This window comes from Salvelinus alpinus, chromosome 10 (genome assembly GCF_045679555.1).
Source record: "Salvelinus alpinus chromosome 10, SLU_Salpinus.1, whole genome shotgun sequence".
NCBI lineage: Eukaryota > Metazoa > Chordata > Actinopteri > Salmoniformes > Salmonidae > Salvelinus > Salvelinus alpinus.
Genome location: NC_092095.1, coordinates 37,467,237 through 37,755,594, shown reverse-complemented (window position 1 = coordinate 37,755,594; position 288,358 = coordinate 37,467,237). Strand labels below are relative to the sequence as shown.

The following is a 288,358-nucleotide window of genomic DNA, read 5'->3' as shown; positions in this document are numbered from 1 at the left end:
CAACACCACCTCAACGGGTTTTGCTGGGCAGCTTCAATGTGGTGCTCTTATTCTTCTCACTTTGCTTGGTGAGGTAGATTGCTGCTATAACTTGATGACCCTTCACATACAGTGGGGAGAACAAGTATTTGATACACTGATGATTTTGCAGGTTTTCCTACTTACAAAGCATGTAGAGGTGTGTAATTTTTATCATAGGTACACTTCAACTGTGAGAGACGGAATCTAAAACAAAAATCCAGAAAATCACATTGTATGATTTTTAAGTAATTAATTTGCATTTTATTGCATGACATAAGTATTTTATCACCTACCAACCAGTAAGAATTCCGGCTCTCACAGACCTGTTCGTTTTTCTTTAAGAAGCCCTCCTGTTCTCCACTCATTACCTGTATTAACTGCACCTGTTTGAACTCGTTACCTGTATAAAAGACACCTGTCCACACACTCAAACAGACTCCAACCTCTCCACAATGGCCAAGACCAGAGAGCTGTGTAAGGACATCAGGGATAAAATTGTAGACCTGCACAAGGCTGGGATGGGCTACAGGACAATAGGCAAGCAGCTTGGTGAGAAGGCAACAACTGTTGGCGCAATTATTAGAAGATGGAAGAAGTTCAAGATGACGGTCAATCACCCTCGGTCTGGGGCTCCACGCAAGATCTCACCTCGTGGGGCATCAATGATCATGAGGAAGGTGAGGGATCAGCCCAGAACTACACGGCAGGACCTGGTCAATGACCTGAAGAGAGCTGGGACCACAGTCTCAAAGAAAACCATTAGTAACACACTACGCCGTCATGGATTAAAATCCTGCAGCGCATGCAAGGTCCCCCTGCTCAAGCCAGCGCATGTCCAGGCCCGTCTGAAGTTTGCCAATGACCATCTGGATGATCCAGAGGAGGAATGGGAGAAGGTCATGTGGTCTGATGAGACAAAAATAGAGCTTTTTGGTCTAAACTCTACTCGCCCTGTTTGGAGGAAGAAGAAGGATGAGTACAACCCCAAGAACACCATCCCAACCGTGAAGCATGGAGGTAGAAACATCATTCTCTGGGGATGCTTTTCTGCAAAGGGGACAGGACGACTGCACCGTATTGAGGGGAGGATGGATGGGGCCATGTATCGCGAGATCTTGGCCAACAACCTCCTTCCCTCAGTAAGAGCATTGAAGATGGGTCGTGACTGGGTCTTCCAGCATGACAACGACCCAAAACATACAGCCAGGGAAACTAAGGAGTGGCTCCGTAAGAAGCATCTCAAGGTCCTGGAGTGGCCTAGCCAGTCTCCAGACCTGAACCCAATAGAAAATCTTTGGAGGGAGCTGAAAGTCCGTATTGCCCAGCGACAGCCCCGAAACCTAAAGGAGCTGGAGAAGGTCTGTATGGAGGAGTGGGCCAAAAAACCCTGCTGCAGTGTGTGCAAACCTGGTCAAGAACTACAGGAAACGTATGATCTCTGTAATTGCAAACAAAGGTTTCTGTACCAAATATGAAGTTCTGCTTTTCTGATGTATCAAATACCTATGTCATGCAATAAAATGCAAATTAATTACTTAAAAATCATACAATGTGATTTTCTGGATTTTTGTTTTAGATTCAGTCTCTCACAGTTGAAGTATACGTATGATAAAAATTACAGACCTCTACATGCTTTGTAAGTAGTAAAACCTGCAAAATCGGCAGTGTATCAAATACTTGTTCTCCCCACTGTACCTAACCATTTCCTTTGCTCTCTTGTAGAATGTATCCATTGTTTTCAGTGCCATGCTGTCCTTGAGGAGCAGATTCAATGCATGGGCAGCACAGCCAATGGGTGTGATGTGAGGGTAGGACTCCTCCACTTTAGACGAAGCAGCCTTCATGTTCACAGCATTGTCTGTCACCAGTGCAAATACCTTCTGTAGTCCAAGGTCATTGATGACTGCCTTCAGCTCATCTGGAATGTAGAGACCAGTTCGTCTGTTGTCACTTGTGTCTGTGCTCTTGTAGAATACTGGTTGAGGGGTGGAGATGATGTAGGTAATTATTCCTTGCCCACGAACATTCGACCACCCATCAGAGATGATTGCAATACAGTCTGCTTTCTCTATAATTTTCACTTTTTCCCCGAGAAGATGGAGATTCTCCGACGAGCCCGCAATACCACTCTGAGCTTTCAAGGACAGAGCTTCTCTATCTACCAGGACTACTCCCCCACTGTTTCCAGGCAGCGCGCAGCATTCGGGCAAGCCAAACGACTACTAAGTACAGACTGTGATTCCCGGCCCGTTTATGGCTTTGTCATGATGGTAAAGACTACACATTTGATTCTCCGGATGAGGCTTTGGCTCACTGTCAACAGTGTGCGCAACTGGTTAACTGAAGTCAGGTGCAGGAGAGCAGAGATGAGTGAACAGGCACACTTTATTTGGCAGAAGGAAAACAGTCAGACGCAACTGCGTAACGACACTCCCGCAAAAGGCAAAAGCCAATAGTGCAGTCGTCACACAAATAATGTACAGCATACAATACCACGGGTTCCAAACAAGACGCGGCGAAAAACCAGCATGAAGTGTCACACATGACACGTAACGAACAATTACACACACAGACATGGGGGGGAACAGAGGATAATATACACGTAGAGTGATGAGGGGATGTAAAAAAGGTGTGGAAAAACAAGACAAAACAAATGGAACATGAAAGGTGGAGCGATGATGGCTAGAAGACCGGTGACGTCGACCGCAGAGCGGCGTCCGAACAAGGAGAGGAGCCGACTTCGGCGGGAGTCGTGACACTCACATTCAATGTCACATCAATAAGTCTTGAACTTGCTCATAGATCGAAATGTGAATAGTAAGTAAATAGCCCACCTGTGGTACAATTATGTTTAGTTATAACATACTATTCTAGTATAGTTGGGGAGTTGGCGAACCCATTCAGGCTTATTTGATGTGATCTAATGTTTTGATCAACTAGTGTGCTGGCCTTACAAGCATTCAGTCATTTTAATTTCATTGTTTTAAGGTTTTACTTAATCCTTTGTTTCCAGGTTGTCTCATTCAGTTTGTTTACATAGTGTCTCAGTGACTCAAAATATCTTTGGTTATTTGTTTACTGCATCCGTTTGTACTGACCCAGTAAACAGTAAATGTTTCCGAGGCTACACGTTTTGGGGTGTCTTCACTTCAATTTTAAAGGTTTTGAACGTCATTTATGCCCAGCAAACTTTCAATGTTGCACACACATAGTTTTCTGGTCTTGGCTGTAAGATGTCTTATCGTCAAACTAGACAATTGTTATTATTATTATTATATATTTTTTTAATCATTTTACTATGATTTGCTTTCTTCAATTTAGGTTTTTGGTTGAGAGCCTTGATACATTTTATTTGTTTTCTCTCTCAATGCCTGTTATAAGACTTGGAAAATAATTATATACATCTACAAGTGGTGCTCTTTTAATTTATATTGCACAAGGGATTCACTTTTATTTATTTTTATTAAATTTTTTCTCTCTTTTTGCTCCTTGAGCCATTAACACAAAACGCGACTTTAAAGAGTGGGACTGTGGGTTTGGGTTTAACACCGCACTCTCAGAAATACTGTGCGAAGAGAACGTGATCTATTTAGGCTTGTACCTCATTTGGGTAGGTACTGTCTGGGGAGGGGGGAGGCTGTTGGGGGGAGGGGGAGGTTGAATTGTTCAGTTCTAATGTTGTCATTGTCTTTTTATGTTTTTTTTCTATACTTTTTCCAAGTATCTTACACCGTACATTATTACTCTGAGACAAGTTATTCTGGGGTTTTTGGGTAATCGTTGCTTTTCCTCTCTATGCTCTAATGACAGGGTTGTATAATGGGAGTGCTCAGGGTGGCCAAAATAATATGATCAAGTACATTTCGTGGAACATAAAGGGGGTTAACAACCCTGTGAAGCATAAGAGGGTGCTGACACACTTAAAGGGTTTGAATGCAAATGTTGCATTACTACAAGAGACTCACTTGAAGACTGGTGAGCATTTTAGGATGCGTAGGGACTGGGTTGGTCAAGTGTTCCACTCTAACTTTCATAGTAAATCAAGAGGTGCTGGCATTTTGGTTGATAATCTACTCCCTTTGTAGCTTCTAAAGTTATTGCTGATCCTAAGGGACAATACGTCATAGTAACCGGTAAACAGTTTTCTACCCCTCTTGTTTTGGCTAGTGTATACGCTCCCAATTGGGATGACACAAGTTTCATTTCTTCCCTTTTGTCTGCTATACCCAATTTAGATTCTCATTTGTTGATTTTAGGGGGGGATTTCAACTGTAAAATGTCCCCAGTTCTTGACAAGTCCTCACGAACAACTACAGCCCATCTAAATGTGCCCTACTTATTCAATCCTTTCTTCAGAAATATGTCATGTTTGAGGCCTGGCGTTTCCTACATCCTACAGATAGACAGTATTCCTTTTATTCTCATGTTCATCAAACATACTCCCGCATTGATTACTTCATTTTGGACAAAAAACTTCTGCCTAGTCTTCGGCGGTGTACTTATGAGAGTATTGTTATTTCTGACCATTCACCATTAGTGCTTGAACTAGAGTTTTGCCAGCAATCTCCTAGGTGTTATGAATGGCGTCTTAACCCCATTTTACTCTCAGATAAGGAGTTTGTCAATTTCATTTCTTCTGAAATCACCTTATTCCTAGAAAGTAATTCAACGCCAGGTATGTCCTGCTCTACCATATGGGAGTCTCTCAAAGCATACTTACGTGGCCAAATTATTTCTTATACAACCAACCAAAACAAAGCTCTCTCCTAGCGACTTCGGGACCTGAGCGAAGCCATAGCCACATTGGATGAGAAGTATGCTACAGATCCTTCCTCTGATCTACATAAAGAGCACCAACTACTCCAATCTAAATTTGATGAGCTTTCTACCAGGCAAGCTGAACAGTTACTCTTGCGAGCTCGATACAGAGTGTATGAACAAGGTGACAAGGCCAGTAAACTCCTTGCACATCAGATCCGTAAATCTGAGGCCTCACGTTTAAACACAAATAAGGACCCTGTCTGGTGCCACCACAGTTATACATAAAGAGATCAATGATCAATTCAAACAATTTTACTCTGCGCTATACACCTCTGAATCTGCTCAAGACCCTTTTCTGATTGAGTCATTCTTTTATGGTTTGAATATGCCTACAATTGAATCAGACTCCCATACACCTGAGGAGATTGCAACAGCAGTGTCCGCAATGAAAAATGGTAAATCACCAGGTCCGGACGGTATTCCAAACGAATTTTACAGGACGTTTTCTGGTCTGCTTTGCCCATTCTTGTCTCGGTTATTTGCAGAGTGCCTTAATACCGCTGTTACGAATCCCTTTGGCCCGACAATCTAGGAGTGATGGTAATGGGACCCGTAACACAACTCATGCAAATTATTATCGTGACAACGTAACAGTGAGAACAAAAATAACCACAGACAACTTAATTACCGTCAAACACTAAATGTTTATTTATAAACACACGGTAAATGGGGGGAGCAGGAAAAGGGGCTGAGCGGGACCCAAGGAATGAAAGAATAATAATTCAAAACACCCCTAAGCTAGACTAGCCTACTTCACAAACAGCTAACTAACTAACCAAAAATACAGGGGGTGGTCCGCCCAGTTCTAACTAGTGTTTTTAACAATGTTTAACTACGGGTAGTGTAGCCCAAGGGCGACTTGTCTGGTTACCCCCTTTTCCCACCATCAAACAAACACTCAAACACCATAACCAAAACAATACTCACAGGTGGGGACAACGTGACGTGTAGATGCAAAACACACAAGCCATCTACAGACAGAAGGCATTTACAAAAGAGATTGAGCTGGGGAGAAAACAACTGACAGGGGTTTTAAACCAAGGGAAAGGGACTGTGATTGGGTAAGGGAAAAGGAGCAGGTGTCTTCTGATTAGCGACTGATTGTTGACTGATTGGGGAATGATGATGGTCACCTGTGAGTAGGGGAGAAGGAGAGAAAAGAAATACACACAGGATACACACAGAACACTTGTATCCGTAACAACCGCAAAGCTACCGCCTAGTCTTTATCAGGCTTCAACTTCATTACTATTAAAGAAAAACAAAGACCCCCTGGAATGTGGATCCTATAGCCCAATCTTGCTTTTAAACTGTGATTACAAAATCCTAGCCAAGCTCTTCGCCATCCGTATGGAAGGCTCGCTGCACCAAGTAATACACTCTGACCAGACTGGCTTTGTGAGAAATAGGAATTTGTTTTTCAATATTAAACGCCTTATGAATATACTGTACTCCCCAGCGTCGGGGGACCCGGAGGTGGTGGTCTCACTTGTTGCGGATAAAAGCTTTTTACCTCGTTGAGTGGGACTACCTTAACAGCTGCCCTTAATAGATTTGGCCTCAAATTCATTGCGTGGATAAAGATTCTTTATTTTTCTCCCATGGCTTCGGTACAGACTAATAACTTGTCCTCTGACTATTTTCCCTTGCACCGCGGATCCAGACAGGGTTGTCCACTCTCCCCCTTGTTGTTTGCTTTAGCAATCGAGCCCCTTGCCGTCGCACTACGCTCTAATGATGCCATTCAAGGTATAATCAGGACGGGCTTTGAGCAGAAAGTCTCGCTATATGCTGACGACCTGCTTTTGTTTATCTCCAACCCTGATACCTCATTGCCACGTGCCTTATCTGTTCATAAAAGGTTTGGATCAATCTCAGGGTACAAGCTGAATCTAGGAAAGAGTGAGCTTTTTCCTGTAAATAAGGCTAGCTTTAAAGTGCTCTTTTACAAGTTTTCAGTTTAGGATTGTCCGGGATCAACTCACCTACTTGGGAGTTAAAGTGACAAGGAAATATTCCAATTTGTTTCAGGAAAACATTGTTGCTCTAGCAGACAGTTTGAAACAATCTTTTACTTTTTGGAATTCCCTTCCTCTTTCTCTTATTGGAAGGATTCATGTCATTAAAATGAATGTGTTGCCCAAATTTTTATATTTATTTGAATGTTTACCCATTTTTATTCCAAAGTCTTTTTTTAATTCACTGGATCAAACATTCATGTATTTTATTTGGGATGACAAGGTACCATGGATTGGTAGAAAACATTTACAGAAGCCTAAGGCATTGGGTGGTTTAGCTCTACCAAATTTTCAGACATATTATTGGGCTCCAAATTTCAGAGCCATTTTGTACTGGCTGCAGACTGATCCTACTGGCCCTAGACCACTCTGGGTCCAGATGGAGTCTGAATCGTGTAAACCTGCTGCACTTTCTTCTGTGTTGTGCTCGTCTCTCCCAGTGTCCCTAGGCAAAAGGTGTGTCAACCCAATTGTAAAGCAGTCTCTTAAAATGTGGAATCAGTTCTGTTTAGCCTTTAGCCTCCGAGGCTTTTCTCTATCAGGCCCAATCAATCAGAACATTTTATTTCCTCCATCTTTAAATGATGAGGCTTTGCATCTGGCACTCACTAGGCCTCTCCTCACTAGCCCAATTATTTTTTGATGAGACATTTGCCTCTTTTGCTCAGCTACAGGAAAAGTTCAACCTCCCTCAATCGCACTTTTTCCGCTATCTCCAGACTAGGAACTTTGTCAGAGCTAACACACCTGAATTTCCCCGTAGGCCTGCAAATACAGCTATAGAGAGCATCTTTGAGCTGAACAAGCTACCTACAGGTGCAATTTCAGATGTATATGCAATTTCAGATGTATATGCAATCATTAATGACTTACAGAACCCTTCTTTGGTGCCTTTAAAGACTCGATGGGGAAAGGATTTAGGGGAGGAACTTGGGGAAGACACCTGGGAATCTGTGCTGCACAGGGCGCATTCATCCTCTTTTAGCACTAGACACAGCCTCATTCAATTCAAGGTGGTTCACCGTATCCTTTGGTCCGGGGCCAAACTAGGAAGAATATTCTCTGATTTTGATCCTACCTGTGTCCGATGTAAAACGGAACCAGCCACACTGTATCATATGTTTTGGGGCTGTCACAAACTGTCAGGTTTCTGGGAATTAATATTTAAATGTTTCTCTGATGTTCCGGCGCCGAAAAGAGATGGCCGCCTCGCTTCGCGTTCCTTGGAAAATATGCAGTATTTTGTTTTTTTATGTGTTATTTCTTACATCGGTACCCCAGGTAATCTTAGGTTTCATTACATACAGTCGGGAGGAACTACTGAATATACGATTAACGTCAACTCATCATCGTTCCTACCAGGAATATGACTTTCCCGAAACGGATCCAGTGTTTTGCCTTCCACCCAATACAATGGATCTGATCCCAGCCGGCGACCCTGTGCGACGCCGTAAAAGGGGCAAACGAGGCGGTCTCGTGGTCAGGCTTCGGAGACGGGCACATCGCGCTCCACTCCCTAGCATACTACTCGCCAATGTCCAGTCTCTTGACAATAAGGTTGATGAAATCCGAGCACGGGTAGCATTCCAGAGAGACATCAGGGATTGCAACGTGCTCTGCTTCACGGAAACATGGCTAACTCAAGAGACGCTAACGGAGTCGGTGCAGCCAGCTGGTTTCTTCATGCATCGCGCCGACAGAAACAAACATCTTTCTGGTAAGAAGAGGGGCGGGGGGGTATGCCTTATGATTAACGAGACGTGGTGTGATCATCATAACAACACACAGGAACTCAAGTCATTCTGTTCACCTGATCTAGAACTCCTCACAATCAAATGTCGACCGCATTATCTACCAAGGGAATTCTCTTCAATCATAATCACAGCCGTATATATTCCCCCCCAAGCAGACACATCGATGGCCCTGAACGAACTTTATCTGACTCTTTGTAAACTGGAAACCACACACCCTGAGGCTGCATTCATCGTAGCTGGGGATTTTAACAAGGCTAATCTAAAAACAAAACTCCCTAAATTCTATCAGCATATCGATTGTGCTACCAGGGCTGGAAAAACCCTAGATCATTGTTATACTAATTTCCGCGACGCATATAAGGCCCTCCCCCGCCCCCCTTTCGGAAAAGCTGACCACGACTCCATTTTGTTGATTCCAGCCTACAAACAGAAACTAAAACAACAAGCTCCCGCGCTCAGGTCTGTTCAACGCTGGTCCGACCAATCTGAATCCACGCTTCAAGACTGCTTCGATCACGCGGATTGGAATATGTTCCGCATTGCGTCCAACAACAATATTGACGAATATGCTGATTCGGTGAGCGAGTTCATTAGGAAGTGCATTGACGATGTCGTACCCACAGCAACGATTAAAACATTCCCAAACCAGAAACCGTGGATTGACGGCAGCATTCGCGTGAAACTGAAAGCGCGAACCACTGCTTTTAACCAGCGCAAGGTGACCGGAAGCATGACCGAATACAAACAGTGTAGCTATTCTCTCCGCAAGGCAATCAAACAGGCTAAGTCCCAGTACAGAGACAAAATCGAGTCGCAATTCAACAGCTCAGACACAAGAGGTATGTGGCAGGGTCTACAGTCAATCACGGATTACAAAAAGAAAACCAGCCCCGTCGCGGACCAGGATGTCTTGCTCCCAGACAGGCTAAACAACTTTTTTGCCCGCTTTGAGGACAATACAGTGCCACTGACACGGCCCCCTACCAAAACCTGCGGGCTCTCCTTCACTGCAGCCGAGGTGAGTAAAACATTTAAACGTGTTAACCCCCGCAAGGCTGCAGGCCCAGACGGCATTCCCAGCCGCGTCCTCAGAGCATGCGCAGACCAGCTGGCTGGTGTGTTTACGGACATATTCAATCAATCCTTATCCCAGTCTGCTGTTCCCACATGCTTCAAGAGGGCCACCATTGTTCCTGTTCCCAAGAAAGCTAAGGTAACTGAGCTAAACGACTACCGCCCCGTAGCACTCACTTCCGTCATCATGAAGTGCTTTGAGAGACTAGTCAAGGACCATATCACCTCCACCCTACCGGACACCCTAGACCCACTCCAATTTGCTTACCGACCCAATAGGTCCACAGACGACGCAATCGCAACCACACTGCACACTGCCCTAACCCATCTGGACAAGAGGAATACCCATGTGAGAATGCTGTTCATCGATTACAGCTCAGCATTTAACACCATAGTACCCTCCAAACTCGTCATCAAGCTCGAGACCCTGGGTCTCGACCCCGCCCTGTGCAACTGGGTCCTGGACTTCCTGACGGGCCGCCCCCAGGTGGTGAGGGTAGGTAACAACATCTCCACCCCGCTGATCCTCAACACTGGGGCCCCACAAGGGTGCGTTCTGAGCCCTCTCCTGTACTCCCTGTTCACCCACGACTGCGTGGCCATGCACGCCTCCAACTCAATCATCAAGTTTGCGGATGACACTACAGTGGTAGGCTTGATTACCAACAACGACGAGACGGCCTACAGGGAGGAGGTGAGGGCCCTCGGAGTGTGGTGTCAGGAAAATAACCTCACACTCAACGTCAACAAAACAAAGGAGATGATTGTGGACTTCAGGAAACAGCAGAGGGAGCACCCCCCTATCCACATCGACGGGTCAGTAGTGGAGAAGGTGGAAAGTTTTAAGTTCCTCGGTGTACACATCACGGACAAACTGAATTGGTCCACCCACACAGACAGCGTTGTGAAGAAGGCGCAGCAGCGCCTCTTCAACCTCAGGAGGCTGAAGAAATTCGGCTTGTCACCAAAAGCACTCACAAACTTCTACAGATGCACAATCGAGAGCATCCTGTCGGGCTGTATCACCGCCTGGTACGGCAACTGCTCCGCCACAACCGTAAGGCTCTCCAGAGGGTAGTGAGGTCTGCAGAACGCACCACCGGGGGCAAACTACCTGCCCTCCAGGACACCTACACCACCCGATGTCACAGGAAGGCCATAAAGATCATCAAGGACAACAACCACCCAAGCCACTGCCTGTTCACCCCGCTATCATCCAGAAGGCGAGGTCAGTACAGGTGCATCAAAGCAGGGACCGAGAGACTGAAAAACAGCTTCTATCTCAAGGCCATCAGACTGTTAAACAGCCACCACTAACATTTAGCGGCCGCTGCCAACATACTGACTCAACTCCAGCCACTTTAAAAATGGGAATTGATGGAAATTATGTAAAAATGTACCACTAGCCACTTTAAACAATGCCACTTAATATAATGTTTACATACCCTACATTACCCATCTCATATGTATATACTGTACTCTATATCATCTACTGCATCTTGCCATCTTTATGTAATACATGTACCACTAGCCACTTTAAACTATGCCACTTTATGTTTACATACCCTACAGTACTCATCTCATATGTATATACCGTACTCTATACCATCTACTGCATCTTGCCATGCCGTTCTGTACCACCACTCATTCATATATCTTTATGTACATATTCTTTATCCCTTTACACTTGTGTGTGTGTATAAGGTAGTAGTTGTGGAATTGTTAGGTTAGATTACTTGTTGGTTATTACTGCATTGTCGGAACTAGAAGCACAAGCATTTCGCTACACTCGCATTAACATCTGCTAACCATGTGTATGTGACTAATAAAATTTGATTTGATTTGATTTGATATATATGACACTGTTATAGATCCATCTCCCCTTACAGCCCTTTTTGGAGTACTGCCCATAAGTACCCCCCTGTCAAGAATTCAGTTGGACACTGTTGCTAATACAACTCTTTTAGCTAGACGGCTAATACTACAGAACTGGAAGATGGCAGTTCCCCCATAGAATTTTTTTTATTCAATACGCGTGGGAACCCTAAACTGTTTTATGAGGCTTGGGCTCCATTCCGGTCTTACTTTAAACAGTCCATCCTCTGATGTCATTCATATTAAAACAAAATAAGTCTGTATTTGACTCCCCTGGGACTTAAGGGCTGAATGAGCATTTCTTTGTGGTTTTTTTGGGGGGGGGGACATTAAGGTTGATGAAGTGCTTATTGATTGTGACCTGCGGATGCCTTGTTCATCTTGCCCGGTCAGAGACTAAAATGTGAGCCTGTTATGCCCTGTTTTTAAAAAAAATTGTTCACGCTTACATAAAATTATTATTATATATTTTTTTAAAGCATTGGAAACTTTGTATTTGGTCCAGTGGATGGTCGGTCTGTGGCCATGACTGTCTGTGAGTGGCTGCATTTCTTCACCCCTATCCCTTGTCTGTTTACAGGAACAATGGTGAGGTGTCTGCTGTACTACAGATTGCCCTTTAACCTTTGTAGCCTTCTGCCCGATGTGTTTAACTTGTCTAAAGTACGGTATCTTCAAAGCTATTCTTTTTTATTTGTATTTTTTCTAGTTGAGTATATTATTTATATTGTTTTGTGTTGTCTTGTGTGTAAAACTGAATAAACAGAGTTAAAAAATTTAAATAAAAAATAAAAAGTTGTACAGCTGCACCATCGCGAGCATCCTGACCAGTTGCATCCCCACCTGGTATGGCAACTGCTCGGCATCTGACCATAAGTCATAGACTGTTCTCTCTGCTACCGTATGGCAAGCGGTACCGGATCGCAAAGTCTAGGACCAAAAGGCTCCTTAACAGCTTCTACCCCCAGTCATAAGACTGCTGAACAATTAATCAAATGGCCACCCAGACTATTTACATTGACCCCCCCCATTTGTTTTTACACTGCTGCTACTCGCTGTTTATTATCTATGCATAGTCACTTTAAAAAATGTGCTTGACTAACCCGTATCCCCACACATTGACTTGGTACCCCCTGTATATAGCCTTTTTATTGTTTATTGTTACTTTTAGATGATTTTTTCTTTCACTTTAGTTTATTCAATAAATATTTTCTTAACTCTATTTCTTGAACTGCATTGTCGGTTAAGGGCTTGTAAGTAAGCATTCCATGGTAAGGTTGTTAGCACATGTGACAAATACAATTTGATTTGATTTGATTCAGAGTTTGAAAAAAAACGGTCTGCCCTGGTTTTTGGACAGTCAGGCTGACTGTGCTATGATGAGGGCTGTGTTGTGAGAGTGGCATGGAGCAGATGGGGATATGACAGATATTTTAGAAGTGGCACTGAGAGGTTCACTGATTAGTCTAATTTAATGGATGAACTTCACGTCACTCTGTTCTGTTACTCTTCATTCTCAGAACCAGGGGAATTGAATGGGGGTTGTATTACTACTCCTCTCTCTCTGGGACTTAGTACAAAATGGCCATTGGGCTCTAGTCAAGAACTAGTGCACTATACACTGAGTATACAAAACATGCTCTTTCCATGACCTAGACTAAACAGGTGAATCCACTTCAAGTGTAGATGAAGGGGAGGAGACAGGTGAAAGAATGATTTTTAAGCCTTGAGACAATTTAGACATGGATTGTGCATGTGTGCCATTCAGAGGGTGAATGGGCATGACAAAATATAACTGGCTTTGAACGGGGTATGGTAGTAGGTGCCAGGCGCAGCGGTGTGTCAAAAACAGCAATGCACCTAGGTTTTTCACGCTCAACAGTTTCCCATGTGTATCAATAATAGTTCTCCACCCAAAGGACATCCAGCCAACTTGACAACTGTGGGAAGCAGTGGAGTCAACATTGGCCAGCATCCCTGTGGAACGTTTTCGATACCTTGTAGAGTCCATGCCCCGAAGAATTGAGGTTGTTCTGGAGGTAAAATGGGGGGGGGGGGGGGGGGTGTTCCTAATGTTTGGTATAATCAGTGTATAGCAATATATATGGGGAATTGTGTGCCGTTTGGGATGCATCCTCGGTAGATTGTTTCTGGAAACTTACCGGTAAACTACTAGAACTTTAGTAATCTAGTGGCCTTTTAGGGTACCTCAGATTTTCACAGGTGTCTAGTTAGATTACCTTGCAAAAGTATTCAGACCCCTTGGATTGCTTCACATTTTATTGTGTTACAAAGTGGGATTCAAATGTATTTACTTGTATTTGTTTTGTCAACAATCTATACAAAACACATGTTAAAGTGGAAGAATACTTTTTAAAGATGAATACAAAAAAATTCACTGAGCTCTTCAGTAAGGCCATTCTACTGCCAATGTTTTCCTACGGATATTGCATGGCTGTGTGATCGATTTTATATACCTTTCAGCATCGGGTGTGGCTGAAATAGCCCGAATCCATTCATTTGAAGGGGTGTCCACATACAATATATATACAAAAGTAAGTTCAGGAGTAAAAAATTTAAAAAGTCACATAACACGTTGTATGGACTAATACGTTGCAATAGTGTTTAACATGATTTTTGAATGACTACCTCATCTCTGTACCCCACACATACAATTAACTGTAAGGTTCCTCAGTCGAGCAGTGAATGTCAAATACAGATTCAACCACAAAGACCACAGAGGCTTTCCATGGACCTCGCAAAGATGGGTACCTATTGGTAGATGCTTAAAAAAATTTAAGCAGATGTTTAACATCCCTTTGAGCATGGTGAAGTTATTAATTACACTTTGGATGGCGTATGAATAGCACCCAGTCAATACAAAGATACAGGCGTCCTTCCTAATTCCCAGAGGAAGGAAACCACTCAGGGATTTCACTGTGAGGCCAATGGTGACTTTAAAACAGTTAGAGACTTAATGGCTGTGATAGGAGAAAACTGAGGCTGGATCAACAACATTTTAGTTAGTCCACAATACTAACACAAATTGACAGAGTGTCACGCCCTGACCTTAGAGATCCTTTTTATGTCTCTATTTTGGGCATGAGTTGGGGTGGGCATTCTATGTTTTGTGTTCTATGTTTTCTATTTCTGTGTGTTTGGCCGGGTGTGGTTCTCAATCAGAGGCAGCTGTCTATCGTTGTCTCTGATTGAGAACCATACTTAGGTAGCCTTTTCCCACCTGTGTTTTGTGGGTAGTTGTTTTCTGTTTTGTGTCTGCACCAGACAGAACTGTTTCGGTTTCGTTCGTTCTCTTTGTTGTTTGTGTTATTCAGTGTTCAGTTTTATGAATAAATCATGAACACTTACCACGCTGCGCTTTGGTCCACTTCTTCATGCAACGATGGCCGTTACACAGAGTGAAAAGAAGGAGGCTTGTATAGATTAAAAATATTCCAAAACATGCATCCTGTTTGCAACAAGGCACTAAAGTAATATTGCAAAAAATGTGGCAAGGCAATAAGCTTTTTGTCCTGAATACAAAGTGTTAAGTTTGGGGCAAATCCAATACAACACATTACTGAGTACAACAGTGGTGGCTGCATTATGTTATTGGTATGCTTCTAAATCGTTAAGGACTAGGCAGTTTTTCAGGATAAAAAAAAACGGAATGGAGCTAAGCACAGGCAAACTCCTAAAGGAAAACCTGGTTCAGTGTGCTTGCCACCAGACACTGAATTCCCCTTTCAGCAGGACAATAACCTAAAACACAAGGCCAAATCTACCAAGAAGGCAGTGAATGCTCCAATTTGTCAAAGCTTGAACAATTTAGAAAATAATAAATGGCCTAATATCGTACAATCCAGGTGTGCAAAGCTCTTAGAGACTTACCCAGAAAGACTCGCAGCTGTAATCGCTGCCAAATGTGATTAGAACACGTATTAACTCGGGTTGTGAATACTTATATAAATGAGATATTTCAGTATTTTATTTTCAATACATTTGCAAAAATGTCTAAATACAGGTTCACTTTGTCATTATGGGGTATTGTGTGTAGATAGGTGAGAAAAAAAATCGATTTAATCCATTTTGAATTCAGGCTGTAACAACAAAATGTGGAATAGGTCAAGGGGTATGAATACTTTCAGAAGGCAGTTCAAGTATTCAGCTCCATAAGTCCACCTCTACGGGATCGGTGTCCCCCCCGTGGGACGGTTGAGCTAATGTAGGCTAATGATGATTAGCATAAGGTTGTAAGTCACAACAACAACAAAAATCCCAGGACATAAACATATCTGATATGGGCAGAAACCTTAAATTCGTGTTAATCTCACTGCACTGTCCAATTTACAGTAGCTATTACAGTGAAATAATACCATGCTATTGTTTGACAAGGGTGCACTATTATGAACTTGAAAATGTATTATTAAACCAATTAGGCACATTTGGGCACTCTTGAAACAACATTTTCAGTCTAAAACTTTGCACATACACTGCTTTGCACAAAATCTAAATTGCGCCTAGGCTGGAATAATACATTATGGCCTTTCTCTTGCATTTCAAAGATGGTACAAAAATAAAATAAAGAAACACATGTTTTTTTCTTTGTATTATCTTTTACCAGATCTAATGTGTTATATTCTCCTACATTCATTTCACATTTCCACAAACTTCAAAGTGTTTCCTTTCAAATGGTAATAAAAATATGCATATCCTTGCTTCAAGTCCTGAGCTACAGGCAGTTCGATTTGGGTATGTTATTTTAGACGGAAGCTGGTTTTGCTCTAGGATTTTGCCTGTGCTTAGCCCTATCCAGTTTCTTTTATCCTGAAAATCTCCCTATTATTTGCTGATACCCATACTATGATGCAGCCACCACCATGCTTGAAAATAAGGAGGCAGTTACCTGCATTTAGGCCAAAAGGTGTATTCCTTTGCCATGTTTCGTTTTTTGTACTACTTTATTACTTTAGTGCCTTGTTGCATACAAGTTGCATGTTTTTGGAATATTTTGTATATGTGTTCTTTTCACTCTGTCATTTAGGTCATTATTATGGAGTCACTACAATGTTGATCCATCCTCAGTTTTCTCCCACACCACAGCCATTGAACTCTGTAGCAGTTTTAAAATCACCAATGGCCTCATGTTAACATTCCTGAGCAGTTTCATTCCTTCCCTGCAACTCAGTTCAGAAGGATGACTTTATCTTTGTGGTGTCTGGTGGTTTAATTTATCATGCACAGTATAATTTTAATTAGACCATGCTTAAAGAGATATTCAGTGTCTGATTTGTTATTGTTACCCATCTACCAATCCCTGCCCTTTTTTTATGAGACTTTCGAAAAGCCTCCCTGGTCTTTGTAGTTGAATCTGTGCTTGAAATGCAATGCTAAAATCAGGGACCTTGCAGACGTTGTATGCATGGGGGCCAGAGGAAGGTTAAGTAGTAACAATATAAAAATATTAATGTCAACCTCACACAGTCCACGTAACTTTTTAAGTGATTTGTTAAGCAAAATTTAACTCCTGAGCTAATTTAGGCTTGCCTAAACAAAGGGGTTGAATACTTATGCAATGACTGTATTTTAGTTATTGCATTTATCAATCCCAAAAAATAAATACAAAATATTCCACTTTGACAGTAAACTATTTTGTGTATATTGTTGAAGAAAAATTACAATTAAAAACATTTGAATCCCACTTTGTAACACAATAAAATATCTTCACCCCTATCCCTTGTCTGTTTACAGGAACAATGGTGAGGTGTCTGCTCTGTCCCTGTACTACAGATTGCAGCCTGCAACCTTTGTAGCCTTCTGCCCGATGTGTTTAACTTGTCTAAAGTACGGTATCTTCAAAGCTATTCTTTTTTATTTGTATTTTTTCTAGTTGAGTATATTATTTATATTGTTTTGTGTTGTCTTGTGTGTAAAACTGAATAAACAGAGTTAAAAAATTTAAATAAAAAGTTGTACAGCTGCACCATCGAGAGCATCCTGACCCGTTGCATCACCACCTGGTATGGCAACTGCTCGGCATCTGACCATAAGTCATAGACTGTTCTCTCTGCTACCGCATGGCAAGCGGTACCGGATCGCCAAGTTTAGGACCAAAAGGCTCCTTAACAGCTTCTACCCCCAGTCATAGGACTGCTGAACAATTAATCACATGGCCACCCGGACTATTTACATTGACCCTCCCCCCCCATTTGTTTTTACGCTGCTGCTACTCGCTGTTTATTATCTATGCATAGTCACTTTAAAAAATGTGCTTGACTAACCCGTATCCCCACACATTGACTTGGTACGCCCTGTATATAGCCTTTTTATTGTTATTTTCTTGTGTTACTTTTAGATAATTTTTTCTTTCACTTTAGTTAATTCAATAAATATTTTCTTAACTCTATTTCTTGAACTGCATTGTCGGTTAAGGGCTTGTAAGTAAGCATTCCATGGTAAGGTTGTTAGCACATGTGACAAATACAATTTCATTTGATTTGTTTCAGAGTTTAAAAAACGGTATGCCCTTGTTTTTGGAGAGTCAGGCTGACTGAGCTATGATGAGGGCTGTGTTGTGAGAGTGGCATGGAGCATATGGGCATATGACAGATATTTTAGAAGTAGCACTGAGAGGTTCACTGATTAGTCTAATTTAATGGATGAGCTTCACTTCACTCTGTTCTGTTACTCTTCATTCTCAGAACCAGGGGAATTGAATGGGGGTTGTATTACTACTCCTCTCTCTCTGGGACTTAGTCCGAAATGGCCATTGGTCTCTAGTCAAGAACTAGTGCACTATACACTGAGTATACAAAACATGCTCTTTCCATGACCTAGACTAAACAGGTGAATCCACTTCAAGTGTAGATGAAGGGGAGGAGACAGGTGAAAGAATGATTTTTAAGCCTTGAGACAATTTAGACATGGATTGTGCATGTGTGCCATTCAGAGGGTGAATGGGCATGACAAAATATAACTGGCTTTGAACGGGGTATGGTAGTAGGTGCCAGGCGCAGCGGTGTGTCAAAAACAGCAATGCACCTAGGTTTTTCACGCTCAACAGTTTCCCATGTGTATCAATAATAGTTCTCCACCCAAAGGACATCCAGCCAACTTGACAACTGTGGGAAGCAGTGGAGTCAACATTGGCCAGCATCCCTGTGGAACGTTTTCGATACTTTGTAGAATTGAGGTTGTTCTGGAGGTAAAATGGGGGGGGGGGGGGGGGGTGTTCCTAATGTTTGGTATAATCAGTGTATAGCAATATATATGGGGAATTGTGTGCCGTTTGGGATGCATCCTCGGTAGATTGTTTCTGGAAACTTACCAGTAAACTACTAGAACTTTAGTAATCTAGTGGCCTTTTAGGGTACCTCAGATTTTCACAGGTGTCTAGTTAGATTACCTTGCAAAAGTATTCAGACCCCTTGGATTGCTTCACATTTTATTGTGTTACAAAGTGGGATTAAAATGTATTTACTTGTATTTTTTTGGTCAACAATCTATACAAAACACATGTCAAAGTGGAAGAATACTTTTCTAAGATGAATACAAAAAAAGTCACTGAGAGTGAAAAGAAGGAGGCTTGTATAGAATAAAAATATTCCAAAACATGCATCCTGTTTGCAACAAGACACTAAAGTAATATTGCAAAAAATGTGGCAAAGCAATAAGCTTTTTGTCCTGAATACAAAGTGTTAAGTTTGGGGCAAATCCAATACAACACATTACTGAGTACAACAGCGGTGGCTGCATTATGTTATAGGTATGCTTCTAAATCGTATCCAGTCCGGGGCCCGCAACGAGGGTGCCCAGTCCGGGGCCCGCAACGAGTGTGCCCAGTCCGGGGCCCGCAACGAGGGTGCCCAGTCCGGGGCCCGCAGCGAGGGTGCCCAGTCCGGGGCCCGCAGCGAGGGTGCCCAGTCCGGGGCCCGCAGCGAGGGTGCCCAGTCCGGGGCCCGCAACGAGGGTCCCCAGTCCGGGGTCGGCGACGAGGGTCCCCGCACCAGAGGTGCCACCAAAGTGGGGTGAGCCAGTGGTGGAGCGGGGTCTGCGTCCAGAACCTGAGCCGCCACCGAGAGTAGATGCCCACCCGGACATGCCCATTGAGTAGATGCCCACTCCGCACCTTTGGGGGGGGGGGTACTGTCACGCCCTGACCTTAGTTATCTATGTTTTCTTTATTATTTTGGTTAGGTCAGGGTGTGACCAGGGTGGGTATGCTTGTTTTGTCTTGTCTAGGGTTTTGTATATCTAGGGGTTTTGTAGGTCTAGGTTTATGTAAGTCTATGGTGGCCTGAATTGGTTCCCAATTAGAGGCAGCTGTTTATCGTTGTCTCTGATTATGGATCATATTTAGGTTGCCATTTTCACTTTTGGTTTTGTGGGTTCTTGTCTATGTGTAGTTGCCTGTCAGCACTCATTTGTATAGCTTCACGGTTCGTTTTGTTATTTTGTTAGTTTTGTTCAGTGTTCATTCGGTTAAATAAATAGAATGTACGCATACCACGCTGCGCCTTGGTCTCCTCCCTACGACGGCCGTGACATTGTCTTTATGTTGGTCATTGTTCGTGATGACTTTGAACCTATCTGAACATAATATCTGGACATTCAGTCAAGCTTATGATTTTATGTAAGCAACTCATGTGGATGAGAGATGAGGACATCTGATTGACAAATGCATGAGGACGTTACATCTTGACATATACTCTTACCAGACAGAAAGATGATATGGAGAGAGCGAGAGAGATGGAGAGAGGGAGAGGAAAACAACTGTAGACTTGCTGAGTTCCCTGTGAAACCTCTGAAGTAGGCTACACATGAATTTATGAGGATGCGGGTTGGTTGGTTGTCAGTGCATGATCCAGACTGTACAATAGAACAATAGAACAAATAGAACAGAACAATAGGCAATTAGAAAGCAGTGGAACCAGAAAGAGAGAGAGATGAGACAGAAGCTGGTGGATTAACGTCTTTTTGATAGACTCAGAGGTCTGGCTGACTATTTCTAGGGTGGAGAGTTTTAAGATTCAAACGGTATCTGATTCAGTTAAAAAATAACACTGTTTCAATCATTGGAACAGTGTTGTTGTGATGGTGGCTGCTATTGTACATTATGCGATTTAAAAAAAAGAAAAACAATTAAACAAAGAAAAAGAGATCTACTCCTCCAGTATCGCTACTAGTTTCCAGAAAATTAAATGTTAATCTTTTAGTCGCATTTCCTCCAATTACGTCTTAGGGTTTGTCCCACTGGCAGCCTAAGGGTCTGAGTCTGTGGTCTTCATTCATCCATGCCTAGATGATGAGAAGAAGAGTCCCTTGTAACTCAGTTGGTAGAGCATGGGGAACACCCATATATAAAATGTATGCAGGCAAGACTGTAAGTCGCTTAGGATAAAAGCGTCTGCTAAATGGCATATATTATAAAAGGGAAAAAGCCATCGGCTATCTGTCACTTCCTAGTATCCCCTAGGAAGTGACAGATATGGACTGTAGACGACCTTGGCCCTGGCCTGAGTGACAATGCACACTGACAGACGTCAGCTCCGTGTGGAGACGCAAGCTGCCGCTCACTGATCTTTGTCAGTTCACAGAGAAAATGTACAACACATCAACTGACTTATCACCGTCATCACCCCAACTGACCAGCCTTTTCACCTGCGTCCCAAATGGCACCATCTTCCCTATACTGCGCTTCTTTTGGCCAGGGCCAACAGGGCTCTTTTCAAAAGCAGTGCACTGTAGGAGTAGGGAGCCATTTGGGACACATGTTTCTTCTCACCTGAATCAACCCTCCCCTCTTTCCCCAGTTTGTCCCTTCCAGCATTCCTTTAATAAAAGAGAGTTAATGAAAAGAAAAAGTCTACCCTCCACTCCTTTCCCGCCCCACCCAAACTCCCAATTGAACAAGTCCAATCTCCCCTAGATGAGGCCGAGATAAGATCCAAGGTGACCCTGTTCTGAATCATCCTGCTGGCACAGCTGTATAATTGGTGACGCATTGTGACATGGGCCGCATCCAAAATGGCACATATTCCCTAGATAGGGTATTACTTTTGACCAAAGTCCTCTGGGCCCTGGTCAAAGGTAGTGAACTATGTAGGGAATAGGGTTGGGACTGAACCATGAAGATTGGGTTTATTCCAGGTGACAATCCCCAGCTCACCTCTGAGTGGTGGTCCGGCAGAGCTCTGCTCTCAAATGGATGTTTGTGAATGAGAGGTAATTGGGTTAAGGAGGGAGCCTTCCCTCAGTTACAGAGCTGAACGGAGAGCCTCAAATCAGGTTACAGGCTATACTAGCCTCTGTGGATGGAAGTTGATGTACTTATCTAGCTATATGGAGGTGCTTCCCAAATGACACCACATCCCCTATATACACTGGGGGGGAAAAGTTTCTTAAATGATTCTTCCTCAGCTCTTGCAGGTTGATTTTTTATGTTTGTTTCAATATCTATGTTTTTGCATGTAAATTGATTGATTGATTAATTCATTCATCTTATGCTACTCAGGCCACTGTATTATAATAAAACTAGGCCCTTAATAAAAATAAGCCCTTATGGAAATTCTATTGTATTGAAAAATTACTTTTGATTGACAACATATTCCCTTAGGATCTCACATGGTGAAGGCCACAGGACTGCAAAGGAATTTATGCAACAACCCTGTCTCTGTCACTAGCAAACACGGTCATGGGTGGTACTGGTAACTGTGCGGCAGGTAGCCTAGCGGTTAAGAGCGTTGGGCCAGTAAACACAAGGTTGCTGGTTTGAATCCTATAGCTGGCAAGGTGGAAAAATGTTCCTTTCTGTCCCTGAGCAAGGCAGTTAACCCCCAACAACAACTGCTCTGTGGATATTTCACTTCAAAGGCAGCCTGGGAAATGTGCAAATACAACTTTAAACCCTACAGCAAGGCCACAATTCTGGTCCTATAGGGCCAAAACATTTCTGGTTTTGGAAAAAAAACATCCCATTTATAAACATCAGAGACCCTAAAATGGTTCCCCTATGGCATCGCTCTCAAGAACCTTACAGTATTTGGTTCCAACGTGCACCTTTATTTTTAAGAGTGTATGGAATAGATTGACCAAGTGAATCCAGGTAAAAGCTATGATCCCTTATTGATGTTGCTTACTAAATCTGCTTCAATCAGTGTAGGTGAAGGGGAGGAGACAGGTTAAATAAGGATTTTTAAGCCTTGAGACAATTGAGACATGGATTGTGTGTGTGTGCCATTTAAAAAAATATTTAAGTGCCTTTGAACAGGGTATGGTGGTAGCTGCCAGCTCAGCACTTTGTGTCAAGAACTACAATGCTGCTGGGTTTTTCGCACTGAACAGTTTCCCATGTGTATCAAGAATGGTCCACCACCCTAAGGACATCCAGCCAACTTGACACAACTGTGGGAAGCAGTGGAGCATCTCTGTGGAACACTTGACACCCTGTAGAGTCCATGACCTGATGAATTGAGGCTGTTCTGAGAGCAAAAAGGGGGGGGTGCAACTCAATATTAGGAAGGTTTGTTTTAATGTTTTGTACAATCAGTGTAGATATACTGTATTTACAGAAGTAACTTGTACTCACAGGTCCTTTGTTTTCCTCTAGCTACCCCATCCATTGGTCTTTCAATGTTATATAACTGTGATTACATCATTACTCCAGCAGCATAACACACACACACCACCAGCTCCCTACATTAGCCTATCTCATAACATTTTAGGCAATCCACAACAACGATGTTATGTTTCTGCACAAATCGCACTCTGGTACAATACATCTGGTTCAAGTTTCTAGCAATTTACAGGGGAAAAAGGCAGTTTTTATACCTTTTGAAGCCCCTCCATTACATGGGAGTTTGTAATCTCTCCCTTCCTGAATTTGGTAATAATTGACATTCCTCCCTGCTGTGTTTGTTTGGGTACAAAGCCCTGTGCGCTGCATCCCAAATGACACCCTACGTAGCAGAGCCCTATGGGCCCTGCTACCTATGGGTATAAGGTGCCATTTGGGACAAACAACTAACCATCGGCTTAGCTCAAGCTGGAAAACCTCAGCTAGGCTGATTACCTCTGGGTGGTTTGTGTGTGTGTGTGTGTGTGGTCTCAGGTTTAGACGTAACTTAGTAAACTAAAATCCGGGACACTCAAATTAGTATGGTATTTTACGTATGGTATGTATTATTTTGTGGATATCCATGATATGTTATGAAGTACAAATGTCATGAAGTACAATTCTTATGATATGTTACGAATTGCAATTCGTACAATATGTTACAAATTGCAATTCGTATTATATGTTACAGAGGGGTTAAGGCTCAGGTTTATGTTAGGAGTCAGGGGAAGGGTTAGCTAACATGCTAAGTTGTTTCAAAGTAGCTAAAAGTAGGCCTACCCATGTGTCTCCGCTCACTAGGGAAAACATGCTCACTGATGTCAATACCAAAGCTGAAATTGTGACTTGATTGAATTGTAATGATGTAAATAATGATGGTGAGATCCCAGTATAGCCTAACCTTATGGTTACTTTGCGTCTCTAAAATCACAATGTTTCCATTTCTGTAGTCATGTGACCAATAATGTTTTAATTGAAATGTCGGCTTTTTACTAGATTCATTTCCCCCCACATGAAATGTTCTATTTTCATAAACAGATAAAAATCCGGTATGCTATAGCCTATAGCTAATATTCTGCCCATATTAACACATTTATTTTAGGCCAAATAAAGAACAGTTATGCATTAATTAATTAAAAGCAGCATACAGACATTGAGCCTTTTATTAAAGAAATGTGAAACAGAAACCGGCAATAGGCTATAGAGCTGGCTTCACAGTTTCCCCGCCAAATAGGCCTACAAGGAAACTCAACATATCTCGACGAATGCTGACTTAGAATTCCTCACAATCAAATGTCGACCGTATTATCTACCAAGAGAATTATCTTTGATTATAATCACAGCCGCATATATTCCCCCCCAAGCAGACACATCGATGGCCCAGAACTAACTTTATTTGACTCTATGTAAACTGGAAACCACATATCCTGAGGCTGCATTCATTGTAGCTGGGGATTTTAACAAGGCCAATCTGAAAACAAGACTCCCTAAATTCTATCAGCATATCGATTGTATTATATCCTCCTGATTCCTGCTTACAAGCAAAAACTAAAACAGGAAGTACCAGTGACTCGCTCAATACGGAAGTGGTCAGATGACATGGATGCTACACTACAGGACTGTTTTGCTAGCACGGATTGGAATATGTTACAGGATTCATCCAATGGCATTGAGGAATACACCACCTCAGTCATCGGCTTCATATATAAGTGCATCGATGACGTCATCCCCACTGTGACTGTACATACCTATTCCAATCAGATGGCATGGATGACAGGCAACATCCGCATCGAGCTAAAGGCTAGAGCTGCCGCTTTTAAGGAGCGGGAGACTAATCCGGACACTTATCAGAAATCCCGCTATGCCCTCAGACGAACCATGAAACAAGCAAAGTGTCAATACAGGATTAAGATTGAATCCTACTACACCAGGCTCTGACGCTCGTCGGATGTGGCAGGGCTTGAAAACTATTACGGACTACAAAGGGAAACCCAGACGCGAGCTGCCCAGTGACGCGAGCCTACCAGACAAGCTAATTGCCATTTATGCTTGCTTCGAGGCAAGCAACACTGAAGCATGCACGAGAGCACCAGCTGTTCTGGATGACTGTTTGATAACACTCTCGGTAGCCAATGTGAACAAATCCTTTTAACAGGTCAACATTCACAAAGCTGCTTGGTCAGACGGATTACCAGTACATGCACTCAAAGCATGCGTGGACCAACTGTCAAGTGTCTTCACTGACATGTTCAACCACTCCCTGACCGAGTCTATAATACCTACACGTTTCAAGCAGACCACCATAGTCCATGTGCCCAAGAAAGTGAAGGTAACCTGCCTAAATGATTACTGCCCCGTGGCATTCACGTCAGTTAGCCATTAACTTCTCTAGGATAGGGGGCAGCATTTTCACGTTTGGATGAAAAGCATACCCAAATTCAACTGCCAGCTACTCATCCCCAGAAGATAAGATATGCATATTGTTAGTAGATTTGGATAGAAAACACTCAGAAGTTTCTAAAACTGTTTGAATCATGTCTGTGAATATAACAGAACTTATTTAGCAGGCAAAACCCTGAGGACAAACCATTCAGATTTTTGGTTTTGAGGTCACTCTCTTTTCAATGAAATTTCATTGGGAAACCAGATTTCTAATTGACTTGCTTGCAGTTCCTACCGCTTCCACTGGATGTCAACAGTCTAGAGAAATTGGTTGAGGTTATTCCTTTGTGTAATGAATAAGTACGGCCATCTTGAACGAAAGTCACATTAAGTGTCCTTTTAGATAGAAGCACGTAACCTTTTAGATAGAAGCACGTAGAAGCACGTAACCAGAAAGCTGTCTATAGTTGGTTTTAATCCTGTATTGAACACAGATCATCCCGTCTTCAATTTTATCGATTATTAACGTAAAAAAATACCTAAAGTTGTATTACAAAAGTAGTTTGAATTTTTTGGCAAAGTTTAACCTTTGAGATAGTTTGTAGTCACGTTTGAGCAATTTGGAAGCGGTGTTTTTCTGAATCAAACGCGCCAAATAAATGGACATTTTGGATATATATATCGACGAAATTAATCGAACAAAAGGACCATTTGTGATGTTTATGGGACATATTGGAGTGCCAACAACAGAAGCTCGTCAAAGGTAAGGCATGAATTATATTTTTATTTCTGCGTTTTGTGTAGCGCCTGCAGGGTTGAAATATGCTTATCTCTCTTTGTTTACAATGGTGCTAACTCAGATAATAGCATTGTATGCTTTCGCCGAAAAGCCTATTTGAATTCTGACATGTTCACAACCAGTGTAGCTTTAATTTGGTAACTTTCATGTGTGATTTAATGAAAGTAAGATTTTTACAGTAATTTTCAAAGTAATTAACTTGAATTTGGCGCTCTGCATTTTCTCTGGCTTTTTGCCAAGTGAGACAGTAGCGTCCCGCCTAAACTCAGATTTTTGGATATAAATATGAACTTTACCGAACAAAACATACATGTATTGTGTAACATGAAGTCCTATGAGTGTCATCTGATGAAGATCATCAAAGGTTAGTGATGAATTTTATCTCTATTTCTGCTTTTTGTTACTCCTCTCTTTGGCTGGAAAAATGGCTGTTTTTCTGTGGATATGTACTGACCTAACATAATCGTTTGGTGTGCTTTCGCCGTAAATCCTTTTTGAAATCAGACATGTTGGCTGGATTCACAACATGTGTAGCTTTAATTTGGTGTCTTTCATGTGTGATTTCATGAAAGTTAGATTTTTATAGTAATATATTTGAATTTGGCGCTCTGCATTTTTACTGGCTTTTGGCCAATCCTAGAGAAGTTAAGTGCTTTGAAAGGCTGGTCATGGCTCACATCAACACATCCTCCTGGACACCCTAGACACACTCCAATTCGCATACCGCCCCAACAGATCCACAGATGAGGCAATCTCAATTGCACTCCGCACAGCCCTTTCTCACCTGGACAAAAGGAACACCTATGTGAGAATGCTGTTCATTGACTACAGCTCAGCGTTCAACATCATAGTGCCCACGAAGCTCATCACTAAGCTAAGGACTCTGGGACTAACCACCGCCCTCTGCAACTGGATCCTGGACTTCCTGACGGGCCGCCCCAGGTGGTAAGAGTAGGCAACAACACGTCTGCCACGCTGATCCTTAACACTGAAGCCCCTCAGGGGTGTGTACTTAGTCCCGTCCTGTATTCCCTGTTCACCCACGACTGCGTGACCAAACACGACTCCAACACCATTATTAAGTTTGCCAATGACAACAGTGGTAAGCCTGATCACCGACAACGATGAGACGGCCTATAGGAAGGTCAGAGAACTGGCAGTGTGATGCCAGGACAACAACCTCTCCCTCAACGTGATCAAGACAAATGAGCTGATTGTGTACTACAGGAAAAGGCAGGCCGAACAGGGCCCCGTTACCATCGACAGGGCTGTAGTGGAGCGGTTCGAGATTTTCAAGTTCCTTGGTGTCCACATCACCAACAAACTATCATGGTCCAAACATACCAAGACAGTCGTGAAGAGGGCATGACAAAACATTTTCCCCCTCAGGAGACTGAAAATGGGTCTCCAGATCCTCAAAAGGTTCTACAACTGCACCATCGAGAGCATCCTGACCATTTGTATCACCGCCTGGTATGGCAAATGCTCGGCATCTGACCGTAAGGTGCTACAGAGGGTAGTGTGAATGGCCCAATACGTCACCGGGGCCAAGCTTCCTGCCATCCAGGACCTATATAATAGGCGGTGTCAGAGGAAAGCCCACAGAGGAAAGCCCATAAGATTGTCAAAGACTCCAGTCATAGACTGTTCTCTCTGCTACCGCACGGCAAGCGGTACCGGAGCGCCAAGTCTAGGACTAAAAGGCTCCTCAACAGCTTCTACCCCCAAGCCACAAGATTGCTGAACAATTCATAAAATTGTTACCGGACAATTTCCAATCTCCTTTTGTACATTTGCTGTTTTTTTTGTAGTTTTTTATTTATTTATTGAATATTCGAAACATACAATATACTTGCAGTGAAGCCGCTCAACAACTACATCATACCAGTCATCCGACAGATTCCCAATCAGAGCGAAAAAGAAAATATATATATATATTTTTTTTTATTCCATTCCCCAAGAACCTCCCCAATGCACCAACAACCAAGAGAATGAACTAAAGAGAAAAAAGGAAAAGACAGAAGAAAACAGCAAACAACAATGCAAAAAAAGAAAAAAGAAATGAAAATAATAATTTGAAAACAAACAACATCAAGGACAACTAAAATAATAACAGCAATGCCAACTCTATATGTTTGTGTGCATGTCTGGCAGTATTACATGTATATGTATGTTCTTGTATGTGTTTATTTGAATGAGAGTGCGTGTATATGCATGTGTACAAACACCTGCATGGCATCAACCTCAGGCAAACCGGCATTAGTTGTAAAAACACTGCCACTTAGTGTCATTCATATTATGTTTATTTTGACTTTAAAAAATAAAGTTTTACTTTTATCTTTGACCATCATTGTATCTCCCACACAGCAACTCCACTCCCACTTGTCTCCAATTCCACATACCAACCCTCAGCTTCACTCGCTGTTTGTTTTACCTATGCATAGTCATATGTCACATAACAACAATAACAACCTATCCCTCAACGTAACCAAGACTAAAGAGATCATTGTGGACTACAGGAAAAGGAGGACCGAGCACGCCCCCATTCTCATCGACGGGGCTGTAGTTGAGCAGGTTGAGAGCTTCAAGTTCCTTGGTGTCCACATCAACAACAAACTAGAATGGTCCAAACACACCAAGACAGTCGTGAAGAGGGCACGACAAAGCCTAATTTCCAAAGACCCCAGCCACCTCAGTCATAGACTGTTCTCTCTACTGCCGCATGGCAAGCAGTACCGGAGTGCCAAGTCTAGGACAAAAAGGCTTCTCAACAGTTTTTACCCCCAGGCCATAAGACTCCTGAACAGGTAATCAAATGGCTACCCGGACTATTTGCATTGTGTGCCCTCCCCCAACCCCTCTTTTTACGCTGCTGCTACTCTCTGTTTATCATATATGTATAGTCACTTTAACTATACATTCATGTACATACTACCTCAATTGGGCCGACCAACCAGTGCTCCCGCACAGTGGCTAACCGGGCTATCTGCATTGTGTCCCACCCACCACCCGCCAACCCCTCTTTTACGCTACTGCTACTCTCTGTTCATCATATATGCATAGTCACTTTAACCATATCTACATATACATACTACCTCAATCAGCCTGATTAACCTGTGTCTGTATGTAGCCTCGCTACTTTTATAGCCTCGCTACTGTACATAGCCTGTCTTTTTACTGTTGTTTTATTTCTTTACCTATCTATTGTTCACCTAATACCTTTTTTGCACTATTGGTTAGAGCCTTTAAGTAAGGTCTACACCTGTTGTATTCAGCGCACGTGACATAAACTTTGATTTGATTTGCCCCCACCTACATGTACAGATTACCTCAACTAGCCTGTACCCCCGCACACTGACTCGGTACCAGTGCCCCTTGTATATAGCCTCGTTATTCTTATTGTGTTACTTTTATTATTACTTTTTATTTTAGTCTACTTGGTAAATATTTTCTTCTTCTTGAACTGCACTGTTGGTTAAGGGCTTGTAAGTAAGCATTTCACGGTAAAGTCTACACTTGTTGTATTCGGTGCATGTGACAAATACAATTTAATTTGATTTTGATTTGAATTAAGCATCCGAGCACATCTCCACACTTTAGCATGATATTGCCCGAACAAAAGGGGTCTAACTGCACAATGTTGCCCTGAGGCAACGAACCAAAAAACACAGGTTTAGTATATAAATGAAACCAAAATAAGTATTTAAACAATCAAACATACTTCTTTGCATACTCATGCATATATTTTCTTATATAAAGTGATTTCAATTTAAACATGTTAAAAAGTGATTTTATCTTACCAATTGGTGGCACTGTGACCCATGCGGCTTTGCTTCCTGAAAGGACTGCTCCACCACCAGACAAAAAGCCACACTCACTTCAGCCCCTCATTTCATTGGACACAGACATGTCAGGGGATATTATATATATATATATATATATATATTTTTTTAAATTAAAGAGGCGGTGTGAGGTCCAAAAAGGTAGTTTTGGATTAAGCTAAAGTGTACTGTTAGCTAGCTAGCTAGCTAGTTAGCTGGCTGGCTCCCTAGCTGACGTTATTATTCGTATCCCAGAGCCATTTGCTTTTCTAGTTAGAGCCTAATGTTAGCTAGGTAACATTGAACATGGTTGGTTAACTCCCAGCACTGTGACATTGTTGGCACTGTGTTCATTGTTGTTTAACTAGCTAACGTTAGCTGGCTGACTCGTTAGCTAACGTTACGTGATGTGTGTACAACACCCGTTGAATATGGCGTGTCAGTAAACGTCTGCAAAAAAGCGTAATGAAGTTGTTGCCAGCAGAGCTGGTTAGGCTGTTTTCATGTTATCCAGAGGTAAACAAATCATCGGCCAGAGTGTCAAGTGTGCGCTCCGAGAGCAAAACGAGATGGGTGGGGCTAAAGCTTAAGAGAGTGTGAACGATGGTGAATGGGTGTAGGCCAAGAAGAGCTCTTCACTTGATACCAAAACATTCAAAGGTCATTTTCTCAAAAGTGAGTTTACAAATTGATCAACTTTCAAAGCAGAATTACTTTTCCATTGTTCCTCAAATGCAGTGTGTGATATACCATTTTGTAGCTCTGAGTCTCTACTTTTATCCAATGTAAAAAACACAATTTCAAATTTTGCTACAGAAGACCGAATCCAGGTGGTACAGTATATGTACGTACTGATACATGAATCTCTGTATCCTGTACTGAAAGCAGGTTATACAGTATAACATGATCGGTAGGTCCTCCATACTAAATACTGTGCAGTTCTCAAAATGGATTATTTTAAATCCCTCTAAAAACCCAGCAGTCTCTCTCGATCCCCCCCTCTATTTCTTTCTCTTTGTCTGTCTGTCTCTCCCGCTTCTCTCCATTACTAACCAATCCTGACTGCCCTATACGTTATATGTCTACAGGTCTGAGAGGAACAGAGGGACACTTCAGACAAACAAGGGTCATTTGTCAAACGAAAGACCGTAAAGTCTAAAAGCCCCAGGTATTAAAGACAGAACAACCGCCAAGCGAGGGAAGGAAGGAAGGACTGAATTATCTGCTATGCGATCACCACAGCACTAGAGAAATGCTCAGCCTGCAGCTATACAGATAGTGCGTCCAAAATGGCACCCTATTCCCTATATTGTGCACTACTTTGGACAGGGCTCTGGTCAAAAGTAGTACACTATGTAGGGAATAGGGTGCTATTTGGGACGCATGCTCTGTATAGCTGCAGGCTGAGCATTTCTCGAGTGCTTTCTCCACCCCCATTGAGGATTGTACAGCCCTGGCCTGGCTACCCTGTGGGATCGTCTGAGACCAGCCACCAGGACAGCTGATGAAACTGTGGGTTTGCACAACCAAAGAATTTCTGCACAAACTGTCAGAAACCATGTCAGGGAAGCTCATCTGCTTGGCCGAAAAATTACTGAGGATAAAATCGAACGATATTGCCACTCCTATTTGCTATAACTTCAATTTAAGCCTACTAGAAAGTGTGTGCCGTCAGGCCTGGAGGGTAGCAAAAGTCATTCCGCTACCTAAGAATAGTAAAGCCCCCTTTATTGGCTCAAATAGCCGACCAATCAGCCTGTTACCAACCCTTAGGAAAGTTTTGGGAAAAATTGTGTTTGACCAGGTAATGCTGTTTTACAGTAAACAACTTGATCACAGACTTTCAGCACGCTTATAGGGAAGGACCTTAAACAAGCACGTCACTTACACAAATGACGGATGATTGGCTGAGTGAAATTTGTGAGGAAAAGATTGTGGGGGCTGTTTTGTTAGACTTCAGTGCGGCTTTTGACATTATTGATCATAGTCTGCTGATAGGTGTTAAAACTTAGGTGTTATGGCTTTACACCCCCTGCTATATTGTGGATAAAGAGTTACCTGTCTAACAGAACAGAGGGTGTTCTTTAATGGAAGCCTCTCCAACATAATCCAGGTAGAATTAGGAATTCCTTAGGGCAGCTGCCAAGGCCCCTTACTTTTCTAATCTTTACTAATGAAATGCCACTGGCCTTGAGTAAAGCCAGTTTGTCTATGTATGCAGATGACTCAACACTATACACGTCAGCTACTACAGCCAGTGAAATCACTGCAACACCTAAAAGAGATGCAGTTAGTTTCAGAATGGGTGGCAAGGAATAAGTTAGTCCTAAATATTTCAAAATCTAAAAGCATTGTATTTGGAATAAATCATTCACTAAACCCTAAACCTCAACTAAATCTTGTAATGAATAATGTGGAAATTGAACAGGTTGAGGTGACTAAACTGCTTGGAGTAACCCTGGACTGTAAACTGTCATGGTCAAAACATATTGATACAACAGTAGCTCAGATGGGGAGAGGACTGTCCATAATAAAGCGCTGCTCTGCCTTCTTGACAGCACTATCAACAACGTAGGTCCTACAGGCTCTAGTTTTGTCGCACCTGGACTACTGTTCAGCCATGTGGTCAGGTGCCACAAAGGACTTAGGAAAATTGCAATTGGCTCAGAACAGGGCAGCACGGCTGGCCCTTGGATATACACAGAGAGCTGACAATAATATGCATGCCAATCTCTCTTGGCTCAAAGTGGAGGAGAGATTGTCTCAATCACAACTTGTATTTGAAAGGTATTGACATGGTGAATGCACCGAGCTGTCTGTTTGAACTACTGGCACACAGCTCGGACACCCATGCATACCCCACAAGACATGCCACCAGACGTTTCCTCACAGTCCCCAAGTCGAGAACAGACTATGGGAGGCGTGCAGTACTACATAGACCCATGACTACACGGAACTCTATTCCACATCAAGTAACTCATGCAAGCAGTAAAATTAGATGTAAAAAACAGATAAAAATACACTTTATGGAACAGCGGGGACTGTGAAGAGACACACACATGCACGTGCATACACACACACACACGATAACATATGCACTATACACACACACACACATACATACACATTGATTTTGTGTTGTAGATATGTGGTAGTAGACTAGTGGCCTGAGGGCACACACTTAATATTTTAATGTTAAAAAACATTTATAACTGTGTTAATTTTGCTGGACCCCAGGAAGTGTAGCTGCTGTCTTGGCAATACAAATATAAATCTGTGTGCTCGTCGTCCTCACCCGGGTCTTGACCTGACTGCGGTTCGGCGTCGTTCCAATTTTTGACAATTGCTTACACATGATTTCTGAAACTATGTCTTTTTCTCTAGACTCTACACACAAAACCCCAAAACATCACACATCTCTTGCAAAACCAAACACTTCATTCAAAACTATTTTAACTCTTGTCAAAATGGTGTTTTTGCATCAAAATTCTACACACAAACCATCAAATGATTAGCTCTTATACACGCCAACTACACACGGATGTGACAAATGTAAAACACTACTATCTTGTGTCTTTTGCATGTTCAGTGTGCAGTGGAGTCCACGGCAGTTTGTCATAGCACTCACACGTGCACAAATATATACAGTATGTATGCATATTCAGTATATATTTACACTATAAACAGAAATGTAAGGGTGGAAAAATCAAATGTATTTCTTTCTCAAAACGTATTTTCATCCAGTTTTCAGGATGAACAGTAACAGACGAAACAAATACAGTAGAAGATAAAAAAATAGGCTTGTCCTTGTCCTCCTCCTTGTCCTCGTCCCCCTCTAACTCTCACTGCTCTTCCTCTAACTCTCTCTCTTCAAAATTGGCCTCCATTGTTGTCCAAACCAAGAAAGCCAACCTGAAGCCTATTTATAGTGCTCAAGCTCTGATATATAAGTGAAGAAATTAGCTATATGTGTTTTCACACGTCAGCACTGGGTGTAGGTAATCAGTAAATGAGTGAGGCATTTGGAATGGCAGTGTTTTCCAAACGAAACACAAGACCTGTTCGTTTTGAATGATGTGTCTAAAGTAGAGAACTGTGTTTAGTGTTTTGCAAAAAGTGTGTTTTACAATTACAAACTGAGTGTAAAGCAGATAATATGCTTGCTGTTTTGCAGACCTGGTCTGAAAATGAGGTACATGAGTTAATGGTTTCACTGAGTGTGCCTCAAGTACCACTTTTAGTGTGTAAGCGATTGTAAAAAAACTGTAAATGATTTCAGTTGGCAAATGCTCATCTTCGATGGCCACTGGCACGCTGGCGAAGTGTGCTCTTCATGGATGAATCTCGCTTCCAACTGTACCAGCTAGATGGCATTGTGTGGGCGAGTGGTTTGCCGATGTAAACGTTGGGGCCGTGCATTATCATGCTGAAACACGAAGATGATAAAATGCAATTGTGTTCATTGTCCATAGTTTATGCCTGCCCATACCATAACCCCGCCTCCACCATGGGGCACTCTGACGAGATCCTGAGGCCCGTTGTCGTGCCATTCATCTGCCGCCATCCCTTCACATTTCAGCATGATAATGCACAGCCCCATGTCGCAAGGATCTGTACAAAATTCCTGGAAGCTGAAAATGTTCCAGTTCTTCCATGGCCTGCACACCTCACCAGACATGTCACTCATTGAGCATGTTAGGGACAACAACCCTACCTTTTTTTAAAAAGGTATCTGTGACCAACAGATGCATATCTGTAATACCTGTCATGTGAAATTCATAGATTAGAGCCTGATTTCCTGGTGTGAATGTTTTAAAAATAAAAACCTGTTGAAAATTGGGATGATTGTCTCTTTTTCCGTCTTTCTATCTGTTAAACGTGTGAAGACCTTGAGGTTTTCCTGAGGGTGGTAAATCATTGAACGTTTACAGCCTGAAGCTACAGAATAAGTAATTTTTGAATATAAAGCCAAAGTAAGATTCATGTCCTACTGGCTGAGTTACAACCTTAGCATTTCCTGAAGCCTTTCTGGCAGAGGAAGGCCCTTTTGAGTGACTTAATACATGTAGTCATTTATCGCATGGAATGTATGGCTCAAGTTGTCACGCAGACACTCACATGCATGTGCGCACACACCTAGTAATTTATCAACATCATACACGAAGTTGTCACATTGCATGTAGTACAAACTGGGTTTCTGAAAGTCACCCTGACCCATCAACCAAGTCCTAACTTGTCAACACACACACAGACACACACAGTCTTGTACAGCTAACCTTGTGGGGACATACAATTCAGTCCCATTCAAAATCCTATTTTCCCTAACCCCTAACCCTAAACCTAACCCTAATCCTAACCCGTACTCTTACCCTAACCCTAACCCTAACCCTAACCCTAACCCAAAAACCTAAACTTTATCCTAACCCTAGCTCCTAACCCTAACCCTACAACTAACCCTAGCTCCTAACCTTAATATTTAACTTAATTCTAACCTTAACCCTAAACCCCCTAGAAATAGCATTTGACCTTGTGGGGACTAACAAAATGTCCCCAGCTGGTCAACTTTTTGTTCGTTTACTATTCTTGTAGGGACTTCTGGTCCCCACAAGAATAGTTAAACACGTCCACACACACACACACACACACTTGCCGTTTTTAGCTTTCTAGTGACGTTCGGTACATCCACTCTAAAAAATGCTGGGTTGTTTGGATGACCCAATTCCTGGATTGCAGGCATTGGGTCACTTAGTTGGTTTGTTTTCTTTAAAAAAGCAAGGTTGGGTTGTTGAGGCTGGGTTATGGATGCTGGGTTACTGAGATATGACCCAGCAGGTCAGATCAGAAGATTGGAGGTGTGGCTTAGTAGGGGCGTGTTTTTCTGATAATTCTTATTGGCTCCCCTTGAGAGTAAATGTCATTCCAGTTAACTTGTTAAGGTTGAACACTGACATATGTAGCTTTCCTGAGGCTTACACAAGTGTATGAGTTTAAGATCCAATGCAAATACAAATGTTGGGCTAGTTATCGCTGATACAATATGCAAATAATATTTTTAATATTATATTAAAATTTTGTAATGTTATAAAATATTCAAGGAAAATGTCCATTTGCGGTGTACAAAGTTAAAGGTCCTGAACAGTCAATCTGAAAAGGAGTTTTTCTCGTGGCTAACTACCAGGAAGTTTGAAAAGACAGACTGAGTGGGCGGGGAGCTTTTATTCATGAGCTCACATTGACTGACAGCCCTTTGAAATATGCCAATTAATGTGGATGCAGTGTTGCAGTAACAAAGCAACTCAAACATTGAAATTGCATCAGTTATATCTTTTTTTATATCTCCCATTTGGATTGTGGTTCACAGCAGCACTGAAGAATGTGTTGACTTAACAACTGCGTCGGAGTTTCTGTTCTATGTTGGCTGAAGACCTAGCTAGCCAGTAACCAGCTAACAGACACAGATGAAAGGGGAAACGTTATTATATTTGCTGACATGAGTAGAGGAGCTATGTATCGAGCTACATAAACCATGCCCCTCTGCAAACATGCCTTTTCCGATGTTAGTTACAAGGTGGTACTTATTGACATTAGGTAAGAGAATATCATGTTACCATGGGGTGTATTAAAATTAAGGTTAAGGTGATGTCACCTTGTCCCATTATCAATGAATCTAATTGTTTGACCAGGGGGAGGGGAACAGTAACTTTATGATCAAACTTTACCAGCGTAAAAGCAACAGTCATTTTTCATACTTTGATAGATCATCTAATTTCATGAAAAACATGATTGACTGAACAGGAATGACATTTACTCTCACGGGTAGCCAAAAATAACTAGCCCATAATAAGCCAAGCCTCCTGAAAATAACCGAAGGATTCCATAAAAAAAAAAAACCAGCTGCTGGGTCAACTCGGCATGAAATCCAACTAATGGTTAAATTAACCCACGTTGGGTTATTCAAGCAACCCAACTGCCTGGGTCAAAATAACCCAGTGTGTGTTCTGTCCAATATTTACCCAGCACTGGGCTACTAAAAAACACTAATTATTTTGTTTTAGTGTGGTACCATAACCAGTGTAACATAGCCAGAGCACTTGCAATTCTTAAAACCCTTTCCTGCAGTCAAATGACCCAGTGGCCTATTGGGTGAAATGTTAATATTTTTCATAATGAATAAAAACACAGAAAATGTGGTGTTTCTATGTCAAACAGTTTTGATTTATTTCAGTCTTCTGTGATTTTTATCAAGTGTAATATCGCAACGCAAACTCAAAATTGAATACATTTCAACTATATCTGACATGGTACAGGTGTCCTTTTTTTTCAGCCCATAACCATGTGTGTGAGATATATATTATTTTGTTTCAAAGTAGATTTAAGACTACCAAGAAACACTGTGACCCTGATTTAGCCCACTACAGTAGAAGGTTAAAGAGAGAGTTCACTCAAATTACAAAATTATATTGTTTCCTTAACCTGTAACCAGTCTATGGACAAGGTGTGACTGCAATCCACTAATGTGTTATTGTGTAATTTTGGTGAACTATCCCTTTAACACAAGCAATCTTCTATTCAGATCCCACTTCGTCATCTCTGAGTGAGGGAGCACACACGCACACTCAAACTCACACTCACCACTTTCGTCATCTCCGAACAGCAGGAGTTGATGAGCGTCTAGAAACACTTGAACCGTGTGACACTCCACTCTGCCACTCTTGTGAGAAACGTCCCGACCGACAGCTTGACAGAATCACTCTAAAAATGTATGGATCAAGGATAGCTGTTCTTAAAACTCCTATGGGTTTTACACGCATCACTGCCCACAACACATGCCTGCATAAACATAGAATGGGCCAAATGGCATCCTATTTCCTATTTAGTGCACTAAATTTGACCAGGGTGCATAGGGCTCTATGCTGGGGAATGGGGTGCCATTTTGGATGAAAGCACTGCACACAGTGAAGGGAAATTATTTAAAGCAAGACACTCACCCAAAGGTTCCCAATCAGGGTTGGCACTAGCTGTTTTTTTGGTACCCTGCTATGTGAAATCATGTGTGGCACGCATGCACACATTAGTGTGACCCAAATGGCACCATATTGGCACCATATTCCCCATTTAGTGGACAACTTTTGACCTGAACCCTCCACTATATAGGGGATAGGGAGCCATTTGGGACACAACCAGTACCTCTGTTATACCACCAGGAGCATCAGACAGAAATAGCAATTATTTCTAGCCACCCTTGAGAGCCAAACCCCCTTGAGAGCCAATCATATTCAAATTCACCCATCATGTACACTTCATAAAAATGAGAAAGGTAGCCCGAGTGAGAATGCAGTCCGTCTGTTTGTGAGATATGAGGTTTGAGACCATTGAGGAACTCGATCACTCTCTCCGCCTCTTTTCCCAACATCCCAACTCTGAGGGGAAATCATTCCGTTCCACTGAAGAAGCCCAAACTTCCTCCCTGCCTGCACTGGGTTATGTTGTCAGATTTGTCAAAATAAACTTTCGACTCACCAGTCCCCAGACATAATTTGAAACTTTTTTTAAATATATTTTTTATATAAACGCTTTTTGTCTATGATTCCATTTCAAAGAATGAACACAAGTTGCTCTTTCTTCTGTCTGAAGATGGGACATTGTGTGGCTGTTCTGGGCGGAAGACTCCATAAGGGGGCGATGAAGAGAAAAGAAGAATCTGAGACTTGAGAAAAGAAATGAGAAGTTGGACTTTTGCAAATTTGATTCCCTCATTTTAAGAACAGGTGACTCCAGGTGAAAGCTATAATCCCTTATTGATCTAATTTTTTTCAATCCAATTCAATCAGTGTAGATGAAGGGGAGGAGACAGGTTACAGAAGGATTTTTAAACCTTGAGACAATTGAGACATGGATTGTGTGTGTGTACCATTCAGAGGGTGAATGGACAAGACAAAAGACTGAAGTGCACTCTCGAACCTAAAGTGCTATCTAGAACCTAAAACCGTTAAACATGCACCAACCAATAATTAATTCAATTAACTGCAACTCTTCCAGCTATGGACTTTTTTCACAACTGCCACCAAAACATTCACAACAAAGATGAATAAATAAATGTGTAAAAAAATATAAAGGATATTTAAAGCTGAAATCCTCAACTTCTTTGGGGTAGGGGGCAGTATTTTCACGTCCGGATGAAAAGCATGCCCAGAGTAAACGGCCTGCTACAAAACCATAAAAGCTAGAATATGCATATTATTAGTAGATTTGGATAGAAAACACTCTGAAGTTTCTAAAACTGTTTGAATGATGTCTGTGAGTATAACAGAACTCATATGGCAGGCAAAAACCTGAGAAAAAATCCAACCAGGAAGTGGGAAATCTGAGGTTGGTCGATATTCAACTCAGCTCCTATTGAAGATACAGTGGGATATTGGTAATGTTGCACATCCTAAGGCTTCCACTAGAAGTCAACAGTCTTTAGAACCTTGTCCGATGCTTCTACTGTGAGGTGGGGGCGAATGAGTCAGAGGTCTGCCAGCAGCCACGAGCTGACCATGCGCGTTCACATGAGAGTTAGCTCCCGTTCCATTTGCTTTTCCGAAGACAAAGGAATTCTCCGGTTGGAACATTATTGAAGAATTATGTTAAAAACAACCTAAAGATTGATTCAATACTTCGATTGTCATGTTTTTACGGACTGTAATATAACTTTTTTTACTTTTCGTCCTTACTTTCCGCTGGACTTGCCCGCGCGTCGTGAGTTTGGAAAGTGTACTGAACGCTAGAACAACAAGGAGGAATTTGGACATAAATGATGGACATTATCGAACAAAACAAACATTTATTGTGGAACTGGGATTCCTGGGAGTGCATTCTGATGAAGATCATCAAAGATAAGTGAATGTTTATAATGTTTTTTCTGACTTCTGTTGACTGCACAATATGGCGGATATATTTTTGTCTTGATTGGGCTCTGAGCGCCGACCTCAGATTATTGCATGGTTTGCTTTTTCTGTAAAGCTTTTTTGAAATCTGACACAGCGGTTGCATTAAGGAGAAGTGCAACTAAAATTCCATGCATAACACTTGTATTTTCATCAACATTTATAATGAGTATTTCTGTAAATTGATGTGGCTCTCTGCAAAATCACCAGATGTTTTGGAACTTCTGAATGTAACGCGCCAATGTAAACTCAGATTTCTGGATATAAATATTAACTTTACCGAACAAAACATACATGTATTGTGTAACATGAAGTCCTATGAGTGTCATCTGATGAAGATCATCAAAGGTTAGTGATGAATTTTATCTCTATTTCTGCTTTTTGTGACTCCTCTCTTTGGCTGGAAAAATGGCTGTGTTATTCTATGAATAGGCACTCACCTAACATAATCGTTTGGTTTACTTTCGTTGTAAAGCCTTTTTGAAATCGGACACTGTGGCTGGATTTACAACAAGTGTATCTTTAAAATGGTGTAAAATACATGTATGTTTGAGGAATTCTAATTATGGGATTTCTGTTGTTTTGAATTTGGCGCCCTGCACTTTCACTGGCTGTTGTCATATAATCCCGTTAACGGGATTGCAGCCATAAGAAGTTTAAGTGACTCAGTCTGTATAAGTGACAGCCAATGTTAAAATAATACCTTCAAGTCATATGGCCAAGGTATGTCTCCATGGCTTTGATGCAGAATGAAATATGGTCGTTTACTGACATCTAGTGGTGGTGATACACAACTGCAGGTAATTTGGGTCAATATTCTGCAGGATTCAGTGCTGTTTAATTTTTTCCGTGGTGCATGCAGTTATTTTAAATCAACAAAATGGTAGTAACTTAAATTCTGGTTATTAAATGGTATTATATCATAGGACATATCATATGCGTCATATACACTCCACAGAGCTAGGACCCTCAAGTGATACAGTTTTGTCAGGGAGGAGTGTGGAAGTGGAGGAAGAGGTGAAAGACAGTGTCGGTAGTATCAATGCAGGTGATGAGGATGGAGAAAATGAGAGAAGGTGCACAGAAAGAGACAGACAAAGTGAGTATTTTGAAAAACAAGCTGATCAGTGACTTTGCTAGCAAGAACGCTCGGTGCTGGGCTCTTGGTGAGTAAGGTTGAGCAAGGGCTAGTGATAACTGTTAAATGGCATGGCTATGGATATTGGATCACTGCACACATGATGCCCACAGGCTGAGAACAAGACTGAGAGCAGACTGAGGACAAGATATATCATATTTTTCCGGCATTGTCTTTTGATGAACGAAAACATGTTATATCATAGTAGCTAAAAATTTACCAGAAATTACTACTCTGCTTTGCTCTTTGCAATTTTGTTTTTTGTTCTTCCTCCTCCTTGTACCCCTATTTTTACAGTACTGTACCCTGCATCTCACAAACTTGTCCTTTGTCTCTGTGATACTGTAATTCTTGTTCTTTGTTGATATGAACCTGCAACCAGTCAAAATCTATTGAGCAGTCAGTACTGTTACTAAATGGAAAGCACAATGTCCAGGGCCATACAATTTGTCCATTGTACAGTATACAGCCTACAATGCACTGTACTACAGTATACAATACTAAAAGGGACAAAAATCAAAGGAGTCTTTGGGCTGGGTCAGGCCAGAGCACTTCGTCGACATCACAAGCAATATTGTCCCTCCTGAGGCAACGGGGGAAGAAGCCTCGTGTGCCGTATCCAGCCCTGACATGATTCCTCACCTATATCACCACAGGCTAAATCCATGGCTTGCAGCAGATTTACTCTGGTGTAGGGTTGTCTATCATACACTTTCCATCTCCAAGAGGAGAAAAACTCCTCAATCGGATTCAGGAAAGGCGAGTATGGAGGGAGGTACAAGTTCATAAACTGCCCATTGATGTTAAACCATTCCCTTACCTGAGCAGCTTGGTGGAAACTGACATTGTCCCACACTATCACATAGGTGGGAATGGGATTCTCATTTAGCTCTTGACCCTGCTGCTCTTGAACCTGCTGCTCAAATAAAATATCTCTTAGATTGGCAATAAATCTTAGAAGGTGCTGGGTGTTATATGGCCCGAGTGTAACATGGTGATGTAGAACACCATGGTTGCTGATAGCAGCACAGATTGTGACATTGCCACCTCGTTGACCGGGGACTTCAACAATGGCCCACTGTCCAATCATGTTTCGGCCTCTCCTTCTCCTCTTTGTTAGATTGAAGCCTGCTTCATCGACAAAGATGAACTCATGGGGTCTGTCCAAGGATTCCAAGTCAAATATTGTCTGTGTAGAAATACAATATACTGTATGTAGGATTTTGTAAGTCGTACAGAGACAGTGCTATAGAGTACAATTAGGCTTCTGATTCACATACATTGTATGTACTGAAGAGTAATGTCATTCACATAGTATGTGTTAGTACTGTAGACAATCTGGATTACAGTCAATGTTTCTGAATGTACACTTACTTGCACATACTGAGCTTGCAGTTCTTTCACCCTTGGTGAGTTGCGCTCAAAAGGTACTCTGTATACTTGTTTCATTCGCATCCTGTTACGATGGAGGACACGGTCAATTGTGAAAATGCTCACACTGTCGATTCCCTGGAAGTGTGTGTTGTCTTGTATCACTCGTTCCTGGATTTCTCTGAGTCGTATTGCATTATCTTGAAGGACCATGCTAACTATAACGGCCTCTTGCTCCCGAGTGAATATAGCTCTCCTTCCACCTGCATGTGGCAGCCCTGCAATTCTACAAAAAGTAGTTGTGCAGTTACAAAACATATTCATGCAGTACAATACATACAGTGATTAACTTCACAAATGTCTATTGAAACAGCTGCATATAGTGTAGTACAGTAAATTTGCAATTACAAAAATACAGTAGTATAATGTACCTGTTCTCTTCTCTGAATGTCCTTACTATGGTGGACACAGAAAATCGGCTCAAATTGGGTTGCACTCTAAGTCCTGCTTCCCTCATTGTCAGTCCATGGACAAGAACATGGTCTATAACTGTTGCTCGAATTTCATCAGATATTTCCACTCTTTGTCTACCTCTTCCTCTTTCTTGCCCTCCTCCTCCTCGTCGCCAACGTCGCATACGCACTCGTCCTCGTCCTCTCACATTGTTTCTTCTATCCATTCTCAGACTTTTTCCTTCCCACCTTCAACAACCTGTTTGCTCTCTGAACTGGCTTATATTGGTTGTGTCGCATCATTTGAAACAGGTTAAATCAGTTTTGAGTGGTTGTGTTCTATCAATGACATGTGTTCTCTATTTGTATTTGATTGTTGCCACTTGTGTTTACCAGTATGGATTACATGTGCATTAGAGTGCAGAATGTGTTTTGAGAATGAGAATGTGTTTAGAGTTTTGCTAAAACGTCTAAGTGAGATCTGCAAATTGTGTTTTACCATGTGAAATGGTTTAAGGTATTGACAACAGACTACATAATTAGCTAAATGAGTCCAGGCAACTGAGAAATTTGTTCAGCCAATGGGTTTTAGTGTTTTAGCAATTGAGAAAAACTGTAATATTTCAGAGGGAGACACTTTTGTAAAACAAAAATCACTGGGCTAGCCGCAATATCCATCAGAGTACATGCTATTTAAGATATTATTAACATGGACCATCAAGCTATTTGATTATCTGATTCTCTATTTTTGGACACTTGGGGGTATCAGAAACAAACATGTAAAATCATTTGATGAATATTTAGAATCTGACCTTATAAGCATTATCTCAATAAAAGTTATAGCACAAGATATGTGAAATCAGCTAAGAAACAGAACAGAAACAGACATATATACGTGTTCCTGAGAGTCTTTGCTATTACGGATGGGGTAAAGAAGCGTTTTTTCTAAATGCGACAGAAGCACTAGAAATCGTTTGTCCCAGCCACTTAAAAGGTTACTCACATAACCACAGTTCTATGAACTAAGTGGTTATTCAACTGACTGGGAAAAACACATTCTTTCAGATTATTGCTGCGAGCTGCCAATTAAGTCACTGAGATGCATTGATCTCGCGAGCCTGGCCTAGGTGGTAGTTGTGACGGCCCAGGTGCTAGTTGTGAAAGCCCAGGTGGAAGTTGTGACAACCCAGATGGTAGTTGTGACAGCCAAGGTGACGGCCTAGGTGGTAGTTGTGATAGCCCAGGTGGTAGTTGTGACGGCTCAGGCCCAGGAGGAAGTTGTGACAGTCAAGGGGACGGTCTAGGGCAGTGGTCGTCAACCAAGGTATTCCTAGTCGATCACCAAATATCTCTGTAGAAAAGCCAACGAACGATAAAGGCTTGCGCTCATTTTTTAAAATCATGTGGAGCTGTTGCTGTTAGGTGCACTTTATTCAAAAGTCCTGCGCACCGGGTCAGCAAAGTGCTCCCATGAGGCAATCTCCGCCTACCCGGCGGACCAGCAAATCTGTGACTAAATTGAGTGCACCAACTGCGCTGCCCAATCGGATAGCTCAAATCACCGTGGCTACAGAGCTTCCATGACCCTGGCCACAACCAAGTTTAATAAGCTACTAGCCTTCGTAAGATTTAATCACTTTTAAAGCCATGACCACAGAGAGACCGTCAACGAATACACCAAAGAGCTGCTGTTTTTATGAGTGAGATCATGTTTAAGTTTATATTCAGCACTGTCACTGTTTTTATTCAACACTATTACAAAACGCGCTTCTCCATACTTCCGCTCGGGCTGCAGCTGCAATGAATCGTAAAACTGACTATCCTACTGATCCTTGACTTCGGAGATGTCATTTACAAATTAGCCTCCAACACTCTACTCAGCAAATTGGATCTAGTCTATCACCGTGCCATCCATTTTGTCACCAAAGCCCCATATACTACCCACCACTGCAACCTGTATACTCTCGTTGGCTTGTCCTTGCTATATATTTGTTGCCAAACCCACTGGCTCCAGGTCATCTATAAGTCTTTGCTAGGTATAGCTCCGCCTTATCTCAGCTCACTGGTCATCATAGCAACACCCACCCGTAGCACATGCTCCAGCAGGTATATTTCACTGGTCATCCCCAAAAACAACACCTCCGTTGGCCGCCTTTCCTTCCAGTTCTATGCTGCCAATGACTGGAACGAATTGCAAGAATCACTGAAGTTGGTAGACTTATATCCCCCATCTCCCTCCCTCATGACTGGAACGGAGCCAATGGAATGGCATCAAACACATGAAAAACCTGTGTTTGATATATTTTATACCATTCAAACTTTTCCACTCCAGCAATTACCACAAGCCCATTCTCCCCAATTAAGGTGCCACCAACTTCCTGTGACATACAGTATGTTTAGGATCATTGTCCTGCTGAAAAGTGAACCTCTTGCCGACTGAAGCAGGTTTTCCTCTAAGATTTCCCTATAATTGGCTCATCCATCTTGCACTCAATCCTGGCAAGTTTCTCAGTTCCTGCCGATGAAAAGCATCACCATAAGATGATGCTGCCACCACCATGTTTCACCATGATGAGCAGTGTCGGCTTTGCACCACCCCATATTGTTTTGCATTCAGGCCCAAAAATTCTATTTTGGTCTCATCAGACCAGATAACCTTTTGCCACATCTTTGCTGTGTATCCCACATGCCTTTTGGCAAAATCAAAACCGGATTTAATATGTTTTTTCCCCAGCATAGACTTTCTCCTCATCACACTCAAAGCTGGGCTTTATGGAGCTCCTAGGCCCATGGACGGTTTCTCCCATCTAGGCAGTGGAACTCTGTAGCTCCTTCAGAGTTACCATTGGCCTCTTGGTGACTTCTCTGACCAATGCCCTCCTTGCCCGGCCACTTAGTTCCGGTGGTCGGCCTTCTCTAGGCAGAGTCTTCGTGATGTTGTTTGTTTGGATATGCTCTCTAACAAACTCTTGTGCTTTCTTCTTCTTCTTCTTTTGTGGGGTTTTAGGGCCTACAACATCCTGAAAAGTTTAATTGCTGCCCACATTTCCAATAAGGAAATGTGTAAAACTAAAACTAACGCCCGCTAACGTCCGAAAACAACATACAAAACAAAAAAGTATCCTCAATAAATCAACTTTACTCAGAGCCCTACATATATCCGGGGACCTGAGAGGACGCCACTGCTCCCCCCGGTACTTCATGCAGCCCTTATCCCATTATGTTCCTCACTCCCAAGAATCGTTCAACAACAAAGATAGTAATCCTTCCTGAGCTCTGATCCACTCCTGTAGTGCAGTTTATCACTGTAGCAATAAATGCCATAAAAGTCAAATGGCACTCACAGCGCTGGACTGCGATGTTTCCATGGCAGCCGAAACCACTGCTGTTTTCTTTTTTTGCTACTTTAGCATAAGAGACACACTGAACAGCTCTTATCCTAGCAATCACTGCTTTTGTACCCTCCAAAAGTCTTTGAAGTGTCTGTGCTATGTCTAGGAGATACAAGAAAGCTCAGGAAATATAAACGTTTTTTGGACATGTATTTAACTCCTTTTTTTTGTTGGAACAAAACTACCTCCATAATTCAATAAATTTTTTTAACCAGTACCGAGTTACCTACAGATGAGTCCAGTAACTATTGTGCAAAACTGAGAACACCATAGTGTTCGTGAGAGTCTCCTCTTTCCATAGAGTGCTCATATTAGTTAGCAGACAAAACTGTTCAGACGTTTTCGTGAGAAACCGATTTTCGGGATGTCTCCTGATCTAACAAACAGGCTGTAGCTCTGCCACTTTCCACCGCAGATGAAGATACGGAAGGCTGACATACAGTAGGCGGATGTGGTGGATTGAGACGCAGCCCATGCAAAAAAAACTGCAGATATCTCTAGCTTAAACTGACAGATTTTGATGGGGATATTTGTTATTATGTTAATCTTGTGACAGAAAATGCACAAATGGACTCCGTTCAACCAACTATGTGACGTCTGAAGGCAATTGAGCCTTGTTCGCATTGGCAGTTTGAAGTGACTCAAACCTTATTTTTTGGCATATCCAATTCAAATCTGTTCTTTTTCCTGCAGTGTGAACAACCAAAAAGCACATGGAATCTGATATTTCAAGCCACATTTCAAACCACCTTCGTAGGTGAAAGATTTGTCGACATGGAATATTTTGTGTAGATCAGTAACAAAAAAAATATCTAAAATAAGTCAGTTTGTATGTCAAGAAAATGTGGAAAAGTGAATAACATCACCATTTTATACTAAGTGGAGCCATTTCCTTTATGGAAGAATTCAATGCATTAAGTTGTTAAAAATTGTAGCAGTGCAGAGCCTTTAATCTGCAAGTAATCATCACCACATGAACATGCAAATGTATAATTTTTATTTTATTTAATTTTTTTAATTTAAAAAAAAAATTTTTTATCCCATTTTCTCCCCAATTTTCGTGGTATCCAATCGCTAGTAATTACTATCTTGTCTCATCGCTACAACTCCCGTACGGGCTCGGGAGAGACGAAGGTCGAAAGCCATGCGTCCTCCGAAGCACAACCCAACCAAGCCGCACTGCTTCTTAACACAGCGCGCCTCCAACCCGGAAGCCAGCCGCACCAATGTGTCGGAGGAAACACCGTGTACCTGGCCCCCTTGGTTAGCGCGCACTGCGCCCGGCCCGCCACAGGAGTCGCTGGAGCGCGATGAGACAAGGATATCCCTACCGGCCAAACCCTCCCTAACCCGGACGACGCTATGCCAATTGTGCGTCGCCCCACGGACCTCCCGGTCGCGGCCGGCTGCGACAGAGCCTGGGCGCGAACCCAGAGACTCTGGTGGCGCAGCTAGCACTGCGATGCAGTGCCCTAGACCACTGCGCCACCCGGGAGGCCCCCCGCAAATGTATAATTCTTACTTGGAAAAGAAGCCACAGTATTTAGTGACTCAACAGCTGGATCACAGTTAGGGTACTAGGGGGTAACTATCCCCCTGGGGTAGCCCCCATGATGTCACCAAATTATTTTCCCAACACTTTCCCTGCCTGCACAGCTCTTGCTCAACAAAAAATGTCCCGTGTCATACAAACTTTGAGGTATTACAACAAAACGATTTTGTGGTAAGTTGATAAAAAAATGTAAATGATCAACTTAGATATATTCCAATGAAGTTAGATCAATAATAGTTTTTTTAAATACACAAGTAGGAAAGCCTTAAGATAAATAGTCCCCTGTTTAGAGAGAAAAATGTTGATAATTTTTTTGTAAAGTAGTAATACAGTGCCTTGCACAAGTATTTATATCCCCCTTGGCATTTTTCCTATTTTAGTGCATTACAACCTGTAATTTAAATTGATTTTTATTTGGATTTAATGTAATGGACATACACAAAATAGTCCAAATTTGTGAAGTGAAATTAAAAAAATAACATTTCAAAATAAAAAAAAACAGAAAAGTGGTGCATGCATAAGTATTCACCCCCATTGCTATGAAGCCCCAAAATAAGATCTGGTGCAACCAATTACCTTCAGAAGTCACATAATTTGTTAAATAAAGTCCACCTGTGTGCAAAATAAGTGTCACATGATCTCAGTATACATTTGAAGTTGGAAGTTTACATACACCTTAGCCAAATACATTTAAACTCAGTTTCACAATTCCAGACATTTAATCCTAGTAAAAATTCCCTGTCTTAGGTCATTTAGGATCACCACTTTATTTTAAGAATGTGAAATGTTAGAATAATAGAGAGGGATTTATTTCAGCTTTTATTTCTTTCATCACAATCCCAGTGGGTCAGAAATTTACATACACTCAATTAGTATTTGGTAGCAAAAAGAAAGGAGGACCAAGGCACTCTTCATATAATTAATTAAAATGCCTTTATTTGTATGGCATGTTCAATAGAAACAAGGTTTTAAAAATCCGCCGCGTTTCGGCTGCATGGCCTTTGTCAGGGAGTACAAAGAAATAATACAATATCCTCTTTTGAACAGCTTTTCCAATTAGCCCTAATTTGAAGAGGGAGTGGTTACAAAATTGATTGGACACACCTAGTAAGCAATACTATACACATTAAGAAGTGAAATACTGTAGCTATGTTATCATAAAAATACAACTCCAAGTTAGAAGTATCAGAACACTTAGAAAGGTAGTTCTAACCTTAAATATGACTGGGAGAAGTGTCAAGATTAAGAAAGCAATATATTCCATAGTACACTAGAACACAGCAAAACATGAACAACAGTCTAAACATAGCTGAGGGCAATTGAGCAAAATGTCCACTAGATGACAGCAAATGGACCTATCACAACCCTACAGGAAGGGTGAGAAATCCATATCTTCATTTAAACCAGGGTATTTAGTGGCCTGTAGTTTGTAAATCCAAAAACGTTCCCTTTGGTTTAACTGTTTAAGACCCACATCCTTTGACTTGCAATTAACTACTTCACTAGCTAGCACAAAAAAATCCAATGTGGTGCATCATGTGGTGTTTTCAGAATGAGCCAAATCAGCACATCATGATACCACAGGATGTAGTGTCGTCATCACCAGCACGAGGTGTGTTTTGAGTTAGAAAATGACTGTTCTAAGGAAAATCTATTTTTGTAGGCCTAAATATTTTGTGTGATTAACACCATCCACTTGTGTGAGACACCCTTGATAACAGTTGTTTTGAGTTCCTCATAGAGAATGTGGGGAGTTTTAGCTTTAGCTCAAGACAATGTCAGTGAGTGCAAAGATCAACGGAAAGTTAAACTTTTTCGTAACTAGGTATTATGTCTGTCACAAGCCCTGTTAACCTTTGCTCTGATCGAAGTGCAGTGAATGTAAAACAGTCCCAACTGGCTTTTATGAGTGTTTCAACAACGTACATGTGATGACTTGACTTTCTTGGGCTAACATTTATTACCAAACCATCACTTCCGAACATTTTTTTGGACTAAATCTTACAGCAATACAAATACATTGAATATTAGAGGCCTAAATATATTATATAATTGCAAAATTATATCAATCTCTTGCTGCAAAATGACAATAAGTGATTAAAGAAGTGTGGGGCATCAAAGTAATGTAGGCGAGTGTTGTTGCCAAAGCTGCACTGCTGTGGCCCTAGAGGCCACCCGTCACACACCTGTGCCCCTGTCAGAGTGGCCATATCCAGGATGATGTCAGCAGAGGTCCTTGCTGGCATACACCACACCATCAGAGAGCACTAGCCTGCCTTCAGCATCAGTGTTGTTGATCTCCACTGTACTCTGAGAAAGTTAGCAAAACAAGAGAAAAAAACAAATCAGAAAGGCAGCAAAAAGAGAACAAAAGGCAATTGAAACCATAAATTAACCAAACAACAAACTAAATGTAAGCCAATAATGAATCTTTGCTCAAATGCCAGCTAATTGTTTCTTTCCCACACAAAAGCCCATCAGAAGGAAAAACGACTTACCTCCATCAGGTTGCCATCATATTAGCCCAGTTCCCATTACCTTGCCTAACTGGTTTACATGCTCCCCCAACGGCTACTCACTTTCCAGAGTAGAGCTTGTGGATGTCATCTGTCTGTGTGGCAGTGGGTCCAACTGGATTCCCCACCAGGCAGAATATGGCATGGAGATTGTCCTTGAAGCCCTGAAATAAAGACACATTTCAAAAGGTTTGCAGAAAACTTTTCAACAGCTCTAACCAAACTTTCAATACGTGTTCCAATAGGGTGTCTCCTAACAGGACCTTATGTTTCAAATAAGAAGTTGAGTTGAAAGAGTAAGCAGGGCTAGTAGGTACATTAGGCCTCACTGTTAGTATTTGGTAGCATTGCCTTTAAATTGTTTAACTTGGGTCAAACATTTCGGGTAGCCTTTCACAAGCTTCCCACAATAAGTTGGGTGAATATTGGCCCATTTCTCCAGACAGAGCTGGTGTAACTGAGTCAGGTTTGTAGGCCTCCTTTGCTCGCAAACGCTTTTTCAGTTCTGCCCACACATTTTCTATGGGATTGAGGTCAGGGCTTTGTGATGGCCACTCCAATACCTTGACTTTGTTGTCCTTAAGCCATTTTGACACAACTTTGGAAGTATGTTTGGGGTCATTGTCCATGTTACGGATACAAGTATCCTGTGTGTATTTCTTTTCGCTCCTTCTCCCCTACTCACAGGTGACAATAATCATTCCCCAATCAGTCATCAATCAGTCGCTAATCGGAAGACACCTGCTCCTTTTCCCCTACCCAATCACAGTCCCTTTCCCTTGGTTTAAAACCCCTGTCAGTTGTTTTCTCCCCAGCTCAATTTGTAAATGCCTTCTGTCTGTAGATCGCTTGTGTGTTTTGCATCTACACGTCACTTTGTCCCCACCTGTGAGTATTGTTTTGGTTATGGTGTTTGATTGATGGTGGGAAAAGGGGGTAACCAGACAAGTCGCCCTTGGGCATACACTACCCGTAGGTAAACTTTGTTATATAAACACTAGTTAGAACTGGGCGGACCACCCCCTGTATTTTTGGTTAGTTAGTTAGCTGTTTGTGAAGTAGGCTAGTCTAGCTTAGGGGTGTTTTTGGATTATTCTTTCATTCCTTGGGTCCCGCTCAGCCCCTTTTCCTGCTCCCCCCATTACCGTGTGTTTTTAAATAAACCTTGAGTGTTTGACGGTAGTAATTTAGTTGTCTGTGGTTATTTTTGTTCTCACTGTTACGTTGTCACTATAATAATTTGCATGAGTTGTGTTACGGGTCCCATTACCATCCCCCCTAGATTGTCGGGCCAAAGGGATTCGTAACAGTCCATTTGGAAAACCCATTTGCGACCAAGCTTTAACTTCCTGACTGATGTCTTGAGATGTTGCTTCAATATATCCACATAATTTTCCTACCTCATGATGCCATCAATTTTGTGAAGTGCACCAGTCCCTCTTGCAGCAAAGCACCCCCACAACATGATGCTGCCACCCCCATGCTTCGCGGTTGGGATGGTGTTCTTCGGCTTGCAAGCCTGCCAATTTTTCCTCCAAACATAACGATGGTCATTATGGCTAAACAGTTCAATTTTTGTTTCATCAGACCAGAGTACATTTCTCCAAAAAGTACGATCTTTGTCCCCATGTGCAGTTGCAAACCGTAGTCTGGGTTTTTTATGGCGGTTTGGAGCAGTGGTTTCTTCCTTGCTGAGCGGCCTTTCAGGTTATGTCGATATATGACTCGTTTTACCGTGGATATAGATACTTTTGTACCTGTTTCCTCCAGCATCTTCACAAGGTCCTTTGCTGTTGTTCTGGGATTGATTTGCACTTTTTGCACAAAAGTACGTTCATTTCTAGGAGACAGAACGCGTCTCCTTCCTGAACAGAATGATGACTGCGTGGTCCCATGGTGTTTATACTCACGTACTATTGTTTGTACAGATGAAGGTGGAGCAATCAGGCATTTGGAAATTGCTCCCAAGGATGAACCAGAGGTCTACAATTTTTTTCTGAGGTCTTCGTTTCATTTTCCCATGATGTCAAGCAAAGAGGCACTGAGTTTGAAGGTATGCCTCGAAATACATCCATAGGTACACCTCCAATTGAATCAAATGATGTCAATTAGCCTTTCAGAAGCTTCTAAAGCCATGACATAATTTTCTGGAATTTTCCAAGCTGTTTAAAGGCACAGTCAACTTAGTGTATGTAAACTTCTGACCCACAGGAATTGTGATACAGTGAAATAATCTGTCTGTAAACAATTGTTGGAAAAATTACTTGTGTCATGCACAAAGTAGATGTCCTAACCGACTTGCAAAACTATAGTTTGTTAACAAGAAATTTGTGGAGTGGTTGAAAAACGAGTTTTAATGACTCCAACCTAAGTGTATGTAAACTTCAGACTTCAACTGTATATACACCTGTTCTGAAAGGACCCAGAGTCTGCAACACCACTAAGCAAGGGGCACCACCAAGCAAGCGACACCATGAAGACCAAGGAGCTCTCCAAACAGGTCAGGGACAAAGTTGTGGATCAGGGTTGGGTTAAAAAAAAGTATCAGAAATGTTGAACATCCCATGGAGCACCATTAAATCATTATAAAAAAATTGAAAGAATGTGGCACAACAAACCTGCCAAGAGAGGGCCGCTCCCCAAAACAGACCAGGCAAGGAGGGCATTAATCAGAGGCAACAAAGAGACAAAAGATAAACCCGAAGGAGCTGCAAAGCTCCGCAGCGGAGATTGGAGTATCTGTTCATAGGACCACTTTAAGCGGTACACTCCACAGAGCTGGGCTTTACGGAAGAGTGGCCAGAAAAAAACATTGCTTAACGAAAAAAATAAGCACACATATTTGGTCTTCGCCAAAGGCATGTGGGAGACTCCCAAAACATATGGAAAAAGCTACTCTGGTCAGATGAGACTTAAATGTAGCATTTGGCCAACAAGGAAAACGCAAATAAATAAAAAGAATTAAAAAAAAAAGAATTGAAGGAATGATGGATGGCGCTAAATACAGGGACATTCTTGGGGGAAACCTGTTTCAGTCTTCCAGAGATTTGAGACTGGGACGGAGGTTCACCTTCCAGCAGGACAATGACCCTAAGCATACTGATAAAGCAACACTCGAGTGGTTTAAGGGGAAACATTTAAATGTCTTGGAATGGCCTAGTCAAAGCCCAGACCTCAATCTAATTGAGAATCTGTGGTATGACTTAAAGATTGCTGTACACCAGCGGAACCCATCCAACTTGAAGGAGCTGGAGCAGTTTTGCCTTGAAGAATGGGCAAAAATCTCAGTGGTTAGATGTGCCAAGCTTATAGAGACATACCCCAAGAGACTTGCAGCTGTAATTGCTGCAAAAGGTGTCTCTACAAAGTATTGACTTTGGATTGGTGAATAGTTATGCACGCTCAAGTTCTGTTTTTTTTGTCTGATTTCTTGTTTGTTTTACAATTTAAAATATTTTGCATCTTCAAAGTGGTAGGCATGTTGTGTAAATCAAATGATACATACCCCCCCAAAAAATCAATTTTAATTCCAGGTTGTAAGGCAACAACACAGGAAAAATGCAAAGGGGGATGAATACTTTTGCAAGCCACTGTTGGATGAGTGTGTTGGGGGCAACTCGCCCCCGCCCCCCTACTACGGGGGCTAGTTATCCCTTTATGGTTATGAATGTGTTTCTACCTGGCATTTAGACAATTTTAAACCCAGCTAGCGCTAGCTTATGCTAGCAAGTTAGCATAACCCGCTTGGAGTGCTAGCTAGCAACCTTACTGCCAGATCATCTGAGGTAAAATACATAAAAAAGATAATGTAACTCAATTACATTAGTAAATGTTTTCACTAGTGACGGATAGCTTTAATGTTACTTTAAAGCCTTTTAGCTATTTTACACAGCAATTTATGTCATATAGCTAGATAGCTAGCTATGTTTTTAAGAGAGAGCTTTTCAATCGGCATCTCTCCCCCTGTTTTCAGTCACAGGTGGGGACTAGATTAGGTGTGAGCAGTGCAGAAGGTAGGCTCATGAGTTGTGCTCTAATTTTACTGGGGATAGCTTATTGTATTGGTGACCTATGCACAAATTACAATCGTGCAATAGCAGAGCATAAGAGAGTTGCCACATCAATGTTACACTGAATTAATTACTTAAGTTATTGTTATTAAGTGTTATATTCCAATTTTATTTAATGTTATTAGTTATATTCCATCCCAATATTATATTCCAAATCATTTTTTTTTTAATGAATTAAAAACAACTATAGAAAACCTTTTGCTCCTGAATGTAATTTTAAAGACTGCTGGGATTTAAAATCGTGCATTATTGAAATACTATTTAGTGCATTTGTACATAATGGATGGTATGGAAAAGGATCAACAAAGAAAGAACAAAGAGCATGTGAGTTAGAGGGACTTTAACATCATATCTCCTCATAGTGCAGATATTAATGGTGACATGTGCGACACTATTTTATTTAAATAATTAAAATAAGACAACTATACTTAGCTTTTAAGTATTACTTACTAAATCATTTCTTAATAGAACGGATATAATTGATTTTTAACACACCTGTGTGAAACCCTATGCCATAGTCTTCTACCGGATACCTGGCACCTCCGATACTTAAAATAACCTGCCCCTTTTCTAAAAACAACAGTTCATGAAAAAAAAAAAAAAAAAAAAGTGTAAACTGTAGCCATTTATTTCCCTTTATAGTTTATTCGCCTATGCATGACCTTCATCCACCTACCATTTTTTTTCTCCAAACGTTGCTTTTGTGTCAGCAATTAGACATTGTTCTTAGCTGGTTCTGGATACCAGTATTACCCTATCCATGTGGGGGAAGTAGAACCAAGGCGTGGACCCCGACCTTTTCTTGCTGTCTGTGATTGTCTTCTATCTACAGCACTAGACATCACCAAAAATGACTTAATTAAGAAATTAGACAATCATTTTTTAAACTGTCTGTTCACACCACCACTTCAATAATGCAATGGTATTGTGCCGGTAAGAGTAGAATGTGTATAGTGTGTCTTGAACGTACCCAAGAGGAGGCAGGGCTTTTCAATGCCTTCCGATAGGCTAGTGTAGGCCTACCACTCCGACACGGAAATCGCTCTAAATAAAGACTCCAAAAACATGTCGACGATACCAACACGCGTCAAGTGCGGTGCATTTGTTCGACTCTTGGCCAGCGGGATTCAACCCTGTATTTTTCGACAACATCAAAGTATTCGCACTAATCTCAGGCGGCTGCTTTCCAACATACAGCCAGGTATTTGAGCTGAAGTGTCGTTTTCTTGTCCTTTACTTGCCTACAAGTACGATAGCGAATTAATGTATCATTAAACTTCTCGCCGATAGTATGCTGCTATTCAGCAATTATCTAATTGTTGGATATCCTTATCTAAGTAGGGTCTAAACACCATGAACAAATATTTGATATTGTGTAGTGGACAATACTGGTCGACTTTTCACTCATCAACATGTTGATGATCTAGGACTATGCATGGTTTTAATCAACACTACGACGTTTCAACAACCTAGCGTTTCTATTGGACTGGTTTAGTAAATAGGGCGGGATTTACCTGAATCTGTCAAATGGAAAATTGTTTGGAGTAACCATTACACCCCATGCCAAGAAAGTTAGTTACCCACAAAACCGACCATGCTCAACTATGGTTGGATTGCTGATGCTATGTATTGGCCATTGAGAGGCTTTGAAGCCACTGGTCGGACATATTGGCCCACCCTAGTAGGCGCAGTCCTCCGTAAGAATGATTGTAATTCTACAGTATTACTATTACATGTTTTAACGACAAAATGTATTAAAGTATTTTGTAGTATTGGGGACAGTAACATTAGTACTCAAAAAAAAAAAAACTTGAAGGAAAATGTTTTTATATATATTTTTATGTTTAGCTCACATATTATATTTTAGTATACATTAAGATGTCTGTAATATAATACATGTGTCAAATGAATTTAGACATTAATAAATGCATTTCCATAGCTTCCCAAATCTTTTTTACAATTGAGGAGTACCAAGATGGTTGTGTGGTGGCTTCAATACAGAGCTCACTGTCAGTCATTCAGAGTTTATAGACATATGAGTAGGATCTATCTGCAGACCAAGTTTACTACACTACCATTGAGGCTGCTAGCAAGCTACAGTAGGACACAGTGTCCTTCGCCCCAGCCCTCCGAGCACTGCTTTCTCGCAGTTATTTTAATGGTGCTACAGAGGGTTTTTGGTTGTAATTTCAGAAAATGTACCTAAATATATATATGGTGCAAACAGTGGAATGATAGTGTTTCACAGTATTACTTACCCGCCAGTGTTGTGGTTGGCTGTGATATTTGCCTAATGATTTCTCCCGCCGGAGCAGCATCTGTTGTCAAACTGTGAAAGCTGTTCGGACTTTCTCTGTGTTATCTAGTGGCTGGGCTGATGAGACAGTGGATTGCACAGTCAGATGGAACAGAGTAAATATTAATTTTAACGTCATCGATTTAGCCGGTGATAACTTGTGGAATAGACACTGGCTGGAACCACCTGTTGTATAAATTTAAAACAAAAATTGATGCAGTCAGTTTCTCCTTAGCTGTGTTTGAATACTCATACTAACAGTACTATTTGTGATGTAAATTGGGTATTTAGTATGCTTATTGGTCATAGTATGGATCTAGTTAGTATTCCAAAAGTTCACGGATGTTGTACTACATTTGCCAAAATACGAAGTATGCAAGCAGTGGACACTACTTCCGGGCTTTTAGGGCCCATAATGCAATTCTTCATAAAATGGGCGTGGCTTCATATCATTAGAGCAGTATGTACCGGTATGTTAGCTAGCTACCTAATGTTAGTTGGCTACTCTTACATCGAACTTGCCAGTATATTAACTATATGCTATCTAACTACTCAATGTTTATTGACTTGATTATTCACGTCATTCTTAGCTAAGTGGTATAGTTGTTGTGTGTTCTCAATGGACATTGTTCATTCGGGTGCGTTTGTAAAAATTTGCTCTGGCTATCTACTCCGATTTCAGAGCACTCTTGTCTGAGTGTGCCAAAGCGCAGAATAGCTGTTGAATTTACAAACACACGTTAGCAAAAAAGCATAATTAAATTGTTGCCAGCAGCACAGTCACCAACGCTCTCTGCTAGGGCGAGTAAAATGGTCAGAGTGTGGTGTTCTCTTATGTGTCGTGAAGTAGCTAGCCAACTTTAGCCAATTAGCTTGGGTGCTTGACTGCTGTTGTGAGGGAGGTCAGAAGGCTCGGATCAACCCTACTCCTCGGCCAGAGCGGGCAGTGTGCGCTTTGAACGGTCTGAATTTATGAACACCCATGCACACTCTGGCACTCCAGATTGAATTTACGAACACACCTAAAGTCGTAAAATGTCTAGCTAGTAATTTCTTATGCTAACAAGCTAGCAAAAGGTTGCGTAGCAACAGCATCAACTTCTGGTAGACAGGCGAAGCTCTAGTACGCTCAACTGAAGGGACACCATTTGTTTACAGTATACTAAAATGATCTCAGTATTTACTTTTAGCCAAAAGAGAGACTGGCATGCATAGTATTGAATTTGATATTAGCCCTGTGATAGTGAAGAGCAAGACAACTGCTCAAACGTCTTGTTTTGAATGGTTAATGCCGAAATAACTTAATCAAATCAATTTGTATTTGTCACATGCTCCAAATACAACTGGTGTAGACTTTACCGTGAAATGCATGCTTACGAGTCATTTCTAACGATTGTTTAACACGAGGTATAAAATACACAAGAAAGGAGCTATGGACTACCATAGAGCCTAGTCCTGATTATCCAACCATTTGGTTCAGTTATGGGTCTATTCTCGACAGTTTACAAGGTCCAGAAAGGTACATTAGCAGGCTACTCATAGGGTGTATTTTGATCTGTCTCTCTCTCAAAATTCAAGGGCTTTATTGGCATGGGAAACATATGTTAACATTGCCAAAGCAAGTGAAGTAGATAATAAACAAAAGTGAAATAAACATTAACAGTAAACATTACACTCACACAAGTTCCAAAAGAATAAAGACATTTATATAGTCATTCATTTGGCAGGAGGTTGGGAAGTGCAGCTCAGTTTCCACCTCATTTTGTTGGCAGTGTGCATATAGCCTGTCTTCTCTTGAGAGCCAGGTTTGCCTACGGCAGCCTTTCTCAATAGCAAGGCTATGCTCACTGAGTCTGTACGTAGTCAGATCTTTCCTTAAGTTTGGGTCATTCACAGTGGTCAGGTATTCTGCCACTGTGTACTCTCTGTTTAGGGCCAAATAGCATTCTAGTTTGCTCTGTTTTTTTGTTAATTCTTTCCAATGTGTGAAGTAATGATCTTTTTGTTTTGTCATGATTTGGTGGGGACTAATTGTGTTGCTGTCCTGGGGCTCTGTGGGATCTGTTTGTGCTTGTGAACAGCGCCCCAGGACCAGCTTGCTTAGGGGACTCTTCTCCAGGTTCATCTCTCTGTAGGTGATGGCTTTGTTATGGAAGGTTTGGGAATTGATTCCTTTTAGGAGGTTGTAGAACTTAACGGCTCTCACACTCCTCCAACATCCGATTTTTAATCCATCAATTTTTTCCCGCATTGAGGAACGATCTCCTTTCGACTCCAATTCCAGTGAACTTTTTTCTCTTCAGCGGACAGACTGCAAGAAACTCTTAAATTATTGTGAAGATAACTTTTCACGAGCTGTGGTCCTTGTGTAATTGTTCGACGTTATGACTGTTGTGATACATTTTAATTTTTTCTGCTTTCAAGACAACTGAACTCGAGGAAAAAAACAAAACAGGTCTGACAGTTCAAAACAAATAAAAATCTCCAGTCGGAGTTCGTTTGATTTCCGAGTTCTTAGTTGTCTTCAATGCACTGAAGTCTTAAGTCTGACATTTCAGAGTTCCCAGCTGTTTTAAATGGCAGTGTTTCTGTTGTGTGCTAGCTTCCTACGTTGAGCGCAAGCTCTGTCAGCACTACAGCAACTATTTTATTCGACAGATACTCTACATGCCCATGTTCTGGATATGCCAACCGCTAGGCAGGTAGCCTAGTGGTTAAGAGTGTTGGACCAGTAACCGAAAGGTCGCTGGTTCGAATCCCTGAGCCAACTAGGTGAAAAATCTGTTGACGTGCCCTTGAGCAAGGCACTTAACCTTAATTGCTCCTGTAAGTCGCTCTTGATAAGAGCGTCTACTAAAAAGCACAAAGATGGACTGATCGAACTGCCAATGGAAAGGCAAATACGTAAATTCCAAAATGCTGACATTTTGAATCCCGGCATAAGTCTCTGGCCTACTTTGATGTGCTTTATGCTGGTCAAGGCATATAGCCCACCAACAGGCTCTATTGTTGCAAGTTATTATTCACCCGGTGCCGTACTAGTCTAACCATCCTATTTGTCTGACGCAGGAGAGAATGTTCGACCACTGGAGGGTGTTAAAGTCCTAGACCTCACAAGGTATATTCACATAGCCTACTCTTTTTTAAATTCATTTTAATTTTAATTTTCTTCTCATTCAATCATTTTTTTTTTCTTCGCTTGTTATCCGTCAGCCTTGAGGTTAGAGAGGTGGGCCAGAAATTGGTTGTCGTTGTGTGTTTGTGTGTGTGCATGATCTATTAGCTTTTTTTTTCAGGGTCCTGGCTGGCCCATTTGCCACAATGATACTGGGAGACCTGGGTGCTGAGATTATCAAAGTCGAGAGACCAGGCAAGTGATGAGACAAATTCTGTGTTACATTCTGTAAGGTTTTGTAAAAATATTGATTGTTGTCGGTGGAAAATGTAAACGTGCAGTGCTCACTTGCAACTTTGACACTATACTAGACTAGAGTATTTGTTGACGTTCTGTTGTCAGTGGCTCTGACAATCAGCAGCCACATGGTGTCACTGCTGTGTAAGACTAAGGTGAACCTATTTCATGAAGGTTTGTGAATATTTAAGGCTCTGTTGGATTTCATCCTTCCTCGAAGTAATCACTGCTGTAACATAATTTGATAGGCGTAAGCAAGGCTTCCACTGCGTTGTTTTCACCAATCATGAGTAGCCCTTTAAACTAACTCCACGTAATAAAGGATTAGTAAATCGATTATTAAGAATTTCTTAATAATTTCTCCCACATATGTAAATGTTGGTAGCCTAGTTATTCACACATTTATAAACTACTTTTTAAAGTATTTAATAATGATTCATAAGATGTTTAATAACAGTACACAGTTAAAGTCGCTCGCCCATCTAGATAACTTGAAACAGACTAACCAGATCTTGTGTCTTGAAGTCGCCTAGGCTAGCTAGTGCTAGCCAACTTCTTTCACCAACTAGCTTCAACCAGCTGGTGTGGAATCAATGCAAAGTTGGTGTGGCATTAGATAGCCCTTCTCTGGGGCTAGTTGGGGACCGTCAATTAATTGCACTGTAAATGGGACAATATTTCAATATTACATTTTTTTGTGGTCTCATTAAATGCTTTCAATATTTGTATATGCATTTCTACAATTTATAGTCGGTTTGAGGTTTTTAAGGCATTGACATTTGTAACTATTGAATAAAAAAATGTTTTTTTGTCCGATGTACATTGTGTCATTTCCCCCTTAGGGATATCAAATGTCCAACCAAATTGACTGGGCGTTACGATGGTGTCACATGCAGCTGCACTCCGGATTTATGATTACTTGGGTGCTGCCAGATGTGGGAAGGATTAAAATAAACCCAACACAAGGAAAACTGTTACAGTACCCTTCATTCTGTAACATACCATTTTTTTCCCTTTCTCACAAATCTCAGTTTTGGACAAGACTGACTTCTGACTTCTATTTACTCTTTGTAGTACATTTTGACCATAGAATAAATGTTTCTGACTCATATCGATGCCACATACAGCTGGCCATTTTCAAAACGAGAAGTTGCTTTGTATGGGCAGTCGTTCTAACATCCTATGTTGCGTGCCTATTATTTTACCATTGAGGCTATTTTGAGACATTAAAGGGCATCAGCTACTGCTGGAATGTCTATCAATGGCACGTCCATCTTTTTGTGAGAAATTACACTCAAAACATTTATAAAGTATAAATGGCCCACACTTTAGACGAGGCCACTTTAGACGCAGAAAGACTTAACACATGATTAGTAAATTGTTTACAAGGACCTATATTAAACATATTATGAATTCAGTAATGATGAATAAATTATGAATAAACGGTTTACTATTAAATCCATGAAATGCTTTATTACTTGGAGTTATTATAAAGTGCTACCCAATCATGTCAGATCAGCGACAACCTAAAAGAATGGTGGAAGGATGCAATTTAAGTTTTAAGAAGGATTTTGAACTTTCCTCAGCACAGGCAAAGGTGACCATTGGCCAATGTTTCACTTGCATCTTATTAATGTTATGAAATGTAATCATAGTGAAATCCATCAGACCTGGGCTCAATTCAGTTTTGAAGCAATTATTATATTGGTTCCATTGCACCAGGAAACCTCGATCAAGCTGAAGTATTTGAAGTGATTAGAAAAACAATTCTGATTAGTGATAATTTCTGACAGGTGCTGGGGACGACACCAGATCATGGGGACCTCCGTTTGTTGGTGATGAGAGTGCTTATTTTCTCAGTGTCAACAGAAACAAAAAGGTACATACAGTTGGTATCAACCCTTGAATTCGATCACATTTTGTTGTGTGACAAAGTTGCATTTTAATGGATTTAGTTGTCATTTTATGTAATTGATCTACACACAATACTCCATAATGTCATAGTGAAAAGACAATTCTACAAATGTTAATAAATTAAATAACAAATGTTGTTGCAAAAGTATTCACCACTTTTTTCTTTTTGGCAAGCCTAAATCAGTTCAGGAGTGAAATGGAGGTCCCCCATGATTTGGCATAACAAATCATATTTTATTTAACCTTTTATTTGACTAGGCAAGTCAGTTAAGAGCAAATTCGTATTTACAATGACCGCCTACCAAAAGGCCTCCTGCGGGGACGGGATAAAATAAATAAATATATATATAGGACAAAACACACATCAGGACAAGAGAGACAACACTACATAAAGAGAGACCCAAGACGACAAAATAGCAAGGCAGCAACACATGACAACACAACATGGTAGCAGCAAAAAAAATGGTACAAGCATTATTGGGCACAGACAACAGCACAAAGGGCAAGACGGTTGAGACAACAATACATCACGCAAAGCAGACACAACTGTCAGTAAGAGTGTCCATGATTGATCTCTGAATGAAGAGATAAAACTGTCCAGTTTGAGTGTTTGTTACAGCTCGTTCCAGTCGCTAGCTGAAGCGAACTGAAAAGAGGAGTGACCCAGGGATGTGTGTGCTTTGGGGATCTTTAACAGAATGTGTCTGGCAGAACGGGTGTTGTATGTGGAGGATGAGGGCTGCAGTAGATATCTCAGATCAGGGGGAGTGAGGCCTAAGAGGGTTTTATAAATAAGCATCAACCAGTGGGTCTTACGACGGGTATACAGAGGTGACCAGTTTACAGAGTATAGAGTGCAGTGTCCTATAAGGTGCATTGGTGGCAAATCTGATGGCCGAATGGTAAAGAACATCTAGCCGCTCAAGAGCATCCTTACCTGCCGATTATATAAATTACTTCGTAATCTAGCATAGGTAGGATGGTCATCTGAATCAGGGTTAGTTTGGCAGCTGGGGTGAAAGAGGAGCGATTACAATAGAGCAAACCAAGTCTAGATTTAACTTTAGCCTGCATCTTTGATGTGTTGAGAGAAGGACAGTGTACCGTCTAGCCATACTCCCAAGTACTTGTATGAGGTGACTACCTCAAGCTCTAAACCCTCAAAGGTAGTTATCACATCGGTGGGGAGAGGGGCATTCTTCTTACCAAACCACATGACCTTTGTTTTGGAGGTGTTCAGAACAAGGTTAAGGGCAGAGAAAGCTAGTTGGACACTGAGAATGATTTGTTGTAGAGTGTTTAACACAAAATCCAGGGAGGGGCCAGCTGAGTATAAGACTGTATCATCTGCATATAAATGGTTGAGAGAGCTTCCTTCTGCCTGAGCTATGTTGTTGATGTACATTTAGCAGAGCATGGGGCCTAGGACCGAGCCACAATAATGGAATGGTCTACCGTTTTGAAAAGCTTTGGCCAAGTCGATACAAATAGCACCACAACATTGCTTAGAATCAAGGGCAGTGGTGACATCATTTAGGACCTTACATTTAGGACCAGTCACTTTGTAACTGTCTCCTTATTTTCAAGCATGGTGGTGGCTGTATCATGGTATGGGTATGCTTGACATCAGCAAATCCTAGAGGAAAACCTGCTTCAGTCTGCTTTTACACCAGACACTGGTAAAATAATTCACTATTTAGCAGGACAATAACCTATAACACAATGCCAAATCTACACTGGAGTTGCTTACCAAGAAGTGTGAATGTTCCTGAGTGGCCAAGTTACAGTTTTGACTGAAACCTGCTTGAAAATCTATGGCAAGAGTTAAATTGCTGTCTTGTCATGATCCCCAACACCTTGACAGGGCTTGAATACTTTAGAAAAGAATAATGGAAAAATATTGCACAATCCAGGTGTGCAAAGCTCTTACAGACTTATGCAAGAAGACTCACAGCTAATCACTGCCAAAGGTGTTTCTAACATGTACAGTGAGCTCCAAAAGTGTTGGGACAGTTTTGTTGTTTTGGCTCTGTACTCCAGCACTTTGGATTCTAAATTATACAATGACTGTGGTTAAAGTGCAGACTGTCAGCTTTAATTTGAGGGTATTTCCATCCATACTGGGTGAACCGTATAGAAATTTGATCACTTTTTGTACATAGTCAAAGAGTGAAATTAACACTCAGTGGTGTAAATAACCACAGTGTTTGTGTTAATAACCAGAGTTATTGTTTTACTCTGTGGAGAGTAAAACATTCCCATCAAAACCACACCCATCATTATCCTATTTCCCAGCATGCTCTACTACAGGAAGATTTTTTTCCCGGCGGGGATTGTTTTTAATATCTGTTTTTATATCTGCATGTACATTGATTGTTTGGTTAATCTTAAAAGCCCAGTGCACAGGAGTTGTAGTAATACTGTGAACATTATGATAATGCCCTTTTAGTGTAATAGGTGTTTGAAAATACCTGTTTTAGCAAAATTCTTGCCAGTCCTAGCAGAATTCTTGCATGAGAAATGTATCTTTGCTAGGAAGCTATTTTTGTTTCTTTTTGACCATTTGTAATTGCAAATAATCACAGTAAGGTACTTAATTGTTACCCAAAAATGATTTGATATTGAGATAAAAACGGCTGCATTGGACCTTTTCTTAAGCTACACAAAGATCAATAACATAGTTTAGAAAAAGGTAATCCAATCAGTTAGATTTATTGCACCTGTTACTGAAATGGTTGTTCCAGTTTAAATGGTTTATGTAGTCTCCTTTTTCAATTGTCCTAACCTTGACAGTCATTCTGAATGCAAGTTGCAGGTGAATACAATTCCAAATGTTGGATGTCCTAACTCTGAATTCCAATGGAAATCACTTTGCAAGCCAGCTTCATCAAATCAAATCAAGTTTATTTTATATAACCCTTCGTACATCAGCTAATATCTCGAAGTGCTGTACAGAAACCCAGCCTAAAACCCCAAACAGCAAGCAATGCAGGTGTAGAAGCACGGTGGCTAGGAAAAACTCCCTAGAAAGGCCAAAACCTAGGAAGAAACCTAGAGAGGAACCAGGCTATGAGGGGTGGCCAGTCCTCTTCTGGCTGTGCCGGGTGGAGATTATAACAGAACTATGCCAAGATGTTCAAAATATTCATAAGTGACAAGCATGGTCAAATAATAATCATGAATCATTTTCAGTTGGCTTTTCATAGCCGATCATTAAGAGTTGAAAATAGCAGGTCTGGGACAGGTGGCGGTTCCATAACCGCAGGCAGAACAGTTGAAACTGGATTAGCAGCAAGGCCAGGTGGACTGGGGACAGCAAGGAGTCATCATGCCTGGTAGTCCTGACGTATGGTCCTAGGGCTCAGCTTCATGTGACTTGCAGGCCTAATGTAGCCTGTAAACCAGGAAATTCCTAACACCACTGTGTTAGGGTAAAACTAGTAAGGCCTTATGATGTACTGTATTGTCAAAGTTACATTTTAATGATAGCTTTCGCCTAGGAACTCACTCGGTGAAGGCCACAGGACTTAAAATGGATCAAATTCAACAACCATGTCTCTGTCACTAACAAATACAGTCATGGGTGGTAACTCTACTAACTATACTACTACTAGTGTACACAGCTCACTAGATCACATCAGTTACATGTACAAGTAGCAGTGTCTATCCTGTATTATCACATTGAAAGTTGCTATTGTTTGCTTTACTTCACCATTTGCTTTATCTGATGTATTTGAATTTTGCCTGAAAAAATATTTTATGTTTGTTTTAACAATGTATTGATTTTGTTTGTAGAGCGTTGCTGTAAATCTCAAAGACCCAAGAGGAGCCAAGATAATCTTAGAGGTAGGAAGATGATTGGGAATGTGCTATTTCTCAGAATGGTACATTCCATTTTAATTCCACACACATTGAATGGGCCGGAACAGGCTGCTGTTCTAAAGGTCGTTATCGATAACATTTTACTAAGGTGCAGAGCATTCCATTTGCCTCTTGGGGTGCAAGGAGACCCGGGGTAGCTCCACCACTGCGTGCCGTTTTCAAGGGATTGTTGAATAAATGATTGTAACAGTGTTGTGTTCGAGACCACCTAAAGTGAGACCGATTCAAGACCATTATTGCAATTTTGTCAAGTCACCACAATAATAAGAGTTCAAAATGTCCAGTATTTCTGTGTTCATATTTCAAAACAACATATGGATTCTTTAGACATTCAAAATAGTGAAGAAATACATGCAGAGGTAAAATAAAGCCAATCTACAAATATTACTAACCCAAACACAGTGGGGAACAATCGGCCTTCTATGCTTTTTTAAAATAAAATAATGATTATAATGATGATGATAATTATATTATGTTCAATTATGTTCTGATTTAATCTTTCGTTTTTGTTAGAAAGGAAAGGGTTAACACTGAAGAGAAACATTTTCTTCTTTGTTGGTCTCTAGGGAGATAAATCTAGCTAGCTAAGTCAGCTATTGGCTAGGCCATCAGAAGATATATAAAGGCATCTGTCATTTAACTGTATTAGGGTAAAATGTTGGAGTGACAGTGGAATCAACCAATCACATTTTGACCTCATGGGTGGGACCGTTTTTCCTAAATTTATTGAAACGTCTGCCTTCTTGAAGGCCAATATGTCGCTACGCAATAGCGAGCAGTAGTTTTCTCACGGTCTAGCTAGATAGCTTTTGTTGTTGACTAGTTTGCAGGGGCTTTTTCAGCTAGTTGGCCGTCAAAATTGCACTGATAAACAATGGGGAATTGTAGCCTCCTCGTCCTTCTGCAGCTTGCCTGTCAATGCATTCCTCTCCCAACCAAGCACCCAAGCTAACTAGTTAAAGTTGGCTAGCTTGCTAGCAAGCTACTTCCAGACACAAATGAGAGAACACCTCACTCTGACCATTTTACTCACCGTAGCAGAGCTGGTAAGGCTGTTTACATTTTATCTAGAGCGTTCTTGACTAACTTACTTTTTCTGTCTATGTTTACTGACACTTGTCATATTCAGCGGGTGTTACGCGTTCGTAAAATTCACCAGTTGTTCTGCGCCCTGGCATACTCAGACGAGAAGGCTCTGAAATTTGAGTTGATCGCCAGAGTGAATTTGCAAACAAAAGGGATATGCGAACTGGATAAGTCATTCAAGTTCTTGTTAGCTAACCAAATGACACCTGCATCTCTAGTTGTGTATAACCACCGGAAAACGATATGAGGGGAAAAAGGCAGTCACTCACCCACTACTCCAATGGCATGACATCCTCCTAGCAGCTAGCTAGCTAACGTTTTCAGCTTGCTACATTAATAGATACTCCAGCCTATTAGCCACGTTATGACTGACTTTTGATCATTGCCCTTGCTAGTTTGATTGTATTGCCATTCCCAGCCTTAGTTACATTCGTCCGTTTTTTTGTCCAGAATATTGAGTCATTTAAATTGAAACAGTGTATCCCGAATGGAGGCAGCAAACAATGTACCAGGCCAGCTGTGATTTACAACCTGATGGCAATATTTTTTGGGCTACCAAGAAATGTATTGGTGAATTAAATGAATCATGCATTGAAATGCATCTATCTATTCTGCCGAAAATGCCTTAGTGTACGTCACGGAACATTGAGTCAAATACAAACTTATTTTTAAAACCTTGTTTTTGTAGCACAAAGTGGGAATTTGATATTTTTTACTAATATTATGATTGTCTGTTTGTTTCATATCTGCAAATTAGTTCAAACGCAGTCAGTTCCACATTAAACTTTAGGTCACCGGTTACTTTGTGTGCTAATCGTGAAATGTTTTTTGGAATGGGAAGTAATAGTTATATATTTCTATTGGGAAATGCTTAATGGCTGTGTTTTTGTATTCTTATGATTGGGACCTACTGGCGTATTATGTCTGAGTTTATGGACTGCTTATCCTTTAACATCATGCTGTGTGTGACTGCTGTCTTTCCATTGGCCCTATGCAGTAGTGTAGTGGTTCCTGGAGAAGTGCGTGTACAAACATTTTGCCAAAAAGTTCCCAAATGGCACGCCCATCAAAGGAAAGGCACCCTTCGAAGGAAAGGAACCCATACGTTAAAAAAAATATATATATAGTTTTCCTATAGATTTGACAGATTTTCACTCTCAAAATCACACAGTACCTTTTTTTTTTTTTATATAGTATTTTTTTCTAAGATTTGATGGTTTAAGACTTAAACCATCAAATCTTAGAAAAAAATACTATGTAAAAAAAAATGTTGTTAAACATTAAGTCCACAACACTACTTAAACCACACAACTGATTTGATCGACCTCAGGACCTGGCTCCCCAGTGGGTGGTCCTCTGACCACCCTGGCCCATGTCTATCCATGTCTATGCCCCTGATGCGAACAGTGCAAGATGACATTTGCGCATCACAAGTAACCTACGAACCAACACTTCAGACTAAACTTTTTCAATACCTGGTTTGCATACCCTTTGTTGCCTGAGTTAGCATTACCTTTTACTGGTAGACACTGCTTTCCTACCCTACCGGCTACTGATGTCATTCTTCTGTGAGCTACTTCATGCCAAAACCAGTTGAGAGCTGCACACTTTTGCTGCCTGCAGATGATATTCCGATGAAACTAGGCTATGTGTGCTGCACTCATGTGAATATATTTAACGGGCTTTGCGATTGTAAATCAAATCAAATTTTATTGGTCATATACACATGGTTAGAAGATGTTAATGCAAGCGTAGCGAAATGCTTGTGCTTCTAGTTCCGACCATGCAGTGATATCTAACAAGTAATACAACAATTTCACAACAACTACCTCATACTCACAAGTGTAAAGGAATGAATAAGAATATGCACATATAAATATATGGATGAGCGATGACCGTGCGGCATAGGCAAGATGCAGTAGATGGTATAGAGTACAGTATATACATATAAGATGAGTAATATAGGGTATGTAAACATTATATAAAGTGGCATTGTTTAAAGTGGCTGGTGATACATTTTTCCATACATTTTTCCATTGTTAAAGTGGCTGGAGTTGAGTCAGTATGTTGGCAGCAGCCACTCAATGTTAGTGGTGGCTGTTTAACAATCTGACGGCCTTGAGATAGAAGCTGTTTTTCAGTCTCTCGGTCCCAGCTTTGATGAACCGGTCTGACCTGGCCTTCTGGATAGTAGCGGGATGAACAGGCAGTGGCTCAGGTGGTTGTTGTCCTTGATTATCTTTTTGGCCTTCCTGTGATATCGGGTGGTGTAGGTGTCCTGGAGGGCAGGTAGTTTGCCCCCGGTGATTCCGTTGTGCAGACCTCACTACCATCTGGAGAGCCTTACGGTTGTGGGCGGAGCAGTTGCCGTACCAGGCGGTGATACAGCCCGACAGGATGCTCTCGATTGTGCATCTATAAAAGTTTGTGAGTGTTTTTGGTGACGAGCCAATTTTCTTCAGACTCCTGAGGTTGAAGAGGCGCTGTTGCGCCTCCTTCACCATGCTGTCTGTGTGGCTGGACCATTTCAGTTTGTCACTGATGTGTACGCGAGGAACTTAAAACTTTCCACCTTCTCCATTACTGTCCCGTCGATGTGGATAGGGGGGTGCTCCCTCTGCTGTTTCCTGAAGTCCACGATCATCTCCTTTGTTTTGTTGACGTTGAGTGTGAGGTTATTTTCCTGACACCAGGATACTTTGAGCATTATTTCTCTATTGTACTACATAATTAATAAGTCGTATAACTACACTACTTTGATACACATCAGTAGGGATTAAGAAGTGAGTATAGGCAATGCTCACTGAAAAACAAGTGTGTATACGGTTTATACCTCCGCTACACCACTTGCCCTTTGTGTTTTACAATGTTTTACAGTGCGCTAGTATTACGGTTGCTGTTCTTTCATAATAAGGAACCTGTCACACACTGAAGGCCTATAGGTTCACCATTGCGCGAACATGTCTATAATAGATATAAAGGCTGTTATAATGTATTACTGTTTCAAGAAAGGAGTGTTTTGTCCTGGCGAAGCGGTTTTATGCGCTGAGTGAATGGAAGCGGATGATTTCGTTTTTTTTACTCGGCTTGTCTCCAAGAAATAACAAATACTCACTGTCCAAGACCGAGTACAAATGTATCCGACACCGAGACAAGACTGAGACACCTAATGTGGTCTTGAGACCGGACTCCGGTGGTCTCTAGTACTACAACACTGGGTTGTACTATCCTCACCTCCTTGAAGACTATAGTCTGAACAATTGCGCACATTTAGCTCGATCATGAGAGTTACAGTAAGTAACTGCATGCTTTTCAAGACCAGTAAGCATCAATTGTGTCATTTCAGATATGTTGGGGTAGCTACACAATATCTCTCAATATTTGCCACCATTAATTTGATATTTGAGTGATATAAAAGCGAACTATACCTGACAAGTAAGAGTGGTTTAGGTTTGGTTTCCCATCCTTTGTGGGCTCTGCCTGTCGAGCAGAAGGGTGCATTTGCCGATATATTGTTAGCCTATAATGTTTACTTTGTAATCTACCAGTTTAAACTTTGTACAGTTGACTAAACATATAGTGGAAAGTAGACCTAATGTACTTTTTTTCTTCAACCAATGTAGCCCTACCTAGCGAACATCGCCTTTTCAACATGTTTGTTAATGAGTGTTTCACCGTTGCTGCTGACAGACATGATAGGCTACATTGATTGATGGACCATGTCAGTATTGCTAGTTATTAACAAGCTAACAGCCATCTAGTTTATCCCTGAAAATCTAAATATTGTTTGATTTGCTTGCCTATAGTGGTGATGACGGTAGTCCGACTGACTATTTCTACCAGGACGACGTCAAGCTCTTTCGATGCCAATGTAGCTCTTTGAGATACATTGGCATCGAGCATGAATATGTCAATTTGATTTGTCTTGCCTTTCATGGTTACCCACTTGGTCATTTTGTAAATTTATATGTTATTTTCTGGAACTACAACATGTGCCTATCTCATTGTCGTAAAACTATTAGAGATGCACAATTTGTTTTTGCACCTGACCATGCGTCATGTCCGCCGCAATGGTCAGGTGAGATGAAACGTGTATATTTTCCAATGTGCATTGGGAGCCTTAACCATGTGGGGGCATTCTTGTTCTATACCAATACATGTTTATGATCATGAAAATGCAGTTACTTGCTGTATGACTCTTATCTTCTTCAAGAGGTGACTATATTAAAACCAAAGAGTTATAGCTAACGGTCATTTAACAATCCCTTGAAAACGAAACGTAGTTGTCAATGGTTTAGCGCAGCTGGGGGTGTCCTTGCCCCCCAGCAGCCAAATCGAGCGCTCTGCACCTCATTGTGACGTTTTATTGATAACGACCTATTCTCCACATGACGTTCTTATACATGGAATCATAGAATGACCATCGCATTCCATTCCAATCTTTCTCCCGATGATTATATGCGGGTGCGTTGACATTTCGAATGACGGTCTGGGTGACAATATACAGCACAGTAGAAACAGACGTAATGGGCTGCGTTCCTCAGCTTGCAGAGATGTGTGATGTCCTTGTGGAAAACTATCTACCTGGGAAGCTTGATCAGATGGGCCTTGGCTACGACGACGTACACAAAGCAGCCCCAAGACTGGTGTATTGCTCTATTTCAGGTACCTGCCTCTGGCTCTGTGCTTACTTCCTCTACACCCAGCTTTCAAATCATTCCAACATTATATTGTACACAACATACACCTTTCTGTAACTCCATTTCTGTGATCAACATGCATGAAATACTTAGCATCAGGAAACCTAATAAAGTCTCTGAATCGTTTTGATTGGAATTCCATTTCCACACCCTGAATGTAATGTATGGAAAGGGAATTGACCCCAATTCTGGGTTTTAGCTAGTCAAAGTGCATGTGTATGGTGTGGGAGAGCTCTAGTTTATGGCTTGCAGATCCTTAATTAAGGAAATGTAATGACTGGGTGACAATTTCTACTCCGTTATGTTGATGCCTCTAAAGAATGCTCTTTTTTTGTTTTGTATGCTGTCAATCTTCACTATCCATGTTTTCAATTCATTTTGGGACCTTGTGAAAAGGCCCATTTCAGTTTACTGTCTGCATTATCCACTCGTAAAGCAAGTTGAGGCTTTTTGCGAAAATTGCTCTGTTGCCACAGTAATCTGTAACTGATGGCGTAATGTCCCCACGCTAGAGATTGGATTCGCGTGTGGGGAAGCTGTAAATCCTGGAATCTTGTCACACTCTGTTCAAAAGCCCACGTCACCGTCTCCTGTGCAGTGATGCCGTGTCACCTTGGCATACCCTTCTGTGTTGAAGTGGTATTGCTATATGTTATCATGGGCCTTTTGCGTCAAATCAGATCAAAGTAAATCCCTGAAGTTCTCATTAATGGTCACTAGAGGGAGCCTAACACCCTAGTAAACATGTATTCCCCTGGATTTCTAGTTCCTTCAAACACCACAGTGTCAAGATAAAGTGTCGAAATAAAGTGTCAACCATTAGTTCATACCTTCTGTCTTAGTACCCAGATACGTCAGATGTGGCGAGTTGGTTTAAGATTTGCCATTTTATTCCCTGTGGCAAGGAAAGCAATGATTTGCAGATAGTTTTAATTTCCCCAAGTCTTGTTGGAAGATGACTTATGTTGCCAAATTTCCAAGCCCCCTTTCTTGTTAAATGCTGGAGACATTACCCACGAGGCCTTAGTAAATTGTGGATGGTAAACACTACGGTGAAATTGGAAAGATTTACAATGCTCATGTTGAAATGTTTAATTTAGCTGGATTTAGACAAATTCCTTTTGTGAATCTGTAACTAATGTGTTTTGATTAGCTTGATGTGGCCTTTGCCTCATAAACCATTTGAGTTTTTTGATGTCTCCAGATATTTATAGAATAGATTTTTCAAACTTATTTATATCCATACAGTTTTCAATTTCAAAGTTGTTTTAAGTGTTCTGATCTTTAGTTTGAGCAGACCACCTAGCTCTTTTTTCAGTATTAAGCTATTTAAGTTCCAGGATAAGACACACTTTTAGGAAAACATACATTTTATCCACCCCTATTTTTGATTTACCTTAGCTGTATGCTGCGATCAAGTGAAAAGGAAAACATTTATGCCTGTGACAGTTTAAAATAGATTTTAGTTCACTTAATGAGCGTGCTTGCTTTATGTGCAGTGAGCCTCTTGCAATGATGTCATCATTTGATGTATTTTTGCTTATTGGTTGATTGCCTTGGACTTGCGGGCAAATTTTGTGACCTTGTGGCAATTTTGAGTAGCCATATTTTATTAGGATATATTTTTTTAACTAAGCAATAATACATGGAGTATGATTGCTTATGTAATCTTTCAGATCCCAGTGATGGCGCATATCGGCAGTCCCACTCATGGAAACGACTTAAGACAGAGTGCCCACTTTGCAAAAGACTCGGCAGTTTTAGTGTCCGAAGTGGTTGAAATCTTCCAATATATTTTGCCTGCTGTTTCTAAAAACGACAAACTGTAGCCTTGCATGTTATGTCCTTGCCAGTGACTTCAATGGCATTGTCAGCCAAAAATATACACTGCTTAATAGAATATTGTGTATTTCTTTCTCTGTTTCTTAAAAGGGTTATGCAGACACACATAGTCAAGCTATGTTGTGACCTCTGTACAGGATGCTTAGCTCCTTACAAAACATGGCTTAAACACTTTGTGGCCACACGTCTGCCCAGTTTTTTTCCAATAATCTAATTCGAAGACCGTGAAATATGGTTAGATTTTTTTTTTCTCCCCCTGGAGTGCTTATTTTGATTGGGCTGCAGTGGCTATAGCTTAGTACACGTAAACACTCCTGATTTTCTTCTGCAATGTCTGTTTTTTGGGCTCAATCAAACAAGACCAGTATTCCTTTTCCCTGTTTTAGTTAGTTCGTGCTATGCAACATACTGTATGTTTTCAATTTATTCTTTAAAACACATCTATGTCTGCATAAGGTGGGACATTGTAAGCTAAAAGTTACTTGCTATTATTGAATTAATTACGTCTTGAGCTGACACATCTTAGTCCCTGAAATCGGATAGTAGGCTGTTTATAGAACTTGTACTATATAAAACTGTCCGAAATATAAGTATGACATATGGCTGGTTTCAGCGAGCCGCTGTGCTTCAAATTATGTGCATTATACTGCAGTACAGTGGATGTCAGCGATACTACATAACCTAGTTTCATAAGAATCCCTGCTAAATGTCTGAAGCTCATGTGATTTCCACAGTTCTGTGTCAGGTAGAGAGAACTGCAAGATAATGTTCTACTCGTCTGTTCGGGGAGAATACAAAAACATTCATATAGTTTCTGTAGGAATTTATATTTGCCCACCAGACTTCTTGAAGGTAGACTCCACTATATGACGTCTCTACTGTATCCATCTTTTCTTTTTTTCTTACAAGGATTTATAATTTCATAATACATTTTAAAGGTATAAGACAAATAATCCGTCATGTCATGAACCCTCTGTTTGAAACCATATTTGTAAAGGATTCAAAGGGTGAAAATACTTTTTCATTCACATGAATAATTCATATAATTTTTTATTTGATTATCAAGATTTGTATAGAAAAAAAATAAAACATTGTATCATGTATTTTGAGCCTGTGCTGTGCCAATTCAGTAAGTCTTATACAAATATGGACTACAGCTCCCAAGCTTTCTGTGGATATAAGGGTTTACTCGTCTATTCTTTATGGCCCTCTCTATACTTCCTTATATCCCGGAATAGCAAATATTGGTTAAAATCACTCCAAGGCTGTCAGCTCAAGATTACATTTGCCCAGTGTTGACACGGGACAAGAGTTGCAATTGTGTTTACTTTGTGTAAAGGAGTTAATTATTTAGTGTGACTTTTCATAGGGGTTAATACCATGCTGCTGTTGTATAGTACAGAGGGGTTAGATGGTTTGTGTGTGTTTCACATTGGGGTAAAACATTTCTGCCATGGTATAGAGGGGAATAGGTTTCGTGCTGAGGCTACAGAGTTAATGCTATGATGTGACCTTTTTGGGGGCGACCCAACCAAATTCACATAGACATGTGAGTTATAGATCTGTCCTTATCATTGAAAGCAAGTCTAAGAAGCGGTAGATCTGTTCTATGTGTGCTATTTCTATGCGTTTAGGTCTTAGTGGCAATATGTAACTTTTTGGGAGATGCTGACCAAATGCACATAGAAATGTAAGTTATAGATTTACCACTCTACTTGAAACCAAGTCTAAGAAATGGTAGAGCTGTTCTATATGCACTATTTCTATGCTTCCCATTCTTAAGTTTTGTTTTCGCTTCCTTTTATTTTCGGTTTTGTACACCAGCTTCAAACAGCTGAAACAACAATATTTTTGGTTATGGAAAATATATATTTCACAGCGGTTTAGATGGTACAATGATTATCTACACTTTACTTGCTTATTTTGTCACAAACTGAAATTAGGTGAACTATTAAACGTTTTGGCAACCACGAAATGGCAGAGCGATTTCTGCATAGCATACTTTAATAACCCATCACTTGTTAGTGTGGTTCTGGCTTAATCTATGAACATGATCAGTCGGCTCGGGGATTCAAACCAGCGCCCTTTTGGTTACTGGCCCAACGCTCTTAACCGCTAGGCTACCTGCCACCCTAATATTTGTGGAATAAAGCAATAAGGCTTGAGGGGGTATGATTTATTGTAAATATACCATGGCCTAGGGGTGTTCTTAGGCATGAAGCCAAAGTCCTGCTATGGGAAAGTCATAAAGTGTGTGTGTGTGTTGGTTCCAAGGCTATGGACAAACTGGGCCGCTGTCCCAGCGACCAGGGTATGACTCAATCGCCTCTGCTGTCTCTGGCATGATGCACATCACTGGCCCTGAGGTGAGTATGTTTCTCTCCCCAAGATATACACAGTGTACAAAACATTAGGAATACCTTCCTAATATTGAGTTGCTCCCCCTTTTGCCCTTAGAACAGCCTCAATTTGTTGGGGCATGGACTCTACAAGGTGTCAAAAGCGTTCCACAGGGATGCTGGCCCATGTTGACTCCAATGCTTCCCACAGTTGTGTCAAGTTGGCTGGATGTCTTTTGGGTGGTGGACCAATCTTGATACACACGGTAAACTGTTGAGCATCAAAAACACAGTAGCGTTGCCGTTCTTGACACAAACCGGTGCGCCTGGCACCAACTACCATATCCCATTCAAAGGCATATGTGTTGTTTTGCCCGTTCACCATCTGAATGGCACACATACACAATCCATGTATGAATTGTTTCAAGGCTTCAAAATTATTCTTTAACCTGTCTCCTCTTCATCTACACTGATTTAAAGTGGATTTAACAAGTGACATCAGTAATACTGACCTGGTCAGTCTATGTCATGGAAAGAACAGGTGTTCTTTTTTTTTTTAAATTTTTTATTCCCTTTTTCTCACCAATTTCGTGGTATCCAATTGTTAGTAGTTACTATCTTGTCTCATCGCTACAACTCCCATACGGGCTCGGGAGAGACGAAGGTCGAAAGCCATGCGTCCCCCGAAACACAACCCAACCAAGCCGTACTGCTTCTTAACACAGCGCGCATCCAACCCGGAAGCCAGCCGCACCAATGTGTCGGAGGAAACACCGTGCACCTGGCGACCTTGGTTAGCGTGCACTGCGCCCGGCCCGCCACAGGAGTCGCTGGTGCGCGATGAGACAATGATATCCCTACCGGCCAAACCCTCCCTAACCCGGACGACGCTAGGCCAATTGTGCGTTGCCCCACGGTCCTCCCGGTCGCGGCCGGTTGCGACAGAGCCTGGGCGCGAACCAGGCTCTGGTTAGGTGGCACAGCTAGAACAGGTGTTCTTAATGTTTTGTATACTCGCTATACATTGTTTTCAACATACATATTTTACTTTTTACTTTGACATACATGAATACATTGTCTAATTATAACTCAGCGTGTCCTCACCTGGGATTTTAACTCACAACTCATCCATACGAGATTTATACATTCACATAAGTTGCTTTGGAAGGAAGTCGGCTTAATGGTTTCTCAATATATATTTTTTTTACTTGCTCTGTTGCGCAGGATGGGGACCCAGTTAGGCCGGGTGTCGCAATGACTGACCTGGCCACAGGACTCTACGCTCACGGAGCCATCATGGCCGCCCTGCTGCAGTGTCACAGGACAGGAAGGGGTGTTCACATTGACTGCAATCTGCTTTCCACCCAGGTAACTCACGTTTACCACCAGTCTGGTTGAATCCAGTCCCTTAATAATATAATACTCTTGAATGATATGGCAAAATGAAGATTTCTGCCTAAATAGACATACCCAAAAGTAATATCTGGTAATGCTGCATAGTTTTAGAAAGGTCTGGAACTCACCTGTCTGGTAAAAATAGTTATAAATTGCTGAGGTCTACTCACTTTTGAAGATTAGCTCAAGGACATAGTAGAAATATGATAAAAATATGAAAAATCACATGATTTTCCCCCCCCTATTCAGTCAGTTGGGCAATAGAGCTTGAAATGACTGAAATGCTTTCTAAATATAGTAACAATAAAATTATAAATGATTTACTATAATATGTCACCTTTCGTATAACTGTAAAATAAATATGATCATATTTAGTGCCAGTACAATATTGGCACTTTCATTTAACTTGACGACAGAGACTGTAATGCCAAACGTCTCCTGAGCGGCACTGAGACACCATTCAAATGTGTGCAGACTCGTTACAACTTAAGCTTTAAGAACAAAGTGATTTCATCCATCTGTGACCAAGAGACGGATGATGTGCAAGTATCTCTACTTGCACATCACCATCTGCACATCTATCACGCCAGTGTTAATGCTAAATTGTAATTATTTCGCCACTATGGCCTATTTATTGCCTTACCTTCCTAATCTTACTACATTTGCACACACTGTATATATATTTTTCTATTGTGTTATTGACTGTACGATTGTTTATTCTATGTGTAACTCTGTGTTGTTTTTTGTCGCACTGCTTCGCTTTCTTGGCCAGGTCGCAGTTGTAAATGAGAACTTGTTCTCAACTAGCCTACGTGGTTATATAAAGGTGGAATAAAATAACTGAAAGTTAGAGAAGCCCTGAAGCCCAATGCAAAAAAATAAATAAACTTACTCTTGGAATTATCTTTTTTGAACGACTTAGTATCTCGCTTGAACGGCTTACTATCTGGTTCGAATAACTATCTGGTTCTAATGAAATACTAAGTCATTTGAACAACTTAATTGTTCTTTTGTCTAATTAGGTCTAATTTGTTATTCAGGTGATTTTTAATTTATTTTTTAATCTGTTTGAATTATGCTCTGCTCCACTTTCCCACTTACAAACTCTGCCATTCAAAGGAGCCTTGCTTTAGGCTATCAAAGAACTGTCGATGAATAATCATATCAGTGTATGGAATATGTTAATTAATGGCTGCAGCAATCATTACATGGTTTGACAAGCTGCATAACAAAATTATTATTAGACAAAACAACAATTAAGTCGTTCAAACGAGATGACTTAGTATCTTTTATATATTATAATTATATTATATATTCTATTTTTAACTAAGTTGTTCAAACGAGATACTAAGTTATTCAAACGAGATACCAAGTCGTTCAAATGAGAATTCCAAGAGTACATTTGTATTTCCTTTTTGGCTTTTGGTTTCAGGGCTTCTGTGGAAGTGATCTTGTTTCAATTCTACAAAATTATTTTGTGTGTTTTCTCTTTGAGAGCAATAAATCTGCCTGAGAACATTCCAGCAAAATGAAACTACTATTGTTACATCCGCTACACTCTTCCGTTTCATATGCATTATTGCAAGCACAGCTGTGAGTTTCGCAGGCATGATCCCTGAAAATAGCACATTTGAATCGTGACAACCAGCGCTTTTAAGGAAAAACACAACAGTAGAGGTAGTATGCATGGAAATAATCAACTGTATTTACAGTGCCTTCAGAAAATATTCACACCCCTTGACATTTTCCACATTTTGTGTTACAGCCTGAATTTAAAATGGTTTAAATTTAGATTTTTTTTGCATGGACTTACTATGTGTGCAATAGGTGTTTTTAACATGATTTTTGAATGACTACCTCATCTCTGTACCCCACACATATACAATAATCTTTAAGATTCTCAGTCGAGCAGTGAATTTCAAACACAGATTCAACCACAAAGACCAGGGAGGTTTTCCAATTCCTCGCAAATAAGGGCACCTATTGGTACTACAAATATACAGGCGTATTTCCTAACTTAGTTGCCGGAGAGGAAGGAAACCACTCAGGGATTTCACCATGAGGCCAATGGTGACTTTAAAACAGTTGCAGAGTGTAATGGCTGTGATAGGAGAAAACTGAGTATCGATCAACAACACTGTAGTTACTCCACAATACTAACCTGATTGACAGAGAATAAAAACAATTCTAAACATCCAACAAGGCACTAAAGTAATACTGCAAACAATTTGGCAAGGCAATTTAACTTAACTCTGCTTGAAAATCTGTCAAGACCTGAAAAATGGTTGTTTAGCATTTACATTTACATTTAAGTCATTTAGCAGACGCTCTTATCCAGAGCGACTTACAAATTGGTGCATTCACCTTATGATATCCAGTGGAACAACCACTTTACAATAGTGCATCTAACTCTTTTAAGGGGGGGGGTTAGAAGGATTACTTTATCCTATCCTAGGTATTCCTTAAAGAGGTGGGGTTTCAGGTGTCTCCGGAAGGTGGTGATTGACTCCGCTGACCTGGCGTCGTGAGGGAGTTTGTTCCACCATTGGGGTGCCAGAGCAGCGAACAGTTTTGACTGGGCTGAGCGGGAACTGTACTTCCTCAGAGGTAGGGAGGCGAGCAGGCCAGAGGTGGATGAACGCAGTGCCCTTGTTTGGGTGTAGGGCCTGATCAGAGCCTGAAGGTACGGAGGTGCCGTTCCCCTCACAGCTCCTCATTTAGCAATGATCAATAACCAATTGGACGGCGCTTGAAGAATTCTTTAAAGAATAATGGGAAAATGTTGCACAATACAGGTGTGGAAAGCTCTTAGACATACCCAGAAAGACTCAGAGCTGTAATCGCTGCCAAAGGTGATTCTAACATGTATTGACTCGGGGTTGAATACTTATCTAATTATTATTATTTTTTTGACAGATAGTGCAGATAGTCTCTAAGGTGCAGGTCTCTGCAGGGAGACAGCTAGGATTAGCTGTTCAGCAGTCTGATGGCCTGGTGGTAGAAGTTGTCTTGGAGCCTGTTGGTCCGAGACCCAATGCACCGATACAGTCCGTGGCTCGGAAGACTGGAGTCCTTGTCGATCTTTTGGGCCTCCCTCGCCTGGTGTAGATGTCCTGGAAGCCAGACAGCTCACCCTCACTGATGTATTAGGCCGTCCGCACCACCCTCTGTAGAGCCTTCCAGTTGAGGGCGGTGCAGTTGCCGTACCAGGAATTGATGCAGTCGGTCGAGATGATCTCGATTGTGCATCTGTTGAACTTCTTGAGGATCCGAGGGCCCATGCTGAATTTCTTCAGTCTCTGTTGCACCTTCACCACAGAGAAGCATTTATCTTGGCACCACTCTGCCAGGGCTCTAACCTCCTTCGGAGGGCATAGCGGGATGTCTTATAAGCTTCCGGGTTAGAGTCCTGCTCCTTGAAAGCGGCAGCTCTACCCTTTAGCTCAGTGCGGATGTTGCCTGTAATCCATGGCTACTGGTTGAAGTATGTACGTACAGTCACTGTGGGGACGACGTCATCGATGCACTTATTGATGAAGCCAATGACTGATGTGGTGTACTCCTCAATGCCATCGGAAGAATCCCGGAACATTTTCCAGTCTGTGCTAGCAAAATAGTCCTGTAGCTTAGCATCTGCTTCATCTGACCACTTCTTTATTGACCGAGTCACTGGTGCTTCCTGCTTGTAAGCAGGAATCAGGAGGATAGAATTATGGTCAGATTTGCCAAATGGATGGCGAGGGAGAGCTTTGTATGCGTCTCTGTGTGTGGAGTAAAGGTGGTTTAGAATTATTTCCCCTCTGGTTGTACATTTAACATGCTGGTAGAAGGTATGTAAAATTGATTTAATTTTCCCTGCATTCAAGTCCCTGGCCACTAGGAGCGCTGCCTCTGGATGAGCGTTTTCCTGTTTGCTTATGGTCATATACAGCCCCTTGAGTGCGGTCTTAGTGCCAGCATCAGTTTGTGGTGGTAAATAGATCGCTACGAAGAATATAGATGAGAACTCTCTAGGTAGATAGTGTGGTCTACAGCTTATTATTCAGCGATTGTACGTTGGCCAATAGTACTGATGGCAACGGCAGATTAGCTACTCATCGCCAGATCCTCACAAGGCACCCCAATCTCCTTCCGCGATACCTTCATCTCTTTCTCCTGCGAATGACGGGGATGAGGGCCTGTTCGGGTGTCTGTTGTAAATCCCTCTTGTCGACTCATTTAAGAAAAATTATTCATCCAATTCAAGGTGAGTAATTGCTGTTCTGATGTCCAGAAGCTATTTTCGGTCATAAGAGACAGTAGCAGCAACATAATGTACAAAATAAGTTATAAACATTGTGAAAAACCAAACAAAATAGCACGGTTGGTTAAAAGCCCATAAAACGATGCCATCCCCTCCGGCTTCATCTTCAGTCTGACCTAACACTTTCTATTTTCTGAACTGTGTCGGATGTCCTCAAGGTGCTACACATAGCGATTTTGATGGTACCTACACTATTCAGTGCTTGTTTTCTCACAAACTGAAATTGAGCGAACTGTGCAGATTTTTAACAACCAGGAAATGAGCCATTTCCACTAGATAACACAGCCACAAAGTCGGAATGCTTTCTCAGTTTTACAACCAATGCTGCTCCGGCTGGAGAAATTAATAGGCGAATATCACAGCTAACCACAACACTGGCGGATAAGTAACACTGTGAAACACTGTCATTCCACTGTTAGTGAAATAATGTTATGGACATTTTCTGTAATTACAATGCAAAAAAAATAATATGTGTTGGTGCTTTTAACTTTTAGTTTGTTAACTGTTCAGTTAGGAAATGTGCTATGATGTATTTTTTGAAGAAACAAATATTTTGTAGTAAATAAATCCATAATATTTTATGAATATTTTTATACAAAATACATGGTATGTTTCTCCCCACAGCCAGCAGCAACATTAAGCAACATTAAGCTGCTCTTAAGCAGCTACACAATAAGATTTGGCCATGCACAACCTTTGTTCCACCGTATTATTAGTGCCCACAAGCTTTCTGGTCCTATAGTTTCTGAGCAAAACTTTGGTTTTGCTGTTCGGATGACTGTCCATTTGACCCAGTCGCCACAATGCCTGAGATCTGAAAACACTCAGCATACACTAGACCTGATTCAGTGACTATCAATAGAGATTCTGTCTCCTGTTGAGAGCGGAGACCAGACCATTCCGGTGCCAAGAACGTAATTCCATTTAAATCAATGGAGTGTGAAGAACGTCCGCGTTTACATGTCGGGCCAGCGCTTGTGTCTCTCCTGACAGCATGTTGCCGTGTTCTCTCAGACAGGACGAGTTCAAAGCTGGATCATGTTAGGCTCCTTGGCTGCGTATTAATCTGAGGGATGACACTGTTGCTTTAGGAGAATGGTTTATGTCGTGCTCTCGTTTCTCTCACATCGTAACATGGGACCCATGTGACAATTAAGCTCCACTCGGGTACATTGATAAGGCATGCAGAGTAATCGGTCTAAGAAGCAGGCCTTGTTTAAATAGAACTTGGTGCTTTTTAAAATTTCACTAGATGGATCGATTTAATGTAGGCTTAACTGACAGGCAATCCGTGAACTAATTATTCAACTGTCTTGACATTGCTGCAGGGTATCGGTAGATATTCGTTTTGTAGCAGTCTTTACACATGTTGATGGCTATGGTTACTGTACCCTGGAGGCCCCACTGAAGTTAAAGATCCCCATCCTTCGAATGCCAGTGGTGTCACTTGCACTACGAGGCGAAGAGGACATTTGAGATTTACTGAAGCCTTTACAAATATATGTCCTCCTGTAACAGTACGAGAGCACATCGTATCATCTTTGTGAAAAATGTCTATTTTCCTCCCACCAACACCTGAAACATTCCAGTGTAACCTTTTCTATTGTCTTATCGTGGCAGGTCGAGTGAAAAGTAAAGCTCAACAAATATTTGCGAGGCTGTTTTCTGCAGATTGCGGTTGGATTGAACCAAAATACACAAATTTAAGGGGTCCTTAGGGAACTAACCCAAATTCACCCCTTTCTCACAGCAGATCTGATGTCCTTGTTCTGTACCATACATCACTTGGCCAGGGACTGTTAAGTCATACAATGCCTTCAAAGTATTCACACCCCTTTACTTTTTCTATATTTTGTTGTGTTACAGACTGGAATGGATTAAAAACATATTAAATTGATATTTTGTCATTGCCCCACATGCAATACCCCATAATGTCAAAGTGGAATTATGCTTTTAGAAATTATTACATATTAATTACAAATGAAACTCTGAAATGTCTTGAGTCAAGCATTCAACCCCTTTGTTATGGCAAGCATAAATAAGTTCAGCTGTAAACATGTGCTAGTCGCATAATAAGTTGCATGGACTCAATCTCTGTTCAATAATAGTGTTTAACATTATTTTAGAATGACTACTTCATCTCTGTACCGCACACTTACGATTAACCTAAAGGTCCATCAGTCAAGCAGTGAATTTCAAACACAGATTCAACCATAAAGACCAGGGAGGTTTTCCAATGTTCGCCAATGGGTAAAAATAAAAATACTTTAAATATCCCTTTGAGCATGGTGAAGTTATTAATTACACTTTGGATGCTGTATCAATACACCCATTCACTACAGGCCACCTTCCTAACTCAGTTGCCAGAGAGGAAGGAAACAGCTCATGGATTTCGCCATGAGACCAGTTACAGAGTTGAATGGCTGTGATTAAACTGAGGATGGATCAACATTGTAGTTACTCCACAATACTAACCTAAATGACAGAGTGAAAATGAAGCCTGTACATAATACAAATATTCCAAAACATGCATCCTGTTTTGAAACAAGGCACTAAAGTAAAACTGCAAAAAATGTGGCAAAGAAATTGACTTTGAGGCCTGAATACAAAGCATTATGTTTGGGGGAAACACAACACTCTGAGTACCACTCTTAATATTTTCTAGTATGGTGGTGGCTGCATCATGTTATGGGTATGCTTGTCATCAGCAAGCACTAGGGAGTTTTTTTGGTGGGTGAAAAGAAACGGAATAGAGCTAAGCACAGGCAAAATCGTAGAGGATAACCTTGTTGTTTGCGTTCCAATAGACACTGGGAGACATTCACCTTTCAGCAGGACAGTAACCTAAAAAAAATGCCAAATCTAGACTGGATTCGCTTAGCAAGACGAAATTGAATGTTCCTGAGTGGCTTAGTTACAGTTTTGACTTAAATTGGCTTGAAAATCTATGGCAATACTTTAAAATGGCGGTCTACAACAACTTGACAGAGCTTGAAGAAGAATTTAAAATAATAATGTGCAAATATTGTACAATCCAGATGTGTACAGCTCTTAGAGACTTACCCAGAAAGACTCACAGCTCTAATCACTGCCAAATGTGATTCTAACATGTATTGACTCAGGGGTGTGATTTACTTATGTAAATGAGATATTTCTGTATTTCATTTTCAATACATTTGCAAAGAAAATATAAAAACATTCTTTCACTTCGTCATTATGGGGTATTGTGTGTAGATGGGTGAGAAAAAGTATACATTTAATACATTTTGAATTCAGGCTGTAACAACAATGTGGAATAAGTGAAGGGGTGTGAATACTTTCTGAAGGCCCTGTACATCTCTACATCAACGGTAGGTTTTCCACGTAATACAGTTCTGAGGTACAAGATAAAGAGGTACATATACATCAAAGGCAAGTATCAGATTAATGTATGTGCGCTAGAGAGGGCAGCTTTCATGCAATCAGATGTCATAGAATCATAAATTGGCTACCTACCCACAGTATAAAAACTGCAGTATGCCTCATCTGCATAAAAGGTAATAAAAATGGATGGTATTGTTTTATAAACAGCTTTATAAATACATAAAAATGGGCTATTATTTAAAAATATTTAGTTTTGAACTATTAAATTTCAGCAGTGTACATTTCAACTTTCAAAGCTGCATTTAGATTTAAACAATTTCTTCCTGCTGAAGAAAATTTTGATTTTGACTCTGATTGTTGAATCCCGCAATTTGGTTATAGTTCAGTAGGGGCTTTGATTATTTCCAGGAATCTATGTTAGAGAGTTGACTTGTATTGCCAATTCTCACTCGTGAGCCTTTATATTGTATCAGACCATGTTGCAGAAATAACCGATCAGACTCTGTGTCCTTGGATGATACAAATTCACACAAAGGATGTGGTTTTGGGAGGTAGCTCCAATAATACAATTGTTTGTATCCCTATGTTTTGGGTCAGGGAGTTCTTCCTTGGAAGTTTTTTCCCCACCCTTCATACATTTCTAAATGCACCCACTAATCAAACAAGGCAGTCCTCTGATATCTGGAGTGGTGTTGTGTGTATGTGGATTGTGGTCGATGCATAACGTCACATCTGAGGCTTTTAGGTCATGGTTGCTGTGGTCAACCCCTGGGCTGCCAGAGATAGATATATTACCCCTCCCCTCCATGTCCAAGTGTGCATTCCTACTGATGTCTTGTGGCCACAGTAATCTAACCTCTGAGCAATTTGATGTTGGCTGGACACAAACGAGCATAAAGGGATGGCCAATCCAGATGACCTTTTATTCCCAATCCTTTGGCTAAAAGGGTTGCCAGATGCATAATTATCAAACATATTTGTTGTAACTTTTTTTTAATCACATTTGAAGTTTGTCTTTTCTGTGGTGATGGGTTGCCTGATGTAGAACATCCAATATGGTCATTAGCTGACAGTGAGTTAAAGGTTATACATGTAACATTTCCACCTGCATGTAGCGCCAATTGTCAATTACATACCAGTAGTAGCAAAGGAATAGAAATCCATGAGAGAACGTTTTAGAACGCATACTGCAAATTACTTTTTTTTTCCTGTGACTAGTCTTTTTCTGTGACTATGATTGGTTCCCATTCTTGATAGCAAAAATGTTAGCAATACAATTTTGGATCATTATGTGAAGGTAAGAAGCAGTACTAAGACATTTCAGGTTGTTCTAAGCAGTGTCTTAAAATAATTTAAGTTATGGCTAAAATATTACTTAAAGCTCCTTTTAATATATATGCATTATATAACTTTTGCATTTACATATAGTATATTTCCAAATTGAAATGAGAAACTTCTGCAATTGGCTATCAGAGTTTGGTGCATATTAACCAGCGGGTTAAATTTGGCATATAACATCTTTTAATTATGTGATTTTCTGTTTGTTAACTGATTTTGTGGTTGAGAAGAAGACGTTTTCCTAAAAATAAAAAACAAATAATATGCAACCATTGTTCAACCTGAGCATGACGTCATTGCAACCAGTTTACCACTGTTTGTCACAATATCAAGTGGTTCTTTAAACTCAGAAACACATCCTTTTGAAATAACATCTGTTAATACTCTGAGGTTAATGTAAGGATGAGCCTTTTACAATCAGGGTTTGGAATAAAGACACACACATTAAATGTGTAACCATGATTGCAGGATTGGCTTTTGAGTGCAAACAGTTCTCATGATATGGAGATGTCAGTGCCAAGGCAATGCAGCCTACAATCTGTTCACAATATGGATATTTCATTCTAAGAATCATTTGAACACACATCTGAGCATATTCTTAAGGTTATAGAATCGAGACTTATTTGATATTGTTCTCCAACCATGTTTTTTTGATTTCTATAGATGGATGCATCAAATAATCCAACTCCAAGATAAAGTAGGAACATGTCATGCAGGATGCTGAACTATGTGGATGCAATGTGAGCAGAGGGACAGTTGGCTCTGGAAGAGCTTTCGTGCGATCTCCCTGACAGGCCTAAGTGGCGGGAAGAGTGACTGCTGTTCTGGGACCACATTTCTGTTTCACCCAGTGAGGGTGAACTCTTTATGGCTTACACTTTATGGGACAATTACAGGACTCGAACCACACCAGCGGATAGTGGAATCGGCCCAAAATTGGAACCAGTGGAGGACTAAGACTGACCTATCAGAATGGAGCGCAGGCACACAGAGGGACACAAGCTCAGCTTTTTAAAGGCTTGTTTCTGTTGTCCTCATTGCCAGTTTACCTACTTGACTTTAGTAATCCCTTTAGACCATTTTTTAAATTTGGTAACGTCATCATGGCCCGCTTGTGGTTTCTGTCAGGGAAATTCATACCATTCCAATCTAAATTAGGATAGCTCCTGGCAGGCAAGTAGCTCAAATAAATACGAGTTAGAATGAATGGCTTGGAGAAGTAGAAAATTAACCGAGCCGAAGTCATGGATGTCTGAAAAGCATACAGTAATTTATTCTTCTGCCTAAAAGCAACAGTGTGGAGCAAATGATAGGCATTGGAATTGCTACTTGGTTCTTGTCCTGTGGAGTAGTCTTGCGGTACTTGGCATGAATGACCACACCCCTCCATCCGAACGAAGTCCCGACACAAGACACAGTATAAAGAATGACTTGAGACATTCTTAAATAGAAGTTGGGATTGAATTGTCATGCAATGCTATTCATATGGCATCCACTATTGTCATCATCAATCTTGCTATTATTACCAATTTACACAGATGTTTACACACTTTCAGGTGTGATTGTTTGACTTTGTTGAGAGTCCGTTAATAAAGAACAAACTATAGAGGTCAAGAAGTTGACCGGTGTTATTTAAACACGAAGAGAGACAGTATGTTCCAAAATTGTGCAAACAGTGGACAATTACCTGAATGTAGAAGCTGTTGGAGATGGATAGGCCCGACGCATGGCTGTGTGCCAGGCCAGGCTTGCTGTGGAAGTTGGAATGGGGCTTAGAGGAAGAATGCAGATGCTGTGTGGAGACCCTCCATCCCATTTCTGATATTAAATCATCACTACAGGGCTTTGATCTTGGCAAACTCGCTGAATGTTCCTTTAAACATTTGCGTCAACAGCTTCTAAAAGCATCAGTGTTTACATAGCTAAATATTGTCTCAGCTAAAGAGCCGCTCATATGAGGTTTCATCTGGCCATTGTCAACTCACCCCGGGAGTCTGCCATTGACACAACAGGAGATGCTGAAATGCTACTCTTAGTGCTTAAAACCTTCAAAACATCTAATATATATAGGCTGGCAATAGACAGTTGCTATTTAGTGAATGATAAATCGATAAGGAAAAATAGAGGTGAAGCATGTTGCAAGACGTGGTGGAGCTGTTGCTTGTTTTCACAACAAAGTGCTGTGAATGTTTAAAGTTAACTTGACTCACTAAGCAGCGGGGTGTAATGAGCTTGCTGACAGGTCATAGATTTAAAGCTTGGCTCTCACTGTCCCCTTCTCTTGCTCTCTCTCTCTCTCTCTCTCTCTCTCTCTCTCTCTCTCTCTCTCACTCTCTCGCTCTCTCTCTCTCAGGTGGCTTGTCTCACACACATTGCTGCCAATTACCTCAATGCTGGGAAGGAAGCCAGGAGATGGGGAACAGCCCATGAGAGCATCGTTCCATATCAGGTGCAGTGCAACTAGCGTGCTTTCCACTTAACCAGGTTTCCTTCATTTATTCCCTTCAGTCGGATACAGTAGCTTTACCTGTGTCTTGGAGACCGGTGGCTTGATCGGTTGCAACGGTTTCCAATATGCATAGAAAGTGGATATGCATGGCCTCGTGACACAATGGTCACATGTCAACACAACTGGATACACCCGTCATCTTTGACAGGTTCTAATTGATACGGCAGCGCTACAGTACCAAGCAAAAGAGTGTAGAAACGATTGCTAACTAACTGTAAACAATTTTAGCTAGCTAGCTAAGCATAGCTTAGCTAATTGTGAGGCTAAACAATTCACTTATTTAGCATTAATTAGCCACTGCAAATATCAGTGCTAGCTAGCGCGACGGTGTCTCCAAAACGTACTTTTTTTTACGTTCTATGAGGTCTCCACTTTCCATGCGCATTAGATACTGGAGGACCGGTCTTGGTCTCAGACCAAAATGTTAACAATTTGTTTTCAGAGGTAAAATCAGGTGTGCAGAATATTTGTTTTCACATATTTGTTTTCACATATCTGCCGTGGAAGAACGTTTTAATTGCATAATTGTTCAATTTGATAACCGTTCAGTGAAAATTGCTCAGTAGTTCGGCTGGGAGAAAGTGCTTATGAGGAGATTTGAAGAATGAGCTCACCAGCCTTCCAAACAGGACACAACAAAGTATTTAGTGTGATTTACAGTAGATTCTGTTATTGAAGTAGATAATGTGGTTAGGAACCCAACTGAAGTTTATGATGTGTCATGCCACTAAACCAGACTGCCCCCAAGCTGGTTTCAACTGTCACTCCCAGTTGGATTCTAACCACCATTACTTTTCAGTAGAGCAGAGAGCCCTGCTCAACCCACATTTTCGTTACTGTGCACTGCAATAATATCCGTTTTGGATTTGTTTGCCACAGTTAACATTGTTTTCAATGTGGCTCAGGGAGTTCAACAACATCACACTTTGAACATTGTACTAACTTATGTTTCTCCTTTCACTTAAGCCAATTCCTTCTTCACCACTTAGTGCATTCATTAATCTGTTCCTGTTTGGACCCTGTTCATGCGACCATCATTCATACCAAATAAAATGTATTGGTCACATACACGTGTTTAGCAGATGTTATTGCAGGTGTAGCGAAATGCTTGTGTTTCGACCTCCAACAATGCAGTAATATCGAACAATTTCACAACAATACACACACGTCTAAAGTAAAGGAATCGAATTAAGAATATATACAGTTGAAGTTGGAAGTTTACATACACTGAAGTTGGAGTCATTAAAACTAGTTTTTCAACCACTCCACACATTTCTTGTTAACAAACTATAGTTTTGGCAAGTCGGTTAGGACATCTACTTTGTGCATGACACAAGTCATTTCTCCAACAATTGTTTACAGACAGATTATTTCACTTATAATTCACTGTATCACAATTCCAGTGGGCAGAAGTTTACATACACTAAGTTGACTGTGCCTTTTAAACAGCTTGGAAAATTCCAGAAAATTATGTCATGGCTTTAGAAGCTTCTGATGGGTTAATTGACATAATGTAAGTCAATTGGAGGTGTACCTGTGGATGTATTTCAAGGCCTACCTTCAAACTCAGTGCCTCTTTGCTTGACATCATGGGAAAATCAAAATGAAATCAGCCAAGACCTCAGAAAAAAATGGTAGACCTCCACAAGTTTGGTTCATCCTTGGGAGTAATGTCCAAACTCCTGAATGTACCATTTTCATCTGTACAAACAATAGTACGCAAGCATAAACACCATGGGACCAGGAAAGAGACTAGTTCTGTCTCCTAGAGATGAACGTCCTTTGGTGGAAATCAATCCCAGAAAAACAGCAAAGGACCTTGAGAAGATGCTGGGGGAAACAGGTACAAAAGTATCTATATCCACAGTAAAACGAGTACATAACCTGAAAGGCCGCTCAGCAAGGAAGAAGCATCTGCTCCAAAACTGCCATAAAAAAGCCAGACTATGGTTTGCAACTGCACATTGCGACAAAGATCGTACTTTTTGGAGAAATGTCCTCTGGTCTGATTAAACAAAAATAGAACGGTTTGGCCATAATGACCATCGTTATGTTTGGAGGAAAAAGGGGGAGCTTGCAAGCCCGAGGAACACCATCCCAACCGTGAAGCACGGGGGTTGCAGCATCATGTTGTGGTGGTGCTTTGCTGCAAGAGGGACTGGTGCACTTCACAAAATAGATGGCATCATGAGGAAAATTATGTGAAGATATTAAAGCAACATCTCAAGACATCATTCAGGAAGTTAAAGCTTGGTCGCAAATGGTTCTTCCAAATGGACAATGACCCCAAGCATACTTCCAAAGTTGTGGCAAAATAGCTCAAGGACAACAAAGTCAAGGTATTGGAGTTGCCATCTCAAAGCCCTGACCTCAATCCTATAGAAAATTTGTGGGCAGATCTGAAAAGCGTGTGCAAGCAAGGAGGACTACAAACCTGACTCAGTTACACCAGCTCTGTCTGGAGGAATGGGCCAGAATTCACCCAACTTATTGTGGGAAGCTACCCAAAACGTTTGACCCAAGTTAAACAATTTAAAGGCAATGCTACCAAATAATAATTGAAGTATGTAAACTTCTGAACCCCTGGGAATGTGATGAAAGAAATAAAAGCTGAAATAAATAATTCTCTACTATTATTCTGACATTTCACATTCTTAAAATAAAGTGGTGATCCTAACTGACCCAAGACAAGGATTTTTTACTAGGATTAAATGTCAGGAATTGTGAAAAACTGAGTTTAAATGTATTTGGCTAAGGTGTATGTAAACCTCCGACTTCAAATGTAAATATTTGGTTGAGCAATGTCATAGACTAAGATACAGTATATACATATGAGATGGGTAATGCAAAATATGTAAACATTATTAAAGTGACTAGTGTTCCATAGTTAAAGTGGCCAGTGATTTCAAGTCCATGTATATTGGGCAGCAGCCTCGAATGTGCTAGTGATGGCTATTTAACAGTTGGATGGCCTTGAGATAGAAGCTGTTTTTCAGTCTCTCTGTCCCAGCTTTGATGCACCTGTACTGACCTGGCCTTCTGGATGATAGCTGGGTGAACAGGCAGTGGCTCGGGTGGTTGTTGCCCTTGATGATCTTTTTGGCCTTCTTGTGACTTCGGGTGCTGTATATGTCCAGGAGGGCAGGTAGTTTCCCCATGTGATGCGTTGTGCAGACCGCACCACCTTCTGGAGAGCCCTCCAGTTGCGTGCGGTGCAGTTGCCGTACCAGGCGGTGATACAGCCCGACAGGATGCTCTCGATTGTGCATCTGTAGAAGTTTTAGGTGACAAGTCACATTTCTTCAGCCTCCTGAGGTTGAAGAGGCGCTGTTGCACCTTCTTCACCACCCTGTCTGTGTGGGTGGGTGGACCATTTCAGTTTGTCAGTGATGTGTACACCAAGGAACTTTCCACCTTCTCCACTGCGGTACTGTCTATGTAGATAAGGGGGTGCTCCCTCTGCTGTTTCCTGAAGTCCACGATGAGCTCCTTTGTTTTGTTGACGTTGAGTGAGAGGTTATTTTCCTGGCACCACACTCCCTGGGCCCTCACCTCCTCCCTGTAGGCTGTCTCGTCATTTTTGGTAATCAGGCCTACTACTGTTGAGTCTTTCGCAAACTTGATGATTTGAGTTGGAGGCGTGCATGGCCACGCAGTCATGGGTGAACAGGGAGTACAGGAGGGGGCTCAGCACGCACCCTTGTTTGGTCCCAGTGTTGAGGATCAGCGAAGTGGAGGTGTTATTTCTTACCTTCACCACCTAGGGGTGGCCCGTCAGGATGTCCAGGACCCAGTTGCACAGGGCGTGGTTCAGACCCAGAGCCTCAAGCTGATGAGCTTGGAGGTGTTATGGTGTTGAATGCTGAGCTATAGTCAATGAACAGCATTCTTACATAGGTATTCCTCTTGTCCAGATGGGATAGGGCAGTGTGCAGTGCGATGGCAATTGGGTCGTCTGTGGATCTATTGGGGCGGTAAGCAAATTGAAGTGAGTCTAGGGTGGTGGGTAAGGTAGAGATTGTATGATCCTTGACTAGTCTCTCAAAGCACTTCATGATGATAGAAGTAAGTGCTATGTAATTTTGTTCAGTTACCTTAGCTTTCTTGGGTACAGGAACAATGGTGGCCATCTTGAAGCATTTGGGGACAGCAGACTGGGATAGGGTGAGATTGAATATGTCCGTAAACACTCCAGCCAGCTGGTCTGTGCATGCTCAGAGGACACGGCTAGGGATGTCGTATGGGCTGGCAGCCTTACGAGGGTTAACATGCTTAAATTACTTACTCACGTCGGCCACGGAGAAGAAGGCCACGTTGGTGGCAATGTGTGTTAAGCTTGTCCGGAAGCAAGACGTCAGTGTCCACGACGTGGCTGGTTTTCCCTTTATAGTCCGTGATTGACCCTGCCACATACGTCTCGTGTCTGAGCCGTTAAATTGCGACTCCACTTTGTCTCTATACTGTTTTATAGCCTTACGGAGGGAATAACAATTTTTTTGGGATTCTGACATATTCCCAGTCACCTTGCCATGGTTGAATTACATTTACATTACATTTAAGTCATTTAGCAGACGCTCTTATCCAGAGCGACTTACAAATTGGTGCATTCACCTTATGATATCCAGTGGAACAACCACTTTACAATAGTGCATCTAACTCTTTTAAGGGGGGGGGGGGGGGGGTTAGAAGGATTACTTTATCCTATCCTAGGTATTCCTTAAAGAGGTGGGGTTTCAGGTGTCTCCGGAAGGTGGTGATTGACTCCGCTGACCTGGCGTCGTGAGGGAGTTTGTTCCACCATTGGGGTGCCAGAGCAGCGAACAGTTTTGACTGGGCTGAGCGGGAACTGTACTTCCTCAGAGGTAGGGAGGCGAGCAGGCCAGAGGTGGATGAACGCAGTGCCCTTGTTTGGGTGTAGGGCCTGATCAGAGCCTGAAGGTACGGAGGTGCCGTTCCCCTCACAGCTCCGTAGGCAAGCACCATGGTCTTGTAGCGGATGCGAGCTTCAACTGGAAGCCAGTGGAGAGAGCGGAGGAGCGGGGTGACGTGAGAGAACTTGGGAAAGTTGAACACCAGACGGGCTGCGGCGTTCTGGATGAGTTGTAGGGGTTTAATGGCACAGGCAGGGAGCCCAGCCAACAGCGAGTTGCAGTAATCCAGACGGGAGATGACAAGTGCCTGGATTAGGACCTGCGCCGCTTCCTGCGTGAGGCAGGGTCGTACTCTGCGAATGTTGTAGAGCATGAACCTACAGGAACGGGTCACCGCCTTGATGTTAGTTGAGAACGACAGGGTGTTGTCCAGGATCACGCCAAGGTTCTTAGCACTCTGGGAGGAGGACACAATGGAGTTGTCAACCGTGATGGCGAGATCATGGAACGGGCAGTCCTTCCCCGGGAGGAAGAGCAGCTCCGTCTTGCCGAGGTTCAGCTTGAGGTGGTGATCCGTCATCCACACTGATATGTCTGCCAGACATGCAGAGATGCGATTCACCACCTTAATGTCCCCTTTGAATTTGAATGCGGTGGTTCGCGATTTCCGTTTTATTCTAATGCTGCCATCTATCCACGTTTTCTGTTTAGGGTAGGTTTTAATAATCACAGAGGGTACAACATCTCCTATTCACTTCCAGATAAACTCAGTCACCGTATCAGTGTATTCGTCAATGTTATTCTCGTAGGCTACCCGGAACATATCCCAGTCCGTGTGATCAAAACAATCTTGGAAGCGTGGATTCCGATTGGTCAGGTATAATTTATCTACAGTGAGCTCCAAAAGTATTGGGACAGTGACACATTTGTTGTTGTTTTGGCTCTGTACTCCATGAAGTGACGATCCATTCAGACCAGCCTTACTGCTTGAACTTTCATACCTACATTAAATGGAGACATGTATACCTCTAATAATGCCACTTAGTTTTACATTCCATGCACTTACTTAAATGTTAATATGAAGTTGCAAACGCTTGGCCTTGCAGGCTCAGCAGTGGTTTCAAAGTCTGTTGGCAGCATGTGCTGGTTTGCTAACCCACTGAATGCAAAGTTAAGTGCCAAGCAGTGATGCATCGGGTCCCATTTTTACAGTCTTTGGTATGACTTGGCCAGGGATCAAACTCCCAACCTTCTAATCTCATGGCAGACACTAACCACAAGGCCACTGAGTTTGTACTGATAAAGGCCCACTCATTAATTTGAGAACCAACAAAATGGCAGACTCGGCACTTGGTTAGTATTAGTATACTATTAGGCCTACCTCCTACTATCACTTGTTTTGATTCTCATAAAAAAATACACCTGAAAGAAGAAGCTTCACCAACCTATTTTGATATTGGCCTTATTTATTTTCTATTCATATTTCACCTTTATTTTAGCAGGGGAAGGCCCATTGAGACCAAAGTCGCACCTAGTCTTTTTGTCTCACTAAATCAAGATGCATTATTTGTTTTGTTGCACTAGAAAACAGCCCCACCACCTCTTGAACCCATTCGAAAAGCATTTGAATGGGTTCAAGAGGGAGCTTGGCCTTGGTTCAGGTTGCTTGCAGAGGAAGCTTGAGTGAGCACAAGTCTCTCATACTGCTCTTTTTAGTAAGCGAAGACACTGGGAGGAACGGCGCACTCCATTTTGATCTCAATAAAGATTTTTTTACACTGCACCTCATAGAGATTTATGCAATCGGCAAAATCATTTTTTAAAATGTTGTTCCATTTTGATTATGGTGTTTTATGTTAGAGTGCGATTTAGACAATTATCATAAAACCTACGTAATTAGTCAACCAATCAGAGACTACCATTGGATAGATAAATGAGGTAGATGTGTCATGTAAAAAACGGTTGAACATTGAGGATAGATTTCAATCACAAAATATTAGTGTGAATTACTTTTGTCCTTGCATTATTTTTGTGGTAAAAAATGGCTATTTTGCTTGAGGTGTAGTTTTTCCCCTGATTTCCTGTACTTAGCCGTTACTGTACTTACAATTTGGATTACATTTAGAATGGGGGCAATAAATAGGTGTTTTGTTCCTCATCCAAATCAATGTTGTCATTTCTATTATACATTGAGCTGAGCGGCGTATTTATATTATTCTGTCCCATCTGCTTTTTGAGCACTCTGGGTTACACTGTGTGTTGTCACTGTGTGAGTGTCCCTGTCAAAAGTTTGGACACACCTACTCATTCAAGGGTTTTAAATTATTTTTACTATTTTCTACATTGTAGAATAATAGTGAAGACATAAAAAAATATGAAATAACACATTTGGAATCATGTAGTAACCAAAAAAGTATATTTGAGATTTGAGATTCTTCAAAGTAGCCACCCTTTGCCTTGATGACAGCTTTGCACACTCTTAGCATTCTCTCAACCAGCGTCACCTGGAATGCTTTTCCAACAGTCTTGAAGGAGTTCCCACATATGCTGAGCACTTGTTGGCTGTGTGTGTGCAAAAAAAAAAAGAAAGTGTGCAAAACTGTCATCAAGGCAAAGGGTGGCTACTTTGAAGAATCTGAAATATATTTTGATTTGTTTAATACCTTTTTGGTTACTCTATGATTACATATGTGTTATTTCATAGTTTTGATGTCTTCACTATTATTCTACAATGTAGAAAATAGTAAAAATAAAATAAAACCCACACTTTTGACTGGTATTGTATAATGTTCTTATAATGACCGATATGTTGGAGATACATCAATGTATTCATATAAATGCCAGCCAGCCAGGCCAGTTCAGCTTTGATTTCTGTTTCTTTTGGTTTCCTTTTTGCTGTTGTGATTACTCTTGGGGAGATTAACTGCAGATAGATGGGCAGAGAGTTTGTCCAAACATTGCCACTTGTCTGGTACATTTTTCTGGATTTTGAGCCTTTAGTGATAATACATGTATACCGGCACTATAGGTCAGGTCTTGCCCAAACACAGCAAATAATCGATGGCTCTTTTTGAAACATATCTCATGTGTTTGACTGTGAAGGACTGAAGGAATGATATTTTATCGATGTAGAAAAAAAATGTTTATGCATTTTCAGACTAAAATGAAGTTATTCATTTTTGTGGTGTACATAAACCCACATAGGCATGCAAAATGTGCTAAAAATTACACCATTGCGGTGCATTTTATGAAGTTGTGGTCAGGTGCTGTCTTTCCCCTAATGTCTTCATCTTGTCATGAAAAATACATCTTTACCTGCTTGTAACAGACCAGTTGGTTGTAATATGCTTATATGAGGTCTTCTCAACTAGAACACCCATTTACAAACAGAAAAGGACGTTGTGCCAAATTTAGTCAGCCGTATATTTTTATTATGGCACAGGAGGGATCATGCGGTTTGTTTTAATTCTGGTATTGGAGTTAGATTAAGTGCCTGTGCCCACAAAATAATGCATATCTGTGGACAGAAAGATTTTTGGTTTATCAGAAAATTAATCATGTGGGTTTTCCATCTGGCATTTACATGTAATTCGATAGCTGCGTTTTACTCGCCGCAAGTAGGCCTACTGTGGGATTGGCCATGATTTATATTTTTCCTATAACCGTTTGGTCTCCGTATTGGAATAGAATAATAAAAGAAGGAAAATCTATATCAATGTGGTGTGTTAGTGTGTGGGAATATGCATGATTGTTGTGATTCTGTATGTTTAAATAAGTAAATGTTATGGATTTGTTTCAGTGTGCGTCTTTTCAAATGCTTCTGTGCATGTCTTACATGCGTATATTGCCAAGTTTGAGAATTGAATTGAACTATATTTTTTTCTCTGAATGTCAGTGTTGATATACAGTACATGTTTAGTTTATGTCCCCGCACATCTGTTTTTAGTAGGAGGGAGAATGTACATTCATTGGGTTGGGTCTTATTGAGTGAACATGATATTAAGGCCAGTATCTTTGGTCCAATGAGTGGCACTTGTAGCGGCACTCCCTAAGTGTACACTCTACCCACAATGCCATTCTCCCTTGGGCCTGGGATGAAACAGTGGCTTTGGTTTGGGTTATGGTTGGGCTGTGTTATGTGCAGTGCGGCCAGTTCCGGTCCACACATGAGAGGGGATGCGGCCTGCTTAACAGGGTATCCGGTTTTAGGATCAAGGAGACGGGTTCTCCTCTTGTTTTTAACTCTTTGCCCCGTAGCTGTGTGTAGCATTGACTAGTGACTTTTATGGAGGAGGAGGAGAGACATTAAACTCGTTCCACAGAAGTGGGAGACTTCAGAAGGGAACGTCATAGGAAACAGTTTCTGCAGCCTTCTCTTTCATCTGGTGCTCTTTGTCTGCACACAGTTCACAATCTGATGTAAAGTGATGACCTCTTCTGCTTTACGTCCGTTTTCAGTCCCATACTGTTATGAATTGGCTTCAAGATTATATCATTAAGATTATATCATCATTATAGTTTGGATTTGCATCTTAACCCAGATAATTAATGCAGTGGATGATTTGACAGTCCATTGTTGTACTAGTGAAAACAGAATATTGTCAAATTCGATTACATGGTAAGTGGCAGGCTGTGGCACATATTGTCCTGGAAAAACCTTGTATCTAAATTGCAGTTATTTTCAATTCATTACAATAATGTGTCATGACTCTAATGCCAATCAAAGTAATTTAGGTCTTACATAGAGGTTTCACATATCGTCAGCATCCTGGAACAACCTATTTTCCCAAAAATGTTCAGGTGTAAAGAAAACGGAAAAACAAATTTCGCCCCAGCCTTTGCCAGAGACTGAGCTTGCCTCAGACTGCTCATGAGTCATTTGAGAAGACCACCTGGAATCAAAGCAAGCAGGGTGATGTTCCCAAGCCATGTGGCCTTCTCGTCCCAACTCAGCTCCAAACCTTAATGGTTAAGATACTGTTACCTCCATATCTAGTCACAGCTGCAATAGTCTCTCAGTTTCAAATAACCAGACTACTAGACTCACTTAAGCCCTGATGCCCAAGGAATTAAAAAAATTATAAGCATAGACTCTTGAATTACCTAATTTAAAAAAAACGTATCTTGTTGGAACAACTTTGTATCTCAGTCGAACGACTTTGTATCTCAGTCGAACGACTTTGTATCGCAGTCGAACGACTTTGTATCTCGTTTGAATAACTTTTTACTTAGTCCTTCAAAGAAGATACTAAGTTTTTCAAACAAAATACTAAGTTGTTTGAACAACTTATTATCTAATTTGAACGACTTAATTTGTATTTTGTCTAATAGGCCTCATTTGCAGCTTGTCAGACCGTGTAATGGTTGCATCAGCCATTTAATTTTTAGAGCACATTTGGGGGGGGCTTGGGCTTCAGGTTACTTAGCAAAATTGACAACATCAAACACTCTGGTAATTAAATGTTTCACCTATTATATATGATGTAGCATGGGGATTATGGGACTGGAGGATTATTTTGTGTTGTCGCCCATTCAGAGGGATAGTACATTTTGTCAAGGAAACTAGTTGTTGGTATGTGAAAGGTTGTCCAGGTTTGTAATTGAGTTCATATTCCATATTTTCTCAGTTTTTTAAATTAAATATTTCATGCTTGTTTTTTAAAATAAAATATTTCATAATTCATTATTATCATGAAAACCAAACCATTGCGCTGTTCTGTGAGTGAAGTGAGTTTAGCCTATTGTCCAATCAAATCAAATCAAATCAAATTTTATTAGTCACATACACATGGTTAGCAGATGTTAATGCGAGTGTAGCGAAATGCTTGTGCTTCTAGTTCCGACAATGCAGTAATAACCAACAAGTAATCTAACCTAACAATTCCACAACTACTACCTTATACACACAAGTGTAAAGGGATAAAGAATATGTACATAAAGATATATGAATGAGTGGTGGTACAGAACGGCATGGCAAGATGCAGTAGATGGTATAGAGTACGGTATATACATATGAGATGAGTACTGTAGGGTATGTAAACATAAAGTGGCATAGTTTAAAGTGGCTAGTGGTACATGTATTACATAAAGATGGCAAGATGCAGTAGATGATATAGAGTACAGTATATACATATGAGATGGGTAATGTAGGGTATGTAAACATTATATTAAGTGGCATTGTTTAAAGTGGCTAGTGGTACATTTTTACATAATTTCCATCAATTCCCATTTTTAAAGTGGCTGGAGTTGAGTCAGTATGTTGGCAGCGGCCGCTAAATGTTAGTGGTGGCTGTTTAACAGTCTGATGGCCTTGAGATAGAAGCTGTTTGAGCCAACCACGGAAACTGACGACTCCATTTTAACACTGTTGTTCCTCGCTGTCCATTCCCGTTCAGGATTCATGCCAGCATGTGAGGTGCCCTGGTGGGAGGACAATCGAGGGAACTTGCATTAGGTCAGAGAGGCATCAAACTGGGCCTGTCTGTCTACAGAGCTGTCTGAGTCTAAAGTGTTGCAGAGCAGTTTAAAGGGCGATTGTCTGGGCCCAGTGGGAAACTGGTTTTCTCCCCTCTCTTTTCTGCCACAGTCCTCCACCATCGCTCCCCTTCCTTAATTTGAAATAATTTGATCTGATGGCTAAAAGTTTGTCAAAACAAAATCTCATTAACCACTGTCTGTGCACTTTGTTCCCTAGTTCCCTTTGTCCCACTGGCTGGCAAGGAAGATGAGCTGCGAAAATGTGGGGGCTAAAAGGGGATAGCAACATGAATCAAAGCTTTGTTTTAAGGTGTATCACCCCAGACAAACAATGAAGCATGTCTTGATTTACTCCAGAGTGAGGGTGGGTGGAAAAAACTTCAGGGGTAGCCGGGTGGTTGCAAGGTTATGCCTTTTAAATCACTCCCCGTCGAGACAGCACTGTCAACAAATGCAAGCCTGAAAGCGGGAAGTTGATGACTGTTTTGTCTCTTGAAGTAGTGTATGGGAATTGGGAAAGAAACTACTGGATCTCCACCGAACTCTCAAGGAAGTTTCAGTTCAAGGGTCAGAGGTTCCTTGTTGTTTGGTCCTCCATACCTGTTACCATATCATTGAGTGTCTCTGTGATTTAGCAAATCAAGTAATGTCCAGATCAGTAGCCTGATTGGTTCCCCCGAGAACATCTGGATGGTGAACTCATGGTCTCTTGCTCTGGATCTGTATGGAACTTTTAGAGGGGTTACTAAACCTTAAAGGGGTGTTCCACTCAAAATACAACATAACTATATAACTACACGAAACAAAAATATAAATGCAACATGTAAAGTGTTGGCTCCATGTTTCAGTAGTTGAAATTAAAGATACCAGAAATGTTCCATATGCACAAAAGGCATATTTCTCTAAAATGTTGTGCACAAATTTGTTTACAGCTCTGTTAGTGAGCATTTCTTCTTTGCTAAGATAATCCATCCACCTGGCAGGTGTGGCATATCAAGAAGCTGATTTAACAACATGAGCATTACACAGGTGCACCTTGTGCTGGGGACAATAAAATGCTGCTCTAGAATGTGCATTTCTGTCACCCAACACAATGCCACAGATGTCTCAAGTTTTGAGGGAGCCTGCAATTGGCTGCTGACTGCAGGAATGTCCACCAGAGCTGTTGCCAGAGAATTGAATGTTATTTTCTCTGCCATAAGCCGCAACCCAACGTCATTTTAGAGAATTTGTCAGTATATTCCAACCAGCCTCACAACCGCCGACCACGTGTATGGTGTCGTTTGGGCGAGCTGTTTGCTGATTTCAACATTGTGAACAGAGTGCCGCATGGTGGGTTATGGTATGGGCAGGCATGAGCTACGGACAATGAACACAATTGCATTTTATCGCTGGCAATTTAAATGCAAAGAGATACCGTGACGAGATCCTGAGGTCCATTGTTGTGCCATTCATCCGCCGCCATCACCTAATGTTTCAGCATGATAATGCTCTAGTTAAATAATCATCTCCTTACAACCAACATTGTTGCATAAAATAAATGTTGCCCTTAGTCAATGACTGAACAAACCGGGATTTAAACAGAGCAATAATTTTAAAACAAAATAACCACTCTCTCTGCTTCTCTGCCATCATTTATTTGTCTATTACAGATCAGTCTCTCCAAAGTGTTGCTCCTTAAACTACACTACATGACCAAAAGTATGAGGACACCTGCTCGTCGAACATCTTATTCCAAAATCATGGGCATTAATATGGGTTTGGTCCCCCTTTGCTTCTATAACAGCCTCCAATCTTCTGGGAAGGCTTTTCACTAGATGTTGGAACATTGCAGCGGGGACTTGCTTTTATTCAGCCACAAGCATTATTGAGGTCGGGCACTGATGTTGGGCGATTAGGCCTGGCTCGCAGTCGGCGTTCCAATTCATCCCAAGGGTGTTTGATGGGGTTGAGGTCAGTGCTCTGTGCAGGCCAGTCAAGTTCTTGCACACAGATCTCATCAAACCATTTCTATATGGACCTCGCTTTGTGCATGGGGGCATTGTCATGCTGAAACGGGAAAGGGCCTTCCGCAAACTGTTGCTACAAAGTTGGAAGCACAGAATCGTCTAGAACATCATTGTGTTCGGCAGCATTAAAATGTCCCTTTACTGAAACTAAGGGACCTAGCCCGAACCATGAAAAACAGACCCAGACCATTATTTCTCCTCCACCTAACTTTACAGTTGCGCTGTACATAGGGATAGGTAGCGTTCTCTCTGGCACCCGCCAAACCAAGATTTGTCCGTTGGACTGCCAGATGGTGAAGTGTGATTCATCACTCAAGAGAAGGCTTTTCCACTGCTCCTGACGAACAGTTCTTGTGCTGACGTTGCTTCCAGAGGCACTTTGGAACTCAGTGAGTGCTGCAACCGAGGACAGGCAATTTGTACGCACTTTCAGCACTCAACGGTCCCATTCTGTGAGCTTGTGTGGCCTACCACTTTGCTGCTGAGCCGTTGTTGCTCCTAGACGTTTCCACTTCACAATAACTGCACTTTTTAAAAATAATGATATTTTTTTATTTAACCTTTATTTAGCTAGGCAAGTCAGTTAAGAACAAATTCTTATTTACAATGACGGCCTACCGGGGAACAGTGGGTTAATTGCCTTGTTAAGGGGAAGAACGACAGATTTTTACCTTGTCAGCTCAGGGATTCGATCCAGCAACCTTTTGGTTACTGGCCTAACGCTCTAACCACTAGGCTACTTGCCACCCCACTTACAGTTGACTGGGGCAGCTCTAGCAGGGCAGAAATTTGATGAACTGACTTGTTGGAAAGGTGGCATCCAATTAAAATTTTCTGAGCTCTTCATAAGGCCATTCTAATGCCAATGTTTGCATGGCTGTGTGCACGATTTTATATACCTGTCAGCAACAGGTGTGCCGGAAATAGCGAAATCCACTAATTTGAAGGGGTGTCCACATACTTTTGTATATACCGTGATTTCGAAAAGTATTCAGACCCTTGACTTTTTCCACATTTTGTTACGTTACACCCTAATTCTAAAATGGATTAAATAACTAAACATCCTCAGCAATCTACACACAATTCCCCAAAAAGAAAAAGCATCAACAGGGTTTTTAGAATTTTTTGCAAATGTATAAAAATGAAAAACTATGCTATGAGACTTGAAATTGGTGCATCCTGTTTCCATTGATCATCCTTGATGTTTCTACAACTTGGAAGAGTGGCCAGACGGAAGCCACTCCTCAGTAAAAGGCACATGCCAGCCCGCTTGGAGTTTGCCAAAAGGCTCCTTAAACTCTCAGACCATGAGAAACAAGTTTCTCTGGTCGATTGAAACCAAGATTGAACTCTTTGGCCTGAATGCCAAGCGTCACTTCTGGAGGAAACCTGGAACCATCCCTACGGTGAAGCATGGTGGTGGCAGCATCATGCTGTGGGGATGTTTTTCATTGACTGGGACTGAACATCTCTGGAGAGACCTGAAAATAGCAACGCTCCCCGTCCAACCTGACAGAGCTTGAGAGGTTCTGCAGAGAAGAATGGGAGAAACTCCCCATGTACAGCTGTGCCAAGCTTGTAGCATCATACCCAAGAACACTCGATACCAAAGGTGCTTCAACAAAGTACTGAGTAAAGGGTCTGAATACTTATGGAAATTTGATATTTCAGTTTTTATTTATAAATTAGCAAACATGTCAAAAATAGTTTTTTTGCTTTGTCATTATGGGTTATTGTGTGTAGATTGATGAGGGGAAAGAAACAATTTAATATGTTTTAGAATAAGGCTTTAACCTAAGAAAATGTGGGAAAAGTCAAGGGGTCTGAATACTTTCCGAAGGCACTGTGTGTGTGATAGATATATACGCTACCGTTCAAAAGTTGGGGGTCACTTAGAAATGTCCTTGTTTTTGTCCATTAAAATAACATCAAATTGATCAGAAATACAGTGTAGACTTTGTTAATGTTGTAAATGACTATTGCAGTTGGAAACGGCAGATTTTTATTTTTTATGGAATATCAGCATTTGTGGGTTCAATTACAGGCCCAAAATGGCCAGAAACAAAGACCTTTCTTCTGAAACTCGTCAGTCTATTCTTGTTCTGAGAAATGAAGGCTATTCCATGCGAGAAATTGTCAAGAAACTGAAGATCTCCCTTCACAGAACAGTGCAAACTGGCTCTAACCAGAATAGAAAGAGTGTGAGGCCCGGTGCATAACTGAGCAAGAGGACAAGCACATTAGAGTGTGTAGTTTGAGAAACCGACGCCTCACAAGTTCTCAACTGGTAGCTTCATTAAATAGTACCTGCAAAACACCAGTCTCAACGTCAACAGTGAAGAGGCGACTCCGGGATGCTGGCTTTTTAGGCATGATGGTCTGTCGTTTCTCTTTGCTTATTTGAGCTGTTCTTGCCATAATATGGACTTGGTCTTTTACCAAATAGGGCTATCTTCTGTGTACCCACCCTATCTTGTCACAACACAACTGATTGGCTCAAACGTATTAAGAAGTAAAGAGAATTCCACAATTTAACTTTTAATTAGGTACACCTGTTAATTGAAATCATTCCAGGTCACTACCTCATGAAGCTGGTTGAGAGAATGCCAAGAGTGTGCAAAGCTGTCATCAAGGCAAAGGGTGGCCGTTTGAAGAATCTTAAATATAAAATACATTTTGGTTTGTTTAACACTTGATTACACACACATGATTACATATATGTGTTATTTCATAGTTTTGTCTTCACTATTCTACAATGTAAAAATTTTTAAAAATAATGAAAAGCCTTGAATCTTGTTTTCAGGGTTTCAGAACCAAAGATGGATACCTGGTTGTGGCTGCGGGCAACGACAAGCAGTTTGTCAAAGTGTGCAAAGTAAGTAGCATGACCCCTCATGCATTATCAAACAGCATAAAATACATCATCTTGCAATTTCATATTGGGCTTAAATGTTACTTTTAGTTCATCTTTCCTGTCAAAGTTTGCTATTAGGGTTAGTATTTCACAGTGCTACTAGTATCACTGAACTGTCACCCAGAATCCCTCCCAAGTGACTTAGTATTGACTTTGTGTTTCCAGATGCTAGGCCTGAATCATCTGTCTGACGAGCCCAAGTACAAAAGCAACACACTCAGAGTGCAGCATCGCCAAGAGCTGCTTCACATCCTCTCCCAGAGGTAAAGCCTCCTCCTTCACAGTAAACAAAGTTTTTAAAATATCGGACTTATGGCAAACATAAAAAAATAAATAGCTGGAGGCTTACCTCATCTATATTCATGTGTTGTTCGGTAAGTCTGCAAGTTCTCAGTTTGGCCAAAGAGCCTGTAACGGATGTGGCGTAGAGAAAAGGCAATAGGACACGGAGACCACTCACACAGATGTTTTCATCTGCCCTCCCTTCCAGTCGCTTTGTCATGAAAAGCACTCGTTGGGCCCCAGGCCCAGTCGGCTGTTTCCTCTCTAAGGGGTCAAGGGGCGTGATGGGATCGGAGGCATTTAGCAATGAGACGTTATCTAACACCACCGGTGGAGGGTGGCTCGTTACGTGACACTGGCCGTGTCTGAAGTCTGGCTTGTCTACTACTTATTTAAACTGCGTACTGTGTACTCATTATACTGCATAGTATGTAGAATGTACTGTTAAGTAAAAACAAATGACGTAAGCAACAAATAACATTCTAGTCTCATGCTACTTGGAATGTCAGCTGATGCACAATTGTGTTGATTCCCGCCAATCGTTCATTTTGGTAAAGTGCGTCCCCAGAGCTGATTGTCTGCTGTGGTCAGACCCACATGGGTCTCAAAATATGGTTCTCTTCCTCAATATGTCCAGCGAACTGTACTAGATCAAAAGCAGAAATTAGTATGACATCCTGGCATTTAAAGCATACACATTTTTTTCAATTTCACTTACTATAAAAATTTTAAAAAAGGCGAAAATGACTGCTATTTAGAACGCTAGTACGGGTATTCGGACATGGCCTTATCGGACAGCAGTGTATTGTTTTGGGGTGCATATTTTTCTTTCTGGCTGCACAAAAGGCAAATCAGGCAAGTGTTTCTTTATCCCGAAGTCCATGTGTGTAGGCGAGTATGCACGCCTGTGTGTGTGTGGTGAGTGAAAGGCTGCTGGGGATTGTGGATGAAGAGAGAGCGAGTGCGAGAGAGAGTGCCTCACTCTTGCCATCTTAGGATATTCTGCGATCGAGGGCAAGGCAGGAAGCTGAGTGCAGGGTCTACATATGACCACATACACCTGCTGGAGATGTTGTGTCTCTGGAACAGCTCCAGCTGTGGCCTCCTACTCCTCGTCCCCTGCTGTAATTTTGAAAGCTTCACTTTGCGGTCTCTTCAAACTACAACCCCCCTTCTTCCTCCCCGGCTCCCAGGTTCTTGGAAGAGGTGACAGGCGAGTGGCTGAGGAGGTTTGAGGGGACAGGCGTGCCCTGTGGCCCCATCAACAACATCCAGCAGGTTTTCTCCGAGCCACAGGTCAGTCCCCACAGTGCTTTGGCTCACACGGCCTCCGAGTCAGTTTCATCTGAGACTCACCCCCTCCACTTTGTTATTTTTATTAAATAACAATTTTATTAAATGTTAATCAATACAGGTAAGTGAATTAAGAACAGATATATTTTTTTGCAATGATGACCTGTCAGGAGGCGAGCACAGCAAATCAAATCAAAGTTTATTTGTCACGTGTGCCGAATACAACAGGTGTAGTAGACCTTACAGTGAAATGCTTACTTACAGGCTCTAACCAATGGTGCGAGGGGAAAAAAAAGTGTGTGTGTGTGTGTAGGTAAGTAAAGAAATAAAACAACAGTAAAAAGACATTTGAAAAAAGAGTAGCGAGGCTATATACAGACACCTGTTAGTCAGGCTTATTGAGGTAGTATGTACATGTAGATATGGTTAAAGTGACTATGCATATATGATGAACAGAGAGTAGCAGAAGCGTAAAAAGAGGGGTTGGCGGGTGCTGGGACACAATGCAGACAGCCCGGTTAGCCAATGTGCGGGAGCACTGGTTTGTCGGGCCATTTAGGTAGTATGTACATGACTGTATAGTTAAAGTGACTATGCATATAAGAATAACAGAGAGTAGCAGCAGCGTAAAAGAGGGGTTGGGGGGGGGGGCACACAATGCGAATAGTCCGGGTAACCATTTGGTTACCTGTTCAGGAGCAGGTAGGGCAGGGTCTTACAGTTGATCTCTGTAATGACCATGGGTTGTGGGTTCCAAATTCTTTCATTGATATACACAAATAGCTATTGATTGGAAAAGCAAGGACATTATTCTCAGATTTAGATTTGGTAGGTGCCAGAGGGAGTTGTGAAAATGAAAAACCACTAGCTTGCTGCTTGATATCTCGTTATCACCACAGCTCCTCAACCTGGTGTTTGTTATTATGAGAGATCTTCAAAATAGTTACCCCCGACATCTTTAAATGGATCTCTATGCTAAATAAGGGTGGGAAAAAATAAGTGATTGAAAGAGGTTACTACGGACAGTTTTTCTATGATGACAGAAAACATATATTTGATCTGTCACAGACATTAATTAAAAGCTTAAATGCTTAAAAGAGTGTTGAAAACAAATGACAAACAAGGTATTATTGTGGATCTTCTGTCCAGGCTGTCATTGTAAATGTAAAATGTGTTCTTAATTGACTTGCCTGGTTAAATAAAGGTCCCAAAAATATATACACACTCCCGTGTGGGGTCAAAGTTTGGGGTCACTTAGAATTTATTTTTTGTCCATTTTTTAAATAACATCAAATTGATCAGAAATACAGTGTAGACATTGTTAATGTTATAAATGACTATTGTAGCTGGAAACGGCAGATATATTTTTTTATGGAATATCTACGTAGGCGTACCATTATCAGCAACCATCACTCCTGTGTTCCAATGGCACGTTGTGTTGGCTAATCCAAGTTTATCATTTTAAAAGGCTAATTGATCATTTGAAAAACTTTTTGCAATTATGTTAGCACAGCTGAAAACTTGTGCTGATTTTAAATAAGCAATGAAACTGGCCTTCTTTAGACTAGTTGAGTATCTGGAGCATCAGCATTTGTGGGTTCGATTACAGGCTCAAAATAGCCAGAAACAAAGACCTTTCTTCTGAAACTCATCAGTCTATTCTTGTTCTGAGAAATTAATGCTATTCCATGTGAGAAATTGTCATGAACCTGAAGCTCTCGTACAACGCTGTGTACTACACCCTTCACAGAACAGCGCAAACTGACTCTAACCAGAATAGAAAGAGTGGGAGGCCCCGGTGCACAACTGAGGACAAGTACATTAGAGTGTCTATTTTGAGAAAGAAAACGCCTCACAAGTTCTCAACTGGCAGCTTCATTAAATAGTACCTGCAAAACACCAGTCTCAACGTCAACAGTGAAGAGGCGACTCCGGGATGCTGGCCTTCTAGGCAGAGTTGCAAAGAAAAAGCCATCTCAGACTAGCCAATAAAAAGAAAATATAAAGATGGGCAAAAGAACACAGAGATATGGCTTTTTCTTTGCAACAGAAGACTCCGCTGTGCAAGTAATCATTTCGGGTGTGTTCGTAAATTCAGTCTGGCCATCTACTCTGATTTCAGAGCACTCTTGTCTGAGCTTGCCAGAGCTCAGAATAACTGACGAATTTATGAACGCCCAACACCCATTGAATATGGCCGGTGTCAGTAAACGTTGGCAAAAAAGCGTAATTAAATTGTTGCCAGCAGCACAGTTACAGTCACCTACGCTTTGGATAAAATGAGAACAGCCTAACCAGCTCTGCTAGGGCGAACAAAATGGTCAGAGTGGGGTGTTCTCTCATGTGTCTGGAAATAGCTAGCAAGCTAGCCAATGTTAGCCAGTTAGCTTGGATGCTTGACTGCCGCTGTGAGGTCAGAATGTTCGGATCAACCTTACTCATCGGCCAGAGCGTCCAGTGTGCGCTCTGAACGCGAAATTCTATGAATTTACGAACTGACAATCTGACAACACAGTCACAGTCACCATTGCTCTGGATAACATAACAGCCTAACCAGCTCTGCTAGGGCGAGTAATGTTCAGTGAGCTGTTCTCTCATTTGTGTCTGGAAGTAGCGAGCAAGTTAGCTTGGGTGCTTGCCTGTTGTTTGTACAGAACGCTCGGATCAACCCTTAAAGAGATGGGTGGGGCTAAAGCTTAAGAGGGTGTGATTGATGCTGAATGGGTGTAGACAAAGAAGGGCTCTCCAGTAGTAGTACCAAAACTTTCAAATAACATTTTCTCAGTAGTGAGTTTACAACTTTCAAAGCAGTATTACTTTCAAATTGTTACTCAGTTGTAGTGTGTGAAATACCAATTTGTAGTTCTGAGTCTATTTTTATCCAATGTAAAAAAATATATAATTTCTAATTTTGCTAAATAACACCGATTTGAGCAGCTCGGTCACACACAGTACCAGTCAAAAGTTTGGACACACCTAGTCATTCAAGGGTTTTTTATTTTTACTATTTTCTACATTGTAGAATAATAATGAAGACGTCAACTTTGAAATAAGACATGTGGAATCATGTACTAACCAAAAAAGTGTTAAACAAATCAAAATATATTTTAGATTCTTCAAAGTAGCCACCCTTTGTCTTGATGACTGCTTTGCACACTCTTGGCATTCTCTCAACCAGCTTCATGAGGTAGTCACCTGGAATGCATTTCAATTAACAGGAGTGCCTTCTTAAAGTTTAATAGTTGAATTCAAATCTAATTTTTATTGTCACATGCAAAGACCTTATAGTGAAATGCTTACTTACAAGCCCTTAACGAACAATACAGTTTTAAGAACCCCCCCCCAAAAAAAGTAAGAGATAAGAATAACAAATAATTAAAGAGCAGCAGTAAATAACAATAGCGGGGCTATATACAGAGGGTACCGGTACAGACTCAATGTGCGGGGGCACCGGTGTCGATAATATGTACATGTAGGTAGTAGAGGTCGACCGATTATGAGGTTTTATATATACAGTGGGGAGAACAAGTATTTGATACACTGCCGATTTTGCAGGTTTTCCTACTTACAAAGCATGTAGAGGTCTGTAATTTTCATCATAGGTACACTTCAACTGTGAGAGACGGAATCTAAAACAAAAATCCAGAAAATCACATTGTATGATTTTTAAATAATTAATTTGCATTTTATTGCATGACATAAGTATTTGATCACCTACCAACCAGTAAGAATTCCGGCTCTCACAGACCTGTTAGTTTTTCTTTAAGAAGCCCTCCTGTTCTCCACTCATTACCTGTATTAACTGCACCTGTTTGAACTCGTTACCTGTATAAAAGACACCTGTCCACACACAATCAAACAGATTCCAACCTCTCCACAATGGCCAAGACCAGAGAGCTGTGTAAGGACATCAGGGATAAAATTGTAGACCTGCACAAGGCTGGGATGGGCTACAGGACAATAGGCAAGCAGCTTGGTGAGAAGGAAACAACTGTTGGCGCAATTATTAGAAAATGGAAGAAGTTCAAGATGACGGTCAATCACCCTCGGTCTGGGGCTCCATGCAAGATTTCACCTCGTGGGGCATCAATGATCATGAGGAAGGTGAGGGATCAGCCCAGAACTACACGGCAGGACCTGGTCAATGACCTGAAGAGAGCTGGGACCACAGTCTCAAAGAAAACCATTAGTAACACACTACGCCGTCATGGATTAAAATCCTGCAGCGCACGCAAGGTCCCCCTGCTCAAGCCAGCGCATGTCCAGGCCCGTCTGAAGTTTGCCAATGACCATCTGGATGATCCAGAGGAGGAATGGGAGAAGGTCATGTGGTCTGATGAGACAAAAATAGAGCTTTTTGCTCTAAACTCCACTCGCCGTGTTTGGAGGAATAGAAGGATGAGTACAACCCCAAGAACACCATCCCAACCGTGAAGCATGGAGGTGGAAACATCATTCTTTGGGGATGCTTTTCTGCAAAGGGGACAGGACGACTGCACCGTATTGAGGGGAGGATGGATGGGGCCATGTATCGCGAGATCTTGGCCAACAACCTCCTTCCCTCAGTAAGAGCATTGAAGATGGGTCGTGGCTGGGTCTTCCAGCATGACAACGACCCGAAACACACAGCCAGGGCAACTAAGGAGTGGCTCCGTAAGAAGCATCTCAAGGTCCTGGAGTGGCCTAGCCAGTCTCCAGACCTGAACCCAATAGAAATTCATTGGAGGGGGCCGAAAGTCCGTATTGCCCAGCGACAGCCCCGAAACCTGAAGGATCTGGAGAAGATCTGTAGGGAGGAGTGGGCCAAAATCCCTGCTGCAGTGTGTGCAAACCTAGTCAAGAACTACAGGAAACGTATGATCTCTGTAATTGCAAACAAAGGTTTCTGTACCAAATATTAAGTTCTGCTTTTCTGATGTATCAAATACTTATGTCATGCAATAAAATGCAAATTAATTACTTAAAAATCATACAATGTGATTTTCTGGATTTTTGTTTTAGATTCCGTCTCTCATAGTTGAAGTGTACCTATGATAAAAATTACAGACCTCTACATGCTTTGTAAGTAGGAAAACCTGCAAAATCGGCAGTGTATCAAATACTTGTTCTCCCCACTGTATATATATATATATATACACATATATTATACACACACACACATTTTTGTAATAATGACAATTGCAACAATACTGAATGAACAATGAACACTTTTATTTTAACTTAATATAATACATAAATACACACACACAGCTCTGAAGTGACAATGATACTGAAGAGTCTGCTTAGGAGACAAATACTCTCAACGGTTTGAATAAAAATAGAGTTTAAGTTACCTGTGATGAATGTTGAAAACAAAAACTGTCATTTCTATATGCAGGAAATCCTATTTTAATAATGGGCATGGTAAGAATTGAAGACCAAAGTGCGAGTCATAATTCCCATGACACCTTCTAGCAAAATCTGAAAAGCGGTTCCTTCATGTTGACAAATGTTACCTTATCCTAGTGAGATTTACACGGGTATCAAAACGTCGAGGCGGTTTAAGCCTGCACGAAACACAGACCTTATTTTAAGTAGATCAAGACATTCTCTATGGAGGACATGAACGGTAAAATAACGAAGGAACCCCTTTCAAGTTCAGCCGCAAGTTATTACAGGAATTATAACGCATCGACTATTTCTCTCTAAACCATATACCTTTGACTAATCCGGAAACTATCACCTCGAAAACAAAACGTTTATTCCGTTCCGTATTTTATCTAACGGGTGGCATCCATGAGTCTAAATATTCCTGTTACATTGCACAACCTTCAATGTTATGTCATAATTACGTAAAATTCTGGCAAATTAGTTCGCAAAGAGCCAGGTGGCCCAAAATGTTGCTTATACCCTGACTCTGCGTGCAATGAACGCAAGAGAAATGACACAATTTCACCTGGTTAATATTGCCTGCTAACCTGGATTTCTTTTAGCTAAATATGCAGGTTTAAAAATATATACTTGTGTATTGATTTTAAGAAAGGCATTGATGTTTATGGTTAAGTACACATTGGAGCAATGACAGTCATTGATTGATAAGATAAGTTTAATGCTAGCTAGCAATTTACCTTAGCTTACTGCATTCGCGTAACAGGCAGGCTCCTCGTGGAGTGCAATGTAATCAGGTGTTAGAGCATTGGACTAGTTAACTGTAATGTTGCAAGATTGGATCCCCCGAGCTGACAAGGTTAAAAATCTGTTGTTCTGCCCGTGAACGAGGCAGAACGTTCCTAGGTCGTCATTGAAAATAAGAATGTGTTCTTAACTGACTTGCCTAGTTAAATAAAGGTGTAACAAAAAAAACAAAAAAACGGCAAATCGGCGCCCAAAAATACCGATTTCCGATTGTTATGAAAACTTGAAATCGGCCCCGATTTAATCGGTCGACCTCTAGTAGGTAGAGTTATTAAAGTGACTATGCATAGATAATAACAGAGAGTAGCAGCAGTGTAGAGGGGGGGGGGGGGAATTCAAAAGTATTGGTAGCCATTTGATTAACTGTTCAGGAGTCTTATGACTTGGGGGTAGAAGCTGTTTAGAAGCATCTTGGTGTGGTATGCAAATCGTAGTGGGTCTAGGGTTTCTGGGATAATGGTGTTGATGTAGTGGGATTTCTCGTAAGCTTCCGGGTTAGAGTCCTGCTCCTTGGCAGCTCTACATTTTAGCTCAGTGCGAATTGTGCCTGCAATCCATGGCTTCTGGTTGGGGTATGTGTGTACAGTGACTGTGGGGACTACGTCCTCAATGCACTTATTGTTAAAGCCAGTGACTGATGTGGTGTACTCCTCAATGCTATCGGAAGAGTCCCGGAACATATTCCAGTCTGTGCTAGCAATACAGTCCTGTAGTTTTGCATCTGCTTCATCTGACCACTTTTTTATAGACTTAGTCACTTTTGCTTTCTGCTTGAATTTTTGCTTGTGAGCACGAATCAGGAGGATAGATTTTCCAAATGGATGGCGAGGGAGAGCTTTATATGTGTCTCTGTGTGTGGAGTAAAGGTGGTCAAGAATTATTTTCCCTCTGGTTGCACATTTAACATGTTGATAGAAATTTGGTAAAACTGATTTAAGTTTCCCTGCATTCAAGTCCCCGACCACTAGGAGCGCTGCCTCCGGATGAGCGTTTTTCTATTTTCATTTGGCAGTATAATGCTCATTGAGATCGGTTTTAGTGTCAGCATCTGTCTGTGGTGGTATGTGAACAGCTATGTAAAATACAGATGTAAACTTTCTAGGTTGATAGTGTGGTCTACAGCTTATCATGAGATACTCGACCTCAGCCATGCGAAACCTCGGGACTTCCTTAGATATCGTGCACCAGCTGTTGTTTACATATATGCATAGGCCCCCGCCCCGTGTCTTACCTGAGGCTGCTGTTCTATCCTGACGATTTATAGTGTGTAACCCGCAAGCTGTATGTTCATTTTAAAAATAAAAATAAATTATTTCACCACTATTTAACCAGGTAAGCTAGTTGAGAACAAGTTCTCATTTACAACTGTGACCTGGCCAAGATAAAGCAAAGCAGTGCAACAAAAACAACAACACAGAGTTACACATGGAATAAACAAGCGTACATTCAATAACACAATAGAAAAAAAGAAAGTCTATATACATTGTGTGCAAATGGCATGAGGAGGTAGGCAATAAATAGGCCATGGTAGCGAAGTAATTACAATTTAGCAGATTAACACTGGAGTGATAAATGAGCAGATGATGATGTGCAAGTAGAGATACTGGTGAAAACAGTATGGGGATGAGGTGGGTCATTGGGTGGGTTATTTTCAGATGGACTATGTACAGCTGCAGCGATCGGATAGCTGCTCAGCTAGCTGATGTTTAAAGTTAGTGAGGGAAATATAATTCTCCAGCTTCAGTGATTTTTGCAATTCGTTCCAGTCATTGGCAGCAGAGAACTGGAAGGAGAGGCGGCCAAAGGAGGATTTGGCTTTGAGGGTGACCAGAGAGATATACCTGCTGGAGCGCGTGCTACAAGTGGGTGCTGCTATGGTGACTAGCAAGCTGAGAAAAGGGGGGACTTTACCTAGCAGGGTCTTGTAGATGACCTGGAGCCAGTGGGTTTGGCGACGAGTATGAAGCGAGGGCCAGCCAACGAGAGCGTACAGGTCGCAGTGCTGGATAGTATATGGGGCTTTGGTGACAAAACGGATGGCACTGTGATAGACTGCATCAAATTGAGTAGGGTATTGGAAGCTATTTTGTAAATGACATCGCCGAAGTCGAGGATCGGTAGGATGGTTAGTTTTACGAGGGTATGTTTGGCAGCATGAGTGAAGGATGCTTTGTTGCGAAATAGGAAGCCAATTCTAGATTTAACTTTGGATTGGAGATGTTTGATGTGAGTCTGGAAGGAGAGTTTACAGTCTAACCAGACACCTAGGTATTTGTAGTTGTCCACATATTCTAAGTCAGAACCGTCCAGAGTAGTGATGCCGGACGGGCGGGCAGGTGCAGGCAGCAATCGGTTGAAGAGCATGCCTTTAGTTTTACTTGTATTTAAGAGCAGTTGGAGGCCACGGAAGGAGAGTTGTATGGCATTGAAGCTCGTCTGGAGGGTTGTTAACACAGTGTCCAAAGAATGGCCAGAAGTATACAGAATGGTGTCGTCTGCGTAGAGGTGGATCAGAGACTCACCAGCAGCAAGAGCGACATCATTGATGTTTACAGAGAAGAGAGTCGGCCCAAGAATTGAACCCTGTGGCATCCCCATAGAGACTGCCAGAGGCCCGGACAACAGGCCCTCCGATTTGACACACTGAACTCTATCAGAGAAGTAGTTGGTGAACCAGGCGAGGCAATCATTTGGGAAACCAAGGCTATCGAGTCTGCCGATGAGAATGTGGTGATTGACAGAGTCGAAAGCCTTGGCCAGGTCAATGAATACGGCTGCACAGTATTGTTTCTTATTGATGGCGGTTAAGATATCGTTTAGGACCTTGAGCGTGGCTGAGGTGCACCCATGCCCAGCTCTGAAACCAGATTGCATAGCGGAGAAGGTGCGGTGGGATTCGAAATGGTCGGTAATCTGTTTGTTGACCTTAGTAAAGGCACGGTAGGATAGATATAGGTCTGTAGCAGTTTGGGTCAAGAGTGTCCCCTCCTTTGAAGAGGGGGATGACCGCAGCTGCTTTCCAATCTTTGGGAATCTCAGACAACACAAAAGAGAGGTTGAACAGGCTAGTAATAGGGGTTGAAACAATTTCGGCAGATAATTTTAGAAAGAAAGGGTCCAGATTGTCTAGCCCAGCTGATTTGTAGGGGTCCAGATTTTGCAGCTCTTTCAGAACATCAGCTGACTGGATTTGGGAGAAGGAGAAATGGGGAAGGCTTGGGCGAGTTGCTGTGGGGGTGTAGTGCTGTTGACCGGGGTAGGGGTAGCCAGTTGGAAAGCATGGCCAGCCGTAGAAAAATGCTTATTGAAATTCTCAATTATAGTGGATTTATCGGTGGTGACAGAGTTTTGCTATCCTCAGTGCAGTGGGCAGCTGGGAGGAGGTGTTCTTATTCTCCATGGACTTTACAGTGTCCCAGAACTTTTTTGAGTTTGTTGCAGGAAGCAAAGTTCTGCTTGAAAAAGCTAGCCTTGGCTTTTCTAACTGCCTGTGTATATTGGTTTCTAACTTCCCTGAAAAGTTGCATATCACGGGGGCTGTTCGATGCTAATGCAGAACGCCACAGGATGTTTTTGTGTTGGTTCTCTCCAGACCTGACTGCCCTTAACCAAGGGCTATATCTCTTCCTGGTTCTAAATTTCTTGAATGGGGCATGCTTATTTAAGATGGTGAGGAAGGCATTTAAAAAAAAAAAGAGGCATCCTCTACTGACGGGATGAGGTCAATATCCTTCCAGGATACCCGTGCCAGGTCGATTAGAAAGGCCTGCTCGCTGAAGTGTTTCAGGGAGCGTTTGACAGTGATGAGTGGAGGTTGTTTGACCGCTGACCCATTACGGATGCAGGCAATGAGGCAGTGATCGCTGAGATCTTGGTTGAAAACAGCAGAGGTGTATTTAGAGGGCAAGTTGGTTAGGATGATATCTATGAGGGTGCCCGTGTTTACGGCTTTGGGTCGGTACCTGGTAGGTTCATTGATCATTTGTGTCAGATTGAGGGCATCAAGCTTAGATTGTAGGATGGCTGGGGTGTTAAGCATGTTCCAGTTTAGGTCACCTAGCAGCACAAGCTCTGAAGATAGATGGGGGGCAATCAGTTCACATATGGTGTCCAGAGCACAGCTGGGGGCAGAGGGTGGTCTATAGCAGGCGGCAACGGTGAGAGACTTGTTTTTAGAGAGGTGGATTTTTAAAAGTAGAAGTTCAAATTGTTTGGGTACAGACCTGGATAGTACAACAGAACTCTGCAGGCTATCTCTGCAGTAGATTGCAACTACTGGTGAGGACCTGCCTTACAACAGACCTACAAGCCCTCAGTCCAGCCTCTCAGCCTATTGGGGACAGTCTTGAGCACTGATGGAGGGATTGTGTGTTCCTGGTGTAACTCGGGCAGTTGTTGTTGCCAACCTGTACCTGTCTCGCAGGTGTGATGTTCGGATTTACCGATTCTGTGCAGGTGTTGTTACACGTGGTCTGCCACTGTGAGGACGATCAGCTGTCCGTCCTGTCTCCCTGTAGTGCTGTCTTAGACGTCTCACAGTACGGACATTGCAATGTATTGCCCTGGCCACATCTGCAGTCCTCATGCCTCCTTGCAGCATGCCTAAGGCACGTTCAGGCAGATGAGCAGGAACCCTGGGCAACTTTCTTTTGGTGTTTTTCATAGTCAGTAGAAAGGAATCTTTAGTGTCCTAATTCCATAACTGTGACCTTAATTACCTACCGTCTGGAAGCTGTTAGTGTCTTAACTTCCATTCCACAGGTGCATGATCATTAATTGTTTATGGTTCATTGAACAAGCATGGGAAACAGTGTTTAAACCCTTTACAATGAAGATCTGTGAAGTTATTTGGATTTTTACGAATTATCTTTGAAAGACAGGGTCCTGAAAAGGGTACATTTATTTTTTTGCTCTCTGTGTGTGTGTGTGTGTGTGTGTGTGTGTGTGTGTGTGTGTGTGTGTGTGTGTATATATATTTATTTTTTATTTATATATATATATATATATATATATATATATATGTGTATATATATTTTTATATATGTGTATATATATTTTTATATATGTATAGATTTGCAAAAAATATATTGGGGATTGGAATTATATTAATGGAAGCTACAATCTATCTGCAATATTAAGGCTGATCTACCCCCCTACACTTTTTTTTTAATAATAATAAAAAAATCTAAACAGTATTAATCATTTTGTAATGGCATAAGCAAAGCCTGTTCAATAACATTGTCTCTTCTTTCGAGGACTACATTCCCAATTATGACAAAGCACCAAGAACCGGATTGAGCAAAACACACATGAAAACATTCACACTGGAACATTGCAATATATCTCTGTCCTCCTACTTCTTCTTTTTCCCAAACAAAAGCAAACACGCCTGATTAACATGGTAACAAACCAGCCTGGCTGAGATGGCAAACCTGCTCCTCATCCAGTTCAGTCAGCTGACATGATAGATTGATCTCCTCACTTTTCCCAGCCTATAACACTGAAGTGGTATGTTTTTCCCCTGCCCTCCAAGTGTAGCGGTTAAGATGTTCCGCGATTCATCTGTTTTCATTTGCTTTCTGTGCCAACTGTTAGATAGATCCAGTTTGGATTGGATCAAAGAGTGACTTAGGGTTTGGGAGCAACAGCTTTTTCACCACCTGGCCCACAATGAAATGTCATATTCAGAAGACGTCCATTATATGACTCATTGACATGTTTCTCAGAGGGCTGTGCGTGCTGTGAACCATCTGAGCAAGTCATATTGCCTTGTGCTTTGAGTCACAATGTTACCTAAGCTGCTCGTTGACCGGCCTGGGTCTCCATCTAGTTGTTCTTTGAAACGTCCATAGAGAGCAAATCGGCCTGTGGCTTTCCCAGGCTGCCGCAACGCCTCTTTGTCGCGGCGCGGAGACCACATCCCCCAGACAATGCCCCAGAACATTCACCACCACAACAAAGACGACTTTGAAATGCTGCTTCGCCGAATTGTCTCTGGAACCGAGCCTCCGGGGGAAAGGCTGCATCGGTTTCACAGACTGTCGTGTAATACCACGCCTTGCGTGTGCCGGAAACCCAGGCTAGAGGCCAAGAGAGAACAATACAGCGTGTGTCTCTGTGGCTAAATGTATAGACACGGAACCACAGCACCATAACAAAGTGGCACACCGCCGTGCCTACATCTGCTGATTGACCGTTGACACCAAATAGTGCATCTGGACCATATAACTGCCAGAGAGAGGTACAGTGTATCTCTCTATTACTGTCTCCCCCTGCAGAGAAACCTCCAACATCCTAATTCACTTTTGAAATCAGTGGTAGCCGTCTGCTCAGACTAAGAAAAGACCCGGTCAGAGGGCGAAGCGTGAGGAAGAGTGATTAGCTGACAGGAGAGGGGATTGTTTAAGGGAGAGTGCAATTGAATAAAAGAGACTGCAAAAAAATAAGAAAACAGATGGAATGGAAGAGAGGGAATGCAAAGAGAAGACACAGAGAGAGTGGATGGAATGAGTGGGAGGGGTTAGTATGAGGGAAGCAGATTTGGGGCGGGGGCGACCTGATGAAAGTGGTGCGAATCCCTTCAGGTTGATGAATGGACAGACACAAAACAAGTCCTGATCTGTCCACAGAAATGTAGGCCAACATAGTGCCTACATAATCAAACAATCAATCAATCCCTCATGGAAAAACCACATGAATTTCACGTGATAACGTGACAACATATGAAGCAAAATGTGATAGCATGTGAAGCAACATGTGATAACATAAAACTACACACGTGACAACATGTGAGAACATGATCTCATGAAATGAATGTGAAATAAATGTGTAAACTCGGGGATTCAACATTTCAACTTGTGATACCGTGAAATTACACGTGACAACAGTTGAGCACATGTGAACGCCCAGGTGTCAAATGTAATTTCTAATATTTTACTTTAAAAGGCATAATTGACATGAATTCAATTTAAACAGTCATGGTTCCATGCAGGTATTGTCTAGTTCCCTGTTTGTTCCAGGGATGTCCCCAAAGGTGTTTTTAGGATGTTCTCAGAATGTTGTGTCATGGTCCCATGGAGGTTTTTGTCTAGTTGCGTTGAAAATATGGTAAATTTACAACAAGTTACTCTAATTTTACAGCTAAATTAAGGTGTTAATGTGAAAGGACAGTATACTACCATATGCTGATTACCTAGGACTCAACCTCACTTGGAGTTTGAGCTCACAACCTCTGTTGCTAGCTACCTAAAGTTCCTGCAGGACCACCAGGTCTGTGGACATAATGGAGATTGGCTATATATTTATTGACAAAAATACATTTCTGCACTTTGTCTAAAGTTGCAGTAAAAATAAAGTAAACATATACAACTTGGTGTTATTTCTATAAAATGACAGTATGCTGCCTTATTCTGATTTCAATTACTTAAAAATATTGTAGAATTTTGTACTGTGGCCACAATTGGAACTCTGCTTTAAATGGGATTTGAACTCATAACCCCTGGGTTGCTAGCAACCTGAAATGTCCTGCTACAGTGCAGCTACACCACCAGAGTGACAGCATAAATGAGAGATGGCTACAGACTTATTGGCAATAACACATGTCTGCACTTTGCAAAAAAGCAGCCCACAATCGAGTAAATAATTGTCCAATTATCACCACCAACATTACATCAACGTAAAACTAGCAGTGCTCAAGGACACTTGACGTAGAGTATACAATACTGACTCTCTTGCACTGTCTCCATGCACACTCAATATACTCTACCCACACACTCACAGATACTACACTGACTCTACAACGCACGCACTACATATGCTCACACACACATGCGTATTGACGCAACACACACACACACACACACACACACACACACACAGACACAGACACAGACACAGACACAGACACAGACACAGACACAGACACAGACACAGACACAGACACAGACACAGACACAGACACAGACACAGACACAGACACAAAGACATACACATAGACAGACTTTCACACTTCACATATGCTGCTGCTACTCGATTTATTATATATCCTGATTGCCTACTTACTTTTACCCCTTCCTACATGTACAGTGCATTCGGAAACTATTCAGACCCCTTGACTTTTTCCATATTTTGTTACGTTACAGCCTTATTCTAAAATGTATGAGTAAAACAACAATTGAATAAATCTACACACAACACCCATAATGACAAAGCAAAAGCTATTTTAAATGTATAAAAAAAAAACAGATGTGACATTTGCATAAGTATTCAGACCCTTTACTCAGTACTTTGTTTAAGCACCTTAGGCAGCGATTACAGCCTCGAGTCTTCTTGAGTATGACGCTACAAGATTGGCACACCTGTATTTGAGGAGTTTCTCCCATTCTTCTCTGCAGATCCTCTTAAGCTTTGTCACGTTGGATGGGAACAACTATTATCAGTTCTCTCCAGAGATGTTCGGTTGGGTTCAAGTTCAGGATCTGGCTGGGCCACTCAAGGACATTGTCCAATCCTGCGTTGTCTTGGCTGTGTGCTTAGGGTCATTGTCCTGTTGGAAGGTGAACCTTTGCCCCAGCCTGAGGTCCTGAGCACTCTGGAGTAGGTTTTCATCAAGGATCTCTCTGTACTTTGCTCCGTTCATCTTTCCCTTGATCCTGACTAGTCTTCCGGACCCTGCCACTGAAAATGCTGCCACCACCATGCTTCACTGTAGGGATGGAGCTTGGCATTCAGGCCAAAGAGTTCATTTCTCGTTTCATCAGACCAGAGAATCGTGTTTCTCATGGTCTGAGTCATTTAGGTTGCTTTTGGAAAACTCCAAGCGGGCTGTTATGTGCCTTTTACTGAGGAGTGGCATCCGTCTGGCCACTCTTCCGTAAAGGCATGATTTGGTGGAGTGCTGCAGAGATGGTTGTCCTTCTGGAAGGTTCTCTCATCTCCACAGAGGAAGTCTGTAGCACTGTCAGAATGACCATCGGGTGCTTAGTCACCTCCCTGACAAAGACCCTTCGCCCCCAATTGCTTAGTTTGTCCAGGCAGCCAGCTCTCAGAAGAGTCTTGGTGGTTCCAAACTTCTTCCATTTAAAAATGATGTAGGCCACTGTATTCTTGTGGACCTTAAATGCTGCAGAATTTTTTGGTACCCTTCCCCAGATGTGTGCATCGACACGATCCTGTCTCAGAGCTCTACAGACAATTCCTTTTGAACTCATGGCTTTGTTTTTTCTCTGACATGCACTGTCAACGGTGGGACCTTTTATATAGACAGGTGTGTGCCTTTCCAAATCATGTCCAATGAATTAAATTTACCACAGGTGGACTCCAATCAAGTTGTAGAAACATCTCAAGGATGATCAATGGAAACAGGATCCATCTGAGCTCAATTTCGACTCTAATAGCAAAGGTTCTGAATAGTAATGTAAATAAGGTATTTCTGTTTTATATTTTCAATACATTTGAAAAATATTCTAAACTTGTTTTTGCTTTGTCATTATGGGGTATTGTGTGTGGATTGATGAGGAAAAAAACATCTGTCTATCCATTTGAGAAAAAGGCTGTAATATAACAAAATGTGGATAAAGTGAAGGGGTCTGAATGAATACTTTCTGAATGCTCTGTAGTCCCATGATGCTTGTGGGGGTCATCAATCAAAACGGATTACACCATCTTGTTCGTGAGAGTCATCTTTCCATAGTTTGTTTGCAAAACCATTCGGAATCTACAGACGTTTTTGTGAGAAGACCGATTTTCGGGATGTCTCATGGTTTGGCAAACACCGCTCTGCCACCTTTCACCGCAGATGGGGACGGCGACAATGGCGGATGCAGTGGATTGAGACGCAGCCCATGCAAACAATATCTCTAGCTTAAACTTACAGATTTCAATTATTTAAATGATTACGCTAATTAGATTTATAGAGGCTAAGATAAGTACATGTGATACCAGAGCGCCATACAATATTTAATTTATATCTGTCACCATGTTATTGTAGTACAACTTTTCTTCCTAGACCATCAGTTCAGTGAGTATGACGGATTGGCAACAGTAAGTTACTGTGAATTGTACAATAACCCACCTGCAACTACTTCACAGTAAGCTATTGAAAATTAAACATTTTACTTCCTGTGAACCGGCTACCATTATGCTACTGGAAAATGCACAGTAACATCTTAACATTGCAGTTCTTACAAAGCGATTGCAGAGCTGACAGTGTCAAAAGAGGTGCTCAACCTTCATCAACATAATGATAAAACAACTTAAATTGGTACAACATTTCCACTGACGGTTGGCACAAATATAACATATTTTAAACCATACTGCAAATACAACATATTCCAGCACATTGCCCCTGACAGCTGTAGAAATACATTCAAAGTTGTTTCTATTTTCATCACTACTCAGTAGCTTGTAGTTTCCTATAAAATTATATGATCTTTTTTTTTTTATCCTAAGACTTTTTATGCAATATCAAGTGAGGCATGCCAAGCTAATTTGCAGACATTACACATACAGCACCAGTAAAAGGTTTGGACACACCTACTCATTCAAGCGTTTTTCTTTATTTGCACTATTTTCTACATTGTAGAATAATAGTGAAGACATCAAAACTGTGAACACATATGGAATCATGTAGTAACCAAAAAAGTGTTAAAGTAGCCACCCTTGCCTTTGACAGCTTTGCACAGACTTGGCATTCTCTCAACCAGCTTCACCTGGAATGCTTTTCCAACAGTCTTGAAGGAATTCCTACATATGTGACCGACCACCTTGATTTGGTCTTATGTAGCAACATTTTAAATTGTGTTTTTTACAATTGATAAAAGCAAAGATACAGAGCTACAACATGGTATATCATACACTGTATTTGAGGATCAATGGGAAAGTAATTCTGCTTTGAAAGTTGATAAACTTGTAACCTCACTTTTAAGAAAATGGCCTTTGAATGTTTTGGTACCTACTGGAAAGCTATTCTTTGTCTACACCCATTCAGCATTGTTCACACCCTCTTAAGCTTTAGCCCCACCCATCTCTTTAAGGGTTGATCTGCACGTTCTGTCACAACAACAACAGTGAAGCTCCCAAGCTAACGTTGGCTAGCTTGCTAGCTACTTCCAGACACAAATGAGAGAACAGCTAACTGACCATTTTACATTTTACTTGCCTTAACACAACTCTGCGCTCTCGCTCACTCAGACGAGAGTGCTCTGAAATCTGAGTAGATAGAGCAAATTTACCAGCTACGTCTATCAACAGCTGTCGCGGTGACATTCTATTGAAATACTTACTTGCATAGTGGAGTCTTTTGTTAAGACATGTAGCTAGCTAGCTAGGTAAACAATGAACCATAATCCCAGCTCATGACGTTACCTCCCTGCATGAATCTGCAGGTAGCTAACCAACCAGGCTCGATGTTAGCTATCTAACATTAGGCTATAACTGCAAATGACTCTGAGATAAAAAATAACAACATCATACATGTAACGTTAGCTAGCGAGCCAGACAGCTAACGTTAGCTAGCTAACAGTACACTTTAACTTGAAATTAAAATGACTTTCTGTCAAAATTAGAAATGTGTAATATCTGAAAATGTAGCTAGCTAGAATATCTTTCCCGAATATACCATGGATGGAAGCCTTTCCCTGTCATGGATTCCATGGTTGCCCTTAGTTTGAAGATGCAATCTGGAGACCAGTGTTTTCTCCACCTCCTTAGCTGTCATACTCTAATTCCACTGATTTTCAAACCGCGGTTCTCTAGAAAGTGGAGAGGAACACTTATGCAGTTCTACTGCGCTATACATTTTTTTTTAAAGACGCGAGAGACAGGATTACCTACACATACTGGCCAGCTCAAATAGACAGAAGCGTGCTATATGGCAGACCAATCCAAACTCATCTCTCGGCATGTCCAGCCCACTCATTATCTTAGCCAGTCATGGCTAGTGGCAAGGTTGCTTTTTCTGTAGCTAAACCAACTAGGCTCGTAATTAAACAATTGTATTTGTATTTGTGACCGATCACCTTGATTCGGTCTTAATTAGCAAAATTTGAAATTGTGTTTTTTACGTTGGATAAAAGCAGACACACAGAGCTACAAAATGGTATCTCACACATTGCATTTTTGAGGACCAATGGGAGTAATTCTGCTTTGAAAGTTGATAAACTTGTAACCTCAATTTTGATAAAATGGCCTTTGAATGTTTTGGTTCTAGTACTGGAGAGCTTTCCTTTGTCTACATCCATTCAGCAAGGAAGGATTCACATGTGAGGTCATGTGCTAAACAGTGGGTAGTGTAGTAAAGGTTAAGACTAAAAGTGGTAAAAGTAGTAGCCTGCAATAAGGAAAAATTCCAGGTAAACAAAGTGTCCAGATGAAAATGTTAAATATTTGTTGACGCTTACCCAGACACACTTGTCTAAATTGATGGGTCATGTGAAAGAAATACTATAACCCCCAGCCACATCTTGCTAAGTGGATGGGTCTCTACAGAAGGTGTATACAATACAGCCAAATATTTACTTGCATAGTAGCATAATCAGAAATAGATTGTGTCAGTATAAATACAATAATATACAGTATGTACAAGAACAATATCAATAACAATATCAGTAATAGATGAGGTAGTTATATGCATACAATCAGGGGTAAAGTGGCTGAGCATCGGGATAAATAACAAACAATAGTAGCAGCAATGTATGGGGTGTGTGTTACGAGAGAGTCATGTGAATAGAGGCACTGCAGATAGTGCTGATGACTGGTCCGTCCTAACCATGCATGAACAAGGGAATCTATATTTGGAGAGCCTGTTTCTGTCCGGCTCTTGACTTTGGTGCAGGGCATGTGGTGTCCATATCCTCTTCGTTGCAAAACTTCCTGATCTTCTCAAAAATATTAGTTGGTCTGGCTGTGTCCAGTCCAGGTGGTGCTTCCACAGGCAAACCATCTATGGGAGGAAGGATGCCAGCATTGCGTAGCAGATGTAAAAACCTGGTCCCGACTGAGTCCGAATGCTCCTTGGCGACAACAAACACCAGGCTCCAGCGCATCGAAGCTGTAAAATGGGAAATTACCAAATATATTGAGAAGACATTACAACCTTGCACAACATCAATTCACCTCCCAAGTTTAGATAAGAAGAATAACCTCATACAGTGCAATGAAAATTATCTTCACCTGAAGTGTAGGTACTGCTTGATCTGTGGCAGTGGCCTGAAGTACGGAGTCAGGTGTTGTTGCCAGCCATAGCTTTACACCAGCACCGTACCAACCATGTTGACCCCCGTCAGTGCTGTCCTTCACAACACCAGCAATCTCAGACAAAGTGCCAATCATGTTGGAGGTCAATTTAAATAATCAAAACCTGTTGTTTATGCTTTACATACCAAGTGTTGTCATCGATTCCTTGTAGAGATGCCACACTGCTGCTTTTGTCACATGGGATGGCAGCAGCTTTCCACAAAGTGTTTGTGTCCTGGGTGGCATCCTGGTAATACTATTGCATTATCCTCTGCGTCGTTGTTGATGAAGTACACCACTCGCTGCAAGTCCTCACGCTTCAGGTGTAACCTGTGCTGGCTTGGGCCAGCTCTCTTTTTGATGGGAGGCATTAACCATTCTCCTTCTATAACTGGTGGAGGAGAGTTAGGCATGTTCTACTGATGCTGAAAGACAAATTCCAGATACAAATATTTTAGCTTTATTTTTATACAATAGAGATAGCTGTAATCACCGTCAGACACACCTGGCTAACTTGATGGGTCGTCAACTAGCTAGCTAACTGTAAGCTTTACCTTGGTCTTTTGTTTAGACATGCAGCTAGCTAGCTAAACAATAAACCATAATCCCAATCCATATAGTACTAGCAATACAAACCGATTGTCATAGCTAGCTAAAGTTGACCAAATAGGTTAAATGTTAGCTAATTAGCTAGCTAACATTAGTCTATAACTAGCAATTTGAAATGGCATTCTCAGAAAATTACTACACAAAGATCATAAACATAATGTTAGCCAGTGAGCCATCTAACATCAGCTAGCTAGCTCACAGTAAGCTTTAACTTGCAATGAAAACAAATTTCCGACAAATTTAGAAACGTATAATATCTGAAACTGTAGCTAGACTCTTACCCGTATACATGGATGAACGCTTCACGGCAGACTGCAACCCCTTTCATTAAATAAGACGTCCTGTGTAGTTTCCTTTTTGTTTGTACAGCTTTCTTGGCCCGTTGTGTCAAGTCTCTGTGGTTCACACTGACTGTGTACAATGCCATAAGAGTCATCTTAACCTTTAGCCCCCAACCAAACTCTGACAATTGTACTCGCCCTAGCAGAGCTGGTTAGATTGTTTTCATGTTATCCAGAGCGTTGGTGACTGTAACTGTGCACCTGGCAACAATTGAATTGCTCTTTTTTGCCGACGTTTACTGACACCGGCCATATTCAACGGGTGTTGAGCGGTCGTAAATTCATCAGTTATTCTGTGCTCTGGGACACTCAGACGAGAGTGCTCTGAAACAGTTGTTGCAGTGACATTCTATTGAAATGGATACATGCATAGTGGAGTGTTTTAAGTATTACTTTGCGATACATTTAAAAAAAAGCAGCGTTAGACAGGATAACCTACACATACTAACAAGCTAAAACAGACAGAAGCATGCTATATGGCAGACCAATCCAAACTCATTATCTCTGCCAATCATGGCTAGCGGGAAGGTTGCAGACTTTTTCTGTGGCTTAACCAATTAGGCTTGTAATTTAACAATTGTATTAGTATTTACAGATGGCATACAAGTTTGTTATTAAGGAACATGAAAGTTCACATGTTCTAGGAGGCATTTCTGCCCCCAAAAAGTTCACGTTCTAACGGCTTTCCTGTGATGTAGTGACCCTCGACATACGCCTAGTTTCCTGAAACAGGTCACATATGCTGAGCACTTATTGGCTGCTTTTCCTTCACTCTGCGGTCCAACTCATCCCAAACCATCTCATTGGGTTGAGGTCGGGTGACTGTGGAGGCCAGGTCATCTGATGCAGCACTCCATCACTCTCATTCTTGGTCAAATAGCCCTTACACAGCTTGGAGGTGTATTGGGTCATTATCCTGTTGAAAATGGTAGTCCCACTAAGCTCAAACCAGATGGGATGGCATATCACTGCAGAACGCTTTGGTAGCCATGCTGGTTAAGTGTGCCTTGAATCCTAAATAAATCACAGACAGTGTCACCAGAAAAGCACCACCACACCACCTCCTCCATGCTTCATGGTGGGAACCACACATGCGGAGATCATCCATTCAACTACTCTGCGTCTCACAAAGACACAGCGGTTGGAAGCCAAAATAAAACATTTGGACTCATCAGACCAAAGGACAGGTTTCTACCGGTCTAATGTCGATTGCTTGAGTTTTTTGGCCCAAGTCTCTTATTATTATTTGTGTCCTTTAGTAGTGGTTTCTTTGCAGCAATTCGACCATGAAGGTCTGATTCACGCAGTCTCCTCTGAACAGTTGATGTTGAAGATGTCTGTTATTTGAACTCTGTGAAGCATTTATTTGAGATGCCATTTTTGAGGCTGGTAACTCTAATGAACTTATCCTCTGCAGCAGAGGTAACTCTGGGTCTTCCTTTCCTGTGGTGGTCCTCATGAGAGCCAGTTTCATCATAGAGCTTGATGATTTTTGCGACTGCAATGAAGAAACTTTAGAAGTTCTTGGAATTTTCCGGTTCGACTGACCTTCATGTCTTAAAGTAATTATGGACTGTCGTTTCTCTTTGCTTATTTGAGCTGTTCTTGCCATAAGATGGACTTGGTCTTTTACCAAATAGGGCTATCTTCTGTGTGCCACACCAACCTTGTCACAGCACAACTGATTGGCTCAAACACATTAAGGAGGAAAGAAAATTCCACAAATTAACTTTTAACAAGGCACACCTGTTAATTGAAATGCATTCCAGGTGACTAACTTATGAAGCTGGTTGAGAGAATGCCAAGAGTGCAAAGCTGTCATCAAGGCAAATGGTGGCTGCTTTGAAGAATCTGAAATATAAAATATATTTTGATTTGTTGAACACTTTTTTGGTTACTACATGATTCCAATTGTGTTATTTCATAGTTTTGATATCTTCACCATTATTGTACAGTATAGATATTAGTAAAAATACATGTAAAAATAAATAAATGTCAAATGTTTTATTACATGTTGCTTTACATGTCACGTTATCACATTAGCTTTACAAAATCAAACCATTATAATTGAAGTAATAAAATGGTATGGGGATTTTAAATTAAATGGTACACTGTTCAGCTAAAATATGACCCCGTGTGGGATTTGAACGCTCAACCTCTGGATTTGTGGTACATTGCCCTTTTTGCTGTGGTACAAAGTCTGTAACATTTCCCTGCGTATTCATTACTTATACTTTGGCACTCTTTTGCTATGTGCAGGATGTCCTGCACTGCTAATTTAGTTATCAGTTGTTCTGACTATTCTGTCATCATTTAATTAATTTACTTATTTCAGCAAGCTCGATTATGGTGATATATGTAAACTATGAACAAGTATCTTACGTTCTATAAGAACCAAAGCGGTTTTACCATTTACATTTACATTTAAGTCATTTAGCAGACGCTCTTATCCAGAGCGACTTACAAATTGGAAAGTTCATACATATTCATCCTGGTCCCCCCCGTGGGGAATGAACCCACAACCCTGGCGTTGCAAGCGCCATGCTCTACCAACTGAGCCACACGGGACCACATACCAGTTTTCATGTTTGGGCACCTTCGCCTTTTGGACAGAGAATATCATATAGCTACTCAAAAGAACTAGCTGGAGACATACCCAAAGCATAAAATGTGAGTTTGGAGTTCTCAGTTTGCTCGTTCCAACCATAATTTTTTAAATAACAGCCAAGGGTTTCACACTTACTTTTTCCTCCCGATGTAGCATGTGTGCGATATCACATTGCTCATGTTCCTTCTCAATAAGTCATACATATGACACTGTTTAGGTATGTAAAAATGCCTGGCTATTGCGAGCTCAGTGGAACGTGGGCTGCTCTTACCTCTTCCACCAAAGTCAGTGTTTCAAAGTGAAGCTGGTTATCGACCGACTCCCCGCCAGGCCCCACACCAGGTTCCGGTCCTGGAAAATATTCGTATTAATATTTGATATTTCCTATGCACTGGCTCCATCGCATCAGGCTGCAGACCTAGATGTTGGACATTCACAAAATGGCTACCAGATGTGCGAATGGATGGAAAATTGGTTATTCTTATGCACGCAAGCGGACAAAAAGGGAAGGCTGACTTTTTTTTTGTTGCTTTTGTTTCACTATGACTTTTTTTTTATGATGCTCAACTCATTTGGGCTGTAAGCCTTGTCTGATTTATCCTCTCAGCATCTCTGTCTGGACTGTGTTACGAGAAGAACAATCCATCAATGCATATTGACGTGTGTAGGCTCGCAGTAAAGGTCCAGACAACGCTGCATTGTAATGTAGTCATACATGTCTTGTATCCAACTGTCTAGAGAGCGGGTTTTTCATATATTCGATTCTACACACACCAGCCCACTGCTAGTTCCCCCTCGCCCCAAGCCGGAAAACATGTTTTCCACCACTTCCCACTTATCCTGTAAGCCCCACCCTCCCCAAACATTCTAAGTTGCTCCCGCCATCTAAGGGCCAGTCATCTTTTTTTGTGGCCGTGCTGCCTGCCAACAGTAATCGTCTGATCGATTGACAGATTCAAAGAGCTATCATCTTGAAGTAACATAGTAGATTCAACGCAATTAATATTTACAGTGCATTCGGAAAGTATTCAGAACCCTTCATTTTTCCCAAATGTTGGTACATTACAGCCTTATTCTAAAATGTATTAAATACTTTTTTATACTCAACCTACAAATAATACCACCATAATTAAAAAGCTAATTTATTAAAAAATAAAACAAATACCTTATTTACGGAAGTATTCAAACCCTTTGCTATGAGACTCGAAATTGAGCTCAGGTGCATCCTGTTTACATTGATCCTCCTTGGTGTCTCTACAACTTGATACCTATGGTAAATTCAATTGATTGGACATGATTTGGAAAGGCATACACCCGTCTAAATAAGGACCCACAGTTGACAGTGCATGTCAGAGAAAAAAACAAGCCATGAGGTCGAAAGGAATGGTCCGTAGAGCTCTGAGACAGGATTATATCGAGGCACAGATCTGGGGAAGGGTATCAAAGATGTCTGCAGCATTGAAGATCCCCAAGAACACAGTGGCCTCCATCATTCTTAAATGGAAGAAGTTTGGAACCACCAAGACTCTTCCTAGAGCTGGCCGCCCAGCCAAACTGAGCAATCAGGGGAGAAGGGCCTTTGTCAGGGAACCCAATGGTCACTCTGACAGAGCTGCAGAGTTGCTCTGTGGAGATTGGAGAACCTTCCAGGAGGACAACCATCTGAGCAATCCGGCTTTTATGGTAGAGTGGCCAGACAGAAGACACTCCTCAGTAAAAGTCACATGACAGCCCACTTGGAGTTTGCCAAAAAGCACCCAAAAGACTCTCAGACCATGAGGAACAAGATTCTCTGGTCTAATGAAACCAAGTTTGAACTCTTTGGCCTGAATTCCAAGCATCACATCTGGTGGACAACAGGCACTGCTCATCACTTGTCCAATACCATCCCAACGGTGAATGTCCTTGAGTGGCCCAGCCAGAGACCAGACTTGAACCTGATAACTGTGCAGCGACAATCCCCATCCAACCTGACAGATCTTGAGAGGATCTGCAGAGAAGAACGGGAGAAACCTCCCAAATGCTGCTGTGCCAAGCTTGTAGCATCATACTCAAGGCTATAATTGCTGCCAAAGGTGCTTCCACAAAGTACCGAGTAAAGGGTCTGAATTCTTATTCACATAAGGTATTTGATTTTTAATACATTTGCAAAAAAATATGGAAACTTTTTTTCTTTGTCATTATGGGGTATTGTGTGTAGATTTATGAGGAAAAAACGATTTAATCAATTTTTGAATAAGGCTGTAACGTAACAAAATGTGGAAAAAGTGAAAGGGTCTGAATACGTTCTGAATGCACTGTACCTTGAAATCCATTTTGTAACTTTGTCCAAGAAGCATTTAACTGCAGGTCACTCCCACATCATATGAAGGAATGTACCTACCTGATTTAGGGGACACAGTGAACAGTTAGAAGTTGGGGCCAATTTCATCGTTAAAGCTTTTTCGGTAAAGCTTTTTGAAATCTGACACAGCGGTTGCATTAAAGAGAAGTTTATCTAAAGTTCCATGCATAACACATGTATTTTCTTCAACATTTATGATGAGTATTTCTGTAAATTGATGTGGCTCTCTTTAAAATCACCGGATGTTTTGGAAGCAAAACATTACTGAACGTAAAGCGCCAATGTAAACTGAGATTTTTGGATATAAATATGAACTTTATCGAACAAAACATACATGTATTGTGTAACATGAAGTCCTATGAGTGTCATCTGATGAAGATCATCAAAGGTTAGTGATTCATGTTATCTCTATTTCTGCATTTTGTGACTCCTCTCTTTGGCTGGAAAAATGGCTGTGTTTTTCTGTGGCAATGTACTGACCTAACATAATCGTTTGGTGTGCTTTCGTCGTAAAGCCTTTTTGAAATCTGACATGTTGGCCGGATTCACAACAAGTGTAGCTTTAACTTGGTGTATTGCATGTGTGATTTCATGAAAGTTACATTTTTATAGTAATTTATTTGAATTTGGTTAGCGTCCCACATATCCCAGAGAGGTTAAACAGGTCAACATTCACAAGGCCGCAGGGCCAGATGGATTACCAGGATGTGTACTCCGAGCATACGCTGACCAACTGGCAAGTGTCTTCAATTACATTTTCAACCTGTCCCTAACCAAGTCTTTAATAGCAACATGTTTCAAGCACACCAACATAGTCCTTGTGCCCAAGAACATCAAGGTAACCTGCCTAAATGACTACTGACCTGAAGCACTCACGTCTGTAGCCGTGAAGTGCTTTGAAAGACTGGTCATGGCTCACATTAACACCATTAACCCAGAAACCCTAGACCCACTCCAATTTGCATACCGCCCCAACAGATCCATAGATTATTATGCAATCTCTATTGCGCTCCACACTGCCCTTTCACATCTGGACAAAAGGAACACCTACGTGGGAATTCTATTCATTGACTACGGCTCAGCATTTAACACCATAGTGCCCTCAAAGCTCATCACTAAACTAAGGACCCTTAGACTCAACACCTCCCTCTGCAACTGGATCCTGGACTTCCTGATGGGCCGCCCCCAGGTGGTAAGGGTAGGTAACAACACATCTGCAACGCTGATCCTCAACACGGGGACCCCTCAGGGGTGTGTGCTCAGTCCCCCTCCTGTACTCCCTGTTCACCCATGGCTGCATGGCCAAGCACGACTCCAAAACTATTATTTAAGTTTGCCAACGACACAACAGGGGTAGGCCTGATCACAGACAACAATGGGACAGCCTATAGGGAAGAGGTCAGAGACCTGGCCGTGTGGTGCCAGGATAACAAACTCTCCCTCAATGTGATCAAGACAAAATAAATTATTATGGACTAGAGGAAAAGGAGGGTCGAGCACGCCCCCATTCTCATCGATGGGGCTGTAGTGGGGCAGGTTGAGAGCTTCAAGTTCCATGGTGTCCACATCACCACCGAACTATCAGGGTCCAAACACACCAAGACAGTCAAGAAGAGGTCACGAAAAATGCATATTCCCTCTCAGGAGACTGAAAAGATTTGGCATGGGTCCTCAGATCCTCAAAAAGTTCTACAGCTGCACCATCGAGAGCATCTCTGACTGGTTGCATCTCCGCCTGGTATGGCAACTACTCGGCCTCCGACCGCAAGGCACTACAGAGGGTAGTGCGTACGGCCCAGTACATCACTGGGGCCAAGCTTCCTGCCATCCAGGACCTCTATACCAGGTGGTGTCAGAGGAAGGCCCTAAAAATTGCCAAAGACTCCAGTCACCCTAGCCATTGACTGTTCTCTCTTCTACCACACGGCAAGTGGTACCGGAGCGCCAAGTCTAGGTCCAAAAGGCTTCTTAACAGCTTCTACCCCCAAGCCATAAAACTCCTGAAAAGCTAATCAAATGTCTTCCCGGACTATTTGCATTGTCCCCCCCACCCCCATTTTTACGCTGCTGCTACTCTGTTATTATCTATTCATAGTCACTTTACCTACATGTACATATTACCTCAAATAACTCAACTAACTTGTGCCCTTGCACATTGACTCTGTACCGGTTTACATACACCTTAGCCAAAAACATTTAAACTCAGTTTTTCACAATTCCTGACATTTAATCCTAGTAAAAATTCCCTGTCTTAGGTCAGTTAGGATCACCACTTTATTTTAAGAATGTGAAATATTAGAATAATAGTAGTGGGAATGATTTATTTCAGCTTTTATTTCTTTCATCACATGTCCAGTGGGTAAGAAGTTTACATACACTAAATTATTATTTGGTAGCATTGCCTTTACATTTTAACTTTGGTTAAATGTTTCGAGTAGCCTTCCACAAGCTTCCCACAATAATTTGGGTGAACTTTAGCCCATTCCTCTTGACAGAGCCGGTGTAATTGAGTCAGGTTTGTAGACCTTGCTCACACACGCTTTTTCAGTTCTGCCCACAAATTTTCTATAGGATTGAGGTCAGGTCTTTGTGACGGCCTCTCCAATACCTTGACTTTGTTGTCCTTAAGCCATTTTGCCACAACTTTGGAAATATGCTTGGGGACATTGTCCATTTGGAAAACCGGTTTGCGACCTAGCTTTAACTTCCCTACTGATATCTTGAGATGTTGTTTCAATATATCCACATAATTTCCCGACCTCATGATACCATCTATTTTGTGAAGTGCACCAGTCCCTCCTGCAGCAAAGCACCCCCACAACATGATGCTGCCACCCCACCCCTGTGCTTCACGGTTGGGATGGTGTTCTTTGGCTTGCAAGCTTTCCCCTTTTTCCTCCAAACATAATGATGGTCATTATGGCCAAACAGTTCTATTTTTGTTTCATCAGACCAGAGGACATTTCTCCAAAAAGTATGATCTTTGTCCCCATGTGCAGTTCAAACCGTAGTCTGGCCTCTTTATGGCAGTTTTGGAGCAGTGGCTTCTTCCTTGCTGAGTAGCCTTTCAGGTTATGTCGATATAGGACTCATTTTACTTTGGATATCGATACTTTTGTACCTGTTTCCTCCAGCATCTTCACAAGGTCTTTTGCTGTTGTTCTGGGATTGATTTGCACTTTTCGCACCAAAGTACGTTCATCTCTAGGAGACAGAACGCATCTCCTTCCTGAGCGGTATGACGGCTGCGTGGTTCCATGGTGTTTATACTTGTGTACTATTGTTTGTACAGATGAATGTGGTACCTTCAGGCGTTTGGAAATTGCTCCCAAGGATGAACCAGACTTGTGGAGGTCTACCATTTTTTTTCTGAGGTCTTAGCTGATTTATTTTTATTTTCCCATGATGTCAAGCAAAGAGGCACTGAGTTTGAAGGTAGGCCTAGAAATACATCCACAGGTACACCTCAAATTGACTCCAATGATGTCAATTAGCCCATCAGCAGCTTGTAAGCCATGACATCCTTTTCTGGAATTTTCTAGGCTGTTTAAAGGCACAGTCAACTGAGTGAATGTAAACTACTGACCCACTGGAATTGTGATACAGTGAATTATAAGTGAAATAATCTGTCTGTCAACAACTGTTGGAAAAATGACTTGTGTCATGCACAAAGTAGATGTCCTAACCGACTTGCCAAAGCTATAGTTTGTTAACAAGAAATTTGTGGAGTGGTTGAAAAACAAGTTTTAATGATTCCATCCTAAATGCATGTAAACTTCCGACTTCAACTGTATATAGCCTCACTAATGTTATTTTATTGTTGCTCTTTAATTATTTGTTTTTCTATTTTTTATTTATTTTTTACTTTTAGCAAATACTTTCTTAACACTTATTTTTCTAAACTGCATTGTTGGTTAAGGGCTTGTAAGTAAGCATTTCATTGTATGGTCTACTCCGGTTGTATTCGGTGCATGTGACAAATAGAATGTGATTTGATATGATTTGAGATGGCTCAGGTTCAAGCCTTACCATAGAGTAGCATGGCTGTATGTTGCATGTAGGCGACAAGGGTAACGTTAAGAGATACCGTCGTGCTGCTAGGACTCTATTACCGATTTAATGGAGCTTGTGTAGTGCCTACACAATGTCACCATGAACATTATTTCAAAGTCTCTTTCCTCCTACAGAGAAAGTTGTGAGTGAGTGCAAGTGTCCTTGGCAATAGTACCTTTTCGTCCACAATTTATGTTTTTTTATTTCTACAGTTTCAGTATGAGTAGCCATTGGGCTGTGAACTTTTGTGTGACCTTTGAACCCTGGTTAGCTATCTCTGAGAAGCAATTTTACTTTTATGAAAGAGATTTATTTAAGGGACATGGTTTACATTGTTAATCTTTCTGTGATGTTAGAATACAATAATTATATTCCTCCAGTACATCCAAATGTAGGTGGCATCAACTGTATCACTCGTGTATACCATGAGAGTGTCAAGGAATTTACCATCTTAAAGCAGATCTTGGGAAACAGCATTGGTCCTTCATTGAATGGGTTAAAAGCTCCCGTATATCACCTTTCAACTGCAACGTCAGTATTTTCTTGGCATCTGTGGTGCTGTGTTGGCCATAGTTACAGGAGGAAACAAGTACACAGTGATCCGTTTTGAAGAATGTCTAATTTGAGTAGCACACATGAGTAATGACTTCAGAACTTTTGGGCTTCTGTTCGTATTTGTTTTGAAAAGGAGCTGTGAAAATAAAAGTGTAACTTTGACCATGTAAGTCTGTCTTTTAGCTGTATACACAAGGCTTTGTGCCACTGTTATGGTTCTCATTCTCTGCTATGAAAGGATAACCCGTGTGCTTGGTAACGCAATATGACTGCTCGTTCACCATTATGATATAAGCCCTATGGACTGTCTTGACCTCTTGCTCACATTGCATTTTGCGTGACCTCCTAATGATACAGTGCCTTCAGAAAGTATTCATACCCCTTGACTTATTACACTTTTTGTTGTGTTACAGCCTGAATTCAAAATGGATTAAAAAATAATAATTCTAGAAACAATATCCCATATTGACAAAGTGAAAACATTTTTTTTTTAAGTTTTAGGGAATTTATTGAAAATTAAAAACGTATCTAATTTAAATAAGTATTCACAACTTCACCATAGTCAAAACATGTATTTATTTTTTTATTGTATTTTTTTCCCCCCCCATCTACACTAGGTACCCTTCTTTGCGAGACATTGGAAGACCTCCTTGGTCTTTGTGGTTGAATCTGTGTTTGAAATTAACATTTTGACTGAGGGACCTCACTGATAATTGTATGTGTGGGGTACAGAGATGAGGTAGTCTTTCAAAAAAGAATGTTAAACACTATTATTTTACACAGAGTGAGTCCATGGAACTTATGTCAGTTGTTAAGCACATTTTTGCTCCTGAACTTATTTAGACTTGCCATAACAAAGGAGTTGAATACTTATTGACTCAAAACATTTCAGCTTTTCATTTTTAATTAATTATAATAAAAAAAAATTAAACATAATTCCACTTTGCCATTATGGGGTATTGTGTGTAGGCCAGTAATGAAAACAATATCAATTTAATCTATTTTAAATTCAGGCTGTAACAACAAATTGTGGAGAAAGTCAAGGGGTGTGAATACGTTCCGAAGGCACTGTATGTTTCGGTTCACAAGCATAAAGAACAACACAGGGAGTCATTTGTGTATTATCCAAACAGCTGAAACTGACCCGCTTAATGACACTAATGATGGACATCAATGCGTTGAGTAACAAGCCGCAACCAGTCATTCTTGCTGCCAAGATCAGTGTTGGACCTCACAGGAGTTGTCTTCAAGCTTTGAAAATCAGCCATTCTCTGTTTGTACAAACGGATAACTAAGCTTAGTTTTTTCTCCCTAGCCCTGCAGCAAATGAGGCCAAAATAATGAAACCCAAACGCTAATAATAAAAAGAAAAACACTCCAATTACTTTGAACGTGTTACAGTCAATACATCCCAGGCAAATAACCTGAATGGCACGGCTCCCAGGGTGTTAGCTTTCCACATTCTGTGTTGTTTTAGGACATGGCCACTTGAAGGAATGGAGCACAGACAGGGAGTGATGGGAGTTTTTGGGGAAAGCAGCGAAGCGTCAGGGAAGGGTCTGGTGTGAATTAAACAGGAATTCCCAAGAACTGGATTTTCCAAAAACCAAATCCAAAGTCCTGACACTGATATTGTTGTATCGGGTTGCTTTTGATTAACTTAAAAATATAGATAAGGACCACAATCAGTCAGCAAAGGCTTATGGTGATAAGAATAAGGGAATCTGTTGAAGTCATTTGCAATGGAAATGTTATCTCGTCATGTTTTGTTGAACTCTGTAAAAGTAACCCCAGGAACTGACACTATGAATTGGATTTTAAAGGTATAGTTTTTCTTATTGTGTTTGACAAGATGGAGTGCTTGAACTCCTATTTCATTGTTTCACACTCTGTTATTCCTTGAGTCTCTGAGAGTATGTGAATGAGTGCCTCGTCGGTTCCAAATATTTGCTGTGATGGCTTTGAGCTTTAATACCGCTGGCTCCAGTGGCTGAAAGCTGGAGTGAATTAGATTGCAGTCAAGGGACCGTCCACTCGGCCAGCCTTCCATTCTCTTCCTCTCTCTGTGAGTCACCGTGCGGAAGACTCTTACCGGCCCTGAGAAGATAATTTGCCTGACGCCTCGCCGGAATATATATCCTCAGGATTTCCAGGAGAGTAAGAGACGAGCATGAGCAAATGAATGAAAGCATTAGAGAGGGAAAGGGGAAGATTTGACTTGTGTGCAACACAATGGAATCCACCCTGTGGTCATCCTTAATTAGCCCAAGCAGCTGCCTCCAGTAAAAAAGAGTGAAACAGTTGTCTAATGGCGTTGTACTGGATTAAAAAAATGTTCACTGCCGCCTTCTAGTAGTTTACAGGAACTGCAATGCGAAAGACCCTTTGCTTTTCATTCAAAGCACAGAGCAGGCCATTGTTTACAATTTTGGCTGGCCAGACATGGGTGCTTCAAACTCGACCGAGACAGGATTACAAATAAAAAGCATCTGCAAACAATAGAAATGCCATATTAAGGATACTTGGAATTTACACAGTGACCACCTCTCCGATACGGAAATAATTTATAACCACTTTCTTGTGGTGTGACATTTTATATGTCAGAGTAGTCCTGCAACGTCCCAGAATCCCGCTGGGGGAAAGGAGGGAAATGGTAAACTGCGCCCTGGAAGTAGAATTTGTGTGTCTTACCGGTGCTATAATTGTCAAACCTTGGGGTGGAAGTCACACACATGCAAGCCCTATGAGTGCTTTCACGCCTGCATTGAAAGACACAGGGATGCCCCTCTCTAATGGTTTTGCCCGCCCGTGCCTCCCCCCACAAACACACGCTTGTCTTTCCCCTGTAGTGGAGGAAGGCTTTGCTTTAATGATCAAGGGTCGCTGGCTGTGGCAGGGGCTTGTACAGCTGTGTGGGGTGGCCTTGCCGTGAGCTACAGGTGGAGGCCATTCAGCTGGGTTTCTCCCCTATCTTGGCAGCTTCCCTCCCATTCCTTCCTGTTCTCTCCCTACCTAAACATGGGTTCTCCTCCAGGTCAGCCACAGAGACACTTCCTGATCAATGCTCTGTGTGTGTGGGAGGCGTTTTCATGAGAGATTACGACAGGGAGAGGTCCAAAGGAGGGAAGGCTGTTTCCTTTAGGAGGACATGAACAAGATCAATTTATTGTGTGTGTCCCTGTCCCTTCCCTCTCACAGCTGGGTCACAGCACAGGACAGACGGAAGCCGAGAGCCCTAAGGGAAGGGATTGAGATCAAACACTCATACACGCACGCGAGATAGGATGGTCATGGTCACAGTGGCGGGGGCTTAATGATGCCCTGTGTGAATGCTAAGGGTCAGTTGGCTAACCTCTCTGGCATGGTCAGTGGTGGGAGGGAAACCATTGACGAGGTCTTTAAGGTCTCAAGATCATTAGCGTTGTAGTGCTCATCAGAACTGATTTCAGACTGAAAGGCATGATCATGAAGCTGTAGTAATTCCAAAATGGGAAATGGATGGGACGTCTCTCTGTCTGTTGGTCTGTCTGTTTGCCTCACTCACTCACTCACTCACTCACTCACTCACTCACTCACTCACTCAAAAGGTTCTTATGCTGTCCCCATAGGACCCCCTTTTTTTGTTCCAGATAGAGCCCTTTTGGGTCCCATGTAGAACCCTCTGTGGAAAGGGTTCTACACTATATATACAAAGGTTTGTGGATACTCCTTCAAATTTATTGATTTGGCTATTTCAGTCACACCCGTAGCTGACAGGTGTAAAAAAAAATCAAGCACACAGCCATGAAATCTCCATAGACAAACATTGGCAGTAGAATGGCCTTACTGAAGAGCTCAGTGACTTTCAACGTGGCACCGACTTAGGATGCCACCTTTCCAACAAAATCTGGGTTTGGCGGATGCCAGGAGAACGCTACCTGCCCGAATGCATAGTGCCAAATGTAAAGTTTGGTGGAGGAGGAATAATGGTCTGGGGCTGCTTTTCCTGGTTCAGGCTCCTTAGCTTCAGTGAAGGTAAATCTTAATGCTACAGCATACAATGACATTCTAGACGATTCTGTGCTTCCAACTTTGTGGCAACAGTTTGGGGAAAGACCTTTCCTGTTTCAGCATGACAATGCCCCCGTGAACAAAGCGAGAACCATACAGAAATGGTTTGTACAGAGATCGGTGTGGAAGAACTTGACTGGCCTGCACAGACCCCTGACCTCAACTCCTCTTCCCAGAAGAGTGGAGGCTGTTATAGCAGCAAAGGGAGGACCAACTCAATATTTTTACTATAATTTTGGAATTCGATGTTTAACGAGCAGGTGTACACATACTTTTGGTCATCAACTGTACATGGAACCAAAAAGGGTTAATCAAAAGTTTTTTTTTTTCTAGGAGTGCAGGCAAATTCAAATCATATCAAATCAAACTTTATTTATCACATGCGCCCAATACAACAAGTGTAGACCTTACCGTGAAATGCTTATTTACAAGCCCTTTACTGACAGTGCAGTTCAAGAAGAAGTTCAATGTGCAAGTAGTTTTTTATGCACTCAAAGATGTTTAGACCATGCATGTGTAAGCAATGGTGAAGTGCCGGTCTATTCTGGACTGTTGCAGAGGGCATTTGTTTATAAATGGGCTTCTCAGCTCTGGTGTTCATGAGAGCTGTCCTTGAACGACCTTCAGACGGAATTTCCTCGCCATCGCTTGTTATTTTTCATGACTGTTGTTCAGTGCACCTGGGAAACATTTGGCAGCTCCAACAAACATCTGTTTGAATTTTTGGGGGGAAAAAACATCCCTCTTTTGGAAGTACTCCTCGGCTTCAGACATCAAAACAGCTAGGGAGTGACGTGGAATTTTATTGACTCGTATCCGAGTTTTCTCCTTCCACTGTGAGACTCTGATGCTAGGCTGTTTTGTTTTCCCACCTGGCTGGCTTTGATATGGTTTTCAGGAAAGTGTGGTGGCTACATTTTAGGGAGACATTTTTGAGGATTCCGAAAGTGTAGCTCATCAAAATATGCTCAATAGTTCACATGACATTTACTGCATTTTGAGACAAGTTTGGAATGCAACAGTGTAGTGGGTTGCTTCAAGAGCATTACATTTCTACAGTACAGCTGCATTCAGCCCACATGAGTTATTGCTGTCTTTGCATGGACGTTTAAATATACAATGCCTTCAGAAAGTGTTCACACCCAAACTGTGTTACAGTTTGAATTTAAAATGGATTAAATTGAGATTTTGTGTCACTGGCAAAGTGGAATTATTTATATTTATTTATCTTTATTATAAAAAATGTATTGTGTCAATATTAAATATTCAACCCCTTTGTTATGGCAAGCCCAAAAAAGTTGAGAGTAAAAATGTGCTTAACAAGTCACATAATAAGTTGTATTTAATGTGATTTTTGAATGACTAACTTATCTGTAAGTTCTCTGTCGAGCAGTGAATTTCAAACACAGATTCAACCACAAAGACCAGCGAGGTTTTCCAATGCCTCTCAAAGAAGGGCACCTATTGGTAGATGGGTAGACATTTTGAAAGCAGACATTGAATACAATGCTTTCGGAAAGTATTCACACCCCTTCCCTTTTTCCACATTTTGTTACATTACAGCCATATTCTAAAATGGATTAAATAAATTTAAAAAATCCTCATCAATCTACACACAATACCCCATAATGACAAAGCAAAACAGGTTTTTAGACATTTTTGTATTAAAAGTAAAAAACATACCTTATTTGCATAAGTATTCAGACCCTTTGCTTCAAAATTGAGCTCAGGTGCATCGTGTTTGCATTGATCATCCTTGAGATGTATCTACAACTTGATTGGTGTCCACCTGTGGTAAATTCAGTTGATTGGACATGATTTGGAAAGACAAACACCTGTCTATATAAGGTCCCACAGTGGACAGTGCATGTCAGAGCAAAAACCAAGCTTTGAGGTCGAAGGAATTGTCCGTAGATCTCCGAGGCAGGATTGTGTCGAGGAACAGATCTGGGGAAGGGTATCAAAACATTTCTGCAGCATTGAAGATCCACAAGGACACAGTGGCCTCCATCATTCTTAAATGGAAGAAGTTTGGAACCACAAAGACTCTTCCTAACTGGCTTCCCAGCCAAACTGAACAATCTGGGGAGAAGAGCCTTGGTCAGGGAAATGACCAAAAACCCAATGGTCACTCTGACAGAGCTCCAGAGTTCCTCTGGGGAGATAGGAGAACTTTCCATAAGGCCAACCATCTCTGCAGCACTCCAGTAATCAGGCCTTTATGGTAGAGTGGCCAGACAGAAGCCACTCCTCAGTAAAAGGCACATGACAGCCCGCTTGAAGTTTGCCAAAATGCACCTAAAATCTCTGACCATGAGAAAATACATTCTCTGGTCTGATGAAACCAAGATTGAACTTTTTGGCCTGAATGCCAAGCATCACGTCTGGAGGAAACCTGGTACCATCCCTACGGTGAAGCATGGTTTTTCAGCGGCAGAGACTTGGAGACTAGTCGGGATCGTGACAAATATGAACAGAGCAAAGTACAGAGAAATCCTTGATGAAAAACTGCTCCAGAGCACTCAGAACCTCAGACTTGGGCGAAGTTCACCTTCCAGCAGAACAATGACCCTAAGCAGACAGCCAAGACAACGCAGGAGTGGCTTCGGGACAAGTCTCAATGTCCTTAAGTTGCCCAGCCAGAGCCCGGTCTTGAACCCAGTCGTTGTCTTGTTGGAAGGTGAATCCACACACATGACGTCATCTGAGCGTGACGTATGTTGTTGAACGCTGAAAGAGAGACCTCGGTTTATTATTTTTGTGAAGTTGTGACAGTGTTTCCTTTTAAAGTTTTTGATTTTATATACTTTTTGACTTTGGATCCTGCGGCTCAGTTGCTGTGAACGCTACTATCTGTCCCAGGATCCCATGTAAAAAGAGACACACAGAAACCCAGCTAGCCTATCTGGCTCGGCAGTCTCAAATGGAGGTCGTATTTTAATGTTTTCAATGCTGCAGGAGCTGTGTTTATTTGTATTTATTCTGAGACAATGTGAACCGCCCAGACTTTCAAGTGTTTGCTTGCAGAGGACTACAGGGGTGAAGTGGCTACTGGAGTACGGAGCTAGTAAGATGCTCCTGGATGACTTGGGGGATGTTCATGTTCTCGACCCAACCAAACAGCCATGGAGATATGTCACTCACCGGGGATCCAAAGGTTCCTGCGCCTTCTTCCCTTGGGGCTTCGGATTCGAGATTGGATCCAGAGATTCCTGCTCCTTAATCCTCTGTTCTGTCTCCTTCTCCGGTGGCTTCTAACTCGGATTCAGATCCTAATAGTTCCCACCCTCATCAGACCATGAGGCTTTCTGAGAGACCGGCCCATTCATCATCCACAGTGGATACTGCAGCTTGCTTGGGTCCATCGGGCCCCATCGCCCTCCGGTCCTTGAGGGGTTTGCGAAACCACTCGAGGCAAAAGAACTGCCGGTCCTCCTCGGGCATTGCACCAGCTGTCATCACCGGCAGCTCAATTGTAAGAAACAACTTGCTTCCTGGGGCAAAAACCCTGTGCTACCCAGGAGCACGAGTACAGGACATTACAAGGCTGCTTCCGACCGCTCTACAAAAGATAGAGCGACAACAGTCGGGAGCTGATGCTGTCATAGTTCATGTGGGGTCAAACAACATCAGGACTGCTAGCTCATAACTTCTGAAAATTGATTTTAAAGAACTAATTCTAGAACTGAAAGATTCCAAAAAATGGCCAACCATTTCAGGTCTGGTACCATTATTGGGTTTGTGATAATGGAATATTTTGTGTAGATGGTGAAAAAAGTAATATATTTAATCAATTTTTAATTAAAATGTGGAATAATTCAAGGGGTATTAATACTTTCTGAAGGCGCTGCAAATGTCAAGATTAAACAGTTGTGCTCTAGAATGATAGTATTCAATATTTATATACTGTTGAAGTCAGAAGATTACATACACTTAGGTTGGAGTCATTAAAACTCATTTTTCAACCACTCCACAAATTTCTTGTTAACAAACTATAGTTTTGGCAAGTTGGTTAGGACATCTACTTTGTGCATGACACAAGTAATTTTTCCAACAATTGTTGATAGACAGATTCATTCACTGTATCACAATTCCAGTGGGTCAGAAGTCTACATACACTAAGTTGACTGTGCCTTTAAACAGCTTGGACAATTCCAGAAATTAATGTCATGAATTTAGAAGCATCAGCTATGTTAATTGACATCATTTGAGTCAATTGGAGGTGTACCTGTGGATGTATTTCAAGGCCTACCTTCAAACTCAGTGCCTCTTTGCTTGACATTATGGGAAAATCAAAATAAATCAGCTAAGACCTCAGAAAAAAATGGTAGACCTCCACAAGTCTGGTTCATCCTTGGGAGCAATTTCCAAACGCCTGAAGATACCACGTTCATCTGTACAAACAATAGTACACAAGTATAAACACCATGGTACCACTCAGCCGTCATAGCGCTCAGGAAGGAGACACATTCTGTCTCCTAGAGATGAACGTACTTTGGTGCAAAAAGTGCAAATCAATCCCAGAAAAACAGCAAAGGACCTTGTGAAGATGCTGGAGGAAACAGGTACAAAAGTATCTATATCCACAGTAAAACGAGTCCTATATCAACAAAACCTGAAAGGCCGCTCAGCAAGGAAGAAGCCACTGCTCCAAAACCGGCATAAAATAGCCGGACTATGGTTTGCAACTGCACATGGGGACAAAGATTGTACTTTTTGGAGAAATGTCCTCTGGTCTGATGAAACAAAAATAGAACTGTTTGGCCATAATGACCATCGTTATGTTTGGAGGAAAAAGGGGGAGGCTTGCAAGCCGAAGAACACCATCCCAACCGTGAAGCACGGGGGTGGCAACATCATGTTGTGGGGGTGCTTTGCTGCAGGAGGGACTGGTCCACTTCACAAAATAGATGGCATCATGAAGAGGGAAAATTATGTGGAGATATTAAAGCAACATCTCAAGACATCAGTCAGGAAGTCAAAACTTGGTCGCAAATGGGTCTTCCAAATAGACATTGACCCCAAGCATACTTCCAAAGTTGTGGCAAAATGGCTTAAGGACAACAAAGTCAAGGTATTGGAGTTGCCATTTCAAAGCCCTGACCTCAATCCAATAGAAAATTTGTGGGCAGAACCGAAGAAGCGCGTGCGAGCAGGGAGGCCTACATACCTGACTCAGTTACACCAGCTCTGTCAGGAGGAATGGGCCAAACCTCTTGTGGAAGCTTGTGGAAGGCTACCTGAAACGTTTGACCCAAGTTAAACAATGTAAAGGCTATGCTACCAAATACTAATTGAGTGTATGTAAACTTCTGACTCACTGGAAATGTGATGAAAGAAATAAAAGCTGAAATAAATCATTTTCTCTACTATTATTCTGACATTTCACATTCTTAAAATAAAGTGGTGATCCTAACTGACCTAAGACAGGGAATTTTTACTTGGATTAAATGTCAGGAATGGTGAAAAACGGAGTTTAAATGTATTTGACTAAGGTGTATGTAAACTTCCAACTTCAACTGTATACATTTTTTTTAACATTATGTATTTGGTGAATGTAGAATCTCCTCTGGGTCACTTTAAAGCATTATTCATTAACAAGTGATTGTAGTTCAGGGAATTATGCCAAATGTTTTTTTTGCTTTGGATATTCCTCCCAAGAGCAATATCAAACACACACTGATTCAATAGTCCAAGTGTGAGCAAACTCTACACTCTTAGTAAAAAAGGTGCCATCTAGAACCTAAAAGGGTTCTTCGGCTGTCCCCATAGGAGAACCCTTTGAAGAACCCCTTTTGGTTCCAGGTATAACCCTTTCCACAGAGGGTTTTACCTGGAACCCAAAAGGGTTCTACCTGGAACCATGAAGGGTTCTTTTATGGGGACAGCGACAGAACCCTTTTGGAACCCTTTTTCTAAGAGTGTAGGCTACAATATGACTGGATAAATGGCTACTCTTCTTGGTAGTCAATACATTATTCAACTTGTTTATCATCCCTCAGGATCAAATACATTCTAAATCAAAGTATCGCTCTCCCATTGTTTTTCTTAGAAAATGTAATTATGCAATTTTAACCACTGCTGGTCCGTGTCCCATATTCTGATCCACTCTGCTGGTAAATGGGAAGTGACTGAACTGGTTGTTTTCTTTCAAACATAGTCAGTATTTAGATGCAATCTGTCTTTCTGTCCATAGAGGTCCCCTGTGCTTTTGCAATGCAGCTTTTTCTCAATGGAGCTGCAATCAGAATGGGTGCAACTGCTCAGTGACGTGTAAAAGCAAAAGGTTGCAATGCAGAATATTTTTCAGTGGGTCTAGTCATAGAATTACATAGAATCCCAATTAATTTAGAATGATCTCCGTGGGCCTATATGGCCTAGTAAAGATCTGTCATATAACTGTTCTTATGTATTATCTTTTTTTAATGTGACATAAACACAACCAGTCATGATGTTTTCATCTGACTGACAAATAATCACTTCAAAAGGCGCTCCTGTTGGCTAACTGCGCACATTTGGCCACTAACAAAATAATTCCAGCATCCGAAAAAGCACAATTTGATGAATGTGAAAGGACATCTATAAAAGAGTAATGACATTTGGCGATTGTCATTAGGCCCACTACACTTGTAGCCAGAATTGATGCATCCTTCGCACGTCTCCGTCTCGGCCACTTATCGCCGGCTTGGCAAAAGTTCAACGTCTAGTTTTGATTTACGTTTGGTTGAGTTATCAACTAACGTGAAATCAACCAACAATTTCACCCTGTCATTGGATTTAAGTTAGAAAAATGACATTTCCTCACGTTCATGACTTTTTGCTCATCCAATTAGTTTTCCACGTTGATTCAACATGAATCACATTTAATTTTTTGGTTGAAATGACCTCGAAACAATGTGGATTCAACCAGTTTTTACCCAGTGGAATGTTAGGGTTCTCGTTGAACCACAATGCAATTTGGAGGGTAAATGCCACCCATTTTCAAGTCAATTTGCACATTTTCCTGCAGCTGACATATGGCAATTTTAAATAATGGTGTAACTGCCTTTAGTTTTCTGGGCATTTGTTTTAATTACTGTGATAGGCACACATTTTACAAGTACGCCATACCGCCTCTATTTATTTTGCCAGGTGCCGTACCGGACTGTTCCGGTTTACTTTCACCCTTGCACTTACGCAAACTTTCCCAGGGTCATAATTTGGCATGAGCAGCAGGAAAGAATGCAGAGTCCAATTAAGGCTGACACTGGTGGTGGTGCCAGAGACGGTCACAACTTCCAGAGAGCTCTGGACAACATATGTGGCCTGTCTCGGCCCTCTTTGATCGGCCGCCCATCCATGCCCTCGCTTAATCGAATGGTAACCGTAACCTCCGCCAATCACGTTCGGTCCCGATGAACCTCTGAACAGTCCCTAAAAGGGCTGCCTCCCTACTGTGGCTTATGATGACTAGGGACCACCAAGTCCCTTGCTTTAAGACTACTCCTCAATTATGACATTGTTTCTGGACACCAAATCATAAAATTGTTAATGATGAGGATCTCAACAGTCATGCACCGATAAAGGAGTCTGAGGAGAAGGGTTGTCTCTGTTTGTCTCTTTTTGTTATGACTAATAGAACACATCAAACAACACAAGTCTACTCATGACAAAAACAAAGTGTGTAGGAAATGGAACTTCCCAGGAGGTTGGTTGAGGGTTGTCAAAGAATAATGGTGTTTTGTCATGTTGTTTGTGTATAACAATGCACCAGAGAGAAATGAGAGAACACTAACCTCACAACACTAATAGATTCAGCAACAAGTCAAGATTCAGTCAAATGTCAAAAAAGTGACGGACGTATTGTGTTGGTACAAACCTACATTTTAGATTTTTCAAATGTTCCTGTGACCCTCCAAAAGAGGGTTGTTAAAACTAAGAATTGACCCAAGAGGAATTGCAGACACACCAGTGGGTCCAGAGCCACCATTTGGAAAACTGAAACAAAACGACAGGAATGAATATGAGAAATCAGAGCCATAAATTTGTCCTATGAAGTTTGTCCATCCAGTGGCAGTGAGAAGACTGGGAGGTGTGGTGGCACGTTCCCACTACGAATGGCCTGGCTGGCATTCCTCCCTTCATCTGATTGGTTGGTTAATCTGATTGGCTGGAGAAGAGCGGGATGTACGTCTGAGGGAATCCCTCTTCGAGCTGCCTGTGGCACCCTGTGGACCATCCTCAAGACTGGGATAGTTTTTTAAAATCTTTATTTATTAATATAATATCATCCAGACTACAGGAATCACAATACAATAAAATCCCACATTTTAGACAAAATAAAAACGTTTCGGTGGCCACTGGAAATGGTATTGTTTTGTCAAATGATGTTGATCGTGTGCAGTTGTTAGTTTGGTTGTTGCAACATTGCGTTCCGCTTTTTGCAGGGCTGTGTTTTTACAGGTGTAAATCACAAGAGGTATAATCTGAAAAGTTTAAACTTGAAAATTAGGGGGGTTTGACTGAAGGAAAACATCTTGAGATATCATTGAGGCTAGTGTGTTTGTGAAGCTTGGGGGCACTTCAATGCTCTCCTCTAAGTATTGATGTGTAAAGGCGTGGTGTGGCTTCATAGGATTGATGGAAAACTCAAGATCAAACCATGTAGAGAGCGGATTGAAATCTGGCCCCCAGTTATAAATAAATAGACTTGTGAAGTGTTGTTGCATTAGAATAGCAATGTAACTGTATCTGGTATCTGTAAAACAGAAATCGACAATAATGCAGTGTTTATTTTTGCCTCGTGACAGTTTCATAATGATTTTTGATTTATTTTGCCTCCGATCCACTGAGCTATATTTCAACAACAAGAACGATAATGCCACAGTGCACCACAGTACATTGTCTTAATTCAATTTTAACCATGTGTAATGGAAGAAAGAGCACAGTTCTGTTGAGATTAATAAATGATATTCAATCAATTATTGAACGATGACAGTGAAGTATTCATAACTAAGTTACAGATCCTAAAAATGAAGTGTTAAATGTGTATGCGATTCTTGGCACATTCCAAACCTACATACTGCAGTTCCCCATCTGTCCTTGTAGTCATCTTCAGACTAAGCCACACTCTCTCTGTCCTTAATGTTTGCGATCTGGGGGGATGAATCTTACACGAGCCACGAGCACTTAGGAGCCCGTCACGTGTGCCTGCCGCATCCCATGGGACCTGATCAGTCTGCTCTGAGAGACTGAGGCCAACTCGCCTACTCACAGGTCCCGTCAAGTCAATGTCCTTTCACTCAGTGGCACCATATAGACAACGTTCTGTGACCAGACGATGCACCACTTCTCCTCGGGTACCTCTGAGTTCAAGCAGACACACCTGCATATTTTGACTGTACAGATGTAGGATTCATTTTCGCCAGCTTGCTGCAGCAGGAACATAATCATGCAGCAACAGCAAATGTGCATTATTATGTGGATTATAATTAATGGTCATTTTTATAGGGGTAGATTCATTTTTTGTAAGAGGAAATCAAGTCTAAAATTTCAATGTGGTATTACAAACTTCAGAAGCCTTTTTAAACCTCAAATACACCACCCGTTTTAAATGCCCTGCATTGCAGGAAAGTTCTCCTGCCACAGGGTGATCAAATTAAGATCCTACATCTGCACATTATGTTATTGTGGTGGCTGGTGGCATTGGAGGATGCAAATGGAGGGAATGACTTTGAAGAGGTCATTTAAGTATACACTTGATGGCAATGCTTTAGAATAAGTTACTCCATATTGTGTAACTTACTTGGTAGGAGTGGAGTAGCTGGCTAGCTACCTACTACGGAGTCCAGTGGCAACGGAGCTCAAACTTCATCTCTCGAGTCCTACTACAGAGAACCCACAGACGACGGGAACGGTGAATCCACAAGACACTATGCTACCTGCTTGCCCCAAGATTTTATCATAAGCATCTCTCTCTGCGCTGGTTGGTGGAGAGCTTTGCCATGGTGTGGGCACTGAGGCGGACACCCATTGAGAGAGGAACAATCAGAGGCCCCCAGAATGACGGGACAGGACAAGAAAAGAAGTGGAGGGTCTGGATCTATTTTCAGAGCAAGAACAGAGGCTCCCCTGTCACAAGCTCCTCCATGCGGACAGCAACATTGAAACGGGGCCCCGAGCAAACAGTGACAGAAGTGTGGTCAGTCTCCCCGCCAGAGCCATGTATCTCTCTCTCTTGTCAGCCATGGTACTGCTCATAGGACGTAACTTCTGGAAGGCATGAAGAGCTTTTATAAATACCAGAAAGAGAAGTTGGACAAATGAGCCTTGTAACACCAGTTAATGTAATAAATGTAAAATATGAATATGCTATAAATATACAGTACCAGTCAAAAGTTTGGACACACCTACGCATTCATGAGTTGTTCTTTATTTCTACATGGTAGAATACTAGTGAATACATCAAAACTTTGAAATAACACTATTAGAATCATGTAGTAACCAAAAAAAGTGTTAAACAAATCAAAATACATTTTATACTCTTCAAAGTAGCCACCCTTTGCCTTTGCACACTCTTGGAATTCTCTCAACCAGCTTCACCTGGAATGCTTTTCCAACAGTCTTGAAGGAGTTCCCACATATGCTGAGCACTTGTTGGCTGCTTTTCCTTCACTCTGCGGTTCAACTCATCCCAAACAATCTCAATTGGGTTGAAGTTGGGTGATTTGTGGAGGCCAGATCATCTAATGCAGCACTGCATCACTCTCCTTCTTGGTCAATTAGCCCTTACACAGTCTGGAGGTGTTTTTGGTCATTGTCCTGTTGAAAAACAAATGATAGTCCCATGAAGCGCAAACCAGATGGGATGGTGTATCACAGCAGAATGTTGTGGTGACCATGCTGGTTAAGTGTGACTTGAATTCTAAATAAATCACCTACAGTGTCACCAGCAATGCACCCACACACCATCACACCTCCTCCTCCATGCTTCACGGTGGGAACCTCAAATGCGGAGATCATCCATTCACCTACTCTGTGTCTCACAAATACACGCCGGTTGTCAAAGGACAGATTTCCACCGTTCTAATGACCATTGCTCAGGTTTCTTGATCCAAGCAAGTCTCTTCTTCGTATTGGTGTCCTTTAGTAGTGGTTTCTTTTCAGCATTTTGGCCATGAAGGCCTGATTCAAACAGTCTCCTCTGAACATTTGATGTTGAGATGTGTCTGTTACTTGAACTCTGTGGAGCATTTATTTGGGCTGCATTCTGAGGTGCAGATAACTGTAATGAACTTATCCTCTGCAGGAGAGGTAACTCTGGGTCTTCCATTCCTGTGGCCGTCCTCATCAGAGCCAGTTTCATCATAGCGCTTGATGGTTTTTGCGACTGCAGTTGAAGAAACTTTCAAAGTTCTTGATATTTTCCGGATTGACTGACCTTCATGTCTTAAAGTAATGATGGACTGACGTTTCTCTTTGCTTATTTGAGATGTTCTTGCCATAATATGGACTTGGTCTTTCACCAAATAGGGCTATCTTCTGTATACCCCCCTTCCTTGTCACAACACAACTGATTGGCTCAAACGCATTAAGAAGTAAAGAAATTCCACAAATGAACTTTTAACAAGTCACACCTGTTAATTGAAATGCATTCCAGGTGATTACCTCATGAAGCTGGTTGAGATAATGCTAAGAGTGTGCAAAGCTGTCATCAAGGCAAAGTGTGTCTACTTTGAAGAACTGAAATATCAAATATATTTTGTTGAACACTTTTTTGGTTACTACATGATTCCATATGTGTCATTTCATGTCTTCACTATTATTATACAATTTAGAAAATAGTAAAAATAAAGAAAAATCCTTGAATGATTAGGTGTGACCAAACTTTTGACTGGTACTATAATAACATTTAAATGTTTTATGTAATAAAACCTGTTAATGTAATAATTTGCCGGTTAACGTAATAAAATGTTGAACGGTTAATGCAATACTTTATTACAATAAGCACACATGCACATAATATGTTATTACATTAACCGGTGGTTATTACATTAACTGTTGTTACATTCCCCGCCTCCTCCTGAGAGGCCGGCTGTTTACTTCAAATGGAGTCTGAGGACTTGGGCAAGTTCATGCTGTAATTATCAAATTGCGTTATATGGCTTCATGCTTTGCTGGCCACATGACATTTGTTTCCTGGGCCCTAGGTAGCCTGGGTAGCTTGATTGTTCCTCCTTCAGCCATGCCAGCTCTCTTGTTGGTGACCCCTATGGACTCATCAGAATGGCATTGGTGTGGCAGCCCTTTGTTCGATATCGGTCACTCCCAAGAATGTCACCTTCTCCTACTTCTGACCATACCCCCTATTTTCTTTGTTTGGGTAGATAAACACAGAGATTAATAGCCACAATTGCATCGACCAAAAAATGTAAGTCACCAGATATCCTGCGACTGAGGCACGATTTTCACCAGACAACCAGTTTGATATCAGTGGGTGTTCTAGTGTTGCCGTTCTGTTATTCCAAGATATTTCCTCACTCCAAATGGAAGTGGCAGCAGAGCAGTCTTGGCGATATACCAGTAAGCTCGTAAAATTCGAAATGTATTCATGACGTTGAACACTTCTCACATTGTAACTTTTGAGTTCAAGTGAATATGAAACCATAACATAATGCGGTTGGGACAGCCTTTTCCTTTAATCCTTAACCACAAGCACACACTCAATTTCAAAGAGAGAGCCCGGGGAAGCACGTAGCGCAACGCTACAGTTCCCCACACTGGGTTTTCTTGGGGCATTGCCGAAACCGAGGGAGGGCTGTGCGATAAAAGTTTTGGGAGTTGATCCACGGCCTTAAATATTAGGCACTCCTGATATAGCATTTAGCCTTCGCGCTATAGCTGCGGTTCTTTTTCGTCAAACTGTGTGCTGTGCAACAGATGTGGGTCTCGACTCGACTGCCAACATCCGATCTCCCCTCCAGGCCCTCTGGTTGCACTCCTACAGATCCTGGAGATTTCTGAAGTCATTTTTCATTCATCGTTAACGGCACTTCAAAAGATAATAACAGAAATGTATCTCCACTATATCTGAATCAAAATCAGATCTTACATCTGGTACAATATCCAGCAATTAGTGATGTTTGATTGATCTGTGCACCGGACTTGTCGTATTTTGTAACATATTGTGAGGATCAGGAGCAGGATCAGCTGATGCAAATGTGAAACAAAGCGTGAGTGTGTCACCCAGAGCCAACTGAGGAAGCAGGTCTCGACGTGAGGGACATCAAGGGGACAGCTCCTGCCCGAGGGGCCCTTCATTCACAGGGAGTCGGTGACTGACAGTGTGTCCACCTGTGACACAATACTCCCAAAGTCGAGCGTCATACCAGACCCAGGCTTTCCGCAAACGCCCCTTTGTCCAAAAAGGAATGGTTTATATGAGGATAAACATCTCAGCATACATTCATTCAAAAAGGTCATCCATTCATGGTACATCAAAGCTCTCTCCTGGTGATAGACTTTACTTAACTTTCAACTCTGGGAGCCTCTCTATACAGGGAATGGCAGCGGTGTCCACTTTTCTTTTTTTTTTACAGGCATGTGAAATATGAAAGAATTTCAAAACATGGTTATCCTCCGGTGAGGTCAGACAAGGAGGAAGAAACTCCAGGGAGCTACATTGAGCTATAGTTTCAAACAGAGCTCTAAACCGTATCTGGGTCATTTTCATCTCCTGTCCTCACCTCACCTCCACAAACCGCCTCACCATCCCTTGCTCAATCAATCCTTTAAATGGGCTACTGACTTGAGCCAGGATGTGGCAAAAATAATAAGGTCTGTGCGTGTGTTTCTGTGTGTGTTTATGGGGCTGGTCGATACTGGTTGTGTGTGCGTGCGTGCAATTGTGTGAGAGAATGCGTGTGTGAAACCGTTCTCTCTGAAAGATTGATGCTTTGCTGTGAGTTTGCCAGATATGAAGGGCAGGCTTTCAGGAGGCCTTCTATGTTTATGTGCAGAGACAAAAGAAGAAATACCACTTGGACAGCATTCTGTGCTCACTTAGACTTAATCTGAGTTGACCACAGAGTTTTGCTCTGTCCACAGTCAAGCCACAGGAATTTGAGAAATTATTGTGGATTACGAGCATAACATGATCCATGGGAATTATGTTGGTTGCAGAAATCAAAAGGGTTCTCATGGATATACACTCCCCTCCATATGTATATGGACAGTGAAGCTAAAAAAAAAGATATTTGGCTCATATACTTCCAGTGGCGTATTCATGGTTGCCAATGGAAGCCAGGCTTCGCAAAAAGATTGACCCAGAAAAAAAGAAAAAAACATTAAATAATTTATCTTTCGTCTCTCTGTGTTTCATAAATGTCCTTAAATTCGCAAGACGCTAGAATGTATATCAGCGGAGAAAGCATCTGAGCAAACGAAACAGCACCCTTCTGTCTCTGTATGTGTAGTGTATCTATCTGGTGCTGGCTGGTCAGAAAGACTATGAGATTATTGCCGCCCGTAGCATTGAATGCAAGGGAAGCCAGTGAGCATTTGGAATCCTTTGATAAAATGTTTTTTTTTTAAATAGCCAATCAGCATTTAGCTAAACTGAGTGAGGTCAGCTGTGAATGGTCCTGGCACACCAAAAAAATGTGTCAAGGGAAGCCCGTTTGGATTTGGCTTCAGACCAATCACATCATAAGAAAAACATCATTATTGACTGAAAAAAACTTGAATTGTTGCATTGCGTTGTGTTGCTAGCTAAAATTGTCCCTTTGCTAAATTCGCCATGGAAGGAGATAGGGATTTCGACTTGTGGTTTTACTTAATTCTCCTTACTGGCAAATGATTATAATGGTGATTCTGATCCAACCATAAATTCATACACTGTGCCCCTGGTCTGAAAGGATAGAAGTTCAACATGTAGCTAGATGTAGTATGCTTGGCTAGCTGGCCTGGCATATCGTTGCCCATGAAAGGAAGTTAGGCTAGCGAGCAAGTATTTTAGCCAGGTAACCTAGGACAACAAAACTCAAAGTGACAGAGTCATAAACCGTTTAGGCAACATGAAAGAGTGGAGGATGGCATGTTTTTTCTACTTGCAGGCACACACACACACAAACACAGAAATCAGTACAATGGACTGCCACATTATATTTAGTTTACATTGCTGGGACTAAATATATTTCGGGGTATCTTTTAGTTGTCACTGTATTAGATTAAGCATAGCTGATTAGATGATGTTGAAGTTGAAATGGAGCTGGAATATTGGAGGCAGCTCCTGTTGTCTTTGTGACTTGCGGTATCTCTCTGTGCTTCTAAATCAATAGTTGTTTAGTAGTCCAAAAATGTCGGAATCAATACCTTGCTTAACCATGCTGTTGGTTGTGTAGCTGTTTTCGGGTTGACCCCAATTAGTTGACTGGTCGATTGTTTAGTCGTACGGCTGTTGGTCGACCAAGATGGTTTTAGTCAAGCAGTAACAAATATATATATATATATATATATATATATATATATATATATATATATTTATATACAGTACCAGTCAAAAGTTTGGATACATCTACTCATTCAAGGGTTTTTCTTTATTTTTACTATTTTCTATATTGTAGAATAATAGTGAAGACATCAAAACTATGAAATAACATGTAGTAACGAAAAAAGTGTTAAACAAATCCTAATATATTTTGTATTTCAGATTCTTCAAAGTATCCATCCTTTGCATTGATGACAGCTTTGCACACTCTTGGCATTCTATCAACCAGCTTCATGAGGTAGTTCCCTGGAATACATTTCAATTAACAGGTGTGCCTTGTTAAAAGTTCATTTGTGGAATTTTGTTCCTTAATGAGTTTGAGCCAATCAGTTGTGTTGTGACATGGTAGCGGTGGTATACAGAAGAGAGCCCTATTTGGTGAAAGACCCAGTCCATATTATGTCAAGAACTTTGAAAGTTTCTTCAAGTGCAGTCGCAAAAACCATCAAGCGCTATGATGAAACTGGCTCTCATGAGGACCGCCAGAGGAAACGAAGACCAAGAGTTACATCTGCTGCAGAGGATAAGTTCAGTAGAGTTACCAGCCTCAGAAATTGCAGCCCAAATAAATGATTCACAGAGTTCAAGTAACAGACACATCTCAACATCAAGACTGCGTGAATCGGGCCTTCATGGTCGAATTGCTGCAAAGAAACCACAACTAAAGGACACCAATAATAAGAAGAGACTTGCTTGGGCCAAGAAACACAAGCAATGGACATTAGACTGGTGGAAATCTGTCCTTCGGTCTGATGAGTCGACATTTGAGATTTTTTGTTCCAACCGTTGTGTCTTTGTGATACGCAGAGTAGGTGAACGGATGATCTCCACATATGTGGTTCCCAACGTGAAAAATGGAGGAGGAGGTGTGATTGTGTGGGGTGCTTTGCTAGTGACACTGTCAGTGATTTATTTAGAGTTCAAGTCACACTTAACCAGCATGGTCTCCACAGCATTCTGCAGCGATACACCATCCCATCTGGTTTGCCCTTAGTCTTACTATCATTTGTTTTTCAACAGGACAATGACCCAAAACACAACTCCAAGCTGTGTAAGGCTGTCATCAAGGCAAAGCGTGGCTACATTGAAGAATCTCAAATATAAAATATATTGAGATTTGTTTAGCACTTTTTTGGTGACTACATGATTCCATATGTGTTTTTTCATAGTTTTGATGTCTTCATTATTATTCTACAATGTAGAAAATATTAAAAATAGCTATATATTTTTATCAGGATATTTTCTGCCTGCAGGCTACAATGTTTTTATTTGTTGGCTTTATGTAGGCTATTTTTACATCGTTGGCAATGGCAGTAGAAGTTAGTTTTTAGGTTTGTATCATTTTCTTTTAGATTTGGGTAGAATTTTGATTTATCACATGAAAATGATTTTGAGATATGAAGACGTTATTATAAATTAAATGAAACTGTTTCATGTAAATTTGCATATGAAAACCTTAAGTGGTACACAGATCGGTAGAAATTTGAAGATAAATTGGTATTCCGCATGAGAAAGGTTGCAGACTCCTCCTGTAGCCTTTTACCGGCAACTTTAGGAGAGTAATGGCAGAATCTGCGAAAGCAAGCAAGAGCAGGAGGAGAATAGTTGGGTCAGGTTAATGTTTTTTTTCTTCGGCTTATCTCGATCTCTGGCCCCCTCTTGAGGCATTTGTCTTATTTCATCAAACCATAAGAGTAAAGCATCAGACCAGCTCAATGCATGTAGTTGATTTTATTAAAACACATAGGGTGTGTCTATATATGGAAAAATATTTCAGAAAGTGTTCAGACCCTCTTTTCCACATTTTGTGACCTTACAGCCTTAAATTGATTAAATAGTTTCCCCCCTGCATCTATACACACAATACCCAAAAATGACAAAGCAAAAACAGGTTTTTATTAAAAATAAAAACTGAAATGTCACATTTACGTAAGCATTCAGACCCTTTACTAAGTACTTTGTTGAAGCACCTTTGGCAGTGATGATAGCCACGAGTCTTCTTGGGTATGATGCTACAAGCTTGGCACACCTGTATTTGGGGAGTTTCTCCCATTCTTCTCTGCAGATCCTCTCAAGCTCTGCCAGCTTGGATTCGGAGCATCTTTGCACAGGTATTTCCAGGTCTCTCCAGAGATGTTCGATCGAGTTCAAGTCCGGGCTCTGGCTGGGCCACTCAAGGACATTCAGAGACTTGTCCCGAAGCCTGTCCTGCGTTATCTTGGCTATGTGCTTAGGGCCGTTGTCCTATTGGAAGGTGGACCTTCACCCCAGTCTGAGGTCCTGAGTGCTCTGGAGTAGGTTTTCATCAAGGATCTCTCTCTACTTTGCTCCATTCATCTTTCCCTCAATCCTGACTAGTCTCCCAGTCCCTGCCTCTGATAAACATCCCCACAGCATTCATTCTTGGTTTCATCAGACAAGAGAAGCTTGTTTATCATGGTCTGAGAGTCTTTTAGTTACCTTTTGGCAAACTCCAAGCGGACTGTCATGTGCCTTTCACTGAGGAGTGGCGTCCGTCTGGCCACTCGACCATAAAAGCCTGATTGGTGGTGGAGTGCTGCAGAGATGGTTGTCCTTCTGGAAGGTTCTCCCATCTCCACAGAGGAACTCTGTATCTCCGTCAAAGTGAGCATTGGGTTCTTGGTCACCTCCCTGACCAAGGCCCTTCTCTCCCGATTGCTCAGTTTGGCCGAGTGGCCAGCTCTAGGAAGAGACTTGGTGGTTTCAAACTTCTTCCATTTAAGAATGATGAAGGCCATTGTATTCTTGGGGACCTTCAATGCAGCAGAAATGTTTTGGTACCCTTCCCCAGATCTATGCCTCTACTCAATCCTGTCTCTGAGCTCTACGGACAATTATTTCAACCTCATGGCTCGGTTTTTGCTCTGACAATGCCTTTCCAAATCATGTCCAACCAATTGAATGTACCCCAGCTGGGCTCCAATCAAGTTGTAGAAACATATCAAGGATGATCATTGGAAACAGGATGCACCGAAGCTCAATTTCGAGTCTAATAGCAAAGGGTCTGAAAACCTGTTTTCGCTTTTTCATTATGGGGTATTGTGTGTAGATTGCTGTGGATTTATTTATTTTACATCCATTTCAGAATAAGGCTGTAACGTCACAAAATGTGGAAAAAGTGAAGGGTTCTGAATACTTTCCAAAAGGACTGAATATGTATTTTGCCACACTATGTGGTTGGAATAATACTGTGAAAGTATGCACATAATGATAATGCCCTTTTAGTGTATTGGCTGTTTGAAAAGTCCCTGAATTTTCAGCCGGTTTTATTGGATGGAGTTTTTGCCTGCCTGATGACATCACCAGGTGGTAAATTAGTTAATAGACCAATAAGAAAGAGAGTTCCAAACCTCTCTGCCTATAACAGCTTGTTTTCCTTTCCTCACTCAGACTACCCCGAGACAGTCCGAGTAAAATTATTGCATGAGAAATTGCTCTTTGCTTTTACTTGACATTTTGATCCATTTAGTTTCAATTATGGCTATTAGATGACTTTTTAAATGTGATTTTGCTACAGACTTTGCCCCAGAGGATCGTTTAATTGTACTGCCACAAAACCAACACTAAAATCAAAGCACATCAGCCATGTAAGTGTTATGTGCATGTTTCAATGACAAGCTTAGGATCAGACATAAGGATATAAATATTACAGACTCCTCTGAGCAACATGGCTACCCACCTGCTAATCAGAAACAGTGTTAACCCAAACGCCCTCTCTCTTTGGTGTGGATTCATATACCCAGGTATAAGTACTTCCAAATGCAGGAAGACGCTGACATTACAAAATAAAATAAATGGCTTTCATGTGGTGTTTGGAGGTCCGTTAAAAGAGGTTTCTGATTATGAATCCTTAATCTCCAAATTATGTTCATGTGCTCACTTGCATTGAGTGTCTCGGAAAATGTAGTTTGTTTTGACTACAGTAATGACAGATTTTATTGTGCCCTATAAATCTTAATCATTTTGGGTGAACCTTTCCACGCAGTTAACTATACAACAACATGCCTCCTTACATGGTAAAGTACAGTAAATGGGAAAACCCAGGTGGATGGAATATACTGTTCTCGTAATGAATGTGTTCTTATCGTCTTATAGTATGTCAAAGCTCTGTTGAAGGACGACAGTGGAACGTGACCGAGAAGAGAATCTGGTAATTGTTCGTGTGAACGGATCTTTATTTCATATCATTGGAGACCACAATAGCAGCTTGACAGGCTGAATTACAGGCGGGTCCTCTCCTCCGTGGTTCCTTTTCTTGTAGTCTCTCTCTTTCACACACTCCAATACACGCCGGGGTATTAGTGTCACGTGGTCTTTTGCTCTGAGCCAATGCACATACGCTCACACACAACGATGTGACTGAGGTTATGACAACCAAAATAGCCAGTGTGTTTAGCCTGTCAGAATTTGGTCTCCACCACTAATGTAGATTTATGTTGTCACAATTAAAAAAACATGTATTCCACACAAGCTTAGGTTCAGGCAGTCTAAAAAAAAACATGTCTTTCATCAAATCAAATGTTATTTGTCACACGCGCCGAATACAACAGGTGTACAGGTGACCTTACAGTGAAATGCGTACTTACAAGCCCTTAACCAATAATGCAGTTTTAAGAAAAATACCCCCACAAATAAGTTATAAAAGCAACAAATAATTAAAGAGCAGCAGTAAAATATCAATAGCGAGGTTATATACAGGGGGTACCGGTACAGAGTAAAGGTGCGGGGGCACTGGTTGACGAGGTAATTGAGGTAATATGTACATGTCGGTAGAGTTATTAAAGTGACTATGCATAGATAATAATAGAGAGTAGCAGCAGCGTAAAGGGGGGTGCAATGTAAAAAGTCTGGGTAGCCATTTGATTAGATGTTGATTAGATGCCTGTTTGATGGTTCGTCAGAGGGCATAGCGGGATATCTTTTAAGCTTCCGGGTAGAGTCCCGCTCCTTGAAAGCAGCAGCTCTACCCTTTAGCTCAATGTGGATGTTGCCTGTAATTGATGGCTTCTGGTTGGGGTATGTACGTACAGTCACTGTGGGGACGACGACCTCGATGCACTTATTGATAAAGCCAGTGACTCAGTCAATAAAAAAGTGGTCAGATGGTATACAGCTCATTGAATGTTATCTTAGTGCCAGCATCAGTTTGTGGTGGTAAATAGACAGCTACGAAGAATATAGATGAAAACTCTCTCGGTATATAGTGTGGTCCACAGCTTATCATGAGATACTCTACCTCAGGCGAGAAAAACCTTGACACTTCCTTAGATATCATGCACCAGCTGTTGTTTACAAATATACGTAAACTTAGCAAAAAAAGAAACGTCGCTTTTTCAGGACCCTGTCTTTTAAAGACAATTGGAAAAATTCCAAATAACTTGACAGATTGTAAAGGGTTGAAACACTGTTACCCCATGCTTGTTCAATGAACCATAAACAATTAATAAACATGCATCTGTGGAACGGTCGTTAAGACACTAACAGCTTACAGACGGTAGGCAATTAAGGTCACAGTTATGAAAACTGTGGGAAATAATAAATAAATAAATTGCAATGTCCGTACTGTGAGACGTCTAAGACAGCGCTACAGGGAGACAGGACAGACAGCTGATCATCCTCGCAGTTTCAGACCACGTGTAACAACACCTGCACAGGATCGGTACATCCGAACATCACACCTGCGGGACAGGTACAGGATGGCAACAACAACTGCCCAAGTTACATCAGAAACACACAATCCCTCCATCAGTGCTCAGACTGTCATCAATAGGCTGAGAAAGGCTGGACTGAGGGCTTGTAGGCCTGTTGTAAGGCAGGTCCTCACCAGACATCACCGGCAACAACGTCGCCTATGGGCACAAACCCACCGTCACTGGACCAGACAGGACTGGCAAAAAGTGCTCTTCACTGACATGTCTTGGTTTTGTCTCAGCAGGGGTGATGGTCAGATTCGCGTTTATCGTCGAAGGAATGAGCGTTACACCTGTACTCTGGAGCGGGATCGATTTGGAGGTGGAGGATCCGTCATGGTCTGGAGCGGTGTGTAACAGCATCATCGGACTGAGCTTGTTGTCATTGCAGGCAATCTCAACGGTGTGCGTTACAGGGAAGACATCCTCCTCCCTCATGTGGTACCCTTCCTGCAGGCTCATCCTGACATGACCCTCCAGCTAGACAATGCCACCAGCCATACTGCTCGTTCTGTGCATGATTTTCTGCAAGACAGGAATGTCAGTGTTCTGCCATGGCCAGCGAAGAGCCCGGATCTCAATCCCATTGAGCACGTTTGGGACCTGTTGGATCGGAGGGTGAGGGCTAGGGCCATTCCCCCAAAAAATGTCCGGGAACCTGCAGGTGCCTTGATGGAAGAGTGGGGTAACATCTCACAGTAAGAACTGGCAAATCTGGTGCAGTCCATGAGGAGGCGATGCACTGCAGCACTTTATACAGCTGGTGGCCACACCAGATACTAACTGTTACTTTTGATTTTGACCCCCCCCCCCTTTGTTCAGGGACACATTATTCAATTTCTGTTAGTCACATGTCTGTGGAACTTGTTCAGTTTATGTCTCAGTTGTTGAATCTTATTTTGTTCATACAAATATTTCCACATGTTAAGTTGACAGTGAGAGGACATTTATTTTTTTGCTGAGTTTAGATGCCACCTTTTGTCTTACCAGAGGCTGCTGTTCTATCCTGCCGATAGAGTGTGTAACCCGCCAGCTGTATGTTATTCAAGTCGTTGTTCAGCCATGACTCGGTGGAAAATAAGATATTACAGTTTTTAATGTCCCATTGGTTTGATATAAATCAAATCAAATTTTATTGGTCACATACACATGGTTAGCAGATGTTATTGCGAGTGTAGCGTAATGCTTGTGCTTCTAGTTCCAACAGTACAGCAATATCTAACATGTAATCTAACAATTCCACAACAACTACCTTATACATACAAATCTAAGTAAATTAATGGAATATGAATATATGCATATAAATATATGGATGAGCAATGACAGAGCAGCATAGGCAAGATGCAATAGATGGTATAAAATACAGTAAATCCATATGAGATGAGTATTGCAAGATATGTAACCATTATTCAAGTGGCATTATTTAAGTGACTAGTGATCCATTTATTTAAAGGGGCCAATGATTTCAAGTCTGTATGTAGGCAACAGCCTCTTTGTGTTAGTGATGGCTGTTTAACAGTCTGATGTCCTTGAGATAAAAACAGTTTTTCAGTCTCTCGGTCCCAGCTTTGATGCACCTGTACTGACCTCGCCTTCTGGATGGTAGCGGGGTGAACAGGCAGTGGCTCGGGGGGTTGTTGTCCTTGATAATCTTATTGGCCTTCCTGTGACATCGGGTGCAGTAGGTGTCCTGGGGGCTGGTAGTTGGCCCCCGGTGATGCGTTGTACAGACCGCACCACCCTCTGGAGAGCCATGCGGTTGTGGGCAGTGCAGTTGCCATACCAGGCAGTGATGCAGCCCGACAGGATGCTCTCAATTAAGCTTCTGTAAAAGTTTGTGAGGGTTTTAGGTGACACGCCACATTTCTTCAGCCTCCTTAGATTGACGAGGTGTTGTTGCGCCTTCTACACCACACTGTCTGTGTCGGTGGACCACTTCAGTTTGTCCGTGATGTGTACGCAGAGGAACTTAAAACTTTCCACCTTCTCCACTGCTGTCCCGTCGATGTGGATAGGGGGGTACCCCCTCTGCTGTATCTTGAAGTCCACTATCATCTGCTTTGTTTTATTGACGTGTTTTTAGTTCGTCCAATTTATTATCTAGCGTTTGTACGTTGACCGGTAGTACCGATGGCAAAGACAGGTTAGCCATTCGTTGCCGGATCTTCACAAGGCACCCCAATCTCCTTCCGCAAAACCGCCGTCTCTTTCTCCTGCGAATGACAGGGATGAGGGTCTGTTCAGGTTTCTGTAGTAAATCGTCCGACTCATTAAAGAAAAATTCTTTGTCCAATTCAAGGTAAATAATCACTGTTCTGTTGTCCAGAAGCTCTTTTCGGTCATAAGAGACGGTAGCAGCAACATTATGTACAAAATAAGTTACAAACAATGCGAAAAATCTAACAAATAGCACGGTTGGTTAGGAGCCCATAAAACGGCAGCCATCCCCTCCGGCGCCATTATCCTAAAATGAGGACATGTGTTTACTCAGTTGTCAGAAAACTTTTGTTGAGGATAGGGAAGAATTTTAAAAGAACTACCACTAGAGACTGAGGAGGCAGGGCTTTTGTGAATGATAAAAGTGAGGGAAATATCTTGTCTGGCTTGAACAAGTTATGCAATTTCATGCACCTGTTTGCCCTGAGCTCTGCTGTCAAGTGAATCATCTCATGTTGACCAGAGTGCCTTTCCCTCTCGGGGATGGGCAAAAAATATGACCAAATGGTAAAGACATTCTGATTCTATCATAGACAGTTCAGGAAGGAAATTTTAGCTTATCAACCTCAACCCTGATCCATCAGTGTTTTCACAATTTACCCCGAACCTCCGAGAGCCAGCAGCTTCTCCCATTTTAGCCTGTGCTATCCATCCCTTTCTCTCATTCCCTACTCTTTTGACTCTCGTATCATTCTCTTTCCAGACTGAGCTTCCCTCTGCCAGCTGTATGGCTGTATTGTGTACAAGCCCACCTGTATACACAGAAGGTAGACCCTGTCTGTCTGTGCTCGGCGTCTTGGCCATACGGAGCCGTTTTGTTTTCTTGGGCAAGTCGAATCCAGAGGTGCCGCTTGCTGGCTACAGAAAATACAGTAAATTGTTATGTTTGAACCCAAGTGAAACATTGAATGACTCGCTTAACCTCTTTATTTCACAAGCGTTTCTCTGTCTGTGAGAATCTGGGCCGATTTCCTCTTAAATTACTGCCAGATAGACCTAGGCTGATTTTGAGGATGTGGCGCCCTTCTAGAGAACCCTAACAATGAATAATTTGCCCCTGTCAATCGGATGGCAGGCTTTTACACTCTAATCAGTGAAATGTGCTGCTGTGAGTTCAAATATTTACACAAAATACATTCTACATCCACATGGGTTTCTGGGGATAGAGATTGGGATCCACGATTATGGATTTTTATCCCTTTAATATCCTGGTAAAGAGTTTCTGTACGTGTATGGTGTCAAAGCAGTCACTCCCGTTTTAGAATGTTACTCTCACGTTAGATGTCATGTTTTCATCAGCTGTGATCCACATCATAACTTGTTTTATCATCAGGGAGGTAAATGAGTTTGGGTGGTCTTGTAATTTGTTGGGGGTTTTTTGGACTGCGAATGTCACTACTCGGCACACTGTGTGAGGAATCAGGGTTTATCAGAGTTAGATACTGTATTTGTTGTAGTTACACTGAATGCTTCAAGTCTCTTTTCTCCAAATGACTTAGGGGTCCATAATAGGGGAGGGTTGTCTAACTTTGTTTTTGCTTTGGGGAGGGTTGTGTTTTTTTATTTTTTTCGGCACAGGGGAGGGAAGTGTGTGTTTTCCATGGTTTACATTCACCATTTTGTAGGTTTTACTATACATTTTCTTCCATTTTAGACACATTCCCTAATCTGCTATCTTATCAATGTGTTTTGGTACTTCCCTTATGCAATACAATGTTCCCTTCAGTTATTATACCACTGGACAATATAATCTACCTGTCTAACTGTCTATCCTTCCCTCTATCCACCATGCATAGTGACAATAGTAGTAGATGGATTGTTTGTCCAGATCTGCAATCGAATAACTAGCAATCATACCACACATAAAATCATTCAAACTGCACCAATTTTCTATATACAATGCCTTGCAAAAGTATTCACCCCCCTTTGCATTTTTCCTATTTTGTTGCATTACAACCTGTAATTTAAATTTATTTTTATTTGGATTTCATGTAATGGTCATACACAAAATAGTTCAAATTGGTGAAGTGAAATGTAAAAAAAAATAACTTAACCACCCCCTCCCCCCCAAAAAACTACAAAAAAGTGGTGCGTGCATATGTATTTACCCCCTTTGCCATGAAGCCCCTAAATAAGATCACGTGCAACCAATTACCTTCAGAAGTCACATAATTACTTAGATTGCACACAGGTGAACTTTATTTAAGTTTCACATGATCTGTCACATGATCGCAGTATATATACACCTGTTCTGAATGGCCCCAGAGGCTGCAACACCACTAAGCAAGGTGCACCACCAAGCAAGCGGCACCATGAAGACCAAGGAGCTCTCCAAACAGGTCATGGACAAAGTTGTGGAGAAGTACAGATCAGGGTTTGGTTATAAAAAAATATCCGAAACTTTGAACATCCAACGGAGCACCATTAAATTCATTATTAAAAAAATGGAAAGAATATGGCACCACAACAAACCTGCCAAGAGAGTGCCGCCCACTAAAACTCACAGACCAGGCAAGGAGGGCATTAATCAGAGAGGCAACAAAGAGACCATAGATAACCCTGAAGGAGCTACAAAGCTTTGTAGACCACCTTAAGCCGTACACTTTAAGATAGACCACTTTAAGCCGTACCTCCGCAGAGCTGGGCTTTACGGAAGAGTGTCCAGAAAAAACATTGCTTAAAGAAAAAAATAAACAAACACGTTTGGTGTTCGCCAGAAGGCATGTGGGAGACTCACCAAACATGGAAGAAGGTTCTCTGGTCAGGTGAGACTAAAATTGAGCTTTTTGGCCATCAAAGAGAACGCTTTGTCTGGCACAAACCCAACACTTCCCATCACCCCGAGACCCCCATCCCCACAGTGAAGCATGGTGGTGGCAGCATCATGCTGTGGGGATGTTTTTAATCGGCAGGGACTGGGAAACTGGTCAGAGTTGAAGGAATGATGGATGGCACTAAATACAGGGAAATTCCTAAGGGAAACCTTTTTCAGTCTTCTGCTAAAGCAATACTTGAGTGGTTTAAGGGCAAACATTTAAATGTCTTGGAATGGCCTAGTCAAAGCCCAGACCCCAATCGAATTGAGAATCTGTGGTATGACTTAAAGATTGCTGTACAAAGGTGGTGAATACTTTCGCAAGCCACTGTAAATCCACAAGAACATAGAGGAATAGCTGATAGGCAGCGGAGAGGCCAGGTGCGTCATTGCGTGTGAAAGAACAGTAAATACATGAGACATACAGCTCAACAGCTCACCTATTGATCTTGTTTAGGGACAATACAATTATCCGGTAACGATTTACTTTGACTGCATATCCATAGCACATTTATTACACATCTATAAGCAGGTTAATGAATGTGTTATAACAGGTTATAACATAGCACATTCATGTCATGCTCGTATTTAGGAATCTTAATAGATGCATCATTACAATGACAGCGTGGTGTCATTATTATGGCTGTTCTCAAAACTGTGCTTTTGTCATACCAATGTTAGTGAATATGCCAAAAGGCCAAACCATGTTTGGAAAATTATGCTGATATATAGCCTGTACTGGCCCCATGTCCCCTACCGGTCGGTATAGACCTGCGACTTACCTTCTTCTCACTGAGGTCAATCAATGGTGCATGCATATCTCCACAGGATTGAATCCTCAGGGTAAATTTGACATATCAGATCGTCTCATTGAGGGTCATATAACTCTTTCGTAACTCATTAACAGCCCTCCTCCACATCACAATTAGGCCTAAGTTGGTCATACTAGTCTATAACACACACATGAAGAGTCTATGTATGAAAAGTCAAAATCTATTTTCCTATTCATAAAGGATTTATAGCTAAGCCCTTCATGGTAATTAGCTGTGCATGTTGCCATCTGATCTATAACACCAGCATTAAAGGTATATGTATGAATTCTATGCAGTCAATGTGCTGTCATTTCTATTTTGCATTCATAAAGCTTTTACAGTGCATTCGGAAAGTATTCAGACCCCTTCACTTTTTCCACATTTATGTTACGTTACAGCCTTATTCTAAAATTGAATAGAAAAAATAACAATTTAATCTATCTACACACAATACCACATAATGGCAATGCAAAAACAGGTTTAAATATAGCGTCAACATTTTGAAAATCTGATTTCCCCCTAGCTGATCATTGTCTGCAGCCGGCTCTGATCGTGAAGTAATGAGATAAGCAGGTATTCTCCTCCGTGGTAATTAGCGAACCCTTTACTTTCTGGCCAGTAGCACTGCGGGGCATTGACTATGCCACAAAAGTCGATATCCACGTTTATAAAGACAGGGTCGCTACTGTTATTGTTATTTGTGGTCGTAATCATACATTTTCTTGTTAATTCAATGTGGGGGAGCGTAATTTTTATAATTTTTTTTACAGTATAATGGGAGGGTTATGTGAAAATATGTTTAAGGTTGGGGAGGATGTGCATTTCATTTTTTTATTACATTGAGTTGGACCACCCCCCACACCCCCAGTAAATTTCAAACTGTCCCTTAAACCACTTCATCACTGTCCACTCTTTTCCAGCTAAATCCGCAACAGTGGTTAGGCCGTTAACCCACGTTTGTCTCCCAGCTGTCCATATGGTCAGAGTATCGCTACAAAACACACATTCGGTAGCCAGCTCCTGGTGTCAAGGGAGGAAAGCTGTGAGGCACTCGATCCCGTCCTTCGTGGACCGGGAAAGTCGTGAGTCAACAGAAAGGGTCACGACTGAGGTCTCGGAGCAGTTAGCACTGTTGTCATTCTGAAATGAAAAACTCCATAATTTGTCTAGTGTTTAGGATATTGAACCACAGGGGTGAAATTTGAGCGTGGCTTGGGCAGCCCTATTTAGATCTGCACCGTGCAGTACCTGTATCGACTCGCCGCCCAAGACCTAATTGGAGTATTGGTTACGTTGTGAGTGTACTGAAGAAACCAGGCACGACAGTGCATATCCTCTTGCAACGAGGAAACTGGTTTGGCTTCTTTAGCCAGCTCTTATGAAAGAGTAAACCATTTTTCATCATCATTTAGCAAACCATTGAATTTGGCCATCAATACCCAGTTGGCAAAATTTGAAAATACGTCATTCAGACTAACCATGTTGCGGTGAAAAAATGCATTTACATATTTATGAGAACATTGAACAAAACTTTCCCAGCCTCTTTGATGTAGTCATGAAAAGGGCATCTTTACTTGGTTGTAATTTGCTTGTTATATACCAGAGACATCCATACATCAAACAGAGCTGAAGTAAACAATTCTATCAGGCCCCCACACAACCCTGCTTTCCCTAGTGTAGTCATGTACAGGGCCTCTTGATGTGCAGTGATGTTGCGTTATGGGTTGGAAGTGATTGGGCTTGTGCATTGCGCTGCTAGTGGCGGGAAGGGCAGTGCCTCCCCTGTGAGCTGGTTGATAAGGCTAATACCAGTCCTCAGACTTCTTCGCAAAGAGATAGGGAGAGAGACAGGGTAGCAAATGACCACACAGCAGGATGCTGGTGTGACCCCAGCAAATTCTGCGAGGTCGCTGCAAAACTCCCTCCCTCTCATCTCCCTTTCAGTTTTCATCTACGGCACGGAGGACTTTTCTGTGACCCCGGCGTAGCCGCAGGTGTCACCAGCTCCTTCCGGAAAGGCGAGTGCGAGAATGCCTGCAATGGGCATCAAAGCCAACTAGCTGAGAGGTTTAGGAGACTTGCTTAAATTAAAGCACTGAATTTGCGCCTGTCAGATTGAAATAACAAGGGGAGGGAGATTGTTGTGAGCCTTTGTTTCGCTGTTTACGCAGATCAAATCCAAATGTTAGTGCACACTCTCCCTCCCCAACCTGTTTCGGCGGAGTGTTTGATGTTCTCCTACCACTCAGAGTCCATGCTTAATTTGAACATATACAGAATAGGAACCAGCTTTTATGTATTTTGGATTCATCTTAAATGCTCTCAGGACCAAAAATTCATTGTTTTATATAAGCTGACTCAAAATAAAGAAAAATGAATACCATCTTTGCACTTACAGTGCATTCGGAAAGAATTTAGACCTTCACTTTTTCCACATTTTGTTTGACGTCACAGCCTTGTTCTAAAATGGATTGAATCGTTTTTTCCCCTCATCAATCTACACATAATACCCCATAATGACAAAGCAAAAACAGGTTTCTAGAAATATTTGCAAATGAAAAAAAAGATAATAATAATGAAATATCACATTTACGTAAGTATTCAGAGCCTTTACTCAGTACTTCGTGAAGCACCTTTGGCAGCAATTACAGCCTCAAGTCTTCTTGGGTATGATGCTACAAGCTTGGCACACCTGTATTTATGGAGTTTCTCCCATTCTTCTTTGCAGATCCTCTCAAGCTCTGTCAGGTTGGATGGGGAATGTGGCTGCACAGCAATTTTCAGATCTCTCCAGAGATGTTAGATCAGGTTCAAGTCCGGGCTCTGGCTGGACCACTCACGGACATTCAGAGACTTGTCCCGTGCTGTCTTGGCTGTGCGCTTAACTTCTGTTGGATATGTGGGACCGTAGCGTCCCACCTGGCCAACATCCAGTGAAAATGCAGAGCGCCAAATTCAAATAAATTACTATGAAAATTAAACTTTCATGAAATCACACATTCAATACACCAAATTAAAGCTACAATCCAGCCAACGTGTCAGATTTTAAAAATGCTTTACGGCGAAAGCAAATAATGCTATTATCTGAGGATAGCACCTCAGCTATAACAATCACAGACCATCATATTTCAACCCTCCCGGAACGACACAAAACGCAGAAATAAAGATATAATTCATGCCTTACCTTTGACAAGCTTCTTCTGTTGGCACTCCAATATGTCCCATAAACATCACAAATGGTCCTTTTGTTCGATTAATTCCGTCAATATATATCCAAAATGTCCATTTATTTGGCGTGTTTGATCCAGAAAAACACCGGTTCCAACTTGCACAACGTGACTACAAAATATCTCAAAAGTTACCTTTTAAGCTTTGTCCAAACATTTCAAACTACTTTTGTAATACAACTTTAGATATGTTTTAACGTAAATAATCGATAAAATTGAAGACGGGATGATCTGTGTTCAATACCGGAGGAAAACAATGTGTAGCATGCTTTCTGGTCACGCGCCTCTAACAAACAGTACACTTCACTGGAGCCTCATTCTGAACATGGCTACTTCTTCATTTCTCAAAGGAAAAACCTCAACCAATTTCTAAAGACTGTTGACATCCAGTGGAAGCGATAGGAACTGCAGGAAGGTCTCTTAGAAATCTGGATTCCCAATGAAACACCATTGAAAAGAGAGTGACCTCAAAAAAAAAAAAATCTGAATGGTTTGTCCTCTGGGTTTTGCCTGCCAAATAAGTTCTGTTATAGTCACAGACATGATTCAAACAGTTTTAGAAACTTCAGAGTGTTTTCTATCCAATACTACTAATAATATGCATATATTAGCATCTGGGACTGAGTAGGAGGCAGTTTACTCTGGGCAAGCTTTTCATCCAAACGTGAAAATGCTGCCCCCTATCCTAGAGAAGTTAAGTCTTGAGTGCTTTGGTGCAGTTTTTTATCAAGAATCTCTCTGTACTTTGATCCGTTCATCTTTCCCTAGATCCTAACTAGTCTCCCCAGTCCCTGCCGCTGATAAACATCCCCACAGCAAGATACTGCCACCACCATGTTTCACCTTAGGGATGTTGTTAGGGATGTTGCCAGGTTTTCTCCAGATGCGACACTTGGCATTCAGGCCAAAGATTTCAATCTTGGTTTCATCAGACCAGAGATTCTTGTTTCTCATGGTCAGAGAGTCTTTTAGGTGCCTTTTGGCAAACTCCAAGCTGGCTTTCATGAGCCTTTTTACTGAGGAGTGGTTTCCGTATGGCCACTCTACCATAAAGGCCTGATTGGTGAAATGCTGCAGAGATGGTTGTCCTTCTGGAAGGTTCTTCCATCTCCACAGAGGATCTCTGGAGCTTTGTCAGATTGACCATTAGGTTCCTCGTTACCTCCCCGGCCAGCACAAGGAAGAGTTTTGGTGGTTCCAAACTTCTTCCAGTGATGAATGATGGAGGCCACTGTGTTCTTGGGGACCTTCAATGACCTTCACATTCCTTCAACCTCATGGCTTTGGTTTTGCTCTGACATGCACTGTCAGCTGTGGGACCTTATTTACACAGGTGTGTGCCTTTCCAAATCCAATCAATTGAATTTACCACAGGTGGACTCCAATCAAGTTGTAGATAGATCTCAAAGGTGATCAATGGAAACAGGATGCATCTGAGCTCAATTTCGAGTCTCATAGCAAAGGTTCTGAATACTTATGTAAATTAGGTATCTTTTTTTTTTTTATACATTTGCAAACATTTCTTAAAACCTGTCCGTTTAGTCATTATGGGGTATTGTGTGTAGACAGATGAGGATTTTTGAATAAGGCTGTAACGTACCAAAATCTGGAAAAAGTCACGGGGTCTGAACACTTTCCGAATGCACTGTATGTGGAAATGAAAAATGAAAGCAAGGAAGGGGAAAGAGAGATTGGAAACAGTCAAAGAGACTGAGGAGGAGAGGCTCGTGGCAGAGTAGGCTACAGGAACATATTGTTCTCATCAGCGGGTTATCTTTTGATCAAGCCCTGTGTCGGAAAGAATACTGAGGTGGCTAAGTGACTTCAAACATTAAAGCACATGTGATTCAGGGCTGGATTAAAGCAAACTTGTTTTTTTACATATATTTTTTTACTTTCCCCAATGTTCATATGGTAAGTAAGTATTATTCTTTAAGTGTTTCCCCATACACAATACTACGTATGCCAGACAGGTAAGAATCTTGAGTCTTTTTGCCACATATGCCTAACATTTTGATTGGCCAGGATAAGGTGAAATTATATGACCCATATGCAATCAATGTAAAATATTATGACCTAAAGTAATGGCATATGAGGGTGGTTAGAATACATATCAGGAGGCAATCACAATTGCAAACATTACTGCTTATATTCATTAGAGTGATTAACATTTTGAAGATATACAAAAACAAATTACTAATCAAATCCAAGCATCATGGTGAGCATTTCAAGGAAACATTATCCTAGAGGTCGTTTGTACAGTAGGTCTTGTCAATCTTCAGGTGAGGGAGGCTGTTGTAAGGTTAGTTGGTTGTAAGGCAACGGGCTGCCAACTCCTAATCCTGATTTGTAAAGAAAATGATATACAAACACTTTGTTCCATCCCATCCCTCTGTAGTTGTATCGGTTCACTGACAGAGATAATTTGTCGACATTGCCCTCGTTAGCTGGGCATTTACAACTCCTGCTGTTCTGTGATTGCCTTGGGCGAAATGAGAAACCAGCAATGTGGCTGTTTAGGCTAATGCTGACTATGCACTTCCATGTTGGATTTTATTGCATTTCAAGTCTTCCATGTCATCAGTAAAACTGTATACTGGGTATTCAAAACAATGTTTTTGCTAAATTCTGACATTCAGAATGGGGCATAGAAGGATGTTTAGGTGAATCAATTTGATAGGTAAACGAAATGAGGTGCAGTAATGGCAAAGTAGGCTCCCTGAATGCATCGTTGGCACATCTGGGTTATATTAGATTTTAATTTATAAAAAGTATGGTCTAGAAACTGCTGTCAGCTGTTGGAGATGCTCTGTGACATTTTAGATGTAACCTGCTCCTTTGCATTGGCAGTGTCATCTCATTTCACCCTTGTGGTAACAATAAAGTTATACAATGGGTGGTTAAAACCACATTCCAGCCGGTGTCTATTCCACAAGTTACCACCGGCTAAATCTATGACGTTTAAATGTCTATTTACTCTGTTCCATCTGACTGTGCAATCCACGGTCTCATCAGCCCAGCCAGGCAATTTATAAAATTGAACTCCACTATTAAAAGCATCTAGACATTATCTCACATTTCTTTTAGACTAATATTTCCTTTTCAACAGCGGAGATTTGTGTAAACCTTGCTGTCTGTCTCTCCGACATTTGCAACATTGTTTCAATATTCAAATTCGATCTCAAGCTGTCCCATAGTAATGAACATGTCGGGGGTCGGGATGAGACAGACAGGAAAGCAACTTTTCTCATCCAGTTGAAATCATGAATCAGCATAATTTTTATGGATATATACAAAGAACTATCAATAGAAAACAGGTAAAACAAAACAAAGTGCAGCTAGTTTGCTGTCTTTCCAGCTTCAGTTTGAAGTGATTGTGTTAGCTGTGTTGTTGGCTAGCTCCTCTGAACAACAGTGTCCTGACGAGGGAGCACATTTTCTACGGCAGGCGAAATTGTGCATCATTTGCTCATTGTTATGGATTCAAATAAATGTAATTTGAAAATAGCTTAAACAAATGCAAATACAGCTACTTTGCTGTTATTCTGGCTGCAATGTTTGACGTGACTGTAAGTTAGCTGTAGTTGGCTAGCAAGCAAGGGATATGCATGTTGTCAGCCAGTATGGCAATGGAACATTTAGAATGAACGACTGGGTTGCGTCCATAGATACAGAACGAAAAGACTGAACGACTGGGTCATGTCTCTGGCAACCGAACTGATAGAACAAACGACCAGCCGGCTTGGGTAGCAACCCCAGATTTGTGTCGGGACTATATTTTGTGGAAGGATTAATTACTATGAATAATTTTTTTATGGAAATATGTAAATCGTTATTTTAATATGTCTTTAACCCGTTGTAGATCCCAGAAATGTTCCATACGAACAAAAAGCTTATTTCTTTCAAATAATGTGGACAAATTTGTTTAAGTAGATTATGTGTAGATTATGTGTTATTAATTTGTTATGTACTAGTTATGATCCCCTCGAAGCCGGTGTTTGGAGGATATATTGGCACGGTTTGCCGAATAACACCCGACTATATATCCTTCAAACACCAGCTTCTTGGGCATTATCACTTAAGTACATAATGACTTAATAACACACAATCTACGTAATTGCAAACTCCACTTAAAGCATGTTTTGTGAATTTTTTAATTACCACTATAGTATGTAGGAACTTTGTTGTCAATATTTAATAACTCAACAACCATGGTGACACAAATGTCTGACAATTTGTCTGGAAACAATGTCTGGTGGATAATATTACAGTACATGGATTTAATTATTTAAAAATAATAATTAATATACTGAACATAAATTTTACTGCTACATGCAACAATTTCAAATGTTTTACTGAATAACAGGTCATATAAGGAAATCAGTCAATTTAAATAAATTCCTTAGGCTCTAGTCTATGGATTTCACATGACTGAGCAGGGGCTTAGCCATGGGTCGGCCTTGGAGGGCATAGGGCCACCCACTGGGGAGCCAGGCCCAGCCAATCAACATGTATTTTTCCCCACAAAAGGGATTTATTACAGACAGAAATACTCCTCAGTTTCATCAGCTGTCTGGGTGGCTGGTCTCAGATGATGTGGGCTGGCGTGGTTACATGTGGTCGGCGGTTGTTAGGCCGGTTGGACATACTGCCAAATTCTCTAAAATGACGTTGGAGGAGACTTGTGGTAGAGAAATTAACAATCAATTCTCTGGCAACAGCTCTAGATGATATTCCTACATTGAGACATCTGTGACATTGTGTTGTGTGACAAAATTGCACATTTTAGAGTGCCTGTTATTGTCCCCAGCACAAGGTGCACCTGTTTAAGGATCATGCTGTATAATCAGCTTATTGATGTGCCACACCTGTCAGGTTGATGGATTATCTTGGCAATGGAGAAATGCTCACTAACAGGGATTTAAAGAAATTGAGAGAAATAAGCTTTTTGTGCGTATGGAACATTTCTGTGATATTTTATTTCAGCTCATGAAACATGGGACAACTTTATATGTTGTGTTTATATTTTTGTTCAGTATAGGTAAAACTGTATTAACACAAAGCACTACAGAAGAATTTCCCCCCCCCCCAATGACAGGCTTTTACGGGCCTCTAACATTAAGATTACCGAGAGTACTGCTTGCTAGCCTACCAACTGAGGGAAGTGTGCCATTGTAAGTTCATAAATTTGATCTCCCATTGTAAGGCCAATATCATAAGCAGAGGCCTCCATGGTGACTCTTGTTGCAATGTGATAGGAATGTGCTTAGCAGTGTGGTTTTGTGCCACCCCATATTCATTCCCTTCTTTACCTTTGAGCTTTAGAGAGCGGCATGTTTGCTTTGACATAAATCCTCTCTTATTGCACCCAAAAATTCCAGTCCCACTCTGACTTGATACTCCACACATCTCACAAAGGGATGCCCATGCTAGCCAGATTCCAACCTTTTTGCTCATTTAAATTGTTATCAATAGATGGACTCCCTTACGGAAAAAACACATTATTTCATGTGGAAAATCTCATGATTTCAGATGTGAAATTTCACATCTGAAATCATGTGAAAATGTGTTTTTGGATCAGTTCATAAGTGACATTTCCCATGTGAAATCGTGTTTTTTAACACTTTGCATGTGACATTTCAATGTTAAAATGTGTTTTTGGAACACATCACGTGTGACATTTCACATGTGAATTAATGTGCAAGTTAAATTTCACATGTGAAATCATGTGCAAAAACGTGTTTTTGGAACACTTTACATGAGAACTGTTTGCTTACATGTTGTAACATGTGCAGTTTCACCAGTGGAGGCTCCTCAGAGATGGAAGGGGAGGATCATTCTCCTCAGTGAATTTCATAAGAATTCTAATTGTAAAACATTTAAAAGTTTTCCTTTTTAGATAAAACTATACTAAATATAATCACGTCACCAAATAATTGATTAAAACATACTATTTTGCAAAGAAGGTCTATAGTAGCCTCAACAGCACTCTGTTTTCTTTTGAGAAAATGGCCTTTCAATGTTTTGGTACTACTACTGGAGAGCCCTTCTTTGTCTACGCCCATTCAGCATCATTCACACCCTCTTAAGCTTTAGTCCCACCCATCTCTTTAAGGGTTGATCCGAGCGTTCTGAACTAACAACAGCAGTCAAGCACCCAAGCTAACTTGCTAGCCACTTCTCGACACAAATGAGAGAACAGCTCACTGAACATTACTTTCCCTAGCAGAGCTGGTTAGGCTGTTATGCTATCCAGAGTGTTGGTGACTGCAGCTGTGCTGTCAGATTGTCCGTTCGTAAATTCAGAGCGTTTCACTCTCAGAGCGTTCAGAGGGCACACCGGACACTCTGGCCGATGAATAGGGTTGATCTGAACGTTCTGACCTCACAACGGCAGTCAAACACCCAAGCTAACTGGCTAACATTGGCTAGCTTGCAAGCTACTTCCAGGAACAAATGAAAGAACACCCCACTCTGACCATTTTACTTGCCCTAGCAGAGCTGGTTAGGCTGTTTTCATGTTATCCAGAGTGTTGGTGACTGTAACTGTGCTGCTGGCAACAATTTAATTACGCCTTTTTGTCGATGTTTACTGACACTGGCCATATTCAATGAGTGTTGAGCGTTCGTGAATTCATCAGTTATTCTGCGCTCTGGCACACTCAGACAAGAGTATTTTGTTAAGACATGCAGCTAGCTAGCTAAGCTAGCTAGATAAACAATGAACCATAATCCCAACTCATGACATTACTACCCTGCATGAATCTGCTGGTAGCTAACCAACCAGGTTCAATGTCAGTTAGCTAACATTAAGCTATAACTAGTCAAGCAAATGGCTCTGAGATACGAATAATAAGATCGTACACGTGACGTTAGCTAGCGAGCCAGCCAGCTAACTTTAGCTAGCTAACAGTACGCTTCAACCTCACTGGTGTAGGGAGCAGTATTTTCACATCCGGATAAAAAGCGTGCCCAGAGTAAACTCCCTGCTACTCAGGCCCAGAGGCTAGGATATGCATATAATTAGAATTGGATAGAAACACTCTGAAGTTTCTAAAACTGTTTGAATGATGTCTGTGAGTATAACAGAACTCGTATGGCAGGCGAAAACCTGAGAAAAATCCAACCAGGAAGTGGGAAATCTGAGGTTTATAGTTTTTCAAGTGAATGCCTATCCAATATACTGTGTCTATGGTGTCAGACACTTCCTAAGGCTTCCACTAGATGTCAACAGTCTTTAGAACGTTGTTTCAGGCTTCTACTGTGTAGGGGGAGCGAATAAGAATAAGAAGCTTTTTGAATCAGGGGTCTGGCAGAAAGCCTTGAGTTTAGTCACGTGCGCGGCTGTGAGCATGAGCTTGGCCGTGAGCACGAGCTCCGTTCCTTTTAATTTCTAAAGACAAAGGACTTGTCCGGTTGGAATATTATTGATGATTTATGATAAAAACATCCTAAAGATTGATTATATACATCATTTGACATGTTTCTATGAACTGTAATGAAACGTTTTTTGACTTTTCGTCTGGACTTAGTGCCCGCGCCTTGTGCATTTTGGATTACTGGACTAAACGCGTGAACAAATAGGAGGTATTTGGACATAAATAAGAACTTTATCGAACAAAATGAACATTTATTGTCTAACATGGAGACCTGGGAGTGCCATCAGATGAAGATCATCAAAGGTAAGTGATTAATTTTAACGCTATTTCTGTCTTTTGTGACATCTCTCCTTCTTTGGAAAATGGCAGTATGGTTTTCTGTGGCTAGGCGCTGACCTAATATAATCGCAAGGTGTGCTTTCGCCGTAAAGCCTTTTTGAAATCAGACACTGTGGCTGGATTAACAAGAAGTGTATCTTTAAAATGGTGTGTAATACTTGTATGTTTGAGGAATTTTAATTATGAGATTTCTGTTGTTTTGAATTTGGCGCCCTGCAATTTCACTGGCTGTTGGCGAGGTGGAACGCTAGGTGGGATGCTCTCTTGTACCAGAGAGGTTAACTTGAAATGAAACCACTTTCTGTCAAAATTAGAAATGTGTAGTATCTGAAAATGTAGCTAGCTAGACTATCTTACTCATATGCATCATGGATGGATGCATCTCCTGTTGGATGCTATGGTTGCCCTTAGTTTGAAGATGTAATTCATAGACAGGTGTTTTCTCCATCTCCTTATCTATCATACAAAGTGAACTGTGTTTGAGCGTGATCAGGGGTGTATTCATTCCAACGATTCTGTTGAAAAATGTTTCTTTAACGGAAGCAAACAGAACAAAATGGGGATAACATACCTGAATTTGTCCAATTGAAACTTTGCAACTGTTAGACTAATGATTACACCCTATATCAGCTAGATGCAGGCAATTTTTTAATTTCATCTTTATTTAACCAGGTATGCTAGTTGAGAACAAGTTCTCATTTACAACTGTGACCTGGCCAAGATAAAGCAAAGCAGTGCGACACATACAAGAACAACAGAGTTACACATGGAATAAACAAACATACAGTCAATAACACAATAGAAAAAAAAGTATATATACAGTGTGTGCAAATGAGGTAAAATAAGGGAGGTAAGGCAATAAATAGGCCATAGTAGCGAAATAATTACAATATAGCAATTAAATACTGGAGTGATAGATGTGCAGAAGATGAATGTGCAAGTAGAGATACTGGGGTGCAAAGGAGAAGAAAAAAATAACAGAATGGGGATGAAGTAGTTGGATGGACTATATACAGGTGGGCTATGTTCAGGTGCAGTGATCTGTGAGCTGCTCTGACAGCTGGTGCTTAAAGTTAGTGAGGGAGAAATGAGTCTCCAGCTTCAGTGATTTTTGCAATTCGTTCCAGTCATTGGAAGCAGAGAACTGTAAGGAAAGGTGGCCAAAGGAGGAATTTTCTTTGGGGGTGACCAGTGAAATATACCTGCTGGAGCGCGTGCTACAAGTGGTTGCTGCTATGGTGACCAGTGAGCTGAGATAAGGCGGGGCTTTACCTAGCATAGACTTATAGATGACCTGGAGCCAGTGGGTTTGGCGACGAATATGAAGCGAAGGCCTGCCAACGAGAACATACTACCCACCATTGCGACCTGTATATGGATCTTTGGTAACAAAACGGATGGCACTGTGATAAACTGCATCCAATTTGTTGAGTGGAGTGTTGGAGGCTATTTTGTAAATGACATCGCCGAAGTCAAGAATCGGTAGGATAGTCAGTTTTACGAAGGTATGTTTGGCGGCATGAGTGAAGGATGCTTTGTTGCAAAATAGGAAGCTAATTCTAGATTTGATTTTGGATTGGAGATGCTTAATATGAGTCTGGAAGGAGAGTTTACAGTCTAACCAGACATCTAGGTATTTGTAGATGTCCACATATTCTAAGTCAGAACCATCCAGAGTAGTGATGCTGGACGGGCGGGAGGGTGCTGGTAGCGATCAGATGAAGAGCATGCATTTAGTTTTACTTGCATTTAAGAGCAGTTGGAGAGGTTGAACAGACTAGTAATAGGGGTTGCAACAATTTCGGCTGATAATTTTAGAAAGAGAGGGTCCAGATTGTCTAGCCCTGCTGATTTGTAGGGGTCCAGATTTTGCAGCTCTTTTAGAACACCATCTATCTGGATTTGGGTGAAGGAGAAATGGGGAGGCTTGGGCAAGTTGCTGTGGGGGGTGCAAGGCTGTTGACCGGGGTAGGAGTGGCCAGGTGGAAAGCCTGGCCAGGCGTAGAAAAATGCTTATTGAAATTCTCAATTATCGTGGATTTTTCGGTGGTGAAAGTGTTTCCTAGCCTCAGTGCAGTGGGCAGCTGGGAGGAGGTGCTCTTATTCTCTAGTGTCCCAGAACTTTTTGGAGTTTGTGCTGCAGGATGCAAATTTCTGTTTGAAAAAGCTAGCCGTTGCTTTCTTTGCTTTGTCCATGTGTCAATCTTATTTGTCTCTAGACCTGTGTGCACATACCTATGTCGGAAGTTTACATACACTTAGATTGGAGTCATTAATACTCGTTTTTCAACCACCACAAATTTCTTGTTAACAAACTATAGTTTTGTCAAGTCGGTTAGGACATCTACTTTCTGCATGACACAAGTCATTTTTCCAACAATTGTTTACAGACAGATTATTTCACTTATAATTCATTGTACCACCATTCCAGTGGGTCAGAAGTTTACATACACTAAGTTGGCTGTGCCTTTAAACAGCTTGGAAAATTCCAGAAAATGATGTCATGGCTTAGAAGCTTCTGATAGGCTAATTGACATCATTTGAGTCAATTGGAGGTGTACCTGTGGATGTATTTCAAGGCCTACCTTCAAACTCAGTGCCTCTTTGCTTGACATCATGGGGAAATCAAAAGTACTCAGCCAAGACCTCAGAAAAATATTGTAGACCTCCACAAGTCTGGTTCATCCTTGGGAGCAATTTCCAAACGCCTGAAGATGCCACGTTCATCTGTACAAACAATAGTTCACAAGTAAACACCATGGGACCATGCAGCCGTCACACCGCTCAGGAAGGAGACGCGTTCTGTTTCCTAGTGATGAACGTACTTTGGTGCGAAAAGTGCAAATCAATCCCAGAACAACAGCAAAGGACCCTGTGAAGATGCTGGAGGAAACAGGTACAAAAGTATCTATATCCACAGTAAAACGAGTCCTATATCGACATAACCTGAAAGGCTGCTAAGCAAGGAAGAAGCCACTGCTCAAAACCCGCCATAAAAAGCCAGACTATGGTTTGCAACTGCACATGGGGACAGAGATCGTACTTTTTGGAGAAATGTCCTCTGGTCTGATGAAACGAAAATAGAACTGTTTGGCCATAATGACCATCCTTATGTTTTGAGGAAAAAGGGGGAGGCTTGCAAGCAGAAGAACACCCTCCCAACTGTGAAGCATGGGGGTGGCAGCATCATGTTGTGGGGGTGCTTTGCTGCAGGAGGGACTGGTTCACTTCACAAAATAGATGGCATCATGAGGAACGAAAATGATGCCTTGATGACAGCTTTGCACACTCTTGGCATTCTTTCAAACAGCTTCACCTGGAATGCTTTTCCAACAGTCTTGACGGAGTTCCCACATATGCTGTGCACTTGTTGGCTGCTTTTCCTTCACTCTGCAGTCCAGCTCACCCCAAAGCATCTCAATTGGGTTGAGGTTGGGTGATTGTGGAGACCAGGTCATCTGATGCAGCACTCCATTGCGTATCGCTGCAAAATGCTGTGGTAGCCATGCTGGTGAATTGTGCCTTGAATTCTAAATAAATCAGACAGTGCCACCAGCAAAGCACCCCCAAACCATTACACCTCCTCCTCCATGCTTCACGGTGGGAACCACACATGCTGTGATCATCCGTTCACCTACTCTGCGTTTCATAAAGGCACGGCGGTTGGAACAAAAAATCAAAAATTTGGACTCATCAAACCAAAGGACAGATTTCCAACGGTCTAATGTCCATTGCTCTTGTTTCTTAGCCCAAGCAAGTCTCTTCTTATTATTTGTGTCTTATTTGTGTCTTATTTGTATTTAGTGGTGGGTTCTTTACAGCAATTCAACCATGAAGGCCCGATTCACGCAGTCTCCTCTGAACAGTTGATGTTGACATGTGTCTGTTACTTGAACTCTTTGAAGCATTTATTTGGGCTGCAATTTCTGAGGCTGGTACCTCTAATGAACTTATCCTCCGCAGCAGAGGCAATTCTGGCCTGTGGCGGTCCTCATGAGAGCCAGTTTCATCATAGCACTTGATGGTTTTTGGTTCTTGACATTTTCCGAATTGACTGACCTTCGTGTATTAAAGTAATGATGGACCGTCATTTCTCTTTGCTTGTTTGAGTTGTTCTTGCCAGAATTTGGACTTGGTCTTTTAACAAATAGAAGAAGAAGGAAAAAAATTCCACAAATGTACTTTTAACAAGACACACCTGGTAATTGAAATGCCTTCCAGGTGAGTACCTCCTGAAGCTGGTTGAAAGAATGCCAAGAGTGTGCAAAGCTGTCATCAAGGCAAAAGGTGGCTACTTTGAATAATTTCAAATATGAAATATATTTAGATTTTTTTAACACTTTGTTGGTTACTACATGATTCCATATGTGTTATTTCATAGGATTGATGTATTCACTATTATTCTACAATGTTGAAAATAGTAGAAATAAAGAAAAACCCTTGCATGAGTAGGTGTGTCCAAACTTTTGACTGATACTGTATATGTTGGGAAAAAACATATTTGAATGCACAAAACAATCATATATATACTGTATATATATATATGTAAATATTATGTTTAAATTAAAGCCATCGATCAATCTTGCCATCCATATAAATGTTTTCCCCTTTCATGCAACCACAGAGCTTCCCAAGCATTTACTTGTGAAGAGTGTGGCAGTAGAGGAGGCAGTGAGGCCTGGTTCGATGAAAGGAGGCATAGGAGGTAGGCCCCGCAGCTGTTAAAAATGAGAGACACATAAATAAACAGGGCTTTTACTGCCTGCTGACACAGGCGTAAAGGGAACCCTGTTTCAAGTGTGCATCGGGGGAAATGTGAGATGCATGTGGCGCTCATGTACCACCTTTTCATTTCCACTGACTTTGTGGTTTCCATAATTGTGTTTTTGATTATCTGTCAAATCCTTGTAAGGAGGGGCAGCTGTCAAGTTCAATATCAGCATATGGATAAGCTGAGAATTGAAATGTTTATTTTCCTATCGCTCCCTCACTTAATCATCTTATCTTACGTTCTCTAAACAGTTTTCCCATCCATTACTACAACACGCCAAGATGGCGCTGTGTCAAGTGTTTATCCTTTACAATATTGTAGAACATTTCTCAAGAAGTTCAGATCTCTTGGCATAAAGACGAACATGTAGGGTTGACACAGTTGCTGGACCTGGCTTTTGGTCCCAGGCCATGCGACCCCATATTTACTGCAATGTTATGATTCATGTCGTGATTCATACAAACCAATAAAAAGTACCAAACATTTTCATTGAGGTCTTTGGAAGAGCAGTACAAAAGTTCTGTTGAGCATGTGGCCACCTGGCCATTCATATGCAGTTTTCATTTCAGACTGCAAATCTTATTTCCACATTTTTATGAAGTTGCTGGATACGTTTATAAGGTAGAAGTCCAACTCTGGGCTCAATTCAATTGAACAATCAATGTTTCACACTCCTTATATCCTGGGGTCAAATGGGAAGGTTCTGGGCACTGTCAAAATAACAGATGGTCTCCTCTCAAAGTTGGATGCTTAATTTCTTTTAGTTTCCATGTGAGACAGAATTTGTTAACAAAGATGGCAGGTTTTATTGAATCAGTCCCATAGTCAACTCCAGTCTTCTCCAGGTAGCTGTCAACCACAAGGTCAACCATGTTTTTTACTGAATGAAACAAACAAGACTGAGAAATGAGGCAGGACAATATTCCTGGAGAATCTGAACTCTATCAGGTCACCTTGCTCTTATTCAAGGTCAGGGTGGATTAGAGACTGGGAAGGAAAAGCCATCGTCTTTCATGGCTGTCTCATAGACCTGCCATTTGCAGGGAAAAAAGCGAGATGGACAGAGCTACGGTCATGGCTCCCCCTGTTAAAGGAAGTACACACCATTCCACCATTCGTCTTAAGGGAGAGACTCATCATTCTGTCTTTTGAGTAAGTAATTCCCGTCTTTAGTCATTGTCCAACATATTGGGGTTAATGGGTTTATGGGCCTAGAACGAAAATTCAGAGCCAGAATAACTTTTTTTTTGTTGCAGCAGTTGGAAGAGTAAACTGCCTAAAATTAGATATACACTACCATTAAAAAGTTTGGGTTCACTTAGAAATGTCCTTGTTTTTGAAAGAAACGCACATTTTTGGTCCATTAAAATAACATAAAATTGATCAGAAATACAGTGTAGACATTGTTAATGATGTGAATGACTATTGCAGCTGGAAACGGCAGATTTTTTATGGTATATCTACATAGGCGTACAATTTGATGTTATTTTAATGGACCGACAATTTGCTTTTCTTTCAAAAACAAGGACATTTCTAAGTGACCCCAAACTTTTGAACGGTTGTGTACATTTCTAGATCCCAACTGATTCTGCTGTCGAAAGAGCCAGCGGCAATCCGTTTCATATTCATAAGACATACACACAAGCAGGAGAAATTGGAACCAAATGTGGGGAAGTGATCTCCTTTGCAGCGCCTCCGAAAGTGCAACAACGCATGTATAGTATGGTGTGGTGACTTTGCTGTACATTATCCTAAGGTTAGCCTGTCATGACCTCTGTGAGTGGGGACCAGGTTGCTGTTTTTAAGCCTGCTTCACACATCGGCCTCACTTGTTCATAAGGGACTTATTCTTACCTGAAAAGAGAGACAGAGAGATCCATTGTTATACATAAAAATAGCACAAGGCCAGAGATATCTACCAGTTTGTACTCCATAAAAATCTCCTCCAATCTCTCTCTCTCGGTCTCACTCATTTATTGAATGTGCCATAGACTATGACGGTCTGTAAGCATTTGCATTTCAAGAACCAACAAGCGAGTGTATCTTTTTGATCTGTTCGAAAAATGTATAGATAGAGAGTCATCAATGATGCATAAACTGTGCCTGAAGACAAATACATGACACTCTTGTGTAAGAGAACAGTGCGATAATTGGAACCCTGTTCAATCAACCTTGGCGAACAGGTCTTCAGAATAAACTATTGCCCCCCCTTGAGCTTCAATAAAGCATTTGGAGTCGTACTAATCAAACCCATGGTTTCAATGTACAACAAGAAGAGACTGCATATTAAAGGTGCATATGGCAATATTTACAGTAATACCTTGATCATGTTGATCTCGTGGACTGTCAATCCTTGTATCCATAGCTCCAGCTATGCATTTGAGAATGGTTACATTTCTCCAGCCCCATCCTTCAGTGTTATATAGGAAACCAAGTGGTAAAGCTGCCGTTGACTGAAAAAGGAATGAAGGATTGTGGCTATTAAGTCAAATTTATGTTCATTCTCTGTGCAAGGGCTGAGAGTATTTTTTTATTGTAAGTGCAATAAGCTGGCATTCTGTTAACTCCACAACCCTGGCATTCAAAGCATCAGCAAACTTACGCTGAACTATGGCTGGTGGTGAACACACAGAGTTGCTTCAGTGTCAGTTGTGTGTGTGTGTGACTCTCATGCTGTGCATAAAAACATCCAACCCGCATAACAACCAGTAACAACCAACTGGACAAGAAAGCAAGAAAGATGGTGCCGGCAAAAGCAAGCCAGCATGACTGTATATGTTGCTATGGTGATTTCGGTACAAAAACAATGCTACGGCAGACAGTAAAAGTTAAAGTATTTTAACTTTGGCGGGAAGCCCCGTCTACCGTGGCGGCTGACGTCATTCACAGCCAGCCACAACGGCATTTGTGGCTCGCTGTGAAATTACATCCATTTTGCTGTCTACCTCGTACCATGTAAACGCGCCATAAGTGGGCTCTGGTGTGCATGATCTCCCTCGACATGAAGAACGCAGATACCAATGGGAAAGGAGGAGACAGAAACAGAGACTCACGCCTGGGCAGACTGACGCAAACCCACCTCTAGCTCATTACCCATGAGTTTTCTTTATTTCACCTTTATTTAACCAGGTAGGCCAGTTGAGAACAAGTTCTTTACAACTGCGACCTGGCCAAGGTAAAGTGCACCACCACATATCGGCTGTCCCGTAGAGAGAGGAGAGCCTCTAAATATAACATGGCGGAGAGGCGCACTCTCTCGACGCTATCGCCGTGGTAATATGCTCCGAGGGTCAGCGAGTTCATGACGATGAGAGACCGAGAGTGTCACACATGTCTGGTGGTCTGACTCTTCGTCCTTGTGTAACTGCCTGACTTCAGCTTGCCCACACTCTGATGTATAGCGCTAATTATCCTAAGTTAGTTAAACAGGCCGGATAGGGAGCCTTTTGATTAAACTGTGGGCGATGTGGAAGTTTCAAGTGCAGGAGGTTTAGGATATTAAAATGCATAGTGTATAGAGCAGACTACATATCCCCCCGGTGAAGGGGGTTCTAGGCTAGAGCACTATCTATCCCTTGAGCACTTTTCTGTCATGGCCCTTTACCTTGAGTCTCCCACTACATTCCCACTGTCCTGTCATAAAAATAAATATAGTATGAAAGGTCAGAATTACGATCGTCTGTTCAAAAAGAGGAAACCAGTGGCATGATAGGCATGTGCATTAGAGTAAAACTGGTTTGAACCACTGTCAATTGATTGTGTCATTGTGAACCGTGACTCTCATGCCCTAGGAACACTCATAAACGAAGATGTGCATCTCGTCCAGATAAAGAAGTACAATAACCATATGGTTATATCAAATACTTTCAAATACATGAGCTGCACACCTCAAATATTTTCAACTTGTAGTTAGTTATATAGTGACCCAGGTCTGATCTTGTCCTTGCTCTTCTTCTCATGGATAGAAGTGTGAATTAGCCACAGCATGCCAGGAAGTGTTGTGATGAGAAAAAGCTACCTTGCCCTGTTCAAACCGACCCCGATGCCATCTCATTTAGCCATGCTTACCGCTGCATTCAACATGACAATTTCATATATACTGAACAGAAATATGAACGCAACATGCAACAATTTCAACGATTTTACTGAGTTACAGTTCATATAAGGAAATCAGTCAATTCAATTAAATTCATTAGGCCCTAATCTATGGACTTCACAACTTGCGAGCCAGGCCCAGCCAATCAGAATGAGTTTTTCCACACAAAAGGGCTTTATTACAGACAGAAATACTCCTCAGTTTCATCAGCTGTCCAGGTGGCTGGTCTCAGACCATCCCGCCGGTGAAGAAGCCGGATGTGGAGGACCTGGGCTGGCGTGGTTACACGTGGTCTGCCGTTGTGAGGATGGTTGGACATACTGCCAAATTCTCTAAAACGACATTGGGGCGGCTTGTGGTAGAGAAATTAACAGTACATTCTCTGGCAACAGCTCTGATGGACATTTATGCAGTCACCATGCCAATTGCACACCCCCTCAACACTTGAGACATCCATGGCATTGTTGTGTGAAAAAACTGCACATTTTAGAGTGACCTTTTGTTGTCCCAAAGCACAAGGTGCACCTGTGCTCATCATCAAGAGGTCAAGACCATCTCATCATCAAGAGGAAACTCCGGACTAGGACGGCTAAATGAGTTCACTTCTCTGTTCCACAGCGATGATGTCATCCATGCTGCTCTTGTTTGGTATGGGGGAAATTAAATAATCGATTTTGTTGGTGTAATGGATTGCTGATTTTGGGCGATTAAGCCTGGCTCGAAGTCGGCATTCCAATTAATTCCAAAGGTGTTCATTGAGGTCAGGGCTCTGTGCAGGCCAGTCAAGTTCTTCCACACAGATCTCGACAAACCATTTCTGTATGGACTTCGCTTTGTGCACGGGGGCGTTGTCATGCTGAAACAGGAACGGGCCTTCCCCAAACTGTTGCCACAAAATTGGAAAAACTGAATTGTCTAGAATTTCATTGTATGCAGTAGCGTTAAGATTTCCCTTCACTGGAACTAAGGGGCCTAGCCCGAACCATGACAAACAGCCCCAGACCATTATTCCTCCTCCACCAAACTTTACAGTTGGCACTTTGCATTGGGGCAGGTAGCGTTTTTCCTGGCATCCGCCGAACCCAGATTCGTCCGTCGGGCTGCCAGATGGTGAAGCGTGATTCTTCACTCCAGAGAATGCGTTTCCACTGCTACAGTGGAGTCCAATGCGAGTCCAATGGCGGCGATCTTTAATGACTCCAGCTGGCGCTTGGCATTGCTCATGGTGATCTTAGGCATGTGTGCGGCTGCTCGGGCGTAGAAACGCATTTCATGAAGTGCCCAACAAACATTTATTGTGCTGACGTTGCTTCCAGGTGCAGTTTGGAACTCGGTAATGGGTGTTGCAACTGAGGACAGACAATTTTTATGCGCGCTTCAGCACTTGGCGGTCCTGTTTTGTGAGCTTGTGTGGCCTACCACTTCACAGCTGACCCGTTGTTGCTCCAATTGACTGGGGCAGCGCCAGCAGGGCAGAAATTTGATGAACTGACTTGTTGGAAACGTGGAATGATGGTGCCACGTTGAATGTCACTGAGCTCTTCAGTAAGGCCATTCTACTGCCAGTGTTTGTCTATGGAGATTGCATGGCTGTGTGCTCGATATTATACTCCTGTCAGCAACAAGTGTGACTGAAATAGCCGAATCCACTAATTTGAAGCGGTTTCCACATACCTTTGTATATACTGTATAGTGTATATCTGTATTATGACAGGTTTTTTTAGCTATTATGGCCAAGTGTTAATGGAATAAGTTGATAAAGAAGAGTGAATGGTTCTTAATCTTCATCTTTGTATATTTTTGTTCAGGTTGCAAACAATGGCCTTATACTGGAGATGAACCACCCAACAGCTGGAAAGATTGCAGTACCAGGTAAGAGCCTGAGCCCTACAGGGATACTTGTGACAATAGATTGATTCTCCCATTTTAAACTAATTACAACGTATAAAGTCATACCAAAGACTGTAAAAGTGGGACCCGACGCATATCTGCTTGACACTCAGCATTAAGGAGATCGATTGGGGGTAAGGCCCTGCAATAGACTAGCCTCCTGTCCAGAGGGTGTACATCAAGCTGCGTCACGCTACAGAAACAGGATATAGGCTCCTGCTCCTATGAGCCCTTGTGGCTCGCACAGAAAAACAAATCATATTTAGATATATAAAAGTTTTTTGAAAACAAAATAATTATTTTATGACTGCCAAATATTCAATCAAGAACCAAAAATTACAACAGTTTAATTAGTGTAAATATATTACCATTAGCACATGGTTTGGAGGGCTGTCCAATATGAATGTTTATATACAGCCTGTAATTAAATACTTCATGATTTTATAATACATTTAAACATGCTAAACATTAACATTTATCGATCAAAATAATGTCAAGTAATACAAATGTACAGTTATACAACTTTTTTATACCCCTAACCAAACAGATGTTGCTTTATTTTTTATTTTTTTTGCATTGAGGTATATAGCTGGATACACAACTAATGGCCTGGGACATGGACATTGTTTGGCCTGAAAACATCTGATGAATGTCCCTTTCAGTCATTTAGCTAGATCTAAGCAACAGTGAGAGACATGGGCTTATCTTAACATTTGAATAGAACACTTTTGCAGTTTCAAAATGACTAAGAAAGAAGTAATTGAGAAAATAAAGGAAGTATCAACATAAAGTGTCTTAATATGAGTTGGGCCAACATTTACCAGAACAGCATCAATGCACCATAGCTATCAGGAATCAAGGTAAGACCCAAGTGCAGACTGTGTGAAGTAACCATGTTTATTGTAACCACAGGGGCAGGCAAATGACAGGACAAGGCAGGCAAGGTCTTTAATCAAGAGCAGAGGCCAAGGTACAGGACAGCCGGCAGGCGCAGGGTCAGGTCAGGCAGAGGCCGGTAATCCAGAGGTGGAGCAAAGGTAGAGGACGGCAGGCAGGCTCAGAGACAGGCAGTGGTCAGGCCGGCGGGGACACGGTCAGGACAGGCAAAGGTCAAACACCAGGAGGCCGAGAAAAAGAGAGACCAGGGAAACACAGGAGCTGAGACAAAATGCTGGTAGGCTTGAACAAACAAGACAAACTGGCAACAGACAGACAGAAAACACAGGTGTAAATACACAGGGGATAAGGTGGAAGGTGGGCGACACCTGGAGGGGGGTAGAGACGAGCGCTAGGACAGGTGGAACAGATCAGGGCGTGACAATGGCATCGATTTTACACGTGTCTGGAACTCTACTGAAAGGATGCGACGCCATTATTCCACTAGAAATTCCATCATTTGATGTTTTGCTGATGGTGGTGGAAAGCGCTGTTTCAGGCGTCAAGTGTTCAATTGGGCTGAGATCTGGTGACTGAGACGGCCATGGCATATGGTTTACATCGTGTTCATGCTCACCAAACCATTCAGGGACCACTCAAGCCCTGTGGATGGGGCCATTCACATTCTATGGGGACATAGCTGTGGTAGCCAAAATATTGGCATGCCCAGCATTTTTTATATATGAGCCTAAGCATGATGGGATGTTAATTAACTCAGGAACCACCTGCTTTCAATGTCCTTTGTATCCCTCATTTACTCTCAAGTGTTTCCATTATTTTGGCAGTTACCTGTACATTTTCATAATCAGTGAGACATAAGGTAATACAGTATCACTTGACATCAAGTTCTTATACATGTTTAGTAACTGATTACTACAATAGCAAAATTATTGTTACATAGGACTTTAGAAATTGCTTCATGTTAAGTGTTACTGAGAATGATAACAGTAACAAAATATGGCTAGTAAGTGTGTAATGTAACTAAATATCCTAGGGTTAGCTGTTCAGCAGTCTGATGGCCTGGTGGTAGTAGCTGTAACTTGATTATCTACACATGGGGCCTGTTCAGGAAAATGGAAATGTCAAATCAAATCAAATTTTATTGGTCACATACACATGGTTAGCAGATGTTATTGCGAGTGTAGCGAAATGTACAGTATGTTCAGATGGAAATGTATTGTGTAGATCAAGTATGATCTACTGTCAGATGGACTGGAATAGTATAGGAAATGGTGTGCTCTATTCATTATATTTCTATCTGCAACATGAAGTTCGAAATACAGAATTTTGCCGTTATTTGATGGCAGCCAATCCAATAGTTTCTAAAAAGTAGTCACTTCCTGAGATATGTATTTAAATAGTTGTAAAAAGAAAAGTAGTTGTTTCTCAGATCTGCATTCAAATAGTTTACAAAGTAGTTGCTTTCTGAGATCTATATTCAAATAGTTTTTAAAAAGTAGTCACTTCTGAGATCTGTATTAAATTGTTTTAAAAAGTAGTTATTTTTGAGGGATCTGTCATCAAACAGTTGTAGTCACCTCCAAAGTAACTATTTGACCCCACACAGCATATATAAAACTATAGTTATCCCAGGTCTGCTACAGTATGTACTGCACCAAGGAAGTCTGATCTGTAGCACACATTTTTTAAACAAATCTTGTATTTTTTATCAACTTGAAATGTGTTGTTCTATTCTGAGCTCACTGCTGGAACAGGTATGTTTAGAAGTTGATTTCTCAATTAATTCTAAATGGGTGATATGTCCTCCCCCCGACAATCAGTGGTGGGCTTTGATGTTTTCAATGTGTTGTTTACCATTGTGTATCCTGAACATTGATGTGCCAATCCAAGCCAAATCAAGGATAATTGTGAAGAATGATCCACAAAGACAGGAAAACCACAACAGACACCTAGTACCATGTCACGGGCCCCTGGCCAAGCATCTTTCCAACATATACATTACATCTCTGAGTACTTCTATTCTCTCTAATCTTCCCCCTGTGATTTGCATAAAACCAAACATCGACTAAAGACGGGGTTATTTTGGGGGAGTTGAGCAGGGAAGGGTCCTAGTGCATCAGAAGTTCAGACCGATTTAACTTGCAGAAGACGGCCTGCTTTTCTGTCTGTGCACTTGCAAATTCGCCACAGTCATTGTCATTTTTTTGACCGTTTCATGAGTGAGAAAGTCAGAATAGGGCACAATAATTGTGCCTATATGGCCTCACCTGTCTTGGGTGAATGGCGATGAAAACATGCATGGCTAAAGAACACAATGAAGAGCAATTCATGGAATGACAGCAAAATAAAGTGCAAAATTGGCCATTAGCTGAGTTGGAAGGGGGTGGGGCTTTTGGGGCTGAGAGTAGTCCCTTAAAATGGATGTCCAGAACAGTCAAACAAAAGGGGATGATTAACCTCTGAGGGGAAGTAAGTCAGTTCAAGGAACCACTCTTACGAGTCCTGACGAATTCTACATTCCACCATTCTTCAATGATGGTCTTCGTTCGTCTTGCACATATCAGTGATGGAGAATAGGCTTCAAATAGGTTTTTGTGCCTTTGATTGCGAGAAGCTGCCTCATTAGAGATTGTGCAGAACTGTTTATTGTGTGGCATTCCCCATGGGGATCCTTATTAGCTGGACCAGCGGCGTGCCTTTGAAGTTCACAACTAAAATGGACACAGCTGATCCTGGACTGACGGGATGTCCCTTCTTATATTCTTCAACCAAATTAATATTCTTGAAAATTAGCAAACGATTCAGTCATGTAATTAAATTTTGGGGCTAAAATATGCATGTCATTATGCTACAGTTGGTATAATAAATATTCACTCCCTTTGGATTTTTTTTCAGATTTTGTTGCGTTATAAAGAGGGATTGAAATAGATTTAATTGTTTTTTTGTCATTGATTTAGAAAATGTTTTCATGAATACATTTCTTGATGCTCTTGGACACATCATCAGTGATGTAACCTGGGATCATAGGGTGTTTCGGGACTTACAAGATCAGACACTCTCGCCCAGGCGACCCAGCCAAGGTTGATCAGACCCCGACTTGTATCCAGGTGGCATTACGCTGCTCTCCATGGATCTCCTCTCTTGATCTAGATCCATCTTGAGGCTTTTACGTCTGCCTTGATGGTGTTGCTGATATCTCTCCTCTTCGCTCCATTGATACAGAGTGTGCTTTAGACTCTGTAGAGGGATTGCCCAGAAAAACTCCTGCAGCCTACCTCAATAGGCATGCACCTAGCCTTTCAACCCTGCTTCCAGCAGGCTATGACTAGTCCCTCGTACTTGGCCCTCTTCCTCTTGTACTCTTCCTCAAGGCAATCTTCCCAAGGGACTGTGAACTTCAGAATAATTATGGTCTTTGTGGACTCTGGGACCAGGGTTATGTCTTTTCTCAGGGTTGTCTTGATAATGTGCTGCGGGAACTTGAGCTGCTTCTCCAGGTCTGCTGTCACCTGCATGTCCTAACCAGTAGCTAGGATCCCTGCTGGTGGTTTGGATTTGGAGCCTGGCTGCTCTCCAGCTCAAGCGAAAGTGATCTTCTGACTGGTGGGCCGAGCTCTCTTGCTCTTGCCAACTCCTGTGCAGGTTGTTTTCTGCGATGGTCTTGAGAACCTGGTCATGGTGCCAGTGATAACGGCCCCCTCCTAAAGCTTTAGGACAGCAGCTTAGGAGCATAGCGGGCATGCAAGAGACTCCACTTTGCCGAAGCAGAACCAGTTCGATGGGCTGGGTAGGACATCATACACCATCCTGGATCATGAACTTGATGCAGTGTGGTCTGCCTTTTTCTCCCCAATTTTGTGATATCTAATTGCGATCCAATTACGATCTTGTCTCATCGCTGCAACTCCCCAACGGGCTCGGAAGAGCGAAGGTTGAGTCGTGCGACCTCCGAAACATGATCCGCCTAACCACGCTTCTTAAAACCCACCCGCTTAACCCAGAAGCCAGCTGCACTAATGTGTTGGAGGAACCACAGTTCAACTGACGACCGAAGTCAGCCTGCAGGCACCCGGCCTGCCACGAGTTGCTACAGCACGATGAGCAAAGTAAAGCGCCCCCGGGCCAAACCCTCCCCTAACCCGGACGACGCTGGGCCACCCTATGGAACTCCCGGTCACGGACGGTTGTGACACAGCCTAGGATCGAACCCGGGTCTTTAATACCACAAGACTTTTCTGTCCACTGCTTGCTCCCATGTAACGATCGTTGTATAGAGGAGAAGGAGAAGACCAAGGTGCAGCGTGGTAAGTATTCATAATTCCTTTTAATGAATACGAATACTAGAACAAAACAACAAAAACGATAAACGAAACAGTTCTGCAAGGTGACATACACTAAACAGAAAACAACCACCCACAAACACAGGTGGGAACAGGCTACCTAAGTATGATTCTCAATCAGAGACAACGATAGACAGCTGCCTCTGATTGAGAACCATACCAGGCCAAACACACAGAAATACAAAACAATGACAACATAGAACACCAGACATAGAATGCCCACCCAAACTCACGCCCTGACCAACCAAAATAGAGACAAAAAAGGATCTCTACGGTCAGGGCGTGACATCCCACCTCATCCAGGCTCCTTGCTGTCTCATTCTCACTGCTCTGCTCGACCTCTCCTCTTCACAGCTGCTCTCACTTCCCCATGAACCAGCCTGCATTTCTCCTTCCCCTTGGCAGTGTCTTATCGGGTAGGTGAGAACATTCCCAGACCAGCTCTTCCCCGAGACTCAGCCTGCAGCCCAGCTTCCTCTGCTCACTGTCCCCCCTTGGACCTCTTTTGGGTCGCTTGACTCCCTGTATTGCATCACTTCCCGTGCCCGTGCCCGAGTCACCTTGAACCCCCTCTTTTAGGGACTTCAGGGGCATCCTCAACTTTTGCTGTTCCCATAGAGGGCAATGCTGTTCAGGCTCCCGGGCAACCCCAGCCACCTTCGAAGATAGCTTCTGACCTTCCTCTCCAAGTTCTCGACAGTGGAGATGGGGACGTTGTAGAGTATCCTCGGGAGGATGCCATGCTGATACATCCACACCTTGAACTTGCTGGGCTGTCCTTACCGGTCAACCGCTCTCAGCCAGCTCTCCAGCTCCTGACAGCTGGCATAGATTGATGTTGTGTCCTTCCGGCTGCTGTTAAAAACCTTGCCAAAGCTCTTCAATGGCTTTTCACCGATGGTTGGGATCAGTGTTGCTGCAATGATGAAGCGGAATCTGTCCACGACCTTTCCCTTCTTCAACACCATCGACCTCAAATTTGTTTGCTTGAAGCTCATTCTCGCCCATCCAATCAGCTTTTCCAGCCCTTGCAGAATCCACCTGCTTCCTGGCACTGACTCTGTGGTGACTGTCAGGTCGTCCATAAAGGCCCCGATTTGTGATTGTCGCACCCCAGATTTGGTACGAGATCCCCGGCACTCATTTTCAGCAGACTTCACTATCATGTTCATTGCCAGGGCAAACAGGATCACAGAGATAGTGCAGCCTGTGATGATTCCCAACTCCAGTCTGTGCCACTCTGCTGTTACTGACCCTGATAAGACTCCCATGCTGAACCTATCGTAGTAGTCCAGGATGAGGTCTGCCACTTTGTCTGTGACATTGTGTTTTGTCATTATAGTCTGCACCAGCTTGTGAGGGATCGAATCATAGGCGTTAGAAGGTCAAACCAGAGAATTGCCAGATCACCATTGTTCTCTCGCGCTTCTCTGATGAGCTGGGTCACCACCGCTGTGTGCCCCAGACACCAGGTACTTTTGGGATGCCTCCCTTTTGGACCAATGTGTTGATGTAGCCGTTTTTAGAGAGGAAGTATGCCAGCCGCCTCGCTACAATGCTGAAGAAAATCTTCCCTTCGACACTTAGCAAGGAGATGATCCTGAACTGGTCGATTCTCTTGGAATCGTCTTCCTTCGAGATCCAAACACTGCTGTGCAACCTTTGCTCTCCTCCAGATGACCTTCAGGATGTTCCAGAGCCACTTGAGTAACAGAGAGCAGTTCTTGTAGACCTTGTATGGGACTCAGCGCTTGGTCTAGGTGCTGAGCAATACCTTGCCAACTTCACAACGTCCTGTATTTCTTTCAGGAGTGGCTCCCTGTAGTCGATCTCTGTGACTGGTGCTGGTAGGTCTATTAAGATGTTGCACTGAGCCAACTCCTACTAATTGTCGGGGTCAATGAACGTGCTCTGGATGTGCTGGTCAATCTCCTCTTTGGAACAAGCCAAGTTCCCACTGCGCTTCTGCCCTAGTAGCTTCTTTGTGAAGCCAAAGTGATTGGCTATAAAGGCAGTTTGCTTCCTGGCTCTTTCTTTCCGCTGTCTTCTGTGCCATTCAGCCCTACATAGAGTCAAGAGCTTCTTTCTCAGGATGCTCCGTAGCTCTACCAAGGGTGGTTGTTGCCCCTGATCTGTGGATTTTCGCAGCTGTGGTGTACAGCGTTCTGGCAGGCCTCTGCTCCACTGCCCCAAACCTTTCCGCTGCTAGGCTAACTAACATTGTCACCATAGTTTGTAGCCTCCTGTCAGTGTCTTCCTTTGCTGTTGCTTCCAGCACCTTGTCTGCATTCTCGTCAAACACTGTCAACTTGCAGGCTTGCGGCCACTTGATTCAAACATTTGCGACACGTGGTGACTCCGGGCCTGGCTCCTCCTCCTGTGTCTCTGTGCGGGAGCATTGTGTCGCTGTGTTGCGTTGTGTTGCTACTTCCCCCTCCAAACATTTCATCTGGAATTCTTGCAGACCTTTCCACACACACACATTCCATGCTCATAGTCGGTTGTCTGTTTCCATGTGTCGTTAAGCTTTGGTCCGTCAGATTGGGCTTCCCTGGGGGTATGTTTCCATGTGTCGATCTGTAGCTTAGTTTTGGGTCTCCTCTTCACGAAGGAAGCGGTTTGGGTTGCCGACCCTCCCCGCCCTGGTTACCTTCTTTCCGAGCTGTCCACTGTCTATCCAGCTGTCAATCTCTATGCTTGGTTGCCAACCAGTTTGTTCCTGGTGAAAGGTGGCAGAGCTAGAGCGGTGTTTGTCAGACCATGAGACATCCTGAAAATCGGACCTTCTTACGAAAATGTTTGTAGAGTCCAAATGGTTTGACCAACAGTACAAACCATCTGAAGTCGGTACCGCCGATGTGCAAACTTCTGTTTGTAGCGTCCGAACCGTTTGGCCTACAAACTAATGTGACCCCACTGTGGAAAGGGGAGATTATTCTCAAGAACACCATTTTCATTTTGCTCTACGACCCCCACAAGTGTCATGGGACTCGTCTTAAGGTAACCAGTGCCGGATTAAAACATGTATGGAAGTATGAAGATAGTTGTGTGCCTACCCAAAAAAGGGGTTACATTTCCTGAGCTTTCTTATATCTCCTAGATATAGGACAAGCACTTCATAACTTGAATGTGTTACTCTGGTCTATAGTAGTATAGGCCAAATTTAGTATTTTATCAAATATATATACAGTATATATATTTTATATACAGTACCAGTCAAATGGTTGGACATCTACTCACTCATTTAAGGGTTTTTCTTTTTTTAAACTATTTTCTACATTGTAAATCTATGAAATAACACATATGGAATCATAGTAACCAAAAAAGTAACCAAAATCAAAATGTGCTACCATTCAAAAGTTTGCAGTCACTTAGAAATGTCTTTGTATTCCATGAAACATACATCAAATGAGTTGCAAAATGAATAGGAAATATAGTCAAGATGTTGACAATATTATGAATAATGATTTTTAATTTAAATAATAATTGTGTCCTTCAAACTTTGCTTTTGTCAAAGAATCCTCCATTTGCAGCAATTACAGCCTTACAGACCTTTGGCATTCTAGTTGTCAAATTATTGAGGTAATCTGGAGATTTCACCCCATGATTCCTAAAGCACCTCCCACAAGTTTGATTGCTGCTCCCACAACAGCTCAATAGGGTTGAGATCCGGTGACTGTACTGGCCACTCCATTATAGACATAATACCAGCTGACTGCTTCTTCCCTAAATAGTTATTTCATAGTTTAGAGCTGTGCTTTGGGTCACTGTCCTGTTGTAGGAGGAAATGGGCTCCAATTAAGCGCCGTCCACAGGGTATGGCATAACCTTGCAAAATGGAGTGATAGCCTTCCTTCTTCAAGATCCCTTTTACCCTGTACAAATCTCCCATTTTACCACCACCAAAGCACCCACAGACCATCACATTGCCTCCACCATGCTTGACAGATGACGTCAAGCACTCCTCCAGCATCTTTAAAAAAAAATTGCGTCTCACGAATGTTATTCTTTGTGATCTGAACATCTCAAACTTAGATTTCTGTCCATAACACTTTTTTCCAATCTTCCTCTGTCCAGTGTCTGTGTTATTTTGCCCATTGTCCTCTTGCTCAGTTGCTCAGTTGTGCACCGGGGCCTCCCACTCCTCTTTCTATTCTGGTTAGATCCAGTTTGCGCTGTTCTGTGAAGGGAGAAGTACACAGCGTTGTACGAGATCTTCAGTTTCTTGACAATTTCTCGCATGGAATAGCCTTCATTTCTCAGAACAATAATAGACTGACGAGTTTCAGAAGAAATTTCTTTGTTTATGGCCATTTTGAGCCTGTAATCGAACCCACAAATGCTGAAGCTTCAGATACTCAACTTGTCTAAAGAAGGCCAGTTTTATTGCTTCTTTAATTAGCACACAGTTTTCAGCTGTGCTAGCATAATTGCAAAAGGGTTTTCTAATGATCAATTAGCCTTCTAAAATTATAAACTTGGATTAGCTAGCACAACGTGCCATTGGAACACAGGAGTGATGTTTGCTGATAATGGGCCTCTGTACGCCTATGTACTGTAGATATTCCATAAGAAAATCAGCCGTTTCCAGCTACAATAGTCATTTAGATCATGAACAATGTCTACACTGTATTTCTGATCAATTTGATGTTATTTTAATTTACAAAAAGTGTGCTTTCTTTCCAAAACAAGGAAATGTCTAAGTGACCCCAAACTTTTGAACGGTAGTGTATATATTTTATATCTTAAATTCTTCAAAGTAGCCACCCTTTTGCCTTGATGAAGGCATTGCGCACTCTTTGCATTCTCTCAACCAGCTTCACCTGGAATGCTTTTCCAACATTCTTGAAGAATTTCCCACAAATGCTGAGCACTTGTTAGCTACTTTTCCTTCACTCTGTGGTCCAACTCATCCCAGACCATCTCAATTGGGTTGAGGTTGGGTGATTGCGTAGGCCAGGTCATCTGATACAGCAATCCATCACTCTCCTTCTTGGTCAAATAGCCCTTACACAGCCTAGAGATGTGTTGGGTCATTGTCCTGTTGAAAAACAAATGATAGTCCCACTAAGCACAATCCAGATGGGATAGCGTATCGCTGCAGAATGCTGTGGTGCCCATGCTGGTTAAGTGTGCCTTGAATTCTAAATAAATCACTGACAGTGTCACCAGCAAAGCACCATCACACCTCCTCCTCCCTGATTCACAGTGGGAACCACACATGCGGAGGTCCTCTGTCCACCTACTCTGCATATCACAAAGACACGGCGGTTGGAACCAAACATCTCAAATTTGGACTCATCACACCAAAGAATAGATTTCCACTGGTCTAATGTCCATTGCTCATGTTTCTTGACCCAAACAAGTATCTTCTTCTTATTAGTGTCCTTTACTAGTGGTTTCTTTGCAGCAATCGACCATGAATGCCTGATTCATGCAGTCTGAACAGTTGATGTTGAGATGTGTCTGTTACTTGAACTCTGTGAAGCATTTATTTGGGCTTCAATTTCTGAGGCTGGTAACTCAAATGAACTTATCCTCTGCAGCAGAGGTAACTCTGGGTCTTCCTTTCCTGTGGCGGTCCTCATGAGAGGCAGTTTCATCATAGCGCTTGGATGGTTTTTGCGACTGCTGTTGAAGAAACATTCAAGTTCTTGAAATGTTCCATATTGACTGACCTTCATGTCTTAAAGTGATGATTGACTGTTGTTTCTCTTTGCTTATTTGAGCTGTTCTTGCCATAATATGGACTGGGTCTTTTACCAAATAGGGCTATCTTCTATATACCACCCCAACCTTGTCACAACACAACTGATTGGCTCAAAGGCATTAAGAAGGAAAGACATTCCACAAATTAACTTTTAACAAGGCACACCTGTTAATTGAAAAGCATTTCAGGTGACCACCTCATAGCTTAGAACCCCCCTGTAATATTTACTGTTCCTTTATCACAATAAAATAAAAATTGAATAAATAAAAATTCAAATCCAGCAGATGATTCAGAATTCATCATGTTTTCTTAATATTAGTTTATATCTAATGTAACTTGTATCAGATGGAATGTCCCATGTATTTAAGGAAAATATCATAGGCCTCATAAATATTGTCAGACATATTCCATTTACTGCAACCTTGACAAGGCTAGGCAGTTTTATGGTAAAGATTGAGAGCCCAAATACTTTTCTCAGTGAAACGGTTGTGGATATAACATTTCTAGACTTACAATGTTTATTGTATCCCTTTTGGGGAAATGTGTTTTCCATCTCATATCAAACAAATACATGGGTAGGTAGGTTCACCCCGATAAATTGGAGATAGACCTTTGGAATTGGGAGGAATAGGATATAGCCTAGAGAATAGTGTGGTTATGCATAGTCTGTTCACAGGGATTTACATATGTGGCTGACTTGTGGTTGTTTCCGTACAACTGTAGTGGTACATCATAACAATTGACATTTGTATTTCATTATGATATAATATACTGAACAAAAATATAAATGCAACTTGCAACTATTTCAACGATTTTACAGAGTTAAAGTTCATTTAAGTAAATCAGTCAATTGAAATAAATTCATTAGGGCCTAATCTATGGATGTCACATGACTGGACAGAGGGGCAGGACCTGGGCCTGGGAGGGCATAGGACCACCCACTTGGGAGCCAGGCCCAGCCAATCACAATTTGTTTTTCCCCACAAAAGGGCTTTATTACAGACAGAAATACTCTTCAGTTTTATCAGCTGTCTGGGTTTCTGGTCTCAGACGATCCCGCAGGTGAAGAAGCCGGATGTAGAGGTCCTGGGCTGTTGTGGTTCCACCTGGTCTGCGCTTGTGAATCCGGTTGGACGTACTGCCAAATTCGCCAAAATGATGTTGGAGGTGGCTTATGGTAGAGAAATTAACATTAAATGATCTGACAACAGCTCTGGTGGGAATTATTGCAGTCACCATGCCAATTACACGTTCCCTCAAAACTTGAGACATGTGGCAATGTGTTGTGTGACAAAACTACACATTTTAGAGTGGCCTTTTATTGTCCCCAGCACAAGGTGCACCTGTGTAATAAACATGTTGTTAAATCAGCTTCTTGACATGCCACACTTGTCAGGTGGATGGATTATCTTGGCAAAGAAGAAATGTTGTTGATGTAAACAAATTTGTGCACAAAATTTGAGAGAAATAAGCTTTTTGTGTGTATCTTTTATTTCAGCTCATGAAACATATTATATTTTTGTTCAGTATATATAAATATTATATGTCTCTAAGTCTCCAATGTTTCTCATGGAATTGTATCTCCAAGTCAATGTCTCCTAGTGCAGATGCCAAAGTTATTTTATCTTATTTTAAATGCAGGCTTACCTCATCCTAGAAGCACCCTCAACATCTGACAGTTCTGTTAATAAAGCTTTTCAAAGCATTTATGGTGACATTGAAGAATACGAGTCATCACGGGTTGTGAATACATTATTTGATAACTCGCACATTTAATGAACCACGCTTAAACCTCATCGAAGCAAAATTAGAAAGGCTCAAAATGAGATTGTCATTAGAAACAGTCATTAATCAGATCATCCATGCAACTGAAGGAGATTGATGGAGATGATGATATACAGTGCATTCGGGAAGTATTTAGACCCCTTGACTTTTTCCACATTTTGTTACATTACAGGCTCATTCTAAAAAAAAAATGTTTATAAATGTCCCTCATCAATCTACACACAATACACTATAATGACAAAGCAAAAACAGTTTTTAGAATTTCTTTATGCACATTTATTACAAATAAAAAACTGTAATAATAATAATGAAATATCACATTTACATAAGTATTCAGACCCTTTACTCAGTACATTGTTGAAGCAGCGGTTACAGCCTCGGGTCTTCTTGGCTATGATATTTGGGGAGATTCTCCCATTCTTCTCTGCAGATCCTCTCAATCTCTGTCAGGTTGGTTGGGGAGCATTGCTGCACAGCTATTTTCAGGTCTCTCCAGAGATGATAGACTGGGTTCAAATCCAGGCTCTGGCTGGGCCACTCAAGGACATTCATAAACTTGTCCTGAAGCCTCTCCTGTGTTGTCTTGGCTGTGTGTTTAGGATTGTTGTCCTGATGGAAGGTGAACGTTCGCCCCCAGTGTGTGGTCCTGAGCGCTCTGGAGCGGTTTTCATCAAGGATCTCTCTGTACTTTGTTCCGTTCATCTTTCCCTCGATCCTGACTAGTCTCTCAGTCTCTGCCGCTCAAAAACATCCCGACAGCATGATGTTGCCACCACCATCCTTCACCATAGGGATGGCGCCAGGTTTCCTCCAGATGTGATGCTTGGCATTCAGGCCAAAGTGTTGAATCTTGGTTTCATCAGACCAGAGAATATTGTTTCTCATGGTCTGAAAGTCCTTTAGGGGCCTTTTGGCAAATTCCAAGCGGCCTGTCATGTGCCTTTTACTGAGGGGTAGCTTCCGTCTGGCAACTCGACCATAAAGGTCTGATTGGTGGAGTTCTGCAGAGATGGTTGTCCTTCTGAAAAGTTCTGAAACTCCCATTTCCACAGAGGAACTCTGGAGCTCTGTCAGAGTGACCATCGGGTTCTTGGTCACCTCCCTGACCAAGGAGGGGGTTCTTGGTCACCTCCCCTGATTGCTCAGTTTGTCCGGGCGGCCTGCTCTAAGATGAGTCTTGGTGGTTCCAAACTTCTTCCATTTAAGAACGATAGAGGCCACTGTGTTATTAGGGACTTTCAATGCTGCAGACGTTTTTTGGGTCCCTTTCCCAGATCTTTGCCTCGACACAATTCTGTCTTGGCTTGGTTTTTGCTCTGACTTGCACTTGTCAACTGTGGGACCTTATATAAACAGGTGTGTGCCTTTCCAAAACATGTCCAAGGAGGCACCTGAGTCTCATACTAAAGGGTCTGAATGCTTTGGTAAATCAGGTATTTACATTTTTTTTATATATACATTTCCAAAATGTAAAAAAACAAAACGGTTTTCACTTTGTCATTATGGGGTATTGTGTGTAGATTGAGGACATTTTTTTATTTCATCCATTTTAGGATAAGGCTGTAACGTAACAACAAGTGGAAAAATTCAAGGGGTCTGAATACTTTCCGAATGCACTGTATACAGTATATTACCGGTGTATTTTATATTATTTTATAACTGATTGGTTTGAACCCTGAATGCTGATTGGCTGTCAGCCACGGTATATCAGACCGTATGCCATGGGTATGACAAAACATTTATTTTTACTGCTCTAAATATGTTAACCATTTTATAATAGCAATAAGGCACCTCAGGGGTTTGTGGTATATGACCAATATACACTACATGGCCAAAAGTATGTGGACACCTGCTCGTCGAACATCTCATTCCAAAATCATGGGCATTAATATGGTGTTGGTCCCTCCTTTGCTGCTATAACAGCCTCCACTCTTCTGGGAAGGCTTACCACTAGACGTTGGAACATTGCTTGCTTCCATTCAGCAACAAGAGCATTATTGAGGTCAGTCACTGATTTTGGGTGATTAGGCCTGGCCCGCAGTCGGGGTTCCAATTAATTCCAAAGGAGTTCAATGGGGTTAAGGTTAGGGCTCTGTGCAGGTGTGTCAAGTTCTTCCGTACCAATCAGGACAAACCATTTCTATATGGACCTCGCTTTGTGCGTGGGGTATTGTCATGCTGAAACAGGAAAGGGCCTTCCCCAAACTTGTGCCAGAAAGTTGGAAGCAGAGAATCGTTGAAAATGTCATTGTATACTGTAGCATTAACATTCCCCTTCACTGGAACTAACGGGCCTAGCCCGAACCATGAAAAACAGCCCAAGACTATTATTCCTCCTCTACCAAACTTTACAGTTGGCACTATGCATTGGGGCAGGTAGCGTTCTCCTGGCCAAACCCAGATCCGTCCGTCGGACTGCCAGATGGTGAAGCGCGTTTCAGAACCTGTTTCCACTGCTCCAAATACCAATGGCGGCGAGCTTTACACCACTCCAGCCGACGGTTGGCATTTCAGATGATGATCTTAGGCTTCTGTGCGGGCTGCTCGGCCATAGAAACCCATTTCATGAAGATCCCGACGACGAGCAGTTTTTTGTGCTGACGTCGCTTCCAAAGGCAGTTTGGAACTTGGTAGTAATTGTTGCAACCGAGGACAGACGCTATGCGCTTCAGCACTCGTCTGTCCGTTCTGTGAGCTTTCGTGTCCTACCACTTTGCGGCTGAGCCGTTGTTGCTTCCACTTCACAGTAAAAGCACTTACAGTTTGACCGGGGCAGCTCTAGCAGGGGAAAAAATTGACTAACTGACTTGTTAGAAAGGTGGCACCCTATGACAGTGCCACGTTGAAAGTCAATGAGCTCTTCAGTACCGGCCATTCTACTGCCAATGTTTGTCTATGGAGATTGCATGGCTGGGTGCTCGCTTTTATACATCAGTCAGCAACGGGTGTGGCTGAAATAGCCGAATCCACTAATTTGAAGGGGTGTCCACATACATACCACATGGCTGTGCTGTATCTAGGCAATCAGCGTTGCGTCGTGCATAAGAATATACCACACCCCCTCGGGGCTTATTGCTTAATTATAATATGTCACAATGGAAAACTCGCTTATTACACCAGCTCTGTACACAAATCCCTGCGTTTTTTTTTTTTTTTCTACTGTGTTTTTAATCCTGAATAGAAAAGGCATCTCTTATTCATTCCCGGAGGTAAGAATTTAGCACAGACAGGAAGAGCAGGGTTGCGGTAGGGGTTCAACTGATTCAACAATATAGATAAAAAATGTGTCAAACTCAAGCATGTTTTCAGATGAAATGGGCACCTCACTGGCCCCAGGGGGTACAGGAATGACAGTACAAGGTTCTTGTTATCTACAAACAGTCTGCAATTTGGTACACTAGGGCAGCTATTGATGTTAATGGGAGGGTCCCAGCGTGAGTTGCCCAGGCTGAAACGTCTCAATCTCCTCCCCACTGCAAACCGACCGAAGCACTCGCTCTCAAAGAGCTGCTTGGGTGCTGAGGGAACCACCGGGCCTCTTAACTCTGACATCCAGGTTCTTTAAGCTGCATTTCCTCCTCAGGCTATTTTATCTTACAGAGCATTTAGGTCACTGTCTGCTGGATGTAGATCCCTCAATGAAGCATTCGTTGTGAAATAGACATTTTTGTTTTCTTAAACTCTATTATGGTGGATGGCGGAATCGTGATGCAACAAAGTCATGAAACGTGCGTGTGTGTGTGTGTGTGTGTGTGTGTGTGTGTGTGTGTGTGTGTGTGTGTGTGTGTGTGTGTGTGTGTGTGTGTGTGTGTGTGTGTGTGTGTGTGTGTGTGTGTGTGTGTGTGCGCGCGCGCACATGGCTACATAAAGTACATGCATGTATACAGTCGGGGTGTGTTTTAAAAATTGTATGGCAATAATCAGGGAGGGAAAAAGTTTTCTGTGAGATCACAAATGTGACTTTTTCATCCAGACCACTCTGTATCCATTTCTCAGAAGAGAAATGCCCATGAAACATGTATTACACCGTTCAAGGGAAGCCAGGGAGGCTGATTAAAGAGACTGAAAAGGGGCGACTTGTTGCGTGGGTTCAAAGCGCAGAGGATGAAGATGTACTTCAACCGACAGCTCTGCTGTGGAGCTTCATGCTGTGAATGAGTCCCCCCCCCCCATCTCCACTCCTCTCTCCACCATTTTCTTTGAAACTGGAATAAGAGCCAAAGAGAGTAACAATTGCAAGAGAGAGGAGAGAGGGACACAGTGTCCTGTTTTTTTTTTATATAATGAGCAATACTTTGTCACGATACATCGGAATGTATTCTCTTCTCATAGCCCTACTTCATCTGACTGCTTTAAAGAAGATCTAAATTCTGATCCTCCCTCCCACATATTTTATTTTCCTTGATCAAACAGATTTGAAAGAAAAGTGTTTGATACATGGTAGCGAGGGGGCAAAGGTAGAAGAGTGGCTGAGACGTGTCTCAAACCCCTGTCGTCAGGGGTTATGTGTGGTCCGGAGCTGGCAGCGCTACCACTAGACCAGATTCTGACGCACTGTTTCAGAGTTTGAACCCCTCTCACTTCATCTTTGTCCCGGATGTGCTCCCACCCCGCGCAACCAGCAGGGACCAAGAACCTCAAGGGCGTATGTCTGGACATGAGCACCGCTCTTTTGTCCCATTCTTGGCCCTATTTGTGCCAACCCACTGGGCAGACAGTCTTTTTAAAATTCTTTATCTCAATCTTCTGTCGTTTCACAGGGTACCATCAGGAATGGGCCATACAGAGCGCTCGCTCCAGTATGTGTTGACTCACCGCTTATTTAGGTATTTATCGAATTCTCTGTTTTCCACAAATCTCCTGTGGGTCTGTTGGCTGACTCATGGGCCACTGAGCACTGAAACCTCAGGCTCGGCGGCATGCTCTTTCCTCCGGAGGGCAGGAAGCCCCGTTGCCCTCTGTCTCACTGGCTTAGTCTCCCTGTCTCTCTCCATCCGTGTCCCCCAAACGGGTTCTTCCTGAATGGGACTGTCTGCATCGGACCGATCCATCCCATTTACAATACTCTGGAGCTGAGCCAAGGCCAGTAATGAGTTGGCACCGACTATGGAACTGCTGGGCACAGAATGTGGGTGGGTGGGTGTGTGTGTGTGTACATGCATATTTCAATAGAGGGATTAATCCTTTTGCTTTGCGATGAGGACTTGAGTGTTTCAACTGATTAATTGATCTCCAATTGAAATGAAAGCAGAGAGGTTGGGATAGACTCTAGATAGAGGGAGAGAGAATCAGTCTGTTGTAAAACCCAACGGAGGACTAGAAAAGGAAGGATAGAAAGACCCGAACAGAACAGAGAGCTTTTTGTGGTGAGACTACGAGGAGCATCTTCCTCCGATAACGGAACAGTGTGGGAAAGCAGATGTGGCCTTGCGGCCGCCCATCGGATCGAAGGAGAGGGGGAGGAAATAGAGGATGTGGTGAGGGCATCGTTCATAACTGCTGAGGCATCGAAAGGCAGAGGGAAACCGCACGTGTCCTCACACACGCACACAGCCATGTTCAGGGTCCTGTTCTCCCCTCCTTTCTTTCCCTCCCATCTTTGCTTTTCATTCTGATCTCACATTTTACGGCCTGGCCTCGTCTTTCATTGAAAACAGCCTCAGTCCTTTCGGTGCGTTCTCTCAGTTTTGTAGTTAACCTTCCGTCTGAAAAGTTGGTACAGAGATTTGGGTGTCATATGGGGCATTGGTTTCAGTCCTGCCCTTGTGGTTTATTTGGAAAAGCATTGTATGGCTCTTATTTTTCAATATTGTCTACATCTAAACTGTCTCTCATAACGCAGTATGTCATGGTTCCAGCAAACAGTCATTAGATCAACGGATTTATTTACTCGCAGTGCCAGAGAGAAAAATCACAAACTGGAATCAAAGCAGTGGGGCAACGACACATTTTATGGCAGCGCCCACCAATTGAAAAATCACTATTTCCAGTCTGTCGAAAACGTATGTCCTCTACAGAAATGCAATCATAGAAAGCATCAGGAAATGGTTATAGAATGTTCAGACCATGATCAGATCCCTCTGAGGACGTGGAGATGTGGCCCTTTATCCTCAAATGGCTTGTTTTTTTTCTGACATCCCCCGTGAGTCTCCAAAGCCCATTGAAAAGTGCAGCTATTGATATGTGGTGTAAATACCAGATGACAGACTTTACTGAATACCAAAACTCTGCTTTCGGGTTTCTTTACCGCAATGTCGGTGTCCTTGTGTTGCATTACCCACAATTGTTTAACTTCTGGGGTTGGATATCGTTCGTCAAACAGCAAGGGACCTTTGTTTGATAGTCAATGAAGAGCTTTTGTATACATGGCATAGATTTTGACCAAGAGGGGGATTGTACAGGATACTCATCAGTTTGTTAAGCGGAGCAGCACAGGAGAACCCAAGAGCAGACTCAGACCAGGAAACGGGGATGAATGAACCAAGATATTTATTGTAACACAGGGAGAGATGAAGTGCATATCCAGGGAAGCTTGGATGAGTTGTAGGAAACCAGGTGTGGAGGCTGAGGTTGGGTTGAGCTGGGTTGATACAGGGTAAACCGGTCTAGAGGGGAATCCAAGGGAGTGATGAGTTGAATCCAGAACAGGGTAGCAGGGTGGTGAGATGTGGAACAGGAGACAGGAACCAGAGTCAGAGCGGCAAAACTGCAGTGTGGAGGAGAAACAGTGTCAGGCAAAGAAATAGACATAGCGGGATACAGGATCTTACATAACAAATAGCTAGAAGCATGACTGACTGATCAGCGATTACGATCCGGCAGAGTGGAATTGGCAGGACTGAGTATTTGTAGAGGTCTTGATTATGGAACGGGTTGCAGCTGGTGAGGATCCGCTCTGGCTCCAGCACACCCGTCTCCCCCTCCCTTTCTGTTTGTGTGTGGTTGGAGAGAGAGTGTACTGGAGGAGTGACTGCAGGTTAAGGAGACACCGGATGTCCACTAGGGGGTGTGGCAGGAGCAGATGTGCAAGTACCCCCTCCCTACGGGCGCACTACCTGGCTTGTCAGGGTGTGAGGAATGGAAATCTTGTAGGAGGGATGGGTCCAGAATGTGACAGGGCACCCAGCAGCGCTCCTCAGGCCCGTATCCCTCCCAGTCCACCAAAATACTAGCAACCGTGACCTCGACGGCGTACATCCAAAAGCCGCCGGACGGTATAGGCAGGATGGTCATCGATGAGCCGAGGGGTTGGAGGAGCAGCTGCAGGGGGAGACAGGAGACTGGAGCAATTAAAGACACATGGAAGGTGAGGTGGATTTAGAGAGAGCTTGGGAGTTTTAGATGCACAGCAGAGGGGTTAATGACATGATCAATCTTAAATGGACCAATGAATCGGGGCGCTAGTTTTCTGGAAGCCACTTTCAAGGGCAAGTCCTTAGACGAGAGCCATACCCTTTGGACTTGAGCTGAAGCACGGCGATGGTTAGCTTGAGATTGGGTACTGGTGGAGGCACGAAAAGCAGCCCGGGCCCTCCTCCAGGTGCGATGACAATGGCACATGTGGTCCTGGACTGAGGGCAGGGAACAAGGGGGGTTGGTAACCCAGGGAACACTCAAAGGGTGACATACCTGATGAGGCGTTGATGAGGGTATTGTGGGCATATTCCACCCAGGGTAACTGGGCACTCCAGGAGGAAGGGTTAGCTGAAGTTACAGCGTAGGGCCGTCTCCAACCCCTGATTGGCCCGCTCGGTCTGGCCATTGGTCTGGGGGTGATATCCAGATGAAAGGCTAACCTTAATACCAAGTGCTGTGCAGAAGGCTTTCCATACCTGGGAAGTAAACTGGGGTCCCCTGTCAGAAACGATGTCAATAGGGATGCCATGCAGCCGCAACACATGGGATACCAGTAGGTCCGTAGTCTCCCTGGAGGAAGGAAGCTTGGAGGGGAATGAAGTGAGCCACTTTGGAAAATCGGTCAATAATAGTAAGGATAACAGAGTTACTGTTAGATGGAGGAAGGCCAGTAACGAAGTCCAGAGCTATGTGTGACCAGGGGCGACTGGGTATGGGAAGAGGGCGAAGCAGACCGGACGTAGGTTTGGTGGATGTTTTATTCCGGGCACAGACCGAGCCAGCTGAGATGAATCCCCGAGCGTCTTTTTTTTTGTTTTAACCATGGATGACCCAGAACCAGGGGAGAGTTGGGACTGTTGATTATGTGGAAACTGATATTTTCCTGGTGATTACCAGAGAGACGTAGGATGACTGGAACGGTTTTCTCACAGACACGGAAGAGAAGCTTACCATTGAGACCGTTGGCATCGAGAGGTGCGTTAAGTGGAATGGTGTCCAGGACCAACTGGTTAACACCTCGGTCCAGAAAGCGCTCGTCGGCACCTGAATCTATAAGAGCAGATAGAGGAAAAGCCTGGTTCTGCCACACAAGGTTGGCCTCAAACAGGGGTCTGGGGGAAGATGGGCTGGCGATTTGACTCGACAGTATTTCCCCCATAACGGCTGAGCCTCCTCTTACTGGCCGCAGGGAACAAGTGGAGACCAGGTGGCCAACCTGGCCACAGTATAGACACGCCGCTGCCTCTTCTCTGGAGATAGACTGGTCCGGCTGAGCTGCATGGGGCCAGGCTTAGAACATGCCTGGGGTAAGGATGCAGTCGGAGGAGAAGTGCAAGGCACTGAAGCAGATGTTAAGGAACTTGCAACCCTACCTACCCTCCGACGCGCCCGGAGGCAGTTGTCAATGCGGATAGTGAGAGAAAGGAGTTCAGCAAGATCAGTCTCCTTCCATGGACACCAACTCACCTTGAGGGTCAGTGAGTGAGTTCCGGATAGCTCCCTGAAGAGCCTCTTCATTTCAGCCGCTCTATGCGGCGAGGGTGCGGAGCTCACATGCCATTTCAGCAACACTCTGGGCGCCTTGACGGAGGGACAGGAGTTGTTTAGCGGCGTCCTTTCCGCAGATCGGGTGGTCGAAGACCTTCCTCATCTCCTCCGTGAATCTGCTATAGGAGAAGCCAATGGGTGACAGTCTCTCCCACACAGCAGTGGCCCAGGAAATCGCTGCACCACAGAGGCAACCAATCAAAAACAAAATCTTGGCTCATTCACTAGCATAAGAGCTGGGCTGTTGCTCAAATACTAGTGAACATTGTACTAGAAAAGCTCTGCAAGCTCCGAGATTTCCATCGTAGTGCTCGGGAGTAGGAACAGGTTGTGAGCTTTGGGCGAAGATATCACTCTCTAGGACAGACAGGTTCCGTGAAAACTCATTGATAGTCTCCAGAAGGGTTTTTTGGGATTGTCATGTTGATTGAGCAGGGCACCTTGACCATTGAGAATTTGGTAGAGAGTATTCGAGTCTGCTGGGTTCATATCTCAGCCGGATTGTACTGTTAAGCGGAGCAGCACAGGGGAACCCAAGAGCAGACTCAGACTAGGAAGTGGGGATGAATGAACCAAGATATTTATTGTAACACAGGGAGAGATGAAGTGCAGATCCAGGGAAGCTTGGATGAGTTGTAGGAAACCAGATGTGGAGGTGGAGGTTAAAGTGAGCTAGGTTGGGACAGGGTAAACAGGTCCGGAGGGGAATCCAAGGGAGTGATGAGTTGAATCCAGAACAGGGTAGCAAGATGTGGAACAGGAGACAGGAACCAGAGTCAGAGCGGCAAAACTGCAGTGAGAGGAGAAACAGCGCCAGGCAAGGAAATAGGCACAGCAGGAGACAGGATCTTAAATATCAACAAATAGCTAGAAGCATGACTGACTGAACAGAGATTACGATCCAGCAGAGTGGAAGTGGCAGGACTGAGTATTTGTAGAGGTCTTGATTATGGAACGGGTTGCAGCTGGTGAGGATCCGCTCTGGCTCCAGCACACCTGTGTCCAACCACACAAACAGAAAGGGAGGGGGAGAGAGAGAGAGGAAGACACCAGATGCCCACTAGGGGGTGTGGCAGGAGCAGATGTGACAGTTTAATCAAAGAATGCCTATTTGGAGCAAGGTAATGTCATCCATCTCATGCTCTTACCTTGTGATCTGCATTTAGAGTGCCTTCAGAAATTATTCACACCCATTGACTTTTTCCACTTTTTGTTGTGTTACAGCCTTACAGCTTTTTTGTCACTGGCCTACACACAATACCACAAAATGTCAAAGAGGAATTATGTTTTTTTTTTTTTTATGGAAATGTCTTTAGTCAATAAGTATTCAGCCCCTTAGTTATGGCAAGCCTAAATAAGTTCAGGGAGGTTTTCCAATGCCTCGCAAAGAAGGGCCCCTATCAGTAAATAAAAAATAAACAGACATTGAATATCCCTTTGAGCATGGTGAAGATATTATTACACTTTGGATGGTGTATCAATACACCCAGTCACTACAAAGATACTACTCAGTTGCTGAAGAGGAAGGAAACTGCTCAGGGATTTTACCATGAGGCCAATGGTGACTTTAAAACAGTTACAGAGTTTAATGGCTGTGATATGAAAAACTGAGGATGGATCAACATCCTTGTAGTTACCCCATAATACTAACCTAATTGAGTGGAAAGAAGGAAGCCTGTACAGAATACAAATATTCCAAAACAAGCATCCGGTTTGCAGCAATGCACTAAAGTAATACTGCAAAAATGTGTCAAAGCAATTAACTTTTTGTCCTGAAAACAAAGTGTTATGTTTGGGGCAAATACATTACTGAGTACCACTCTCCATATTTTTAAGCATAGTGGTGGCTACATGAGGTTATGGGTATGCTTGTAATCAGTGGCGATTTTAGCATGTCAATCTTGGTGGGGCAAAAAAATTAAATAGTGTAATGCATGCCAGCAAAGCCACCTCACAACACAACACTAAACAATACATGAATTGCACTATATGCCCACTAACTGTTAGGGCCTACATAAAACTGTCCCAACAGCAGTCCCAACATCTTACCACTGCTATACCTGGCTATCAGCAGAGCCTTGTCTGGCAGCGAAACAGTTAATTCAACCAGTTAACCAGCGAAACAGTTAATAAAAAATAAAAATCAGTTGATATGGCTGACTTGCTTAAAGAAATGTGGTTTCTAATGACAGTTGATATGTACAAACTATGGCATAAAGGGACGACAAGCAGATAAGAGACAATACATAATTTCAATTAAGACAGTGAGCGAGCTAGGACGGACGTAACATTAGTTCTAAACTATTTGTTTAGCACTTTTGAAATGTACAGCGACAGTGCTCTCCCTGTACACCAAGTTAAAACCGTAGGATAAATAAAGGGGGCATATAAGCAGACAATGAAAGCTCTTACAATATTCGATGATTACATTTCTCTAAAACAGGTTATAGGCTACAGTTGAAATGTCAGAACAGTAGGTGAGGGGTAAATAGACCAAATTATTAGGGTGAGGCACATGGGCTACTAACATCTTACTACACAACATACACATAGTATTACTTTCTTAGCTACAGTATACATATCTCCCTGGCATATTACATCATTTATGAAGCAGCATACAATACATTTTTTGGACTCGCATTGTTGTGCTTGGCTCACTTGAACAGGAAGGTGGCGCGGCGGTCCTACGACTTAACATTTGTTTTGAGCGCGGCACAAATCTTGCTTCATTGACAGCATGGCCAATGTTGAATGTATCATTTTTTACTTGGAAAAGAGCCCCTTAATCCCAGATTTGGGACCACACAACCACTGGCACTGATTCCTTCCAAGCCACTCGTTGAATTTGTGATTTCCAACTTGTTGTGTCATTTTTATGTCCAATAGCCGATGAGCACCGATACGTTTTATAGATAATTTCTCTTACTTATTTATCTTCTTATGACAAGGATTAAAAACGATTTGCCAGTAGATTGTTGACTTGATCCATGATGATGACTGCTAGCTAAGATTGTGAAAGTATCAGTCCAATCAAAGCTACTGTACATATAACGTGATTTGATGTCAGTTTATCTGTGGCCAATGACCTTGAGCCTTCTTGGATGGGCACTTCTATGGCACTAGCCGAAGGGCTAGAATTTTCCATGTCTCCTCTTACGTTTGACAGTGACCCCATAAACGACAGAACACAGGTGAAAACTCCATGTTTGTATGCGGCTTTTTTAACTCAATGATATATTCGTTTTACATATTTTGCTAACTGATATGTGACACAGGCAAACCCCCAAGAAAATGACAGGTCGCCACGGTCTAAAAATGTCTAAAACAATGTTTTCACTTTGTCATTATGGGGCATTGTGTGTAGATCGGTCAGAATTTTTTTAATATTTAATCAATTTTGAAATCTGGCTGTAACACAACAAAATATGGAATAAGATGTGAATACTTACAGTAGGGATGCGAGTGAGCAAAGGAAGTTGGATGAGGAAATTAATGGTATCTTTAGCATCATCTACGCTGGTTTGTTGAAATATAGGAAGTGTCTTAACATATGTGTCTTTACTTCTCTTTCCCTCTTTGTTCCAACACTGCATGAATTTGGTGAAACTATCAGAGCAGTCTCATCTGTGTTATCTATGTGTCTCTGTCTGTCATGATGAAAGCCTTATCACTGAAACCCCAGGATAATGAATCCAGGTCAATTCTCAACTCCATTAATTCCACATCTTTTAAATTGTACTATTCTCAGGTTTGTTAACCCCAACTTGGGTCCCATTTTTTATTAACTACATCTGGGCTTTATAGAGCATTCATAAATCGTTTATTAGGCATATACAGTGCATTCGGGAAGTATTCAGACCCCTTCACTTTTTCCACAGTTTGTGACATTACAGCCTTATTCTAAAATGTATTAAATAAAAGTTTTTCCTCATCATTCTACACACAATACCCTATAATGACAAAGTGAAAACAGGTTTTTAGGAAATTTTGCAAATGTATAATTTTTTTTTCTCCAAATACCTTATTTACGTAAGTATTCAGACCCTTTGCTATGAGACTTGACATTGATCATCCTTGAGGTGTTTCTTCAACTTGATTGGAGTCCACCTGTGGTATATTCAATTGATTGGACATGATTTGGAAAAGCACACACCTGTCTGTACTGCATAAGGCCCCACAGTTGACAGTGCATGTCAGAGCAAAAACCAAGCCATGAGGTAGAGGGGATTGTGTGTAGTGCTCTGAGACAGGATTGTGTCGAGGCACAGATCTGGGGAAGGGTACCAAAAAATGTCTGCAGCATTAAAGGTCCCCAAGAACACTGTGGCCTCCATCATTCTTAAATGGAAGAAGTTTAGAACCACCAAGACTCTTTCTTGAGCTGGCCGCCTGGCCAATCTGAGAAATCGGGGGAGAAGGGCCTTGGTCAGGGAGGTGACCAAGATTCCGATGGTCACTCTGACAGAGCTCCATAGAGGAACTCTGGAGATGAGAGAACCTTCCAGAAGGACAACCATCTCTGCAGCACTCCACCAATCAGGCCTTTGTAGTAGAGTGGCCAGACAGAAGCCACTCCTCAGCAAAAGGCACATGACACCCCACTTGGAGTTTGCCAAAAGGCACCTAAAGGACTCTCGGACCGTGAGAAACAAGATTCTCTGGTCTGATGAATCCAACATTGAACTCTTTGGCCTGAATGCTAAGCGTCATATCTGGATGAAACCTTGCACCATCCCTACGTGAAGCATGGTGGTGGCAGCATCATGCTGTGGGGATGTTTTTCAGCGGCACGGACTCGGAGACTAGTTGGGATCGAGGGAAAGATGAACGGAACAAAGTACAGAGAGATCCTTGATGAAAACCTGCTCCAGAGCACTCAGGACCTCAGACTGGGGCAAAGATTCACCTTCTAACAGGACAACGACCCTAAGCACACATCCAAGACAACGCAGGAGTGGCTTCGGGACAAATCTCTGAATGTCCTTGAGTGGCCCAGCCAGAGCCTGGACTTGAAGCCAAAACATCTCTGGACAGACCTGAAAATAGCTGTGCAGCGACGCTCCCCATCCAACCTGACAGAGCTTGAGAGGATCTGCAGAGAAGAATGGGAGAAACTACCCAAATACAGGTGAGACAAGCTTATAGCGTCATAACCAAGAAGACTTGAGGCTGTAATCACTGCCAAAGGTGATTCAACAAAGTACTGAGTAAAGGGTCTGAATATTTATGTCAATGTGATATTTCCGTAATATCAAGCACAGGTCTCTAGCAGAAGAGGTGTGGTAGTCTTAGGTTGGCCTACTCCAAATCATCATGGTTCTGACACAAACACAAGCTTTGCATGTACATCAACCCATTTAAATACCTTTCACCTTCATAAATGAGCATAACGTTAATAACCAGTTTATTTACACTTCATGTTGTGTCCTGTAATTCTTAGTTTGAAGTGAGAGAACCTTTGGTTTTTCATAAGACATCCATAAAGGCTCTATATCGGCAGGTAGAATAGTGGTTAGAGCATTGGGCCAGTAACCGAAAGGTTGCTGGATCGAATCCCCGAGCTGACAAGGTAAAAATCTGTCATTCTGCCCCTGAACAAGGCAGTTAATACACTGTTCCCTAGTAGGCCATCATTGTAAATAAGGTTAAATAAAGATTACATTTAAAAAATATCCCAAAACACTGTACTTTAAGTCAGACCCCTTTGGTTATTTATAACACATACAGTACATAAATGGCTTGTATCATATGACGCTGTACTTACTATAAAGTCAGCCACCTATGGTCATTCATAACACATACATAAATGCCTTATATCATATGACGCTCTACGTACTATAAAGTCAGACACATTTGGCCATTCATAACACATTCTGTACATAAAGGCTTAATGATGTAAACACAAATGTATTAACACTTAGGGATATATCACTAACAGCTAAAACAAATAAACATTAAAGACATTTTTAAACATACATACATTTCCTTGTATTTGTACATTTTTAAAACAATTCAAATACATTAACTTTCACAAAGTCCAGCAATGCAATTACATTGAACATTGCAAAGGGCTGTGAATAGTGTAGCTTGACCCCGAGCTGGAAGACAAATGGTTCTTGCCTCTCTGCCTGCTGGAGGTACTGCATGTTGGTTCCAACCTTAAAAGTAACAACAGGCCTCCCGGGTGGCGCAGTGGTCTAGGGCACTGCATCGCAGCGCTAGCTGCGCCACCAGAGTCTCTGGGTTCGCGCCCAGAGACTCAATTGGCCTAGCGTCGTCCGGGTTAGGGAGGGTTTGGCCGGTAGGGATATCCTTGTCTCATCGCGCTCCAGCGACTCCTGTGGCGGGCCGGGCGCAGTGCGCGCTAACCGAGGGGGCCAGGTGCACGGTGTTTCCTCCGACACATTGGTGCGGCTGGCTTCCGGGTTGGAGAAGCGCTGTGTTAAGAAGCAGTGCGGCTTGGTTGGGTTGTGCTTCGGAGGACGCATGGCTTTCGACCTTCGTCTCTCCCGAGCCCGTACGGGAGTTGTAGCGATGAGACAAGATAGTAATTACTAGCGATTGGATACCACGAAAATTGGGGAGAAAAGGGGGTAAAATTTTAAAGAAAAAAATAAAATAAAAAATAAAATAACAACAAAGAAAGGTAGCATGTCTGTTAAGAAATGCTTATATCACACCATCTGGATAAGGCATTTCTGTGCTGTGCCAGGAACTTCATTTGATTCGTATTATTATATTCCTCTTTAATTTACAAATCTCATGATGTGACCATGAGACGTGGCTGTATCTAGAGGGATTTTTATATAGCTGAGCCTGCTAGCTAGCTACATTTAGGCTAGCTAGCTAGCAATTGCTGTGAAGTCACCAAAAGTATTTGAAATAACAATTGAGGTAGCTACAATGTAATCTAAAGGTAATCTAACTCACTCAACTACTACAAACTACACTGAACAAAAATATAAACGCAACATGTAAAGTATTGGTCCCATGTTTCATGAGCTGAAATTAAAAAATCCCAGAAATGTGCCATATGCACAAAAAGCTTATTTCTCTCTAATCTTGTGCACAAATTTGTTTTCATCCCTATTCGTATGTATTTCACCTTTGCCAATATAATCCCTTGTGGAACCACGCCAGCCCAGGAACTTCACATCCGGCTTCTTCACCTGCAGGATCATCTAAGGTGTTTTGTGGGGAAAACGAATTGGCTGGGTCTGTCTCCCCACGTAATAGTAAAAAAGTGTCAATGACCTGTATTTATTCATGATATATATATGAAACAATTTATCTAAACATTAACAAATATTCATATTTGTTCATATTTAGGTGACATTTGCATTAAATGTTGGTTTTAAGATGTTCCAAGGTCAAATAAATGCCCCCATTGCGAATCACTATATGGAATAGATATTGGCTTAGAGCAAGTACTATTCTGGGTGCCGCAGTAAAAGTATTGTAGAGAATACTCCGTAGGGTCTGTAGATTGTAAATATGGTGTCATTTCATGGGGCTCTGAATAATACGAAGTGTTGCTGGCTTTTTACTCCACCCATTCCATAGGTGGCCACAATGCAAATCACTGTTTATGGAATAAATAATCATCACATGCAATTACTGCTCTACAGAAAACCTGCTAACCAAACAACATTGCAGGGCATGCTCACTGAATTAAAGGCCAACTACACAAAAAAATTGAAATTTCTTAGATTTTTACCAAACCTCAAAAGTCATCCCCTGATGTGGTTTAAGCATTGTTGTGAAGACAGAAAATGACATTTGGTTGTTTTCTATAAAAAAAAGTGTGAAGAAAATGGGAGAACCTGAAAGAATGGGGGAAATCCAAAACCGAGAGAATCTAATTTCGGAGATAAAAAAAACAACATTTTAAAAGGCCGTACCAACGTTTTTTGATGTGCATGACTGCACTTTAGAGTATGTGTCATCCTGCAGTACACCATTTCGGAGAAGGTTAAGGTCAGGTCCAATATTGACAATGCACCCAAGAGGGAAAGAGGTTAGGCCATCCTATAAATGTTTTAGAGTAATATAATATATATAATTTATCAGACGCTTTTATCCAAAGTGACTTACAGTCATGTGTGAATAAATGATTATGCATGGATGGTCCCGGGAATCAAACCCACTATCCTGGCATTGCAATGCTCTACCAAGATGCATGGCATGGTTATAAATGCTTTGTGAAACCTCAATGTAATATGATTTATAAGGCCTTTATTAAGCGGTGCCAATGCCACCTTTTATAAAGCACAGGCTTATGTCATATTTGACATAGTGGGTTGTCACATTTGACATGGGTGGTTATGTCACACAGTTATGCCACATTTATGAACCGTTTATAAAGCATGACATACGGTTATAGATGTGTAACACATGTAGTGTGTTATGAAGGCTTTATGAAGTATTTATAAGCTGCACTAAAAGTCGGAAGTTGTAGTTTGTTTTTAGTGTAACCAATTTGTATCTACTCTTTTTCCACAGGGCCAGCGGTCCGATTCAGCACCTTTGAGAGCAGGGAGCCGATGCCCCCTCCCGTGATTGGTCAACACACTGTGCAGGTTCTCAGAGAGAGTCTGTCCTATAGTGATGATGTCATCAATCAGCTGCTGGCATCAGGGACAGTTGCCCAGAATGAAGTGCATTGAGAACTGTGCTCTATCTCAATTCTTCTTTCCTGATAACTACATAAGCACCACATAAAGGAGGTGAAGAGAGCGGACGCAAAGAATCTGGAAAATAATAATTGAGAAAGAGCACTGGTGAAATTGGTATATGAGCAATTTGAACACCCTGGATGGAGCACAACTGTTAACCAATGAAAACCTTCATGTTCCACCTAGGGTTGCAAAATGCTGGTAAATTTCCCAAAAATTCCTAGGTTTTCCAGAAATGTCAGGGATTTCCACCTAAGCCCTGTTTGGACCACTCTGCAGGATTTTTTGTGTTACTTCCGTGATACAAAGGTTTTGCTTTTGTAAACCATGAATAACCATCAGCGAGCAAAATGAAACCACAAATGTAGCAATAACGACATAATGATGTATGTACACACCCTTTCCATAGCCAGCTAGCATTTTATTTGCATCTCTCCTGGGGCTCAATGGCATCACTTTGTGATTCACACATGATTGATCAATATGACACACTCTACCGTAGGTCTGACATTTCACTCAGGCCAGTGAAATACGGAAAACATTTCAGCCTTTGGGAGGATATCGCGTAATGCTATATTTGTGGTCAGTCATCACTCATTACTGCACTTAAATCCTTTATATCACATCCAGAGTTGATCCATGTTCAGCGAGTGCACATTTGTGCTGGAGATGCATACTTTTAATGAACTTATACATTATTATTGTAATGAAATGTGCTTTACAAATGTAACAAATTATTATTATCAACCAGTGAGATCCAACTAGGTGATTTGTAATTGTTGACCTGACATTCATTAGAAACAAATAAAATGGTTCTGAACATTGTTGTTATTTCACAGGACTATTTGTCTTGTGACCATTTAGCTATGTTTTGCCTCTTAGCTGTTGCAATTAAACATTTCTTATGGTTCAAACCACTCAAATGAAAAGATTGATCAGCAAAAAATCCGTATGATATTTAAAACGCACGTTTCCTTCTAACTAATGTTGCAAAAAGGAATCTGAATCTTAAAAAGGATGAAAAATGTAACTATCTTGTTTGCATTGTCCTGGGTGTGATGGATATATAGTGGATGTTACAGATTACAATGTTCCATGTAATGGGTTAGTTCCACAGTAATGGAATTACTCTTTGAATCCGATTTTTCCCTTAAAAATTTTTGCCAAACAGTAACCGTTGATATCAAAGTTTAACGAACCATACAACTCTATGCACAAACTCTATGTTTTAAACAATTTACACAGACAATTTCACAAAAACACATTTACTGGAAGAACTGTACAGATGCAAAGTTTTGTAACAGAATTACAGTAAATTCTCCCTCAGCTTTTTTTATGTGACCACGTTTACCAAAAAGCTCTGTTAAATATCTGCTCCGAATTAAGATTCCAAGAGTGGCGTGTCAGCTATGACACCTTGAGTTCAAATATATTTTTGTTAGTGAATTACAGTAGGTGAAGAGAATTTACACGCGGTAAAGGAATTACGGTAACAGAATTACATCATGGGGTCCCTGATCTGTACTATACCGAAATGCATATGAATATCATTCTCTTCATGGTGATGCATCCTGAATAGGTATACAACTGTAGAACTGTCTAACTCCTTCTTTGGCATATTTGGGTATTATTCTACACACGGGCTATAATGGTAATGAACTCTGACCCCAAACAAGATCACATTTGGTTGGTGCGGACCAGACCAAATCTGAACCAATCATAGACGTCTTTGTTTCATACGTTTAGACATCACAGCACAGTAGAGTACAGTACAGTACAGTAAAGTAGATATGTTTAGTACGGTACATTATACTGTACCCTACTTTGCTGTACATTACTGTATTGTACTTTTCTTTAATGTACTGTACTGTGCTGTCCGAACTTGTGAAACATAGACTTCTGAGATTGTTTCCGGCCAGGGGCAGAGAGAGGAAGAGTGAGAGGAAGGCGTTGTCCAAACTGACCACCAAATGACAGAAAGAGAAAAAAACATAACAGTGAACATAACAGTGTGGTAGTTGAAGGGAGGATAGTAACAAGTGATCCAACTGTGGTGTGTGACTACTATGATTTCCCATTGTAGACAATTCAATTGCAATAATTCCATTTCGGGTTTTTCAGTAATACCATTACCGATTTGGTCACAGAATTACGAGTTTCATCACTATATAATTCATAAACAAACTTGATATCTGTAAATACACTGTAACTATTGATATTTAAGCCTTTACTTGTTACATCTGTGAACTTTCATTATCCTTCCACCTCATGAGGGAGAAATTAGAAATATCTTAAAGATTTGTTGTTTTTTGGTAACGGAACTACGAGGCACAAGGAAATGTTTCTTAAACTTACACAAGGCAATTAATTTCTCCAAAACGAAATATAAGTGTTGATATTAGTTGGTAGGGGTCTTTACTTCAACATTAATGTGTTTTAATGTATTTCTAATACCTTTTAAGACTTTTTCTGGTATATGTCGTCTGAGACCCCTTTTCCATCTGCTTGACCAGAAATCAAAGCATTTGCTTATTCCTAATTTTAGGATGGAAGATTGTTGAAAAATTTATATATGCCTTAATAAATAAAAAAAGATATATAGAGTCTTATCTTTCATTTGACACCTAATTTGACATGCTCCCAATATGACATGCTCATGGGTCCTTTTAGATGGATATAACCAATGGCTATAGAGTACCACTGTATCAGTCATAATACCCATGAAACCTAGCGGTCATGCAGGGAAATGGTTGCAATCGTTTTTCCACCATTTATTTTTCCCATAGGGGATTTTAGAAACACTTAAAATAATGTCTGTTTCGAATAGGCTTACCCTGGTGTGACATTTTGATAACCGTGTAAATCTCTCTAGGACAAGGTGCCTTTTATCAATATATTCGCTTGTACAATCCATTCGGAAAGTATTCAGACCCCTTGACTTTTTCCACATTACGTTACAGCCTTATTCTAAAACGGATTAAATCGTTTTTTTCCCTCATCAATCTACACACAATATCCAATAATGACAAAGCAAAAACAGGCATTTAGATATTTTTGCAAATGTATTATAAATAAATGTTTGATTTACATAAGTATTCAGACCCTTTACTCAGTGCTTTGTTGAAGCATCTTTGGCAGCGATTACAGCCTTAAATCAAATCAAATTGTATTTGTCACATGCGCCGAAAACAACAGCCTTACAGTGAAATGCTTACTTACAAGCCCTTAACCAACAATGCAGTTTTAAGAAAAATACCACAAAAAATAAATAAATAAAAGTAACAAATACTTAAAAAGCAGCAGTAAAATAACAATAGCGAGGTTATATACAGGGGGTACCGGTACAGAGTCAATGTGGGGAGCACCGGTTAGTCGAAGTAATTGAGGTAATATGTACATGTAGGTAGAGTTATTAAAGTGACTATGCATAGATAATAAACAGAATAGCTGCAGTGTAAAAGAGGGGAGGGGGGGGGGCAATGAAAATAGTCCAGGTAGCCATTTGATTAGATGTTCAGGAGTCTCATGGCTTGGGGGTAGAAGCTGTTTAGAAGCCTCTTGGACCTAGACTTGGCACTCCAGTACCGCTTGCCATGTGGTAGCAGAGAGAACAGTCTATGAGGCTGGAGTCTTTTGACAATTGTTAGTGCCTTCCTCTGACACCACCTGGTATAGAGGTCCTGGATGGCAGGAAGCTTGGCCCCAGTGATGTACCGGGCCGTACGCACTACCCTCTGTAGTGCCTTGCTGTCTGAGGCCGAGCAGTTGCCATACCAGGCAGTGATGCCACCAGTCAGGATGCTCTCGATGGTGCAGCTGTAAAACATTGAGGATATGAGCACCCATGCCAAATCTTTTCAGTCTCCTGAGGGGGAAAAGGTTTAGTCGTGCCCTCTTCACAACTGTCTTGTGCTTGGACCATGTTAGTTTGTTGGTGATGTGGACACCAAGGAACTTGAAGCTCTCAACCTGCTCCAATACAGGCCCGTCGATGAGCATGGGGGCATGCTCGGTCCTCCTTTTCCTGTAGACCACAATCATCTCCTTAGTCTTAATCATGTTGAGGGAGAGGTTGTTGTCCTGGCACCACATGGGCAGGTCTCTGACCTCCTTTCTATATACTGTCTCGTCGTTGTCGGTGATCAGGCCTACCACTGTTTTGTCATCGGCAAATGTAATGATGGTGTTGGAGTCGTGCCTGGCCATGCAGTCATGAGTGAACAGGGAGTACAGGAGGGGACAGAGCACGCACCCCTGAGGTGCCCCCGTGTTGAGGATCAGCGTGGCGGATGTGTTGTTACCTACCCTTACCCTCTAGGGGCGGCCCGTCAGGAAGTCCAGGATCCATATGCAGAGAGATGTGTTTAGTCCCAGGGTCCTTCGCTTGGTGATGAGCTGAGCTTTGAGGGTACTGTGGTGTTAAATGCTGAACTGTAGTCAATGAATAGCATTCTCACATAGGTGTTCCTTTTGTACAGTTGGGAAAGGGCAGTGTGGAGTGCAATAGAGATTGCATCATCTGTGGATCTGTTAGGGCGGTAAGAAAATTGGGTTGGGTCTAGGGTTTCTGGGATAATGGTGTTGAAGTGAGCCATTTCAAAGCACTTCATGGCTACAGACGTGAGTGCTACGGGTCAGTAGTCATTTAGGCAGGTTACCTTAGTGTCGTTAGGCACAGAGACTTGAAACATGTTGGTATTACAAACTCAGACAGGGAGAGGTTGAAAATGTCAGTGAAGACACTTGCCAGTTGGTCAGCTCATGCTCGGAGTACACTGGCCCTGCGGCCTTGTGAATGTTGACCTGTTTAAAGGTCTTACTCTCGCTGCGGAGAGAGTGATTACACAGTCATCCGGAACAGCTGATTCTCTCATGCATGTTTCAGTGTTTCTTGTTTTGAAGCGAGCATAGAAGTAATTTAGCTCGTCTGGTATACTCGTGTCACTGTGCAGCTCTCGGCTGTGCTTCCCTTTGTAGTCTGTAATAATTTGCAAGCCCTGCCACACCCGACGAGTGTCCGAGCCAGTGTAGTACGATTCGATCTAAGTCCTGTATTGATGCTTTGCCTGTTTGATGGTTCGTTAGAGGGCATAGTGGGATTTCTTATAAGCTCCTTGAAATCTGCAGCTCTACACTTTAGCTCAGTGCGGATGTTGCCTGTAATTCATGGCTTCTGGTTGGGGTATGTACGTACAGTTACTTTGGGGAATGACGTCATAAATGCACTTATTGATGAAGCCAGTGACCGATGTGGGCTACTCCTCAATACCATCAGAAGAATCCCAGAACATATTCCAGTCTATGCTAGCAAAATTGTCCTGTAGTTTAGCATCTGCTTCATCAGACCACTTTTTTATTGACAGAGTCACTGGTGCTTCCTGATTTAATTTGAGTTTGTAAGCAGGAATCAGGAGGATAGAATTATGGTCAGATTTGCCAAATGGAGAGTGAGCGAGAGCTTGTTACGTGTCTCTGTGTGTGGAGTAAAGGTGGTCTAGAGTTTATTTCCCCTCTGGTTGCACATTTAAAATGCTTGTAGAAATTTGGTAAAACGGATTTAAGTTTCCCTTGCATTAAAGTCCCTGGCCACTAGGAGTGGCGCCTCTGGATGAGCGTTTTCCTGTTTGCTTATGGTGGTATACAGCTCATTGGGTGCGGTCTTAGTGCCAGCATCGGTCTGTGGTAGTATGTAGACAGCTATGAAAATACAGATGAAAACTCTCTTGGTAGATAGTGTGGTATGCAGCTTATCATGAGATACAGTACTTACTTGCTTTATTGTCCCCATGGGGAAATGTTGTTGCAGTACTCTACCTCAGGCGAGCGTAACCTCGAGACTTCCTTAGATATCATGCATATCATGCTGTTATTTACAAAAATACAAAGACTGACACCCCATGTCTTACCAGAGGCTGCTGTTCTATCCTGCCGATACAGTGTAAAACCCGCCAGCTGTATATTATTAATGTCGTCGTTCAGCCACGACTAGGTGAAAAATAAGATATTACAGTTTTTAATGTCCCGTTGGTAGTTTTCTTGTTCGTAGGTCATCAATTTATTTTCTAATGGCAGTGGAGGTTTACTCACTTGCCTACGAATTCTCAGAAGGCAGGCCGACCTCCGCCCCCTTTTTCTCTGTCTTCTCTTCACTCAAATGACGGTGATTTGGGCCTTTTTCCGGGAAAGCAGTATATCCTTCTCGTCTGACTCATTAAAGGAAAAAGCTTCTCCCAGTTCATGGTGAGTAATCGCTCTTCTGATGTCCAGAAGATATTTTCGGTCATAAGAGACGGTAGCAGCAATATTATGTACAAAATAAGTTACAAAATAAGTTACAAACAACGTAAAAAACGAACAAATTACACAGTTGGTTAGGAGCACGTAAAACATCAATCATCCTCTCTGGTGCCATTCTTAGGTATGACGTTAGAAGCTTGGCACACCTGTATTTGGGGAGTTTCTCCCATTCTTCTTTGCAGATCCTATCAAGTTCTGTCATGTTGGATGGGGAGCGTCGCTGCACTACTTTCAGGTCTTTCCAGAGATGTTAGATTGGGTTCAAGTCCGGGCTCTGGCTGGGCCACTCAAGGACATTCAGCGACTTGTCCCGAAGCCACTCCTGTGTTTTCTTGGCTGTGTGCATAGGGTCGTTTATCACACCCTGATCTGTCTCCTCCCAAACTGACGGCGTTTCTCGGGCAGTATTCTATCATCATCGAGCAGCAGCCCTCTTCCTTCCCCTCGGACTGCTCAAAGATTTCGTACCGGGAGGGCTCTCACCTGGGATTCGGCCATGTGAGAACAACAGTTGCACGTATGCTTCAGTCTGGAGGAGTGCGTAGTTTTTGATTCTCCATTGTCCAGGAGAGAGACTGCCTAGAAGTTACTCCAGCTTCGGTAAGACTCCCGCAATGTGGCAGACTATGCTGTGGATTTTCGCACGTTGGCAGCTGAGAGTGCCTGGAACCCGGAATCGCTGTTCGACACGTTCCTGCACAAAGTATCGAGGAGGTTATGGACGAACTAGCAGCCCGGTAACTACAGATGGATCTCGACTCACTCATTGCCTTTACCATCCGGATCTATGGGTGGCTACGGGAACGCGGGAAGGAGAGGGGGTCCGATTCCACTCGCCCGCCAAACAAATCCATCTCGTCTCCAAAGTATCCCGGATGTCCCGACATCTCCATTGCCGAGAGGACTCGAGGCTACCAGAGTTCCCCCGAGAGTCTCCGAAGTCTGCAGAATCACCTCTTCCTCAGCCGATGCAACTAGGCAGAGCTAGACTGTCCCCAGCCGAACATCTACACCGGCTTCACTTGTAGAGGTGCCTGTATTGCGGGACTGCTGGTCATTTGTGTCCTCCTGTCCACTAGAAGACCAGGCTCACCAGTAGGGGTGAGTACTTTGGTGGGCCATACGGGGAGCACTTTTCCTCTCCCCTTACTCGCACCCCTTTCCATGCCATCCTGCTGTGGGGGAACCAGTCAAAATCTCTCCGGGTACTCATCGACTCTGGGGCAGATGAGAATTTTATGGACGCTACCCTGGCGTCCGAGCTAGCCATCCCCACTCAGCCCCTCTCCATTCCCATAGAAGTTAGAGCGCTGGATGGGCACTCTCTAGGTCGGGTCTCCCACAATACCACTCCCATCAACCATCGAGTGTCAGGGTACCACAGTGAGGCTATCCAATTCATGGTAATTAAGTCTCCTCAGGTTCCTGTGGTATTGGGATTCTCTTGGCTCCAGCTACACCATTCCCTTTTTGACTGGACCGCTGGTGCCATCATGGGCTGGAGCCCATTCTGCCACGCCAATTGTCTTAAGTCAGTGCAACCTCCCTGCCATTCCCGCGGAGTACCAGGACCTCAGGGAGGATTTCAGTAAGGCCCGGACCACTTCACTTTTTCCGCACCGACCCTATGACTGCGGGATCGACCTTATCCCAGGCACCACACAGCCCCGGGTCCGGAGACCAAGGCTATGGAGACCTACATCGAGGACTCCCTAGCTGCAGGGTGTATCTGTTCTTCTGCCTCCCCCGCCAGCGCAGGCTTCTTCTTTGTGGAGAAGAAGAACAAAACCCTGCACTTGTGCATTGACTATCGGGGCCTCAATAACATCACGGTTAAGATCCGCTACCCACTACCACTCATCGCCTCAGCCTTCGAGCCACTCCAGGGGGCCACCTTTTTCTCCAAGTTGGATTTGCGGAATGCCTACAACCTGGTGTGGATACGGGAGGAGGACGAGTGGAAGACTGCCTTCACCATGGCCAGCGGTCACTACGAATATCTGGTCATGCCGTTTAGCCTTACCAACGCCCCAGCAGTGTTCCAGGCCCTGGTCAATGACGTTCTCCACGACATGGTGAACCGGTTCATCTTCGTCTACAACATCCTCGTTTTCTCCCACTCAGCCCAAGAACACGTGCTCCAGATCCAACAGGTCCTCCAGCGCCTCCTGGAGAACCAGCTTTTCATGAAAGCGGAGAAATGTGAATTCCATCGCTCCACCATCCCCTTCCTTGGTTACATCATTGCTGAAGGGTATGTACAGATGGATCCCGGGAAGGAGAGAGCGGTGGTGGATTAGCCCCAGCCTACGTCCAGAGTACAGCTGCAACGTTTCCTGGGATTTTCCAACTTTTATCCCCGCTTTATCTGGGGCTACAGCACCCTGGCTTCCCCCCTGTCTGCACTAACCTCTCCCAAGGTTCCATTCACGAGGTCCCCAGTTGCTGACCGGGCATTCCAGGAACTCAAACACCGCTTCACCACAGCTCCCATATTGGTTCATCTTGACCCGTCCTGTTAGTTCGTGGGGAGGCTGATGCTTCGGATGTCGGAGTGGGGGCTGTCCTGTCCCAGCATTCTGCCCTGGACCTCAAGTTACATCCCTGCGACTTTTTCTCCCATCGCCTCAATGCCACAGAGAGGAATTACGATGTGGGAAATCGTGAGCTTCTCGTGGTGAAGATGGCGTTGGAGGAGTGGAGACACTGGTTGGAGGAGGCGGAACATCCGTTCATTGTGTGGACAGATCACAAGTGTCTCAATTCCAGGCAAGCTAGGTGGGCACTGCTTTTCACCCTGTTTAACTTCTTTGGGATAGGGGGTGGTATTTTGACGTCCAGATGAAAAGCGTGCCCAAAGTAAACTGCCATCTACTCAGGCCCAGAAGCTAGGATATGCATATAATTGGTAGATTTGGATAGAAAACACTCTACAGTTTCTAAAACCGTTAACATGATGTCTGTGAGTATAACCAAACTTATTTGACAGGCGAAACCCCAAGGACAAACCATCCAGGGGGAAAAAATGATGAGTTCACTGTTTTCAATTGGTTTTCTAGGGTAAACTAGATTTAAGAGGCACCTGGTTGCAGTTCCTGTGGCTTCCACTAGATGTCAACAGTCTTTAGAAATTGGTTGATGTTTTTCCTTTGAGAAATGAAGAAGTATGGCTATTCAGAATGAGTGTCAAGCCAAGTGGACTCTTTTGTTTGGGGCGCGCGACCTGTAGCTCGCTCCACTTTGATTTTATCCGCTATTGAACACAGTATATTCCATCTTAAATTTGATCAATTATTTACGTTTTAGAATACCTAAGGATGGATTAGGACAGTTGTTTGGATAAAGTTTACAGGTAACTTATTAGATCATTTGTAGTCATGTTGGGCGAGTTGAAACCAGTGTTTTTCTGAATCAAACGCGCCAAATAAATGGACATTTTGGGGATATAAAAAAGGAGTTTATCGAACAAAAGGACCATATGTGATGTTTCTGGGACATATTGGACTGCCAACAGAAGAAGATCTTCAAAGGTAAGGCATGAATTATATTGTTATTTCTGACTTTTGTATCGCCACCTGCCTGGTTGAAAATGATTGTTATGCATTTGTATGGTGGGGTGCTGTCCTCAGATAATCGCATGGTTTGCTTTCGCCTTAAAGCCTTTTTAAAATCTGACACCGCGGCTGGATTAACAAGAAGTTAAGCTTTATTTTGACATATTGCATGTGTATTTTCAAGAATGTTAAATATTTACAATTCTGTAGTTTGAATTTGGTGCCCTGCACTTTCACTGGACGCTACCGTCCCACCTAGCCTAGAGAAGTGAACTTCTCCCTCTCCTATCGACCGTGATGCCACATGCCACTATAGCCCCGTGGCTACACTCTCGCACCCCAAGACCATCCTTCCCACCTCGTGCCTGATGATGGCACTCAGCTGGGAAATAGGGAAGCAGGTCCGTGAGGCACTGTGTTCCCAGCCGAACCCCAGGGGGGCCCAGATATCGGATGTTTGTTCCTAACGCTGTCCGCTCCTCGGTCCTGGACTGGGCCCACTCCTCCAGGCATGCCTTCCACCCGGGCTACCGTCAAACCCTGGCCTTTGTGCGGCAATGTTTTTGGTGTCTGACCATGGTCCCGGACGTCTCTGCGTTCATCGCCGCCTGCACGGTCTGTGTGCAGAACAAGACTCCTCTGCAAGCTCCGGCTGGTCTCCTTCAACCTCTGCCTGTCCCTCACCGTCCCTGGTCTCACATATCCCTGGACTTCATCAAGGGTCTTCCCCCGTCTGATGGCAACACCGCTATCCTGACAGTGGTGGACCGGTTTTCCAAAGCCGCCCACTTCATTCCCCTCCCCAAGCTACCCTCTGCCAAAGAGACGGCCCAGCTCATGGTACAACACGTCCTCCGGATCCATGGACTCCCGGTGGACATGGTCTCCAACCAGATTCCTCAGTTCTCGTCCCGTTCCTGGAAGGCATTCTGCATGCTCATTGTGTCATCGGCCAGCCTGTCCTCTGGGTTCCACCCTCAGTCCAACGGCCAGTCAGCGAGCCAATCAAGACCTTGAGACGACTCTTCGCTGCCTTGTCTCCACCAACCCCACCACCTGGAGCCAGCAACTCGTGTGGGTTGAATACGCCCGCAACATCCTCCCCTGCTCTGCCACTGGGCTCTCGCCTCTCGAAGAGGTCGGCATACTCTCAGCCCAGATGTTTATCCGCCGCTGTCGCCGTACCTGGAAGAGAGACCGGTCAGCTCTTCTCAAGACCACCTGCAGGTATCGACGACAAGCGGACCATCACCGAACCCCAACTCCCCGGTATCGTCTCAGGCAGCGGGTATGGCTGTCCACTCGAGACCTGCCCCTCCGGGTGGAGTCTCACAAACTTTCCCCTCATTTTATCGGCCCTTTCCGCATCTCCAAGATTATTAGCCCCTCTGCTGTTCGTCTTCTGTTACCCCATACCCTCCGTATGCATCCCACTTTTCATATGTCTAGGATTAAACCTGTCTCACAGCCCTTTGTCTCCTGTTTCTAGGCCCACCCCTCTTCCCCGTATCATCGACGGCCAACCGGCGTACACGATGATGCGCCTCCTGATGGTTTGACCATGGGGCAGGGGATTCCAGTACTTGGTTGACTGGGAGGGTTGTGGCCCAGAGGAGAGGTGCTGGGTCCCCGCTAGAGACATCCTGGACCCAGGTCTCATCGCTGAGTTCCAACACTGGCACCCTGGTCAGTTTTTTTGGGTATCTGTACATGACTTTATTATTAATATTTTTGACAACTTTTATTTTCACTTCACTAAATTCCTAAAGAAAATAATGTACCTTTTACTCCATACATTTTTCCTGACACCCAAAAGTACTCGTTACATGTTGAATGCTTAGCAAGACAGGAAAATTGTCCAATTCACACACTTATCAAGAGAACATCATTCATTTATAAATGATGTCTGAGTGTTGGAGTGTGCCTCTGGCTATCAGAAAATAAAATATTTTATGGTGCCATCTGACTTGCTTAACAAAAGGAATTTGAAGTAATTTATAGTTTAACTTTTACTTTTGATACATAAGAATATTTAAAACCAAATACCTTTAGACTTTTACTCAAGTATTATTTTACTGGGTGACTTTTACTTGAGTCATTTTCTACTAAGATATTTTTTAATTTACTCAAGTATGACAATTGGGTACCTTTTTCACCACTGGCCCCTGCCACATACGCCTCATATCCGACCCGCTGAATTGCTCCTCCATTTTGTCCCTGTACTTGGGTTTCGCCATCTTGATGGATCTGAATAGATTGCATTTGTACTGTTTAACCATAAAATTGTCTCCGGTCAACTTGCCGTGTTATAAGCAGCATCTGTCTCGTTCAGTTTCCCGACAAGGCTGCCATCAACCCACGGTTTTTGATTTGGGTAAGTTTTGAAAGACGCCATCGGTAACACGTCATCTTCAGCCACACTAAGCTACGAACATACATGGTAGGTAAAGGTAAAGTACATCGAAATAACTGGAGATAATATAAACACGAGGGTGACTTGGAAGGTATTTTTTGGGTAATTACGTGGTAATAAATGATAAATTACCATGTATGTTTATTGGTATTTCTTAGGTATTTCTTTGAAAGAGACTGGCATGACTATGTATTCCCATAGGATTAAGCTGGTTCTTACTTGTACTTACCTTTAGGACTAAAATGTGTTAGTATATAATTACATTTTGTGACTGTGTTCCTTGGTGTTTCTTATATATTATATTGAAATAGTGGTGTGACTAGGTATTTACATACTGTAGTTATTAGTTGTTACTTAGTTATACCTACCTTTTTACTTACTTGTATTTACCTATAATAAAACAAATGTACTTTTTTATTTACTAATTAAGTATATAGTGCTTGCTTGCTTGATTACTAGTAAGTAAGTTTAAGACTAAATGGTTACTACATATTTTGTTTTTGTTACTATGTATTTACATAGTAATTAACGGGCTTTCCAGTGTTTTTTTTATTTTTATCATTCCCAGCATTATATTGACAGTGCTTACAATTCCTCATTCAAATAGCTCTTAATATCTGTGTGCAATGAAATTATCAATAAAGTGCTGTATACTGCTGTTTTAAACATAATCCCTCTGATCATAACCCAAAATGTGGTGGTCTTGAGCAACTTCAGTCACTCCTGTGCTATTACGTGGCTCTAATTCTCATGAGTTACAGTGATGCTTCTGCAACGGAAACAAACAATTCTTATTGGATAAGCCCAGGTTAGTCCCTCCCAGTTTCGGCCTGTTTGCTTCCATTTGGTTCATGGTGAATACACCTCAGGAATACACAGCCATTGTTCATTTTTGATCCACATAGGACTATGAACAATCCTGAACTAGGCCTTGTTCGAATACACTTCAAGTGCATCCTTCCTTCATCGCCTCTTTAAAGTCACTAATCTGACAAGACATAATTGGTGAAAGCCTTGCAATGGAAAGCTATTTTACCCCAATCTAGTCATGTCAAAACAGTGATTATTCAAGGAAGGGAGGAAGTAAGGAGCTGATTCAATCTGTATCGTGGAAGATCCGTGGTGTAGCGCGATTTAAATGTAAAGGTAATTTCCGAATGAGCCGACATATGCAGTGTTTACCGTGAATGCAGTCTGCGAATGTGGGAGCAATGCCTTTAAATTTCAATCACACTATAACATGCATCTTCCACGATTGCGGATTGAGTCGAACCCTAAAGATGATTAAACATGGGGTAACCAAACAGGGAACTTGAATTGCTATGGGTGTCATGCAAATAGACATGGCATAAGGACCCATGGATATTATTATGTTTCTAAAGCCACCACAGCGGACGGATAGTGTGATGCACATTATAATGTTTTTCTGCTTCTATTTTCAGACTGTCTCCCTCGGGAGCGATTATAGGGATGCCGGTGATTTGGGAAATATATCTGATAAACATTCAGGGTTCAGAATTCGGTTGCAAATAGGTGAATAAAAGAGGACTAATGCACGAAATACCAAAGATAAACAACAAATGGTCCAAAGTTCAAGCAATGTTGTTTTTATGTAATATTTTATATAAGACCTCATCATCTCATTTTGAGCACATTGATATGAAGTCTGAGGAGAGCTGTGGAAAAGACTTCCTGTTTTCCGTATGCGGTCTGCTGACGCTTTAAGGGGACGGACCGATTATCCAGCTGGGGCAGCTGTTCATGACATTACCTTTCCCCCCACGGCCCACGCTGCACTGCCCTGGCCTCAGCCAATGGGAACTGAACCGCACCACCATCACTTCCAGTTTCGTGTGTGTACCCCATTTCCATAGCAGCAATTGATTCCCACCCCTACCCCATATTTTCAAAAGAAATAACATGCAATGAGATTAAATAACCAGACTAAAGACAAATCTATGGTTTTAACTGAAGTGCTGGGGAAGGACAGGAGGTTGAATGCATAACACATCTGTGTGGCTGCCTGAGGAATATGGAAGTATTTTAGCTTTCTTTATTTCATATGGCAAGCAGTTAAATTCACTGGTACTACGAAAAGAAAATACGTATTATCAAGTATTATCATTGACTGAGCAAGCTAAGTGTAAATGAAAATAAAACAAAGTGTTTCTTATTGGACAGATGGTACCTTCCAGTTTTACTAATTTCCAGAGTGTTTTCTTCTGTTAACTTCCTACCAAATATGACTATAGAAAGGTATGTTGTTTAGCAACAAAACTGATGTGTGTGCAAGCGTGGAGCACAACAGGCGAGGTTGGCTTAGAATCAAAGGATTGTTGACAACATGTCAACTATATTTCCTTTCCAAATCTTTATTGAAAATATAAATACATTTGCACAAAGAGAACTTGCTGTCTCTCAAATACATCGTTACAGTTATTATTTTTTGTTACCCCTTTTTTCCCCCCAATTTCATGGTGTCCAGTTGGTAGTTATAGTCTTGTCTCATCGCTGCAACTCCCGTACGGACTCGGGAGAGGCGAAGGCCGAGCGCCGTGCGTGCTCTGAAACACAACCCAACCAAGCCGCACTGCTTCTTGACACAATGCCCACTTAACCCAGAAGCCAGCCGCACCAATGTGTCAGAGGAAACACCGTACACCTGGCAACCGTGTCAGCGTACACTGCGCCCGGCCCGCCACAGGAGTTGTTAGTGCGTGGTGGGACAAGGACATCCAAGCTGGCAAACCCTCCCCTAACCCAGACGACGCTGGGCCAATTGTGCGCCGCCCCATGGGTCTCCCAGTCGCAGCCGGCTGCGATGCAGCACTGCAATGCAATGCCTTAGACCACTGCACCAATCGGGAGGCATACATCGTTACAGTTGTTCCGGCGCCGACAGAGATGGCCGCCTCGCTTCGCGTTCCTAGGAAACTATGCAGTATTTTGTTTTTTTACGTGTTATTTCTTACATTGGTACCCCAGGTAATCTTAGGTTTCATTACATACAGTCGGGAGGAACTACTGAATATAAGAGCAACGTCAACTCACCATCATTACGACCAGGAATATGACTTTCCCGAAGCGGAACTTGTGTTTTGCCTTCCACCCAGGACAATGGATCTGATCCCAGCCGGCAAACCTAAACAACGTCGCCGTAAAAGGGGCAAACGAAGCGGTCTTTTGGTCAGGCTCCGGAGACGGGCACATCACGCACCACTCCCTAGCATACTACTCGCCAATGTCCAGTCTCTTGACAACAAGGTTGATGAAATCCGAGCAAGGGTAACATTCCAGAGAGACATCAGAGACTGTAACGTTCTTTGCTTCACGGAAACATGGCTCACTCGAGAGACGCTATCGGAGTCGGTGCAGCCAGCTGGTTTCTTCACGCATCTCGCTGACAGAAACAAGCATCTTTCTGGTAAGAAGAGGGGCGGGGGGTATGCCTTATGATTAACGAGACGTGGTGTGATCATAACAACATACAGGAATGTCCTTCTGTTCACCTGACTTAGAATTCCTCGCAATCAAATGTCGACCGCATTATCTACCAAGGGAATTCTCTTCGATTATAATCACAGCCGTATATATTCCCCCCCAAGCAGACACATTGATGGCCCTGAACGAACTTTATTTGACTCTATGTAAACTGGAAACCACATATCCTGAGGCTGCATTCATTTTAGCTGGGGATTTTAACAAGGCTAATCTGAAAACAAGACTCCCTAAATTCTATCAGCATATCGATCGCGCAACCAGGGCTGGTAAAACCCTAGATCATTGTTATTCTAACTTCCGCGACGCATATAAGGCCCTCCCCCGCCCTCCCTTCGGAAAAGCTGACCACGACTCCATTTTGTTGCTTCCAGCCTACAGACAGAAACTAAAACAAGAAGCTCCCGCGCTCAGGTCTGTTCAACACTGGTCCGACCAATCTGATTCCACGCTTCAAGACTGCTTTGATCACGTGGATTGGGATATGTTCCGCATTGCGTCCAACAACACCATTGACGAAAACGCTGATTCGGTGAGCGAGTTCATTAGAAAGTGCATCGGCGATGTTGTACCCACAGCAACTATAAAAACATTCCCAAACCAGAAACCGTGGATTGATGGCAGCATTCGCACGAAACTGAAAGCGCGAACGACTGCTTTTAACCGGGGCAAGGTGACCGGAAACATGACCAAATACAAACAGTGTAGCTATTTTCTCCGCAAGGCAATCAAACAAGCTAAGCATCAGTATAGAGACAAAGTAGAGTTGCAATTCAACGGCTCAGACACAAGAAGTATGTGACAGGGTCTACAGTCAATCACGGATTACAAAAAGAAAACCAGCCGCGTCGCGGACCAGGATGTCTTGCTCCCAGACAGACTAATTAACTTCTTTGCTCGCTTTGAGGACAATACAGTGCCACTGACACGGCCCGCTACCAAAACCTGCGGACTCTCCTTCACTGCAGCCGACGTGAGTAAAACATTTAAACGTGTTAACCCTCGCAAGGCTGCAGGCCCAGACGGCATCCCCAGCCGCGTCCTCAGAGCATGCGCAGACCAGCTGGCTGGTGTGTTTACGGACATATTCAATCAATCCTTATACCAGTCTGCTGTTCCCACATGCTTCAAGAGGGCCACCATTGTTCCTGTTCCCAAGAAAGCTAAGGAAACTGAGCTAAACTACTACCGCCCCGTAGCACTCACTTCTGTCATCATGAAGTGCTTTGGAGAGACTAGTCAAGAACCATATCACCTCCACCCTACCTGACACCCTAGAACCACTCCAATTTGCTTACCGTCCCAATAGGTCCACAGACGACGCAATCACAACCACACTGCACACTGCCCTAACCCATCTGGACAAGAGGAATACCTATGTGAGAATGCTGTTCATCGACTACAGCTCAGCATTTAACACCATAGTACCCTCCAAACTCGTCATTAAGCTCGAGACCCTGGGTCTCGAACCCGCCCTGTGCAACTGGGTACTGGACTTCCTGACGGGCCGCCCCCAGGTGGTGAGGGTAGGTAACAACATCTCCACCCCGCTGATCCTCAACACTGGGGACCCACAAGGGTGCGTTCTGAGCCCTCTCCTGTACTCCCTGTTCACCCACGACTGCGTGGCAATGCACGCCTCCAACACAATCATCAAGTTTGCGGATGACACTACAGTGGTAGGCTTGATTACCAACAACGACGAGGCGGCCTACAGGGAGGAGGTGAGGGCCCTCGGAGTGTGGTGTCAGGAAAATAACCTCACACTCAACGCCAACAAAACAAAGGAGATGATTGTGAACTTCAGGAAACAGCAGAGGGAGCATCCCCCTATCCACATCGACGGGACAGTAGTGGAGAGGGTAGTAAGTTTTAAGTTCCTCGGCGTACACATCACGGACAAACTGAATTGGTCCACCCACACAGACGGCATTGTGAAGAAGGCGCAGCAGCGCCTCTTCAACCTCAGGAGGCTGAAGAAATTTGGCTAGTCACCAAAAGCACTCACAAACTTCTACAGATGCACAATCGAGAGCATCCTGTCGGGCTGTATCACCGCCTGGTACGGCAACTGCTCCGCCCACAACCGTAAGGCTCTCCAGAGGCTAGTGAGGTCTGCACAACGCATCACTGGGGGCAAACTACCTGCCCTCCAGGACACCTACACCACCCGATGTCACAGGAAGGCCATAAAGATTATCAAGGACAACAACCACCCGAGCCACTGCCTGTTCATCCCGCTATCATCCAGAAGGCGAGGTCAGTACAGGTGCATCAAAGCAGGGACCGAGAGACTGAAAAACAGCTTCTATCTCAAGGCCATAAGACTGTTAAACAGCCACCACTAACATCGAGTGGCTGCTGCCAACATACTGACTCAACTCCAGCTCACTTTAATAATGGAAATGGATTGAAATTGATCAAAAATGTATCACTAGCCACTTTAAACAATGCCACTTAATATAATGTATATGTACAGTATATACTGTACTCTATATCATCTACTGCATCTTGCCATCTTTATGTAATACATGTATCACTAGCCACTTTAAACTATGCACTTTTATGTTTACATACCCTACATTACTCATCTCATATGTATATACTGTACTCGATACCATCTACTGCATCTTGCCTATGCCGTTCCGTACCATCACTCATTCATATATCTTTATGTACATACTCTTTATCCCTTTACACTTGTGTGTATAAGGTAGTAGTTGTGGAATTGTTAGGTTAGATTACTCGTTGGTTATTACTGCATTGTCGGAACTAGAAGCACAAGCATTTCGCTACACTCGCATTAACATCTGCTAACCATGTGTATGTGACAAATAAAATTTGATTTGATTTTTTGGTTAGCTATCTTTTGAATTTTAGCCATATTAGCATAAACATGTCGAATCAAAACACCTCAAAACATGGTACCAATAACAAGATACAACGAGCTGAAACGAGCCACAAATGATTCCCCACATTGCAGCTTCTTGTCATTGTTGCTAGCTATCTTGAACATCCATTTTCGTGAAGTTGTCAGCTAACCCGTCTATACCATTTGGGACATTATCGTGACAGGCAGTATAGAGTCGATCGATCAGCAAGAACGTGAAGCAAGTCAATTAATTTAAGTTTTCAAAAACCTGGTCAATCCACATTAGAGGTTGACACAGGAGTGAATATTCAAGCCAACTCTGGGTAAGTACAAGGGCTGCCTTCATTGCCAAAATCACCTCTGTTCAGGCAACTGAGCGCTGAGCAGCAGCAAACTAAGAAGTTTCTATGGCTACTCACAAGCAGAGCGGCTGTAATGCAGTAGTGGAATTAGTTCTCAGGGCATATCTGCCGGATATAGCTAGCGGAAGTGGCTTTTCGTAGCAGATAGGATAATTACGAGATTTGGGAAAATTAGCGTGGTAGGTTAGGAGAATTAGGTTAAGGTTAGGAAAAGGGTTAGGGTTAGCTAAAATTGTCCCTGACGTAACTCAAATATATCTGGGTACAGCAAAGTTTGCCCTAAGAACAGTATTGGTTTCCACTAATGCGATTGTGCCGCAGAGTGGGGACAGAAAGATTAGCAACTGGGAGGAAGTTGTTTTTGATTTTTGTGTGTAAAAATGAGCACTGGAAGGGACGGGAGTGATTTTTATCAGAATGGGACAGGAAAGTTCTAGGTTATGGAACTGTTCCAGGCTAAGGAACTGTTGCGGGATCAGGCAAGTACGGGAAACAATTTGACAAGACGGGACAGGAATGAATATTCACTCCCATGTTAACCTCTACTGTCCTGTCTTGTCTCGAACTTGACTCTAGAACTTCACTCCCATTCCTGCTGGAATCCCGCGGGACCCACAAGACCTGCAGGAGTCCTGTCCCGTGTCAACCTCTAATCCACATACCACAGCCTTGAGCAATCTCTCTCATTTGTTCATGTCTTCCATTATCCATCTTTTCGTCCATTTAATATTTTTTTTATTGTGATAACATGCATTGTGTCCTTGTTGTGGTTTCCCCTTCATAGGGTAATGATTTAAGCATGCATTCTCTGAGGAGGACATTGTGCCCTGCCTGTTGCGGCTTGTCCTGGCTTTCCTCTTTCCCCTTCCTCTCCTGTGCTCGTCAAATGGAAATAAAATAAATACCACAATTTCCACCCGAATATAAATAGTTTCATCCGCATGCTGAATCCTTACCCATTCTGGGTGTATTGAACTCTGTTCCCCCAAGGGGTCACAAAGGGTTCATGGTTTGAGGTAGCAGGAAGCGGAACTTAACCTCTAACAATGGCACGCTCTCCATACATACTTACTGGGTTCACATGCCTGCCCAGCCTATGGTTGACTTCTTCTTTGGTGAAAACATAACAAAGAGATATGGTAAAAGGGCCCCTGAGAATTCAATTCAGATGGTTTTGGGCTGGTGGGTTCATTTTCGGGGTGGGAATAACACCAGCCAACAGCAAAATGCTGGTAGATTTTGCCATTGGCTGGTAGAATGTCTTCTCCACTCACTCAACCATCAAAGGCTAAATGGGAAGTGTCAGGGCACACTATACATACCTAAATGATTCTGTCAAATTAGCTCTGGAACATCATGGAAATATAAATTCATGAGAAAACCCCTTGAAATAGAGAAGGAGCTTTGAATGTTGCATTAGATTGACAAACTATATATAGGCTACATGTACAGAGTACATTAGGTTATGTAGTGTTCCTTGAGCAAAAACAGAGGAGTTCTGTTCTAACGCCTCTTCTCTGAATCTGCTGTTCAGTTTCAGGAGGCGCTGATTTTCAAATGAATCGAGTCTACCCTGGCTCACTTTGCAGTGAAGAACAGTCCAACACAGCTAAAAAGACACTCAAAGGTGGCAGGCAGGCCTGTGTTCAGTTTGTGGGACAGCATTTTGTCTGACACACAGGAAAGGTATCATCCATCTCCCCTGTGTTCTTGTGACCTTTTGGGCGGATTGTCATGGCTAGCCACCATGCATGAAATGCCGTAGGATGAATCTGCAGGTAGCTAAAGCTAGCCAACTAGGTTCAATGTTAGCTAGCTAGCTAACGTTAGAATATAACTAGCAATGCAAATGGCTTTCTGAGATACAAATAATAATACTACACAGATCATACACGTAATGTTAGCAAATGAGCCAGCACGTTAAAGTTCGCTAGCTAGCTAACAGTACTCTTTAACTTGCAAGGCAAACATCTTTCTGCCAAAATTAGAAACTTGTAATATCAGAAAATATACTGTAGCTAGACTCTTACCCGTATACAGTGCCTTCGGAAAGTATTCAGACCCCTTGATTTTTTTCCACATTTTGTTACGTTACAGCCTTATTCTAAAATTGATTAAACTGTTTTTTTCCCTCATCAATCTACATACAATGCCCCATAATGACAAAGCAAAAACAGGTTTGTAGAAAGTTTTCCAAAAATATCACATTTACATAAGTATTCAGACCCTTCACCCAGTACTTTGTTGAAGCACCTTTGGCAGCGATAACAGCCTAGAGTCTTCTTGGGTATGACGCTACAAGCTTGGTGCACCTGAATAGAAACTGATAATTGTGCACAACTTCAGTATTACTTACTAAAACTGTTGTTACACTTAGGTTTTTATTCTAGGATAAACTTAGACTACAATTAGGGTATGGAAATGTTAGGATTAATTTGCTCTTTAGTAGTGTAGCCTACTCCCGACTGGTCACTTTGTACAGCACCTGAGTGGCACCTGCATCGCTGTGTTGCTGCAGATGCTGGTTCAAAACCTGTGCGGTCCTTGACTGTGAGACCCATATGATGACTTTAGGTTTTTGGTTTCTCTCTCTCTAAAAACAGAAAGAAATAATTCTAAATAACAACCTGGCTTTATTTACAAATTAGTAACGATGTCTCACCCCATGTTCAATGGCTTTTTTCTCGCTCATTTTACGGTATTTGAAAACCAAATAATCTCCAAAATATTGTTCATTTTTTTAACAAAGTGATTATTTTTATTATTATTATTCATTTAGAATTATATAAAAGCCCCTTGGATATTCTCACAGATATATTATTAACCGTGTTATTAGCAGGACAATATATATTGGTCATATTGGTCATGGCTCCCTAGTGGCGCACAATGGGATTGCCAGTTCTCCAGCTGTAGCCACTGAAATAGCGGTGGGTGCGCGAGGTTCAAGGCACGAGGGCAGGAGCCGCACACAGAAGACGGACCTAGCCCATGGGGAAGGGAGGAAGGGGAAGGAGGAGTAGAAGGGGGCACTGCACTAATAATGGCGCTGACTAGGGAAATGTACACGCTGTTCTTAGTGCCAATCTGCACTTTCAAACTAAAACAATGTAACTAATAATGGTATGAAAAATGCCCCTTAGATATCAATTCGTAGGGCAGATATTATTAAATATAAAATTTAATTTACAGTAGTGATGGACAGCTGGTGGCATTTTGAAAACAGTTTTTCAAACACTTGTGGCCCGATTAGCAGCATAATCAAAGTGAGGACAATCGGCGATCTGCTGTATACTTACGGCCTGTTGTAAACTGAAAGTCACACCTTTCCAGTACTCCTCACCCCACCCCAAAATCCACCCTTAACACAGTTACCATTCAAAAACGAGCTGTTTATCTAAACAAAAAAATGACATTGCGACCAAAGAGAACAGACGAAATGGACATAATTTTCATCAAGCCAGCTGCTTTCTATGGTGCTACCCGTTCCAGGGTTAGGACTGTAACCACTTGAAAATGAGCCGGAACTGAGAGGATCACCAAAACTAAAGGTATTTTGGTTTCAGTGCATTTTCTTTAAAAAAAATGTATATAGCATATCAATGTGTAGGCAATACTGTGTTATAAAATCAATAATTAAATAAAGGTTCAATAAAAATGATTGTGTTCTAAAAACGTGAATGTGTTTTTGCAGAGCATACAACAATGCCGACGACCATCAGTGGACAAAGGGCTAGACAATGGGCCGCACCAAAAAAAACGCATGGTTGCCAAGAAAGAGGTTAGTTTTGCTAAATTCTCAATTGATCTACCGTTTCAATCATAGGCCATTGTAATCGATGGGGGCTCAGAGCAGTACCATTCTGCTCATCTGATGAAGGTGCACATGGATCAGTTTCACACTTTGAAGACCGAGATTGAAGGCAGACCGGTGTCATGATGTGGCCCTCTTTGGATATAGCAAGCACCATCTCTCTCTCACCACCTCTCTCTTCCCCCTACACCCAGGCTCTGTTATCTCAGGTTGTAAATTCCTGAAGGAAACTCTCCCCCTCCTGGCCATGCAGTATAGAGAGAGGGTTCACAGTAGAACAAAGGAACTTATTCTACCTCACAGAACTTGAGAACTGAACAATGTCCATGTTTTGGAGAATGTGTAAACGGTCGGTGGAGAATCCAGCTACGACCGGTCTATTTTGTTTCATGTTTGTGACCTCATTGAGAGACAATACAGCCACATTACCATAACTCTGTTTATACAAGAGACTCCGTTATGAGATTTGCATCTAATTATTGTATAACATTAATGAGTAAAGATTAAACTATTTGTGAAATTATGTAATGTGATTTTAATCTGTTAAATTAAAGAGAATCCAATTCCCTTTAAAGTTAACTAAGTCATTGGCCCGTCCCATGAGCACAGACATTGATCTGGCGTCATGGGACAGCCTTTTCTGCTGTTCCGAATAAAACCCCCACCTACAGAAATCATCTGCAGATCATGCATACCTCGATTACCGAGAGGGCTAGGGTTTGAGTAGAGACCATGCATTCCTCGGTTGTTGAATTCCTAACCAAACCACGTGGAGCATTGGCTACGTGGGTTAACTCTGAGACTATCGATACCGAAAGAATAAGAGCAAATCTTCTATACTAATTACTAGTCTGCAGCTAGAATTTATGTCGACTGAATGCGAAGACCGACAACCGCCGAAACATCTATTCTATAAGAACATTTCTGAATGGGACTCTGAATTATCCATTCTAACCACAAAAGACTCCAGGGACGCAAAGAGAAGTTCAGATGAACTTTCCAACAGAAAGACAGACGATTCCAACAGAGATCATGACGACACACTGAGCGTAAATATATGTATTGATTGCAATTATTCCCTAATGAGTGAGCGTTCATGTGCAAAGGATTAGCATTTCAATTATTCTATTTATCAACTGTGTAGTGTCTTTTGTCTTTCGCGCCCTTCTCAGTCCCTTGGTCTACCAAGCCGCCATATCGGTTTAGCCCACTAGGGCACATCCCCTATCATTTCCTTGTAACCGTATCTACTGTTTGTTTGTTATGTATTTCTCTGATTATTTATTTAGTTAGTAAATACATAATTAAGACAATTGATGTATGGATGATTCATAGCAAAGACTGGGTTCATGTAGATCACCAACAACTTTCGACGTTTGGAATGAGACTAACGTGAGGTTAAGAATGATTCATTAATTAGAAGACTAATTGGTCAGATATTAAAATATCTGAAAAGTTATATTAGGAAATGTATAACTTTCTAATCTGAAGATTTTCCTTGGTGCCCCGACTTCCTGGTTAATTACATTTACATGATTAGTTTAATCACGTAATAATAATTACAGAGAATTGATTTGATAAAATAAGTCTTCACTTTAAATGATGACAAAGACACGACACCAGCAGAAAGAGAAACATTATCTGAGGGCAGAGATACGGGCAACAGCTGATGCATTTGTCCAGAGCCAGGCGGCATTGGCAAGGAGTCAGGCGGAGAATGATGCGTTGAAGTCACAATCCATGCCAGGCACACCTGTGAGCTCTGGAACTCCACCTCCGACAGGCAGAGTCAACATACCTGGCGGGTTTGTCAGGTTGTCGGTTCACCCTGACATTTCCATTCTTCTGACAACAGAACTTGACCAAGGCAAATGTAGCTTACCAGTGAACTTTTGGGTGTTCATCATTAATACTGTGTCTCAGAAGTTCCTGTCCATGACTGATGCAACCCAAAAAAACATTAAAAACAGAGCTAATGAGTACACCAAGAGAGTCTAGACATGGTTTGCTCTCTCTTATGTAAGGAATTAAGCACTTTCCCATGTTTACTACAGTATGTACTATAGGCTATGTTTACTTGTCAGACTGCACAGTAGCCTAATTTTTATTTAACCAGGCAAGTCAGTTAAGAACAAATTCTTATTTACAATGACAGCCTACCAAGGTTAACTGCCCTGTTCAGTGGCAGAATGACAGATGTTTACCTTGTCAGCTCAGGGATTTGATTCAGCAACCTTTTGATTACTGGCCCAATGATCTATCCACTAGGGTACCTGCCGCCTCTTAAAGCTAACTGCTGTAATGAACAAATGCAGGTGGCTTGTATCTTCAAAATGCTTTAAATGCTTTATTATCCAAATGTAAAAGCATATACTGTACAGTACTGTATTTCTTCATCAGCATCTTTATGCTTTCGTTAATAAAATAATGATAAATAATAATAGCGCCATTATGGCTATTAGCAGGGCTCTATTTCGGCCTTTATTCAGATTACAATCGCTCACTGTCGTTTTTTGGAAAATGAAATAATCTCCAAAATATTGTTATATTTAGCCTACCCGCTGTGGACGACTATTTCAGCACCATTTCGCTCTGCTTTGAGACAAGCATTGAGAGACGAAAGTGTTCAATTATATTCCGTGGTATTCTTAAGATATATGTGTTGACTGAATATAAGCAAGTGATGTCTGCAAAGTCGATGGCACAGTCATATAGCCTCGGCACCTACATAAAGCTGTGTGTGGGCGACCTCATGCACCCGCAAAATGTCGGAAAATTGACAAAGTGTCTTGGACTTGTGATTTCATGATATTTATATGCTAGTATTTACTTGTGGCGCTATGCTAGTCAGCTTTTTTACTGATGAGGATGCTCCCGGATCCGGGATGGTAGAAGTTAATCCACCAGAAAAGACAAAACAAATAATACAACAAAAAGTGTTATTATTATTATTATGTATCACATCCGACCGTGATTGGGAGTAACATAGGGACAATTGGCCCAGCGTTTCTCTCCCTCTAAAAACAGAAATACATGCTTTGGCCTTTACAAATATTATATTGGCCTTTATTCAGATTACAATTGCTCACTTTCGTTTTTTTGAAAATGAAATAACCTCCAAAATATCGTTATATATTATCAGGTTGATGGCACAGCCATATAGACCGGTACATGCATAAAGCTGAGTGACTCAATCATTCATGGCTTTGGATCAAATAAATAAGTTCTGATTCATTCTTTCTGATAGTCTTTAAAAAATACATGTTTTGGTTATCCTGACCTGGACACCATGTACAGTATTATATTAGCCCTCTCGATTGGCGCAGCGGTCTAAGACATTGCATCGTAGTGCAAAATGCGTTGCTACAGATGCAGGTTTGATATCCGTGCTGGCCGCCACAGGGAGACCCATATGTAATTATTTGTTGATATACTGTAGGCCTACTGTAGGCAAAATGAGTCTCACTAGTGTTGAGTAATGTGCTGTTAAAAGGGGTGTAAACTACCAATCAAAAGTTTGGGGTCACTTGGAAATGTCCTTGTTTTTGAAAGAAAATCACATTATTTTCCATTAAAATAACATAAAATTGATCAGAAATACAGTGTAGACATTGTTAATGTTATAAATGACTATTGTAGCTGGAAACTGCAGATTATTTATGAAATATCTACATTAGCGTACAGAGTTCCATTATCAGCAACCATCACTTCTATGTTCCAATGGCACGTTGTGTTAGCTAATCCAAGTTTATCATTTTAAAAGGCTAATTGATCATTAGAAAACACTTTTGCAATTATGTTAGCACAGCTGAAAACTGTTGTCCTTATTAAGCATCAGCATATGTGGATTCGATTACAGTATATTACAGCTCAAAATGGCCAGAAACATAGACTTTCTTCTGAAACTCATCAGTCTATTCTTGTTCTGAGAAACTAAGGCTATTACATGCGAGAAATTGCCAAGAAACTGAACATCTCGTACAACGCTGTGTACTACTCCCTTCATAGAACAGTGCAAACTGTCTCTAACCAGAATAGAAAGAGGAGTGGGAGACCCCGGTGCACAACTGAGTAAGAGGACAAGTACATTAGAGTGTCTAGTTTGATAAACAGACACCTGACAAATCCTCAACTGGCAGCTTCATTAAATAGTACCCGCAAAACACCAGTCTCAACGTCAACAGTGAAGAGGCGACTCCGGGATGCTGGCCTTCTAGGCAGAGTTGCAGAGGAAAAGCCATATCTCAGACAGGCCAATAAAAAGAAAGATAAAAATGGGCAAAAGAACACAGACACTGGACAGAGGAACTCTGCCTAGAAGGCCTCTTCACTGTTGATGTTGAGACTGGTGTTTAACGGGTGTACAATTAGGGTGTGGAAATGTAACACTCTTAGTACTGTAAGCTACTTCTGACCGTCATGTTGTACAGCGCCATATTTTCCGTTCCATCCTAACGGAAATCCTGAGGTTTTTTTCGTTTTTAGAAACACCATAATATTAAGCAAATTAATTAAGCAACATTTCTTAAAATCCGTCCCATATACTATGTTTTTACAAAAAAAGGTTTTCAATTATCTTGTACAGCCACTGTTGAAGGCTATCAAATGCTTCTCAAAGATGCCCTCTGGTGGTCAAACTAGCACTAACTCGCTTTAATGGTTACAATGACTGACACATAAATAGCGTGCCATTGAATTCTGCGGCACCATGCAAGCTGTGCTGCAGTACGCTGCAACTTTTAACGGACGAACCACTGTACTCATTCAAGTGTTTTTCTTTAGTTTTACTATTTTCTACATTGTAGAATAATAGTGAAGACATCAAAACTATGAAATAACACAGATGGAATCATGTAGTAACCCAAAAAGCTTTAAACAATTTTTTTTATATTATATTTTTTTCTATTTGAGATCCTTCTAAGTAGCCAACCTTTGCCTTGATGACAGCTTTGCACACTCTTGGCATTATCTCAGATGTGTCTTTCTACAATGTAGAAAATAGGAAAAATAAAGAAAAACCCGTGAAGGTGTGGTGTGTAGGTGTGTCTCAACTTTTTACTGGAACTGTATGTATTCACACCCATGAATCAATACTTTGTGAAAGCACCTTTGGCAGTCTTTCTGGGTAAGTCTCTAAGAGCTTTCCACACCTGGATTGTGCAATATTTTCCCATGATTATTTCTGAAATTCTTGAAGCTCTGTCAAATTGGTTGGTGATCATTGCTAGACAACCATTTTCAGGTCCTGCTATAGATTTTCAAGTAGATTTATGTCAAAACTGTAACTCGACCACTCAGGAACATTCACTGTAAGCAACTCCAGTGTATATTTGGCCTGTAACTATTTTAAATTCACCATTGGCCTCATGGTGAAATCCTTGAGCAGTTTTCTTCCTCTCCGGAAACTGAGTTAGGAAGGACACCTGTATGTTTGTAGTGACTGGGTATATTGATACACTATCCAAAGTGTTCTGAATAACTTCACCACGCTCAAAGGGATATTCATGATCTGCTTTTTTATTTTTACCCATCTACCAATAGATGCCCTTCTTTGCAAAGCATTGGAAAACTTCCCTGGTCTTTGTTTTTGAATCTGTGTTTGAAATTCACTGTTTGCCTGAGGGACCTTACAGATAATTGTATGTGTGGGGTACAGAGATGAGGTAGCCATTAAAAAATAGTGTTGAACACTATTATTGCACACGTTTTTATATTCAAATGTAGGAACTGGGTTCTACAGTTTGAACCCCTGCTGTCTCTGGCCCCACAACCATCTAGATGTGTGAAGGTTAATGTTTCTTTTGTGGGGAAGCTAATTATCAAATCAAGTTTATTTTATATAGCCCTTCGTACATCAGCTAATATCTCGAAGTGCTGTACAGAAACCCAGCCTAAAACCCCAAACAGCAAGCAATGCAGGTGTAGAAGCACGGCGGCTAGGAAAAACTCCCTAGAAAGGCCAAAACCTAGGAAGAAACCTAGAGAGGAACCAGGCTATGAGGGGTGGCCAGTCCTCTTCTGGCTGTGCCGGGTGGAGATTATAACAGAACATGGCCAAGATGTTCATAAATGACCAGCATGGTCAAATAATAATCAGGAGTAAATGTCAGTTGGCTTTTCATAGCCGATCATTAAGAGTATCTCTACCGCTCCTGCAGTACACTGCAACTTTTAAAGGACGAACCACTGTAGAATTATCCATCATGTATGACATTCCTGGGAGTATGTAAACTTACATTTTGTATTACCATATCATTGTTGTATCTTCTCTATAGTTATGTACTTGAAAATGTATCAATTGACCAATTCGGCACATTTGGGCAGACTTGGTAGAAAATATTGTGCAGTATTGCAATGCTTCACTGGATCAGTCTGAATCTTTGCACTGCTGCCATCTGGTGTCCAAAATCTAAACTCCTATATGATATTATGGCCTTTTTCTTGCATTTCAAAGATGATGGAACCCAAACAAAAATAGAAAACATGTTTTTTTGTTTGTAATATCTTTTATTTGATCTAATGTGTTATATTCTCCTACATTAATTTCACATTTCCACAAACTTCAAAGTGTTTCCATTCAAATGCTATCAAGAATATATGCATACTGTACTGTATCCCTGCCTCAGGTCCTGAGCTACAGGCAGTTAGATTTGGGTATGTCATTTTAGACGAAAATTGGGAAAAAAGGGTCCGTCCTTAAGTTTCACTCCTGAACTTTTTTAGGCTTGCCATAACAAAGGGGTTCAAAACTTATTGACTGAAGACATTTCAGATTTATTTTCTTTAAAAATAATTCTACTTTGACATTTTGGGGTATTGTGTTTAAGCCAGTGACAAAAAATCTGTAATGGTGTAGTAACTCAACAAAATGTGGAAAAAGTAAAGGAGTCAAGACATTTTTTAGCTTTTCATTTTTAATTATACAAAATATAAAATTGTAAAAACACATCATTCCACTTTGACATTATGGGGTTTGGTGTGTAGCCAGTGACCAAAAAATCTAAATTGTGTTCAGTTAAAATTCAGACTGTAACACAACACAATTTCGATGAAGTCAAGGTGTATGAATACTTTCTGAAGGCACTGTATCTGTAATTCTATAGTTTTACCGGATAGCTAACCTACTCCCTGGACCAATAAACCTAGCTAGCCAAGTGGCTACCACTAACTATTGGCAACTGTGGATAATTGGTTCCAAAGTTGTTTCAAGCATAAGACTACCTGTAACAACACTAGCTAGCTACCATTCATTCAGTGTTTTTTTTTAGATAAGCTCATTATCTGTAGAGTAAAAGTTAGGTAGCTAGCTACAGTTGAAGTCGGACGTTTACATACACTTATGTTGGAGTCATTCAAACTCGTTTTTCAACCACTCCACAAATGTCTTGTTAACAAACTATAGTTTTGGCAAGTCGGTTGGGACTACTACTTTACTACTACTACTCTACTTTCTGCATGACACAAGGAATTTGTCCAACAATTGTTTACAGACTTATAAGTCACTGTATCACAATTCCAGTGGGTCAGAAGTTTACATACAGTAAGTTGACTGTGCCTTTTAACAGCTTGGAAAATTCCAGAAAATGATGTCATGGCTTTAGAAGCTTCTGATAGCCTAATTGAAATCATTTGAGTCAATTGGAGGTGTACCTGTGGATGTATTTCTAGGCCTACCTTCAAACTCAGTGCCTCTTTGCTTGACATCATGGGAAAATAAAAATAATTCAGGCAATACCTCAGAAAAAGAAATGTAGACCTCCACAAGTCTGGTTCATCCTTGGGAGCAATTTCCAAACGCCTGAAGGTACCATGTTAATTTGTACAAACAATAGTACGCAAGTATAAACACCATGGGACCACGCAGCCGTCATACCGCTCAGGAAGGAGATGCGTTCTGTCTCCTAGAGATGAACGTACTTTGGTGCGAAAAGTGCAAATCAATCCCAGAACAACAGCAAAGGACCTTGTGAAGATGCTGGAGGAAACAGGTACAAAAGTACCTATATCCAAAGTAAAATGAGTCGTATAATGATATAACCTGAAAGGCCGCTCAGCAAGGAAGAAGCCACTGCTCCAAACCAGCCATAAAAAAACAGACTACGGTTTGCAACTGCACATGGGGACAAAGATCGTACTTTTTGGAGAAATGTCCTCTGGTCCCATGAAACAAAAATAGAACTGTTTGGCCATAATGACTATCCTTATGTTTGGAGGAATAAGGGGGAGGCTTGCGAACCGAAGAACATCATCCCAACCTTGAAGCATGGGGGTGGCAGCATCATGTTTTGGGGGTGCTTTGCTGCAAGAGGGACTGGTGCACTTCACAAAATAGATGGCATCATGAGGTAGGAAAATGATATGGATATATTGAAGTAACATCTCAAGACATCAGTCAGGAAGTTAAGGCTTGGTGGCAAATGGGTCTTCCAAATAGACAATGACCACAAGCATATTTCCAAAGTTGTGGCAAAATGGCTTAAGGACAACATAGTTAAGGTATTGGAGTGGCCATCACAAAGCCCTGACCTCAATCCTATAGAAAAGTTGTGGGCAGAACTGAAAAAGCATGTGTGAGCAAGGAGGCCTACAAACCTGACTCAGTTACATCAGCTCTGTCAGGAGGAATGGGCCAAAATTCACCCAATTTATTGTGGGAAGCTTGTGGAAGGCTACCCGAAATGTTTGACCCAAGTTAAACAATTTAAATGCAATGCTACCAAATACTAATTGGGTGTATGTAAACCTCTGACCCACTGGGAATGTGATGAAAGAAATAAAAGCTGAAATAAATAATTCTCTCTACCATTATTCTGACATTTCACATTTTTTAAATAAAGTGGTGATCCTAACTGACCTAAGACAGGGAATTTTTACTTGGACTCAATGTCTGGAATTGTGAAAAACTGAGTTTAAATGTATTTGGCTAAGGTGTATGTAAACTTCCGACTTCAACTGTATGTTCACACCTGAAACAGATTTTTCCTGAAACCTAGAGACATAATCATTATACACTACCCTAATTCTATGTAAAAATATAAATACATATATAGGTTATCTAAGCATAACTCTTTACTTGTTCAATTGTAATTTAATGATACATGTTTATTCTTTAAGAATTTTTATTAGTTTAGTACAACTGCCACACTGGGAGATAGTATCATAATTAAAGTATTTTCTAAAGTCTAGCAACCTTGCCAGAAGGCATCCCTGCTAAGATATTTGGACAAGCTACTGTAACTGAATTGAAAGCCTGAAAGGGTTTAGTAGCTAATTATGAGGTCAGGCGATTGGGTTCCTATCTAGCTGGCTAGCTAAAGCCAACTTCATAAAATTGCTAAGTGGCTAGTATTATAGATAAACAACAAAGCATTTTTGTTTTATTTATTTATCAAGAAGGAAGGCTACATAGCTTTATCAAAATAATTGACAAACATTCCTCCTGCAGTTCTTGCCAATCACTGGCAGTTAATATCAAATCAAACGCTGTGTGTATCACTCGACACTCTCTCTCCTCCAACGACATGGCATATCGTTGAGCAAGCAACCAGGGAAGGTGTCAATACAGGACTAAGATTGAAATCCTACTAAACCAGCTCTGACGCTCGTCGGATGCGGCAATGCTTAATAACTATCACAGATTACAAAGGGAAATCCAGCCCCGTGCTTCCCAGTGACGCAAGCCTACCAGATGAGCTAAATGTCTTCTATGCTCGCTTGGAGGCAAGCAACACTGAACCATGTATGAGAGCACCAGCAGATCCGGACGACTGTGTGATCTTGCTCTCTGTAGCCGATTTGAATAGGCGTTTAAACAGGTTACCATTTACAAGGCCAAAATAATTATCAGGATGCGTACTCACAGCATGCGCTGACCAGCTGGCAAGTGTCTTCAGTGAAGTTTTTAACCTCTCCCTGAGCCAGTCTATAATACCTACATGACGCAATCTCTACGCTGAGACACCCGCCAAACATCTGACCCTCAATACGGGGGCCCCTCATTCTTTAAACTTAGATTTTTGGTTGAGCTGGAGACGTGAATCCAACATATCAATTATACATTTTTAGACAAACTGGAATTAAAGCCAGACACTTGTCATTGGCACAGATGGAACTATCAATGCAGAAGATACATCTCCTTCAAATGTTTATATTCGGTTCAGTTGGCAACCAAACAATTCAATATCGCTTTTGAAATACAATAAATATCCTATTAACTTGTCGACAAGTTAACAAATTATATGTTGGATTCACTTCTCCAACTCAACCAAAAAAGTGAAAGAATGGGATTAAGCCAGTGGCTCAGATATATCTACTGCTTTGGATAGTTCTATCTCTTTTATATGTTGATGTTTGGTTGCGTTGTCAACTAATCCCAATTCAATAGTACTTTTGAAATACAATAAATAGCTTACAGTTAAGGCTATTTTTCAAACTAATATAACATTCAACTTTGAAATGAGAAACATCCATGGTCATATTTTGTGGTAACTGTAAATGTCTTCTTATAATAATTCTAATAATATACACTACATGACCAAAAGTATGCGGACACCTGCTCGTCAAACATTTTTAAATAATGGGCATTAATATGGAGTTGGTCCCCCCTTTGCTGCTATAACAGCCTCCACTCTTCTGGGAAGGCTGTCCACTAGATGTTGGAACATTGCTGCGGGGACTTGCTTCCATTCAGCCTCAAGATCATTAGTGAGATCAGGCACTAATGTTGGGCGATTAGGCCCGCAGTCGGCATTCCAATTCATTCCAAAGGTGTTCGATGGGGTTGAGATCAGGGCTCTGTGCAGGCCAGTCAAGTTCTTCCACACCAATCTCGACAAACCATTTCTGTGTGGACCTCGCTTTGTGCAAACTGTTGCCACGAAGTTGGAAGCACAGAATCTTCTAGAATGTCACTGTATGCTGTGGCATTAAGATTTCCCTTCACTGGAACTAAGGTGCCTAGCCCGAACCATGAAAAACAGCCCCAGATCATTATTCCTCCTCCACCTGGTCCGTCGGACTGCTAGATGGTGAAGCGTGATTCATTACTCCACGCTTGAGATTGTGCATGGTGATCTTAGGCGCTCTGCGGTCCCTTTCTGTGAGCTTCTGTGGCCTACCACTTCGCGGCTGAGCCGTTGATGCTCCTAAATGTTACCACTTCACAATATCAGCACTTACAGTTGTCCAGGGCAGCTCTAGCAGGGCAGAAATTTGACAAACTATGGTCTTATGACGATGCCACGTTTAAAGTCGCTGAGTTCTTCAGTAAGGCCATTCTACTGCCAATGTCTATGGAGACTGCATGGATGTGTGATCAATTTTATACACGTGTTAGGAACGGGTGTGGCTGAAATAGCCAAATCCCCTAATTTGAAGGGGTGTCCACATACTTTTGTATATATAGTGTATTTATTAGGTGGTACTTACAAAAGCGAAGGCTTTAAATCTTCATTATACTGCAGACTTTTTCTTATTATTATTTAGCACGCTACTCCTCTTACACCGTTCAAACTAGAAATGCCGTTCAAACTTTAAAACATGTAGACTGGTCAGGACCAGTGTGGTTCCGTATATATTTTTGATATCTTTTATACTATTTCAGTTGTAAATTCTTTTGTCTTTCTTTTTGTCATCCATCCACTTTCATGGCATTTCCTCAACGTTCTAAAGGCCCCGTTGTGACCTCATCCCTTCCAACATTCCATTCACAGTAAATGCAACTCTTGACACAAATCATCTACTTTACTACTTGGCCAACAACTTAGACAAAAAGTTAAAGCATATGAAATCATCCTCTACTTCTCTGCTATCATAATTTGTCAACAGAACAAAAATATCCACTATGGATTTTAATCCAACTTTTTCCAAACAACTGCCATTTTGACCACTCCCTCAACAAGTCAGACAAAAACAAACCATATGAACAAAAATATCTTATTCCGATAAAAAGTTACAGCTGTTTTAGCAACTGCATCAACAACATTTTCTGCAACTTTTTATAAACAACTCAAACAAGTTAGACAGAAGTTAGAGGGTATGACATCTTTGTCTACTTCTCTGCTATTAAAATCTGACAACGGAACAAAAATATCTAAGGATACAGCTTTTTCATAAACTGCATTAACAATTTTTAAAAACCTTTTTCCAAACAACTTCCGTTTTGACCACTCCCCCAACAACTCAAACAAAAACTTATAGTGAATGAAATATTTTTCTGATTTTCAAATCTGGTTTACTAACTCATCAACTGCTCTTTTTATAGATGCAGTAAGTCATGTCAGAAGCTAGCAGATTCATTACTTACCAACAACAGCTGCAAATTCATTGCTTTGTCTAACAACACTACCACGAATCTAGCAGTTTTGTGGGTCACAGTGAAATATTTATTTAGTTACAAAGCTTGAATGTTTGTTAGCATGTTTCTCACACTGGCTTTAGCCATGGAGGGAGTAGGCAGAGGTGGGACCAAGTCTCAAGTCGAGTCCCAAGTAGAACGGGTTGAGTCTCGGGGTCAAGTCCAAGTCGTGCATTTTAAGAGCAAGTTGAGTCAAGTCACAAGTTTTTTCAAGTGAAGTCTCAAGTTATGTTAAAAACAATGACTTGTTCAACTACAAATCGTTGTCTATTTATTGAGGCTACCAGACAGCCCTTTTCATTATTTTGTCTTCAACACATTTTGATGATGTAATAATTAATTTGAACAACAAATTCCAAACGCAAGCTTCATCAGTAAATTATACATTTTAAGTAATTTTGACATACCAAAATACCAGTAGGCCTATGCTAGCAATTGTTGATGATGTCCCATTGCTGGTGAGCTTGCAAGGTAAACAGTTCCTATTCTTGATCACCAACATTTTCTGGAACTGCATATTAATTTATGGCAATCCTCTCTCCCTACAATTTGACGTTTGTGCTGCACCCAATCCTATAGCAGTACAGCAAATCATCAATCTGTTTTGGAGTGGTTCAAAGCTTGCAACCCCCGTACATGCACGCGCGCACAGGGCGAACATGCACACACAATCGCTCTGCAAATGTAGCCTGTCATTACAGCCATAAACGGCGATGCATTTTCATATCACAAGATACAGAAATAAACTGTTTTACACCTGCATTTTGAGCTGAAAGTCATTCTTAAAAGTCAATATCAACTAGGGATATCATGTTACAATGTCACTTCTCTGAAATCCAGAGCAAGCAGGATCATATGGCCTACCTGTATGCAGCAGAGGCTGCAGGATCAGATGGAATGCATGATATGTCTGTATCCTTTTTCTTCCTCACAAATGTCACAATTATCACAATTATTTGGCCAGAATATGTTACATCTTCATGCCATAAGGCACTGAAGGCAGTGAGATGTTACATCTCTTAGAAATATAGTCAATAACACCACTGAGGCATGTAATTATTTGTAAGTCGCTCTGGATAAGAGCGTCTGCTAAATGACTTAAATGTAAAAGTAATTATAACCCACCTAAACCCTATAACCTATAACCCATTAGCAATGAAAGGTAGGCTATTGCTGCGGCAAAGACACATCCATAGCAGATTACTAAACTGTACTTTATATGGATAATATTAATGTAGGTAGGCTACTCTGTTTTTGCCAGGCAAAACCAGAGAAAATTAAAGAAGCGCTTTCTGGTCGCTAATCTGGATATGTGCGCCCGTTTTTGTGTGCCAATGCTGATGATTGGTCATTGGTCAACAATCAAGGTGCACCATTTTTTGGTTCTGAAGCATATTAGATGTTTTTGCTAAACTAATTTGGAGCAACCCTCAAGTCTTCTCACTGCGCTAGCTCACCCAACCTGTGATTGACAGTCCAATCAGAGTGCCAAGTTTGCGTTTCACCAGCCAATCAGTTTGGCTGTGTGGAGAGTAATCCACGGAGAATCTGCGCCACAAAATTACTGACAAATCATTACAAGACCTGGCCAGATCATTTCAAGTCATCAGTCTCAAGTCAGTCGAGTCACGAGTCTTGAGGCTCCAAGTTAAGTCTCAAGTCATCAAATTTGTGACTCGAGTCTGAGTCCAAGTCATGCGACTCAAGTCTACACCTCACCTCTGGGAACAGGCCTGCCAGGGCAACTGTTGCATAGCAACAACTGCCTCAGACAACAACTGCAACAGTTCACTCTCTTCATATTTCACCCGATCACTTCTCATTGCACTTCTTTCAATTTTCACATGAAATAACTGTAGTTTAGACACTGACCACAACCACATAACTGCTGAGCACAACAACACAACTATTGTCCACACAACTACTAACTCTAACTAGGGGTGTGCCGAGTAATTGGACAAAACAAGTATCGTAATGGATGTGGGCAATTTTCTGGATACGATTATGATCCAAGTATTTTTTGTAATTATCCATCTTTCTCATGTCAGTCAGTAACGTGCAAGGTTCTACGTGGTCTAAAGAACTCAGCTGGCTGTCTATAAAAGAGAAGGGCAGGCTGTTCGTTGATCTTGCTGCTCTGATTGGATAGAGTAAAGATGTATTACTCCATCCACTCACTTCATAATTTCACTCAATCCGTTTTCCTTGCATGTTTTTGGTATGATAATTTCGATTGCTGCTGCTTGCTACTGTGATAAGGATGTTTGCTATCAAGCTATCGATGTGCATAATGTCTAACAAGCGGGGCAAGGGTAGGGGGAAAATATGAAACACTGATGCGCATTCTGACTGAGGGACAGCAAATGTGGCTGCCTGCTGCAAGCTGAGGACAAACACATACACAAACACCTCCGTGCGGTGCTCCTAATCTGTAGCTTTTTGCAGTGAGAATGTGCAGGGAGGTATTTTGCCAACATTTACTTTGGCATATTAAAACACTTCCGTTTTTTCCGATCACGAGAATCATCTGATCCGACTATCAACTGTCATTTTACGGATACGAATATGAGTATGGACATGTTGGCACACCCCTAACCACAACCACACAACTACTGACCACAACCACATAATTACTGACCACAACTACTGACCAAAACAACACAACTACAGACCATAACTACTGACCACAACTACTGACTCAAATACTGAACACAACTCCTGCCCACAGCTACTGACCACAACCACATACCTACTGACCACAACTACTGACCACAACCACATAGCTACTGACCACAACTACTGACCACACCTACTGACTACAACCACACAACTAGTGACCACATAACTACTAAACCAGACAAATAGTCAACACAACCACACAACTGCTGACCACAACTACTGATCAAAACCACACAAATACTGACCACAACTACTTTTTTGTAATTATCTATATTTCTCATGTCAGTCAGTAACGTGCAAGGTTCTACGTGGTCTAAAGAACTCAGCTGGCTGTCTATAAAAGAGAAGGGCGGGCTGTTCGTTGATCTTGCTGCTCTGATTGGATAGAGTAAAGCTGTATTACAGAAGATTGTTCTGAGAGCGATGATGAGAAAGTTGATCAGAGACAGCACGCACAAGAGTTTTGTAAACAAAAAAGAAGGGATACAGGTCTATAGTTTTTTACATCAGATGAGTCGAGTGTTGGTTTCTTGAGGAGGGGAGCGACTCGGGACATGTTGAAGTCAGAGGGAACGCAGCCAGTGGTCAGGGATGAGTTGATGAATGAAGTGAGGAATGGGAGAAGGTCTCCAGAGATGGTCTGGAGAAGGGAGGAGGGAATGGGGTCGAGCGGGCAGGTTGATGGGCGGCCAGACCTCACTAGTCACAGGATGTCATCTGGAGAGAGAGGGGAGAAAGAGGTCAAGGTGTAGGGTAGTTATGTGTGAGTGAGACCAGTGGACTTATTAGGCCGGATGAGTAGCGGATGTTGTCAACCTTCTTTTCAAAGTGGTTGACAAAGTCATTGGCAGAGAGGGAGGGGGGAGGCTGGAGGATTAAGGAGGGAGGAGTAGGTGGAAAAGAGTTTCCGAGGGAAATTCTGAATGGTAGAAAGTGGCTTTAGCAGTGGATACAGAGGAAGAGAAGGCAGAGAGAAGGAAGTGAAAGGATGATAGGTCCTCCGGAAGTTTAGTTTTCCTCCATTTTCGCTCATATGTCTGCGGCCCTGTTCTGCAATGAGTCCCTCAGCCACGGAGCAGGAGGGGAGTGCCAAGCCAGCCGGGAGGAAAGGGGACAGTGCTAGTGATAGGATGCGTAATGGGAGGAGAGTAGGGTGGAAGAGGCAGAATCAGGAGACAGGAAGGAAAAGGATTAGCAGAAGGGAAAGATGATAGCATAGAAGAGGAGAGAGTAGTGGGATAGAGAGAGTGAAGATTGTTACGGCGCATCACCATCTGGGTAGGGGCTGAGTGTTTAGGGTTGGAGGAAAAAGAAAAGGAAACAAAGTAGTGATCAGAGATCTGGCCGCAGTGAGATTAGTAGGCCAGCATCCTCTAGTAAAGAGTAAAGCGTATTGCTTGACCTCTACTGTCCACAACTACTGACCACGTCCATACTGTAGGGCCCAAAGAACCTGCAACACAACGACACAACTACCGACCACAACTACTGACCAGAAATACTGCTCTTGTCTGCACTAGCTCTGGTCCAGCAGTGGTCTTCACTATACATTATAACTACTTATATAAATAAGCATAAATTAGCATATAATACCCACCAACAGTAATTGTAACTCTTGAACCGTTCAAGCCAAACCAACTTTCAGTTCAACTATAACCAGTTACCACCATTGCTACTGCAGACACTACCACCAACTTTCACATACATGTTCAGGCTATCCTAACTTCAACTTCGGTAAAATGTTTATCAGCTACAGGTATATCAATTTGTATACATTTCAATAAAATAACCCATCAACAGTAACTCTTGAACCGTTCAAGCTAAATACACCAAACCAACTTTCGTATGTTCAGCCTATCCTAACTTTTCATATACCTACTTTTTCAACTATAACCAGTCACCATCATAACCACTGCAGATACTACTACTACGATAACGTATTTCTAAACCATACATACTTTAGAACAAGCTAGCAAACACACCACATTTTCTTCAGAAAATGTACTTTTAGCCTAAAGAGTTGATTTATTAGATAGAACTACAGCTAGCTATCAGTAGGTCTACATACAAACCTATTCTACATAGTTCTTCAACTACTGTAGTTTAGACATTTTTGTGATCTAACTGCCCCACAATCCAAATTAATATGGTTGATATAGTAGTCTATAAACGTAATCAGACCAGATATTTTACTACATTTAACTTTGACTATATGTCACTGTTTTGCTTTAAATGGTGAAGGTAAAAAGTATTTTTTACCTTCTACCACAAAAATGCTTTTAAAGAGTTAATTACCATCTAGTTTATATAGCTCTTTTCATTACATAGAGAATCTCAAAGACACTGTAAAAACAAACACAAACAAACTTGGGCGATGGTCTTCCACAGCTTGAGATGATAAGGTGTTGTTCAGACAGGCAGTTCAGAAAGGCTAGGCAGTATTTTAAGCGTAGAGAACTTCGATGGCATGGAGTTTTTCCATCAGGCACCTCGTTCATTGTCTTCTCCTCCTCTGTAGGTAGGTTGGATAGTCTTATGTAATCAAATAAAGCGTGCATGTTCAAGATAGCATATATAGGTTGTTGCAGGTCTGTAGAGAACTTCACAATTGCTGTAAAAATCGGTACACAATCGTGAACTGCATTGATCACTTTTAATGTAATCTCAACTGCAATCCAGCTTGGTTCTGCTATTAGATGAAGCACTGTGATAACACTTGAATCTGTTGTATAAATAAACAAAATATCTCTGTGCTTTCCACCATTTAAAAGCACAGCAATCATAACACATGGGAAATTCAACAAACTTTTGGTTGTCTTTTTGAGTGGGTGAATATAGGTTGCAATCTCATTGATATCTCATTGAATCTCATTGACTTCCGGCGCCGACAGAGATGGCCGCCTCGCTTCGCGTTCCTAGGAAACTATGCAGTATTTTGTTACACTGGTACCCCAGGTAATCTTAGGTTTCATTACATACAGTCGGGAGGAACTACTGAATATAAGAGCAACGTCAACTCACCACCGTTACAACCAGGAATATGACTCTCCCGAAGCAGATCCTGTGTTTTGCCTTCCACCCAGTACAATGGATCTGATCCCAGCCGGCGACCCTAAACAACGACGCCGTAAAAGGGGCAAACGAAGCGGTCTTCTGGTCAGGCTTCGGAGACGGGCACATCGCGCTCCACTCCCTCCACTCCCACTCCCTAAATCCGAGCAAGGGTAACATTCCAGAGAGACATCAGAAATTGTAACGTTCTTTGCTTCACGGAAACATGGCTCACTCGAGAGACGCTAACGGAGTCGGTGCAGCCAGCGGGTTTCGTCACGCATCGCGCTGACATCAACAAACATCTTTCTGGTAAGAAGAGGGGCGGGGGTGTATGCCTTATGATTAACGAGACGTGGTGTGATCATAACAACATACAGGAATGTCATTCTGTTCACCTGATTTAGAATTCCTCACAATCAAATGTCGACCGCATTATCTACCAAGGGAATTTTCTTCGATTGTAATCAAAGCCGTATATATTCCCCCCCAAGCAGACACATCGATGGCCCTGAACGAACTTTATCTGACTTTATGTAAACTGGAAACCACACACGCTGAGGCTGCATTCATCGTAGCTGGGGATTTAACAAGGCTAATCTGAAAACAAAACTCCCTAAATTCTATCAGCATATCGATTGTGCTACCAGGGCTGGTAAAACCTTGGATCATTATTATACTAACTTCCGCGACGCATATAAGGCCCTCCCCCGCCCTCCTTTCGGAAAAGCTGACCACGACTCTATTTTGTTGCTTCCAGCCTACAAACAGAAACTAAAACAGCAAGCTCCCGCGCTCAGGTCTGTTCAACGCTGGTCCGACCAATCTGATTCCACGCTTCAAGACTGCTTCGATCACGTGGATTGGAATATGTTCCGCATTGCGTCCAACAACAACATTGACGAATACGCTGATTCGGTGAGCGAGTTCATTAGAAAGTGCATTGATGATGTCGTACCCACAGCAACGATTAAAACATTCCCAAACCAGAAACCGTGGATTGACGGCAGCATTCGCGTGAAACTGAAAGCGCGAACCACTGCTTTTAACCAGGGCAAGGTGACCGGAAACATGACCGAATACAAACAGTGTAGCTATTCCTTCCGCAAGGCAATCAAACAAGCTAAGTGCCAGTATAGAGACAAAGTAGAGTCGCAATTCAACAGCTCAGACACAAGAGGTATGTGGCAGGGTCTACAGTCAATCACGGATTACAAAAAGAAAACCAGCCGCGTCGCGGACCAGGATGTCTTGCTCCCAGACAGACTAATTAACTTTTTTGCACATTTTTTTGACTACTGTAACGCTCGTCTTCCTCCTCGTCTGAAGAGGAGCAAGGATCGGACCAAAACGCAGCGTGGGTTGAATACATAATAATTTTAATAATAATAACGAAGACGAAAAAAACACTTGAACAAACTACAAAATAACAAAACGACGTTAACAGACCTGAACTTGAGAACACATAAAACATGAACGCACGAACAGGTAGGCACAAACGATGAACGAACGAACGAAACAGTACCGTGTGGTGAAACAAACACAGACACAGCAACAATCACCCACAAACAAACAGTGAGAACAGCCTACCTTAATATGGTTCTCAATCAGAGGAAACGTAAAACACCTGCCCCTGATTGAGAACCATATCAGGCTAGTTGACAATGAACCCAACATAGAAACACATAACATAGAATGCCCACCCAGCTCACGTCCTGACCAACTAAACAATACAGAACAAAGGAAATAAGGTCAGGAACGTGACAACTACTTTTAATTGTACTTCACTACATTCCCAAAGAAAATAGTGTACTTTTTACTCCACACATTTTCCCTGACACCCAAAAGTACTCTTTACATTTTAAATGCTTAGCAGAACAGGAAAGTGGTCCAATTCACACACTTATCAAAAGAATATCCCTAGACATATCTACTGCCTCTGATCTGGCAGACTCACTAAGCACAAATGCTTTGTTTGTAAATTGGAGTGTGTCCCTGGCTTTCATCCATAAACTTAAAAAACACATTGTTCCGTCTGGTTTGCTTAATATAAGGAATTTGAAATGATTTATACTTTTACTTTTGATACTTAAGTATATTATAGCAATTCCATTTACTTTTGATACTTAAGTATATTTAAAACCAAATACTTTAAGACTTTTACTCATGTAGTATTTTACGGGGTGACTCACTTTTACTTGAGTCATTTTCTATAAAGGTATCTTTACTTTTACTCAAGTATGATAATTGGGTACTTTTTCCACAAACCCAGCAGCGTTGCAGTTTTGACACACTCAAACCGGTGCGCCTTGCACCTACTATCATACCCGTTCGAAGGCACTTAAATCTTTTGTCTTGCCTATTCAACATCTGAATGGCCCACATACACAATCCATCTCTCAATCCTTCTTTAACCTGCCTCCTCCCCTTCATCTACACTGATTGAAGTGGATTTAACAAGTGACATCAATAAGGAATCATAGCTTTCACCTGGATCCACCTGGTCATTATATGCCCTAAATTGTTGTACACTCAGCGTATATGATGTTGGGGATTACTGCAAATTTCACACATGGACATTTCCTATGGCCGGATATCGACACATTCAATATCCTGAAATATGTGACATCCTATTTTCTCTCTTCATGTTGACAAATACTAACTGTATACATCACATCTGCGTTTTCTCAGCACATTCAAGATATGAAGCGATGTAGATTGAACATATACTGCTCTTGGCTGAGGTCCATATCCGGATCTTGATAGGATTTTTGATATGCTGAAAATAAGGACAATTTCTGGTGCATTTCTGAGTTTCCAGCACATGCTCAATAATTTGACAGCATTGAAATCCATATGTTTTTTTTTCATGCACATATAATTGTTGGATTCCCTCCAGATGTCATACATGGTATGGCCAGATATTGACTCGTTATATATTCTGAGATAGGCCTATGCGGACATCATATTTTCTTGATATGATTACAAATAATGACAGTAGGCCTACATATTATATTTTCTCAGCACATAAAATGAATATGCCCTTGACTGAGGTCCATATCAGAATCTTGATATTCATTTTGATATGCTAAATAAGGACTTGATGCTTATTTGAGTTTTGAGGACATGCTTAATAATTTGACAAATTTTAATTACATATCATTCTTTCAGACACCAGCTATAATTGTTGTATTCCGTCAAGGTAAAGTCGTGCGCAAACCGCAAGCTAAAAACACTGTAAATGGTAGCCTAACAACAAGAATCACATATGTTCTGCTGTGGAGTTCCAACTGTCATTTTTTTATTTGGGCGCAACAAATTAGTGTATAAAGGGTGTGTGGTCGAACTGACAACTGGATAAACAAGGAAGTGTGAAGCTGTTCAGAAAATACCTCAAAGAAGTAAAAGCTAAAGTGAGTAGCTACTGTATGTAATTTGAGATGTTTTATTTTTCTTAGTAACGTTAACTAGAATCAAGGATGTTAGCTGATTTGGCCAGCACTCAGTAGGTCTAGCTAACTAGCTAGGTTTGATATGGGGGTAACGCTAAAAGCCAGCTGTTAGCCTATCTAGCTAACAAATAATGAAATTAACGTTTTAAAACCTTTAGGCATATTTTGTATTACTGGTTAATATAAGCTTGCTAGCTAATTAACTTAGCTAGCTCGCTAACTAGCAACTTGGCTTGTTCCAATTAGTTTTCTCGTCATGAATGAAGCTGGTAGACCAGCTAGCTTGTGGTATGATTATGTGAAATAACAATATCTTTTCTTGCATTATCAACACAATTTTGATGAATGATTTATGCATTGACAGTTTGGAGTGGATCACAGACCAACACTACCACCACGTTGGGTCTGGACTGCGAGGGAATGACGCTGATGACCCAATTGGAACACATCGTATCCATTGTCTATAACAAACAGCGCAGGCAGGGCTATTGAAGGTGTGCAACTTTATGTTAAATCAATAAAATAAATGTTTAGCAAAGATTTGCATCTTTACAGAAAACATGTGTTGCGATTGGAGCTCTGCATTTGCTATGCTGCATTTTTTTAAACAGAAAAGGCAGAGATGTGCTTTGGAAATAGCAACTTGGAATAAATACGACCATGTTTGCCTTTCCGTGCCTTGTATAACCTACTGTAGAATATGGAGAAAATGTACACTACCATTCAAAAGTTTGGGGTCACTTAGAAAGCTAATTTTTTTGTCCATTAAAATTACATCAAATTGATCCGAAGTACAATGTAGACATTGTTAATGTTGTAAATGACTATTGTAGCTGGAAACATTGGTGTACAGAGGCCCATTATCAGCAACCATCACTCCTGTGTTCCAATGGCACGTTGTGTTAGCTAATCCAAGTTTATCATTTTAAAAGGCTAATTGATCATTAGAAAACCCTTTTGCAATTATGTTAGCACAGCTGAAAACTGTTGTCCTGATTAAAGAAGCAATAAAACTGGCCTTCTTTAGATTTGTTGAGTATCTGGAGCGTCAGCATTTGTGGGTTCGATTACATGCTCAAAATGGCCAGAAACAAAGACTTTCTTCTGAAACTCGTCAGTCTGTTCTTGTTCTGAGAAATGAAGGCTATTCCATGCGAGAAATTGCCAAGAAACTGAAGATCTCTATATAGATCTCGTTGTAAATGACTATTGTAGCTGGAAACATTGGTGTACATTGGTGTACAGAGGCCCATTATCAGCCCATTATCAGCAACCATCACTCCTGTGTTCCAATGGCACGTTGTGTTAGCTAATCCAAGTTTATCATTTTAAAAAGCTAATTGATCATTAGAAAACCCTTTTGCAATTATGTTAGCACAGCTGAAAACTGTTGTCCTGATTAAAGAAGCAATAAAACTGGCCTTCTTTAGATTTGTTGAGTATCTGGAGCGTCAGCATTTGTGGGTTCGATTACATGCTCTCTATATAAAATAAACTTGATTTGATTTGATTTGATCTCGTACAACGCTGTGTACTACTCCCTTCACAGAACAGCACAAACTGGCTCTAACCAGAATAGAAAGAGGAGTGGGAGGCCCCTGTGCGCAACTGAGCAAGAGGACAAGTACGTTAGAGTGTCGAGTTTGAGAAACAGACACCTCACCTTGCCGTACCAACAAAACACCAGTCTCACCGTCAACAGTTAAGAGGCGACTCCGAGATGCTGGCCTTCTCGGCAGAGATGCAAAGAAAAAGCCATATGTCCGACTGGCCAATAAAAATAAAATATTAAGATGGGCAAAAGAACACAGACACTGGACAGAGCAAGATTGGAAAAATGTGTTATGGACAGACAAATCGAAGTTTGAGGTGTTCGGATCACAAAGAAGAACATTTGTGAGACGCAGAAAAAATGTAAAGATGCTGGAGGAGTGCGTGACGCCATCTGTCAAGCATGGTGGAAGCAATGTGAGGGTCTGGGTGTGCTTTGGTGGTGGTAAAGTGGAAGATTTGTACAGGGTAAAAGGGATCTTGAACAAGGAAGGCTATCACTCCATTTTGAAGGTTATGCCATACCTTGTGGACGGCGCTTACTTGGAGACAATTTCCTCCTACAACAGGACAATGACCCAAAGCACAGCTCAAAACGATGCAAGCACACTTTAGGGAAGAAGCAGTCAGCTGGTATTCTGTCTATAATGGAGTGGCCAGCACAGTCACTGCATCTCAACCCTATTGAGCTGTTGTGGGAGCAGCTTGACCATAAGAAGTGCCCATGAAGCCAATCCAACTTGTGGGAGGTGCTTCAAGAAGCATGGGGTGAAATCTCTTCAGATTACCTCAACAAATTGACAACTAGAATGCCAAAGGTCTGCAAGGCTGTAATTGCTGCAAATGGAGGATTCTTTGACAAGAGCAAAGTTTGAAGGACACAATTATTATTTCAATTAAAAATAATTTTTTATTACCTTGTCAATGTCTTGACTATATTTCCGATTCATTTTGCAGCTCATTTCATGTATGTTTTCATGGAAAACAAGGAATTTTCTAAGTGACCTCACACTTTTGAACGGTAATGTATGCTCAGTGCCTTCAAAAATGATTCATACCGCTTGATTTAGTCCACATTTTGATTTGTTACAGCCTGAATTCAAAATTGATTAAGTATATATTTTTCTCACCTATCTACAGTACACACAATACCCTATAATGACAAAATGAAAACATGTTTTTAGACATTTTTGCAAATTTATTGAAAATTAAATACCGAAGTATCTCTTTTACGTAAATATTCACACCCCGGAGACAAAACATTAGAATTACCTTTGGCAGCAATAACAGCTGTGAGTCTTTTTGTGTAAGTCTCTTGTAAGGTTCTGCTTTTCTTTTCTTAGTCAACCTTGTGTTCTTTTTCTTTGTGTTCTTGAAAGTAGCCCTGTCTTTCATTTTTGTTAATTGATTTCACCTGTGTTTGTTTCTCACCTGGTCTCATCAGCTTGGTTGTTAATCATTGCTAGACAGCCATTTTCAAGTCTTGCCATATATTTTCAAGCTGATTTAAACTCTACTGGATCCGAAATCGGGACAGCTGCTGCTCAATATGCGATATTTGACTAGAATGGCGTTGTAAACAAAAGCCAACTTTCCGGGACATAGAAATGTCTTATATGGTCAGAAATCTTAAATGATTGTTAATCTAACTGCAGTGTCCAAAATACAGTAGTTATTAGAGCGAAAAAATACCATGGTTTATCAAGGCAACTGGTTTGATATGTTCACCTCTGATGGTATAGAATACACTTACATTCAGTAATCTTGCTCGGATTTGTCATCCGGAGCGTCCCAGAGATAAAATGTAACGTAGTTTTGTTTGATAAAATCAATTTTTATATCCTAACACGATCCATGTTGTATAACAAAATGGACGAGCTACGATAACGAATATCCTACCAACGGGACATTGAAAACTGTAATATCTTATGTTTCACCAAGTCGTGGCTGAACGACGACACCGATAACATTCAGCTGGTGGGGTTTACACTGCATGGGCAAGATAGAACAGCTGCCTCCGGTAAGACAAGGGTTGACGGTCTGTGTATATTTGTAAACAACAGCTGGTGCACGAAATCTAATATTAAGGAAGTCTCAAGGTTTTGCTCACCTGAGGTAGAGTATCTCATGGTAAGCTGTAGACCTCATTATATTTTTCGTAGCTATCTATTTATCATCACAAACCGATGCTGGCACTAAGACCGCACTCAATGAGCTGCAAAAGGCCTTAAGCAAACAGGAAAACACTCATCTAGAGGCGGTGCTCCTAGTGGCCGGGGACTTTAATGCAAGGAAAACTTAAATCCGTTTTACAAAATTTATACCAGCTTTTTAAATGTGTACCCAGAGGGAAAATAAACTCTAGACCAGCTTTACTCCACACAGAGACGTGTACAAAGCTCTCACTCGCCCTCCATTTGGCAAATCTGACCATAATTCTATCCTCCTGATTCCCGCTTACAAGCGAAAACTAAAGCAGGAAGCACCAGTGACTCGTTCAATAAAGAAGTGGTTAGATGACGCAGATGCTAAGCTACAGGACTGTTTTGTAGGACAGACTGGAATATGTTCCGGGATTCTTCCGATGGCATTGAGGAGTTCATCACATCAGTCACTGGCTTAATCAATAAGAGCATCGATGATGTCGTCCCCACAGTAGCGTACGTACATACCCCAACCAGAAGCCATGGATTACAGGCAACATCCGCACTGAGCTAAAGGGTAGAGCTGCCGCATTCAAGGAGGACTCTAACACAGACGCTTATAAGACATCCCGCTATGCCCTCCGATGAAGCATCAAACAGGCATGGCGTCAATACAGGACTAAGATTGAATCGTACTACACTGGCTCCGACACTCGTTGGATGTGGCAGGGCTTGCAAACTATTACAGACTACAAAGGGAAACACAGCCATGAGCTGCCCAGTGACACGAGCCTACCAGATGAGATAAGTTACTTCTATGCTCGCTTCGAGTGAAGCAACACTGAAGCATGCATGATTGCATCAGCTGTTCCGGATGACTGTGTGAGCACACTCTACATAGCCAATCTGAGTAAAACCTTTAAACAGGTCAACATTCACAAGGCCGCAGGGCCAGACTGATTACCGGAATGTGCACTCCGAGCATGCGCTGGCCAACTGGCAAGTGTCTTCACTGACATTTTCAACCTCTCCCTGACTAAGTCTGTAATAAGTCAAATCAAATCAAGTTTTATTTGTCACATGCGCCGAATACAACAGGTGTAGACCTTACAGTGAAATGCTAACTTACAAGCCCTTAACCAACAATGCTGTTTAAAGAAAAATACAAAAAAAAAAAAGAAATAAAAGGAACAAATATTTAAAGACCAGCAGTAAAATAACAATGGCAAGGCTATATACAGGGGGTACCGGTACATAGTCAATATGCATGGGCACCGGTTAGTCGAGGTAATTGAGGTAATATGTACATGTAGGTAGAGTTATTAAAGTGACTATGCATAGATAGTAAACAGAGACTAGCTGCAGTGCGAAAGGGGGGGTGTGTGCAAATAGTCTGGGTAGCCATTTGATTAGATGTTCAGGAGTCTTATGGCTTGGGGGTAGAAGCTATTTAGAAGCTTCTTGGACCTAGACTTGGCGCTCGGGTACCATTTGCCGTGTGGTAGCAGAGAGAACAGTCTATGACTAGGGTGGCTGGAGTCTTTGACCATTTTTGGGCCTTCCTCTGACACCGCCTGGTATAGAGGTCCTGGATGACAGGAAGCTTGGCCCCAGTGATGTACTGAGCCGTATGCACTACCCTCTGTAGTGCTTTGCGGTTGGAGGCCGAGCAGTTGTCATACCAGGCTGTGATGCAACCATTCAGGATTCTCTCAATGGTGCAGCTGTAGACTCTTAACCGGTACCCCCTGTATATAGCCTCACTACTGTTATTTTACTGCTGCTCTTTAATTATGTTATTTTTTATTTTTATTACATTTCTAACTTATCTATTTTCACTAAACACTTATTTATTTATTTATTTTTAACAACGCTTAGGCCTGTATTTCCAGCTTATACATGCTATATACATTTTATGGAGACAGTCTATTTTATAATAGTTTTATTTTATTTTGTTTGTTTTTAACGCCTGTCCTTCCTCTACCCTCAACCTCTCCCATATATTTATCTTAAAACTGCATTGTTGGTTAAGGGCTACTAAGTAAGCATTTCATTGTAAGCATTTCATACCTGTTGTATTCGGTGCATGTGGCAAATACAATTGGATTTGATTTGATTTCATACAGCATTTTGCATGAATTCCGTCTCTTTCAAATTGCAACAAAACAATCTATGAAATCTAACCAGCTAAACCTTGTTTCACCTGGTCAAGTTCGGTTTCTGTGCAATCCTCAGCCACTCTAGAAGGCAACCATTAACATTTAACATTTAAGTCATTTAGCAGACGCTCTTATCCAGAGCGACTTACAAATTGGCGCATTCACCTTATGATATCCAGTGGAACAACCACTTTACAATAGTGCATCTAACTCTTTTAAGGGGGGGGGGTTAGAAGGATTACTTTATCCTATCCTAGGTATTCCTTAAAGAGGTGGGGTTTCAGGTGTCTCCGGAAGGTGGTGATTGACTCCGCTGACCTGGCGTCGTGAGGGAGTTTGTTCCACCATTGGGGTGCCAGAGCAGCGAACAGTTTTGACTGGGCTGAGCGGGAACTGTACTTCCTCAGAGGTAGGGAGGCGAGCAGGCCAGAGGTGGATGAACGCAGTGCCCTTGTTTGGGTGTAGGGCCTGATCAGAGCCTGAAGGTACGGAGGTGCCGTTCCCCTCACAGCTCCGTAGGCAAGCACCATGGTCTTGTAGCGGATGCGAGCTTCAACTGGAAGCCAGTGGAGAGAGCGGAGGAGCGGGGTGACGTGAGAGAACTTGGGAAAGTTGAACACCAGACGGGCTGCGGCGTTCTGGATGAGTTGTAGGGGTTTAATGGCACAGGCAGGGAGCCCAGCCAACAGCGAGTTGCAGTAATCCAGACGGGAGATGACAAGTGCCTGGATTAGGACCTGCGCCGCTTCCTGCGTGAGGCAGGGTCGTACTCTGCGAATGTTGTAGAGCATGAACCTACAGGAACGGGTCACCGCCTTGATGTTAGTTGAGAACGACAGGGTGTTGTCCAGGATCACGCCAAGGTTCTTAGCACTCTGGGAGGAGGACACAATGGAGTTGTCAACCGTGATGGCGAGATCATGGAACGGGCAGTCCTTCCCCGGGAGGAAGAGCAGCTCCGTCTTGCCGAGGTTCAGCTTGAGGTGGTGATCCGTCATCCACACTGATATGTCTGCCAGACATGCAGAGATGCGATTCACCACCTGGTTATCAGAGGGGGGAAAGGAGAAGATTAATTGTGTGTCGTCTGCATAGCAATGATAGGAGAGACCATGTGAGGATATGACAGAGCCAAGTGACTTGGTGTATAGCGAGAATAGGAGAGGGCCTAGAACAGAGCCCTGGGGGACACCAGTGGTGAGAGCACGTGGTGCGGAGACAGATTCTCGCCACGCCACCTGGTAGGAGCGACCTGTCAGGTAGGACGCAATCCAAGCGTGGGCCGCGCCGGAGATGCCCAGCTCGGAGAGGGTGGAGAGGAGGATCTGATGGTTCACAGTATCAAAGGCAGCCGATAGGTCTAGAAGGATGAGAGCAGAGGAGAGAGAGTTAGCTTTAGCAGTGCGGAGCGCCTCCGTGACACAGAGAAGAGCAGTCTCAGTTGAATGCAAACAATGTTTCATCATTCTACATTACGTAGTGGCTACACAACACGTCAATTAGCCCATGAAGGACAGCCATCATTACGCACCAATGAGACGGGCATTGTTCACTTGACTGACAGTCTCTTGGTCCATGACCACCTATTTTGAAACATAGCTAGCTAGATAGCCAATGAGCTTTGCTTTACATTAGTATTTGATTGTTCTTTGTAGGACTAACAGCCATTATCCTGTTGCTGCACGCAACGCGAGTCATTCTCCATTGAAAATCCACAGAACGATACGCAGCATTCTACAAAGTTTTGCGCAAAACTGAAAAAATACACCATGGCTATGAGTATAAACACTATATCGAACTTGGAGTATACACATTTGAATGAGATTATTTCAGAAATTGACCAGGAGAGTGACACGAGGAGTCCTGCGCCTGAGAAAAATTGGAAGGAGAAGGTAATGTTAATTTTCGATCAGTAAGTAAAATACGTTTTTGGTTCTCGTGCTAATACAGTTGTTTAAGTCAAAACTGTAACTAGGCCAGTCAGGAACATTCATGTCATCTTGGTAAGCCAACACCTGTTTTGGCCGCCTTTCCTTCCAGTTCTCTGATGCTAATGACTGGAATGAATTGCAAAAATCACTGAAGTTGGAGACTTAAATCTCCCTCACTAACTTCAAGCATCGGCTGTCAGAGCAGCTGCAGCTGTACATAGCCCATCTGTAAATAGCCCATCCAAACAATTACCTACCTCATCCCCATATTTTTATTTATTTATTTTTGCTCTTTTGCACACCAGTATTTATACTTGCACATCCTCATCTGCACATCTATCACTCCAGTGTTAATTGCTGAATGGTAATTACTTCGCAACTATGGCCTATTTATTGCCTTACCTCTTTACTTCATTTGCACACACTGTATACAGATTATCTATTGTGTTATTGACTGTACGTTTGTTTATCCCATGTGTAACTCTGTGTTGTTGTTTTTGTCGCACTGCTTTGCTTTATCTGTTCCAGGTCGCAGTTGTAAATGAGAACTTTTTCTCAACTGGCCTACCTGGTTAAATAAAGGTGAAATAAAAAAGAAATAAGTAACTCCAGTGTGTATTTGGCGTTGTGTTTTAGGTTATTGTCCTACAGAAAGGTGAATTCATCTCCCAGTGAGTGGTGCCAGGCAGCTCAAAAGTATTGTGGAGCTCCTACACCTAAATATAAACAGTACCAGCATCTAAAATGAGTACCGGCACCTATATCAGTCCAAGTCGAGCACTGAATATTACCCAAGTATCCACATTGAAATGACTTGGTTTGCCCAGTGAGTTGGGTCTTCCCAGTGTCATGGAGGGACTTCCATCTGGTTTTGCACAATTCAACATCTGTGAAGAATAAAATAGACATGAGTGTTACTTGGCATCTACCAGGGTTCTGTGGTTGCCATGGCGCCGCGAGGAAGACTAAGCAGAGAGCTCTGTAAATATTGTACATTTTCATTTTTTTAAAGTGTTTTTTTGTTGCATTTTGTATTTATTTTGGTGGGGTTTGGCTGCTCTAGGGTTTGATCACTATATCCTGTGGTCTTGACTGGCTTGATAGATAGCTAGCTATCTAGCTGGCTGTTTGTATTCAAATAATATGGCATTTATGTTCGGAAGTATTACACAAAGGACTGCATGCTGTGTCCTGAGGTAGCAGAGGAAGTCCAGGGAATGCTCCAAACCACTGCCAGGTGTGGTGGCTGTGTGTGCGCTTTTCAGCAGCCGTGGCATCACCCAAGTGGGTGCTAATCTCAGCAGAAAAAGAAACGTCCCTTTCTTTCAAAGATAATTCATAAAAATCCAAATAACTTCACAGATTTTCATTGTAAAGGGTTTAAACACTGTTTCCCATGCTTGTTCAATCAACCATAAACATTTAATGAACATGTACCTGTAGAACGTTCGCTAAGACACAAACAGCTTACAGACGGTAGGCAATTAAGGTCACAGTTATGAAAACTTAGGACACTAAAGAGGCCTTTCTACTGACTCTGAAAAACACCAAAAGAAAGATGCCCAGGGTCTGTGCTCATCTGCGTGAACTTTCCTTAGGCATGCTGCAAGGAGGCATGAGGACTGCAGATGTGGCCAGGGCAATACATTGCTATATCTGTACTGTGAGACGCATAAGACAGTGCTACAGGGAGACAGGACGGACAGCGGATCATTCTTGCAGTGGCAGACCATATGCAACAACACCTGTACAGGACCGGTACATCCGAACATCACACCTGCAGGACAGGTACAGGATGGCAACACCAACTGCCCGAGTTAAACCAGGAACGCACAATCCCTCCATCAGTGCTCAGACTGTCCGCAATAGGCTGAGAGAGGCTGGACTGAGAGCTTGTAGGTCTGGTGTAAGGCAGGTCCTCACCAGACATCACCGGCAACAACGTCGCCTATGGGCACAAACCCACCGTCGCTGGACCAGACAGGGCTGGCAAAAAGTGCTCTTCACTGACGAGTCGCGGTATTGTCTCACCAGGGAGGATGGTCGGATTCGTGTTTATCGTCGGAGGAATGAGCGTTACACCAAGGCCTGTACTCTGGAGTGGAATCGATTTAGAGGTGGAGGGTCCGTCATGGTCTGGGGCGGTGTGTCACAGCATCACTAGACTGAGCTTGTTGTCATTGTAGGCAATCTCAACGCTGTGCGTTACAGGGAAGACATCCTCCTCCCTCATGTGGTACCCTTCCTGCAGGCTCATCCTGACATAACCCTCCAGCATGACAATGCCACCAGCCATACTGCTCGTTCTGTGTTTGATTTCCTGCAAGACAGGAATGTCAGTGTTCTCCCATGGCCAGCAAAGAGCCCGGATCTCAATCCCATTGAGCACGTCTGGGACCTGTTGGATCGGAGGGTGAGGGCTAAGGCCATTCCCCCCAGAAATGTCCGGGAACTTGCAGGTGCCTTGGTGGAAGAGTGGGGTAACATCTCACATCAAGAACTGGCAGATCTGGTGCAGTCCATGAGGAGGAGATGCACTGCAGTATTTAATGCAGCTGGTGGCCACACCAGATGCTGACTGTTACTTTTGATTGTGACCCCCCCCCCCCCCCCCCTTTGTTCAGGGACACATGATTCAATTTCTGTTCGTCACATGTCTGTGGAACTTGTTCAGTTTATGTCTCAGTTGTTGAATCTTGTTATGTTCATACAAATATTTACACATGATTTTTGCTGAAAATAAACGCAGTTGACAGTGAGAGGACGTTTCTTTTTTTGCTGAGTTTATATTCCTGGCAGTGGAGGACCAGTATAAGAGAAACGGCTCCAATGGAATGACTGACCATTCGGAAAAGCAGGTGTGTTTTTTTCAGACTGTCTTTGTTTCTCCTTGGATGTCCCATCGATGCCCCCTACATTGAACGTACACTGCCTTTCCAGCCCAAACTACCTCAACTTCATCCTAAGCCAACTGAGACTTCCAATCTCCATAATTTTAAATGTTTTGTTTCTTGTTTTACTTTTTATGCGCTTTGAGATTTCTTTGAAAAGAGCTATACAAGTTCAAACATGTATACATTATTATTATGTCTTTAACCCAAGTATGCCTAGTAGGCTAGATGTACTGTGTAGCCTAGGCCTACTATGCTATGTTTCTAACATTTTTAAGCAATTTATTTAAGATCACCACAATGAAAATATGTGAGGCCATAGAGAAGAGGATGCTGGTGACCGATCTGCCACAACCCACTGAGGAATCCTGGAGACAACCTGCTCAAGAGTTTAAGGAAAAATGGGACTTTCCTCATCTTTTGGCGAATGATGGATGAAAAACATACAACAATCACTAGACCACCAATCTGGGAGCCGTTACTTTAACTATAAAGAACCTTCTCATTGTTACTACTTGCCCTTGTGGATGCTAACTACCACTTCACAACTATTCAAGTTGGGGAATTTTGGGAGAAACATCAACTGCTGAGTTTATGCCAACTCTGCAATTGTATGGCGGCAACACCTCTGCAAGTGCCCCAAAATGCCCACACAGGAAATAATGGAGAGTCATTATTACATAGTCATTTTTATTTCACTCAAGAGTTAAATTAACTCTTCAAAGGCTGAAATTAACACTCCGTATATATGTTTTTATTACCAGAGTTGAGTGTGACTGTGTCATTTTCCCTCTGTGTAGAGTAAAACACTCAAAACCACGCCAATCATTATCTTATTTCCCAGCATGCTCTATTGCAGTTAGATTTTTAGAATTGTTTGTTTCAATATCTGTTTTTGCATGTACACTACTTGACCAAAAGTTTGTGGACACCTGCTGGTCCAACATCTCATTCCGAAATCATGGGCATTAATATGAACTTGGTCCCCCCTTTGTTGATATAACAGCATCCACTCTACGGGGAAGGCTTTTGAAACATTGCTGCGGGGACTTGCTTCAATTCAGCCACGAGCATTAGTGAGGTCGGGCACTGATGTTGGGCGATTAGGCCTGTCTTTCAGTCGGCGTTCCAATTCATCACAAAGGTGTTTGATGGGGTTGAGGTCAGGGCTCTGTGCAGCCCAGTCAAGTTCTCCCACACCGATCTCGACAAACCATTTCTGTATGGACCTCGCTTTGTGCAAACTGTTGCCACAAAGTTGGAAGCACAGAATCATGCAAAATGTAATTGTATGCTGTAGTGTTTAGATTTCCCTTCATTGGAATGAAGGGGCCTAGCCCGAACCATGAAAAGCTGCCTCAGACATTGTTCCTCCTCCACCAAACTTTACAGTTGGAACTATGCAATCGGATAGGTAGTGTGCTTTTAGCATCCGTCAAACCCAGATTCTTCAATCGGACTGGCAGATGGTTAAGCGTGATTCATAACTCAAAAGAATGCATTTCTACTGCTCCAGAGTCCAATGGTGGCGAGCTTTACACAATTCCAGCCAACGCTTGGTATTGTGCATTGTGGTTTTAGGCACTAGGCGGTCCAGTTCTGCGATCTTGTGTGGCCTACCACTTCGCGGCTGAGCCGTTGTTGCTTCTAGTTGTTTCCACTTCACAATAACAGCACTTACAGTTGACCGGGGCAGCTCTAGCAGGGCAGAAATTTGACGAACTGACTTGTTAGAAAGGTGGCGTCCTATGACGGTGCCACGTTGAAAGTCACTGTCATTTTCAGTAAGGCCATTCTACTACCAGTGTTTGTCTATGGAGATTGCATGGCTGTGTGCTCGATTTGACACTTGTCAGCAACGGGTGTGGCTGAAATAGCAAAATCCACTAATTTGAAGGGCTGTCCACATACTTTTGTATATACAGTGCCTTCGGGAAGTATTCAGACCTCTTAACTTTTTCCACATTTTGTTACGTTATAGCCTTGTTCTAAAATTGACAATCATTTTTTCCCTCATCAATCTACATACAATACTCCATATGTTTGCTAATTTTATTTAAATAAAAAATATAATATCACATTTACGTAAGTATTAAGACCCTTTACTCAGTACTTTGTTGAAGCACCTGTGGTGCTGATTACAGCATTGAGTCTTCTTGGGTATGAAGCTTGGCACACTTGTATTTGGGGAGTTTCTCCCATTTTAACTCTGTAGATCCTCTCAAGCTCTGTCAGGTTGGACGGGGAGTGTTGCTGCACAGCTATTTTCAGGTCTCTCCAGAGATGTTCGATCGGGTTCAAGTCCGGGCTCTGGCTGGGCCACTCAAGGACATTCAGACGCTTGTCCCGAAGTCACTCCTGTGTTGCCTTGGCTGTGTGCGTAGGGTTGTTGTCCTGTTGGAAGGTGAACCTTTGCCCCAGTGTGAGGTCCTGAGCTTTCTGGAGCAGGTTTTCATCAAGGATCTCTTTGTACTTTGCTCTGATCATCTTTGCCTCAATCCTGACTAGTCTCCCAGTCCCTGCTGCTGAAAAACATCCCAAAAGCAGGATGCTGCCACCACCATGCTTCCCCGTAGGAATGGTGCCAGGTTCCCTCCAGATGTGACGCTTGGCATTCATGCCAAATAGTTCAATGTTGATTTCATCAGACCAGAGATTCTTGTTTCTCATGGTCTGAGAGTCCTTTAGGTGCCTTTTGGCAAACTCCAAGCGGGCTGCCATGTGCCTTTTACTGAGGATTGGCGTCCGTCTGGCCACTCTACCATAAAGGCCCAATTGACGGAGTGCTGCAGAGATGGTTGTCCTTTTGGAAGGTTCTCCACAGAGGAACTCTAGAGCTCTGTCAGAGTGACCATTGGTTTCATGGTCACATCCCTGACAAAGGCCCTTCTCCCCCGATTGCTCAGTTTGGCCGGGCGACCAGTTCAGGAAGAGTTTTGGTGGTTCTAAACTGAATGATGGAGGCCACTGTGTTCTTGAGGACCTTCAATGCTGCAGAAATGTTTTGGTACCCTTCCCCAGATCTGTGTCTCAACACAATTCTGCCTCTGAGCTCTACGGACAATTCCTTCGACCTCATGGCTTGGTTTTTGCTTTGACACACACTGTCAACTGTGGGACCTTACAGTGCCTTGCAAAAATATTCACCCCCCTTGGTGTTTTTCCTATTTTGTTGCATTACAACCTGTAATTTAATTGGATTTTTATTTGGATTTCATGTAATGGACACACACAAAATAGTCCAAATTGGTGAAGTGAAATGAAAAAAAAATAACATGTTTCAAACAATTCTACAAAATAAAAAAACTGAAAAGTGGTGCGTGCTTATGTATTTACCCCCATTGCTATGAAGCCCCTAAATATGATCTGGTGCAATCATTTACCTTCAGAAGTCACATAATTTGTTAGATTGCACACAAGTGGACATTATTTAAGTGTCACATGATCTGTCACATGATCTCAGTGTATATATACACCTGTTCCGAAAGGCCCCAGAGTCTGCAACACCACTAAGCAAGGGGCACCACCAAGCAAGCGGCACTATGAAGACCAATGAGCTCTCCAAACAAGTCAGGGACAAAGTACAAATCAGGGTTGAGTTATTAAAAAGTATCCGAAACTTTGAACATCCCACGGAGCACCATTAAATCCATTGTAAAAAAAATTGAAAGAATATGGCACCATAACAAACCTGCCAAGAGAGGGCCGCCCACCAAAACTCACAGGCAAGGAGGGCATTAATCAGAGAGGCAACAAAGAGACCAAAGATAACCCTGAAGGAGCTGCAAAGCTCCACAGTGGAGATTGGAGTATCTGTCCATAGGACCACTTTAAGCCATACACTCCACAGAGCTGGGCTTTATGGAAGAGTGGCCAAACACGTTTGGTGTTCGCCAAAAGGCATGTGGGAGACTCCCCAAACATATGGAAGAAGGTACTCTGGTCAGGTGAGACTAAAGTTTTGCTTTTTGGCCATCAAGGAAAATGCTATGTCTGGCGCAAACCCAACACCTCTCATTACCCCGAGAGGGATAATGGTGCTGCCCCCACCATGCTTCACTGTGGGGATGTTTTTAATTGACTGGGACTGGGAAACTGGTCAGAATTGAAGGAATGATGGATGGCGCTTAAATACAGGGAAATTCTTGAAGGAAACCTGTTTCAGTCTTCCAGAGATTTGAGACTGGGACGGAGTTTGACCTTCCAGCAGGAAAATGACCCTAAGCATACTGCTAAAGCAACACTCGAGTGGTTTAAGGGGAAACATTTAAATGTCTTGGAATGGCCTAGTCAAAGCCCAGACCTCAATCCAATTGAGAATCTGTGGTATGACTTAAAGATTGCTGTACACCAGCGGAACCCATCCAACTTGAAGGAGCTGGAGCAGTTTTGCCTTGAAGAATGGGTAAAAATTCCAGTGGCTAGATGTGCCAAGCTTATAGAGACATACCCCAAAAGAATTGCAGCTGTAATTGCTGCAAAAGGTGGCTCTAGAAATTGACTTTGGGGGGTGAATAGTTATGCACGCTCAAGTCATCTGTTTTTTTGGTTTTATTTCTTGTTTGTTTCAAAATAAAAAATAATTTTGCATCTTCAAAGTGGTAGGCATGTTGTGTAAATCAAATGATACAACCCTCCAAAAAATGTATTTTAATTCCAGGTTGTAATTCAACAAAATAGGAAAAATGCCTTAGGGGGGGTGAATACTTTTTCAAGCCACTGTATAAGGTCAGGTGTGTGCCTTTCCAAATAATGTCCAATCAATTGAATTTACCACAGGTGGACTCCAATCAAATTGTAGAAACATCTCAAGGATGATCAATGGAAACAGGATGTATCTCAGCTCAATTTCGAGTCTCAAAGCAAAGGTTCTGAATACCTCTGTAAATAAAGTATTTCTGTTTATTTTGAATACATTTGTAAAAAATTCAAAAAACCTGTTTTCACTTTGTCATTTTTTAAATCCATTTTAGAATAAGGCTGTAACGTAACAAAATTTGGGAAAAGTCAAGGGGTCTGAATACTTGCCAAATGCACTCCATGGTGTACATTGATTAATTACTTAATCTTAGGCAACACGAAGATAAATAACTACATTTTTCTAAACCAATACAATCAGTTAGTTAGATTTATTGCACCCGCTACTGAAATGGTTGTTCTAGTTTAAATGGTTTTGGTAGTCTCCTCACAACATTCCTAACATCAAACAGGCAAAGCATTAATACAGGACTAAGATCAAATCCTATTACAGCGGCTCTGCCACTCGTCGGATGTGGCAGGGCTTGCAAACTATCAGGGTTTACAAAGGGAAACCCAGCTATTAGCTGCCCATTGATGCGAACATACCAGATGGGCTAAATGCCTTCTATGCTTGCTTTGAGGCAAGTAACACCGAACCATGCGTGAGAGCACCAGCTGTTCTGGACGACTGTGTGATCACATTCTCTGTGGCCGATGTGAGTAAGACCTTTAAACAGGTTAATATTCACTAGGCTGCAGGACCAGAAGGATTACCAGGACACGTACTCAGAGCATGCGCTAACCAGCTGGAATTTTCAATGTCTCCCTGACCCAGTCTGTAGTACCTACAGTACATGTTTCAAGCAGACAACCATCGTCCCTGTGTCCAAGAAAGCCAAGGTAACTTGACTATCGTCCCATAGCACTCACATCTGTAGCCATGAAATCCTTTGAAAGGCTGTTCATGCCTCACATCAATACCATCATCTCAGATACCCTGGACCCACTCCAATTCGCATATCGCCACAACAGATCCATAGATGCCAGGACAACAACCTTTCTCTCAAAGTCAGCAAAAAAAAGGGGCTGATCGTGGACTACAGGAAATGGAGGGCAGAGCACGCCCACATTCACACGGTCAAGATCTTCAAGTTCCTCGGTGTCCACATCACTGAAGATCTACAGTATCATGGTACAAACACATCAACACAGTTGTGAAGAGGGCCTGACAACACCTCTTCCCCTCAGGAGGCTGAAAAGATTTGGCATGGGCCCTTAGATTCTTAAAAGGTTCTAGAGCTGTACATTGAGAGCATCTTGACTGGCTGCATTGCATCACCGCATGGTATGGCAACTGCTTGGCATCCGACTGCAAGGCTCTACAGAGGGTAAGGTGGACGGTCCAGTACATAACTGGGGCCGAACTCCCAGTCATCCATGACTTCTATACCAGGCAGTGACAGAGGAAGGCCCTAAAAATTGCGAAGACTTCAGCCACCCAAGTCATAGACTGTTCAATCTGCTACTGCACGGAAAGTGGTACCGATGCACCTGAAACTGACAGGACCCTAAACAGCTTCTACCCCCAAGCCATAAGACTGCTAAATAGATAGTCCGGATAGCTAATTGGTTAACCTTTCTGAACCACCCATCCCGGATCTGGGATAATTGTCATCAGCAACGCTGAATAGCATAGCGCCACAGTCAAATAATATTACTAGAAAATATTCGTATTCATGACATCACAAGTGCAATATTGCAAAACACAGCTTAGCCTTTTGTTAATCCACCTGTCGTCTCAGATTTTGAAATTATGCTTTACAGCGAAAGCAATACAAGCGTTTGTGTAAGTTTATCGATCGCTCGACAAAACATTAAATACACTTAGCATCAGGTAACTTGGTCACGAAAATCAGAAAAGCAATCAAATTAATTGTTTACCTTTGATGATCTTCGGATGTTTTCACTCACGAGACTCCCAGTTAGACAACTTTTGTTCCATAAAGATATTTTTATATCCAAATACCTCCGTTCGTTTCGCGCGTAATGCTGAGAAATCCACAGGAAAAAGCGTTCACGACAACGCAGACAAAAATTCCAGATAATATCCATAATGTTCACAGAAACATGTAAAACGTTTTTTATAATCAAACCTCAGGTTGTTTTTCAAATATCTATTCGATAATATATCAACCGGGAGTGTTGCTTTTTCACTAGGACCGGGAGTAACAATGGCTGCCTTTCTCTGTTGCGCACAACTCACTCTGAGAGCCCCCACCTATCCACTTACGCAATGTGATCGTTCTCGCTCATTTTTCAAAATAAAAGCCTGAAACTATGTCTAAAGGCTGTTGACACCTTAGGGAAGCCATAGAAAAAGGAATCTGGTTGATATCCCTTTAAATGGGTAATAGGGATGCATAAGAACAGAGAGGTTTCAAAAACAGAGGCACTTCCTGGTTGGATTTTCCTCAGGTTTTAGCCTGCAATATCAGTTCTGTTAAACTCACAGACAAAATTCTGACCGTTTTGGAAATTTTAGAGTGTTTTCTATCCTAATCTGACAATTATATGCATATTCTAGTTTCGGGGGCTGAGAAATAGGCAGTTTCAAATAGGTACGTTTTTTTGCCAAAAACGAAAATACTGCCCCCTACACTTAAGAAGTTTTAACACTGAAAATGGTGGACCTGTATAGACACTGGCCCAGTGTTAAAATTAACACTGTCAGTGTTGATTTAACACCAGAGAGTTTTCTGTGCAGTGCACAACCTAAGCTATATAATTATCGTCTCTGTCGAGCTAGAATGACAGTGGAGAAGGCATTCGGGATCCTTGAGGCCAGATGGAGGATCCTACAAGAAGATCAACCTACAGCCAATGGATTACCCTAGTGGTTGAAATGTGAATTCTCCATCATGTCCTCACAAAAACTTGTGCACTGGAGATGCAGCTACAACAGGGTTGAGGAAAAGCATGAGAGGCATTGCAATCCTGGCCAACAAAGCAGGTCAGGAGCCAGTTTTACATTTTAGTCATTTAGCAGACATTCTTATCTAGAGTGGCTTACATGAGCAATTAGGGTTAAGTGCTCTGCTCAAGGGCACATTAACAGATTTTACACAGAGTCAACTTGGAGATTTGAACCAGCGGCCTTTCAGTTATCCAGCAAAACGCTCTTAACTGCTAGGCAACCTGCCACCCTTTTTTTCAGGGAAAAGTTTAACAAGTATTTTACCTCTGTTGCATGCCGAATTGAATTCCAGGTCTGCTTAGATGCAGTGTGTGTGTGTGTCAAGGGCCATTACATAACAATAATACACACTTAACAAAAAGGGTTCAATACTAAGCCTTTTTTAAAGGTTCTTTAAAGAACCATGTTCAAAAAGAACCCTTGAATAATATTATTTTCTTAGTTTGTAGAAGAGGTGTTTACAGCATCAGTTCCCCCGATATGCAAATAGTGTCCATGCGCGTGGAATGTAGAATGTAGAAATTAGAACGTTCATAAGAAATGTTGCCATGTTCACAGAACTTAAGATGTTAATGTTCTCGACAAGTTTGATGAGAATGTTGCAAGAACATTCATGTGTCCAGTTTTATGTGGGTTATGAGAATATTACATGAACTTCCCACCAAATATACACAGAACATGGTTGCCATGTTCTCAGAACGTAAGATATTAATGTTCTAGACACATTTCATGGGAACGTTGCAAGAACTTTTGTGTCCTAAGGAAAATTCATTACACATCATGGTTGCTGAGCCAATCAAGGACCTGATTGGTGAACCACTGATCCATTCATAACTCGTTGCTGGCAAGGTTAGGGATACTCACACACACACACACACACACAGTGCTTTTAACATAGTGTTTTCAATTTACATTATTACATTGTGCATGTTCATTTTTTGTGTAATAATTATTCAACATGTCATCACATGGGATTGGAATTCAGAGCCTCTTGGTTCATGATACTCCGCCACAATGTCCATGTTAATCTGATTATTCTCATCATTGATTTGATTTACTTATTTCAGCGATTGAAGGGCTTTTTGTATAGTTGTCCAATGTTGGTAGGGCATATTAACCTGTTTTCATGATACTCATGGATCACTATGATCTTATAACAGAACTGAGATTTACTTCAAAAGTGCAATCGCCCTCTTGCTTACACTAATCAACTTGTTTCAGATCTACACATTTGCCTAGGGAAGAGGGTTTATGGTTTATTCTGGACAGGGCCTAACTATACTGGCCCAATAAGCACATGCCCTAGAGCAGGGGTCTACAACCTTTTCTAGCTAAAAAATGTATGTGGCGAGCTACAATTTTTTTCTAGATTTCAAATAGACACATTCTTCTAATGTCCTCTCCCCTGCAACTCTTCCCCAGGTCCTTAGTGTATGAGGAAGTAGTGCACTGTTTTCAGGTAAAATAATGGTTCATAAACAACTAAAGGCCCGAGAAAATCTGTGTTTGTTTTTTTCCCCAAAATATTATGTTGAATATTTTCCCAAATTTTGTTCTCAGTTTTATTTTTCACTCTTAAAATTACAATTGTTCATAGAGAAACATTTAGATTGGATGTTCTGAGTCCATGTCCATGTTAAATCACATAAGAATACATTTTATTTTAGTTTTCTTCCCGATCTAACAAATTTAGATTTTTGAGTGTAATTCCACTTGAATTGCGCATCTGGCCCTTTTAATTGCCCATCTACCAAGTGAGGAATGTGCCATCTAATGTGTCGGTCTAGCGATGGTTCTGTAGGCCTAGTGCTGCTGCTCATTTCATGAAAAATGTTGCTAATAACAAATAATAGATACAAATGATACACTTACTCATGATATACTTCTGCCAGGTAAGCCTACTTTGCAGTTAACATTTAACTGAGAAGGTTTTGGGGAAACAATTTCTGTCAAACCAGAAGATGGTTATCACATCAACTGGTTACATGAAGTGATAAACAAATGCACACGCACCACACAGACAGACAGGGGCAATATTGCTGGAAAATAATTTGCAGACATTGTGTTACACTCGTTGATTTTGGATTTGGGTGAAGGAGAAGCTGGGGAGGCTTGGGCAAGTAGCTGCGGGGGTTGCGGAGCTGTTGGCCTGGGGTTGGGGTAGCCAGGAGGAAAGCATGGCCAGCCATAGAGAAATGCTTATTGAAATTCTCGATTATCATGGATTTATCGGTGGTGGCAGTGTTACCTAGCCTCAGTGCAGTTGGCAGCTGGGAGGAGATGCTCTTATTCTCCATGGACTTTACAGTGTCCCAAAACCTTTTGGAGTTAGAACTACAGGATGCAAATTTTTGTTTGAAAAAGCTAGCCTTTGCTTTCCTGACTGACTGCGTGTATTGGTTCCTGACTTCCCTGAAAAGTTGCATATCGCGGGGACTATTCGATGCTAGTGCAGTCCGCCACAGGATATTTTTGTGCTGGTATAGGGCAGTCAGGTCTGGAGTGAACCAAGGGCTATATCTTTTCTTAGTTCTACATTTTTTGAATAGGGGCATGCTTATTTAAGATGGTGAGGAAATTACTTTTAAAGAACGACCAGGCATCCTCGACTGACGGGATGAGGTCAATATCCTTCCGGGATACCCGAGCCAGGTCGATTAGAAAGGCCTGCTCGCAGAAGTGTTTTAGGAAGCGTTTGACAGTAATGAGGGGTGGTCGTTTGACCGCGGACCCATAGCGGATGCAGGCAATGAGGCAGTGATCGCTGAGATCCTGATTGAAAACAGCAGAGGTGTATTTGGAGGGCAAGTTGGTCAGGATAATATCTATGAGGGTGCCCATGTTTACGGATTTAGGGTTGTACCTGGTGGGTTACTTGATAATTTGTGTGAGATTGAGGGCATCTATCTTAGATTGTAGGTCTGCCGAGGTGTTAAGCATATCCCAGTTTAGGTCACCTAACAGAACAAACTCTGAAGATAGATGGGGGGCAATCAATTCACATATGGTGTCCAGGGCACAGCTGGGAGCAACAGTGAGAGACTTATGTCTGGAGAGATACATTTTTTAATTAGAAGCTCGAACTGTTTGGGCAAAGACCTGGAAAATATGACAGAACTTTGCAGGCTATCTCTGCAGTAGATTGCAACTTCTCCCCCTTTGGCAGTTCTATCTTGACGTAAAATGTTGTAGTTGGGGATGGAAATCTCAGAATATTTGGTGGCCTTCCTAAGCCAGGAATCAGACACGGCAAGGACATCAGGGTTGGCGAAGTGTGCTAAAGCAGTGAGTAAAACAAACTTAGGGAGGAGGTTTCTGATGTTAACATGCATGAAACCAAGGCTTTTTCAGTTACAGAAGTCAACAAATGCCAGCGCCTGGGGACACGCAGGGCCTGGGTTAACCTCCACATCACCCAAGGAACAGAGGAGGAGTAGGATGAGGGTACGGCTGAAGGCTATCAAAACAGGTTGTCTAGTGCGTTGGGGACAGAGAATAAAAGTAGCAGATTTCTGGGCGTGGTAGAATGGATTCAGGGGATAATGTACAGACAGGGGTATGGTAGGGTGCGGGTACAGTGGAGGTAAACCCAGGCAGTGAGTGACGATAAGAGAGGTTGCATCTCTGGACGCAGTTATGCTGGGTGAGGTCACCGCATGTGTGGGACTAGGGGCTCCGCAGTAAACTAAAACAATGATAAGTATCCTAAACAACAGTATACAAGGCATATTGACATTTGAGAGAGACATAAAGCGAGGCATAAACAACAGCAGGTAAAATGGCGATGAATGGGCAGAGAGGGTAAGTTAACTACACACAGGGCCTGAGTTCGAGGCTGGGGCCGACAGATAAACAAAATGGAGTACCGTGAACAGTCCAGCAGGCATCAGCTATGTAGCCAAGTGATCATAGGGCCAAGTGATCATAGATTGAATAACATGTATGTGTCAATTTATTTTGCAACGCACGCAACGCAAGCGGTGTGGTCAGCATGTTAGGTTTGCCTTTTTAATTAAGCCAATAGTGGTTAACCAGGTGTGGGATAATCAAATCAAGTTTATATAGCCCTTCGTACATCAGCTAATATCTCGAAGTGCTGTACAGAAACCCAGCCTAAAACCCCAAACAGCAAGCAATGCAGGTGTAGAAGCACGGTGGCTAGGAAAAACTCCCTAGAAAGGCCAAAACCTAGGAAGAAACCTAGAGAGGAACCAGGCTATGAGGGGTGGCCAGTCCTCTTCTGGCTGTGCCGGGTGGAGATTATAACAGAACATGGCCAAGATGTTCAAATAATAATAAATGAACAGCATGGTCAAATAATAATAATCACAGTAGTTATCGAGGGTGTAGCAAGTCAGCACCTCAGGAGTAAATGTCAGTTGGCTTTTCATAGCCGATCATTAAGAGTATCTCTACCGCTCCTGCGGTCTCTAGAGAGTTGAAAACAGAAGGTCTGGGACAGGTAGCACGTCCGGTGGACAGGTCAGGGTTCCATAGCCGCAGGCAGAACAGTTGAAACTGGAACAGCAGCAAGGCCAGGTGGACTGGGGACAGCAAGGAGTCATCATGCCCGGTAGTCCTGACGCATGGTCCTAGGGCTCAGGTCCTCCGAGAGAGAGAAAGAAAGAAGGAGAGAATTAGAGAGCATACTTAAATTCACACAGGACACCGGATAAGACAGGAGAAGTACTCCAGATATAACCAACTGACCCTAGCCCCCCGACACAAACTACTGCAGCATAAATACTGGAGGCTGAGACAGGAGGGGTCAGGAGACACTGTGGCCCCATTCGATGATACCCCCGGACAGGCCAAACAGGAAGGATATAACCCCACCCACTTTGCCAAAGCACAGCGCCCGCACCACTAGAGGGATATCTTCAACCACCAACTTACAATCCTGAGACAAGGCCGAGTATAGCCCACAAAGATCTCCACCACGCACAAACCAAGGGGGGGCGCCAACCCAGACAGGAAGATCACGTCAGTAACTCAACCCACTCAAGTGACGCACCCCTCCTAGGGACGGCATGAAAGAGCACCAGTAAGCCAGTGACTCAGCCCCTGTAATAGGGTTGCGTGGAGCCCCAGATCGAGGGAGATTATCAGTGGTCTTGTATGTCTTCCATTTCCTAATAATTGCTCCCACAGTTGATTTCTTCAAACCAAGCTGCTTACCTATTGCAGATTCAGTCTTCCCAGCCAGGTGCAGGTCTACAATTTTGTTTCTGGTGTCCTTCGACAGCTCTTTGGTCTTGGCCATAGTGGAGTTTGGAGTGTGACTGTTTGAGGTTGTGGACAGGTGTCTTTTATACTGATAACAAGTTCAAACAGGTGCCATTAATACAGGTAACGAGTGGAGGACAGAGGAGCCTCTTAAAGAAGAAGTTACAGGTCTGTGAGAGCCAGAAATCTTGCTTGTTTGTAGGTGACCAAATACTTATTTTCCACCATAATTTGCTAATAAATTCATAAAAAATCCTACAATGTGATTTTCTGGATAATTTTTTTCTCATTTTGTCTGTCATAGTTGAAGTGTACCTATGATGAAAATTACAGGCCTCTCTCATCTTTTTAAGTGGGAGAACTTGCACAATTGGTGGCTGACTAAATACTTTTTTGCCCCACTGTAAGTGTCTCTCTTGATCCTAGGTCCTGGCAGAGTTGTGCAGACTCAGGACAGCTAAGCTTTGGAGGAATACGCAGATTTAAAGAGGAGTCCGTAATTTGTTTTCTAAT

At 42.0% G+C, this 288,358-nt stretch overlaps 1 protein-coding gene and 1 long non-coding RNA gene across 5 annotated transcripts; one reads left to right on the top strand and one right to left on the bottom strand.

Moving 5' to 3' along the window:
- Positions 1 to 48,927: 48,927 nt before the first annotated feature.
- Positions 48,928 to 55,703, bottom strand: LOC139532038 (uncharacterized). 2 transcript variants are annotated; one of them, XR_011666478.1, is made up of 4 exons: positions 55,570 to 55,663; positions 55,276 to 55,433; positions 50,593 to 50,693; positions 48,928 to 50,323 (listed from the first exon to the last, which is right to left on the bottom strand). It is a non-coding gene; the product is annotated as an uncharacterized lncRNA (long non-coding RNA). The 2 variants fall into 2 exon arrangements; XR_011666477.1 differs by lacking the exon at positions 55,276 to 55,433 and having other exon boundaries at positions 55,570 to 55,703.
- Positions 55,608 to 220,709, top strand: sugct (succinyl-CoA:glutarate-CoA transferase). 3 transcript variants are annotated; one of them, XM_071329147.1, is made up of 14 exons: positions 55,608 to 55,800; positions 59,965 to 60,013; positions 60,192 to 60,265; positions 62,101 to 62,186; positions 66,017 to 66,067; positions 71,734 to 71,854; positions 76,006 to 76,097; positions 77,295 to 77,438; positions 88,823 to 88,918; positions 105,139 to 105,210; positions 105,415 to 105,512; positions 106,725 to 106,827; positions 189,493 to 189,556; positions 219,713 to 220,709. In XM_071329147.1, the coding sequence occupies exons 1-14, from the start codon at positions 55,665 to 55,667 to the stop codon at positions 219,874 to 219,876; spliced, it is 1,350 nt and encodes a 449-aa protein (XP_071185248.1). In that variant the 5' UTR covers positions 55,608 to 55,664; the 3' UTR covers positions 219,877 to 220,709. The 3 variants fall into 3 exon arrangements, with proteins under 3 accessions (XP_071185248.1, XP_071185249.1, XP_071185250.1); XM_071329149.1 differs by lacking the exon at positions 59,965 to 60,013 and having other exon boundaries at positions 55,667 to 55,800; XM_071329148.1 differs by lacking the exons at positions 62,101 to 62,186; positions 71,734 to 71,854.
- Positions 220,710 to 288,358: the final 67,649 nt, after the last annotated feature.

Bases quoted from the DNA above. Each gene is read 5' to 3' on its own strand.
- sugct (XM_071329147.1), top strand. From the start codon at position 55,665: ATGTCGACGATACCAACACGCGTCAAGTGCGGTGCATTTGTTCGACTC. The intron at 60,014-60,191 runs GTATATTCACAT...TTTTTTTTTCAG, and splicing joins AAAGTCCTAGACCTCACAAG to GGTCCTGGCTGGCCCATTTG. The intron at 105,211-105,414 runs GTAAGTAGCATG...TTGTGTTTCCAG, and splicing joins AGTTTGTCAAAGTGTGCAAA to ATGCTAGGCCTGAATCATCT.